The 288,358-nt window shown below is 42.2% G+C and overlaps 4 protein-coding genes and 1 non-coding gene across 9 annotated transcripts in view; 3 read left to right on the top strand and 2 right to left on the bottom strand.

Moving 5' to 3' along the window:
* The window catches only part of slc1a6 (solute carrier family 1 member 6), a 149,942-nt gene extending 62,209 nt beyond the window's left edge, over positions 1–87,733 (bottom strand). The window contains exons 1-3 of one of the 2 annotated variants that reach the window (XM_041204598.1): positions 87,663–87,733; positions 53,701–53,888; positions 1,661–1,921 (exon numbers count right to left, since the gene is read on the bottom strand). In XM_041204598.1, the coding sequence (XP_041060532.1) occupies positions 1,661–1,877 (217 nt within the window). In that variant the 5' untranslated portion in view covers positions 1,878–1,921; positions 53,701–53,888; positions 87,663–87,733. The remainder of the gene's footprint in view (positions 1–1,660; positions 1,922–53,700; positions 53,889–87,662) is intronic. The other variant, XM_041204599.1, reaches the window with a different exon arrangement.
* On the top strand, positions 81,287–81,450 carry LOC121287675. Its single transcript, XR_005945212.1, has one exon. It is a non-coding gene; the product is annotated as a U1 spliceosomal RNA (small nuclear RNA).
* A 63,379-nt stretch (positions 87,734–151,112) lies between the features above and the next one.
* On the top strand, positions 151,113–261,847 carry LOC121287198 (ran-binding protein 3-like). Of its 4 annotated transcripts, none has more exons than XM_041204846.1 (18): positions 151,113–151,199; positions 156,979–157,037; positions 172,403–172,447; positions 179,243–179,279; positions 179,666–179,755; positions 194,321–194,392; positions 194,708–194,773; positions 205,658–205,750; positions 211,216–211,349; positions 229,541–229,690; positions 239,820–239,929; positions 241,916–242,000; positions 242,279–242,414; positions 243,880–244,004; positions 247,341–247,461; positions 251,149–251,291; positions 253,255–253,438; positions 260,583–261,847. In XM_041204846.1, exons 1-18 carry the CDS (start codon positions 151,178–151,180, stop codon positions 260,624–260,626), a joined length of 1,716 nt encoding a protein of 571 aa, XP_041060780.1. In that variant the 5' UTR covers positions 151,113–151,177; the 3' UTR covers positions 260,627–261,847. The 4 variants fall into 4 exon arrangements, with proteins under 4 accessions (XP_041060780.1, XP_041060781.1, XP_041060783.1 ...); XM_041204848.1 differs by lacking the exon at positions 151,113–151,199 and adding an exon at positions 158,261–158,375; XM_041204847.1 differs by lacking the exon at positions 205,658–205,750.
* Positions 261,848–275,490: 13,643 nt separating this feature from the next.
* LOC121287593 (ferritin heavy chain-like) lies at positions 275,491–276,027 on the bottom strand. Its single transcript, XM_041205520.1, has one exon. It carries the CDS (start codon positions 276,025–276,027, stop codon positions 275,491–275,493), a length of 537 nt encoding a protein of 178 aa, XP_041061454.1.
* Positions 276,028–277,488: 1,461 nt separating this feature from the next.
* Positions 277,489–288,358, top strand: part of LOC121286690 (E3 ubiquitin/ISG15 ligase TRIM25-like) — a 17,448-nt gene continuing 6,578 nt past the window's right edge. The window contains exons 1-4 of the mRNA XM_041203662.1: positions 277,489–278,055; positions 280,579–280,674; positions 283,245–283,478; positions 287,623–287,645. Coding sequence (XP_041059596.1) covers positions 277,492–278,055; positions 280,579–280,674; positions 283,245–283,478; positions 287,623–287,645 — 917 coding nt within the window. The 5' untranslated portion in view covers positions 277,489–277,491. The remainder of the gene's footprint in view (positions 278,056–280,578; positions 280,675–283,244; positions 283,479–287,622; positions 287,646–288,358) is intronic.

Genomic DNA, 288,358 nt, shown 5'->3' with positions numbered 1-288,358 from the left:
AGGTCAGTGCGCCAGACAACAACAGCACCACCCTTGTCAGCGGGTTTGATGACAATGTCAGGGTTGGATCTGAGAGAATGGAGTGCAGTAAGTTCAGAGAGAGACAGGTTAGAATGGGTGAGAGGAGCAGAGAAATTGAGACGACTAATGTCGCGCCGACAGTTCTCAATGAAAAGATCGATGGCATAGCATGCTGATTAGGAAAGGCATTTGTTTATTGAGGACAAATTTATAAAATCTCTACAAAATACTTGGAAGCATTAGATTGCATGAGTAGAAAGATGGAGTACAAATCAAAGTGTTTACTCTGCTGCATAAGGCATTCTTCCATCCCCGCCTGGAGTAACGTGTATAGTTTGGGCTACCTGAGTTAGGATAACATTTTAGAGGCTATAGAGTTGAACAAAGAAAATCATCCTAAGTTACAACTTAGTTTTGTGCTAAAAACTTTTGAAAAGAAAGAGATTTCTCGTATTCCAGTTTTCAGATTGGGTTTCCAGCAATAAAAAACGTTAAAATTGCGTTAAAGATTAACAGGATGCTTACCTTAAAATATTTTAACATTCCTTTGCCGCTAGGATCATGAACATATTCGTGGAATGCAACAGGCGGGATGAGAAATGTGGAATTAATCTATCAATTACAGAAGTTGTGGAAAGCCAAACCACTGTTGTTATGCCTGATGTGTTATATGGGCCAGGATATTGAGGCTGGCAACCAGGTGGGGGGCAGGGCCTGCTCACTGACGTGTAAAATGATGCGGGATGACATCGGGCAGAACTCCCAATGTCACCATTTCAATTTTCAGGTCAGCGGGGCGTAGCTGAATCAGCTGTGCGCCTGCTGACCTGTCTATGGCCTACTGAGGCCACTTAAAAAGTAAATAAGCTCATCAATAGACCTGCCCGTCCAACCTTAAGGTTGGCGGGCAGGCCGGGAGTCCTAGCGGGCTTTAGAAAAAGCATGAAGCCTCATCCATGGGTGGGATGAGGTTTCGTGAGGGTTTTAAAAGTTTTAATAAAGATTAGCGATAAAGTGATGGACATGTCCCAACTCATGTGACAGTGTCACATGAGGGGACATGTCAGGGAAATTTTGCTTCTGCTCCTTGAGCACTTTCAAATTTGGCGCCGATCTCCCTGAGGCAGCTCTTAGCCTCAGGGAGATGAGTGAGCTCTTTTGAGCGCACTCTCGGCTGAGGGAATAGCCCTCACCACCGCCCGCACAGAGAGTACATATCACTTCCCGGTGGACATCACGCTGGGTGGGCCTTAATTGGCCTGCCCACGTAAAATGATCGGGGGTGTTGATCAGAGGTGCGCCTGCCCATGCCTGCTCCCGCACTCACCGCCCCCACCCCTCCCCCGGAAGGGGGTAAAATTCTCCCCATGGAATTTGCCTCAGGCTTATTTTTTTGGGTGCTCCACCACCTCCCCAGTCCAAAAATGTCTTGTCCCGTTATATGTACGAATGACCCATTAAATATTTTCTTTAAATGTTCACATTAAATGCATACAAACTTCTGCCCAAAATGCTTCTATTTGGTTACCTAAAATTAATTATACCCATAAATCAGTCAGACTGTTTAAGCAATTTGTGTCCAAATACTTCTGGTCATAGCATGTTCATTACCCGGTTCTTATGTATCTGAATTTCTTACCAAGTATGACTGCAAAGATAGTTAAAAGAACAAAGGCATTTTTCTTGATAAAGCTCTGTACGCTTTGACGGCTGATGTTGCTGAAGCTTTTCTTAGCCCGACCAGCTCTCTTCCGCACCGCCTTTTGGAACCGCTGGACTCGACTGTCTGCGGTGGTCCGCTTGGCCGAGTCCTCGTTCAGGAAAAGGCTGTTGACGTTGGTCTGCCGCTCACTCATGATCGACTCCAGTGCGTGGCCCGATCAGTTCGACTCGTGGGCAACTTCGGAGATAAAAAAGGAAGAACGAATGAACTCAAGTTTGCCAGGCAGAGGAGTACGAGTGGGATTTAACCTGGGTTTTCAACACACGATATGACAGATCATTAGTAAGGTCTTTGAAATCAAGCTTCAGCCAACTGGAACAGAATCTTGTACCTTCCTCAAAGCAAATCACTGCGGATGCTGGAAATCCGAAACAAAAACAAAAAATGCTGGAAAAACTCAGCGGGTCCAACAGCATCTGTGGAGAGATAGGCAGAGTTTAGGTTGAAACCATATGACTTTTCTCCAGAGCTAAAGAGAAGTAAAAATGTGATGAAATTTGTACTGTTTAAGGTGGCCAGCGATAAATAGAGGCAAAGGAGATATTGCAAGAGATGTCATGAACATAAAATCAAATTGGTGTTAATGGTAGTGGTATTGGCTAAAGGAGGTACTGATGGTGGCATTAAGGATAGAAAGCAGAATGTGATAATAGCTGGAGAAGAGTAAGCACTCTGGAAAGAACAACGTGAACAAGTGACAGATGGCCCTAGTGGGGGTGGGGTGGTGGGAATAAAGATCGAAAATAGGATAAAATTTGGGGATAAAACAGTGAATAAAAATGAATATAAATAAGAATAAAAACAAAAATACGTGGATAAAAAATAAAAAAACTAAATAAAAATGAATATTGAAAAAAGGGGATTAAAAAAGGGGTGAGGATGGAGGAGAGAGTTCATGGTCTGAAGTTGTTGAACTCAATGTTAAGTACGGAAGGCTGCAAAGTGCCTAATTGGAAGATGAGGTGCTGTTTCTTCAGTTTGCGTTGGGCTTCACTGGAACATTGCAGCAGGCCAAGGATGAACATGTGGGCATGAGAGCAGGATGGTGTGTTGAAATGGCAAGCGACAGGAAGGTCTGGGTCATGTTTGCGGATAGACTGAAGGTGTTCCACAAAGCGGTCACCCAGTCTGTGTTGGTCTCTCCAATGTAGAGGAGACCGCATTGGGAGCAGCAAATACAGCACACCAAATTGAAGGAGGTGCAAGTGAAGTGCTGCTTTACGTGAAAGGAGTTTTTGGGCCCTTGGATGGTAAAGAGGGAGGAGGTGAATGGGCAGGTGTTGCACCTTCTGCGATAGCATGGGAAAGTGCTATGGGAGAGGGATGAGGTGCTGGGGGTGATGGAGGAGTGGACCAGGGTGTCCCGGAGGGAACGGTTCCTATGGAATGCTGAAGGCGGCGGGGGGGGGGTGGTGCGGAGGTGAAGGGAAGGTGTTTGGCGGTGGCATCATGCTGGAGCTGGCGGAAATGGTGGAGGATGACCCTTTGAATGCTGAGGCTGGTTGGGTGAAAAGTGAGGACAAGGGGGGCCCTATCATGGTTCTGGGAGGGAGAGGAAGGTGTGAGGACAGAGGTGTGGGAGATGGGTCGGACACGGTTGAGGGCCCTGTCAACCACAGTGGGTGGGAAACCTCGGTTAAGGAAGAAGGAAGACATGTCAGAAGCGCTATTTTGGAAAGCGGCATCATCGGAACAGATGTGATGGAGGCGAAGGAACTGAGAGAATGGGATAGAGTCCTTATTGAAAGCAGGGTTTGAGGAGCTGTAGTTGAAGTAGCTGTGGGAGTCAGTGGACTTGTAATGAACCTGTACCTGTAACTTGTGCCTTCCTGTCACTTATGGAAATGACTCATGGCAGGGTGCCCAAGTAGGAAGCATATGCTGTACCAATGTGAGGTCCCACATCAGTATTACATCTTCTACATTTGTAAGTTTTGGTTTCATTCTCTAAAATAAACAAACAATCCATAATATTTTTTTCCAAACTTTATTTCCCTGAACTAACATATTTATCTGCCTAAAAGAATGAACAGAGATGTTTACAGTGAGCCCATTGGGCTATACTAGTTTTATGCAGTTCCCTTTTAGAAGTAAAAACATGCAGTTTGGATTTCAGTCACGATTTGCACAGAATAAGAGACCTGTTGATATTGTAAAAAGTATGGATCGAGTTTATTACCATGGCAAAACAACCGGTGAAATGATTGAATCAAAATACATACACTGTAGTGTATATTTAATCATCAATGCTTAACTGAAAATGGTAGGCAACCAAAGCAAATGCACAAATTCAAAACCAAATGCCGGTGCCCAAACTAGGATCTTTAGATCAGGACACTGCGTACACGATGCTAAACTGAACATTTGATGGAAAAGAAGCATGAAAGTTCACACACTAACATTGTCAAGTATGAATTGTTTTTAAATCTGAACGGCCCTCATGTTGGACAATAATAGTCTAATCTTTTTAACCTATGGTCTGAAAATTAGATTTTGCAAGTATTTAACATTTATAAAGGAAGAAAGCACTTTCAACACAGATCTTAACGTTTCTTTGTTAAATATATTACTTACACTTGACCTATGAGGCTGCAGATTACTGTTGGTGATAACATTGAATGAATGATGAACACATGGGTGATATTTCAGTGTCTGCTATTTTAACAGAGGTATTAACCCATTTAAAATAAAAATTGAGTTAGACATACCTCTGTTATCACCAAAAATAATCTCATGACCACTTCCATGCCCAAAACAATCAAGGCAACTCAGTGGTTTGACTAAAGTCATTAATCTAATATGTAGGACAGAAAGGTACTGATGTAGCCCTATTCCTTCAGGGTTCGGATCCTCAATGAAGTACCTAAATGATGAAATCCGTATGTACTTCAGCCCCTGTAGTGTAGGAATGATGTATTGGTTTGTAATTTAATATATTTTAAACTCATTATTCCTTTTTAAATGTCCTGTCCACCACTTTCCCTGTTATCTGCTGAATTTGCTTGTCTATATTTGTTATGAAAAAATGTCACTTTTCCATGTTTTTAACTTGATTACTTATACTGTATGAATTTTTGATGTAAGTTATGCTGCATTGCAGTCTTTGGGTTGCGAGTGTGTTTCTTGAGTAAAATATTATTAATTATTATAAGATATATATATATCTATATTATATATATATATATATACATACACACACACACACACACACTGCTGAAAAGAGAGATATGCTGTCTAAGCTTTTCATCTTGCACTCATCAGGACATATTGTAAGATTACCAACAGTAAAGGGAACAACAATTTAAATCCCTGGTTCATTCCCTATTGTGATGCTTTGATTGTTTACACATAAAGATTGGGATTTGAGTTCAGGTTTATCTGTGAGCCAATATTAAAAGCTGGTGCATTGGTGGTAAAGCTTCCAATTTAGCTAGATACACAATGTTAATCGTTCCCTTCTAATGCAGCCCTTTGGGATTGAAAATGACTTGGTTCCAATCTGGTTTGACGGGTTCCGTGATGGCTGCTAGGTCTGTCACAACAGTGGATTACAGCCTTTAATTACTTATGGGCATATTGCACTTTGAAGGAAGGCATGTATTTAAAAAAAACACATACAAGCGAAAGCTGGCTGAGAATGTAAAGTAACCACTTTCTGGAAAATTCCTCTGTAGATTATGCTTGACTGACTAGTCCAGAGAGAACATGGAATGTTGCACCTAAAAAGGTGCCAAGGCCTGCTTCAGACCGAGACACTTGAAAGGAAGAGATGAAATGCAAAAGACTGAACTTTTATCTCCTGTGGCTGTGAAGACAATGGAGATTACCACATCTCATCAGAAACCATCTCCTGATGAGCTATATCTCAGAATGTGGAAATGATCTGAGTTGAAAGAAAACAGACTCTGGACAAAAGACATGTTTGTTTTTTCCCTTCCAGGAATACACAAGGAAATTGATTAAAAAGCTAACTGCAGACCTGATCTGTGTGTTGTAGTTCTGGCATTGTAGTTCTGGTGTGCTAGTGAGAGTCATAGCAGAAGAAGATCAAGTAGGCACCCATTTGCAGCTTGTAGTCAAAAGCTCTCTCCTCTCTCTGTTGCTGGAGGCAAGTCAGCAAAGCCACAATCAGAAAAGGAAATAGGACAGTTTCTTCAGCTAAATTGCAGAACCAAGTGTCTCCAAACCAACTGCTAAACTGCTAAAATCAGCTCTACCAGAATCACCCAACTTAACAGCCGTAACAATTCACCATCTATGCCTCACAGACAAGCCAAAAACGGATTCGTTTATCATTGTTAACTTTTATTTTTGGACTCAACTTCTCATTTCTGATCTGTGTGTATGTATGTTGCATTTTTATTATTTTTTTCTCAGGTTTTAGTAACTAATAAACTTACGCTTTCTTTGACTCAAGAAAGCCTGGTTAAATTGGCTCCTTCTAAAACATAAATACATTTGGGCTGGGAAAAGGTATCCAAGAGGGAAGGGATCCCTTTAAATTAACCTTGTTGCGATCAACCAAGGGGGATGAATAAAGAAGGGGAGCTAGCTCAATTCTCCTCACTCCGGAGCGTAACAAATTGGGGTCCCGTTCGGGAAGTTAACAATTTGGGGTACCTCATCTGGGATCATAACAAATTGGGGGACCTCACCTGAGAACTGGTCGTAACAAGTCCAACAATTTGGGGGACCTCACCCAAAGACTCTGTCACATGTGAGGCAGGTGGTGCTTAGAAGGTTAGGTGGATGAGTTTTTAGGAGGTTTTGTACTCCCGCCAACACCTCAAGTTCACCCTGCATGTTCCTGATGAGTCTCTCGATGTGTTTGGTACCTTTCTGAATGAACCTTCCCCATTTTGGTCGGTCACAAGCCAGGGACTCTAATTGTTCATGGCAATGTTTGACTTCAGTGGTACTTTGAGGACATCCCTAAAGCATTTCCGTTGTCCACCTGGGAGTCTCCTGCCATGATCAAGTTCCAAGTAGAACTGTCGCTTTGGGGGTCTAGGATCAGTTATCCAAACATGTCCTGCACAGCGGAGCTGGTTTTGAGTGATTGGTGCCTTGATACTGGGCATGTTGGCTTGGGAGAGGACACTGCTGTTTGACTGCCATTCTTGCCACCGGAATTGGAGGATCTTGTGAAGGCATGGCTGGTGGTACTTCTCCAATACATTGATGTTCCTGCTGTATATTGTCCAAGTCTCCAAAGAATATAGGAGCATGGGGCTCACTACTGCCCAGCAAACCATGATCTTGGTCTTGGGTTTGAGATCCTGGCCCTCAAATACTCTTTTCCTCAGTTGGATGAAGGCTGAGCTGGCACACTGGAGGTGATGTGAATTTCGTCATCGATGTCTGCTTTCGTTAGGAGGAGGCTCCCAATATAAGGAAATGTAGACAATAATAATAGATTACTTCTTCAATACAAGGACCAAAATGGGAACATAACACTGTCTAATTGTCATGTAGAATGTCTGGTCTTGCATTGATAAAGGCTCTGGCTGCATTCCAATCTGACCAAACAGTTTCCTTGTTCCCCTTTGCAAAAACATGCAGCTATGCAGTGTTATGTAAATATATAAAATGCAAGAATGGCCAGTAATTGCTCAAGATGAAGGCAATTTCTTTAGCAATCAAGTTCCTGCCAAATCCAAATGTAATCCAAAATTCACATATGTTCAGTTTGTTAATACTTGCCACAGAGAGAAACTAAACCTACTTTTACTATATAAATTCTGTGGCCTCCTCTTTGAAACAAGGTGATAGTTGTTTTTCATATTCTTTTTGGCACTTGACCAAAAAAAATGACTGAGGCATACACCTCCTTGTCATATGCTACATACTATTTAGATAGAGTCAAAAGTTTATGATTCATTCTAATTAACACGAAAAAAACATTCTTTCCAGTTTTTTGACACCTTTACTGTGTAAGGTGGTTGCTAGAATATGCCTTTGCTGCATTTGGCTCTGGTAATTACTTTTAAATCCCCTGCAAGATTTACATGCCAGAGTATGTGTGTTCTGATAAGATTCTATGTGTGGATAAAACATACAAACTCCATCCTTTACTTCCATCTCTCCAACCATCTTGGTATCCTTGTGATCACATTCCCTTTAAATATCTGTATAATTATCATTGCCACAATTTTCTTAAATGGTACCTTGAAAGTTGATTTTTTGAAAACCTATATAAATCACATCAACCGTATTTTGTTGCATTTAACTTCTGTGTTGTTTCTTCAAAGAATTCCCTAAGGCTGGTCAAGTCTGGGCTGCCTTCTAGAATCAAAACTGAGTGACACTGATTAGCTCATTAACTTCTCTACCTGCTTAATTCTGTGTCATAACATGTAGTTGTTTCCTAATAATACATAACTGGCTTATAATTTCTTACTTTATCTCTTTTGTGGTCTTGAACAGATAACATTTGCAACCCTTCAGTCAGTTTTCTTTGCCACTGAGAGGAGCTGGTTAGTCAGCTTGTGTGTGTTTCAATAAACACCAGTTTGGGTTCAATTCCTGCCTGGGCAGAGGTGAAATCAGGGCCTGCCTCATTGCCTGCCCCAAGCTTGTTGCAGATTCAAATTATATTTGAATTATAGTGTAATGGTTAAATCCCAAAGATGCAACATTTTTAAAGCCTCTTAGAGCACTAATTAGAATGTCTGGGTGATAAGAACAGGAGTAGGCCATTCGACCCCTTGAGTCTGTTCTGCCATTCAATGAGGTCATGGCTGATCTGTAACCTAACTCCATTCACTAACCTTGACTCCTTATTGCTTAATACCCTTGGCTAGCAAAAACCTATTGCTCTCAGACCTAAAGTTATTAATTGAGCTGGCATTTATTGCATTTAGAGAGAGAGAGAGTTCCACACTTTTACCACCCTTTACATGAATTTTTTTGTTATTATTTTTTCATGGGTGTGGGCGTCACTGGCTAGGACAATCCCCAATTGCCCTTGAGAAGGTGGTGGTGAGCAGCCTTCTTGAACCGCTGCATGCTATGTGGTGTAGGTACCCACAATGCTGTTGGGAAGGGAGTTCCAGGATTTTGCTGCAACAACTGTAAAGGAATGGTGGTACAGTTCCAAGTCAGGACGGTGTGTGACTTGGAGGAGAACTTGCAGGTGGTGGTATGCCCATGCTTCTGTTGTCCTTGTCCTTCCAGTTGGTAGAGGTCTCACTTTTGGAAGGTGCTGTTGAAGGATCCTTGGTGAATTGCTTCTGTACATCTTGTAGGTGATACACACTGCTGCCACTGTGTGTCAGTGGTGAAGGAAGTGAATGTTTAACGTGGTGGATGGGGTGCTAATCAAGCGAGCTGCTTTGTCCTGGATGGTGCCAAGCTTCTTGAGTGTTGTTGGAGCTGTACTCATCCAGACAAATGGACAGTATTCCATCACACTCCTCACCGGTGCCTTGAAGATGGTGGTCAGGCTTCCAGGAGTCAGGAGATGAGTTACTCACTGCAGGATTCCCAGCCTTTGAACTGTTCATGCAGCCACAGTATTTATTTGGCTAGTCCAGTTCAGTTTCTGGTCAATGGTGATCCCCAGGATGTTGATAGTGGGGGGTTCAGTGATGGTAATGCCATTGAATGTCAAGGAAAGATGGTTAGATTCTCTCTTGTTGGAGATGGTCATTGCCTGGCACATATGTGGCATGAATATTACTTTCAACTTATCAGCCCAGTCTGAAAATTGTCCAGGTCTTGCTGCATATGGGCATGGGCTGCTTCAGTATCTGAGGAGTTGTGAATGGTGCTGAACATTGTGCAAACACCAGCAAACCCCCACTTCTGATCTTATGATGGAGGGAAGACCATTGGTGGAGCAGCTGAAGATAGTTGGACCTAGGACACTACCCTGAGGAACTCCTTCAGCAATGTCCTAGGTCATTGACCTACAACAACCACAACAATTTTCCTTTGTGCTAGGTATGACTCCAATCAGTGGAGCATTTTCCCCCAATTCCCATTGACTCTAGTTTAGCTGGGGCTCCTTGAAGCTACATGAGGCAAAATGCTTCTTTGGTGTCAAAGGCAATCACTCTCATCCCACCTGTGGAGTTCACCTCTTTTGTCCATGTTTGGATCATGGCTATGAGATGAGGTCAGGAGCTGTGTGGCCCTGTTGGAACCCAAATGTAGTATCAGTGAGCTGGTTATTGCTGAATAAGTGCCGCTTGATAGCACTGTCAACAATCCCTTCCTTCATTTTGCTAAAGATTGAGAGTAGACTGATGGGGCAGTAATTGGCCAGGTTGGATTTGTCCTGCCTTTTATAGACAGGCCAAACCTGGGCAATTTTCTACATTGCTAGATTGATGCCAGTGTTGTAGCTGTACTGGAACAGCTTGGCTATGGGCACGGCTAGTTCTGGAACACAAGTCTTCAGTACTATTGCTGGAATGTTGTCAGGGTCCATAACCTTTGCAGTACCCAGTGTGTTCAACTGTTTCTTGATATCACAAGGAGATAATCGAATTGGCTGAAGACTGGCATCTGTGATGCTGGGGACCTCAGAAGAGGCTGAGATGAATCATCCACTTGGCACTTCTGGCGGAAGATGGTTGCAAATGCTTCACTGATATTTGCACTGATATTCTGGGATCCTCCGTCATTAAGGATGGGGATATTCGTGGAACCGCCTCTTCCAGTGAGTTTTTAATTGTCCACCATCATTCACAACTGGAGTTTATATATGATCAGTTTGTTAAGGTTCTGTCTATTGCATGCTGCTTCCACTGTTTGGTATGCAAGTAGTCCTGTGTTCTAGCTTCACCAGGTTGACATCTTATTTTTAGGTATGCCTGGTGCTGTACTCTTCATTTGAACCCAGAGTTGATCCCTGCCTTGATAGTAATGGTAGAGTGGTGGATATGCCGGGCCATGAGTTTACAGGTTGTGATTGAGTACAATCCTGCTACCGCTGATGGCCCACAGCACCTCATGGATATCCACTTTTGCGTTGCCAGTTCTGTTCGCAATCTATCCCATTTAGCATGATGGTAGTGCCACACAACACGACGGAGGGTATCTTCAATGCGAAGACGGGTAGTCACTCCTATCAATACCTTCATGGACAGATGCATCTCTGACAGGCAGATTGGTGAGGATGAGGTCAAGTTGGTTTTTCCCTTCTGTTCGTTCCCTCATTACCTGTCCACAGACCCAGTCTAGCAGCTATGTACTTTAGGACTCAGCCACCTAAGTTAGTAGTGGTGCTACTGAGCTGCTCTTGGTAATGGTCATTAAAGTCCTCCACCCAGAGCACATTCTGTGCCTTTGCCACCCCCAATGTTTCCTTCAAATGGTGTTCAACATGGAGAAGCACTAATTCATCAACTGAGTGGGGGTATGTGTGAAGGTGGGGGATGGAGATTGGTAAATGGTAATCAGCAGGAGGTTTCCTTGCCTATGTTTGACCTGATGCGATGAGACTTCATGGGATCTGGAGTTAATGTTGAGCACTCCCAGGGTAACTTCCTCCTGACTGTATACCACTGTGTCACCACCTCTTGCAGGTCTATCCTGCTGGTGGGATAGGACATACCCAGGGATGGTTATGGTGGTGTCTGGGACATTGTCTGTAAGGTATGATTCTGTGAGTATAATTATGTCAGGCTGTTGCTTGACTCATCTGTGAGACAGTTCTCCCAATTTTTGCACAAGCCCCCAGATGTTAGAAAGCCGTATTTTGCAGGGATGACAGGGCTGGGTTTGCCATTGTCACTTCTGGTGCCTAGGCTGTTGCCGAGTGGTCTGTCCAGTTTCATTCCTTATCAATTTTTCTGTAGTGGTTTGATACAACTGAATGGCTTGCTAGGCATTTTAAAGGGTGGTTAAGAGTCAACCACATTGCTGTTTCCTAGCTTCTCACCTGAATGGCTGGTCTCTCATTTCCCCCAGAAGTGGAAAAGTTACTCTCCATCTACAATTCCATTCAATATCCTAAAATCAGATCAGCGTTTAACCTTCCACATTCCAGGGTATATAAACCTAGTTTATATAATCTCTTCTCATAATTCCAACCCTTGGAACCTTGGTAACATTCTGGTGGATGGACACATCATTCCTTCCAACACCAAGATATCCCTTCTAAGATGCAGCACCCTGAAGTTTAAGTATTGCTCAGATGTGGTCAAATCAGGATTTTAAAGTGCCCCTTTATATTCGAGCACTCTAGTTATAAAATCTAATATTCTATTAGCTTTCCATGATTATATTTTGCACCTGACTACTGATGGGAGTGTTACTAAACTATTCTGAAGCAAGAATCAAAAGCCATATTACTTTAGTTTCAAGACAATGGTGTCATTGGATTTAGTTCTGTTTACTATCAGTGTAGCTGTAAAAAACATTTTTTTTGGATCTTTTTTGTTATTTTTTTCTAATATTCTCTGTTAGCCTCAGTAATCTCCCTTCTTATAGCTTTCCTGTATCTTTTTATATTTGCTCATGATTTCTTTCATATATGTGTCCTGTAATCTCTTTGTATCAAATTTGCGTCTCTGATGAAACATTACCTGGGGAAAAATCCCTAATACAGCCCCTTTCATTTGCATCCATTGGAAAGAGCCAGTTAAATCAGAAACTAAAGTTATCAGGTCTTAGATAACTTTCTGAAAACCATGGGTTAGTCTGAACATTCAAAATATAAGTTAGGCATATGAATGGTCAAGCTTACCTGCAGCTGAGATCTCAAATTAACCAAGGGATAAATCACTGCACACTGCATTTTAATTGAAACAAAACATTAGGTAGCAGAGATAAGAAGATAAATTTTCTTTATCAGTATGTCCCATTAGTGCCTGCCTATGGTGCATTCTGATGAGGAAAATGGAATGGAGACCTGCTACTTTCTTGTATAAACATAAAAAATAATCCACAGAATAGGATTCAACTGGTCCTCTGGCCTGTTGTGAAGCCTTACACATCATGATGCACACACTCCCCACCCACCCAGAATCATATAAACCCCTCGTAAGGTCAAAAAAGCAGGTTAACAACCCAGGGCAATTATGGAAAGAAAAACTATAAAATTCCTCTCTGACTCTTTAGTAATTAAAACTAATCCAGGAGAACATATTAATCCTGATTTATTTTACAATGCACCTGACTCTTGTTTGAGGTGATGGCTTCCTCATTCAGGAAGAGGTCCAGCTCTCTCTTGAAGGAATACAACCAACATTCACCACATGAGCCTGCAACCTATTCCACAGAGCCACAATTCTCTGGGAAAAGAAGTACCAGATAATCCAATTTTGCCCTCATATAATTTGTAAATGTGACCCTGGTCATCCTTAACCTATTCAGTTAAAATAATTGGTCCATGTACGCACAATCAAATACCCTTCATTATTTTATAAAACTCAATCAAATCATCCCAAGTTTGTTTTTCTGGAGTTTACAGACCTGGCTTTTTGAGCCTATCTGGGTAGCGAAAGTGTTTTAAGCTAGGAAATCAATCTTGTGACCCCACCCCCCACCACCCTTTCAAAAGCCGCACACCATGCCAATAGATGAAGTCTAGACACAGATTTTAAATGAGTTCTAAGCAAGGTCTTGTATAAGAACAACATGTTTGTTTTGCAGTGAATTGTCTGCGAATTAAACAGGATCTCTGTTTGTTTTAGCTATAGCTTCACAATATTGGTCATGAATCTTTAGAAGGTAATGCACCATAGCACCCAAATCTTTCTTTCAACACTGGCTTCAATTATATTCCCTGCAGATGTCTTTATGTTTAGCATTAGATATGCCCATATATTTAGCACTATATTTTCCTAGGTTAAACATTATTTGCCAGAAATGGAGAGATCTACTTGCACTGGTTACCATCCTCTTCAGTCCTAAAACATGCACAAAGCTTGGTATTGTATACAATGTTCTTGTTCATTCCTCCAGTAACTACATCCAGGTCATGAATGGAAGACAGTAAAGAACAAGGGTCCTAGCATGGATCCCTCAAGCACTACTGGTAACTGGTGTCCAGGCATTCAGCCAATTCCCAATCCATTTCAGCTGATGACCACCAGAGATGGAAGTTTTATCCTGTAACAAAGCTGTGACAAAGGCTTTCTAAATGTCCGAGCAGGCAATATTTATTGCAAGATGCACATTTCTCAGGACCAGATAGACAGAAGCAGGAAGAACCTGCCTGAAAGAGATATACCAATTTAAATTATATTAAAAAGTTAATACACACTCTTAATTATTTTCCTCTATTAATACTAGTCATAAATATGAAAATTTCACTGCCTATAAATAACTTGGATGAGCAATTGCAGAGCTGAGGTGCAAAATTCTTTAAAGTGAGAAATTGTATTTGTTGTAATTTTTTTTATGGCTAGTGTTTACCCTTCTCTGCCTGACTGTATGAGAAAAGTTCAACCTCAGAGATATAGAAAAGTACAGGAAGGGAAGAGAAATTATGGAGTATCCAATAAACTCAAAACCTATACCTCTTCACTTATACCTCTTCCAACAACACCTTCAGTTGCCTATGTCATTTGAATGACTAAGTTTACACAAGGCATAGATAGTTATTTCACAAGTCTTGAGGTTTTGCTTTCTTTCCAGCTCCCCATGTATTTGCACAACACTTTTCTCAGGTCTACCAAAATCATTAGCTCCCACATGGACAACCACCACAATGACCACTCATCCAATCTCTCAATTGTCTATCTGTATGCTTCTTGATGCCTTCCAGTGTTGAACCTGGAAAACAATAGGCTGTTCTGGACACAAAACCTCGGTCATATATATAACTATCTATCCCCTTTTATTTAGTTTCCCACCTCTAATATCTGTCTCCTCCTATGCTCACTGTCTCCCAACAACTCCCCCTACCCCAGTTTCACCATGTATCATTCTGATGCAATGATTTTACTGAGGGCTATATGGTTCACATTATCTCTACTGACTTTCATTTTCCTTAGAAACCAGCTCCGTGATATCAGGGAATATAAATTAGTGTTTCTGAAAGAAGGTTTCGTAGGAGGTAATTGAACAAACAGTTGTAGGGTAACTTTGGATGGAGCAACACTAATGGGTTGCATGTTCTAGATGTTATGGTCGTTTGACACTGTTTTTCACGTAACAAACAGGAAGAGTTTGTTAGCTTAAGTTCTGGTGAACTTCCCTCTTGTTTCCTGGTTTGACTTTTTTCATGTCATCTTCTTTCTACTCTTTCTTTCCTTTCTTATCTTGGTGTAACCATGCTGTAGAAACTCTGCCTGAACTGTAAATTAGTTGATGTATTGAGCAATTCGCTGCTTAAGTTTAGTAGCTGAATGATAATTAATGCACAAGAACCTACAAATTAGGAGCAGGAATAAGCCATTTGACCCCTCGAATCTGCTCTGCCATTCAGTAAGATCATGGCTAATCCGATTGAAACATAGAAACATAGAAAAGAGGAACAGGAGGAGGTCATTCAGCCCTTCGAGCCTGCTCCACCATTCATTATGATCATGGCTGATCCTCTATCTCAACACTGTACTCCCGCACTCTCGCCATATTCCTTGACGTCTTTAGAGTCCAGAAATCTATCTATTTCCTTCTTAAATATATTCAGTGACTTGGCCTCCACAGCTTTCTGTGGTAGAGAATTCCACAGGTTCACCACCCTCTGAGTGAAGAAATTTCTTCTCACCTCAGTCCTAAATGGTCTACCCCGTATTCTGAGATTGTGACCCATTGTTCCCCAAGCCAGAGGAAATATCATCCCTGCACCCAGTCTGTCCATCCCTGTCAGAATTTTATGTTTCAATAAGATCTCCTCTCATTCTTCTAAACTCAAGTGAATACAGGGTCTAGTTGGCCAATCTCTCCCCATACGACAATCCTGCCATCCCAGGAATCAGTCTGGTAAACCTTTGCTGCACTGCTTCTGTGGCAAGTATATACTTAGGTAAGGAGACCAAAACTGCACACACTACTCCAGGTGTGGTCTCACCAAGGCCCTGTAATGTTGCAGTAAGACATCTTTGCTCCAGTACTCAAATCCTCTCGCAATGAAGGCCAACATACCATTTGCCTTCTTAACTGCTTGCTGCACCTGCATGCTTGCTTTCAGTGATTGTTGTACAAGGACACCCAGGTCCCTTTGTACACCAACATTTCCCAATCTGTCACCATTTAAATAATACTCTGCCAATTTGTTTTTCCTACCCAAGTGGATAACTTCACACTTATCCACATCATACTACATCTGCCATGCATTTGCCCACTCACTCAACCTGTCTAAATCGCCTTGAAGCCTCTTAACACCCTCCTCATTGCTCACATTCCACTAAGTTTTGTGTCATCAGCAAATTTGGAAACATTACATTTGGTTCCTTCATACAAATCGTTGATATATATTGCGGTACCCCTCTAGTCACCACCTGCCACTCCGAAAAAGACCCAATTATTCCCACACTGTTTCTTGTCTGCTAACCTAATCTCAATCCATGCCAATATATTACCTCCAATCCCATGTGCTTTAATTTTACACACTAACCTCTTATGCAGGACTTTATCAAAAGCTTTCTGAAAATCCAAATACACCACATCCACTGGTTCACCCTTATCTATTCTGCTATTAATGTCCTCAAAAAACTCCAGTAGGTTTGTCAAACATGGTTTCCTTTTCATAAATCCATGCTGACTTTGTCAAATCCCATTGATATTTTCTAATTGTCCTGTCATCACATCCTTTATAATAGACTCTAGCATTTTCATTACTACTGATGTTAGGGGAACTGGTCTGTAATTCACTGTTTTCTCCCTCCCTCCTTTTTTTGTGGCCTCAACTCCACAGTCCGCCTACCCCGATACCCTTTGATTCCCTTGTTAGTCAAGAATCTATCTACCTCTGTTTTAAAAATATTCAATGATCTTTCCTCTACTGTGCTCTGGGGAAGAGAGTTCCAAAGACTCACAATCCTCTGAGAGAAAAAAATCTTCTCATCTATGTCTTAAATGAGAGACCCCTTATTTTTAAACAGTGTCCCATGGTTCTAGTCTATCCCATGAGGGGAAACATTCTTTCAGCATCCACCCTGTCAAGACCCCGCAGGATCTTATATATTTCAATAAGATCCTCTCTCATTCTTCTAAACTCCAATGGATACAGGCCCAGCCTGTCCAACTTTTGCTCCTGATATAATTGCACTCCATCCACCTCCCCAATCCAGGTGTCAGTCAAGTGAATCTTTTCTCAACTGCGTCTAACAATTTTTTGTCTTTTCTTAAATAAGACGACCAAAACTGTACACAGTACTCCAGATGTGGTCTCACCTAAGCCCTGTGTGGCTGTAGCAAAACATTCCTATTTTTATATTCCATTCTTCTTGCAAGAAACTACAACATTCCATTTGCCTTCCTAATCACTTCTTGTACTTTATACTAACTTTTTGTGATACATGTACCAGGACACCCAGATCCCTCTGTACCACAGAGTTCTGCAATCTCTCTCCATTTAAATAATATGCTGATTGTTTTTATTCTTCCTGCCAAGTGGCCAAATTTACATTTTCCCACATTATACTCCATTTGCCAGATTTTTGCTCACTCACTTAACCTATCTATGTTCCTTTGCAGACGCCTTATGTTCTGTTGACAAATTATTTCCCTATCTATCAGTAAATTTTGCAACCATATATTCGGTGCTGCCATCCAAGTCATTGATATAAATTGTATATGGTTGAGGCCGGAACACTGATCCCCGTGCCAATCCACTCATCACATCTTGCCAACTCGAAAATGATCTATTTATGCCTACTCTCTGAGCAGAAGACGACCGCCACCTGCGACTGAGGTTGGAAGGCGATTTCACGCTGGTGGGCCAATTAAGGCCCGCCCAGTGTAAAATGCGAGCGGCAGCGCTGCCTGTGCGGGCAGGGTGAGGGGGCCGAGTGCGAATTTCGCGCATGCGTGCGAGTGTGCGCTTGAGAATCTTCCTAAGGCACAGAGCTGCCTCAGGGAGATAAAGAATTTTTTTAAAAATAATGAAGAAATGAAAATGTTATAAAATATGTCTCCTCATGTGATTGTCACATGAGCAGGGACATGTTATTAATTAAATATTAAAATTTTTATTTTATTTTTATTTGCTTTAGGAAACCTCATACCGTCTGTGGATGAGGTTTCCTAAAAAGTAGGCGAGTGTGCTGCTGATTCTCCCACAATCTGCCAACCAAAATATCGTGCGGCTGCACGTTGATGTTGGGACACTTACCCGAGGTCAACATGTGTCATTTTACACTCGAGCAGGTCAGGCGCGGGCCTGCCTGCTGAAGTAAAAATTTTGCCCTCTGTTTCTTATTAACTAACCAATCCTCTATCCTAATATGTCACCCCTTACAACATGAGCTCTCATTTTGCATAGTAACCTCTGACATGGCACCTTATCAATGCCTTCTGGAAATCTAAGGACAGCACATTCACAAATTCCCCTTTATCCACATTGTTTGTTACTTCCTCAGAGAACTCCAATAAATTAGTCAAACATGACTTCCCTTTCACAAAACCATGCTGACTCTGTCTGATTGCATTGAGATTTTCTAAATACCCCACTATAACCGCCTTAATAAGGTAAATGGCCTGTAGTTTCCTACGCTCTGTCTCCCTTCTTTCTCGAATAGAGGAGTCACATTCGCTATTTTCCAATCTGATGGAATCTTTCCAGAATCTGGGAAATTTTGGAAAAATAAAGCCAATGTACCCATTATCTCAACAGCCACTTCTATTCAGACTCTAGGATGAAGTCCATCAGCACCTGGGGACTAGCTAACGTTTAGTTCTAAATTTTCTTAGTACTCTTTCCCTGGTGATTGTAAGTGTTTGAAGATCCTCCCTCACTTTCACCTCCTGATTCACAATTATTTCTGGAATATTATTTGTATCCTCTACAGTGAAGACGGATGCAAAATATCTGTTCAATTCATCCGACATTTTCTTATTTTCCATTATTACTTCCCCTCTGTCTAGAGAACCAACACTCACATTACTTTTTTGCTTTTTAAATACCTGTAGAAACTCTTAATATCTGTTTTATATCTCCAGGAAGATTTCTCGTGGGCTCTAATTTCTCCCTCCTTATTAACCTTTTAGTCATTCTTTGCTGTTCTTCACATTCTGTCCAATCTTCTGACCTGCCACTCATCTTTGTGGAATTATACGCTTTATCTTTAACTTCTTTAGTTAGCCATGGATGGTGTGTCTTTCCCTCAGAGTCTTCCTTTCTCAGCGGAATGTATCTCTTCTGAGTATTCTGAAATATCTCCTTAAATAGCTGCCCCTGCATCTCTACAGACCTGTCCCTTAACTCAATTTCCCAGTTCACTTTAACCAACTCATGCTTTCATGCCCTCATTATGGCCCTTATTTAAATTTAAAACACTAGTCTTAGATCCACTCCTCTCTCCCTCAAACTGAATATGAAATTCAATCATATGATCACTTTGGGCACCTATACCGTGAGGTCATTAGTTAATCCTGTCTCATTGCACATTACCAGATCTAGTATAGCCTGTTCTCCAGTTGATGCTAGAATGTGCTTCTCTAATCAACTGTCTGGAAAACATTATGAACTCATCTTCCAGTCTACTTTTGCCAATCTGATTTGTCCAATCTATATGTAGATGAACATCAGCCATGACTATTGCCGCACCTTTCTCACAAGTCCCCAAAATTTCTTCCTGTATGCCCCGTTGTACAGTATGGTTACTATTAGGGGGCATATAAACCAGTCCCACAAGTGACTTCTTGCCTTTGCTATTTCTCATCTCTGCCCAAGCTGATTCAACATCTTGATCTCCAGAGCCATGGTCATCTCTCTCTATTGTACAGATGTCATCCTTAATTAACAGAGCTTTCCCTGTATCTTTTCCTAGCTTTGTGTCCTTCGTAAATGACATGTACCCTTGAATATTCAGATCCTGGTCTTTGTCATCCTGCAGCCATGTCTCTGTAATGGCTATCAGATCATGCATATTTATTTCTATTTGCACTGTCAATTTAAATATTTTATTACAAATGCAATGTGCATTCAGATACAAAGCCTTTAGTTCTGTCTTTTCACTATTTTTGTAACCTCTAGCCTTATCTGATGGTGCACTCTTAGGTTTGTACACTCTGTCCCTCCCTGCCACACTCTGATCATCATTTCACTCATTCCTATCTTGCTGTCTTGCCTTGTCTCACATCTTCCCAAACTTGATTCCTTGCCCCCATTATTTAGTCTAAAGCCCTCCCTAAATGCCCTAGTTATACAACTTGCCAGAACACATCCCAGCATGGTTCAGATGAAGACCATCCCAACTGTACAGCTCCCACTTTCCCCAGTACAGGAGTATTTATCCATTATCCTGTTTGAACATATGTATGTATGGTTCTCCAAACATTTCACTGTTCTCACCACGATACAAACCTCACCCTTGTCTTTCACTGTTGTCTTTAAATGTACTTCATACTTGAAAGTCACTATCTCTCCCACCTTTCTTTTAGTAGAAAACCAAAAGCAAGCAGCTTTCCTTGGATGGATGAGTGGGAAAACAACCCAGTGACAGTCAGGACTCTAACGAAAAGAAAATGGATTTCTATTGTTTTCTGACCTTCCATTCACGGTGACGTTTGAACCTTAGGCAGTTTTGGTATGCAAATTGAGGAACAGGAATGTTTGGAGTTTTGCTAGATATTAAAATTTGTCTTATAACATACAATGTATGCTCCAGTAGAATCAATCATAACTAGTACAAATTTTCAGAACAAAGTCAACCCTAATGACCTAATTATTACATAAAAGCAGAAGTTAATTACACGGTAAACAGTACTTAATTATTCAGAGACAGAAAAGGGACAACATTTTTTCAAACAAAGACCAGTCTTTCTTACAGAGTAACAAATCTAAGCCACATATTAATTAACTCCTCCAAAGTTAAGAAAATTCAATGTTTTCATCACTGTTAATGTTCATTAAAATACAATTTTGAATATTTTCAGCTAATAACTTATTGACCATACCATTAATAAGAAATAGCAGCCTAAGAATTTCAGGAAAAGTAGATGAGTGGTTTGGCAAACGTAAGAAAGAACTTGCATTTAGATAGCATGTTTCATGATCGCAAGATGTCCTAAAGCACCTTACAACCAATTAAGAATTTTTGAAGCATAGTCAATGTTGTACTACAGGAAACATGGCAGCCAATTTGCCCACATCACTGTCCCACAACAACATTTATAAAGCATCTTTTACAACTTCAGGACATTCCAAAGTGTGTTACGGCCAGTGAAGTATTTTTGAGGTGTAGTCAACGTTGGAATGTAGGGAACACGGCAGTCAATTTTGGCACAGCAATGTTCCACAGTGATGAGATAATGGGCAGAGTTGTCCCAGATTTGCACTAAGTCCGGTAGCAGGCAGGTAAAACGACGTTTTACCTGCCAGTTGCAACGGCGGCTTTTCACGCAATATCATTCCAAACCCACCATGTTAATTATGCATTCCCAGGAATTGCACCGTTTCCATGATGGGTGGGCTCTCATTCGCCTGGTAATTCAACACCTCGCCACTTCATCACGCCGGGGCGCCATATTTAAAGTCCAGCCACACACACACATCTCAATCCTTCCAGCCCAGGGATACTGCAGGGAAGACGTTCATGAAAGGCAAAAATACTGCAGCCCCCAGATTAAATGATGTATCACTGGAACGCCTTTTGGATGCCATGGAGGCCCACTGTGATGTCCGCTACTTCCTCTCTGGCCACAGGATGGGCGGTGGTGTGATCAACCAGGATTGGGAGGTGGTGGCAGCAGTGGTCAGCGCTAATGCCCTTCAAAAGTGGATAGCCACCCAGCACCACAAGAGGATGAATGATCTCCTCCGTTCCGCCAGGGTAAGTCACTCTTTTCATCACCCTCAACTCACACACTCACAAACCCATCCCGCAGGGCCCTCACTCACTGCCGGTTCAAGGGATGCCACCATTCACTCTCTCACCTTCATTGTCCTCATCCCGTCCATGGGACCACTCACCACCCACACATGTCAGGCATACTTATCATCTGGTCTGGCAGGCATCCTGCTTACATTTTCTCCATCTCTATTCATGCAGGACAAGCTGGCACACAAGAGAGAGATGTCGCAGACCGGTGAAGGAATGCCTGAAATCAAGGTCCTCACAGACTTTGAAAACAGAGCCATTCAGCTGGGTGGCGACAATCTGGACCGGTCCTGTGCTGACGGTGAAGTCGGCGGTGCTCTAGCAAGTGAGGGTCCAGCAGTACAACATCCATCAGACAACCACGCTGTGAATGATGTGTCCTGTTTCACAGGCCACTGCCATGCACTAATTATCTCCCCTTGCTTCTGCAGGCACATCTGGGAAACAGCTGACGGAGTCCACAACCCAGGACCTCCAATCAAGCCCCAAAGAAACCTCTGAAGAAAACCTTAAGAGGAATCCGGAGGCACCCTCCCATCACAGTGCTTACCCGCACCCTCCACCAGAGCATCTAGGTGGGACCTAGTTCCAGAGTAGCCTCGGGGTCACAATCTGGTGAGCACATCGCACTGTCTGATCCACAGCAGGCGGCAGTAAGGACTTCCCAGGTGTCTGGCATTAGGAGGATTGCTGGGTGTCAGAAATTTACTGAGTTTGAGTCAGATAAGGAGCCTCTGCACTCCGTCATATCTCAGTTGCTGGAGCTGCAAAGGCAAGCTGGGAAACATCAGAAAGGGATGTCGGCTAAATTCCTCAGATTGCAAGACACGATGGAGGAGTCTGTCTGCCTTCAGACTGAGGTAATAGACTGAGGTCAACACTGATAGGATGGCGGCTGCCATAGAGGCCTTGATCCAGGATGTTGCTCCTGCACTGCTGTGCGGGCTCAACTCCATCACTGATGCTAAAGTTGGCCTCCAACCGTATGTATGCGAGACGGGCGTGGGGCATCTCGATCTCACTCCAGCTGCCCCTTCCCCTCAAGGAGTCAACCAGGGGCACCCATTGGGCGGAGGATCAGCAGGTGTACCCCCCTGGGGCATCCAGCCAGGTGTCTCTGGAAGTGTCTGACCCATCCGAATCCCCTCTTAATCAGCAACAGCATCAGTAACTCCAGCTCCACAGGTCAAGGAAGGTGCCATTGCCACACATCAGGATCCCGAAAGCAGGGCGGGGCCTTCCAGGTCTCAGCCCTCCAGAGGATGCCCGCCAAGGTCATCACAGTGAAGTCAGTAGCTGCCTCTGCTGTGGATATCCGAGAAGCACCAAGACGTAGTGGCAGCATTAGGAAGGTTAAGAAGATGTAGTTGCACAGCCTGGGCACAGGTGTTAATCACTTGTACATAATATTCACTATTGTCAAGAAATGCCCAAGAATGTCTCCCGGCCTATAGCTCCTTGTTCTGATGAGCAATGTTCATGTTACTCAGATGTGAAACCTTTCTGCACAAGATAAAGGCAGGTGTCTCAGTCCAGTACCTCTTTCCTGTGTCTTGTGCAGCCTTGAGACCAAAGTGATGGTCCAGTCTCACACTCCCTGGACACATTACTGATGCCTGTACCTCGACGGTGCCTGTCATTGCTGCCAGAATGTTGTGAGCAGGCGTCACAGAGTTCCATCATTCTCTCTGCTCTCAGCACCTACAAGGTAGGGTTAGCTCCCATCTCTTCAGCATCTATGACCAGTGACACTGTGCTCCTGAAGGGGTCAGGTGCTGAAGGTGGACAAAGGATCAGATGCTTCTAAGGTTTCATGGCTGCATCTCTATGATATGACCCTGATCACAGAGTGCAAGTGAGCTGCCCTTAGCCAGAAGGAGTCAGACATTCTCAGAGGCTATGTGAAGATCTATGGAGTGTCCTCACTTCATGTCGTCATCATTTTCAAGTAACTGTTAGGCCTCCACTGCATCTCCATGACAGGAGCATTTTCGCAGAGGGTACATGCGTTGCTATAAGCCAGTCAGACTGGAGTTAAACGCTCATAGATGCAATGTGAGGATCTATGGTATCTCCTCACTGCATGCCATCATCATCCTCCACAAATCTAGCAGCTATGAGGGTCTCCAGAGTGTGCCTGCCTTATCTGGCCAGTGTGAGGGCCTCATCTCCATCATCGTTGCCTTCAGGGACCTCCTCAACCTCATCCCCATTAGAGGAGACCTCCAGCTCCTCCACCTCCTCCTCAGCCAGCTCCTCTCCCTTTTGCAGCGCCGGGTTGTAAAGGTGCAGCAGGCGATGATGATGCCTGACACCCTCTGTGGACTATATTGCAGGACTCCACCAGACTGGTCCAGGCACTGGAACCTCATTTTCAGCATCCTGATGGTCTGTTCCACCAAGTTGCGAGTTGCAGTATGAGCCTCGTTATACATTCACTCTGCTGCAGTCTGAGGTTGCCACACGGGTGTTATCAGTCACATCCTCTGCGGGTAACCCTTGTCCCCAAGGAGCCATCCCTGCAGCTTCTGTGGACCCTGGAAGACTTCAGAGATCTATGACTGACTGAAAATGTAGGAGTCATGTACAGTCCCTGGAAACCTTGCACACAACTGCAGGATGCGTTTGTGGTGGTTGCACACCAGCTGCACATTCAACGAATGCAATCCCTTGCGGTTGACATAGTTGACCGTGTGTTGCGACGGAGATCGGATCGCTGCGTGAGTGTAGTTGATGGCATGCTGCACTTGTGGGAAACCCAAGATCTGGGCAAATCCAATCGCTCTGCATCCTGGCTGTCCTGGGCAAAATGCACAAAGTTGTGTGCCCTCATGAAGGTGGCATCCGTGAACTCATTTGTGGATGCATTTGTAGTTGGAGGCTTGTGATATCCCTCAGAGGTCACTTGTGAGGCCCTGAAAAGAACCACTGGTGTAGAAATTGAGCACCGCTGTCACTTTCACAGCCATTACCAGTGAATTCCCTCCATATCCCCATGGCGCCAAATCCTGCAGCAGTTGGCAGATGTGACCAACCAGTTCCTTGTACATGCATAGTCGTCAGTGACACTGATTCTCAGTCATCTGCAGGAATGAAAGGCAGCATCTATAGACCCTGGGTCTACCTAGGTGCCGACGAGCAACGGCTCACTGTGGCTCTTCGGTGGCATGTGTGGGATCCCCATTGCCCCTTTTTCCTGAGGGTGCTGCTCCTTCCTCTGTGCAGCCAGGTGCCTCCGTCACTCTCTTCTCCATCGTTTCTGCTCTCTGTAAGCCATGAGGCATACAGCGAGGTCACCAGGCTCCATGATCCTGATGGGCTCCTCCTGCAGGATGAAAGAGAGAGATGCATGGGTTAGCTTGGGTGTACGAAGAATCTCTCTTGGTTAAGCCTGAAGGCCCCTTGATGCATCCCAGAGAGGGCTGGCCACAACTTGGACGGCCAGAGATTAGTGCGCTGCATGGCTGCCTGAAACCCCGCCCACTGCCACCCCACTCTACCTGACTGATTGGCAGCAGTTTTGCCCACTGGACTGCATGCTGTGCTCTCAGCTCAGGCACAGGCATTCTCCTAACCCACACTGCAAGGCTGTGCTGTTAGCCTGAACCATGGGGGACACTGGTCCAAACTGGGATGATGACATTGTAAGGGGCTGTGAGCAAAACCACCAGTGACTGCTCCATGGCCAGCTTTAGCAAGAAGATTGTACAATGTGTCCAGTTGTCCAACTGTTCTGCAGTCCACTAAAATGCTTATTACTTTGCAGTTTGTGCCCGAGGGGTGAAAAGCTCTGGCACACTTGGTGGCACTTTCATGCGTTGCTTGAGTGGGCAGATAAGTTAGAAGCCCGACTCCAATCATATCAATGTGGCTGCGCCTGAACTGTCTCAGCTGCAGAGGGTTGGTCACTTTATACAAGGTTTCCCTAAAGCATGGCCACTTCCTCTCCCACCATCCCCCCAACCCTGCATGTGCTTTTGCGCTACCTTCAACCTCAGGGCAGCCCTTGCCCCCACCACCACCCAACTGCCTCAACTGCAGGGCAGCCCTTTCCTCCGCCCACCAACGTGCCTCAACCTTGAAGCCCAACAGGTGGCCTGGGTGAGCGCTCCACAATATTACTGTGTACTCACCTCAGAGTTTCCCTCAAAGTGCAGCCCGCCAAATGCACACCTTTTATATGCTGCTGTGAAACATGTTGGCGTGATTTGTGGGTAGATGATCCAACATGGGGGCGGGGGGAGCGATTCTGGCAGACTGGCCTTATAATCATATGCTGATATATTACAATGAAGTCCCGATGTCTGATGGTGGGAAACATGGCCTGCCATTGGCAAGTGGAGCGGACGATTGAAACTTGGTTTCACTACGTTGTTTTTTTGGCCTTCTTGCCATATTGACCAGGATTCTTTGAATCATGCCTGGGATCTTTTAAGCCCATCTGAGAGTGCAGATTGAGCCTCAGTTTAACACCACATCTGAAAAACAACATATCTGACACTGCATCACACAGAATGTGCTGCAGTGAAGTGCTAGCCTGAATTAAGTGCTCAAATCACTGAGTGGGGCTTGAACCCATAACCTTCCAACTGAAAGATAAGAGTGCTACTGACTGACCCAAGACTGACACCTAATTCTAACACAGTGGAAGTGACCCTGCCCAAAGTATAATGGGCAAAGTTTTAACAGCCAAAAAGGGAGGTGGGTGTGGCATGGGGATCAAAGCCCCAAAATGTGGCAGCCCACATGATCCTGCCCACTTCTGGGTTTAGCTCAGACAGGTTTGGAAGCGAGAGGTGGGAAACCCCTGTGGAGCTGTCGGGTAAATAATTAAAATGTTCAAAGATACAGTTAAATGTGGATTTAACTCAGCATTCTGGCTTTAACGGCCAGCCCATGGGTTTCCTGAGCTGTGTGGAGCCCACCAGAGCCAACAAGGTGACAACACAGTGGGGATTGATTGTTCAAAGTACCTGACCTGCTAGGAAACCTTTAAAAAGTGAAATTGCAAAGCTTGTGACCAATCTCAGTGAAAAACTTGCGCTTACAGGATTTGTTCCAAGAGTTTGAATTCATTTCCCACTTTTTGGAAGTGCTTTCAACTACCTTAGAGTTTAATCACATTCATATCACTTGCTTGCTGCTGGCCTTCACTATAGGATGGTGGCAACTTTTGCAGCAGTAGTCTGGACCTCAGATGAGGAACACCAGGATCAGTCACACCAGCAGTACCAGAACGATACCAACAACTGCAGCACCAAGAGCAGCAACAACACTAACAGCCTTCTCTGCATCCACACAGTGCTTCACATGTCAAAGAGGATGTACACAGAGGTCCAGTTTGAAGGAGGTGATACCCCACCACAGGGCCGATAGGCACTAGAACTTCCTTAATATGATGGAGTGACAGCACCTCATGAGGCTCAGGCTTTAGCGGTTGGTCTTTGTTGACATCTGCAGTCTCCTGGAGGAAGATTTCCTGCTGAGAGGGCCATGTGGGGTGCGGCCAAGGTCACTACAGTCCTGAGTTTCTTCAACTCCCTTTCAGAGATCATCTTGGTTCCAGATGACACCTTGTAGATCTCTCAACATGCTGCCTATTAGGGCTTCTCCCAGGTCACTATGCCTTGTTTTCCAAGGCCACCATATCTGTGCACTTTGCAAAGGATGAGGCAAGTCAAACACAGAGGCCCACCTGTTTCACTGCAGTGTTTGTGTTCTCATAGATGAAGGAGACATTGATTGAACATGTGGCAATTAAGGCACTCTCAAACAGGAGTTAATTCTGCCTTAATTCTGTTTCCTAAACATCCAAGTAGTTTGTTACCACTGGAAGGTGATCATGCATGTCTGCAATAGATATCCAGGAAGTTGCCATGATTCATTCATTCTGCAATAGTCACATCTCTAAAAGCTTTTTGTTCCTCCACACAACCTCAGTGGTTGGCTTCTGAGAGACAAGGACCACCCTCTGGAGACCTGGCTGAAGACTCCTGTAAGAAACCCTACCAGTGAACCAGAGCAGAGATACAACAGGAACCATATTATGACCATTCAACTGTCAGCCAATCATCCATCACAATCTCACACTTTCCTCAAAAACTGGTCACACCATTCACCTGGAGGTTACTATCCAGAGTGAGCAAGGAATACAATGAAGTAGAGGCCAGGAGAGTGAGGAGTTCAAATAGTCTTTCATTCATTTAAGTAATCATTGACATAACGCCATTAACATTGATGTACACACCAAGTGAATCCCCCTTGTGCAACTATGAAGTCTTTCTCATCCACTTCCTATTACTCCTATGTGGTGCAACCCCCAGGACCTCAGGAGAGCGCAACCATTCCAGAGACCCTTACATACTGAAGGGCACCTCCAGATCTGCTGAGGCACGTTAAGCACATCTTGGACGACCCAGAGCTGAAAGGAGGCTGCTTATTCCACGGGTCTGACAGATGAGGAGCCCATGGCAGATGTCTTCTGCATTTTGGAGCCTGTGAAGGCCCCGCCAATTCTCTGTATCTGTACTGACGGAGCACTCCTCTGCCTGTTCCCTAATTAGCTCCTTTGTCATCCTTGAAGGATCTCTGGAAGATCAAAGACGTGAGTTAGTGCTGACATGAGGAAAGGGTGCAAACTCAACAGAGTGCATGTCATGACATTTCAGTTAGTGGTGACACTAATTCAATTACGGTTAAGTGCCAAGTGGTAGTCTGATAGCTAATGCTGTCACCGGGTCTGTGGGCCACCTCATCTCTCCATCATCAATGCCTAAAGTGTTGATCTTATGGCAAACGTAAAACAAATAATATCACCAGAGGAAAAGTATTGGAAAAACTTATGGAACTAAATGCCAACAAATCCTCCAGACCTGATGGCCTACATCGCAGAGTTCTGAAGGAGGTAGCTATAGTGATACTGGAAGAACTGGTTATGATTTTCTAAAATTTTCTAGATTCTAGAACAGTCCCAGTGGATTGGAAGTTAGCAGATGTGACACTACTATTCAAGAAATGAGGAAGAAAGAAAAGAGGGAACCATAGGCTGGCTAGCCTGAGATCAGTTATCAAGAAAATGTTGAAATCTCTTAGTAAGGAAGTCTTAACAATACACTAAGAAAATCATCTTGTGATCAGACAAAGTCAGCAGGGTTTTGAAAAGGAAATCACGTTTGACAAATATATTAAAGTTTTTTGAGGATATAACTAGGATGGCCTCATTACATTCTTGGTCCAAACATGGATGAAAGAGCTGAACTCAAAAGATGAGGTGAGAATAACTGCACTTGACATCAAGGCAACATTTGACCATGTGTGGCATCAAAGAGTCCAAGCAAAACTGAAGTCAATGGGAATCAGGGGGAAAACAATTTACTGGTTGGATCATTCTTAGGTAAAGGATTATGATTATGGTTGTTGGAGGCCAATCATCTATGACACAGGATATTGCTGCAGGAGTTCCTCAGGGTACTAGGCCCAAGCATCTTCAGCTACAAACAACAAAATAGGAGCAGAAGTAGGCCATTTGCCCCTCAAGCCTGCTCTGCCATTCAATAAGATCATGGTTGATCTGTTTGTGTTTCGATTTCCACATTCCCATCTGTCCCCGATAACCTTTGATTCTCTTGCCTGACAAGAATCTATCTACCTCTGCCTTATCCAGCAAGACCTGGACAACGTTCAGACCTTGGGCCACATGAGTGCAAAGCAACGACCATCCCCAACAAGAGAGAATCTAACCATTGCCCCTTGACATTTAATGGCATTACCATCAATTAATCTCCCACCATCAACATCATGGGTGCTATCATTGACCTCAAACTCAACTGGACCAGTCATATAACTGCAGTGCTTACAAGGGCAGGTCAAAAGCTGGGAATTCTATGGCAATTAACTCACCTCCTGACTCCCCAAAGCCTGTCCACCACCTACAAGGCACAAGTCAGGAGTGTGATGGAATACTCTCCACTTGCCTTAATGAGTGCTGCTTCAACAAAACTCAGGAAGCTCAATGCTTTCCAACATAAAGCAGCCCACTTGATAGGCACCTCATCCACCACCTTAAACATTCATTCCCCAACCACTGACGCACAGTGGCAGCATGTGTGTACTATCTACATGATACACTGCAGCAACTCACCAAATCTCCTGTGATAACACTTACCAAACCTGCGACCTCTACTACCTAGGGCAACTTGCATGGGTACACTCCCAAGTTCCCCTTTGAGCCACACCGTTGTGACTTGGAACTAAATTGCCATTCCCTTTCACTATCGCTGGGTCAAAATCTCGGAACTCCCTTTCTAACAGCGCTGTGGGTGTACCTACACCACATGGTCTGCAACGGTTCAAAAAAAAACCTGGCTTACCCCCACTTTCTCAAGGACAATTTGGAATGGGCAACAAATGCTGGCCTTGCCAGCGATGCTCACATCCCATGAAAGAATAAAAAAATTCTTGAATTTCCAAAAGATATTTGATAAGTTGCCACACAAATGGTTAATAAGCAAGAGAAAGGCTCCTAGAGTTGGGGGCAATGGATTGGTTAATGTACAGGAAGCAGAGAGTAGGGATAAAGGTGGAATTTTCAAGTTAGCAGGCTGTAACTAGTGGAGTGCCGCAAAGATTAGTGCTGGGGCCTTAGCTATTTACAATCTATAGTAATGACTTAGACAAAGAGGCTGAGAATAATGTGTACAAGCTTATTGATGATAGAAAGCAAGATGGAATGTGAGGAGGACACAAATAAATATAGACAGTTCAAGTGAGGCACCAAGGTAGTAAATAGAGTATAATGTAGGGAAGTTTGAGATTATTCATTTTGTTTGTAAAATAGAAAGCAGAATATTTTCAAAAGATGTGAAACTTCTAAATGTTGCATTTAGAGCGACTTGGATGTACTCGTACAAGAAACAAAGAAAGTTAGCATGCATTTACATCAAGCAATTAGGAAGACAAATAGTTTTTATTGCAAGGAGATTGGAGTACAAAAATAAGATTGTTTTGTTACAATTATACAGGGTTTTGGTGAGACCACATCTGGAATACCGTGCACAGTTTTGGTCTCCATATTTAAGGAAGCATATATTTGCATTGGAGGCAGTACAGCGAAGGTTCCCTAGGTTGGTCCCTCAGATGAAAGGGTTGTCCTATGTTGAGAGGCTGAGTATATTATGCCTATACGCTTTGGAGTTTAGAAGAATGAGGGGTGATCTCATTGAAATGTACAAGATTCTGATGGGGCTTGACTGGGTTTGTTCTTCTGGCTCGGAGATCTAGAACATGGAGGCATAGTCTGAGCTAAGGGGCACTTAGCACTGAGATGAGGGGAAATTCCTTCACTCAAGGATTGTAAATTTTTGGCACTCTTTACCCCAGATACTTCATCATTGCTGAAAAAAAGGCATTTGCAAGAATACTAAATGTCGAGGGAACAACAATTTATACTGTATGAGAAGAAATTTGCTGTTCCCTTTACAATTGGTATTCTTGCAAATTGTCCTGATGAGTGCAAGATGAAAAACCTTGACAAAAATGTCTCTTTTTTTCAGAAATACTCAGGTTCTGTGCTGCCAAACGACTATTTGGATACTTCATTGTTGAATATCACTGTCGGTGGCTGTCCCTCGATTCAAGGATGACGTCTACTCAGGGTTGCAAGTTTCTGCCATCGGTCTTCAAGTGACTAAATAGGCCAATTCTCAACCCACAGATCTTCGAGCACGTGGGGCAGGATGTCCCATGAGGTATTGGGATCCGGAGTGCGGGATTTGTTTCTATTTTTTTCCTTCACTGCTGCTGCTATACCTCATCATTAAGATGTGACTCAAAGCATGATGCAGCTTGATGGACAACGCCATTTTGAACAATTGGTAGCAAGTTCCTTCCAGTCATTAATGTCAGTGCTGCTGTGCTTCAAGAAGAGCTTCAGAGTGTCTTTGAGTGTATTTAAAACTGAAGTAGACAGATCTTTGGTCTATCGGGGGGAATCAAGGGATTTGGGGAGCAGATGGGAAAGTGAATAATGGCAAAATATTGTGGATGCCGGAAATCTGAAACAAAAACAAAAAGTGCTGAAAAAACTCAGCAGGTCTGACAGCATCTGTGGAGAGAAAGATAGAATTAACGTTTCGAGTCCATATGAGTCCGCTTCTTCAGAGGATGGGAAAGTGGAGTCGAGGCAGAAAATCAGCCATGATCATATTGACTGACAGAGCAGGCTCGAAGGGCCATATGGTTGACTGTTTCCCCCATTTCTTATGTTCTCATCTTCAAGGTGTCCTCCTCCAACATGGTCAGGCTGGCTATGGCTACAAGTCCATTCCTGCTCCCTGGAGTTGTATGCTTTCTTCTCCTGCCATGAGGGGATGTAAAGAGTTATGCATGTGAGAAGTGGAATGTGTGTTTTTCTTTTTAATTCACGGGGATGTGGGCTTCGCTGGCTAGGCCAGCATTTATTGCCATCCCTAGTTGCCCTTGAGAAGATGGTGGCAGGTTGCCTTCTTGAACCGCTGCAGTCCATGTGGTGTAGGTACACACACAGTGCTGTTAGGAAGGGAGTTCCAGGATTTTGATCCAGTGACAGTGTAGGAATGGCGATGTATTTCCAAGTCAGAATGGTGAGTGACTTGGAGGGGAACTTCCAGGCAGTGGTGTTCCAATATATCTGCTGCCCTTGTCTTTCTAGATAGTAGTGGTCATGGGTTTGGAAGGTGCTGTCTAAGGAGCCTTGGTGGACCTTCACAGTGAGGATACTCTCCATTGTTATAAAAACAAAAAAACTGCGGATGCTGGAAATCCAAAACAAAAACAGAAATACCTGGAAAAACTCAGCAGGTCTGGCAGCATCGGCGGAGAAGAAAAGAGTTGACGTTTCGAGTCCTCATGACCCTTCGACAGAACTTGCGTTCGAGTCCAAGAAAGAGTTGAAATATAAGCTGGTTTAAGATGTGTGTGTGGGGGACGGAGAGATAGAGAGACAAAGAGGTGGCGGGGGGGTGGGGGGGTGTGGTTGTAGGGACAAACAAGCAGTGATAGAAGCAGATCATCAAAAGATGTCAACGACAATAGTACAATAGAACACATAGGTGTTAAAACTAAAGTTGGTGATATTACCTAAACGAATGTGCTAATTAAGAATGGATGGTAGGGCACTCAAGGTATAGCTCTAGTGGGTTTTTCTTTTATATAATGGAAATAGGTGGGAAAAGGAAAATCTTTATAATTTATTGGAAAAAAAAAAGGGAAGGGGGAAACAGAAAGGGGGTGGGGATGGGGGAGGGAGCTTACGACCTAAAGTTGTTGAATTCAATATTCAGTCCGGAAGGCTGTAAAGTCCCTAGTCGGAAGATGAGGTGTTGTTTCTCCAGTTTGCGTTGGGCTTGACTGGAACAATGCAGCAAGCCCAGGACAGACATGTGGGCAAGAGAGCAGGGTGGAGTGTTGAAATGGCAAGCGACAGGGAGGTTTGGGTCATTCTTGCGGACAGACCACAGGTGTTCTGCAAAGCGGTCGCCCAGTTTACGTTTGGTCTCTCCAATGTAGAGGAGACCACATTGGGAGCAACGGATGCAGTAGACTAAGTTGGGGGAAATGCAAGTGAAATGCTGCTTCACTTGAAAGGAGTGTTTGGGTCCTTGGACGGTGAGGAGAGAGGAAGAGAAGGGGCAGGTATTGCATTTTTTGCGTGGGCATGGGGTGGTGACATAGGAGGGGGTTGAGGAGTAGGGGGTGATGGAGGAGTGGACCAGGGTGTCCCGGAGGGAGCGATCCCTACGGAATGCCGATAAGGGGGGTGAAGGGAAGATGTGTTTGGTGGTGGCATCATGCTGGAGTTGGCGGAAATGGCGCTTTGCAGAACACCTGCGGTCTGTCCGCAAGAATGACCCAAACCTCCCTGTCGCTTGCCATTTCAACACTCCACCCTGCTCTCTTGCCCACATGTCTGTCCTTGGCTTGCTGCATTGTTCCAGTCAAGCCCAACGCAAACTGGAGGAACAACAACTCATCTTCCGACTAGGGACTTTACAGCCTTCTGGACTGAATATTGAATTCAACAACTTTAGGTCGTAAGCTCCCTCCCCCATCCCCACCCCCTTTCTGTTTCCCCCTTCCTTTTTTTTTCCAATAAATTATAAAGATTTTCCTTTTCCCACCTATTTCCATTATATTAAAAAAAACCCACTAGAGCTATACCTTGAGTGCCCTACCATCCATTCTTAATTAGCACATTCGTTTAGATAATATCACCAACTTTAATTTTATTACCTATGTGTTCTATTGTACTATTGTCGTTGACATCTTTTGATGATCTGCTTCTAACACTGCTTGTTTGTCCCTACAACCACACCCCCCACCCCCCCCCCACCTCTTTGTCTCTCTATCTCTCCGCCCCCCACACACACACCTTAAACCAGCTTATATTTCAACTCTTTCTTGGACTCGAACGCAAGTTCTGTCGAAGGGTCATGAGGACTCAAAACGTCAACTCTTTTCTTCTCCGCCGATGCTGCCAGACCTGCTGAGTTTTTCCAGGAATTCTGTTTTTGTTTTATACTCTCCATTGTGTTGTGTGGCACTAACACCGTGGTAAATAGGATAGATTTTGATCAGATCTAGCAACTCATGACTGTGCATCCATGAGGTGCTGTGGGCCATTAGCAGCAGCAGCAGAATTGTACTTGAACACAATCTGTAATCTCATGGCCTGGCATATCCCCCACTCTACCATTACCATCAATCCAAGGGATCAACCCTGGTTCAATGAAGAGTGCAGAAGGGTAAGCCAGAAGCAGCACCAGGTATGCCTAAAAAGGTGTCAACCTGGTGAAGCTATAACACAGGACTACTTGCATGCCAAACAGCATAAGTGTCAAGTGATGGACAGCGATCCCACACCCAACGGATCAGATCTAAGCTCTGCAATCCTGGCACATCCAGTCGTGAATGGTGGTGGAGAATTAAACAACTCACTGGAGGAGGAGGCTCCACAAATATCCCCATCTTCAGTGATGGTGGAGCCCTGCACATCAGCTCATAAGATAAGGCTGAAGCATTTGCTACAATCTTCAGCCAGAAATGCTGAGTGGATGCTCCATCCTGGCCTCCTCTGGAGGTCCCCAGCATCACAGATGCCAATCTCCAGCTAATTTGATTCACTCTACATGATATCAAGAAACAGCTGAAGGCACTGGACACAGCAAAGGCTATGGGCCCTGACAATATTCCGGCAAAAGTGCTGAAGACTTGTGCTCCAGAACTTGCTGGACCACTAGCCAAAGTGTTCCAGTTAGCTACAACACTGGCATCTACCCGGCCATGTGGAAAATTGCCCAGGTATGTCCTGTACACAAAAAGTAGGACAAATCCAACTCGGCCAATTACTGCCCAATCATTCTACGCTCGATCATCAGTAAAGCAATGGAAGGGGTCACCAACAGTGCTATCAAGCGGCACTTGCTTAGCAATAACCTGCTCACTGATGCACAGTTTGGGTTCTGCCAGGGCCACTCAGCTCCTGACTTCATTATAGCCTTGGTTCAAACATGGGGAAAAGAGCTGAACTCTTGAGGTAAAGTGAGAATGACTGCCTTTGACATCAAAGCAGCATTTGACCAAGTATAGCATCAAGGAGCCTTAGCAAAATTGGAGTCATGGGAATTAGGGAGAAAAGTCTCCACTGGTTGGAGTCATACCTAGCACAAAGGAAGATGGTTATGATTGTTGGAGGTCAGTCATCTCAGCTCCAGAATGTCACTGCAGGAGTTCCTCAGTGTAGTGTCCTCGGCCCAACCATCTTCAGCTGCTTCATCAATGACCTTTCTTCCATCATAAGGTCAGCAGTGGGGATGTTCACTGCTGATTGCACAACGTTCAGCACCATTCATGAAACCTCAGATGCTGAAGCAATCTATGTCCAAATGTAGCAAGATCTGGACAATATCCAGCCGTGGGATGACAACGGGCAAGTAACATTCGTGCCACACAAATGCCAAGTAATGATCATTTCCAACAGAAGAAAATCTAACCATCGTCCCTTGACGTTCAATGGCATTACAATCATTGAATCCTGCACTATTGACATCCTGGGGGTTACCATTGACCAGAAACTGAATTGGACTAGCCATATAAATACTGTGGCTACAAGAGCAGGTCAGAGGCTGGGAATCCTGTGGCAAGTAACTCATCTCCTGACTCCTGAAAACCTGTACACCATCTACAAGGTGCAAGTCAGGAGTGTGATGGAATACTCCCTATTCACCTGGATGAGTGCTGGATGGACTGAATCCAGGTCCTGAGCACCACACTCCTGTTGATGACAGTCTCTGAAAACTCCAGCCATGCCTGTTTACCAGTTGGGTATCTGGCCTCTTTCTCCCATCCAGAGTAAAGAACACCTCCCCTTTGGTCCTCACCACCTGAATATTATCTCCTGTAAAGAGTGAGATAACTGGAGGGAAGCCATCCCACATTTTCCTGCCATGTTCTTGCTTTGAGTAGTCTTTACAATGCATCTATTCTGACCCCTGCTCCTGTGATCCTTTTGAATAGAGACTGCACTCTGTGATTGGTCAGGAAACATGGAAGCAGGATACTAATGTCATGGCTGAGCTAAAGAGCCATGACAAAGCCCACTGACAGAACAAATAGGTTCCCACCCACTACCAACCTCCCCACTGCACGTGGGCCTGTTATAAAATTCCGCCAAATTTTCATTAGTGTGCAGGCTATGAAAATTCAGCCTGTATAGTCAGAATTACATTGTTGTGGTGAAAATGGGGAGGAAAATGTTAAGTTGTAGGTGTGCTCAGAAAGATGGGAACATTGTGAGGAGGACTTTGGGAGAAGCAGAAGCTTGTTGCAACAGGAGATGAAACTTGCTGCAACTGCTTAAACAAGCAATTCAAGAAAGAACAATACTGGCAGCAGCAGCACTTTTTCCCTCAGCCCTTCCACCAAAGTTACGGTGAACAAGGGGAATCTCCTTGGACATTCACTCTCTTGATCATTACTCTGTTACTCCTTAGGCAAAGTTTTCAATGTCCATAATTGGATGCCTAAAAATAAAACCATATAATCTTATAAAATAGGCAGGGATATCCCAAACATACAGCAGTTAAATTTAATGAAATTATCCTAATTTATGTAGAAACCAACAAAACTATTATAATCGTAGAAATTCTTGTTACAGCACAATTTAAGGATTAACTCATTATTGATTAGGATTAAGAAGATAAAATTAACTATGCACATTAACCACACCCTCCGTCCTATTTGACTGTGTTCTGTAGCTGTCATATAATATGTTATAATGTCCACACAGAGGGCCATCCAGAACAGCATAACCAATAGAATGTTTAGCACTTTCACTGCATTAATAAGCAATTTAAATCTCTGCCATAGCACAGAGGACCCAGGGCAACTACTCACTCAACAATTTGCCTCAACAATGAACCTTATAAACAGAGGAGAGTAGAATTTGCTGACCAGTTACACAGAATTAATACTAGAAGGAATAAGAGATAGGAGAGCCAGATGTTACGGAATGGGAGATCTTTCACTTCTGGTGCAGCAGACATGGGAGAAAATACAACAAAAATGTGCATTTTTATAGCACCTCTAACACAGGAAAACATTTTAAGGCACCTAAAAGAGGCATAACAGAAACAAGAAGGACAAGAGCTTCACTGTCATGGGAAAAGCATCATCTCCAATTATTTCTCCAAATCATGCACCATCCTGATTTAGACTTGTAGGGTTGGACTTTCCAGGTCCTTCCTTCCATGTAGCCCTAGGTGATCTCAGTCATGTCAATAATCTGCTGTTTATCATTGAAATAGAAAGGTCATATATGTTCTGTTCAGATGGGCAATTTATTAATTTCTCTATGAACCTTGTCCACCCAAAAAAGTGAGAAGTCAACTTTTCCACACTAGTTGGATTCTCCCTGGTGCAGGTGTCCTTGATGGTACTCATGTACTATGACAACATTCTCAATTTTATCAACAGAAAGGGGTTCACTCTATTAATGGGTAGCTATTCTGATGCCAGTCACTAAATTTGCATAACTCATAAGTCTGGAGGATCCTTACATTACAGCTGGCAAGTGTCTCAAGAATGATCATGGCTGCATGCTGCAAAAATAGGCCATTCAAAAAGGGTTAGTCCTTCCACATGGGAATGAAGGAAATGAAAATAAACAACTGCTTTCAATAAATATCGTCCTTAGCATACATTGAAGAACATGATCTCTTGAATCAAACCTCAGTTGCCCAATAATCAAAACTGTTCCCCAAAACAATAAGTCATTGACTCTTGCATGGGAAAGGCCTACTATTACAGTATAACCATAAGGAACAGAGGTCAACTTATTCCAACAGAAAAATGGACAGTCACATGCTTTGACAGACATTTTTTTTAGCTCACTTAGAATTTCAGAGCTATTTTTCCTTTATTCTGCCATGTGTACCCATTGTACAAAGCTTTGCTTATTTGAGTTCCTACCCTATATAAGTGCCTACTGTCAGGAAGTTGAGAGGTGTGGAGTGAATCTTTTCTGCTGGAACATTAGAGAACTGAAGTGATACTTTTCTCAATGAAACTGATGTCCTTGAAGGACCCGCTTCTGACTGAACCTCATTTTTACTTGCAAGAGTGGCATGGCCCTGACACAAAGTTCCCTCATGCAGGTATCAGGGGAAAAGCTGCCAAGAGAAACCACAGTGTCACAATCTTGAAAGACAGTTGCATTTTCAGCCACCATAACAGCCAATCGCTGGTGCTGGCCAATCGTTCATTTTGGTTCTCAATTGATGACAAACAGACCGAGTAATCTTGGAATTTCTGAGCTATGATGCTGGGGTATTCATGAGGGATTAGTGGGAGAAGTTGTTACCGTCTTTTCAGAGGCAATGGCCCTTTGCTATACAGTCAGAAACCTATCCTGGACAGTCATATGCATGGGTTTGTAAATTTCCTTCATTGTATTGCAAATCTGGGTAGTGGACTCTTGCAATTCATCTATCATTTGCAGCACATTCATGGAAACCATCTGCATTCTAACCATCTGTTATCAATTTCTGTTTGTTGACCTGGTTCTTGAGATCTAAGCCAAGCCAAGGACAAGCATTTCTTAACTCTCTGGTCAGATTCAGATTTCCCCTCTCCTTTCACTCCAAGGTCCTCCGCCCACTGGTGTGCTGTGATATCCTCTTGGATTCACTAAAAACATCCCCTAACTGGATGTATCTGAGTTAGTGCTGGACTACACAAAATGCCATGATGGTGTGTGTGTGAGGCAGTCATTACAACAGCAGAGATGAAGGTATCAGGCTGCTCTTTAGACCGAGGTTCAGAGTCTTGCTGAGAATAATCTGGAATATATCAGAGAAAGTAGATTTGAGTGTGTGAAACACTCATCATGGAAGTTGTATTGATTATAAACATTGAAAAGAGACCTTGCATTTTCCTTAAAGGTCAGGATAGTGCTATGAACTGCAGACAATCATTATTTTTACCAACCTGTGCCTTGCAGCTAATCTCCTAGCTCTTCATCTCCCACTGTTTTCCTATGTGATGGCCAAGTAACAGAACTTTTCCTCATCAACAGTCAGTGGTCTGAGAGTAGCTGGGCATTGTGATACTTCACTGATGTTTATATCCTTAATTACACAGTGAGGGCACGGTGGACATGAAGGTGAATTATACATTTAAAAGCGTTTCAAGATGTTCTTATGTCTTTTGGAATCTTAGTTAACCTCATGAAGTTTTAAAATCTTTTTCTGCACTATGCGGCAACACATGGGAGGTGGTATTAACTACCTGAGTCATTCCCTCCATAAAGTATGGCTTCCTTTTTTGAATTATTGCCATTGTCTTAACCAATCAAACATCAACAGAAGCTTCTCAGAATCTGGGGCTTGTGTCACTGCAAATACTCTGGGAGCTGTTCCTCTGCCATTTATACATCTTCCCCAATTTCCTGTGATTTCAGCACCTAAAGTAGTTGCATCCTTTTGAACATTGCAGCCACACTGCATTATATTCCTTCTCCATGGCAGTAAACCAGTCAGGGGCAGGAAGACCACTAAAAGCCTACACTGTGCAAATAGAGGCTGACAAGCCCCTCTCCTGCCAAGGAAAATGAAATTTCTAGGAGGTTCACATGGGTAGGCAGTAATCCTGTCCAACCACTTTCTCAGTGGGCATAGGAAAATTCAGCACTATTTTGAGGCTGTGGTAGAAGCTGCACACAGTTTATTTTTGACACACAGCTTAATTCAGTAGCATTTCTGTTATATCACAGTCTGTGTGCAATTCTTATTAGTTTATGTACCTCAGTTTGCATTATTATCAGTAAATCCCTGAGAATTTGTCCTTCTGGGAACTGCTATACACAGTTTATATATATTACTATTGTCCTATACAGTCTGTGTCAGTACCTTCCCTCATTATCTGCAGAATTTAAACAGGTACTCACTCAAACAAAAATACTTGTGTATTTGTTATCTCGGATTCCTGTCATTTTTTCACTTCAAAAAAATTTCTAGAGTGGTTCCAGTGAACACCGGATGTACCTGGGTGGGTGTATTTAAATGAGGTGATAATAACTCTGCAATGCCATATGTTCCATTTTCTGTCACTAGTGCCTCAGCAATACTGGTTGCGATGCACATTTGCTTACACCAGGTGTTTAGCGTTGCTAGGTGAGGTGAATGCCTTACAAAATTTAAATGAACAATTTGGGCATATCAATCAATCCAACTCCCAACCAAGTATATTTCCTTTCTGATTTTTCAGGGAAGGCTGCAATGAGTTGTTATTCTGGGATGTTGCTTGACCCTTTAAACTTCTGCAGGTGCTGGATTTCTGCAGTAGCAGCCATTTTGCACTCCTTTACCGACAATTTTCCAGGTAGGCATGGAAATTTGTAGTCCAGCTCAATTATTATAATTAACTTGAGTCCAGAGATTGTGACAGAGTGAGCACCAACTACGAATGGCAGATAAATAGCTTGCACCACCATACTTAAGGCAGCAATCATCCTGGCAACATAAAAATCTTACTGTACCCGTGTATGATTTACATTATATCAGATTATGTAATTCATGTCACATTATTTGTGTACTTATTTGTAATATAGGCAGGCTGAATGCACTTTATAGCAAATAATCTGTGTACAGTTAACACTAGATCAAACAGAATACTTGCAGTGGCATATGCTAGTCTGTGTTGTTACTACTGACAAAATACTTGTATAGAAAGTTAATTTTCACAACTTTGTACCATTTTCCAGATACTTGCACTCCTCAGCTGTCTCTATCCCTTTGTCAACTATTTGTATTTTACTTAACATTTCGCCTTGGGATGCACTCATCTGTGTTGAAAACAGCAGATGTTCTTTAGATTCTTTTCAATGAAGAACTGTTTTGAGACAGTGTTGTTACAGGTACAGCACCGAATGCTGCACATATCATGAGTGCCACGTTGTGCACAGTGCCAATATCCGCCAACATAAAAGGAATAGATGATCAACTTTTACCAAGATCTTCTTCTCGTATCACCCAGCGAATTCATGCTATGTAAGTGACAAGAAAGTAAGTTGTAACAAAAACATTCATCAGCCTTGAACAGTCTTCAATTCCCTTTTAACTCATCTTCAAAAGAAAAGTCAAATCATTGGCTTCAGGTTCACCAGACAGTGTATATATGCTTATATGATACAAGCCTTTACCATTCAGGCTAACTTGAGCATCCTGTGATCCTATGAGTGGCACCTGCAAAAAACCCTCTGAACCAAAACGATAGCGATTGGAAAAGAGGCAAATGCTGAATCATTTAAGTGGCTCACATTTTGATCTCTATTTGTTTTCCTTATGAATATCAAAGTAGGCCATAAGTGATTTCAGTGTAATAGTATAAAGTACAATCTCAGTAGGCTCAAATTCTGTATCAAACTCTTTATGATAATTTAAGCTTAGAAAAATACAAAACTGTAAAAGAATCTGCGCGATTAGCAATTCATACAGCTGGCCTGTAAAACACTTCAGTCATCCAGTCGCTCAAATACTTCATTTTCTCATAAATATTTCCACATGATCTGTCTTCACTGCTTCCTTGTACTGAACACTCCACATATTCATCATTTCTGTGCAAAGCATTAAATCTAAACTGTCTGTACAATTTAAGCTTGAGTCGAGTTCCCAGCTTGTGGCAATCTTACCGATATTCAATTTATCCATTTCCATAACAAACATGAAAAAAATCTTCACTGAGCCATCTCTTCTATACAGTAAACTGTCCCAGGAACTTCAACTTTTCCTCATAGGTCAGATACCTTCAACTCAGGATCAGTTTGATTGCTAACTTTCTGCTAGCCTGCAATGTTTGGATACGCTTGCTGTTACAATGATTGGAGATATATCAGATATTACAGATGCAGACGTACCAATGCCTTGCAGAGACTGTCGCCTCCTGGTGTTTGTGTTTTATCTCTTCAGCTATATATCCTAAAATCCAGTTAGTTTTCCTTTTTATTGCCATACACTGTGCTGTTGCTTTCAGTAAGCTGTCCACCATTAATAACGAAGAATATGAATGTATATAGGGCCTTTTGTATCCTAAGGATGTCCCAAAGCAATTGTGAGCCACGGAAGTGCAATAACTATTGTAACGTTGGCAAACAAAGCAGCCAGTTATCACCTGGCAAGGTCTCACAAGTAGCAATTACCAGATAATCTGCTTTCAGTAATGTTGGTTGAGGGATAATGGTTCTCCAGGACATTAGAAGAACTCTCCTGCTCTTCTGCAAATAGTACAATGGAATATTTTATGTTGACCTGCACCAGTGCCTGGAGTTCATGAAGTATCCTTCATTGGAGGTTGCTTTGAATTCAGGTGACTGTATCTCTGTATGCTGGTTCATAAGATGGATCTGAAATTGATTCAGCCACATCTGCTGTGACTGCAGACCAACTTTTTAGTACATACATGGGGTGAACACCGAATAGAGTGGTTATGGTGTTGTTTTGAGACACAGCAGCTTCATTGTGGCTACTCTGAACACACCCTTGCTGTTGGGAATTGATCTGTGGTAAGTTTGTGAGCAGCAATGAGATTTTGAATCATTCTGTTATGTTTCTTTCAATCTAACCCCCGAACTGAACATGAAAGCCTGAACATTCATGAGAGACACTACAATTGTACTTAGGGCGCATGTAACGAATTGTATATCAATAGTTATATGCAGATGATGGGCATGAATTGGGGTTTCACTTGAGAAGACATAAAAAGACAATAAAACTGGGGTATAGTTGGGTTAGGAGATGTATACTTGTAATGCTTCACTCTGTAAATAAATGTTAGACTGAGTAAAGATTGGATCCTTCACCAACTGGCTTTCTTGAATATAACAAATGCCACTCTAACTGGAGTTGCCACCTGTCTCATGGAAGATTGCAGCCCCAGAAATATATGCAATTAGTTGATTCTTTCAAATGACTTGTCACAAACTACATATTGTGGACAAACAAGGGACCTGTTTGGATGGCTTGAGGCTGTTGGAGAGGAATTTTCTAGAGTATTTTTTCCTTAATTGGCCTGGGGTTTTTGTTTGCCTCTCCTGGGAGATTACTTCAGTGGGATCAGGGCATGATAGATGGGACATGTCCAGTTGTGATGCTGTAGCTATCACGAGTGTGGAGCAGTCTTGATAAAACAGCTGTTTTTTTTCATGCCTGTCAATTTTCTATGTTTATTTGAAGATCTTGTTAAAGCAGAAGCCTCCTTTTATATAGCATAATCTGAGAGGTTCAAAGTCCTAGTTACAACAGCTGGGAAAAGAATCAAGCTCGTCCTCTAACCAGCAGGTTCTTTTTGCTTTTTCATTATTGGCACTACCTGTTCCCCCTCATGCATATTCTCTAACTCTCCTGATGCTATCTCCTCCAGCTGACTGACTGATCCTCTGGGATGGATGTCACTACGCTAGTGCGTGCGACAGTTGACGTGAATGACACAAGGCTCCGTGACCTGCTGGGTTGTACTGTTGGTAGATTAATCTTTCAGGGGTACAAAAACAGAAACCATACTGGCTGAAAAAGACCCCATCAAATGGTGTTTGTGTTGCAATCTACTGTGTGACAAATTTGCACTTGCTTGTATAAATTATGCATGAGTAAGTGAGTGGAGGAGACTCAGAATTGTAAAGTGCTAGACCTTAGCTTGGCATTGACCACCAGTTTCACTCATTCTTTGTTCAGAATTCATAGTATCCAGTGTAACCTCTTGATAGGGAATCATGAGCTTAACATTTCGTTGGTGTCCCCTAGTTTAAGTCTTCTCCTTTCTGTTATCAGCATCTCATTCTTGAAGCACAGAAAGTTGTCCTTGGAAATTGCAAGTTTAAAGAGCAAATCAAGTATTACCGCCCATGCCGTCAAGGAGGAACTCCAAGAGGTGAAGAGCCAGCAAGCCTCCAGGCTTCCAAGATCATCTTCTGGTCCAGAGTCTGCTCTGTGGAGCAGGATGAGATGTGCTCATGTTTCTTCTTCCAAAAGGGACCCAAAGGGAGCTCTGTGATCAGCAGCCTGAAGGAAGAAGACGGCTCAGTAAAGCCATCGCAGCCCAACGTTTTGAGGATCAGCGAATCCTTTTACGCTGGATTGTATGATATGAAGCCCACAGACAGCAAGACCTCCCATTCCTGTCCTCTATCAAGGAGGTCTTAGATGACAGTACACAGGAGAGTCTGCACAAACCGCTAACTCCTGATGAACTGACTAAGGCTCTTGAATCCTTCGAGAAGAGTAAAACTCCCGAAAGTGATGGCCTACCAGCTGAGTTGTATTTGGCTCTGTGGGACTGGATCAGCCCAGACCTGCTCGAAGTGTACGAAAGTCTGCTTCTGACCGGCAGCATGTCAGAATCCATGAGGAAAGGCATCATTACCCTCATCTACAAGTGGAAGGGGGAAAGGGAGGAAATTAGAAATTGGGAACCCATCTTACTGTTGAATGTGGACTATAAGATTCTGTCCAAGGTCATCGCCTGGACCAGGAGAAGGTATTGCACACCTTCATGGTGGATGTTCTCTCCAAAATGGGGTTTGGAGAGGAAGTGCGCATTGGATCCAACTGCTCTACACTAACATCAGCAGTGCTGTTTCAATCAATGGGCGGGAATCAGAAAGCTTTCCAATTAAATCTGGAGTCAGGCAGGGCTGCCCTCTCTCCCCTGTCCTGTTTGTGTGTCACATAGAACCGTTTGCTGAGTCCATCAGGAAAGATCCATGCATAAGAGGAGTGACGATCCTAGTCATTGGAGGCACTCAGGTCAAAGTCTCCCTTTGATGTCACCGTCTTCTGCTCGGATCCGCTGTCGGCATGCAGACTGATCAATATCTGTAATCAGTTTGAACTGGCCTCAGGAGCCAAGGTAAATCATGGCAAAAGTGAGGCCATGTTCTTTGGGAACTGGGCTGATCAATTCTTTGTTCCCTTCACTGTCAGGTCAGACGGCCTGAAGGTGCTGGAGATATGGTCTGGAGGGACCAGGGCATGCATTCAAAACTGGAAGGAGCAAATGGCTATGGTGAAAAGAATACTGGGCATGTGGGAGTGACGCTCCCTCTCCATTGCAGGTAAGAGCCTGGTCATCAGGTGTGAGGCACTCTTGGTATTGCTGTACGTGGCACAGGTCTGGCCCATTCCTTACTCAAGTGCGGTGCTGATCACTTGAGTCATCTTTTGCTTTATCTGGAGGTCGAAATTGGATCAGGTTTGCAGGGACACGATGTACAAGCCTCTAGATAAAGGCAGAAAAATCGAGCCCAACATCACCCTCATCCTGATGGCTACTTTTGTGTGTGGCTGCATCAAGCTGTGCGTAGACACTCGGTACGCAAACAACAAGTGTCACTACGTGCTGAGGTTCTACCTGTCCCCAGTGTTCCAAAGAATGGGTCTGGCCACACTGCCACGGAACGCTCCAAGTAGTTGGACTGTGCTGTACCACCTGTACCTTGTGGAAACATTGATGCAGAGAAACAATTTTGACCACAAGTCCATCAGGCAGTGGTCTGCATGTAACGTCCTAGAGGCCCTGCGGGAAAAGGAGATGGTGGATCCTGTCAGATGGTTCCCCGAGCAGACTGTCAAAGTCATTTGGCACAATGCCTCATCGCCAGAACTTTCAAATAGGCACCAAGATGTAGCTTGGCTGGCGGTGAGAAAGGCCCTCCCCATCAGATCCTTCCTGCACGCCAGGAGTATCACCACCTCTGCACATTGCCCTCGAAGTGGCTATGGTATGGAAGACACCGTTGTTCACCTCCTCGTGGAATGTGCCTTTGTAAAGAAGGTCTGGAGAGAAATGCAGTGGTTTTTGTCAAGATTCATTCCGAGCATTTCTGTGACACAGGACTCTGTTCTCAACAGGCTGTTCTCAGGGATGCATACCGAGACAAACATCAACTGCAGCTGGAGGATTATCAACTCAGTGAAAGACACTCTTCGGTCTGCCCGAAACTTGTTGGTCTTCCAGTGCAAAGAATTGTTCCTGACCGAGTGTTGCCCATTCCAAGGTCCAGGACTATGTGCTGAGGGACACACTAAAGCTTCCTAAAACTAAAAGGATGCAGCTGCCGCAAAGGCGCAATGGGAAAGGTCGCTTCCTGAGACCTTTCTGCCATAATGCACCGAGGGGCTGAGAATTGTATAGACCCCTCGGGCTGTATGACTCACAATGAATGTATGTAGTGAATACTAAATGTATCATAATTGTATTGAAGCACCTCAGAGTGCAACATGATCTATGTAGATAACTTGAATACCATTGCACTGTCTGTAATGACCATGTTGAAATGTTTGTAATATTCATTGATCGTATTGAAGCATGATCTGTGTAGAAAAGTTGAATATGATTGCACTTTTTATGATGGCCATTTTTAAATTTTGTAATGTTCTTTCAGATATTTTATGAATAAAGTATATTTTTCCAAAAACAAAAATCAGCATGCTGACCCCAGAGAACACTGAGGAACTCAAGAGGGATTACAGTAGTTGGAGAACCGTGAAACCCCTCTTTGAGTCCTATGCACTGGTGGGAAGCGATCAAGGAGAACATCAAGAAGTTTTTCATCCTCAAGGGTGTCCAGAAGGCTAGAAAGGAACAGAGGAAAATGTCCTGACTCCAGAAAAACATGCAGAACCTGCTCTGGCTGGAGTCAATGGGGGTTGATGTCATGGAGGAACTCCAAGAGGTGAAGAGCCAGCAAGCCTCGCTCTTTGCCTCGGAGACCTCCAAGATCATCTTCCAGTCCCGAGTCCATTCTGTGGAGCAGGATGAAAAAGGTATGCAGGGAGAGCTTTGTGAACAGCAGCCTGAAGGAAGAAGATGGCTCAGTAAAGTCACCGTAGTCCGACATTTTGAAGATCAGCAAATCCTTTTATATCGGATTGTATGATGTGAAGTCCACAAACAGCATGGCCTCCCAGTCCTTCCTGTCCTCTATCAAGGAAGTCTTAGACTACAAGTACTCATAAGAATCTGGACAAACCGCTAACTCCTGACAAACTGACTAACGCCCTTGAATCTTTGAAGAAGAGTAAAACTCCCGGAAGCGTCAGCTTACTGGCTGAGTTGTATTTGGCTCTGAGGGACTGGATTGGCCTAGACCTATTATAAGTGTACGAGAGTATAATTCTGGCCAGCAGCCTATCAGAAACCTTGAGAAAAGGCATCATCACCCTCATCTACAAGCAGAAGGGGGAAAGGGAGGAAATTAGAAATTGGCGACCCATCTCACTATTGCATGTGGACTATAAGATTCTGTCCAAGGTTATCGCCAATCAGGTCAAGTTTGCTCTGGAGTTGGTGAGCTACCCTGACCAGACCTGCGCTGTACCCAGCAGGAAGATCTCTGACAGCCTTGCGCTACTTAGGGGTATGGTTGCCTATGTACAGGCAGGGGTGTGGACCCTGGACCAGGAGAAGGCCTTTGACACCTACACAGTGGATGTGCTCTCCAAAATGGGGTTTGGGGAGAGAATCCGCAACTGGATCCAACTATTCTACACTAACATCTATAGCACAATTTCAATCAATGGGTGGGAATCAAAAAACTTTCCAATTAAATCTAGAGTCAGGCAGGGCTGGCCTCTCTCCCCTGTCCTGTTTGTGTGTTGCATAGAACCCTTTGCTGAGTCCATCGGGAAGGATCCGGGCATCAGAGGAGTGACGATCCTTGTCATTGGAGGCACTCAGGTCAAAGCCTCCCTGTACATGGACGGCATCACCATCTTCTGCTTGGCTCCGCTGTTGGTGCACAGACTGATCCACGTCTGCGACCAGTGCAAACTGGCCTCAGGAGCCAAGGTAAATCATGGGAAGAGCGAGGACATCTTCTTTGGGAACTGGGCTGACTGATCCTTTGTCCCCTTCACCATCAGGTCAGACGACCTGAAGGTGCTGGGGATATGGTTCAGAGGGATCAGGGCATACATTAGAAACTGGAAGGAGCAAGTGGCTATGGTGAAAAGAAAACTGGGCATGTGGGAACGATGGTCCCTCTCCATTGCGGGTAAGAACCTGGTCATCAGGTGTGAGGCACTTTCGGTGTTGCTGTGCATGGTACAGGTCTGGCCCATTCCTCACTCCTGTGCAGTGGCGATCATCTGAGACATCTTTTGCTTTATTTGGAGGTCAAAAATGGATCGTGTTCGCAGGGGCGCGATGTACAAGCCTCCAGATAAAGGTGGAAAATTCATGCCCAACATCGCCCTCATCCTGATGGCCAGCTTTTTGTGTGGCTGCATCAAGCTGTGCGTAGACTCTCGGTACGCAAACACTAAGTGTCACCACGTGCTGAGGTTCTACCTGGCTCCAGTGTTGTGAAGGATGGGTCTCGCCACGCTGCTGCGGAACGCTCCAAGTAGTTGGACCGTGTCGTACCACCTGTCCCTCATGGAACACGTTATGCAGAGAAACACCTTTGATCTCAAGAGTCGGCAAGTAATGCCCTACTGGCCCTGTGGGAAAAGGAGATGGTGGATCCTCTCAGATGGTTCCCTGAGCAGGCTATCAAAGTCATTTGGCAGAGTGCCAAATCGTCAGAGCTTTCCAACAAAGCTGGTGTGAGAAAGGCCCTCCCCGTCAGATCCTTTCTGCATACCAGGAGTCTCATCCCCTCTGCACGTTACCCTTGATTTGGCTTGTGGAATGTGCCGTTGCAAAGAAGGTCTGGAGAAAGATGCAGTGGTTTTTGTCGAGTTTCATCCCGAGCAGTTCCGTGACACAGGACTCTGTGCTCCATGGGCTGTTCCCAGGGATGTACACTCAGACAAACATCAACTGCAGCCAGAGGATCATCAGCTCGGGGAAAGACGCTCTTTGGTCTGCCGGCAACTTGCTGGTCTTCCAGTGCAAAGAGTTGTCCTCGACCGAATGTTGTAGGCTGGCACATTCCAAAGTCCAGGACTACATGCTGAGGGATGCACTAAAGCTTGGGGCAGCCGCCGCAAAGGCACAATGGGGAAAGATCGCTGTCTAAGACCTTTCTGGCATAGTGCATCGAGGGGCTGGGAATTGTATAGACACCTCGGGCTGTATGACTCACATTGAACGTATGCATTGAACATTACATGTGTCATAATTGTATTGAAGCACCTCAGAGTGCAACATGATCTATGTGGACAGCTTAAATACCATTGCACTGTCTGACTATCTGTTATGACCATTTTGAAATTCTGTAATATTCCTTGATTGTATTGAAGCACCTAAGGGTGATCTATGTGGAAAACTTGAATATTATTGCACTTTTTTGTGATGGCCATTTTGAAATGTTTTGGAATGTTTTTTGGATATTTTACGAATAAAGTATATTTTTGTGAAAAAAAAGGATCAGGGCCTTCAGATACTTTATGAATAAAGTTTATTTTTGCAAAAAAAGAATGAATCAAGGCCTTCTAGAATGTGTCTTTGCAAAGCAGATCTGGAGAGAGATGCAGTGGTTTTTGCCGAGGTTCATCCCGAGCAGCTCCGTGATGCAGCAATTTGTGCTCTACGGACTTTTTCCAGGGATGCACACCAAGACAAACATGAACTGCAGCTGGGGGATCATCAGCTTGGTAAAAGACGCTCTTTGGGCTGCCCGAAACTTGCTTTCTTCCAGTGCAAAAAGTTGTCCCCGACCAAGGGTTGAAGACTGGCACATCCCAAAGGCGCAATGGGGATAGACCAGTGCATAAGGCCTTTCAGCCATAGTACACCAAAGGGCAGGTAATAGTGTCGGACCCCTCGTGATGTAAGCTTATTCTAAAATTTATATAGTTGTACAATTATTTTGAGGCAGCTCTAAGTGCAACATACTCCGTGGAAAAAGTTAATTGTTTATTTCATTTTCTGTTCTGGCAATTTGAATTGTATTTTATAATGTTGTTTTAGATTTTTTTTGAATAAAGTATCTTTTTGCAAAAAAGAAGTATGGTCAGAGCAGCTGCTGCAGAGGCACAATGGGGCAAGGGCCTTTCAACCATAATGCACTGAGCTAAAATTGTATAGAACCCCTCGAGCTGCATGACTCACGTTGAATGTGTACATTAAATATTACATCTATTATCATTGTATTGAAGCACCTCAGTGTGCAACATATCTATGTAGAAAATTTGAATATCATTGCACTGTGATGGCCATCTTGAAATATTTTGTCATGTTCTTTTTGATGTTTTATGAATAAAATATATTTATGCAAAAAACAAAACCATATAAACCAATATGTTTTATACATTTTTGTTTCATACATTTTTGGTTTGCCTGATGCCTTTACACTCATTCGCCATTAGCCTGAGCAAGTGGAAAACATACCCTACCATTCTTCCCATCCATAATTCACTACATTGTTCTTTAATCTGTTTTGATTAAGCCAGGCTGAATTTTTATTGTAGGTCATTCACAGTTCCTTAAGTATTTCCCATTTTTCTATAGTAGATTTATCATTATTATGTTTGAACCTTTTGAACTCATTTTACATTCCTTTCAAATATGCATTTTAAAGTTGGGGGCGTACAGCAAAAGAGCTAGCACATGGGCCGAATGGCCCCTTCTGTGTTCTAATTTTCTATGATTCTATAATTTTTGTGTCATTTTTAAATTTTTGTACATTCATAGGAGTATACCAGTTCTAATAATATGATCACCAGATCCCGAATGCTTCTTTGCTTTTATCTTTGGAACCAGACCAAGGGTATTTTTGAAGATTGAATCCAGAACAGCCTATAACTCTGGGCTGTTCAACACACTAAGTAGCAATCATACACCAACTCTGCAAATGAGAACAGGTTTCCTCTGTTGTATTTTTAGTTAATGCCTGTATGATTCAAACCCCTCAAGGATTTAAATTCTGGGCTTTCAGGCCATCTGATGCCTCTAGCAAAAAATAATAATTGCTTTATTTTCTTTAACAACTGTAACAAATGATATTACCTTTGGTATGCTCAGTCATCTAGGAGGATGGTAGTTAATGCTTCAATGTAGATAGAGTCTTAAAATGTGACAAGTAAAATGTCACCTATTCAGGAATTACCACTGTAAACCTAAATGATGACCCAAAATTTGATGAGGAAATAACAGTGGGTTAAATGCATAAGTGCACAAAAAACTCAGCACTTTGTGGCAAGGAAGAGGTGTGTCATGAGTTGCAAATCACCATAAATTGCTGGATGATTTGGGCCACTCAGTTGCCTCGTGAAACTGGAGCTCCACAACAACCTCCCCATTAGTTTCAAGAAATGACCCCATTTGCACTATTGAAACAAATTAAACTCAGCGCATAAAGTTAGGGCTGGTGTTTAGTGACATTAAAGACCCTTTTAAGAATGAGATTTATGTTCCTATAATGCTACTCAACCTCAGAGGTTCAGAAAGGAAACCATTCAAACTATAGTCTCACTCCTGCAGCTGGTAAGAAGTTTTCAAAACTTCAAATGTTTTAATATTTTTCTTATTTTTCCTTTCTGCCTGTTTTTCTCCCAATTTTGTAATGCAATTTTTCTTTCACTTTGTTTCTCTTTCTATAACTAATCTGACTCTGATTTGCCCTTGTTCTTTCTCCATAACTCCTCTGTTTCTTTTTTCACTTTTAAATTTCATTTGTTGGGGAACTAGACTGCTGGTCCCTCAATCACCAAGATGCCAGCTGCCCAGTTGCACTCACTGCCTGTTAGCAACCATGGTCGTGCAAGTTTCAATTGACCCAGTACACAAAGCCTTTTTGGGGAGTCAGTTCCAGATTGCCACTAACATTTGGGTGGAAAAATGCTTCCTGATTTCACTCCTAAATGACCTAACTCTAATTTTATTATGTCCTCTTGTTCTGGATCCCTAAACTCCAAAACAGGAAATTGTTTCACTATATTTACCTGATTGAATCTCTTAATAATGTTAAATACTTCAGTTAGATCACCTCTGAACCTTCCAATTCAAGGGAATAAGAGCCAACTTTATGCAACCTGGCCTTATATTTTAACCCTTTAAACCATGGGATCTCTATTCTCCTGTAAAGAGTCCTAATTTCTCTAATCTCTTCTCATGAGTAAAGCCTTGTATCCTTTATGCCATCACTGTAAATCTCTCCATGACCTTGACATTTCTCCTAAAATAGGGTGTCCAAAATGTATACAATATCTGAATTGCAGTCCAAATAGTAATTGGTTTAAGATTGGTGAATTCTCAGTAGAAAAATCCAAATAAATTATCTCTATCATAGTTGCTGACTTGCACCCTTCAGTATGTCTTATATTTGGTGACCTTTGTCTTTCAGTCTTGCTTAGCGTTGATAACCTAAACCTCTCATTTCTCTTAGATTTGGTCATCTTTGTCTTTCAGTTTTTGAAATATTGCTGGCTTGCATACTTCAATCTATCTTGGATTTGATAATTTGAACCTTGGAAGTGTTAGATTTGTGTATCTAAACCTTACAGCCTCAGATTTTACCCCATGCATTTCTAAGTCTCTTTTTGATTGCTCAGTCCACATTAGATTCAATGACTTCAGCACATAAAAAGTCCCTTAGATTTGACAAGTGGATCTTTGTTGGATTTATATAGTTTGCATTTCCCAATTACTCTTAGATATGCATTCTGCACCTCTTGGTCTCTTTAGATTTCATGACCTCTGCTTCTGTGCTTCCATAAGGTTTGTTGACCTCAATGTTTGAGACTTGATTTACATCTCGCGACTCTCTTAGATTTGGGTATCTGGGCCCTCAGTCTATGTTAGACTTGACAACTTGTGTCTCTGTCTCTTATTTCTGAACATACATCTCTCAATTTTTTACAAATGATCTCTGACTTGCTATCTGCATTAGATTTGATGATCCACATTTCTCAGTCTCTGTCATTCTCTGTTTTATTTCTCTGTTATATTTCATTACCTTCATGTCTTCGTCTCCCTTAGCATTGGTTATGTGTCTCTCGGTGCATAATGGATATGATACATGAAATTTTTTAGTCTTTATTAAATTGGTGACCTGTAGTTTTCCGTGTCTTTGATACTTTATGGCCCACATCTTAGTTTCTATTAGATTTGATGACCAGCTGCTCTCATAGATTTGATATCTGCATCTCAAAGTTTCTTAGATTTTTGGAACTATACTTCTCTAACTCTTTCAGATCTGCACATAATTCAGTCAATATTGTACAGAAACCTAGATACTAATCATAATAGAGTCAGCACAGTACTGTGCTGTAGAATCATACAGTAATAGAGTGACAATAGAGTCATCCAGTAAACACAGAGGTAGCACTAAAGAACTGTGGACTGAACACAACAGAGTAAATACTGCAACATAAACAGTCCACATAAATTCCTATGATTGTTTCACCATTACATCAAATATTAACAAATGGCTTGAAGTTGTTGGAATTTGTTCCTTTTCCAGCATCTGTTTAGTTAATTTTTTACCATTCAGAATAAGAGTCAGCAGTCTGAAAATTTCACTAATTCTTTCGTCTTACTTACATGAGCAGTGACACAGATGTTGGCTCTTTTATTCTGCTAATGGACAGTAGACAACCGTTGCATTAGCTGTGTGTTCACGTTGATCTGTGCTGTTGAAGTTTTCAGTATGTGTGCTAACGACGTACAGGGAAATGAAGCTAGTTCAGGAATCTCTTCGCACTGGTTTCAATTTTTTTTTCTTTTGTCCTCTGTTGGCACAGAATTGCATTACAAAATCACCCTTGCAGTCTTCCAGCTCAGTAAGCAACAGCAGTAAATAGTACAGGAATGTTGAGTCTCTATCTTTTCCTTTTGCTCTCACTCTCTCTGTCACACAGTCCAGAATGGTTCCACAGAGGACAGTCAATATTCATGGTAAGCTCCGAAAACAGAGCCAAGCCTTTCTGTGATTGAAGTGGGAAGGCCATTAGCAGTAGATGTTTATCAACAGCCAATCAGAAAGTACTGGAATTAACAGCTGCTACAATGCTCATTATCCCCCTCTCGCTCTCAGTGCTGGAGGTACCTCAAAGGGTGGGTGATAATGAAGACAGAATGCCAGTGTGAAGCAGACAAAATGTTACTGTGAGCTTCTATTTATGAAACAAGTGCATATTTCCCTCCATTCAAAGCTTTGTCACTCAGCCTCCATTTAAATAAATTTTAACACTGAAATGGGCACATTATAACGTTCAAGACCTGAACACAAAACGGATATACGCACTGTATTGCTATTTATAATAAAACATATAAGCCCTGATTTTAACTCAGGGTGGCAGTTCTTCAAAGGGACGGAGGGTGAGGTGGAGGGCTGGTGTTGTTGGCCAAAGTGGCGGCAAATCTTCCTGACTTCGGCAGCTTCAGGCTCAAGAAATGTTAACTTCCAGGACTTATTCGCATATGCAAACGGAGGGAAATGGCATTCGGAGGTAGGCGGGGGGGGGAGTGGAATGTTGGGTAGCAGGAGGCCTTTGCTGGGGACTGAAAGAACCGTCTTTGGCACTTGGGTAAGAGATTGGGAGGGCTTCGTGAGAGCATTGCAGTTAGCAGGAAGTAAAGGCAGGGCAGGGAAGACTAATACAAAAGCAAAAGGCTACAAATGCTGGAACTCTGAAATCAAATAGAAAATGCTAGGAATCCATGAAGAAAGGCATCATCACCCTTATCAACAAGCACAAGGGGGAAAGGGAGGAAATTAGAAATTGGCAACCCATTTCACTGTTGAATGTGGACTATAAGATTCTGTCCAAGGTCTTCGCTAATCGGGTCAAGTCCGCTCTGGAAATGGTGATCCACCCTGACCAGACCTGCACTATGCTGGGCAGGAAGATCTCTGAGATCTTCAGCTCAGGGATATGATTGCCTATGTGCAGAAGAGGGCTGTGGACACCTGCCTCATCAGCCTGGATCAGGAGAAGGCCTTTGACAGAATATTGCACACCTACATGGTGGATGTGCTCTCCAAAATGGGGTTTGGGGAGGGAATTCCCAATTGGATCTAACTGCACTACAATAACACCAGTAGCGCAGTATCAATCAATGGGTGGGAATCAGATAGCTTTCCTATTAAATCTAGAGTCAGGCAGGGCTGTCCTCTCTCCCCTGTCCTGTTTGTGTGTTGCATAGAACCCTTTGCTGAGTCCATCAGGAAGGATCTGGGCATAAGAGGAGTGACAATCCCATGCAGTGGAGGCACTCAGGTCAAAGCCTCCCTGTACATGGATGATGTCGCTGTCTTCTGCTCGGATCCGCTGTCAGTGTGCAGACTGATCCACATCTGCGACCAATTCGAACTGGCCTCGGGAGACAAGGTAAATCATGGGAAGAGCGAGGCCATGTTCTTTGGGAACTGGGCTGACCGATCCTTTGTCCCCTTCACCGTCAGGGCTGACGGCCTGAAGGTGCTGGGGATATGGTTCGGAGGGACCGTGGCATGCGTTAGAAACTGGAAGGAACGAGTGTCTATAGTGAAAAGAAACTTGGGCATGTGGGAGTGATGCTCCCTCTCCATTGTGGGTAAGAACCTGGTCATCAGGTGTGAGGCACTCTCGCTGTTGCTGTACGTGGCGCAGGTCTGGCCCATTCCAGACTCCTGCGTGATGGCGATCACCTGAGCCATCTTTCGCTTTATCAGGAGGTCGAAAATGGATCGTGTCCGTAGGGACGCGATGTACAAGCCTCTAGATAAAGGCAGAAAAATCAAGCCCAACATCACCCTCATACTAAAACAGAATTACCTGGAAAAACTCAGCAGGTCTGGCAGCATTGGCGGAGAAGAAAAGAGTTGACGTTTCGAGTCCTCATGACCCTTCGACAGAACTTGAGTTCGAGTCCAAGAAAGAGTTGAAATATAAGCTGGTTTAAGGTGTGTGTGTGTGTGTGTGTGTGTGTGTGTGTGTGTGTGTGTGTGTGTGTGTGTGTGTGGGGGGGGGGGGGGGGGGCGGCGGAGAGCAAGAGAGAGAGAAGTGGAGGGGGTTGGGGTGGTTGTAGGGACAAACAAGCAGTGATAGAAGCAGATCATCAAAAGATGTCAAAAACAATAGAACAAAAGAACACATAGGTGTTAAAGTTGGTGATATTATCTAAACGAATGTGCTAATTAAGAATGGATGGTAGGGCACTCAAGGTATAGCTCTAGTGGGGGTGGGGAGAGCATAAAAGATTTTAAAATATTTAAAAATAATGGAAATAGGTGGGAAAAGAAAAATCTATATAATTTATTGGGAAAAAAAAAGGAAGGGGGAAACAGAAAAGGGATGGGGATGGGGGAGGGAGCTCAAGGCCTAAGGTTGTTGAATTCAATATTCAGTCCGGAAGGCTGTAAAGTGCCTAGTGGGAAGATGAGGTGTTGTTAATCCAGCTTGCGTTGGGCTTCACTGGAACAATGCAGCAAGCCAAGGACAGACATGTGGGCAAGAGAGCAGGGTGGAGTGTTAAAATGGCAAGCGACAGGGAGGTTTGGGTAATTTTTGCGGACAGACCGCAGGTGTTCTGCAAAGCGGTCGCCCAGTTTACGTTTGGTCTCTCCAATGTAGAGGAGACCACATTGGGAGCAACGAATGCAGTAGACTAAGTTGGGGGAAATGCAAGTGAAATGCGGCTTCACTTGAAAGGAGTGTTTGGGCCCTTGGACGGTGAGGAGAGAGGAAGTGAAGGGGCAGGTGTTTCATCTTTTGCGTGGGCATGGGGTGGTGCCATAGGAGGGGGTTGAGGAGTAGGGGGTGATGGAAGAGTGGACCAGGGTGTTCCGGAGGGAGCGATCCCTACGGAATGCCGATAGGGGGGGGTGAAGGGAAGATGTGTTTGGTGGTGGCATCATGCTGGAGTTGGCGGAAATGGCGGAGGATGATCCTTTGAATGCGGAGGCTGGTGGGGTGATAAGTGAGGACAAGGGGGACCCTATCATGTTTCTGGGATGGAGGAGAAGGCGTGAGGGCGGATGCGCGGGAGATGGGCCGGACACGGTTGAGGGCCCTGTCAACGACCGTGGTTGGAAAACCTCGGTTAAGGAAGAAGGAGGACATGTCAGAGGAACTGTTTTTGAAGGTAGCATCATCGGAACAGATGCGACGGAGGCGAAGGAACTGAGAGAATGGGATGGAGTCCTTACAGGAAGCGGGGTGTGAGGAGCTGTAGTCGAGGTAGCTGTGGGAGTCGGTGGGTTTGTAATGGATATTGGTGGACAGTCTATCACCAGAGATTGAGACAGAGAGGCCAAGGAAGGGAAGGGAAGTTTCAGAGATGGACCACGTGAAAATGATGGAGGGGTGGAGATTGGAAGCAAAATTAATAAATTTTTCTAAGTCCCGACGAGAGCATGAAGCAGCACCAAAGTAATCATCGATGTACCGGAGAAAGAGTTGTGGAAGGGGGCCGGAGTAGGACTGGAAAAAGGAATGTTCCACGTACCCCATAAAGAGACAGGGATAGCTGGGGCCCATGTGGGTACCCATAGCCACACCTTTTATTTGGAGGAAGTGAGAGGAGTTGAAGGAGAAATTGTTCAGCGTGAGAACAAGTTCAGCCAGACGGAAGAGAGTAGTGGTGGATGGGGATTGTTCGGGCCTCTATTCGAGGAAGAAGCTAAGGGCCCTCAGACCATCCTGGTGGGGGATGGAGGTGTAGAGGGTTTGGACGTCCATGGTGAAGAGGAAGCGGTTGGGGCCAGGGAACTGGAAATTGTTGATGTGACGTAAGGTGTCAGAGGAATCACGGATGTATGTGGGAAGGGACTGGACAAGGGGAGAGAGAAGGGAGTCAAGATAACGAGAAATGAGTTCTGTGGGGCAGGAGCAAGCTGAGACGATCGGTCTACCGGGGCAGTTCTGTTTGTGGATATTGGGTAGGAGATAGAAGCGGGCCGTCTGAGGTTGGGCGACTATCAGGTTGGAAGCTGTGGGAGGAAGATCCCCAGAGGAGATGAGGTCAGTGACAATCCTGGAAACAATGGTTTGATGTTCAGTGGTGGGGTCATGGTCCAGGGAGAGGTAGGAGGAAGTGTCTGCGAGTTGACGCTCAGCCTCTGCGAGGTAGAGGTCAGTGCGCCAGACAACAACAGCACCACCCTTGTCAGCGGGTTTGATGACAATGTCAGGATTGGACAGAGAATGGAGTGCAGTAAGTTCAGAGAGAGACAGGTTAGAATGGGTGAGAGGAGCAGAGAAATTGAGACGACTAATGTCGTGCCGACAGTTCTCAATGAAAAGATCAAGTGAATGTAAGAATCCAGAGGGACGGGTCCAGGTGGAGGGAGAATATTGGAGATGGGTAAAAGGATCCCTCATACTGATGGCCATCTTTGTGTGCGGCTGCATCAAGCTGTGTGTAGACCCTCAGTACGCAAACACCAAGTGTCACTACGTGCTGACGTTCTACCTGTCCTCAGTGTTGCGAAGGATGGGCCTTGCCACACTGCTGCGGAACGCTCCAAGTAGTTGGACCATGCCGTACCACCTGTCCCTTGTGGAAAAATTTATGCAGAGAAACACCTTTGAGCACAAGTCCATCAGGCAGTGGTCAGCACATAATGTCTTAGAGGCCCTGCGTGAAAAGAAGAGGGTGGATCCTGTGGAATGGTTCCCCGAGCAGACTGTCAAAATCATTTGGCAGAATGCCTCATCGCCAGAACTTTCCAACAAGCACCAAGACGTAGCTTGGCTGGTGGTGAGAAAGGCCCTCCCCTTCAGATCCTTCCTACATGCCAGGAGTCTCACCCCCTCTGCACGTTGCCCTCGAGATGGCTGTGGTGGGGACGAGACCATTGTTCAACTCCTTGTGGAATGTGCCTTTGCAAAGAAGGTCTGGAGAGAGATGCAGTGGTTTTTGTCGAGGTTCGTCCCGAGCAGTTCTGTGACACAGGGCTCTGTGCTCTAAGGGCAGTTCCCAGGGACACACACCGAGACAAACATCAACTGCAGGTGGAGGATCATCAACCCAATGAAAGACGCTCTTTGGTCTGCCTGAAACTTGTTGGTCTTCCAGCGCAAAGAGTTGTCCCTGATCGAGTGCTGCAGACTGGCACATTCCAAAGTGCAGGACTACATGCTGATGGACACACTAAAGCTTGGGGCAGCCGCCGCAAAGGCGCAATGGGGACGGGTCGCTGTCTAAGACCTTTCTTCCAAAGTGCACCGAGGGGCTGGGAACTTGAGAGGCCCTTGGGCTGTACAGCATAAAATGAATGTCTGCATTGAATGCTAGTTGTATTATAAATGGTTGTATTATAAACGTGTTGAAGCACCTCAGAGTGCAACATGATGTATGTGACAACTCCAATACCATTGTCTGATTGCATCGACCATATTGAAATGATTGTAATATTCATTGATTGTATTGATGCACCTTGTTATACATGTTATAAAAGTTGAATGTGATTGGACTTATGTGATGGTGATTTTGAAATGGTTTGGAATGTTCTTTCAGATATTTTATGAATAAAGTATATTTTTCAAAAAAGTCAGCAACGTGACGGCATCTGTGGAGAGAGAAGCAGAGTTAGTGTTTCAGGTATGTAACCTTTCATCAGAATTGCTCTGATGAAAAGTAATCAACCCGAAACGTCAATCATGTCTCTCTTTCCACAGACGCTGCCACATCTGCTGTTTCCAGCATTTTCTGATTTTATTTCAGAGAAGACCTACACTTGTGTCTTGCAGTTTTCTGTCAGGTTTGTGAGATATACCCCTTGGTCTCTGTTAGATTTCATGATCTGTGCCTCTGAAACTTCATTATATTTGCTGATCTGTGGCCCCTAGTCCTTGAGACTTGATGACCTACATGTCAAAGGGCAGCTTATGTTAAATGACTTAAGTCCCACAGGGAAAGCTTTTGCAGCCTCTCCTATCCTCGGCTCCTCTTCACACAATGGGCTTCCCAGCACAAGTCTCTAGTTAAAATTGCAATTGGGCACTGGTCACATCATCGGAGTCCAATGTGTCTAGTTAAAGAAGGATCCTGCCAGAAGAACAGGCTAAAATTGGGACACATGGGGAGACAGTGGGACTTTGGTTTGTAGGATCTAAGGGGAAGTTTAACTGGCCTTTTGCCCCTTTCTTCAAGGCTGTCAGGTTACAATTGATCCTGAAACCTCCCACTTCACTGTCATGTCATATTGATTTTAAGGAACAAGTGATATATAACAGCCAATTTCTGGTGAACTTTGAAATTCAAAAAGATGGGAGTACACATTTACACCAGTTCATGTTATAGGAAAAGTATTGTTAGAAAATGATGAATAATTATGAAGAAAAGCCTTATTTACATTGAGATGGAAAACATATGTTATGGCAATAGACAAACCATAGAACTCCCTGGCAACACTGTATATTGTGCAACACAATTTCTGGCCTAGAAATTTTGATCCCTTTTGGCACAAAATCATGCAGTCTGGATGAGGTTTCATTTCTGCAGGGTTTCTGCCCATTATAGCGCATGTTCAAGCTTTCTAATAGGAGTGGCAGGTACTTCTTTAGACCCCTGGCCCTCACCCATACCTAGTCATGGCATCACAGGAAAAAGCAGGATTGATGGAACCCACTAGATATGTCACAAGTTCAATGGGCTCTATACCCATTGTATTGAAAGCTTGCATGATGCAGGTGTACTCGTATAATTAGAGCAATAGCATCATTTCTCCATAGCAACTGATGTCAGAGAGATCAATTTCCTGCAGAAATGTGGAAAAATATGTATAGGATTCAAAATTTTCTTTGGGCAGAATGACCTGCCCTTCACCCCCACTCACCGCCCCAATCAACCACCTCCCTATTCCAAATAGCACAAAGTAACAGTTCAATAACCCACAGGGCAGATACTCCGAGGACACTGTAAATGACATCAGCATTTGTCCAGTAATGACCCTGTCTTTGGGAGGTGATATAGGGTCAGTGCCAAATCAGTTTGATGAGTGAAAGTTCTATTTCTTGCACTTCTAGTGATGGAACTAATTGCATTTTTCAGCTTTTTTATGTTTTCCTAACAACATTATCAAGTTACACAAAGCATTTTAAACATTAGTACTGAAAATCAAAACATTAACAGAGATTTTCTGTATAATAGTTCCCCAAAACCACCACCACCCCCCCCCCCCCACCCCCGCCACCCCCATCATAATGGCACTTCCTATGGAGGATGTAGCCAACAAAGGTACTTTTGACAGGACTGTCCATAGAGCCACACTTCACAAAACAATCATCCTTGTTGTAAACAATCTAGCTATGATAGCACTTGCGGAAGTGACTAGCACATGTCCTGATGAATCACAGAATCACAGTGCAGAAGAGGCCCTTCGGCCCATCGAGTCTGCACCAACATGTGAGAAACACCTGACCTACCTACCTAATCCCATTTACCAGCACTTGGCCCATAGCCTTGAATGTTATGACATGCCAAGTGCTCATCCAGGTACTTTTGAAAGGATGTGAGGCAACCCACCTCCACCACCCTCCCAGTCAGTGCATTCCAGACCATCACCACCCTCTGGGTAAAAAAGTTTTTCCTCACATTCCCCCTAAACCTCCTGCCCCTCACCTTGAACTTGTGTCCCCTTGAGACTGACCCTTCAACTAAGGGGAACAGCTGCTCCCTATCCACCCTGTCCAAGCCCCTCATAATCTTGTACACCTCGATCAGGTCGCCGCTCAGTCTTCTCTGCTCCAACAAAAACAACCCAAGTCTATCCAACCTCTCTTCATAACTTAAATGTTTCATCCCAGGCAACATCTTGGTGAATCTCCTCTGCACCCCCTCCAGTGCAATCACATCCTTCCAATAATGTGGCGACCAGAACTGCACACAGTACTCCAGCTGTGGCGTCACCAAGCTTCTATACAACTCCAACATAACCTCCCTACTTTTGTAATCTATGCCTTGATTGATAAAGGCAAGTGTCCCAAGTTCCTTTTTCACCACCCCACTAACATGCCCCTCCACCTTCAGAGATCTATGGACACACACGCCATGGTCCCTTTGTTCCTCAGAACTTCCTAGTGTCGTGCCATTCATTGAATACTTCCTTGTCAAATCACTCCTTCCAAAGTGTAACACCTCACACTTTTCAGGGTTAAATTCCATCTGCCACTTATCTGCCCATTTGACCATCCCGTCTATATGTTCCTGTAGCCCAAGACACTCAACTTCACTGTTAACCACCTGGCCAATCTTTGTGTCATCCGCAAACTTACTAATCCTACTCCCCTTTTAGTCATCTGTATCGTTTATATAATTGACGAATAATAGGGGACCCAGCACAGATCCTTGTGGTATACCATGGACACTGGCTTCCAGTCACTAAAGCAGTGTTCTGTCATCACCTTCTGTCTCCTACAGTTAAGCCAATTTTGAATCCACCTTATCAAATTACCCTGTATCCCATGTGCATTTGCTTTCTTTACAAGTCTCCCATGTGGGACCTTGTCAAAGGCTTTGTTGAAATCCATATAAACTACATCAACTGCACTACCCTCATCTACACACCTGGTCACCTCCTCAAAAAATTCAATCAAATTTGTTAGGCATGACCTCCCTCTGACAAAGCCATGCTGACTATCCCTGATCAAACCTTGCTTCTCCAAGTGGAGAGAGATTTTCTCCTTCAGAATTTTCTCCAATAGTTTCCCCACCACTGACGTGAGACTCACTGGTCTGTAGTACCCTGGCTTATCTCTACAACCCTTCTTCAATAGCGGAACCACATTAGCTGTTCTCCAGTCTTCTGGCACCTCCCCCGTGGCCAGAGAGGAATTAAAAATTTGGTTCAGAGCCCCTGCGATCTCCTCCCTTGCCTGGGACACAAATCATCTGGACCTGGAGATCTGTCCACTTTTAAGCCTGCCAACACCTCCAATACCTTGTCACTTCCTATATCAATTTGCTCAAGAACCTCGCAGTCTCTCTCCCCGAGTTCCACACCTTCATCCTCAATCTCTTGGGTGAAGATGGATGTGAAGATGTGAAGATAAAGTCTCACCTTCACCTTGAAGACATTCTCCATTGGCAATTAGTCTAGCAGTACGACTGGGAGAATATCTGGCAGTTGTGGTGATGCCCCTCTTTTGATGCAGGGCCATCATTGTCTTGCTGACCAATAGAGTGATCTCAGCCTGCTTAAGAACTGGTGCTTGGTCTCCCTCCTCAGCACAGACTACAAGATTTTTGCTAGGGCCATGTCTGCTTGCCTTGGAATTGTGTTTGCCCAAATGATCCACCCTGACCGTCCTACATGGTTCAGGGCTAGACAATCCAAGACAATATCCATTACCAGGACAGGATCTGGTCCACCATTCCTAGAGGGCTGGTTTGTCGGTTCCCTTGCTTTCCTTAGGTCAGGAGAAGACAGGGTGGGATCACAAACACCCATTCTGGACTTTGCAGGCTTTTGGGTTCAGGACGCATTATGTTGCCTGGATACGACTTCTGTATGCTGCCACAAAGTGTCTGATTAAGGTTAACGGGTCCTCAATGGCATCCCTTCACTTTGGGAGAGGAGTGCATCGGGGTGTCCTATGCCCGTCCAGTTATACGCAATCTGCGTGCAGCATTTCCTTTGCCTCTTGCAGTGAAGGTTGATGGGACTGACTCTGTGTGAGCTGGACAAGGAGATCATGCTCCTCGTGATCCTGTTGACCTGCAAAGTATGCGCGAGTATCAGCAGGTCTACTCTGCGGTGTCCTCTGCCAGGATCAACTGGGAGAAATGTTCCAGACTCCTGGTGGATAAGTGGCAGCTAGATTCCCTTGCCAGCAGATTCGGGCCTTTTGCCTGGAATACCACCTACCTCCACTACCTGGGAGACTATCTTAGCCCTGCCACAGAAGCTCGCTGGTGAACTGGCAAGACCTGGAGGCCAAGGTCACCACTCGCCTCGGGCGGTAAATGGAGTTATTGTTGCCAGACTGACAACACTTTGTTGAGATGGTAGCCACAAAAAATCTGCCAACAAAGCATCTTCAGCTTAATTAATTGAGTTGGATCTCTGCCTCCTACTGAGGCCCATGCGTCACAGCAGCAAATTTGGTTGATTCCATGTAACATTAAGAATTGCCAGAGTGCACAGGACACAACAAAGCTCATGAATCCCAATAATATCCGATGGTATTGCTAAAGATCTGATTACCAGAGCTAGCTAGTCCCCTAGTAATGTTGTTTCAATACAGCAATGACACTGCCTCTACCAGACAATGAAATATTGCCCAGGTATTTCTTATTCACAAGAAACCAAACAAAGGTAACCTGGCCAATTACAGTCCTAAGAACCTCCTTCCAATCAATAAAATGATAGAAAGATAATATCAATAGTGCAATCAAGCAGAACTTTACGACTAATAATGTGCTTGTTGATGCTTAGTTCAGGTTCTACTCAAACCACATGACTCCAGGTCCCATTATAATTTTGATCTAGACATGCGCAAGAGCCGGATGAGAGACAAGAGTATATGTCCTTAATATCAAGGCAGTATTCATCCAAATATGCCACCAAGGAGCTTTAGCAAAACTCAAATCAATGGAGTTGTTGTGGGGGATTCAAAGAAAAACCATCCAATGCATGCAGTCACTTCTGACACGAAAGAAGATGGTTGTGATTGCTGCTGTCCAGTCACAATCCAAGGTATAACTGCAGGAGATTCCTCAGGAAAGCGTTCTCAGTCTAATCAATTTCAGCTGCTTCATTCGTGACCTTCCCACCATCTTAGGCTCAGGAATGGGTCTTTTCATTGGTAATTCTCCACTCACATTTCTCTAATAATGAACAGCTCCTCATAGTCGACAAGAGGATCTGCATAATCTTTAGATTTGATCTGATAGGAAGGGGGTTAAAAACCTAAGCATTTACCTAAAGTTTCTTACTTTACATTTCTTGGCTTTGAATTTCATCTGCTACCTCCTGTATTCTTCTGTTGTCTTCATGATCTATAAAACTGTGGTGATGCTGATATATTGTGATGGCTACAAATAAGTGTAATGTTGTGCTTAAAATGATTTGAATTCTATTCATTTAATAAAGTACTTGTTACCTTTTATTGTAATTATAAATGCAGAACCCTGCTATGGCATTAACCTTTGAATAATAGTTGTGGCCAAATGTACCTCTTGCTCTGATTCAGACCTCCATATTATGGCCACTTCTTTGCTGTGGATATGGGTGGTGAAAGCTGGCACACTCTGCCAGTTGCTCATTCAAAAATGTCACCAAAGACAGACGGACACAGGCAGAGAGGCTTTTGAGAAAGGATACTGAAACAGAAAGCTCGAGGCATGGAGGCTCAGAAAATGGCTGAGAAGGATACAATGTAAGAGTTAGAAATTGGTTTCAGTCCAGTGAGATGATCCACTGATGTGGGGAAGTGTATTAAGTTCATTATACTTGTACTATTATGCAAAGGCTAGTTTTACCAATTGATGCAGGGAAGTGAATGTTGCCCTGTATGTTCAGATGCTGTGAAATAAAGCAGGTTCATAATTTTTATCAAACCTCATCTCACCAATTTTGTTTCTTCACTCCACTGGCAAGATAGATTGCAAAATTAGAAGAGCAAAAGTAATGAAAGTTCATTTCAGAAGGTGATGTTGTTAAAACCCAGGGTTACACTACAGTACTGTACAAGTAGATACAAGGAATTTTGTCCAAACTTTCATTGTGCTGTTATGCTGGATGTTTATAGATGCCACTGAACTGACATCGTATTCATGGTAGACTCAAATGTGTAACAGTGTCTTTTGATAGATTTAACTAATTGTGTCTTAGACCTTTTTATCTTACACTTTGTCAGCCCAAACACTAAAGAGATGATATAAATGTGCACCGGCTGTTGCCACACGTTCTTCAAACTTTTTATTCCATTGTACTGCTATTTAAATCAGGAGGACTCCTTGGGGTACAGTTTCTTAGGGAGCTTTATATCACAGATATATGTTCCAAGACTACTGAGGAGAAGTGCTGTGACTTTAGAGCTTCATTTTATTTGGAACAAATAATACAAACATACCAATTAGGAGCAGGAGTAGGCCACTCGGCCCTTCAAGCCTGCTCTGCCATTCAATAAGATCATGTCTGATCTGATTGTAACTTCCCATCCCCACGATAACATTTCATCCCCTTGTTAATCAAGAATATATCTAGCTGTGCCTTAAAAATATTCAAAGACTGTGCTCCCACTGCCTTTTGAGGAAGAGAATTCCAAAAAACTCACGACACTCTGAGAGAAAAAAATTTTCCTCATCTCTGTCTTAAATGAGTGACCCCTTATTCTTAAACTGTGACCCCCTAGTTCTAGATTCTCCCACAAGAGGACACATCCTATCCACATCCACCCTGTCAAGACCCCACAGGATCTTAAAGGTTTTGATCATGTCACCTGTTACTGTTCTAAACTCGAGTGGATACAAGCCTAACCTGTCCAACCTTTCCTCATAAGACAACCCGTCCATCCTGGTATTAGTCTGGTAAACTTTCTCTGAACTGCTTCTAACATATCTACGTCTTTCCTTAAGTAAGGAGACCAATACTGTTCACAGTACTCCAGATGTGGTCTCACCAGTGCCCCTGTACAACTGAAGCATAACCTCCCTACTTTTGTATTCAATGGCCCAAATCTTCCAGTCTCCAGATTGCCGGAGACTGGACTGATGACTGAAGATGTGCATCAGGACCCCACGGAGGTCCTGATGTGCTGACCTCTGTGGGACTTTTCCAGGAAGTTTAAACTTTGATGAGCACTACCCCTGCTCCCCAGAACCTTTTGCGAATGTCTCCAACTCTGAGCTAAAGTCAGAGACTTCGGACAGTTCCATGGCACTTACCTGGATAGTTACCCAGGTAACGCTATACAGGTTAAAACTCGGTCTAACATCTGGCTACCTATGTAACTGAACTCCCAATCAACTCCACAACCCCTCAATCCCCCCCATAACTACCTGACTACCCCACTGATCTGGCTACCCCTCCCCCCCTCAACTGATACAAGCCAACTACTCTCGACCACCCAACTACCTCCAGCCCAACCCAACTACCCTCCCAACCCGACTATCCCCTAACCGCCACCCAACTACCCACTGACCACCACCTCACTCACCCTACCCACCTCACCCACCTACCACCCTGTCCACCACCTATACATTTACCACCTCATCTACCTGCCTGCCGTCCTACCTACTTGCCACCTTACCCACCCTACCCATTCATTCATTCACCCCTCCACTCACCCATCTACAAACATTCATTCAGTAACATTCAGCCTGGACCTTTAAACTTACCATATGGCAGCTGGTGCTGTAAAAAAAGGGGTTTGTCCTGTCTTTCCTCCAACTCTATTCCATTTTAGCAGAGTTCCCTGTTCCCAGAGTTCCCAGAGCTGGGCTCCGAAGGCCCTGGTAGAAATGTGCAGCAGCGTTGAGTTGGGGAAGTTTTCAATGGCAGTAGAAATCTGCTGCCGGAAAATCCGGGCCAATGTAAAATTAAGTGAAATACTGTGTTGTATCTGATTTTGGATGCCCATGCTTCTATATAATATTCCCTCTTAAAAACATGACATTTCTAATCTGATCTAATATACTGTCAGTGCAATGTTATCTGTCAGTTGCATAGATGAGGAATTTACAATATGGTAAAGGTAAAATGATTCATTGTTTGCTAAAGTGCTGCTACCCTATATATCTTGCATAGCAAGTCAAGTTTTAATTCTTAGGGATTGCAGGATTAACTATGAAAGCTGCTTTTATGTTGAACGTGAGAAAATTATCAGGAGAGAGCTCTTTCTTCTCTTCCAAATGGGAGTGTGTACTGATTTGGTACTAATATTTTCCTCCTTTCATTTGTTCCCTGTATCAGCAAGTGGTTGTGCCCTTTAATTATAACTTTCTCTTGCATGCTTCCCATTCTTTGCCTTTGCCTTTATATTTATAAATATAAATATAAATAGTTGTTGTGAATTTTTCCTGACTCTCCATCCCAACATGTATCTTCTTTGGTCGGGGCTGTCTCAATTTTGTTCTTGTAGGAAAGGCTCTCTGTTCTTTTATTCAGAGTTGATTTACTTTCAGATCAGAATCACAGTGAAGCAGACTGGGAGGAGTGTGAAGCAGGTTGAGATCACTGTGAAGCAGGCCAAGAGGAGAATGAAGCAGGTCAAAATCACTGTGAAGCAGGCTGGGAGGAGTGTCAAGCAGGTGGTGGGATCATTGTAAAGCAGACCGAGAGGAGTGTGAAACAGGTCAGGGTCACTGAGAGAGAAAAAAAATAAACTGTGATATCACAGGAAAGCCATGGGGTAATTGGCTGTATTGTAGCTTTGTTTCCCTTTCTCCAAAGTTCAGAAGTTAGTCTTAGGAGCTGGAAATTAAATGTTTCATTTTTTTTATAATCAGGTTTAAGCAAAGCACTTCAATTAACCTCCTAACAACAGAAGAAGAAAGTGAGTAGCTTGGGAGACTTTTTTTTGTGTAGTAAGTTTTATTATCGAATGGATAAAAGAATGGCATGGCAGCTCTGACCCTCAGAGTGCACATCCTGTTCCATGTGGGAACGCCAGGACATTTCTTGCGTCCAGCTTGAGTTCAAGGTTTTGGAGCTTGAGCAGCAGCTGGCATCACTGTGGTTCTTCTTGAGAGGTTGAGAGCTTTGTGGATAGCATGTTTATGAATGTGGTCATCCCGTAGCTTAAAAGTATGCAGGGAGAGAAGAAATGGGTAACCATCAAGCAGTCAAGAAGAAATACTGTAGGCAGGTGGTCCCTGAGTGCATCTCACTTTCCAGCCACTATTTAATTCTAATACTGATGAGAGTGCTGGTTCATCCAGGGAGTGCAGCCAGAGCCAAGTCCATGCGCCACAGCTGACTCAGCTATACAGGAGAGCATGAAGACTGGAAGAGCAATTGTGATAGGTGATTCAATAGTTAGGGGAACAGACAGGTGTTTCTGCAGCCACAGAGGTGAATCAGGATGGTGTGTTGCCTCCCTGGTGCTAGGGTCAAGGATGTCACCGAATGGCTGCAGAGCTCCCTGAGGGGGGAAGGGTAAACAGCCAGCAATTGTGGTCCACATGGGTACCAACGACATAGGCAGAAAGAGGAATGTGATCCTGCAGTCAGAATTTAGGGAGCTAGGTAAGAAATTAGCAAGCAGGACCTCAAAAGCGGTAATCTCTGGATTACTCCCAGTACCACACAAGTATCAAAAGAGGAGGATAGAGCAGATTAATGTGTGGCTGGAGAGATGGTGCAGGAAGGAGAACTTTAAATTCATGGGATATTGGGATCAGTTCTGGGGGAGATGGGACCTGTACATGCCGCATGAGTTGCATCTAAGCAAAGCCGGGACTAATTTCCTTACGGAGTGATTTGCTAGTGCTATTGAGAGGGTTTAAACTAAGTTGGCATAATAGTGGGAACAGGAAGTAATATTAGAGAGGGATATCAAGATGCAAAGAATGTTGGGAGGGACAGTGATATACCTGTAGATCATGGCATGTAAGTTGACCCAGTGTATAAGACGACTCATTTTTTTCAGCACCAAAACAGTGTCTATGCCTATACTCATATTGGGAGTTGGCCTCAATTTTTCAGCTCAGAGATTATTGTTTAGGGATATTCTTCTTCCTTCAGTTCTCTGCCGGAAGAAGAGGGTCCTGGGTATAAATGTGCATAAATCATTGAAGGTGGCAGGGCAGGTTGAGAGTGTGGTTAATAAAGCATATGTCATCCTGGGCTTTATCAATCAGGGCACAGAGAACAAAAGCAAGGAAGTTATGTTGAACCTGTATAGAACACTATTTGGCCTCAACTGGAGTATTGCATCCAGTTCTGGGCACTACACTTGCAGAAGAATGTGAAGGCATTAGAGAGAGTGCAGAAAAGATTCACGAGAATGGTTCCATGGATGAGGAGCTTCAGTTACATAGAAAGACTGGAGAAGTTGGGACTGTTCTCCTTGGAGAAGAGAAGTTTGAGAGGAGAGTTGATAGAGGTATTCAAAATCATGAGGGGCCTGGACCGAGTCGATAGGGAGAAATTGTTCCCATTGGTGGAAGGATTGAGGGCTCAAAATTAAGGTAATTGGCAAGAGAAACAATGGCGACATGATGAAAATCTTTTTTCACACAGCAAGTGATCAGGATCTGAAATTCAGTGCCTGAGAGCGTGGTGGAGGCAGGGTCAATTTCAAAAACAAATTGGATTATTATCCGAAAAGGAAACATTTGCAGGGTTATGGGATAAAGGCAGAGGTGTGGTGATGGATGAATTGCTCCTTCAGAAGACCAGCACAGACATGACAGATCGAATTACCTCCTTCTGTGCTGTAACCATTCTATGATTCTAGGTGCTGCTCTTCCTATGACTGCCTTTATGTTCATGTCAGCTGTGGTTCAGTGGGTAACATTCTTGCCTCTAAGCCAGACTGTTGTCGGTTCAAGTTTAACTCAGCACTTGAGTGCAAAAAGCCAAGGCTGACATTCTAGTGCAGCACTGAGGGAGTGCTGCACTGTCAGAGATGCTGAGTTTTGGTTGAGACATTAAACTAAGGCCCTGTCTGTTCCCTCAGGTTGACCTAAAAGATCCCATGGCATTATTTCAGCGGCGAGCACAAGAGTTATCCCCAGTGTCCTGGCCAATATTTGTTCCTCAATCAACAGCATCCTAACAGATTATCTGGTCATTATCAAATTGTTGCTTGTGGGAGCTTGTTGCTTATAAATTGGCAGCTGCATTTCTGACATTACAACAAATACAACACTTCAAAAGTACTTCATTGATGTAAAATGCTTTGGAATGTCCTGTGATTGTGAAAGGCACTATACAAATGCAAGCCTTTCTTTGTTTTGCTCTGCAATCTTTATTCCCTTGTGGTGCTTCAGATTGAGGCATGAATTGATGATTAATGTTAACATGGCCAGTATCTTGACTGCAAATTGCTAATTATTAATGGTCTTTCTTTTTAGATTTGTGGTTTATTTATTTGTAAGGATTGATTTACTTTCATCTGTATTTGTTACTGTTTTAATTCTGGAGGTGAGAGGAAGAGAGAAGCCTGTGAACATGTCAAAATCCAGTAGGTCAATTACTGGTGAGAACTTCATCAGGGTGGTCAAAGAATGGATTAACTCATAAATTCAGAGAGTCACATTTCAGCTTTGTGAAATATTGCACTTCAGTTTTGTTCAGAGATGGTAACCTCAGCAACTATACGAGACCAAAAGGAACCAATTGTAAACTGATCTCATTGAGACGGCATAGTTTGATGTTTTAAAGACTTTGTAGCTGATGGAGGTACAATAATGCATTGTGTTACCGTGAAGCAAAAAACAAACCCATTAGCGTCCTGGCTGCATGACTGTGGATAATGAGTGGGAAAACGGTGTGGGTGCCCAGTCACTATGATAATTAAAGCTGAATTGAAGGACAGGGGTTTCGAAATCTGAGCACCTGCTGCAAAATGTCACAGGAGCAGCAGACAGCTCCATTAATGAATTAATTATTAATAAGAGGCCTGAGGTGCTGCTAAGCCTTTCACTCACAACAGGCAGCAATGTAATTGAAATGGATGCTTCTGTACAACATTCACAGAAACCACCAGTCTTGCCAAAAACATGGCCTTTAATTTTGAAGATTTTGTGAAAAATTAGAAATTCACTCTGGTTTATCAGGAACTGTGGGAAATAATGTGTGAAAGATTGAGATTACAAATAGATGGGGATGTATGTTAACCTTCCAATCTATGCTTTTCTTTTGTGATATGTACGTCTGTGTGGAGATGAGATTTAACACAGAACCCATGTTTGCAGTTACCTTTCTCTGCATATATGACAGGTCCCGCAGAGCTAAATAATACAGAGCCAAATCAGCATGCTTGCTAAGAAATGATTTGGAGATTCTGTGCTGGGAATGAAATACCACAGGTTGGTTTACATGAAGAACATATGCAGATGCATGAGAATATGTGCGATCATGTATTGTATGTCCCATGTGCTGGACTTCTGCAAGTATATAGGGCAGGTTTTTCAACTGATGCCATGAAACAATGAAAGTCATCACGGGTCAGGAACTCAAATGGTGAACGAGCGGGCTTTGCCATGAATTTTTAACACAGCCATGATATCTGCATCCCTTTTACGAGCTTCCCGGCCAATCAGAGAGGGCCAACAAGATCACAAGCCTCCAACGAAGGCTTTCTATTTAAAGGGGCCTTGGCAAGGGCTGAATGGCTGCAGGAAATCTTGATGTGGAAGAAAGCAAACTGCTGGACAATGGAAGCAAGACTTAGGAAGTCTGCCCTTCCTGGTTCTTGGACTCATCCCTGGAGGTAATGATTCAGGCATGAGAGCCAGGAGGGAAGTCCTCTTACCGGAGGATGGAAGGAGGAGGCCATCCAGCTGAAGGAAGTAGGCATGGCTGAAGGTAGCAGAAGTTGTGTGCAGCAGGAGTGGTGCCAAGGACATCGATATTGTGCTGCAAGGTGGGTATCATACCACTCTCTGTGGCAGCCATTCCTCTATTACCTCCGTAGCACTCTCCTTCACAGCACTGCTCCGACCAACACACCTTGCAGTTACACATATTTGTTTTTCTCCAGCTGCCTCCTCAAGTCAGTTGGTAACACTCTTACCTCTGAGTCACAAGGTTCTGGTTTCAAGTCCCACTCCAAGATCTGAGTACAAAAATCAAGATGGACACTCTGGTGCAGTACTGAGGGAGTGCTGAACTGTCGGAGGTGCCATCTTTCAGATGTAACGTTAAATCGAGGTGTCATAAATCGGCTCAGGTGGATGTAAAATATCCCATGGCACTATTTTGAAGAAGAGCTGGTGTCCTGATCAATATTTATCCCTCAGACAACTTTACAGGAAATAGATTATCTGATCATTTTCACTTTGCTGTTCATGGGAGTTTGCTGAATGCAAATTAGTTGCTGTGCTCCCTACATTACTGCGGTTACTGCGGGCAGGATTTTCTCCTTAGTGCACTAAGTGTGGTGGCGGGTGTGAAAATCGGCGTTTTACCCACTGGCTGCAATAGCAGGTTTTCACGCTGAATCGTCCGCTTTCCGCCTCATTAAATATACACACCTGGGAAATGCGCCGGCCTCTGATCTGCCCGCCCTGCCATGGGCTTACCACTTCCTCACTCCAGGCGCCATATTTAAAGTGCAGCCGTGCACAGCGTTCTCAATGTCTGCAGCCCAGGACTGCTCCACAGAAGACACGGCTCTGAAAGCCAAGCAGGCAGCAGCCCCCAAATTCAGTGACTCCTCACTGGAACGCTTTTGGACATTGCAGCAGTTGGGGCCTGCCATGATGTCCTCTCCCCTAACTCTGGCTGCAGAAGATCCAGCAAGTTCACCAATTCAGCTTGGGAGGTGTTGGCAGCTGTGGTCAGTGCCAACGCTACACAGAAGAGAACAGGCACCCAGTGTAGAAAGAGGATGAATGATCTCATCTGTGCCACCAGGGTAAGTCAATCATCTCATCATTCTCAACTCACACAATCACCAGCCCATCAACACATCCACTGGCATCTCACGCACTGCTAGCTCAAGGGACATCACCACTCACTCTTACACACATCCTCACATCTCCTCTGGAGATAACATCCTCATCCCATCTATGGCTCCCCTCACTACCCACACATGCTAGACATCCTTATCATCTGTCCTCGCATGTGTCTTGCTCACACACTCTATCTGTCTTTACGCAGGACAAGTTCGCAAACAATCGCAGGGAGAGGTCCCAGACCGGGGGTGGAGTGCCAGAACTCAAGGTCCTCTCTCAGTTCGAAAACCGAGCCATTGAGCTGGACAGAGGGGGCATGGACCATGCCTGCAGTGAAGGTGAAGTCGGCAACAAATGCCCACGTAAGGATACTGCACTAGCTCATTCCTCAGACAACCATACTGTGAGTGCACTGTCCTGTTTTAGAGTCACATAACATGCACTAATTATCTCTATTTTCTTTCACAGGAACCTCAGCCAAGTGCCCAGTGGCCTCAACCAATCAAGCTCTTAGCTTGAGCCCTGACGACAACTTGGATGAGGATCCTGGGAACACCACAGGAGAAAACCTTTCACAGCGCTCACTCACACCCTCCACCAACACATAGACACACACCTCGGTGGGACCTAGTTCTAGAGCAGGCCTGGGGTCACAATCTGGTGAGCACAGCACACAAACTGGTCCACAGCAGGCGGAGGCAGGGACATCCGAGGTCGTTGGCACTCGGAGGACTGTTGGAAGCCAGGATTCTGCTGAGGCCAAGTCAGATGTCGAGTCGCCGGACTCAGTCCTAAATCAGTTGGTGGAGGTGCAGCAATAGGAACATCAGGAAGGGATGACATTCCTCAGATTACAACGGACGATGGAGGAATCCATCCGCGTTCGGTCTGAGGTGATAGCACCGGCATTCCAGTGCACTGAGGTCAACACTGGTAGAATGACTGCTGCCATGGAGACCTTGGTCTAGGACATCAATCTTACATTGCTGCTATGCGTGGCAGGGGGGGCGCAGAACATCTAGATCTCACTCTGGCTGCCCCTTCTCCTCAAGGAGTCAGCCAGGGACCCTTGGGGACCCATAGGATGGAGGGCCAGAGGGTCGACACCCCGGGGCCATCCAACCAGGTGACTCCGAGACTGTCCAGCCGATCCCAATCCCCTCTTCCTGTGACCCCATTACCTCCAGCTCCACAGGCCGAGGAGGGTCCAGCTGCCCCACAGAAGAACACTCAAAGCAGACCGGGGCCCTCCAGGTCTTGGCGCTCCAGAGGACGCCCACCAAAGTCATCACAGAAAAGAGGGTGTAGCTGTCAGCAGGCTGCCTCCACCTCCACTGTGGATGTCCAGGATGCACCCAGACGTAGCGGTAAGGTTAGAAAGGCTAAACGTATTTTGGAACACAACAATGGCATGGGTCTTCACAACATGTGTATATTGTTCGCAAATACAAATAGAATTGAACCCATTTCACATCTCCTCTTGTGTATGCCTCCTTTTTATGATGAGCTATGTTGCTGTCAATCATGTGCGATACCATGGCTCCTCATCCCACTTATCGCAGGTGTCACTATCATGGGTCTCTTGGCTATGTAATGAGCTTCCATGTCACCACAGCATGTGCCCCTTTTTCAGATTATTCTCAACATTGGTGATACCTTGACCTTAATGTTAAGTGTGCTTGCGGAAGGAGCCTCATTCACATGATTTGCAGGGTCATGTCATGTTTATTCTTGGCTGTGTAAGATTGCGGTAGGGCTGTTCTCCTATCTCGTTTGCATTTTTGAAAGGTGAAGGGGTAGTGTACAAGGACAGGTGTGTTCATGCATAGAGAAGGGTCATATATCATGCAACTCCATGTGCTTTCTGTCATCCGGCAGGGTTTTCATGCTACAAGCCCATATTCACAGCTCATGTGCGCTCCTGTTTGTCAACCGCGTTTCCAACTTTCCAAGTGAACATCTGCTAAGCTCACCAATAATTGGGAGCACCTTGCCCACTCAAGGTGCCGAAGCTCTGTCCCTCTCAGCCACATTATTGCCCTGGTGCTCGAACCTACAAGCTTGATCATTTCTCAACCTGTAATTGTCTGTGTTGTGGCCACAAGGATCTTGTCACAATGTTGGGATACAGCACTGTACATCTTATCACCTAAATACTCGCTGAGGTCAGTGATGCTAATTGCAAATGGTGATTTTTGACAGTCAATCAAGCCTTTGAGCATGCTCTGGAAACGTACATTTTGGCCTTAGACAATGTTGAGGGGAGCAATAGGATAGGAACGAGGATGTACTGAAGCTGAAGTTTGCTCTTAATTAGCAACGACTTGTAACCTTGAGGGTCTCATGGTGAGTGAGCATTTTGGAGTTTGCAAGGGCCAGGGCTGGCCATGAGGGTACAATGTGTGTCTTAAAAAGGAGGCATTCCAATGTCTGGCAGGCAAGTGGTTAAATGTTGTCACCTTCAGGTGGACCACATGCACAGTAAAGTGAGGATAAAAGCAGGCCGGCATCCCCAACTGATAGTGCCAGATGTTAATGTGATTGAGAAGAAGGTGACATAGAGGATTGAGTCATCTCTGATGAGATTCACACCTGCGGAACATCTTCGGCTGCCTGGGCTATAGTGTCACCTACCAGTTTCACCATTGAGATTACACAGAATGTACTGTCCCATTGCTGCAGATGGATCACCTTGAGGAGCATTGTCAGATTGAAGGCATACAGCTATGAGCCCACTGAGGATAGTGGATCAGCTCCTGGCTCTTGCAGGCTGCCATGGTGACCGAGATGTTGGAGAGACGCTTGAAGAGGTAGAACCTTCTGACGTCTGATGCCGGGATTCTCTCCCCCAGTTAGCACCTCATCTCAGCAAAGACACATGCTCCCAAGGCTTCATCATCCTTCAAAGGATCAAGGCAATGTGAGCCTGATGTGTAACTATTCACTCTCAGATTGAAATGTATGGTTGAAATGAGAGTAATAGCAATGCTGTGTTCATGTTGGCCCATGATGGAGGGCACTTGTCCAAGAGGGTTCTCACTGCAACTCGTCATCCTCCTTGTGGAATCTGGTGGCTATGTGGGCCTCACACGTGCACCTGCCTTGTCTGGCCCATGCTATGGCATCTTTCCCTGCAACCTTAGCTTCCTCAAACTCAATGCTCTCATCCCCTTCGATGTCCTCCTCATAGAGGAGATGTGCAGCCCCTCCATGAGAGCATCTGGCAAGTTTTCCCCCCTTTGTAGCACCAGGTTTTTCAGCAAGTCACAATGATCTATGAGGCCCTCTGGGGAGTACATTGGAGTGCTTCACCAGATCTGTCCAGGCATCGGAATTGCATCTTTAAGATGCATGTCGTGTGCTCCATCAATGCTTGGGTGCGGCATGAGCATCGTTGTACCTTCCCTCTGCAGGATTCTGTGGCTGCAGCATGGACGTCATCAGCCAAATCCTTTGTGGGTATGGAGCAGCCAACCCTGGATCCTGTGTTGTCCAGGATCTGTGATCTACTGCAGATGCATGAGTCATGGACACTTCCTGGGTACCTACCGCAAACCTGCGTAAGTTTCTTATGGTCGCAGACCAGCTGTACATTGAGCGAGTGGAAACCTTTCCTATTTATTTGTTGAAATGTCTTTTGCCAGGGAGCTTTCATAGCCACATGAGTGCAGTTGATGACACCCTGCACCTGTGGGAATCCGAAAATCTCAGCATGGCCCAGTGCTCTGGCATCCTGGCTTGCTTGATCTTTGTTGAAGTTGACATATTTGTGGGCCTTGGCAAGAAGGGCATCTGTCATCTCATGTATGCACTTGTGAGTGGACGCTGGAGAGGTCTGACAAGAGGTCCCCAAAGGAGCCCTGGAAGGAGCCAGTTCTGTAGAAGTTCAGTGTGGTGGTTTCTCTCACAGCCACTGGCAATGGATGCCCTCCCAATCCCCGTGGTGTCAATTCCTGGAGAATGTAGCAAATTTGAGTCACCAGATCCCTGGACATTTGGAGGTGTTGGCAAAACTGCCTCTTGCTTATCTACAGGTAAGGCATGTGAGCTCTGTACATCCTCGGTCTTGCAAGCTACCGATACATGACATCTCCGTGACCCTCATGCTCTGTGTCCTGAGGGGGCCCTGCTGCCCCTTGGTCTTGAGGGTTTAGCTCCTCCATTTGGCGAGCCAGGCATCTCTGTTGCAATCTTCTCCTTCTTCTCTCCTGCCTGTATGCGATTATACAGCAGCAATAAATCCGGCTCCATCTTCTTGATGGTCTCCGCTCTGCAGCCTCAGTGAGAAACAGACATGAGTCAGCATTATCCTCTAAAGGTCCTCTTTTAATGACTCATCAGTGAATGTGGGTTCAAGGGCTTTCTTCCACTGTTAGCAGCTAATCACCCCTGAAATCCAGGCCAGTGTGTTGCAAGGGGGTCCCCCCCACCTCCCCCCCACCCTGCACCCGCCCCCTCACCACTTTACATGAACAATTGCTATGAGATTGCTTTGGCCAGGCACTTGGATGTGCTATTTTCAGCCCAGGCGGTGGGATCCTCATTCATTGCACTCCAATGCTACACTCTTTGGAATAAACATGAGAGAAAATATTTAGTCTGGAACTGAGATTATTTGAGGGGGGCCTGAGGCTTCTCTTCTGTGAAGCTGCTAGCACCACGATCCTAACATGCTTCTGAAGCTTGTCCTGTCGCCCAATTGCTTGGGACTTTGTTATCGCTCTGCGGAATTTCAACGCTGTGATCAAGGGGTTAATACAAGGAGATCAATTAGTCCACGTTGCGGGATTAGCCTTGTATGAAAGCACGTTATAGCCTTATTTTACTGATTCCCTGTATTGTCACTGAAAGGCTCCTAACATATCTCAGCTGTGCATCTCTCCTCATTTAGGAATGCATAGTTCAGTTGTGTGCCTCTTTAACTGGCGCCCCCCTAGTGCAATGCACCTGCCCTCCAAATGGCTCTCAGAGCCCTCACCAGCAGAGTATCTCCTCCTGTTAATTTTGTACTGCTCCATCGCTGCAGGTTGGAAGATGGTGGTGCTGAGGTTTCACTGCCAGACCAGCTTGGACTGCCCTTGTGAGAGTGTGGAAATCCCTCCCAATGTCCTGTAGGAGCTAACTGTTCAGGTTTCCCTCCTTCCAAGAACCTTAATACTTCAATACTCCCTCTGTGTTCCTTGATCTCATTGTGATTATGGTGGATATCCCTTTGTTACCCCTGGAACATGGTGAGGCAGATGAGCCTATGCCCCTTGTGGACCTTGTGCCCTCAAGATGTGGAGGGCTTTGCACAGTCTGATGTTCATCAACACCTCCCCCACCCGTCCAACACCCTGGAATACCCCCAAAGTACCTTTTCCCCATCTAAAGGGTGCAGATGCCTCCCCTGACTGAGTATGCAATCTGTGGCCAGTAGATGCAGAAACCCCTTGAACCAACACGCTTGATGTTACGATAATGCCCTGCATATGACTGAGACTGGTCAGACATGCCCTCCCCCTGCCTGGACTGGGACAAGGACTGTCTTTGTAAGCTCAACATTTAAGCACTTCTTCACTCAACAATCCTCTCCTTCTGGCCCAAAGCCGCCTATGTTATTCTGAAACCGACTCTCTCCTCATCCTGGTGCTGAGGACATTTCCCCACCACCATCCCCACTCCCCCAGTCATGTGTCTGAGTGCAACCTTCCCCACTCTTGCCTCCCAGTGCAGGCCTTACCTTGCAGCCCCATCCCTTACCTCAGGCCAGTTTCCCCCTTCCCCAATGGAGGCCTTGCCCTGCAGCACATTAAAAGCCTTACTGCTGGTCCGGTAGGTAGGTAGGTAGAGACTTGCCTCTGACACACGTCTGAAAGTGATGTGGTGTTGCCTGTGGAGCCCAGTGCTGAGCATGAGTTGCTGCGAGCACTGAGCAATGCAAGATAGGCGACTGAACCTCCAAGCCATGAGCGAAGTGCCTGGGGCACATCGCTTGTACACCATTGTGAAACACATCAGTCTGATTGGACACCAGCATGCCCTCTTGATCCAGGAGGAGGGGATGATTCCAGCGAACAGCTTTTGTAATGAGATGCAAACGTATTGAAATGACGTTCCCAATGTGCTGCGGTGGAAAACACGGCCCGTCATTGACGGCTAGAGTGGACAATCCCGGACTGCTTTTATGACTGAGGTGAACTGATTTTTCTCATCTCGCAATATTTTCTGCTCCCATCCACCATGACGCCAGCTGCAGGCGGGGCTGGAAAATCCCGCCCTGTACTTCAAAAAGTACTGGCTGTAAAGCACTTTGAAGTGTTCAGTGGTTGTGAAAAGGGCTATTTAAATATAAGTCTTTTCTTCGTTTTCAAGTCTTCATCTCAACACTCACATTCATGCCATCCTATTGGCCTATCACATCCATCCCACATCCAGGGTTCTCAACCAATCGTAGAGTGTGGGTGTGATGATGACCTGCACTGGTTAATGGAAGGATTTCTATTTAAAGGGACCCTGGTGGGGCTCCAAATGGCTCCATTGCAGCTTGATTAGTGAGGCTTCAGCAACCAGAAGACTGGATGCACAACATGCGAAGGCTGCCTCCGCCACTGGACCACACACCCCACTGTGGTCAGGTTATCTGAAATTTTCCTGGCGGTCATGCTGTGGCCTGTGGGGGGCCGCAGAGAATTATTGTTCCCATGGAAGGGAGGAAGAGGCCAGCCTTGCAAACCTAGCAGACATGGCTGGAAATAGCTGACGACGTGATCAGCAGGAATGTAGTCCCATGTAGCAGGATTTAGTGCTGGAAGTGGTTCAGATCTCATGAGGTTAGGAGATGAGAGAGATAACCCATATTCAATGCCAATTCCCACATTCTGACTTGCCCAATATTCTCCTGCACAGCACTCCTGAGGCCAAAACATGTTGCAGCTCCACTGATTCTCTCAAGGCATCTCCTCACATTCCATCTGAACAGCCAGCACTGACACTCACCTTCATCTTTGTGCCAACTAATACAGATCCTTCCAGTCACCCTCCACAAATGTTGTCCTTCCCTCCTTTCCAGACAATCCATTTCTCACACTCATAACCCTCTACTTTCTCTCCTTTATAGAAGAAGGGAGCACAGGACTCCAGGGAGACACAGAGGAAAGAGGGTGACCCCCCAGTGATAGCCACCTTGACTGCTCTGGAGCAGGTGGTCATGGAGATCAGCATGGCCATTGGGAATGGAGAGATGGGGTCTCACAGACACCTGGTGACAGAACTGGATATAACATTGCCATATGGAACATAACAACCACTCATGTTGAAGTACTGTTATCACTAATTGAAATATGAACATCTGCACACACATTTTTCCCTATGTCAGTTCCAATTCACGTCTTTCATTTTGCTGTCGGTCATTCAAGTGTTACACAGGAGTTAAAGTGGGAGGAAGCAGATGAGTCCTCAGAGGAGAGGGTGAACTCTGAGGAAACAGGTCAGCAAAAGATGGCTGGATTTCTTCTCATTCAGGATGGCTGTTACCTGACAGGTGGTGCAAATAGTTACTGCTATTTGTCAGCCTGAGCCTGTACCATGTTCAAATGCTGGACGAGTCATTATTCAAGGGGTTATTATTGTGCAACTATCAGTGAATTTGATATATACCTGGCAGGGGAGAAACCTTAATCACGCAGGAGGTTCTCCCAGGACAAGGCTATCCCATTGCACTTCGGGTGTGCTGACGCCTGCGATGTCCCCAAATGCGGGATACTCGACTGCAAAATTTGTGGTAGTGGGGGACTGCATTCGCGCTCTCCCCTGATTTACAATTCCAAAAATAGATATCAGTGAATTCCAAAGCTTATAATAACGAATAAAGCCATCAATGATGCAGCTGAAAATTATTAGCCAAGGATGTTTTATGAGAAACTCATGTTCGATATCTAGGGACTGTGATGATTTGTCTCTGACAATCAGGACCATCTTCTTTCAGCTGAGCCATTGTATACCAATCTGGGCACTTCAGGAAAGATCTAAAGACCTTAGACAGGAGACAGGGGAGATTTACCTAGGATGAGGGACTTCAGTTATGAGGAGAATTTGGAAAGTTAGGACTCCTTGGAACAAGGTAAGTTAAGAAGTGACTTAATAGAGATTTTCAAGATAATGAGAAATTTTAATAGAGAAAAACTATTCCCACTGGTGTGTGGGTCAGTAACCAGAAGACATAAATTCAAAATAATTGGCAAGGATCTAGAGGGAAAATCAGAAAAATGTTTTTCACCCAGACAGCTGTCAGAATCCAGAATGTTTTAGCTGAATAAGTAGTGGAAGAGGATTCCATAAGTAATTTTGAAAGGGAGTTAGTCAGTAACTTGAGGAGGAAGAACTTATATGGTTATGGACAAAAAGTAGGTATGTGGGATGAAGCATGACTGCTCTTTCAAAGAGCCAGCACAGGCACAATGGGCTGAATGGCCTCCTTCTGTGTTTTTAAGTGTTACTCCAGCATTTTCTCTTTGATCCCCATTGTGTAGATGTGTGAATTTTGGGGTCATGGTGAGTGGTCGAACATGCCAATCAGTACGTGTGAATCCCAACCTGATGGGAGTGCACCCATAACTCTGGGAGTCAGGAGCTGCTTAGACCTCGATAAGGCAGTCCAGAGGCATAAGTCCTTCAGTAAGGGCCACTTGTTTGAATGCTGATTTGATATTGAAGGCAACTACTCTTACTCTCCCTGGAATTCAACTCTCCCATGCATGGATCAAGACCATGATCAGGTCTGGAAAATGTGGTTCTAGCAGATCATAAGCTGAGCATCAATGAGTATGTTATTGCTGAGTTGGTGTCATGTCATAGCGCTATTCATTACATTATTCCTCATTTTATTGTGTTTGGGAAGAGGCTGATAGGGTGCTAATTTTCTGGTTTAGATTTATCCAGTTTTCTGTGCATATAACAGCTGGGCAATCTTCCTGATTGTCAAATAGAGACATTGTTTTAGTTCGTTTAGGGATTTAAGAACATAAAAACATAAGAAACAGGAGTAGACCATTTGGCCTCTTGAGCCTGCTCCGCCATCCAATAAGATCATGGTTGATCTTCTTGTGTTTCGATTTCCACATTCCCAACTAACCCCAATAACCTTTGAATCCCATGCCTAATGAGAATCTATCTACCTCTGCCTTAAAAATATTCAATGACCCTGCCTCCACCACCTTCAGAGGCAGAGAATTCCAAAGCTGCACAACCCTCTGAGAGAAAGAATTTCTCCTCATCTCTGTCCTAAAAGAGCGATCCCTAATTTTTAAATAGTGTCCCCTAGTTCTGGACCCATCCACAAGAGGAAACATCCTTTTGACGTCCACCATGTCAAGGCCATTCAGGATCTTGTATACTTCAATCAAATCACCTCTCACTCTTCTTAACTCCAGTGGAAACAAACCTGGAAGGGCTTTCAGTACTGTTCAGTTGATGATTATCAGATCATTAAGTGGCAGAGCAGATTTGATGGGCCAAATGGCCTACTTCTGCTCCTATGTCTTATGGTCTTTCCAATACCCATATCCTGTACAGTGTTTGAATAAATTAAATTCTGTTCTTATTTCAATGCATTGTGGCAATGCCGAAAATTTTCTCATGTTTGAGTGCCAAGGGTGTGTGCATACTTGTACGAAAACTGCAAACCAGTGGCTTGCTTACTATTAAATATTTAACTCTATAGTTAATTTTTTCTCTTACCTTTTTTAAGGCTCAGGTTACAGAGGAAGATAATAGGGAAGAGGTGCCAAGTTGAAAATAGGGAAAGATATTTATTATGGGAACTATATGTAACAGTATTGGGAAGTGGGGGAGCCTCATTGGACTGTTAGGCACACTGGATATCTACTGTCTGCAAAATTATATGAACATGGGTAATCCTGTCCTTCAAATATTAATTTTACTGCATCAGATGGAGGTAGTTCTAGTGTAAGACTAAACCTGGTATCACTTAAATGTTCCATTGGTCACTCATGCACTGTGTAAATCTTAACAACAATAGTTTGCTCCTTGTATTTGTGGCCACTGCACATCCAATGGTCCCAAGGGCAACTGAACTCGATCTTGCCAATGTAGCTATTCATCTGAATCAGCAATGATCCACAACATGTCCCAGCATGTTACAGCTGGTCACTTTAAGCATTTGGACTGCCTTCTCAAGGTCCTATTGTGAGCTGTTCCTGACTCCCAGAGTAATGCGTGCACTTCCTTCCGGGTGGGATACACTCGTGCTGATCGGCATGTTCTACTACTCACCATGACCCCAAAATTCACACATCTACCTCATTTTTAATGAGGTCCTGCTATTAAATTTGTTAGGACCTCACATTCCTGGGATTTATGGATACCCTCCCCTCCGACATCTCACATTACTGCTCTGTAAATAATGGGGCCCACAGCTCCAAATACCCTTTTTTCTTAAGTGCCATACTGAACTTTCCCAACCCTTTTTAAAAATTCATTCACGGGGTGTGGGCTTCGTTGGCTGGACCAGCATTTATTGCTCATAAATTGTTGCCCTTGAGAAGGTGGTGGTCAGTTGCCTTCTTGAACCACTGCAGTCCATGTGGTGTAGGTACACCCATACTGCTGTTAGGAAGGGAGACCAAGCAACAGTGAAGGAACAACAATATATTTCCAAGTCAGAATGGTGAGTGACTTGGAGGGGAACTTCCAGGTGGTGGTGCTGTCTAAGGAGCCTTGGTGAATTCCTGAAGTGCATCTTGTAGATGGTATACGCTGCTGCTGCTGTGCGTCGGTGGTGGAGGGAGTGAATGTTTGTGGATGTGGTGCCAATCAAGTGGGCTGCTTTGTCTTGGATGATGTCCATCCTCTCCAGTGTTGTGGGAGCTGCACTCATTCAGATAAGTGGGGAGTATTCCATCACACTCCTGACTTGTGCCTTGTAGATGGTGGACAGGCTTTGAGGAGTCAGGAGGTGAGTTGCTCATCGCACGATTCTTAGCCTCTGACCTGCTCTTATAGCCACAGTATTTATATGGCTAGTTCAGTTCAGTTTCTGGTCAATGGTAACCCCCAGGATGTTGATAGTGGGAGATTCAGTGATGGTAATGCCATTGAACATCAAGGGGTGATGGTTGGATTCTCTCTTGTTGGAGATGGTCACTGCCTGACACTTGTGTGGTGCGAATGTTACTTGCCATTTGTCAGCCCAAGCCTGAATATTGTTCAGGGCTTGCTGCATTTGGACATGGACTGCTTCAGTATCTGAAGAGTCATGAATGGTGCTGAACATTGTGCAATCATCAGCAAACATCCCCACTTCTGACCTTATGATGGAAGGAGGGTCATTGATGAAGCAGCTGAAGATGGTTGGCACTAGGAAACTACCTGAGGAACGCCTGCAGTGATGTCCTGAAGCTGAGATGACTGACCTCCAACAACCACAACTATCTTCCTTTGTGCTAGATATGACTCCAACCAGTGGAGAGTTTTCCCCCTGATTCCCGTTGACTCCAGTTTTGCTAGGGCTCCTTGATTCCACACTTGGTCAAATGCTGCCATGATGTCAAGGGCAGTCACTCTTACTTCACCTCAGGGGTTCAGCTCTTTTGTCCATGTTTGAACCAAGGCTGTAAAGGTTAGGAGCTGAGTGGCCCTGGACATCACTGAGCAGGTTATTGCTAAGCAAATGCCGCTTGATAACACTGTTGATGGCCCCTTCCATTACTTTATTGATGATTGAGAGTAGACTGATTGGCCGGGTTGGATTTGTCCTGCTTTTTGTGTACAGGACATGCCTGGGCAATTTTCCACAAAGCTGGGTAGAAGCCAGTGTTGTAGCTGTGCTGGAACAGCTTGGCTAGGGGTGCAGCAAGTTCTGGAGCACAAGTCTTCTGTACTATTGCCGGAATATTGTCAGGGCCCATAGCCTTTGCAGTATCCAGTGCCTTCAGCCGTTTCTTGTTATCGTGTGGAATGAATTAAATTGGCTGAAGACTGGCATCTGTGATGCTGGGGACCTCCAGAGGAGGCTGAGATGGATCATCAAGTCATAAGCAGAGAATTACTTGTTTTAACACATTAAATTCCATGTTAACTATCAGATCCGTATGTGAAATCACAGTAACTGCTTCAGCATCAAGTGATGGTACAAGCCTCTCTAGCTGAACTCCTTTGTTTAAAATAACTAAATGTAAGCGACGTGCGCTTGGTGAGCTGCACTTCGCTCGGGACTTCAAGGTTTGTTTGCCTACCTTGCTTCAGTCAATACTCGCAGTCATCAGCGCCAGGCTTCACAGACAGCACCAATTCGCTTTTGGGTCTCCACCTACCAGATCAGTCATATGTGGGTGGCTTTTCAATGGCTGCCGGGCTAGGGCTTGCTTGGGGAAGGGGGAGAAGTGGCCTCATGCAAGGGAGGAGGCTGCAGGACGAGGGCTATACTGGGGAAGGAGGGTAACCCAGGGTTTGTGTGGGGACACATGTTGATCTGTGCCAGTGGCGTCAAGATGGTGAAGGCTGAGGAGGCAGTTTCCAGAGATGAGGCCAGATGGAGATGTGAGGGTATGTGTGTGAGAATTGGTGGTGATGTCCCTTCAACTGGTAGTGAGTGAGATGCCAGTGAATGTGTGTGCTTCAGTGTGTGAGTTTAGAGTGATGAGATGGTTGCCATACCTTGGCTGGACAGGTGAGATCATTCATCCTCTATCTGCATTGGATGGCCAACCTCTTCTGTGCAGCATTCGCACTGATCACCACTGCCACTGCCTCCCAAGCCTGGTTGGTCATGCCGCTGCCCATCCTGCGGCCAGAGAGGGGATAGAGGACATCACCGTGGGCCTCCAAAAGGCATTCCAGTGATGCTTCACTAAACTGGGGGCTGCAGTCTTTTTGCCTTAGTGGACATCTTCCCTGGGGTAGTCATGGGCTGGAAGCACTGGGATGTGTGTGCATGGCTGGACTTTAAATATGGAGCCCGGTGTGATGAAGCGGCAAAGTGACTGCGTGGCGGGCGAATGAGAGCCTGCCATCGTAACAGCGTGTTTCCCAGGGATGCATAACTAATACAGCAGGTTTGAGACGATAAAGCGTGAAAACCTGCCATTGCGGCAGGTGGCTAAAACCACTGGGTTTTACCTGCCTGCTACCACATTTAGTGCAAATCTGGGACGATTCCACCCTATGAGTAAATCTGTTTGTCATACTTCAAGAGGACATCTGCATTGAGAAAGATGCAGAAAAGTGCAAAACAAAGATGATCACAAGAAAAGGGCTTCAATTAATTGAGAAGGCTAGAGAAGTTTAACCACTGCAATTGAGTGAAATGTTTACGATATAACCTCATTAAGAAATAGAGATTATAAAATATCATGGATAATATAAACACAGAATAATACTTTCAAGTGAGTCAAACCAACACACTCAGAAAACATAAACATGCCAGCAATTTCCACATCTCATGAATGAATAAAGGACCGATATGAACTGTAGTGGATCACTTACAGGGACCACAAATCCCCAAGTGCCACAAGAGAAAGCAAAATACTTAAATGCAAAACATCATTCACTTTTCAAAGGAAGAGATTGTTTTGCAATTAATGGAGTACAAGCAGCATTTTCTTCTCTTTAAACATTCACAAAGTCTTTAGCCATCTGCGATTTACTGACAATAAACTTTGTGTTGCTCATTGCTGACTTATAACTCTTCAAAAGTTTGCATTAGTGAGAAAGTTACCTTTCAACATATGTTGGTCACTTTTACGATTTATTTGTAATATTATTTATTTGTTTACTCAAGGCATTCACATGTCCAACAAGTCTAAACTCTCAACGAATCATTTTAAACTTATGGCCTCATCACACTGGATTGCTGACAAATATGTGGCGGTTCATGTTCCCAGAGTTTCCAGCTGCCGTAAATTGGTTGATTGGCAGCAAAATCACATTTGCACACCAACACAAGTAACTCATTCTTAAGCCAAACATTCATAGCCACCACACACAGGAGCTCACAAAGTTACACTTACAGTGATGGAGGATTCTTCCATCAGTCATGTTAGGTCTTTCATTCTCACAAAAGTCACTTTCCAGAAATATGATACCCTGCTGCGCAACACAGTCTTTGATTGTGCAATACAGGAAATCAACTAACAGCTCATTTAAATGAGGTACTGGTAACCCCTTTCAGCCAGGCTTTTCAAAGTAATGCCATGAAGTAATCGTTAGATCTGATCAGATAACCCAAGGTCAGCTGTTTGGCAGGAAGCTGAAAGCATTGAAAGAATGGTCCATGTGTTTTTACACAGTTCTGCCACGTCTTAGAAAGAATTCTGAGTAGTGCAGAGGTGTGCCAAAGTAGCCTGACAGGCTTCTGACCAGCAGAAAATTATAGGAATCAAATTTAGCTAAATGCCAAAGGATTTCCTTCCACCTACTTAAGTTCTGAATTGTCATACACCTAATAATTTAATCTATTTGTTAATATATAAAGCTGGTAAACTGAGTATTAAGATAACAATATACATAGAAAAATGTGGGTGATTCCTCTGAAATGAAGATATGTCCCTCAAAAAGGCATGTGTTGGAAAATTTGGGTTGTGTGCTTTGAGGGAATTGCATGTTTAACAAAGACTTACAGGTATGCGTTATAGCTCTGAATCTTCCTGGTAGCCTTGTAATGGATCACTTGAGATTCGTCAGTATATGTCAATCAAAGATCCAAACAGAATCCAAGGAAAGAAATGTTCTGATCTCCTGGAAATCTTCACAAAATTGCAGGTTCTAAGCCAATTTCAGCAACAGAAAAATTCAGCTCTGGGGCAAACTTCACTTCAGAGCTCATTCAAAAGCAGAAGAATTTAAATGATCACTGGAATGTGTAACTTAACTATTTAAGTCGACAGCCTCAAACGTTGAGTTATAATCTGTTGTGTGTGGAAAGAAAGAGCAGAAAAAACATTCTGTCAGCAAGATCAGCGTCTCTGTCTTTAATCCTTTCAGCAACACATTTTCCAACTAAATTATTGTTTATATTGACGCTAGGAATTTAGTGTCATGTTCATTTTCACTGTCATTACATAATGTTCAACACCATTTGTGACTCCTTAGATACTGAAGCAGTCCCATGTCCAAATGCAGCAAGGCCTGGACAATATCCAGGCTTGAGCTGACAAGTGGCAAGTAACATCCGCACCTCACAAGTGCCAGGCAAAGATCATCTCCAACAAGAGAGAATCTAACCATCGGCCCTTGATGTTCAATGGCATTACCATCACTGAATCCCCCACTATCAACACCCTGGGGCTACCATTGACCAGAAACTGAACTGGACTAGCCATATAAATACTGTGGCTACAAGAGCAGGTCAGAGGCTAGGAATTGTGCAACGAGCAACTCACCTCCTGACTCCCCAAAGCCTGTCCGCCATCTACAAAGCACAAGTCAGGAGTGTGGTGGAAAACTCCCCACTTGCCTGGAAGAGTACAGCTCCCACAACACTCAAGAAGCTTGACACCATCCAGGTCAAAACAGTCCACTTGATTGGCACCACATCCACAAACATTCACTCCCTCCACCATCGATGCACAGCAGCAGCAGTGTGCACCATCTGCAAGATGCACCGCAGGAATTCACCAATGCTCCTTCAACAGCACCTTCTAAGCCCATGACCACTACCATCTATAAGGACAAGGGCAGCAGATAGATGGGAACACAACCACCTGGAATTTCCCTCCAAGTCACTCACCATCCTGACTTGGAAATATATCGCTGTTCCTTCACTGTCGCTGGGTCAAAATCTTGGAACTCTCTTCCTAACAGCACTGTGGGTGTACCGACACCACATGGACTGCAGTGGTTCAAGAATACAGCTGGCAACCACCTTCTCAAGGGCAACTATGGATGGGCAATAAATGCTGGCCCAGCCAGTGAAGCCCACATCCCATGAATGAATAAAAAAAACAATGTGTATGACTCGCCCCTGCAGCTGGATGCATGTATGTTAATACAGGTTTAAGCATGAGAGGGCTGATATTCCTCTGCTGTAACAGTCTGGGGCGGTTAGTGCAGTCTATGCTGGAAGTATGTTTCAGTAAAATGACGTCTGCAGTATTTGATCTTCTGTCGGGTGTTATTACATGGAGTGATTGACGTGCAGGGTGCAGGGTGTTGGAGGAGGGAAGAGAAAGCCTTAAGGCAGAAGTAAAGTTAAAGCAGTAAAGAAAGAGCTAGAAGGATCTTGAATTTTAAATGTATGGGGCAGTATTTTTTTTGTGATACTGATTAAAAGCCTGTTTTGCACTTCACCCAAATTCTTATTCCATTGAATTCAATGAAAAAGAAAATTGGAAGTGCAAAGTGTGTTGCAAATTTGCTATCGCTCGTTTTACACTCCTGCCTAAGAAGAATCCACATTCCAATATGTCTAGACTTCCAAAAGACATTTGGTAAAGTGCAATATGAAAGGCTATTAATCAAACTTAGAAAATCAGAATAAACCCCTGGAATGAATTAGGAAATGGCTAAAGGGTAGAAAACAATGAGTACTCGGTAGCAGAATTAAGTTGGGGTGTATTGCATGAAAGCTCCATGAGTGGTCCATATTGGGACCACTTTTTCTTGTCATTTGCATAAATGACCTGGATTGCAAAAGCTCAATGCGGCATTCTCAAATTTACTGATGATACACATCGGGAGGCAAAAGTGGAAACAGCGCAGAAATTACAGACTGAGTTTGACAAAATTACTATGTGAGCAGATAAGTAGTAGGTGAAACATATTGGCTGTGTAAAGTACATAGCGAGGATGAAAAAATAAACAAAGCAGGTATGCCATGAATTATGTTTTTTTTATATTCATTCATGGGATGGGGGCGTTGCTGGCTAGGCCAGCATTTATTGCCCATCCTTATTTTCCCTTGAGAACTGAGTAGCTTGTTAGGCCATTTCAGATTCCATGTTGCTGTGGGTCAGGAGTCACATGTAGGCCAGACCAGGTAAGGATGGCAGATCTCCTTCCCTAAAGAACAGTAGTGAACCAGATGGGATTTTACAACAATCGTTTGCTGGTCATCTTTTAATTTTTATTTTAACTATTAAATTCAAATTCCACCATGCTGGGATTCAAACCCAGGTCCCCAGAGCATTACCCTAGGTCTCTAAATTATTAGTTCTGTGATAACTGCTTCCCCCTAAATAACTAAGGATGAAGTGGAAAGCGGTCTAATAGTGTTAATGGACTCATTGCTACATATCCCTGGCCAGTACAGAGCAGCAATCAACAAAACAAATAGAAAGGTAAATATAAAGCAAAAAAAATAGAGTATGGGGTGGATTCTTCTGCTTTCTCTGGTGGCGAGCTTGGAGGTGGGAAGGCTTTTTATTAGGTGGGATGGTGGTGTACTGGAACCCTGCCTTGACTGGAATTCCCGCCTTTGCCAGAATTAAATTCTGGACCGGAAGGCCCATGGTTGACCTTCCTGCCCCGCCACCTATTAAGGCCATTAAGTGGCCAATTAATGACCACTTAAGGCCTCATCTCACTGCCACTGATATTAAACCAGTGGCAGGCGGGCCTGTTGACATGCAGCGTGTACGGCAGGTAAAACTGTGCGGCCAGCTTGTCACCTCTGTAGGTTGGAGGGGAGACACTAAATCAAAGGCACTCAGTGCCTGATCGAGAGATTGGACATCGGGAAGGGGGCCCTGCAGAGAGCCATCAACCTGCTGCCGACAATCCTATAACTTGCCCCCACAAACTCCCCGTGCCCCCCACATTAATTACCTGTGGCCTGGGTTGCTCTGCGATCCTGGGACTTAGGTAGATGTTTTTCCTGCAACAGTGACCACCTCCTCTGTGGCACTGCTGAGCACAAGAGCTTGAGCCTCTGATTTGCCGGCAGCTCTCGGTAGGCAAGACTTCCACCCACAGGCTCTGGATTCCAGGGGAAGGCCTCGCTTCTCCCTGTTTGGCTTGTGGTTTGGCAGGCCTTCCTCAAAAGAGGAAACGTGGGTGTTTTTCACTGGCTCTCCAGCTGGAAGGCAAGACCCTCGATACCTCAACAAGATTCCACCCTAAGTCAGAGGAATTCATGGTCAAACTGCACTGTGATCAGGATAGACTGCACCTCAGTACTGCATCTCATTTGGGACACTGTCATGAAGCCATTAATGTATATAATATTACTGGAAAATATTTTTCTTTTAAAATAGAGGTTTAGTCTGTGGGTGTGTCTTAATTGGATTAAAGCTAGCTAGTCTGAGTGCTTTGATGTGTATTAGTTTTTTATATTAAAGAGAGATAGCATGCATTTGCATTTTTTGAATAGAGTATTCAAGAAGTGGGGTGAAAACTGACACCTATCTAGCAGATACCAAGCGATATGTTTATATTACTAATAAAATTGGTACCATGAGAGGGGTTTTATTGTTAGAAGAGGCTGGTGATACAATGAGAATTTACATTCAATGAGTGGAATGGAAAGTATACCTTCAGCAGTTTTCAGGTGTGCAGAGCAGAGGCAATATGAGATCAACAGCAGCTGTAAGCCTCCAACTGGCTCCACAGGAACCAAAGTGAAAAGAATCTCATTTTGAATTCGTAAGGTGAAAATGCTTTGCCTGGTGTCTGGTTAAGTCTATGGATTGCTGTTGCCTTAATGGAGATTAGTTTGGGAATTTGTTAAAAGTTATGATAGTTGTAATTTGTAGCCATGTATATCTATCTATTTTTTTTTATATATATATATATATATTTTAACCTGTGTAAATTAATAAAATGTTTCATTTAGTATAGTGTAAAACCTCGAGAACTGGTGGTCTGATTCCTGAATTTAGAGTTGCATCTCAAACATAACACTTAAAATTATAGGTTATGACAGTTGTTTAAAGTTTCCCTCTGGGATTTTTAAATAACTCAATTTTACCAACTGTATCAGTCATAACAACAACAAGATACAAGGGAGATATTCAAGCACTAGCGCAGGAAAGAGCCACAAGGTTCATTCCTCGTGTTGGGATCCTAATTTTGAGAAAAGAGTGCAAAAGATTTGTGTTTTTAAACTTGGAAGGAAACATCTGAGAGGCGATCTTATGGAAGTGCATAGATAGTAAGAAAAGACAAAACCAGAATACTATTTTAAATTATATTGAGAAAATAGACAAGGGGATTCAGATTCAAACCAGTAAAAGATAAATTTATGACTTATAACAGGAAGTTCTTCATGCAGAGCGTGATCAATGCTTGGGATTGACCTAAGGTCAGAGTGGTAGACTGGATACATTTAACAACAGTTGGGTGCTGAAATGAGCGGTCTCTAGGGTGATTCTGAATGGCTGAACAAGTATGGTTGAATTTTTTTCCTCATTCTTTAGTAAGTTGTGATCCTGTGAAACTTGCAGCCAGATTCTCACGTTAGCTAGTTTTATTTTCAAAACAGCTTATAATTAGTAATTGTAAGAGCCCCTACAAAGCTAAAACAAGTCAGAACTGTTTTATTTTTGTCACACTAGTCTGTTTCCAATCTACTGGTACCTCCCAAGCATTAGAGTTCTCAAATTCAGGACTGTCAGTGTCTCACAAGCTTCATCCTTTGATTCCATTAGTGTTCAAGGTGGCAGACTATTGAAACTCCAGAGGAATGATAAAATAAATCTGAAAACTGCTGTTATTACTGTTCCTCTGGGGGTTTCCAATGGTTTCCCATCATACTTGCAGACTGGAATTAAAACCGTGGAATTTCAGCACCTGTATCTTAAGCAGCTGCTTAGCAAGTGATGCTTCAGCAGGGAGGAATGAGTGTGTGGGAAAGATAATTATAAATAAGTGTCACTCACTGGATGGTGGTGCCATGTTTCCAAATTTTTCCTCGCTGATTCGTTTGACAGAGTCTCAGCTGTAAAGGGTAAGTTCCATGAATTCATTGAATGTGGGGTGCTTAAGCATGGGTGAACCACTGTCTGTCCTGGTTCTCTTTCTGCGGCTATGTGCAGTTTTGCCTGCAAACGCAACATATTTAGGAAAATATTAACAAATACCAAAGGAGTCCAAATGCATTCTCATGCCCTAACTATCCATCTCCCTGAGCCAGGATTCTGCAAATTAATTAGCCTGTTTTTTCTGCTAGCAGTACTATTTGAAGTTGGACTGCATTGTGGAATATATTTCTATGCCCCACTGTAATTATTCCCTATCTCTTCTATTCCATGCAAGGACTGCAAGGAAGATCTTTAAAAAGAAATGCCTACATTTATATAGTGCTTTTCACCACCACAGGACGTCCCTTTACAGCCAGTTGAAGTGTAGTTACTCTAGTATGGTAGAAAATGCAGCAGCCCAATTTGCATACAACAAGCCCCTATAAACATTAATGTGATACTGAGCAGATAATCTGTTTTTGTGATATTGATCAAGGGATAAATATTGGCCAGAACACCAAGGATAAACCCCCCTGTTCTTCTTTGAAATAGTGCCATGGATCTTTTATGTGTACAAATTGGGGCCTCAGAGTTTAGAATCTCAGCCAAGAATCAGGACCTCCAACAGTGCAGCACTCCCTCAGCATTGCACTGGAGTGTCAGCTTTAATTTTTGTGCTCAAGTCCAAGAGTGAGATTTGAACCCACAAGTTCCTAACTCAGGCAAGAATGCTACCAACTGAGTCACAGCTGACACTTTGCATGCTGTCTCTTTGAGGGTGTATGACAGAAACATTGACATCGATATCACATCTTTTATGAACACCAAGGACAGAATTTTCTGCCTATCAGGTCAGCGAAGCAGGAGCGGCTGTGGGCAGGCAGGGATCTGATCCGCGCCCATGATCGGGTCTACGCCGCCATTTATCGCGGGCAGGCCAATTAAGGCCCGCCCAACGCATTTCTGACTCCCGTGAGTAGCGGGAATGTGCGGGCTGCAGCAGGCGCGCATAGACCACCAGGTCCAATGGCAACCCGGCAGTCTGTTTAAAGGAAGGCCTGGCAGCCTCCTGTAGGCTGCTCACAATGGCCACTTCCAGGTCACACTGCAGGGGGTCGGCTGGAGGGAAGGGGAGAGGAGCAGGGCAGGCTGTAGGGTCGGCCACAGGAGCAGGGCAGCCTGCAGGGTAGGCCTGCGGTGGGGGGCCAATGTGCCCCTTGCTTTTCAGATGACTGCCTTGCTGCTCTCCTCGAGGAGGGGTTAGCACGGCAGGAGGTATTGGTCCCAGGATAAGAGGAGGAGGCCCCTCCCACATGACCAAATGTGTCCTCCTGGGAGGAGGTGGCGGAGGTGATGAGTTCCCGCGACGTGGTGCGGCGCACCTGGATCCAGTGCCATAAACGCTTCAACAATTTATTGCGCTCTGGAAGGGTGAGTACTATGTTAGCATTGGGCATTTAACCCAGCAGGTAGCCTTAGCCTTTGAGGCCACCCCCCCCCGCAAGTCTTACTGTCATGACTGCATTGCATCATGTTGGGCATTTCTCGTACTCTGGGTGGGCAAGCAGATAGTGCCCATGCTTGGTGCATGAGGAGATGAGTTCTCCCCAGCACCGTGTTTCTCTTTGTCACCTAGTCTGGGGGCAACCTGCAGGAGATGCAGCTAGGCGCATACTCAGAATTCCAGCACATGTCCTATTCATGGTGATGAGATTGTGGAAGGGAAGACTCAAGGTCTCGTGGCCAAGAGCCATCTACTGCCCTTGATGCTGCACGTAGTTGCGCCTCCTTGCTATGGGAGCAAAGACCGTGTGTTTCTTAAAGCGATGTATGCAGAATGTGCCCAACATAGCCATTATGGGGGGTTTGGAGCAGGCGTACTATCTTTGTGTGACTGATCAGCAGTAGTGGGGAGAGGAGGCACTGGAGACCTGATGTGGGCCACTGTGGTTGGGGTATGGTGTGCATGTGCAGAGCCCATGTGCAAATTGCCGTAATGAATGTACTTTTCTGTTTTTTGGGAGAAAAATGCTCACAATGCCTCTGAGCGTTCAAGGATTGGAGGCGGCCAGGCCCAGCTGCTGATGTTAAGCCACTTTTAACAGGAAGCCCTGGAGCTTGAGAGGCTCCATGCGCCCAGGTCAACTGGTGTCGGGTGAGGCTGGGGTGGAATGGCCAGGTATTTGAGGCCAACAGTGAGATCTGCTATGTCCTCCTAACATCCATAGCACTGATTGTTTGATTTGTTATTGTTGCAACATTGCTCATTCACAGACTGATAGAGTCAGAGGTGTGGGTCATAGACAAAGGTCCCTCGGCTCTTCGAAGATGCGTGCATTAAACACCTTCCTAAGTCGCCTTCTCCCATTTCCCAGCATGATGCCCATGGCCTTGTATGCCATGGCATCGCAACTGCACATCCAAAAACTTATTACATGTTAGGAGAGTTTCTGCGTCCACCACCCTTTCAGGCAGTGTGTTCCAGATTCCCAATAAACACAGTGTGCAAAAGTTGCTCATCACATCCCCTATCAACCTCATCCCCCTTACCTTAAATCTATTCCACCTGGTTACTCATCCCTCCACCAAGAGGAAAAGTTCCTTTCTGTCGACCCTATCTATGCCCCTCAAAGTGTTATAAACCTCAATAATGTCAGCCTCAACTTCCTCTGCTCCAGGGAAAATAACCTCCTCATAAGTGAAACTCTCCAGCCCAGCCAACATTCTGGTCAATGGCCTCTGCACTCTCTCCACTCCAATCACATCCCTCCCGTGAAGTGCATTTCACAACTGCACGCAGGACTATAGCTGTGGCCTAGGCAGCGTTTTCTGCACTTGGAACATTACCTACCTGTTCCTATAGTCTATTCCTCGGTTAATAAAGGCAAGTATGGCATTTACCTTCTTAAACACTTTATGTACCTGTCCCGCTACCTTAATGGACCTGTCGACATGCACAGCAAGGTCTCTCTGATCCTCCTTACTTTCCACGGTCCTACCATTCATCGTGTCTTCCCGTGGCTTGCTTGCCCTGCCCAAGTGAATCACCTCACACCTATCCACATAACATTCCATTTGGCATTCCTTAGGCCATCTGAGCAGCGTGTAATGTAAGGGTATAATCCTCACTAGTTGCCACACTACCAATATTCATCTCCATAGGTTCTGGAAGGTTGGGCACATAATGAGCCGGGGAAAGGGTTAAAGTGTGTCACTGTGTGCATGCTAACTGATCCACTGTCCTTGCTGTTAATTTTAGCATCATAAGAGCATGGCGGGCAGGAGGAATTGCAGATGCCCCCTCTCACACCTGAGTGCCCTCAAGTGTCACCTGCATCACACCATTTCTGAGTGGCAGGCACCAGCACAGATACTAGCACCTTGGTGGGCATTGCAACATCGGCTAGTGTCCCGGGGCACAGTGGAGAGGGCACTTCACAATCGCTGGAGGAGCTGGCAGACAGAGAGTGCCGATGGCGCCAGCAGTTGGAGGACTGCAGGGGACCAGGTACGTGCTCAGTCAGTGCATGATGATGTGCCTCTGGAGTCGTCCGCGATGCAGCAGCTGCAGGAAATGTGGCTGGGTGTGTGGGAGCATTTGGAAGTGGTACATGAAACTATGCTTTGCTTGGTGTCCGTGGTGGAGGAGTCCACGTGGAGCATCACTGATGCAATGTGCCTCATGGCAGAGCGTCATGCTTCCTCCATGGAGAGAGTGGCGAATCTTTTGGAGAGGTGCCTCCAGGAGAACAATCAGGTTCTCCTGGGGTTACGCTCGGACCTGCAAGCTCTGGCATCAGTGGCCACAGCTGGTCATTTCCAATGTGGGAGCTGGTGTGGCTTTCAAGCTTCCCAGCTCATTGCCCATCCATCCATGGTGAGTAGGGAGGTCCAGGGCGACCTCATGTCGGTGCAGCAGCTGCCTGTCATATCTGTGGGCTCCTCTCATGGTGCTCCGGATGAGGGCACCAGCTACTCCGTCCCTCTCCCAGTGATTGCTTCATCGGGTGAGGCTGCGATGACTGGGGAGATGCCAGCTGTGGAACTGGCAGATCCCTCTCAGATGGGCCCAGCACAGGCTCCATAGGCCAGAGGACGACTGCCAACGTCATTGTCAACAGGACAGCAGAGTGAGGCTGTCTCAGATGTCACTCCGAGTGATGGGGTGGCACCAAGACCTAGCACCCATAAACATAAGCATAAGGCACCTTAGGCACACCATGGGTTTCTCACTGGTGCTTTTGTGTTGGCCCTAGATTAGGTCCTTATTATTTGTTTCTGCTTGATTAACATTTTGTTTTGAATTTGTGAGAACTTCTGATGGTGAAAATTAAAACCAGATGTGTCACCATGGCTGAGGGTGGCTCCTTTGTTCTGCATTTGTATGTTTTACATACGTGTCATGAGTGTTTGAGTCGACATTGAAGTTTATGTCCAAAGCCCTTAGTCGCAGCTGATGACCTGGCAGATTTAGCACTTAGGTGCCGAGTATGAATGCGCCAGGCAAGGCTGCTCCTGCTGATCCATTTGTGTTGAGCTAGCTGAAGGTTCGTTGGGTTAAAGTCTCCTGGGTGTCCCTGAATCTTTGGTATAGTCCTGAGTCAGCGTTTAGCCCCTCAGCATTCCCCTGTGCTTCCTGTTCCTCAGAATCAGTGCTGGACTCGTGTACAGCTGCATCCACTACGTCAATGTTTTCAGCGTCCACCGCATCCCCCCTTTCCAGTGCAAGATTGTGGAGAGCACAGCATGCAGCCACTACCACCGACGCACGATCTGGGGGGTACTGGACTGAGTGGTCCAGGCATCGGAAGCGCATCTTGAGAAGATCGAGCTGTGGCTCCTATTGTAGCGCTCCTCAGCTTCTGATATTGGATGGTGGAGAGGCGTCATGAGCCACCTTCTGAGGGGATAGCCCTTGTCACCCAGCAGCCATCCATCAAGCCAGGCCGGAGCACTGAAGAGCCCCAGCACCTGGGAGTGTCTGAGGACGTAGGCGTTGTGGGAGCTGCCCGGGTACCTTGCACAGACTTGTAGAATCTGCATCCTGTGATCACACACTATCTGCATGTTCATGGAGTGGAAGCCCTTCCTGTTGACGAAGGCACCGGGCTCACCTGCTGGCGCCTTGATGGCCACATGTGTGCAGTCTATTGCACCCTGGACGAGGGGGAAGCCAGCAATGGCTGTGAAGCCTCTGGCTCGCTGTGTCTGGCTTGCCTGGTCCCAATGGTAGTAGATGAAGGTCAATGTCCATCTGAACAGAGCGTCTGTAACCTGCTTGACACAAGTGTGGACAGCTGATTGGGAGACACCGTAAAGATCACCCACCGAGCCCTGGAGGAAGCCAGAGGCATAGAAGTTGAGGGCAACTGTGACCTTCAGAGCCGCTGGCATGGGGGTGTCTGCCCACACAGTTAGGAGAGATCTCAGGGCCAATCATCTGATAGATGTAGTTGACTGTCTCCCTTGACAGTCAGAGCTTCCTTTGGCATATTGAGATAGCTGCTTCTCCGCCTGTATACCCTGGCAGCAGGATAGTGGCATCTTCTGCGGCTTTTTCCACCTTGGACTACCCCTTGGCCTGCGCCCCTTGTGCCTGCACCTGTCCTTCCAAAGATGGCTCCCCTGGAGGCTGATTGTCCACTCCTGGCCTCCTCCTTATTCTAGCCCTCCCTTCCTCAAAGAAGCTGCCTCCAATGGACATGTCAGAACCCATACCCCGGCTAAAGGGAGGCCTCCTGAAAGCTGCAGGCCTGATAAAGATCACTGACTGCAGAATGCTGACGTGAAGGTTCAAAGTACACAGAAAGCTGCTGGAATTCGTTCTGAACTGCTACAGATCACACAGGCAAAGTTAAAAAAACTTTCTGCAATAAATATTCACAGACCGGATTGAAAACCCCACTGAGCCCTCTTATCCCGCCCGTGGATGAGTTTCATTAAAAAGTCTCTTACCTGCCTGCCTGTTGCGCCCGTGCGCTGACCTGAAGATCGCACGGGCGGCTGAAAATCACCATCAATTGATGATTTAAGGACCTTAACTAGCCTGTTAATTAATGGCGGGCACGCGTTGAACTTCATCACATACCCGCCCAGCGAAATATCGCAATGGCGCGCGGTGACGTCGGGACTCTCGCCCAACGTCACCGTGCGTCATTTTATGTGCTGACGTGCAGGGCCCACCTCCGCACATGAGGCAGAAAATTCTGCTCCATGAATACACTTTTTTGTTAACTTTCCTGATACCATCAAACTTTTTTCATTTGTTCTCAAGTACAATGGACTTGGGAGACTGCACTCACTTTCTCTGTTACCTCCACTCTTGCAGATTAGGAAGGTGGGCCCTAACGCTAAAGGGGCACATTGCTTCAGACTATACCTTTGGACTGTTTGATATCATATCCTCCTATTCTCTGCTTACTTCCCCAATATAGCTTGCCTAATCTCCTCCAAAGCTATATAAACCAAATTTCCCTTGCGTTCATTCACATGCATATATTGGCTGGTACTCTGGGTATGACATGATACTTTGATTTATCTCCCCTTGGTCCCTCTTTCACTTTTCTCATCTTTCTTCTCCTTCCTGAAACCCGGCAACGGCACGTCTCATTTCTCTCCCCTCAGGACCTTTGCAACCTCCTCTACCCAAATTCATTACTGCTCTTTGCCTTCTTACTTTCATGTTGCCTTGCAGAGCTTGAATCCCCACTGAATAAGTTCACACCTACTCTCTGTGCTTCATGACATTCCTTCAAGGGGCCAACAAGGCACGGGTCACTACCTTCTTACAAGCAGCATCATCAAATGTCTCATGCTCCACTCTTACTAACCTTCCACCAAGTTTACCCTTTAGTGGCTAATTTCACCAACTTCCCTCCCATCTTATACAGCACTGCCAGCTCGTACTCCGTGGCAGTTGATCAATAACCACCACTCTTCTCTGAATTCCTCCATAATATCCATTCAATCAAGAGCAAGTCTCATGCTATGCATTACTTTATTGTGAACATACTGACATCCTGACTCTGACTGAAAAGTAGCTTATGGGTGGTAACACCACCACTTACCAAAGCAGTCCCTCTATTTTCCACCAGTTTCTTCCACTCCCCCAAACCCCCAGGTAGCAGCATGATCGTTATCACCAGCTCAGACCTTGGCCTCCTCACTTAATCCTCTGGCTTCTTCTCCTCCTTTGACCACCTCACCATGTTTCCTCTCATCCTCATTTTACCTTCTTGCATCTTATTTAAAATATTTGCTGTTTGCAGCCCTCCCCAAGCTACACTCCCAAGTTTCTCTCTGAAATACACAACTCCCTTTCCTCTCTCAGTCTTTGCGCTAAGTAATTCCTCATTGTTCATTTTTTTCCATCTCTTTCTCAACTCCCTTGCTATCTCGCCTCCAAATTCACTGTTCTCCGAAACCTTTCAATCTTTGTGAACTCTTCCACCCATATTCATGACCATTCCTTTGACATCTCCTGTAGCCTGCATTCCAATAACAAGATAAGGAGGAGTGATTGCACAATAAGAACAAGTGCCTCATATCCCTGGGCATCTTCTTGGCAGGAGCTCAAAATTGTTGGTACCCAAGTATAACGCCCTTAGATCCTTGTGACCATCCCACTCATTCTGAATATTTAAATTGGGTTTGAACTAGAAGGACAGGCTAATAGTTGGACACAAGTATCACTATGTATTGTTCAAAATTTTTATCATTACTGTCTGGATTTTTAGATGGGAAATGGTGGGTAACATGAAGAAGACAAACATGAATTATAGCAAACCAAATTCACTGTCAGCCATTTTTTGGCAGAAGACTGATCAGAACCAGACTCAGATAAGAAGGAGGAGCACTGATGGGTAAACAAGGAGTTAGGATGGGTGGAATGATAAAAATAATTTTCCTGAGTTGGAGCAGTAAGACAGAGGGGATTACTGGAGGCTATTCATTTGGTTAAGAGTTATTCAAATAAATTACCATAATAGAATGACTATCTCTTTTTGTAACATCTGAAGCATAAAGCAGAGCAGAATGAACTATCGTCCTATGTAGCATCTTCCATCAACACTTTTGAAACTGTTGAATTCTACAGAATTGGTCATATCACAGATGTTAAACTCAATCTTCCATTAATAGAAACTTGTGAACTTTCTTCAGAGACAGTAGCAATTATAAATATAAGCTCTTTCTGGATGTGTAATGAAACATGAAGGTGTGAAGCACAGTGAGAATCCCAACATCTGTAATAGAAGAAAAACGTGGCAAAAATGAGCGCCATTACCAACTTCAGAAGAAGCTTCTCAAATGCAAAACTTTCAGCCACAACAAACTGAGGCTAAGGTCAGGTCAGATGTTGGCCAGGATTTTATATTGCTCTGAAAGGCATTGGGTCAACACAGAGCCAGTTGAAGATGTTTGCTGTGTGTAAGGACACCTGCACCTTAATGGCAATCACAGTCACTCCATCTGTCAACACTTTTGCTTTTGCCTCATTCCAGATTAGCACTGGGATCATCTACAAAATGGGCCATAGTGCAGCCTAGGCATGTATAACCCAACTGATTGAAGCATAGGCTAGCATTTTCATCTGCTTTCCTGGTGAATAACAAGAAGACACTTCTGCACATTTCTAATTTCATTCGGACTACTGACTACTAAGCTAAGAGCTGAAAATAATGTCCTTGTGGAGAAAGACCATCACAGCACAGGTATCCGTCGCATTCTGCTTCACTTTGGAAAACATCCTATCCATGATTCTATTATCAGTTTTGAAGTCTTTCAAAAACAGATTGCATTTAAAAAATCACCACAAATTCTGTGCACTTAATTCCAAAGGCATGTCCTAATAACATTTATTTTAAAGTTTCTGGTGCAGCATGTGCCTGTGAGAAGATGCTTAGACAAAACAATGCAGGTTGCAATGGGATTTTTGAAAAGTATCACATATGCACATCAGCAAAATTGAAGACCATGGGATAAAAGGGGCATTTGCAGCATGGATGCAAAGTTGACTAAGGGATAGAAAACAGAGTTGGGTGAAAGGTTGTTTTTTGGACTGAAGAAAAATAAACATTGTTGTTCCCCAGGTTTACTGCAGTTTTGGTGTATATTAATGACTTAGATTCAAAAGTACAGGTCACAATTTTGAAAGTTGCAGATGATGAGAAACTTGGAAGTGTAACAAACAGTGGGGAAGATATATTAGACCTCAAGATGACACAGACAGGCTGGTGGAATGGGCAGACATATGGCAGATGAAATTCAAAGTAGAAAAAAATGCAGTGATACATTTTGATAGGTAGCATGAGAGAAAGTACATGCTAAATTTTAACAAGTTTAAATGGATGCAAGAAGAAAGAGATCTGAGGATGTTTGTGCACAAACACTTGAAGGTTGCAGGACAGGTTAACAAAGCAATTAATAAAGCATATGGGAGACTGGGCTTTATAAATAGGAACCTAAACTACAAAAAGCCAGCAAGTTAAACCAAAGCTATATTAAATATTACTTCAGCCCTAGATTGTGTTCAATTCTGAGTACCTCACTTTAGGAAGAATGTGAAAGCGTTGCAAAGGGTACAGAAAAGATTTACTAGAATGGTTCCAGGGATGAGGGATTACAGTTCTGTGGATAGACTGGAGAAGCTGGGGTCGTTGTCCTTTTAGCAGGGGAGACTAAAAGGAAATTTGATAGTGGTGTTTGAAATCATGAAAGGTTTATATAGAGTAAATATAAAAGAAACAGTTTCCAAAGACTGAAGGGCAATAACCAGATAACACAGACAAAAGAACCAGAAACAATATGAGGAAAAACTATTTTATGCAATGAGTGGTTAATATTTGGAATGCACAATCTGAGAGCGTGGAGTATAAAGATTCAATAGTAGCAATTCGATAAATGCCTGTGTTTTGATTCCAGCTGATGTCACTACTGGAAAAGTCAGATCGCAGGGTGGAACCTGGCTTTATAGATCCTAACTTTTACTTTTTGTTTAGAAACGTGGAGGGTGGTTACTGAACAGAGTCAAAGGAGTCAGCTGATGAACTTTTAACAAAAGAATAAAACATTTATTAAACAAGAAATTATGAATTTTATTACAGTACTCCTTCACCCACAACTATACCTTTACAGATATGTGTAGAGTCGTAAGGATAACAAAAGTTACAAAAGCTATCTTATACTCCAATGTCCACAGTAAGTACACTCTGAAACCAAGTGACAGATGCCACCCCAAAAAAGATGCTATGGATGCTTGTCACATCGTAAGTCAACTGGTCTCACTGAACTCCATCTTTCATCTGAGGGTTTCCCACCTCAATGCTCGAAGAACTTGCTTTGGAACCTTCTCCCAAACCACACTTTCTCTCGACATCTTCAACAAGGATCCACCTCCAGTGTTTCAGTCTCTCCTTCTGATGTTCCTCTTCCCTGCATCGCCATGTACATTCAAGCTTCACCTTCTTTGCACTCTCCCTCAGATACTCAGCCGTGCCAACAGAACACTACTGCTTCTCATGCCATAGTAAAAGCTCACCAACCTTTGGCTGTCTCATCAGATCTTCTAGTTTCTCAGGAGTCTACTTTGCCTTGAGTCTGCTTCCTGCAACTTTCTCTCTTTAACTCGGAGCCTTCCTGTGCTCCTTTCTTTCACTTCCACTGAACAGGACCTGTTCCTGATTCCTGCTCCTTTGCTTAACTGTCTTCCTGGGACTTTCTTTTGTCCCCACCCTCTGGTTTCCGGGACTATTTTCTGTTCTTTTGGGAAATCTGCTCTCTGCAATTCTCTCTCCTGTTTAGTTTTCTGACCCTGTGGTATCCACAGACCAACTGAACTCAAACTGCTTTCCTGTTTCTCTCTGTGTGGGCCTCCTGTTGCTGGGCAACAGCCCAGTTTTGCTACATTAAAAATGCAGGTATACAAACAGAGCTTAGATACTTCTCTGCTCCATTTCACAGAACCTCTAAAATGAAACCAAACCCCAAACCAAGGATTCACCTTTCTCAACACACAAATTAAACACATTACAAACATATATAAATTAAACTTAAAGCAATATCTTGTTCCTAAAACACACAAATATAAATTACTTAAAAGTATCTCTAGTTCCTAACATCTAAAAGAGAGAAATATTGTAGGAATACAAGGAAAGAGCAGGGGAGGAGAATTAACTGGATTGCTCTTCGAAAGAACTGGTGTAGAATCAATGGGCCAAATGACCATCCTCTGCTGTATTATTCTATGGGCAGAATATTGCTGTCGGTGTGTAGGGGAGGGCCCGACATGCCAACGCGTAAAATGATGCGCGATGACGTTGGGCATGCGACCTGACGTCATTGTGCGTCATTTCGATATTGCTTTTGGTGGCTGTGCGCCCGCCGAACATTTCAATGGCCTATTAAGGCCATTAAGAAAGCAATTTACCCTATTAATAACTCTGCCGATCCAACCTTAAGGTTGGCGGGCAGGCAAAGAGCCCAGGCAGCCTTCGCATTTTCCAGGAAGCCTCATCCACATGCAGACTGAGGTTTCCTGAAGATTTTCTAAAATTAATAAATAAATTTTGTCAACTTCACAAACATGACCCAGCTCATGTGGCATGGTCACTGTCTTTGGAAGACCGGGCACTGTCTTTGGAAGAATTAAAGGGTGTAGTTAGGCACTTAGAGGTGGCATTCTGCCTGAAAGCCAGAAAAACAGATATCTTAGAATGGGTGGCAAAACATCTAGAGGTGGAAATTGAGCACGCTGAAGCAGATAAATTAACAGCAGAAAAATTAAAATTGGGGCAGTGGAAATTGGAACTTGAATTTGAGGGAAGAGAAAAAGAGAGGCAGGAAAGGTAATAAAAGGAAGAGAGGAGGACCTGCCCAAAGCAGGCAATACTTGTAGAGATCACAAGGGGAATAGCAGTGAAACTCATGCAGGGTGAACCACTGATGAGCAAGATGAAACAGACCAAGTTTTAAAATTCACTAAAAGTGAAGTACCGATTGCAAAACCAGAATACCTACAAGAAGCAAAAATCCACACACAACCCACTAACCTCCTAGAAATCAGATTTGTAAGAGTGCAGTGGTTGGAGCTAATAACTTCACAGGTTATACAGGTGGACAGTGAGGGGTTAAAACCAATCTGAGCAAACCAGGCTAGCAATTTGAAAAATTTGCATGTTAAAAGCCTCTGTGCTAAACGGCATGAAGGCAGGGCCAGTGAGAAGCACGGAATACCCTCAGAGGTAACCAAGAGCATCTTGGCTGTTACCAGCAATCTGGGGGCTAACAGCCAGGTAAACCAACCAAACCCTTTAGGCCAGGCTTGTCCAAACTTTTCACATGGGGGGCCATTTTTCAATCTTTTTCTCACTCAAGGGGCCGATGAACAAATTTCAGAAGGATAAGGTTTGACTCAACATTAAATATGAATTTTAAAAAAAACTGATATATGAAAAGAAACAACTTGCTGAGCAAAAAAATGTCAAAAATTAAATTTGTAATTAAAAAAAATAAGTAATAAATAAAACGAGTGTGAAAGGGTGACAGTGTGTGTGCATCCAGCTCACTCCTAGTCTTGGGTACTCACTCATTCACCCTCAACCACTGTGAGAGTGGATGAGAGTGTGTGATGGTGTTTGAGGGTAAGGGTGAATGAGAGCCCTGAGACTCGGAGTGAGCCAGACATATACTTTCCCCTCCCTCTCGTCACTCAGACACACACACACACACACACACACACACACACACACACACACACACAGCCCTCGCAATCACAGTTACCCCTCACACTCACACACTCCCCCTTCTCACACACACAATCACCCCTCTCTCTCACACTCACAGACACACACACACCCCTCTCACACATGCTCATAATTAACGTTATAAGAATGGTCAGTCCTCTATTTGGATGGGTAATAACAGTAAACATTAGGTCAGTCGGGTATCTGGATTAGATGTTTACAGTAAAAGTGGTGTCAGTAATCCATATGGTTGCGTGTTCAATGCTCCAGTTTTGCCAAGACAAACTGGATCATGCCGTAACAGAATCTCAGTTGAAAATCCAACTACTGTATGGTTCAGGGACATTGTCCATGCGTCAACCACCCTCCCACCCACACCATCACCCAGCCTCCTGCCCACACCCTCACCCACACTCACTCCCTCACTTAACCACCCATCCTCACTACCTCACCTACCCTCACTCATTAAATCGGCAAGGGAAGCGGTGCAATGAGAGGGGAAGCAAGACTTGGAGCAAGGCCTGAGGCTTAACAGCGCCCAAACGTGAGTGCACTGTGAGGGCTGAGGTACAGCAGTGGGGGCCGGGGCAATGTGGTGTGAGCCGGGGGAAGCTGGGAAAGAGTGGGGGAACACGGCAAGAACTGGGGCGAAAGTGGTGAGAAATGGGGTAAGTGTGGAGAGAGCCGGGGAAGTGTGGACAGAGTCACAGAAAGCAGGGACAGAATAGGGGGGCTCAATGGAAGCCAGGGAAAATGAGGCAAGAACCAGGTGAATGCAGCGAGAGCCAGGGAAATATGGTGAGAGCCGGGGAATAGTATCGAAAAGCGGGGAGAAAATGAAGAGAGCTGCGGGAAAACAGCAAGAGTCCAGAGAAAGGGGCGAGATCCCAGGGGAAGTGTGGAGAGAACAGAAGAAGTGGGGAGAGGATGGGAGGAATGCGGCAGGAACCATGGGAAGCTGAGAGGGGGCGGGGGGGAAAACGTGGCCCTGCATGCCCCACAGTCTGTCTCTCTCTCTATCTCCACATGTTCACAGCTGCTGGTCTTTGCTGCTCCTCCAATCACAACCTGTTTCTCTCACATGTTTGCTGTTGGTGGGCTCACTAGAGAGTCTATCATCAACAAATATGGGAGAGAGAAAGGCTGTGATTGGAGGAGCAGCCCCTTGCAGAAATATTTAATTTCACTGACCGGCCTTACCAGCATTTTGACCAGTGGTTCATGGGCCACATAAAGGGACTTCACGGGCTACAATCCAGCCCATGGGCCGCCGGTTGGCAAGCCTGCCTTAGACAATACTTAATCCAGAGTTACAACAAGGCACAGGCAAAAGGCTATTGACAAATTTATCTGTCATGCCTACTACCAAAAAAATAAAGCAACTTCAGAACCCTGAGGCCAGCCTAACCTTTCCAAATTAAGACAGGTTTTGTTTGTAACTAACCACCTGAAAAGGAAAAACCAGGGTAAGAACATGTTATCCAGGGCAAAACACAGTTTACGGTCATCTGGGTATCAAGACCACAGTAGAGCTGAATAGTTTGCAATTTGAGTAAGAGAGTGAACAGGAGTGAATGTATTTTTTTTTTGTTTTGTATTTATTTATACCTTGTAATAAAATGAGATTGAATCTCATTTCATTCCTTGTGATGTGGAGACATCTCAAGGCTATACCCCTTTAATTTAAAAAAAATGTTCTTTCAGCTTTACGCTGACTAAAAATTTTGTAATTTGAAATGAGACAGAAAAAACTCTTTGAAAATACAAAGCCACCTTCCAAAGTGAAGGTGAAAAAAACAAATATGACACCTTTGGGACTGTGAAGACTGAGACATTCCCAATAATTCAAAGGTCCATCTAAACTCATCACTGTCCAAGGAACAGACACTAAAATGCAAAGTGCTGGATATTGAAACAATGGCTGCCACAGACAGACCCACCCAAAACCCCTTGGAAATACACAATGGGTGAAGTATAAAAGAGCGGGTTGCAGACACTGCAGAGAGATTGCAAGTGACACAGGGAATGTCAAGAAAGTTTTCAGCAGAATAAATAGCTGAACAGCTGCACTCTTACTCTCTTTTGGAACAAATGTATTAAGCAGTTCAGAAGACAACTTTACTAGAAATCTACCAGCGAACCAAGATCTCGTAATAATTACATCTTCTTCTACATCTGACCGTATCCAGGAAACCAGCTAATCAAAATCAGCTGTAATGTTTAACAATCTACCCCTCAGGGACAAGCAAAAGATACTTAACTGTATATGATTTTAACTTTTTTTATTGGACTCTAACTTCCCTCATTTTTGATACGTATGTGTGTGTGTGACATCGCATTTCTATTACTCTGTTCCCTCGGGTTTAGCGGTTAATAAATTTGCTCTTTCTTTTACTCAAGAAAACCTTGTTTGGCTCCTTATTGATTGCTACATAAATAGTTAAATACTTTCTGATTTGGAAAAGCTACATCCTCGTGAAGAAGAAACTTCAACCTTTGTTGTGATCAACCGAGAAGGTTGAACAAAGGGGAACCGGTTCACTTGTTCTCACCTGGGTCATAACAAAGTATGGTGGTATTTAAGCAATGGTGAACATCTAAGGAAGAATTTCATAACTCTCAATGAATCTGAATTCCTTTGAGAATTAAGAATTCAACCAGGAAAAGAGATCCATCTGTAGCTAACTAAAGAGATTAAGGATAGTATTAGATTCAAGTAGAGGCTTATTTTATCACCAAGAAAAGTAATAATCTTAAAGTTTTAGATGCCAACAAAGGATGACCAAAAAATTGATGAAGAGGGAGAAAATAGAGTATGGGAGTAAACTAATCAGAAATATTAAACATGATTGCAAGAGCTTCTGCAAGAATGTAGAAAGGAAGAGAGTAGCAAAAGTAAACATAAGCCCCTTACAGGCTGAGACAGGAGAAATTATCTGACAGAATTGTTATGGTGCAGAGGGAGGCCATTTGGCCCATCTTGTCTGCACTGGCTCTCTGAATGGGCAACTCATCTAATATCATTCCCCCTCCTCTTTCTCACAACTCTGCACATTCTTCCTTTTCAGATAACTGGCTAATTCCCTTTTGAATGCTTCAATTGAAACTGCCTCCACCACACTTCCAGGCAGCGCATTCTAAACCCTAACCACTTGCTGCTTAAAAAAGTTTCTCCTCGTGTTGGTTTTGCTTCTTTTATTAATTACTTTCAATCTGCGCCCTCTCATTCTTGATCCTTTCATGAGTGGAACCAGTTTCTCCAATCTACTCTGTTCAGACCCCTCATAATTTTGAGTATCTCTATCAAATCTCTTCTCCGCCTTCTTTTCTCTGAGGAAAACTAACTTCTCCGATCTATTTTCATAACTGAAGTTCCTCATCCCTGAAACCATTCCCATGAATCTGTTCTGCTCCCGCTCTAATACTTTCACATTCTTCCTAAGGTGCAGAGCCCAGAAGTGGACTCATTACTCTAGCTGAGTCCGAACTAGTGGCTTATAAAAATTCAACATAATCTCCTTGCTTTTGTCCTCTAGGCCCTATTAATAAAGCCCAGGATACTGAACACTTTCTTAACTGCTCTCTCAACCTGTCCTTCCACCTTCAATGATTTATGCACATATACACCCAGGTCCCTCTGCTCCTGCACCCCCATGAGAGTTGTACCCTTTTATTCAATATTGTTTCTCCATATTCTTCCTACCAAAATGAATCACTTCACATTTATCTGCATTGAACTTCATCTGCCATCTGTCCACCTATACCACCAACTTGTCTATATCCTTCTGAAGTTCTACACTATCATCCTCACAGTTCATAATGCTTCCAAGCTTTTTATCATCTGCAGACTTTGAAATTGTGCCCTGTACACCAAAGTCTAGGTAATTAAAATCTATCAGGAAAAGCAAGGGTCCCAACACTGACCCCTGGGGAGCTCCACTACAAAACTTCCTTCAGCATGAAAAACATCCATTAACCATTACTCTGTTTCCTGTCGCTCAGCCAATTCCATATCCATGTTGCTACTGTCCCTTTTATTCAATAAGCTATAACTTTGCTCACAAGTCTGTTGTGCAGCACTGTGTCAAACGCCTTGACCTTCCATTAATAAATCCATGCTACCCTTCCTTAATTAACCTGCATTTGTCCATGTGACTATTAATTTTGTCCTGAATTATTGTTTCTAGAAGTTTTCCCACCACTGAAGTTAAATTGATTGGCATATAGTTGCTGGGCTTAGTTTTACACCCTTTTTTGAACAAGGGGTAACATTTGCAATTCTCCAGTCCTCTGGGACCACCACTGAGTCGAAGGAAGACTGGAAAATTATGGCCAGTGCCTCTGCAATTTACAATCTCACTTCCCTCAGTATCCTTGATACAGTTGTGGCGCCTTATCAACTTTAAGTACAGATAGCCTATCCGATATCTCCTCCTCTTCAACCTTAAACCCATCTAGTGTCTGAGTTACCTCAATGTTTACCATGGCCTAGGTGGCATCTTCTTCCTTCATAAGGATAGATGCAAAATATTCAATTAGTAGCTCAGCTATGCCCTTGGCCTCCATGTGTAGATCCCCTTTTTGGTCCATACTTCTCCTTTTACAGCCCTTTTACTATTTATATGCCTATAGAAGAATTTGGGATTCCCTTTATGCTTGCTGCCAGTCTCTTTTCATACTCCCTATTTGCCTCTCTTATTTGCTTCTTCACTTCTCCTCTGAACCTTTTATATTTAGCTTGGTTTTCAATTGTATTTTCTACCTGACATTTGTCATTAGCACACTTTTTCTTCTTTATCTTACTTTCTATCTCCTTTGCCATCCAGGGAGCTCTGTATTTGTTTGCCCAACCTTTCCCTTTCAAGGGAATATACCTTGATTGTGCCTGAGTTATCTCTTCTTTGAAGGTAGCCCATTGATCAGCTACAGTTTTTCCTGCCCACTTTTGACTCCAATTTATTCAGCCTAGATCCATTCTTTCCCCATTGAAGTTGGCTTTTCCCCAGTTATTTTTTCTTATTCTGGACATTGTACTTTTCCATAGTCAGCCTAAAATATAAGTTACAATGATCACTGTCCTCTAAATGTTCTCCTACTAACACTTGATCCACTTGGCCCACGTGGATTCCCAAGAACCAGGTCTAGCAATGCCTGCTTCCTCGTTGGACTGGAAATATACTGCTGAAGAAAATTTTTCTTAATACACACCAGAAACTCTTGCCCCCCTCTGCCCCTTTACATTACTACTATCCCAGTCTACATTTGGATAATTAAAGTTCATCATTATAAGTACTTTAAAATTTTTGAACCTCTGTAATTCATTTGCAAATTTGTTCCTCTACATCCTTCCCACTGGTTGGTGGCCTAGAGACTACATTGAGCAATGTAATTGCATTTATTTTGTCCCTTAGGTCTAGTCAATTAGATTCTGTCCTTGATCCCTTTGGACCTTCTCTTTCTCCAGCACTTCAATGCACTCCTTAATCAATTATGCCACCCACCCTCTTTTATTCCTTTCCTATCTTTCCTGAAGGTTTTGTATCCAGGGATTTTTAACACCCATTCCTGCCCTTCTTTGAGCCAGGTCTCTGTTATAGGCACATCATTTTTTCACATGGCAATCTGCACCTGTAACTCACTAATCTTATTTGCCACACTCTGTTCATTCACATACATGCACCCTGATTTAGAGTCTATTACCTTCTCCTTTACTCTGGCCCCACCTATTGCTATCCCTACTCTAGTACTAGCTACCTCTCCCAGTATCCTGTGTACCTTGGTACTCCTCTCTCATATTATCTCCTGGTTCCCACACCCCTGCCAAGTTAATTTAAAATCTCCCCAACAGCACTAGCAAAACACCCCACAAGGAAGTCTGTCCCGGCTCTGTTCAGGTGCAACCCGTCCAGCCTGTTCAGGTCCCATCTCCCCAGAGCCGGCCCCAATGTCCTTAGAATCTAAAGCTCTCCCTCCTGCACCATCTTTCCAGCCATGCATTCATCTATCTTATCCTCGTATTTCTGTACTCATTGCATGTGGCACTGGGAGTAATTGGAGATTACTACATTTGAGATCCTGCTTGCTAATTTTCTGCCTAGCTCTCTAAATTCAGGACCACGTCCCTCTTTCTACCTATATCATTGGTACCAGTTTGGACCATGACTGCTGGCTGTTCACTCTCCCCTGTCAGAGTGATCTGTAGCTGCTCAGTGACATCCTTGACCCTGGCACCAGAGAGGCAACATACCATCCTAGATTCACATCCACAACTACAAAAATGCATAGCTATTCCCCTAAGTATTGAATCACCTATTACTATTGGTTTTCCAGACTTCATTGCACCCCCCTGTACAGCTGAGCCACCTGTGGTGCTATGGACTTGGCTCTGGCTGTACTCCTCAGATGAACTATCATTTCATCATTATTCAGAGCTGAATACTGGTTGGAAATACCTGCCTGTTTCATTTTGACTGTCTGGTGATTACCTCTTCTCTCTCTCCCCGCATACTCTTAAGCTGCAGGGTAACCACAGCTATAAACATGCTATCCACGTAACACTCAACCTCATGGATGTTCCGCAGTGACACCAGCTGTTGCTCAAGTTCCACAAACCGGAGCTCAAGCTGCTGCATCTGACGACACTTCCTATACAAATGGTTAGACAGGGGATGGGAAGTGTCCTGGAGTTCCCACATAACATTGGATGGGCACTCTTGAGATTGGAACAGTCCTTCCATTTCTCTGTTTATCAACAAATAACCTTGTTGCTGCGATTAAACCTTACTACTGTTAATAAACTTTACTAATATTAAAAAAGCTTTACTAATACTAATAAAACTTACTACTATTAATAAACCTTAGCAATATTGATAAACCCTATAAATATTTGTTACCCCTTACTAGTGATAATAAACCTTACCATCAATAAACCTTACCCATACCAATAAACATTACTAATACTTACGATTCCTAATAATACTTAATAAACTTACTAGTAGTAATAAACCCTACTTTATAAAAAAAATGAGCCTCATCTGTTTATTCACTAGTTTAGATCTGAAATACTCACCTGCCAACGCCTACCTGCGTCCCTGTGCTGTGACACCTCGATTTTTCTTTCCAAATCCAGGCTCTGACCTGACTGGAAACTGTCCAGCTCCTCTGCTCTCACTGTTTCTCGCCGCTCGGACTGAGCTCTCACCTTCCCTCTCTGCGTTCTTCGTAGCCACACTGCTCTCGCTGTTTTGCACCACTCAGACTATTATAATAGGGAATAAGGAACTAGCAGAGACGTTAAATTAATATGCTCAATAGACAAAACAAAAAAAACGTAAGTATGATATTGACAAATGGAGTGCAGCTGGTGTAACTGAAGTGAAGACTTGGAGTTTGGTGAGAGGGCGAGTTTGGTGAAAGGGGGAAATGAGGTGTTTGTTTCCTTTTCCTATCCTTCTCATCCTGTAGGAATTGGTTCCTGCTCTAGTACAGGGAAAGGAGCTAGCTGTTTGATGAGTATCTGGTATTCAAGTGAGTGAGTTCTATTCTATCCCTAAGTCTAAAAAAAACTACACAAATTGGTGGTGAAGTTAATTAAATATATAAAAAAGCAACATAAATAAGTGATCAATATAATTATGTATTTACTTAAAACACATTAAGGATGGAAGGACGGGTGATGTGTCAAGGCTGCAGCATATGGGAGCTCCTGGATACCAGTGTTTTCCAGGGAAAGCACATCTGCAGAAGTGTGTGCAGCTTGATGAACTTCGCTCAGAGTCATTGAGCTGGAGGCTGAGCTGCAGGCTCTGCGGCACATCAGGGAGGGGGAACATTACCTGGATGCTTTGTACAGGCAGTCACACCACTTAGGATAGAGTCTCCTGATTTGGTCAGTGGTCAGGGACAGGAGGGTGTGATTGCGAGGGAGGCAGGTAAGGGGACCCAGAGGGTAGGAGTGCAGGAGTGTGAGGGTCTGCAATTGTCCAGTAGGTTTGAGATTCTCTCAGCTTGTTTGGATGAGAGAAGAGGCTGCAGGGTGGATGAGCAAACTCATCATGGCAACATGGTACAGGAGACATTAAAATGGGGGTGGGGTTGGGGGGGGGGGGACACAAAATGGAATGCAGTGGTAGCAGGGGACCGTATGGTGAGGGGGTTTGACACTGTTCTCTGCAGCAAAGAGCCAGAGTCCAGCCTCCTGTGATGCCTGCCTGGTGCCAGGGTTTGGGTCATCTGCTCAGAACTGGAGAGGAACTTGCAGAGGGAGGGATAGGATCCAGTTGTTGTGGTCCATGTAGGTACCAATGATATATGTAGAACTAGGGATGCGGTTCTGTGTAGGGAGTATGAGGAGCTAAGTACTAAAAAGAAAAGCAGAACCTCAAAGGTTACAATCTCTGGATTATTACCTGAACTGTGTGCAAATTGGCATAGGGTACATAAAATTAGAGAGATGAATACCTGACTCAAAAACTGGCATGGGAGAAGTGGGTTTCGGTTTGTGGGGCATTGGCACCAGTACTGAGGAAAGTGGGGACTCTACCATTGGGACTGTCTACACCTGAACCGGGCTGGGACCAGTGTTCTTGTGAACTGCATAATTAGGGAAGTAGAGAGGGTTTTAAACTAAATAGTGGAGGAAAGTGATCAAATGTGGAAAGATGTGGTCTTTCAAAGAGTAGAGTCAAGGGAAGAGAGGGAAATAATAATATGGGAAATGAGGGTCGGAGAATGGCAGGAAGGAACAGAGAGAAAAAACCTTAAGAATGCACAAAGAAACGAGACTAGATGTCACAAAGATAACAACAAGACTAAACTAAAGGCTCTACATCTGAATGGGCACAGCATTCACAACAAAGTAAATGAACTGATAGCAAACATTGAAGTAAATAAATATGATCTGATAGCCATTACAGAGATCTGGCTGCAAGATGACGAGGATTGGGTCCTGAATATTGAGGGGTGCGCAACCTTCAAGAAGAATAGGGAAGCTAGGTAAAGGTGAGAGGTAGCACTGTTAATCAAGGATGGCATTTGTGCAATAGTTAAAAGATCACCTTGGTTCAGGAGGTGAGGATGTAGAATTGGCTTGGGTGGAGATGAGGAATAGTAGGGGAAAGAAGCTACCAGTGGGAGTGGTCTTCAGGCTTCCTAGCAGTAACCAACGTAAGACAAAGTGTACAAGAAGAAATATTGGGTGCTTGTGATAAAGGGACCGCAATAATCATGGGTGACTTTAATCTACATATAAACTGGAAAAATCAGATTGGCAGTAGTAGCCTGGATGAGGAGTTCATTGAATGCTTTCAAGATAGTTTCTTAGAGCAGCATGTTCTGGAACCAACCAGAGAGCAGGTTATATTAGGTTTGGTATTGTGTAATGTGACAGAATTAATTAATGACCTCAGAGTGAAGGCACCCTTAGGTAGCAGTGACCACAATATGATTGAATTTTACATCCTGTTTGAAAGAGAGAAGAGTGGGTCTAAGACTAGTATTTTAAACTTATATTAGGGCAACTATGTAGGCATGAAAGCTGAGCTAGCTGAAGTGAACTGGGATGCCAGGTTAGGGGATAGATCAATAGAGAAGCAGTGACTGATATTTAAGGGGATATTTCAGAATACACAGAATAAGTATAATCCTACTATAAAGAAAAATTTTAAAGGGAGGACCCACCATCCGTGATTAACTAAAGACGTTGGGGAAAGCATCAAGCTTAAAGAAAAAGCAAATAACTCCGCAAAGATGAGTGACAGGTCAGATGATTGTGGTCAGAATATAAAGAATGGCAGAGAATGACTGAAAGGTTAATCAGGAGAAAGAAATTAAAGCATAAGAGGAAGCTAGCTAGAAATTTTAAAATGGACAGCAAGCGTTTCTACAGGTCTTTAAACAGGAAAAAGTTGGTAAAGTGAGTGTTGATCCTCTGAAGAGTGACAATGAGGAGTTCATTGTAGATAATAAGGAGGTGGCAGATGAAATGACCAAACATTTTGCTTCTGTCATCACGATAGAGAATACAAAAAACACTACAGTAATAGCTGTAAATCAGGAGGTGGAGGGGAGAGAAGAACTTGGTAAAATTACAATCACTAGGGAAGCGGTACTGAGCAAACTGATGGAACTGGGAGCTGATAACTCTCTGGGTTCAGATGGACTTCATCCTAGGGTCCTAGAAGAGGCGGCTAATGAGTGGTAGATATGTTGGTGTTAATTTTCCAAAATTCCCAAGATTCTGGAAAGGTTCCATCAGACTGGAAAGTAGCCAATATAACCGCTCTATTCAAGAAGGGAGGGAGGAAGAAAACAGGAAACTATAGGCGAGTTAGCTTCTGTCTGTTGTGGGAAGGTGTTACAGTCAATCATTAAAGAGGTTATAGCTGGGCACTTAGAAAACCTCAAGATAATCGGGAAGAGTCAGCATGGTTTTATGAAAGGGAAGCCACATTTAACTGATTTATTAGAGTCCTTTGAAGGAGTAACATGCGCTGTGGATAAAGGGGAGCCTATAGATGTACTGTGCTTGGATTTCCAGAAAGCATTTGATGATATGCCACATCAAAGGTTATTGTGAGTTCATAGTGTAGGGGGCAACATATTAGCCTGGAAAGAAGATTGGCTGGCTAGCAGAAAATACTATGCATAAATGGTTCTTTGTCTGATTGTCAGGATGTGACGAGTGGAGTCCTGCAGGGGCCTGTACTGGGGCCTCAACTTTTTACAATTTACATGAATGACTTAGATGAGTAGAGCGAAGGCATGGTAGTTAAATTTGAAGACGACACAAAGATAGATAGGAGAGTATGTTGTAAAGAAGAAATAAAGAGTTTGCAGACAGATATAGATAAGTTGGGTGAGTGGCCAAAAATCTGGCAGATGGAGTATAATGTGGGAGAATGTGACATTGTTCACTTTGGCAGGAATAATAAAAAAGCAGTGCATTACTTAAACGGAGAGTGACTGCAGAATTCCAAGGTGCAAAGGCATCTAGGTGTTCTTGTGCATGGGTCACAAAAAGTTAGTATGCAAGTACAGCATGTAATAAAGAAGGCTAATGGAATGGTATCCTTTATTATGAGAGGAATCGAATATAAAAGTAAGGATTTTATGCTTCAGTTATACAGAGGACTGGTGAGACCACATCTCGAATACTGTGCAGTTTTGGTCTCGTTATTTAAGGAAGGATGTAAATGCGTTGGAGGCAGTTCAGAGAAGCAGTTCAGGCTAGATTGATACCTGGAATGAATGGGTTGTCTTATGAGGATAGGCTGGACAGGCTGGGCTTGTTTCCACTGGAGTTTAGAGGAGTGAAAGGTGTCTAGATTGAAGTATATAAGATCCTGAATGGTCTTGACAAGGTGGATGTGGAAAGGATGTTTCCTCTTGCAGGTCCAGAACTAGGGGGCACTGTTTTAAAATTAGGGGTCACCTTTATAAGACAGAGATGAGGAGAAATCTTTTCTCTCAGGGATTGTGCAATTTTGGAACTCTGCCTCAGAAGTTGGTGGAGGTGGGGGTCACTGAATATTTTTAAGGCAGGGGTAGATAGATTCATGTTTGGCAAGGGAATCAAAGGTTATCATGGATAGATGGGAATGTGGAACTCAAAACATGAATAGATCAGCCATGATCTTATTGAATGGAGGAGCAGGCTCAAGGTGCCAAATGGTCTACTTCTGCTCCTATTTTGTAAGTTCGTAAGTCACAGGGAATGAAGGGTCTAATGACAATGAAGGACTTAAAGTAATTAATATTAGTGAAGAAAAAACACTGGATAAATTAATGAGACCAAAAGCTGACAAATTTCCTGGAACAAAAGACCTACATCCTCAGGATCTAAGCGAAATGGCTGCAGAGATAGTGGATGCACTGGTCGCGATCTTCCAAAATTCCCTAGATTCTAGGATGGACCCAGTGGATTGTCAAACAGCAGATGTTACACCAATATTCAAGAAAGGAGGGAAAGAAAACAGGGAATTACAGGTAAGTTAGCCAGACAAAAAACATCAGGAAAATGCTGGAATCCATTGTGAAGTAAGTGGTAACAAGGCATGTAGAAAATTATATGATTAAGCAGGGTCAACATGGTTTTATGAAAGGGAAATCATGTTTGAGAAATCTGTTAAGAGTTTTTTGAGGATGCACCTGGCAGGATATAGAGAAAAACTTGGACGTAATGTATTTGGATTTTAAAAAGGCATTCAATAAGGTGTCTTATGAAAGGCTGTTGCATAAGATAAGGGGTTAGGGGTAATATATTAGTATGGATAGAGGATTGATTAAAACATAGAAAACAGAGAATAAGAATACATGGGGCATTTTCAGGTTGACAGGCTGTTACTAATGGGATCTCACAAGCAATCAGTGCTAGACCTCAGCTATTTACAATTGAAGCAGTCTGTGCCAATATGCGGCAAGACCTAGACAACATTCAGGCTTGGGCTAATCAGTGGTAAGTAACATTCACATCATACAAGTGCCAAGCAATGAGCATCTCCAACAAGAGAGAATCCAACCATCTCCTCTTGACACTCAATGGCATTACCATCACTGAATCCCCTTTTATCAACATCCTGGGGGTTATCATTGACCAGAAACTCAACTGGACCAGCCATGTACATACTATGGCTACAAGAGCAGGTCAGAGGCTAGAAATCCTGCAGTAAGTAACTCACCTCCTGACACCCCAAAACCTTTCCATCCACCATCTATAAGGCACATGTCAGGGGTGTGATGGAATACTCTCCACTTGCCTGGATGAGTGCAGCTCCAACAACATTCAAGAAGCTTGACAACATCCAGGACAAAGCAGCCCATTTGATTGGCACTGCATCCACAAACATCCACTCCCTCTACCACCGACGCACAGTGACTGCAGTGTGTACCATCTACAAGATGCACTGCAGCAATTAAGGCTCATTCAGCAGCACCTTCTAAACCTGTGACCTCTACCACGTTGAAGGACAATGGTAGCAGACGCATGGGAACACCACCATCTGCAAGTTCCCCTCCAAGCCACAGACCATCCTGATTTGAAACTATTTCGCTGTTCCTTCACTGTCATTGGGTCAACATCCAGGAACTCCTTCCCTAACTACACTGTGGATGTACCTACACCACAGGGGCTGCATTGTTCAAGAAGGCAGCTCACCAGCACCTTTTCAAAGGCAATTAGAAATGGGCAATAAAAATGCTGCCCTAGCTAGCGACACCCACGTCCTGGGAAAGAATTTTTAAAAAATCTATGTTTGGGGGAGATGATGACGTAGTAGTAATGTTACTGGTCTAGTAATCCAAAGGCCCAGATGAATTCTCTGGGGACACAGGTTCAAATCTTACTATGGAAGCTGGTGGAATTTAAATTCAATAAATAAAATCTGGAATTAAATGCTAATCTCAGTGATGGTGACCATGAAACTATCATCCATACTTGTAAAAACCCATCTAGTTCACTAAGGTGCTTCAGGGAAGGAAATCTGCCATCCTTACCCAGTCTGGCCTACATGTGACTTCAGACCCACAGCAATGTGGCTGACTCTTAACTGCCCTCTGAAATGGCTGAGTAAACCACTCAGTTCAAGGGCAATTAGGGATGGGCAACAAATGCTTGCCTTGCCAGCACTGCCCAGGTTCCATGAAAGAAAAAAAACAATTTAGACAGTGTAATGTATACAAGCTTACTGATGTTAGGTCCGTCAGTAAGCTGTTGTGAAGACGCAAAGCGTTGAAAAGGTCTAGAGACAGGTTAAGTAAGTGGGCAAGAAGATGACAGATGAAGCAAAACATGGCAAAATGTGAGGTTATTAACTTTTACGAGAAGAATAGAAAAATAAAATATTTTTAATGGTGAAAACCTATTAAACGTTTGTTTTCAGAGGATCTTGGGTGACCTGTACAAGAAACACAAAAGTTAATATGCAGGAGCAGGCAATTAGGAAGGCAAAAGGTATGTTGAGCAAGGGTTAGGAGCAAGGAAGCCTTGCTGCAAATATATTGGGCTTTGGCGAGACCACCCCCGGTGTACTGTGTATAATTATAATCTCTGTACGTAAGGAAGTGTATACATGACTTAGAGGGTGTGTAACAAAGGTTAAGAGATTGATTCTTGGGATGAGATAGTTGCCCAAGAGGAGAGATTTAGTAGAATGGGCCTAATGATCTCTGGAATTGAGAAGAATGAGAGGAAATCTCATTGAAATGTATAAAATTCTGAGATGGCTTGACAGGATAGATGCTTACAGTCTCATGATGTGGGGACAGCCATTTTGGACTGAGTTGAAGAAATATGTCTTTACTCAGGGGGTTATGAATCTTTGGAATTCTCTGCTCCAGAGGATGTGGATGTTCAATTGTTGAGTATATTCAAGGGTGAGATTGATAGATTTTTGGACACCCAGGGAATCCATTAGGGGAGTGGGTGGGAATCAGCCATTATCTTATTAAATGGTGGTGCAGGTTCCAGGGGCCTTATGGCATAAAATTGCTCCTATTTCCTACATAGTTATGTAACCTAATGCTCTCACTATAAAGATGCAGCCGAAACATCTGTGGGATGTATGCCAGTCTCAAGATGTAGCATACTGTTTGTGCCTAGAAATGAAAATGTGTGAGAAAAACAACAATTATTTTTTCACTATCCATGCAAATGACAAAGCAAACACTAACCATCTCTATGGCATCAATGCTTAAGTGGCCAATTTGCCCTGATGCTGCCTCTCCATTTGGTATGCGGCCAACCATCATGAAAATCCTGCTTATCTGTGAAACCCTATTGTTTCCAAATACCTAATTATCTGATACTATTTAATTGTTAGTATTGTGTAATGCAGTATTTATCATCATTCACTTACATAAGTAAATATCTGCATAATGCGAATGCTCTGAGTCTTATGTGAACTCTGTTTTACCCAGATACGTAAACTTTCGGAGGACAATTGCAAAAATAAAAAAAAAACAAAATCAGAAACTTGATGTTAATTTATTCCAGACCCAAATTGAATTGAATCCAACAGAACAAATCATGTGGTTTTAATTTGAATTCACTCTCAATTCCCTCCATTCATAGTGTGTTACATAATCTAAATGTGCAGTCAATCATTCTAAACACAGATTCTGAGTGGAAATGGGTTCATTGTTTTCTATTCAGAACTTTCCCTGCACAGTTTGGTTACTTGCCTTTGATTTGGTCATGCGATGAAAAATGTGTTCTTCAAATACGCCAACTCTCAATGAAAACTTTAGTTTTAAATAATCGTGTGTCAACACCAATTAAAGAATCTGCATGTTGGCAGAGGCGTGAAGTGGAAGCGCTGGGGCTATGATCAGGATAAGTGTATGTGTGATTTGCAGAAACACAGTGCCTGCTATTTAAGCAACTGTAAAAGTGAGTTACCAACTTGAAGCAGCTTGAAACGTGCACTGTAATTTAATCACACAAGTTGCTTTAAATCAACCTGCTCACGTGGAAGTGCGTGTAGAATTGATCTGCAAAAAGAGAAATAATTGGGATATCAGGGTTGGTTAAGATACAAAGCAGTTTCAGAGAAACAAACAATGATGTCTCATTAACTTCCCAGTTTAACACAAAGTCTTTCCTATTCTTCGGCACTGTGAAGTAGTGGGTGGTTGGACGTGAAGCACAGCAGGGGGCCGGGAACATAATGGGGCGGCAGAGGGGAACTTGTGGGCGAGGAGATCCAAGAAGCAGAATATGAAGTGGGGAGAGCTGGGGAACAGTTATTTTTTTATTCATTTACGGGATGTGAGCTTTGCTGGTTAGGTCAGCATTTATTACTCATCACTAATCACCCTTGAGTAAGTGGTGGTGAGCTGCCCTCTTGAACATCTACGATCCCTGTAGTATAGGTACACACACAGTGCTGTTAGTGAAGGAATTCCAAGATTTTGACTCAGCGACACTGATGGAACAGTGATATATTTCCAAGTTAGGATGGTGAATGACTTGGAGGGGAACTTCCAGGCGGTGGTGTTCCTATGTATCTGCTGCCCTTGTCCTTCTAGATGGTTGCGGTCATGTATGGGCATGAGAGGGAAGATGCATTTAGAAACAGGAAAGAGTACGGCAAGAAGGAGAGCCACAGAGTAGAGTACGTGAATGGATGTATAGCTGAGGATCAGAGCATGCCAGGGTGGGGTGAGGGGCTAGTTGGTCAGTGGTGAGAGCCAGGGGGCAGAACATGGGAGGGAAGATGCATGAGGGCAGGGCGAGAAGAAAGCATGATAAATGGGTGGGTTGTTGGTGGTGAGAGCCAAGAAACAGAGTATAGGGGAGGGGTTAACAGAGACCAGAGAATGGGGAGAGGGAACAAAACCAGGGAGGAGAGCATAGGGGAAACATCTGCCATTATAAACTCCCCTCTTGTGAACTACATAACCTCATTCAAATGTTGACATGTGATTCTCCTCTTTAAAAACCATATGGAAAATATTCTGCTAATTGTTCTTTCATATGTTATCCTACTTATCCCAAATCATTCCCTACACATCATGTCAGCCGACAAAAAACTATTGAAACACATTTTGATTTTTTTTAACAATGTACTTTTATTTGATGGATAGACTGGTGCACTGTAACCTCCACTTCTCCTTGCTGCTTTGTCAGTGGCAGTAGGTTCAGCGGTGTTTTCCAGCAACAGACTTGGTGAACTGAGGTAACCCTTCTATCAAGGTAGCGAAGGTCACAGAGGGACTTGTTGGATGTCCTATATTTCTGCAATGTCGACCTGCTGAGGGCTACATTCTCTCCAGCGCACAGGCATCTATGGGTGTTGGTAGGAGGGCATGCATGTGGGATCTCCCTAAGAAACAGCATCTTCATGAATGTACACACTAATACTGAGCTTCTGTACTGGATGAGCAGGAAGGCAGACCAAATGGTGCCAATCAGATAATAGGAGCTCTTCTGAAAGATAGCCAACTCTATTCTGGTATCAGCAATCACAGTTTTCAAGCCAGGAACAATGACTGTCCTCAGATCATAAGGAAATGGAACTGGAGCTGCCATGTATCCCACTGTTGAATGTATAGACGTGCACACATCCACTGTGGTGTTGCAGGTGGATTGCTCCAACTATATCACCATCTTTTGAAAATAGTTTGATACTCTGAAACTGTCTTTTTAACTACTTTACTCCTGAGATTTGGTCCCTGAGGATACTAAGTCAAGGGCAAGCATCTCCAGCCTTTCAGAGAACAATAAGTTCCTCCTCATTTACTACTCCAAGCTCCTTTTGCTCACTCCTTCTGATCTACTGGCTAGCTAAACGCTGATGGATGGCCATCTCTTTGTTGATGCTTGTGAGGATGAGATGCAATGATGGAGAGACATGAGGCACTAGATGATGCCTGAAACATATAATTTATTCCTGACAAAAAAATGACAGCCTGGACCCTTTAAACTCTTGCAGCTACTCAAGTGCTGCAGCAATCCCATAATCTCCTCCCCATCTTCTGCAACTCCCACCCCCCCCAAACACTAGGACACTATCCGTATTTTTTAAAAAGGCTAACCAAGGTCAATACAGTGAGGCCATACAGGGATTACGTTGGCAAGAGTCCAATGATATCCCCACCATGAAGCACATTCTATCACAATGACACACACAACATTGCTCATTAATTCTGGAAATCTGATACTTTGTTTAGCACCATCATACAACAGCCCTAGAAAACTCAACAAAAGTCAAGCTTCAGGCTTCTGACGCAAAAGGCAATAGAGACAACTCTATTGGGGTAATTTCACACGTCCACACTGCTACCAGCACATTCAGTAAATCTGGGAAGTGATCACAGCTCCCTGCTGGGTACAGGATCTTGTAATATTGGCCCCTATAAGCACATTTAATGATCTTGTGAATAATGTGATACTCCATTATGCTATAAACCTTGGGCTTGAAATTCCAGGGCCTGGTGGGCACACTGGCAATGCACTGGGAGTGGAAAATTTCATAATTTGGGAACGAACCTGGATCCAATAGATGTCTGCCTTGTTTTCACAATTAAGGATCCACCTCTTCCCAACAGACATATAAAGAGGTAGTGTCATTATCCATCATGCATTTCAGTATTTCCACCTTTCTCTAAGTTCTCACAGAGTACATTTCGATACAGTTGATGTGTTTGTTAGGCCCAAGTGATCAAGACAGAAGCGCCTTTTTAAAGGGGCATTACTTGAGTTTTATTAATTTTCTCAAGAATTGCTGCAGCAACGGTCATCAGTTGGAATATCCTACACTGGTTGGATTCATACCCAACACAGAAGAAGATGTTTGTGGTTATTTGAGGGCAATCAATTCAGCCCAAGGACATCACTGCAGAAGTTCCTCAGGGACTTAGGTCCAAACGTCTAAAGCTGCTTCATCAATTTCCTTCCCTCCATCATAAGGTCAGATGAGGGACATCCACTGATGATTCTACAGCGTCCAGTCCTATTCATAACTCCTCAGATAATGAAGTAGTGCATGCCCAAATGCAGCAAGATCTGGACAAAATTCAGATTGGATTGATAAGTGACAAGTAACATTTGCATCACAGAAGTACCAAACAATGACTGTCTCCAACAAAACATTTACCCTTGACATTTGACCATCACTGAATCCTCCACCATCAACATTCTGGGAGTGGATACCATTGATCAAAAACTAAACTCTGTTATGATCTCAGCTGATGTTACTACCGGACAAGTCAGATCCCAGGGTGGAACCCGGCATGATAGCTCCTAACTTTTATTGTTTGCTTAGATATGTGGGGAGTGGCTACTGAATAGAGTCATAGGAGTCAGCTGATGAACTTTTAATAAAAGAATAAAACATTTATTAAGCAACCAAAAGATGAACTGAATTACAATACTCCTTCACCCACAACAATACCTTTACAGATATATACAGATTCATAAAGATAACACCAGTTACAAAAGCTATCTTATACTCTAATGTTCACAGTAAGTACACAGTCCATGTAAACCAATAGATGACCTGTGGTCAGGCACACCACACTCCGAAACCAAATGAGAGATGCTTTGGATATCTCATCAACCGCACCCCACCCCCCACAAGACGCTTGTCACACCGTGAGCCAACCAGTCCCACTGAACTCCATCTTTCACATGAGGGTTTCCAATCTCCACTCTCGAAGGACCAGTTTGGAAACTTCTCCCAAATGATGCTTTCTCTCAGATACCTTCCACAAGGTTCCACCTCCAGGGTTTTGAACTCTTCTTCCGATATCCCTCTCCCCTGGATTGCCACATGCATTCAAACTTCCTTCTATACACTGTCTCTCAAATGCTCAGCCATGCCAACAGAACACCACTGTTTCACATGCCCATGGTAATTAGTTACAGACCTTCAGCTGTATCCTGGGATCTCCTGGCTTCTCATAAGCCGATATTGCTTTAAATCTGCATCCTGCAGCTTCTCCCTTTAAGCTTGGAGCCATTTCTCTGCTCCTCATTTTTAACTTCATTTAACAGGACCTTTTCCAGATTCCTGTTCATTTCCTTTGACGAGAAGTTATTCTTGGGAGCCCTCTTTTTCTGTTCTTTGGGCAAACCTGCTTCCTGTAGCTCTCTCCTGTCCAGCTTCTCCTGGCAGCTGGTTTCAACTTTAGTTTGGGACTTGCTATTTGTCTCTCTTCTATGCTTCTGCTGGCAACTCTTTTCCAGTTTAAAGCACACTGACCAAACTGAACTCAAACTGCTTTCGGTTTCTTTGTGTGTGTGTCTGTGTGTGTGTGTCTGTGTGTGTGTGGGGGGGGGGGGGGGGGGGGGGGGGGGGGGGGGGGGGGGCTCCCTCTCTGGGCCCCTGTTGCTGGGCAGCAGCACAGTTTTTCTCTATCTTGTTTGTTTTCACTCCCCATCAAGAGTCATAAAGTCTCATTAAATTACATGCATCTTTTAAAGTGAAATTAAAACTCAAATTCTCCCTTTCTTAACGCACCAATTAAACTTAAAGATATACTCTTAACACACCCAAATACACATATAACTTACTTAAACTATCTCTACTTCCTGACAACTGGACCAGTTATAAAAACACTGGCTACAACACTGATGGGAATTCTATGTTGATTAACTTATCTCCTGACTCCCAAAAGCCTGTCTGCCATCTACAAGGCACTAGTCAGGAGTGTGATGGAATACTCCCCACTTGCCTAGATGAGTGCAGTTCTAACAACGCTCAAGAACTTCGACACGATCCAGCAGGAAGCAGACTGATTGCCACCTCATCAACAACCTTAAACATTCATTCCTTGGTGTGAATTAGCAGCAGCGGGTACCGTCCACAAGCTGAAGTGCAGCAACTCATCAAGGCCCCTTCGAAAGAACCTTCCAAACATGTGACCTCCAAAACCTACAAAAACAAGGGCAGCAGGCACATGGGAACACGGCCATCTGCAAGTACCTCTCCAAGTCACACATCATCCTGACTTGCAGTTATATTGTCGTTCCTTCACTGTCACTGAGTCAAAATGCTTAAACTCCCTCCCCAATATCACTTTGGTCGTACCTACACCACATGGACTTCAGTGGTTCAAGAAGACGGTTCACCACCACCTTCACAAGGGCCATTAAGGAATAAATGCAGGTGTTTCAAGCAACGCCCACCTCACAGGAACCAATTTTTAAAAAAGGCAATTTGGATTTTTTTCTTGCTGAACAGCCGGAAGCCTTGACCTTCACTTTGCCTGCATCTTTCAGTTAGTGGGCTGAGAAGCTGTAACATGATATTCCCTCGGGGAACCCCAGGATACATGTTGCATTAGCTGGAGTTAGAAAAGGATGAGGAGGAGGCACTCTGAGAAGCCAGTAACATCAACAAGAATGAGTTCCTCTTGGAGGCATCCTAAATACAAAACCTATTGACTCATACACTCCTTCCTACATTACAACTGACGCACCATTTCAAAGTATTTCTTTGGTTGTAAAGTGCTTAAGAATGTTGTGAAGTCAAGGAAGGTTGAGCAAAGCTTTCTTTCTTTCCAGTAGCTCAGCCAGAATATGTGGGTGACAAGGCCATAATTCAACAGAAACTGTGGAGGAGCTCTGCTTCTTTCTTTAACAGGATCTCTGAACCATCTCTGACTGTGACCAAAAGAGTAACAAGTCTCTTAACTTCTTTGCAACTGATTTCTTCCGGAATGTTTATTGGGACTTCTGCAATATTCATTAGTTAACAGTGTATATTGGGTAAATATCAAAACACTAATGTCTTATACAAGAGCATGGTTCTGCTAGAGCCCACTGGAGTGCCACTGTAGCACCTCCAACCAGGGCCTGGGAGAGGGGGTGCAGACAGAGCTTGGGGTTTATTCAGATCACTCACTGAGAAACCTGGTGGTCCGGCTTTTGCTGCTTTTCTGGGGCGAGCTCTTTCTCACCCACTCCCTCTGTTGCCATTTGATAAATTTGTCCCTTTCTCCTTTCTGAGTTTCTTCTCCATCGCCCGCAGCAGAATCATGGTAAGAAATGCTAAAACCTGACTGTTGCGTTAGATTGAACTGATCTCCGTGTTTTCAAACATTTCACGAGTGAGAGCACGGTGACCGAGTCTGACTGCGGATGGACGGCCCCATGTCTCTCCCTCCCTTGGGTTTTATGGCCATACCAGAGGTTGCCTCTATATAAAAAAAAGTGCATTTCTATTAGTGCCATTCACAATCTCAATATGTCCCAAAGTACTCGACAGCCAATTAAGTTCTTTTAGAATATAATTACTGTTGTTGTAAATGTAGGAAATAGATTGAAGGTTTCACATTGACAAATTTCAGAACAAAGATTGGGAGAATATGAGTAGAGAGGGGGTGTGGCGCTGGGGGTGGAGAGGGGGGAGGGGCGGGTCGGGTGGTGTTGAGGGGGAGGGTAGTGGGGGTGCTGGAGAGGTTGGGGGGATTCTCAATGGAATTCGCTCGATTGACTGACTGGATTTTCAATCTGTAAGATTGGTGTTCATTTTAATCCTCATCGCCTCCAGTATTGAAGCTATTTGTTTCCAGGAGTAACACATGCAGGTGGATTGGATTATTGATGGCAACAATCAGAACTGGAGGGAACCCCTCTCACAACTGCAAGGGGCTGCACGACTTGTGACGCAGAGGCAGCCAGCACGGAGACCATGTCGAGTGTATTTTACCTGCGTTATTATGTGGGGCACAAGGGCAAATTTGGCCACAACTTACTGGAATTAGAGTTCAAGTCGGACGGTAATAGTTGGCTGGAGGCCCTGGTGTGGCTGTGAATCTGGAGCATGGGGAGGTTAAGAGGTGGCGGAGAGAAGGCTGGGCCCAGGGTCCCATGCCTCACGTTGCTGCTCAATGTCCCTGAGTCAAAGTGCAGCAGCAGCAACAGCAGTAACCCTCCTGTACAGCTCCCTGACTGGAAAAAAAGTACAACTCCCTGCACATAGCTTTCTCATAAACAGACATTTCAGGGTCCTTGAAGCTCAATGTTCCCAGGATCTAAAACAGCATCAATATCCCCAAACACCCTGCTGCGTTTGCCTACTGAACATTAATTTCTTGGCTGTGATGGCCTGAGGATGTGAAATGCAATATAGTGTTTATATTCCTTGCTGGCAGCTTTACTTGGAATTTATAGCACAGAAACAGGCCATTTGGCCCACCTCGTCTATGTTGGTGTTTATGTTCCACACAAGTCACCTCCTGCCTTTCTTGATCACAGTATCAGGGTAAGCTTCAGCTTCTTTCTTCATATGTTCACCAAGTTTCTTGAATGTATTTATTCTAGAATCATAGACCCCTAATGATTTTGAACCCATCTAACAAATCTCCTCTCAACCTTCTCTTTCTCCAAGGAGAACAGCCCCAGATTTGCAAATCTATCCACAGAATTGAAATGTCTCATCTTCAGAACCATTCTCATAAATCTTTTCTGCACCCTTCCCATTGAGGCTGAACAAGTGTTTTAAGAAGGTTCATAACTTATCTGCTTTTGTACTCTGCCCTAATTTATAAAACCCAGGATTCATTATAATTTATTACTTGGTTTCCCTGCGTCTTCAATGATTTATGTACATATACACCCAGGTTGTACCCTTTATTTTATGTCACCTCTTTTCGTTCTTCTGACCAAAATGTATTGCTTCACACTTCTCTACATTAATTTTCATCTGCCACATGCCTGACCATTCCACCAACCTGTCTATATCCTCTTGAAATCTATCACTACCCTCCTCACGGTTCACAATACTTCCAAGTCTTAAAGCCTTTAACTTTTGAAATTGTGCCCTGTACACCCAAGTCTAGATTATTAATATAAATCAAGAAAAGCAGTGGCTCCTTCTATATATCATCCCCCAGTCAGAAGTATGTAAAATTTTCTTTAATTCATGTTTTAATAGGCTTGAATTAAACAACTAAACTGTTGCACAATTGAATTCGAGCTATGCTAAGGACTAATGATTGAAAATACCACATGGTTCGAAATAAAATGCCTACTGGCACTAATGTTTTACACTTAAAAAGCAGTTACACTGATGTTTGGTGATTCAAATGATTAATACAAAGGATAACAATGTAATAGTAGATTTAGAAATGATATGGCCAACACATTTTCTTAGAGCTCCTGCATCTCAAAATTTGGCACTATACCCCTGGTCTTATCTGGGCAGTTCAGTTTGCCAATTTTAATAAGACACCCGTGACGGATGTTATTTTTTCAAAGTGTGGCTGGCTTACTAAAGTTTAGGGCTATTGGTGGAATGCCACTTCTGAATCTGAGAATTAAATCAACAGAAGGATTACATTCTCTGTATGTGTCTATGTTATGACCATCAGCGCTGCATCCTAAATGTGAATGGTAGTTGGAAACGTGGATGCTTTTACGGCAGCTGCTACAAAGCTTTTGTTCTTTGAGAATTCAGTACGTCAGTTCTTTTCAACAATGCCTCTTCCCCATGTGAGGTGATGTTTGAATTTTAGGATGGAATGGGGTCTTCTCCTCCTGCCTGCCTCCTTCTCACATTATGAGTTACAAGTTACCTTCTCTGCAAGGTAAAACAGACAATTTGAAATGCTCGTGAGCAGCACACAAGCCCAGTCAACACATGATGGCTAGCATCGAAGATTAGAAGAACATCAATGCAGCAACGTGTTATGACACAGCGGATGGTAAATGCTGAGCTATTCAAATCCCAGAGGGAAACTTGAAATAACTGTCATAACTAATTTTCAATTTGTATGTTTCGAGATGCGGGCTTTGAATTCAGTAATAATAAGACCATTGAGTCTTCAGAGGGTTTTATAAAATTAATTAATTAATAGAAGGAAAGATTGTAAGCATATACATATGTCTACAAATTACTGCTGCAATAACTCTTAACTCCCCTAGTTAATCTGATTCCCAGTTACACCTTCATTAAGGCAACAGCAAGACACACAGATTTTCAAAGACCCAGGCAAATTAAATGATACCTTGAACAGTCAAATTCAAAGTGAGTTCTCTTACCTTCAGTCCCTGAAGGCAGCAGTTTGGCACATACAGGCTGAAGGTGTTTCATACTTGTTGAATCTTAAATTGCCTACCCTTAAGCACAGCCTTCGCTCCTTTATAAATATTTTCCCCTTTGAATGCAAATACCCATTGTTTCACTATGCCTTTAGATTTTACCTTCCTGATAATAAAAATCTCTCATAGCACTAAGTTTTACCAGTAATCTTTGGAAAAAATAAACACACTGTTTCTAAACTTTATCTGGCTAGGTGACATATTTCACCTCTCCTTTGAAAATAATCTAGTCTGGTTCATTTAAAAATGCAAATATCCTTTTACAGCTTACATTCTAAACTTCTCCCATGTTTACATCAGAGCCTTCAGACCAGCTGCCTTTAATCCAATTAAGTCACACAGACACACATACAGACCGCACCCCCACCCCCACCACATTACTTTACAATAAATTCCAATAACATTATGAGAATTATCTTTTTGACAAACTGGAAGGAAGCAAGGAATTGGCAATGAGGTTTGGAATGGTCAGCATGTATGGCAAATTGTGAGGGAAGATTTATTTGCAGGTAATGTAGGAAAAGGATAGGACCATAGACCAAAGTTATACCATGTATTCTTGTCAATCAGCAGCTGAACATGGGATGGAAGAGGAGTAGCATTTGAGGTATGATAGTATAGGGCATTTGTGGAGTTTATCTCTTGCATTTTCTGTCTTGTTAGCTCATTAAACTTTTTGTATCACTTGGTTGCCCTTTCCAGGATACTCACAGCCATTGCCACCTCCTTCCACTTGTCAGAGAGTCAGAGATTGATCTACTTTCCTAATGTCCACCACAATTAGTGCATCTCTCCTCTGGTTCATCTCTGTTAGTAGTACCCCAGTGTTGGCATCAATGTGGTGTGCTGTCCTCCAACTACCTCTGCCCTAGTCACTGTTTCATGCCAACAGTCATGCAGCTGTGATGTCTTTAAGATACTGTCGACTTTCAAATCCGCTAGTAGCATCAGGCCTCTCCTCTCAGAAGTTTATCACCTCTAATCCAACCACCCCCTCCATCGTAATTCTCCAATTGCAGGTGAAACTTATGTGGTTTGACAGAACAATATACAAGTTAGTTGACACTGAGGTTTACAATGGAGTCAGGAATTGAGCTAATTTGACAGCCAGAAGACCTGCTTTGTTGCTCTTCTGATTGAAAATAGATCTCCAGGAATTTCAGGGCCTTTATTCCTAGTATTAACTGCTCTGGTTAGAGACAAAAATGATGGCAGTCAAAATAGTTTTCAAGAAATATTTTGAATTATCTCATCAGTTCCGTTTCTCTTCCTTGCTTGTTGCTTTATCAATAGCTGCTGTTTGAAGGCTGATTTTTGGTTGATAATTTTTATACTTTCTGCTACTCCTTCATTACTGGTCACCTCAGGGAGGCAGGAAAGGCAAGTGACATAACACCTTCAAATGCCAAGCCCCACACTCTGACTTTCCCAGCATTCTCCAGCACAACACAACTCAGACCAATGCCACTTGCAGCTGCACTCATTGCTCTCTCCAGGTACTTCTTCACATCCCTATCTGAATAGCCAACACTTACATTCACCCTCATCTCATACCCATGCTTCACAATCACCCTCCAAAAATGTCCTGTCCTCCTCTCCACAAAATTCACTTCTCACACTCACAATTCTGCTTTCTTTCCTTGCATGGAATCCAGGGAAAGGCAGAGGACTGGAAAGTAAGTGGAGTGGCTGAAAACTGTCCAGTGACAGGCACCTTGACAGCCACTGGCAAGGCATACTCCCTTGGTCCACTGGTAAGGTGGTCTTGGTCCAAGAGTTCGCATATGTCAGCAATGACCTGGCACGAAAGCCTGAAGTGCTGATTCTCGCACGTGTTGAAGGAGCCTACCCTCTACCTGTACACCTTATGTTGGGGTCTTGTCACTTTCCAGCTGAATCTCTGTGTCCATCCCCTCCGTCTTATGGAGTGGCATGCAGCTGAGAAGAAGGCAGTTGTGTCGCTGCTGATGGTATTGCTCCTGCTGCCGCTGATGGTGTTGCTGCTTCCCATGATCTTCATCAGAGTTGCAAGCTGCATAAGATGCTCAAATGCCATGATGGCTGAACAGCAAGGAGCTACAGATCAAGGTGATTGAAGTGCAAGACAAGTGAACTGACTTCTAAGAAGTTGGAAATAAAGCAGTAAGAGCACACTCTCAGAAGAAGTGCTGTGAGTATCAGCCTCTAATCTATGCATGCCTTCAGCTCTTCACTTTCGCTATTTGGCAGCTTCGCAGCCTGCCAGTATCACTGAAGAAGCAATCCCCACTGGGCATTCACCCCTGTTTAGATGTAGAGAGCTTGGGAAACCCATGTTCTGGCTGTTAAGGTCAAAATGCAGGGTCAAATTCAAAGTTAATTACCCATTTACATTTTATTATGACTTTCCTGACAGCTTTCCCGCTTGCCTGCAATCTTGCCTGGGTCAAACCTGAGAGTGGGTGGGATCATGTCGGGTTGGTGACCCGAAGCCACTTTTCAGAGATTTAACCTGCCCCTCTGCCCAACTCCCCTTGGCAGTGAAAATACTGCACATAATTTCTAATCTCATCTTCCTTGTCATGTCCAGCCATCTGTCTTGCTGATGAATAACAACTTTGCTTCAATATTTATGTTGATAATGTGTAGATGGACTTTACCATATATTAAACATACTAGCAAATTAAAGCCCATAGGATGAAAAGGGCAGTAGCAGTATGGATACAAAATTGACTTCAGGCTAGAAAAGGAATCGAAAACAGAGAGTTGTGATGAATGGCTATTTTGGACTGAAGGGAGGTATATAGTGGAACTCCGCAAGGTTCAATACGTGGACCACTATTGTTTTTGATATACATGAATGACTTGAACTTGGGAGTACAGGAAAATGTTCAAGATGATACAAAAATTGAAAGTGTGGCAAACAGTGAGGGAGATGTTCAAGAGAGCATGGACAGGCTGATGGAATGGGTGGACACATGTCAGATGAAAGTCAATGCAGAAAAATGTGAGGTGATAGGTTTTTGGTAGGCAGAATAAGGAGAGACAATACATGCTAAATGGTACAATTTTTGGAGGGAGTGGAAGAAAAGAGAGACCTGCTGTTTGTGCACAAATCTTTGGAGGTTGCAGGACAGGTTAACAATGCAATTAATAAATCCTGGGCATTATAAATAGGTAGGATGGTATTGTGTTACAGTTCCCTCAGGGAGGCTGAGTTGCTGTGGATGGAGTTGCATGTTGTAGGCGGAGTTCTGGATAGTGATGATAAAGGCTCCAACTTCCTTTCCATCACATGGGCCATTGGCATATGTTGGAAGGATCTGCAGGTTTACAATAAATCTATTTCACCACGTTATGAACACACTTTCCTTGGCTTTCAAGTCCTGGGGCAGGACTCAAACCCAGAGCTTCTGTCTCAGGAGTAGGGACACTACACACTGTGCCTCAAGCACTTCCAATAAACAAATGTATAGAGTACAAAAACCTAGAAGTTTTGCTAAGCCTATATTAAACACCACTTCAGCCACAGCTGCAATATTGTGTCCAATTCTGGGCACCAACTTTTGGGAAGAGTGTGAAAGCTTTGCAGAGGGTACAGGAGAGATTTACAAGATTGGTTCCAGGAATGTGAGATTACTGTAACTTAGATAGACTGTAGAAACTGTGGTGTTGTTCTTCTATTAGCACAGGAGGCTAGGAGGAGATTGCTAGAGATGTTTAAAATCATGAACAGTTTAAAAAGAATAAATAAAAAAACTGTTTCCAATGGCTGAAGATGGCACATATTTAAAGTGATTGGCAAAAGGACCAGAGGCAACATAAGGGAAACCTCTTTTTACACAATGAACAGTTAGAATGTGTAGTGCACTGATAGAGTGGTGGACACAGATTCAATAGTAGCCTTCAAAAAGGAATTGAATAAATACTTGAAATACATGCAGGGATATGGAGAAAAAGCAGGGGAGTGGAGCTAACTGGATTGCTCTTTGAAAGAACTGATACAGAGTAGATGGGCCGAATGGGTTCCTTCTGTAATATTCTATGAATGCTTGCAAACAGTCTCGCTCTACTACTTTCAAAAATAACTTTACTTACAAAGTTCAGATTTTCATTGATTTTCCTTAGACTTTGCTATGTTTCTAGTTAGAGGAAAATATATTATGTTTTAGCACTCCCTGCTGGAAAATATGAAGTATTGCTTATTGTGCTAGATCTTCAATCTTGATTTTAGTTGAGTTGACCGGTTAGTAAACACGTTACAATATTCAGATGCTGTGATTATTATTTATACAATTAAATGTCTCAGTAAAGCATCAGATAATAATACATCTGTGCGAATCAAGTTTGATGTTATGTCCTGTGAAGAGCAAATGAAAGTGTTTATAGTTCACTGAAATGATTGCTGATTTATATAGGTCCGTGTGATCGCACACAGCTTTAAAACACTAATTTGACCAGCCACAGCACTGGGATGCGAATCTGTGCCTTTCTAATTCGATTCTAATTCTAATTCGGTCTCCATACATGAAGCAAAGGAAGAAAAAATTGAAATTTCAACACTGAGCTGGTTCAGCACACCCCTTAGCTTTTAGTCAAACACAATTTTGGAAGAGGTCAGGGACAGATCACTGATGCTTAATACCAAAATTACTGCATAGGTGGGAAACCAGGAATCGGAAGCGAAAAGAGACTTTCATTTAAAAAAATGCATTTATATAGTGGCTTTCACAACCTTAGCGTGTCACTGAATCAATGAACCACTTTTTGAAGCAGTGCTACAGTAGCCAATTTGTACACAGCAAGGTCCCATAAACAGCAGTGATAACGACCGGATAATCTATTTTTAGTGATGATGATGAGCGATAAATATTACCTAGGACACTGAAGAGAACTCCCCTGCTTTTTGAACTAAAGCCAAAGGATCTTTTAGATATGTGTGAGAAGGGATATGGGGACCCACTTTAATGCCTCATACGAAAGACAGCATCTCCAACAATGTAGCGCCGCCAAACCCCCCCCCCACCACCCCCCCGCCGCCCCGCAATACAGCACTGGGGTTATCAGCCTTTTGACTCAGAAGTAAGTTATGACTGAGACAAGCTGACACTTAAATTATAGATCCTAAATACTACTAATCCATATACTCACTGCCTACTAATATCTCAGAAGCCTCATACAATTTTCTGTATCATATAATTGAACATATCCTCAGGTCAAGAGTTGCACGCAATATTAGTAGTCTTACAGTTACAAATTAGGAAATTGATTAAAAAACAGAACAATAATCATGGGGGATTTCAACTACTCCAATATCAATTGGACAGATGAGAATGATATAGGGGATAAGGGAATGAAGTTACTATAATGTGTCCAGGAATCCTTTCTAACCCAATACGTTATGACAACTGGTGAGAACATGTCAGGACTTGACCTTTCTTTCCCACTCCTTGATTGATCATTACAGGGCATTTTTTTTGTAATTTATCAGGATGAAGGTATTAATTCAGTGTCCATACTCAACAATTCGCATGCTAATTGCAAAGGACTCAGTCCAATAGGCTTTCTTGAATTTAAACACAAAAGGAGTTAGTTTTTATTGTGCTAAAATAAAAATAAAAGATATTTAAAAAGGTAAACATGCCCCAACCTTCGCAACACACATAAGCATGCAAAAATTACAAATTATATGGCAGAGGATGTTATTTTTGGCTAAATTAAAATTCAATGATAAAAAACAAAAGATAAAGACTTCACTGTTTATGAGTCCGCTGGTGTTCGTGGTTGAGGCAGGTCTTTTTACGGTGGTCTTGAAATTCCAGTGGGGTTGAGGCCAATGTAAACTGCAATGTCTCGAGATAGTCTCTTTTAAACCTTAATCCTTCTTCTCCAAAAGTTGATGCTATTGTACCTGAAGTTTCATCCTCCATGATGGATTCCACAATGGAACAGAACAGAGCTCTGAACTTGAGAATAAAGGAGAGAGGTGATGTTACTGCTCCATTAGACTTCTTCTTCTAGACTGCCCTGAGTGTTGTAATAAAAGACATTTCAAAAAGGTTATTCTGGTCAGATGACTGTTCTCCCCATAATGAGTTCAGAAGGTAATTGATTAGCTCATGTCTGGACAGACCTTGGCTATTGTGTTATGGTCTCGGTGATCAGTTTCTTTAATGTCCCAGCCATCACTTCTGAATGGACCTGTAATGAGCTAGGAAGATCAATGCTTTCTATATTGCTATTGTCCTGGTAAACTTTCTGTTTCTGCCTGAAAGGTACCTTTATAGAAAAGCAAATAGTAACAGTTTAAGTTCATCTTTGAAATAATTCTTGACATTAGTAGGTGTGAAATTCCATAGGAGGTTACCTTGGCATGCCCTAATTGTAATACAAATTGGAAATTTCCAGAAACTGACCAATTTATAAAACAAGATGAGTCAGGTGACTCATCAGTCAGCTTAAGTCAGTATCCTTTAAAGAATTTCTATATATATTTTTGACCAGCTGATGAAATTAAAGATTAATATTACACATGCATACATCACAATATCATGACAATGTAAAAAGCCCAACAAGGGAATATTGGATTTTTTGGATCTGGTAATATGGAATGAATCAGAGCAAATAAGTGAAGTAAAAGTAGGGGAACATCTTGGCAATAGTGACTATAATATAAATTGTTTTAAAATGATAATAGAGAATAATATAAGTATGATGAAAACCAGGTTAATAGATTAGAGAAAAGCTGATTTTGAGGTGCTGAGAATAGAAGTTAGGAAAATAAAATGTGTAAATGTTGATGTTGAGAAACAATAGGAAACATTTAAAATGGTACTCAACAGGGTGCAAGAAAAATATATTTTGTTAAAAGAAAAGAACCAACTAAACACTAATAAGAGTCCATGGCAAGAATAAAAACATAAGGGAACAACAGAGGGTAAGGAAAGAGATATATATTAAGTACATAGACCGCAGAGGAGTGTATGATAAGAGAGAGCATAAAGAAATTAGGAGAGGTCAAAAACAATTAGGAGGGCAAAGAGGAACAATGAAATTAAATAATCAAAGAACATAAGTCAAAATAGTAAAATATTTTGCAGACACATCAATAAAAAACAAAGACTGGGATGGAAATAGGGCCATTATAGGATAGACAGGATAAAACTATAGGTAACAATAGAGATGGTAGATTTGAGGCAGTACACTGAAGGTTCACCAGATTGGTTCCTGGGATGAGAAGGTTCTCCGATGATGTCAGGCTGAGTAAGTTGTGTCTATATTCTATGGAGTTTGGAGGAATGAGAGGTGGTCTTATTGAAACGTTCAAGATTCTGAAGGGGTTTGACAGGGTTGATACTGGGATGTTGGATGGAATTTTACGACTTCTCCCGCTGGTGGGATCTTCCGTTCCCACCAAAGTCAATGGAGTTTTGAATGGCATACCACATTTATTGCCCCACCCCTGCTGCAAAGGGGCTGTAAAATACTGCCTGTTGTTTCCCCTGGCTGCGGAATCTAGGACAAGCAGTCACAGTTTCAGAATAAGGGACCGAACATTTAGGACTGAGATGAAATGAGATTTCTTCACTCAAAGCGCTTTGAATCTTTGGAATTCTCTATCCCAGAGGGCTGTGGAAGTGCCATCATTTAATATACTTAAGGCTGAGACAGAGAGATTTTTTGTCTCTCAGGGAATCAAAGAATATGTGGAGTGGGTGGGAAGTTGATGTTGACTCCAAAGATCACTGGCATCTACCCAGCAATGTGAAAAATTGCCCAGGTAAATCCTATGCACAAAACAGGGTAAATCTAACCCGGCCAGTTATCACCTCATCAGTCTATTCTTGATCATCAGTAAAGTGATAGAAGGGTGTCATCAACAGTGCTATCAAGCGGCACTTGTTTAGCAATAACCTGCTCACTGGCATTCAGTTTGAGTTCCTCCAAGGTCACTCAGCTTGAGATCTCGTTACAGTCTTGGTTCAAACATGGACAAAAGAGCTGAACTCCAGAGGTGAGATGACACAAAGGCAGCTTTTGACCGAGTATGGTATCAAGGAGCCCCAGCTAAACTAGAGTCAATGGGAATCGGGGGAAAACATTCTGCTGATTGGATTCATACCTAGCTCAAAGGAAGGTGGCTGTGGTTGTTGGAAGTCAATCATCTCAGATCCAGGACGTTACTGCAGGAGTTACTCAAGGTAGTCTCCTAGGCTCAACTATCTTCAGCTGCTACATTAATGACCTTCCTTCCATCATACGGTCAGAAGTGGGGATGCTTGCTGATTATTGCACAATGTTCAGCACCATTCGCAACTCCACAGATACTGAAGCAGTCCATGTCCAAATGCAGCAAAACCTGGGCAATATCCAGGCTTGAGCGGACAAGAGGCAAGTAATATTCATGCCACACAAATGCCAGGCAATGACCATCCCCAACAAGAGAGAATCTAACCATCATCCTTGACATTCAGTGGCATTACCATCACTGAATGCCCCACTATCAACATCCTGGATATTACCATTGACCAGAAACAAACTAGACTAGCCATATACTATGACTACAAGAACAGGTCAGAGGCTAGGAATCCTATGATGAGTGACTCACCTCGTAACCACCCCCCCCCAAAGCCTGTCCATTATCTACAGGCACAAGTGATGGAATACTCTCCACTTGCCTGGATGACTGCAGCTCCAACAAGACTCAAGAAGTTCGACACCATCCAGGTCAAAGCAGCCTGCTTGATTGGCACTCCATGCACAAACTCCCTTCACCGCCAACGCAGTGGCAGTAGTGTGTACTGTCATGAAACTATCATATTTTTCATAATGGTATTGTGGGATATTGTAAGGTAGGTTTGTGTATGTGTGTGGTACTGTGGGTGGCTGATTTAATTGAATTAGAGTCGGATAGATTGCAAGGTTGAAATTATTGAAAGAGTTAGGTGTAAAAAGGGTATTTGAAATGCTAATGAATGAGCTAGGGTCTCAGCAGATAGGGTGTGAATGAAATTTGCATTTTAAGATAAGTGCAGAGCTGTTTGATTTTCAAAGGGATGGTAGGATGTTTACAACTAACAAGCTAAATAGGGCAAAGTTATTATGTTTATTTTTCCCAAAAGGAAAAGGCCATATTGACAACATGAAAGATTTTTATATTATGGAAAAAGTAAATTCCAAAGACATATGGGAACAATGGTATTTACAGATTAAAGGGGAAGAAATATATTTAAAGAAGGATGGAAGGTTGTATCAGGGGTGGCCATGTAAGTCTAAAAGATACACCGTGTGAAACAGACTTAGGGAAACAGCCTCCAGCCACTTCGCAGAAGTTTGCTGTTCCAGTAACCAAAGCTTTTGGAATTCCACTGTTGAGTGGGTGCCTGTTGCAACCTTGCTAGATTGCCTATCTAAATTTAAAATCTATTTTCAACTGTTGCATAAAAGGGGGTGTGTAGCTGGGAGTCAGATTAATTAGGAATTTTGGGATTTGTTATAATATTAAATAATGGTGTAACTGTAATCTTGTGTATGTGTTTTATTCCTTTCTTTTGTTGATAAATTTTTTAATTTAGTTTTTAAAACCTCTAAAAGCGTTAGTGGGTTCATTACTTCTGAATTCTGTGCACAAATTTTACAGTAATAAATACAAATTGCAAAACTATGTGATAGCGTGGCTGAGTTTCCCTTGTGGATTTGGTCAGCTTGCAAATACAACCTGCTGTATCATAACAGTACCATCAACAAGATACACTGCAGGAACTCACCAAGACTTCTCAGACAGCATCGTATAAAGCCACGACCGAAACCATTTATGACAAGAGCAGCAGATACATGGGAACACCACCACCTACAATGTCCCCTCAAGCCACATCCTGACTTGGAAATATATCACCGTTCCTTCACTGTCACTGGGTCAAAATCCTAGAACTTCTTCCCTAACAGCACTGTGGGTGCAACTACAGACTGGACTGCAGCTTCTCAAAGACAATTAAGGATGGGCAATAAATACTGGTATAGCCAGCAATGCACACATCCCATGAACGAATATATAAAAAAAGTCATGATCACCTTGAATGAGAGAGCAGGCCACATGGTCTTCTCCTGTTCCTATTTCTCAGATTCTTAAATATTTAAATCCTTATTTCCCTTCAGTATTTCTCAGGTGATGCAACAGGTGGACATAACATTGGATTATGAGATAAGCATTGAGATAAGTGCATTTAAAATAAAAATAGGGGATGTATTAAATGAACTGATCAAGCTCAAAGAGAATAAACCCCCTGGGTCTGGATGGATTGCATCCATGCATTTTAAAAGAATCTAGGAAACTAAGATATAGCAGAGTCATTACTACACAAGTTTAATGTTTCCTTAGAAAAAGGTGTAGTGCCAGAGAGCTGAGGGATAGCTAACCTATATTTAAGACAGATAGAACATGTCCAGTAAATTATAGATCAATTATAGGTTAACATCGGTGATAGAAAAAAATAATGGACTGCATACTAAAGGACAGAATAAAAGATCTAGAAATGAAAAATAAAGCAGTGAATCACCAGCATGGAGTTCAAAAGGGCAAATCTTAATTGATAAACTTTATTGAATTTTTTGAGGAGGTGGCAGAGAGTAGACAATGGTAATGCAGGAGATGTGAATTATCTGAATTTGCAAAAGGCCTTCGATAAGGTGCCCTATAATAGACTAATGAAAACTATCAGAGGACATGTGGCAGGATGGATTGCTGGCGGGCTTCAAAATGGAGAGGGTGGGATAAAGAGTAGCTATTCACAGTGGTGGAGGGTGGGAACTGCTGTTCCACAAGGATCAGTATTGTGACCACTGCTGTTTACAATTAATGACTTATTTTTTTGGAATCGTAAACACAATTTCTAAATTTGCAGATGACACCAAATTGACGGGGAAGGGGGGCATAGTCAATACTGAGGACTGAAACAATTTACAGGACAGTATTAATAAACTTGTAAAGTCTGCAAATAATTGGCAAGTGAAGTTCAACACACATAAATGTGAGGTAGGAAGAACAGTAAGTTCACTTATTAATTAGAAGATGCAAGTCTAGAATTGCCGGGTAAATGCCAGTGTTGTAGTTGTACTGGAACAGCTTAGCTAAGGATGCAGCTAGTTCAGGAGTACAAGTCTTAAGTAGTATTGCTGGAATGTTGTTGAGATCCAAAGTCTTGGCAGTATCCTGCGCCTTCAGCCATTTCTTGATATCACATAGGGTGAATCAAATTGGCTGAAGACTGGCATTTGTGATGCTGGAGACCTCAGGCGGAGGCCCAGATGGATCATCCACTCGGCATTTGAAGATTGTTGCAAATGCTTCAGCCATGTCTTCTGCACTGATGTGCTTGGGTCTCCCTTCATTGAAGATGGGGTTATTTGTGGAGCCTTCTCCTCCAGTTGGTTGTTTTAATTGTCCACCACCATTCACGGCTGGATGTGACAGGACTGCAGAGCTTAGGTCTGATCCATTGGTTGTGGAATTGCTTAGCTCTGTCTATCACATGCTGCTTCTGCTGTTTGGCATGCAAGTAGTCCTGTGTTGTAGTTTCACCTCATTTTTAGATATGCCTGGTGCTGCTCCAGGCATGCCCACCTACACTCTGCATTGAACCAGGGTTGATCCCATGGTTTGATGTTAATCTTAGAATGGGGGATATGCCAGGCCATGAGGTTCCAGATTGTAATTGCATACAATGCTGCTGCTGCTAATGGCCCACAGCCCCTCATGGATGCCCAGTTTTGAGTTGCAAGATCTGTTCGAAATCTATTCCATTTAACATGGTGGTAGTGCCACACAACACAATGGAGGGTATCCTCAATGTGAAAATGAGATTTAGTCTCCATAAGGTCTATGCAGTGGTGACTCCTACCAACACTGTCATAGACAGATGTATCTGTGACAGGTAGATTGGTGAGGATGAGATCAAGTAGGTTTTTCCTCTTGATGGTTCCCTCACCACTTGCTGCAGACCTAGTCTAGCAGATATGTCCTTTAAGACTCAGCTAGCTCGGTCAGTAGTGGGGCTACCGAGCCCACTCTTGGTAATGGACATTACTGTCTCCTACCCAGAGTACCTTCTATGCTCTAGCCATCCTCAGTGCTTCCTCCAAGTGCTGTTCAACATGGAGGAGTATTGATTTATCAGCTGAGTGAGGGTGGGAAGTAAGTGGTAATCAGCAGGAAGTTTCCTTGCCCAGGTTTGACCTGATGCCACGAGACTTCATGGGGTCCAGAGCTGATGTTGAGGACTCCCAGGGAAACTCCCTCCCGACAGTATAAGAATGTGCCACCATTTTTGATGGGTCTGTCCTGTTGGTGGGACAGGACATACCCATGGATGGTGATGGTGTTGTCTGGGACATTGTCTGTAAGGTATGATTCTGTGAGTATGACTATATCAGACTGTTGCTTAACTAGTCTATGGGACAGCTCTCCCAACTTTGGCACGAGCCCCCAGGCACTAGTAAGGAGGACTTTGCAGGGTTGACAGGGCTGGGTTTGCTGTTGCCATTTCCAATGCCTGGTGATCCATCTGGTTTCATTCCTTTTTGTAGACTTTATGGGAGTTTGATACAACTGAGTGGTTTGCTAGGCCATTTCAGAGGGCATTTAAGAGTCAACCACATTGCTTTGGGTCTGGAGTCACAGGTAGGCCAGACCAGGCAAGGACAGCTGATTTAGTTCCCTAAAGGACATTAGTGAACCAGATGGCTTTTTATGAGAATCGACATGGTTTCATGGTCACTATTAGCAAGACTAGCTTTTTTGAATTCCAGATTTATTAAAGAATTTAAATTCCACCAGCTGCCGTGGTGGGATTCAAACCCATCTTCCCAGTGCATTAGCCTGGGCCTCTGGATTACTAGTTCGGTAACATTACCACTACGCCATCGCCTCCCCCTAAACTGCAGACAAAATCAAAGATATTGCCATTTTCTGCCTTAACTTCCACATTCTTTATAATGACTGCATGAGGCTCTTCAATTTCATATAAAGACGCAATCAGTCCAACGCAATCCTAACAGGAGTGAAATCCATCCTGTTCCTTTCTGATTATTTCATGAGCCCCCAAATCAGTTGATCCATTTGCCATGATAAGCTGAAGAACCACTGATAGTGTGATTCTTTCATAGTTTTTTGACCTGATTAGGATTCCCCCTTCTTATAAGTAAAACCACTGTGTGATCTGGAACGTCGAAGATATGCATGTATCTAACGCAGTAAACGCATGTATTTGTCCATCTCAGCAGAATAGCTCCTCACTGAAGCAGTGGTTTCTGTCATTGTTCTCCAGCAGCATTCCTGTTAATCCTTCCACTGGAGCAGTTTCCAGTCATCCGATTTAACTCTCATCAAAGCCTGCCATCCTGCCAATAACAAGGAGATGCAGTACGGTATCCACATCCTCCTAGAAAACTGATTTGAAGTCTTCCACCTTTTTATGTTTCATGGGATCTGAGCGTCACTGGCAATGTTAGTGTTTATTGCCCATCCCTAACTGTCCTTGGGTAGGTAGTGGTGAGCCGCTTACAACTGAGTGACTTGCTAGGTTATTTCAGAAGGCAGTTAAGAGCCAACCACATTTGGTACAGGTCTGGAGTCACACATAGGTCAGACCAGGCAGGGTGGCAGTCCTTCTTATTGAACCAAATGGATTTTTAATGACAATCCATAGATTCATGACCATTATTAATGAGACTAGGATTTTATTCCAGATTTATTTCATTGAATTTAAATTCACTTGGTTGTCGCAGTGGGATTTGATCTCATGACTCCAGCGCAGTGGTCGAGGCCTTGGGATTACTGATCCAGTAACATTACCACTACTGCTACCCTATCTTGACCACAAAAACCATTTGTTTCCTGACAGAGCTTATAACAACATGTTCAACTAGATGCCAGCTCCATATGGCACTCTCTCCAAATGACATGAATGCCCTCCCCCATAGGTTTTTGAAGACAATCAATCTTATCACTCATTGGTGCTAGCCTGAAGGAACCCTTTGGATCATGACTTATGACAGATTTTATGTAGTGGGAAGCTTATTTAGGATCATAGTCTAATCTTGTGTTCTTACAGATGAATGCAACTCTGTAATGATCCTTCTGGCTTAATTATGGCCAGGATTTTTAGGCTGGCTGGGTTTCCCTTCCCAGGAATACATCCTCACCAACACAGTCTGCCCTGCAGCAATTTCACGTTCCAACGAGAATTAACTGGTTGGAGGCGGGACTTCTGCCCCTCACTCAGGAGGAAGTCCTGCCTCAGAGACCTGCCAACCAAACTCTACTCCTTGCAATCCCAAAAGCTGCAGTAGACAGGGCTAGGGCTGCATGCAGTCTTCAGAGCCTGATAAGTTTTGGGTGTCTTAGACCAGGGAGGGTAGGGGAGGCCTGGGGGTGTGGACAGTGGGGTATGGGGTCGGGTGGAGAGGCTGGAGGAGAGGGAAGTCCTCCGGTTACCGGACATTTGGGGGAGGGGGTGTTGCTCGCGATGTTAAAAGGGGACTGCTGATGGAGGTGTTCCCCTGCCCTCCAACCTTCCCACCCGAAGCCTGAACCCGATTATTTTCGGGCTTCCCTGGAATTCCTACCGCCAGCCTAAAAATTTAGGCTGGGTAGGAAATGGCCTTTAAGCGGTCAATAATTGGCCACTTAAGGGCCTTAATTGGGACAAGGGTGGGTGGTGCAGCTGAGGCCTTGCCTGCATCAGCATAAAATTGCAGAGAGGTCACAGTATGCGGGAACCCAGCAGGAAGCCCATCCAAGGAAATTTACGCACACCCCCTGCCTACAAACCCACCGGAGGGGGAGCGTAAAATTCTTCCCTGTGTGCTCTGTCATTAGGTATCTTATCAACAGCTTATTATTACTCCACAGAGGCTACAAGTACCACTTTAAAGGCCTTCTGTTTTCACCAAAAAACTATTCTGCCTTTGCACTTACATTAACAGGATCCTGCTTTTCAAATGTGCAATGAACAAGCCCCAGCTTGTTTGCTTAACTTTTTAACTGTAGAGGAAAGACAATCATTGGTAAAATCATCTGCCATCAACTCCACCCCATCAGCAATTGTAATAGATCACACCCAGAGTATTGTTACAGTTTTGGTCTCCATACTGAAGAAGGGATATGTTTGCATTAGAAGCAGTTCGGAGAAGGTTCATTAGGCTGATGTAGGAGTTGTGTTATGAGGAAAGATTGAGCAGGTTGGGCCTTTGCTCATTGGGGTTTAGAAGAATGAGAGGCGATCTTATTGAAACATATAAGATCCTGAGGGGGCTTGACAGGGCAGATGCTGTGGGGATGTTTCCCCTCGTGTGGGAATGTAGAACTAGGGGGTACATTTAAAAATAAGGGGTCTCCAATTGAGACAGTGATAAGGAGGAATTTCTTCTCTCAGAGGGTTGTTCATACTTGGAATTCTCGTCCACAGAGAACAGTGGAGGCTGGGTTATCGAGTATATTCAAGGCTGAATTAGATTTTTGGTTGATAAGGGAGACAAGGGTTATGGGGACAGGCAGAAGAATGGAGTTAAGGCCACAATCACATCAGCCATGGTCTTATTAAATGGTGGAGCAGGCTCGATGGGCCAAAAGGCCCAGTCCTACTCCTATTTCTTAAGATCTTATACGAATGCTGTTATCAGTTTTTTCCGAATCAAATCTAGTTCAGTATTGCTGACAAAAGAGACACGTCTAAGCTTTTCACCTTGCACTCATCAGGGCACACACAAGAATGCCAATGTCAGGGGAAGCAACAACTTTATACTGTATGAGAAGAGAGTGCTGATTGGTTGGCAAGTGGACCATGATTGGTGGAGGCGTTGCCATGGGCAATGCACCACTGATGGTGACTGAAATAACTGCCAAGCATTGTTTGAAATTTAAACCAGGCAGCTTGACCCTGATTGGTCAAGGCATTGCCTTGAGGAATGAGTCAGCAAATGGCTGTCACTTGTTTTGTTTAGCTGAAACAGGCACAATGTGTGTACATGTTCTTTCTGCCTGCAAAGAACAGGGCCCTGTGTATTAATATATGTAACTTCCAGTACATGCAAATGCCCAAATAGATGCTGTTGCCATGGAATCCCTCCAGGCCCAGTTCTCGCAAACGTCTTTGCTGGATTCCATGAGAAACGGATCTTCGATGGAACGACACCTAACCTTCTACCCCTTGCATATTTCCAATATGTGAATGATACGTTTGCTACATTTAAATCCACAGCTGCATGTGACAATTTTCTTACATGACTTAATGGGCTCTATTCTGTGCTCAAATTCACCTATGAAATGGAGCAGTCAAATTAACTCCCCTTCCTTGACATACTAGTTGAGAAATCTGCCAGGTGATTCTCTACCATGGTCTACCACAAGCTTACATTCACTGGTCAATATATGCATTAGGATTCTTATAGTTCCACACGCTATAAGATTGGTCTTATCAGCAACTTTGTAAATAGGGCCCGAGCCATTTGCTCACCATGCAAGCTTGATGCTGAAATAGGGCGCATCAAAGGCATCCTGCGGGATAATGGCTACCCTGATCAGATCATTTTGCAATGTATATCACGCAAACTCATGAACAGGCCTAAGGCTGTCACTCCCAGCCCCGAAAAGTGCACAGTCTACCTCAGATTACCCTATCTCAAAAATTTGAGCAACAGGTGAAGCTAGCTGTTTTACGCTGCTCCTATTCAGCAGCAACACGAGTGGTATTCATCACTAACAGGATGCTGCTATCAAGCCAAAAAGATGTCTGCCTATCACACAAATGAGTAATGTGGTATATGAATTTCAGTGCCAGTGTGATGGTAGCTATGTAGGCTGTACGTCCCAAAACTGGCGAATAGTATCAAATAGCATGTCCCAGCTGCTGTTCAGAAAGGGCAGGGTACAGACCAAACCCTGATTGCAAAACTTAAAGCACAGTGTCCAGCATTAGATAAGATTCTGTGATTGGACAACATTTGCTAAATGATCCTCAATGTGCCAAGAATTACGCTGACAACCAATTTAAAATTGTCAGTCAGGCTCAGAATATGGCACATTTGCATGTACTGGAAACTACATATATTAATACACAGGGCCCTGTTCTTTGTAGACAGAAAGAACAAGAATACACATTGTGCCTGTTTCAGCTAAACAAGATAAGTGACAGCCATTTGCTGACTCATTCCTCAGGGCAACGCCTTGACCAATCAGGGTCAAGCTACCTGGTTTAATTTTCAAACAATGCTTGGCAGTTAACTGTCAGTCACCATCAGTGGTACATTCTCCATGGCAACACCACTTGCCAACCAATCAGCACTCTCCACTCACAGTATAAATTGTTGTTTTCCACCTTATATCAGTTTTCTTGTGAGTGTCCTGATGAGTGCAAGACGAAAAGCTTAGACATGTCTCTTTTTTCTGGCAATACTCAAGTTCTGTACTATCAAACAACTATATCTAGTTTATGCAAAATTGTAGCTAGATAGTGCACTGAGATTTTAAAAGATGGAACTATGGCTAATTGGATTTCCATTGTCCTTTGCCATGTGTTTATGGGTAGAGCATGTATGTAATTCTGACAAGGAATAGGGACAGTGACTGCCAGGTTTATTTATATGTAGGGAATAGATAGTGGGAAATCAATTCAGCAGGATTTTGCTTGATTGCAGAAGGTATAGTTACAGTTAAAAATCATAGAAAATTTACAACATAGGAGCCCATTTGGTCCATTATGCCCATGGTGCCTGATGAAGAATTCCCCAGACTAATCCCACCTTGCTGCAGCAGGCCCATAGCCCTGCAGGTCACGGTTCTTCAAGTAGACATCCAAATTCTTTTTAAATGTTGTGAGAGTTTCTGCCCTACCATCTTTTCAGGCAGTGAGTTCCATGTTCCTACCACTGAGTGAAAAAATGTTTCTTCACCTTGCCTCTTATTCTTCTATCAATTTCTTTAAATCTCTGCCCCCTGGTTTTTGACCCCTCTAATAAATAGCTCATCCATATTTACTCTATCCAGGCTCCTCATGATTTTATACACCTCAATTAATTCACCACTTTACCTTCTTTGTTTGAAGCAAAACAGCCCCAGCCTATCCCATCTTTCATCATAACTAAATTTTTCCAGTCCTGACAACAGACTTGTAAATATTCTTTGCATCCCTTCAATGTAATCACAGCTTTCCTGTAATGCAATGACCAAAACCGTACACAGTACTCAAGTTGTAGTTTAATTAGTTTAGTATACGATTCTAGCATAACCTCCCTGAGCTTAGATTCTATGCCTCCACTAATAAAGGAAAGCATGTAATATGCTTCTAAACCACTTTATTGATATTTAAGGATTTGTGTGTGCATATGCAACCCAAGGTCCCTCTGTTCCTCCACACTACTCAGTATCCTCCCCTTTACTGTATATTCCCTTTCCTTGTTGCACCTCCCAAAATGCATTCCCTATTTTCCTGCAGTCTAAAGCTTTCCTCCTCACTGTCAAGCACATGACCAATTTTTTTATCATCTGCAAACTTCTTTATCATGCCCCCTACAATAGAGCCTAAATCTGTATTACCAAACAACTATAGCTAGTTTATGTAAAATTGTAGCAAGATAGTGCACTGAGATTTTAAAAGATGGAATTATTGCTAATTGAATTTCCATTGTCCTTTGCCATGTGTCTGTGGGTAGAGCACATATGTAATTCTGGCTAGTAATAGGGACAGAAGGGAGCTCTATGTTTTCCTGCAGTTGAAAGCTTTCCTCCTCACTGTCTAGCACAAGGCCAATTTTTGTATCATCTGCAAATTTCTTTATCATGCCCCCTACTTTAGAGTCTAAATTATTAATATAAACTGCAAAGAGCAAGGACTGAGCACCGAGCCCTGCGGATCCCCACAGGTCTTCCAGGCACAAAAAACATTACCCTTCCTGGCGTCAACTATTACCCTTTGCCTTGTAGCACTAAGCCAATTTTAGATCTAATTTGCCACACTCCTTTGGATTCCAAGGGCTTTTAGTTTTTTGACCAGCCTGCCATGCGGAACCTTGTCAAAAGCCTTGCTAAAATTCATGTCGACCACATCCATTGCACTTCCCTCATCAACGCTACTAGTTACCTCCTCAGAAAATGCAATCCAGTTAGTCAGACGTGACCTTCCCTTTACAAATTGGTGCTGACTTTCCTTGATTGATCTCAGCCTTTCCAACTGAAATTCTTCCAGACCAAACAACACTTCATTCTCTTGGTAATATTAAGCTTGGACAATATACATATCAAGAGATTCATCTAACAACCATTGTTTTTATATGTATCTGCTTCCACATTGAGCTGCAGTTCATAGAGTCACAGAAGAGAGAACATTTGCAGGACTACAAAGGAAAGGCAGGAGAGTGGAACTTGGTGGGTTGCTCTTGTAGAGACATGATGGGCCGAATGGTGTCTTTCTATGCTGTAACCATTCTATGACTCTAAATGATTAATGATATCTGAAATGGAATTCCTGTGACATATCATAATCAGATGAGACTGTAAACAGTGGGCAAACAAAATAGGCCAGCCTGATGTTGAACATCCTATTCAAAGTCAATGGATGTCTGCAGACAGAGGATGCGTGCCTTCCAACCTACTCACTCTGATAAAAATAGACAATGCTGCAAATATTCAGCAGGTCTGGCAGCATCATTGCAGCAAGACAAAAAGAGTTAACTTTTATGGTCAATGGCCTTTCATCATGTTATTCTCTTCACAGATGCACCAGAACTGCCATATGCAGCATTTACTGTTATTACTTCCGATTTCCAGCATTTGGAGCGCATTGCTTGTATGGGCAGAGTGACCTGTCCAACAATAACTCCCTAAAACAGAATGAGTTACAGACCAAACCAGGCTCACCATGCTGACGCGCATGCGCACTGCTGTCTGGCAAGGACAACCGAATTGTTCCCATTCCTTTACCGTCCATCACTCATGAAGCCGCCACTGCCCGGTGACGAATTTACAAACAAGCACCTCCCCAAGGATAATCCCTGAACTCCCGCACCATCACCATCACCAAGCCAACATTCTGCAGGCAGCGCATGCGCATCCGAGGGGAATGTCCATCAAGGACAGTTAGCCCCGCCTTTCCACCTACCTCCAACGATTAGCATCAAGTGCGCACGCGTATTCAGGAGACTATCCAACGACAGTTGGCCCCGCCCACACCCCCCCCCCCCCCCCCCCAGCGAACAGCATCAAATGCGCACGCGTAATGTTCACCAATACCCTAAAGTGGCGCGGCCAGAATAAGCCGCATGCGCATAGTTACCTTCCGTTCGCGAAGGATTGTGGGGACGCGGAGAATCCTAAAATGGCGGATCTGGCAAACGAAGGTAAGCAAGTGAAAACGGCAACGGACTAGTAGGACGCGGCAGCAGCGAGGCGGGAGTTCAGCTTCTTAATCCAGGATGTGTACAGTGGCGGTGTCGGTGTCTGCCTCATGCTCAATCCAGTGTCGCTCTTCACTGAATGGCTAGAGAAGGGGGAGGAACGGGGCGCACACACCCACAACAAAACACCGGCTAACCAGGCCTCAGTGAGCTACCAGAGCGCCAAACAAATCAATAACAACAAAAACAGATGGGAATATTCGGTTGGATAGATACAAGAGGGAGGAATAGGATATAAAAAAGAGAGAATAAGTCTGTTGGACGTAAAGAGTGAGGAACGGAAAGAGACTGGACCACCTTAAAACTGAAAACGAGAAAGGGACGTGTTCGAGAGGGAGATATAGGAAATGAAGGGTTAGGTAGAAAGGACTGAAAGTGATGGGGAGAAAAAAGGATGGAAGAGAGAAAGCGATCAGGGCGGAGGGGAGAGAACAACCAGGGAAACGTGGAGGGAGGAAGAGCAGCGTGGAGGGGGAGGATTAAGGGGGAGAATGAGGGTAGGAGCTCCTGATCAGGGTGGGGGGTGGAGGAGAGGGTGTGATCAGAATGAAGGTCGTGAGAGATGAGGTGGAATTGGACTGAGGGGACTGTGTGATCAGGATGTAGATGGGATGGTGTGAATATGGGTGAAGTGAGGGGAATGGGTGCTCAGGATAGAGGGCAGTAGAGATTGGGGAGTGGGCAAGAACAGGCTGGAGGAACAGGGGAAAATCAGGGTGGAGGGGAATGAAACATAAGGGTGGGGGTGATCAGGGTGAAACAGAATGTATGATGGGTAGAGGGCAGAGAAGAGTGGATGTAGGTGCAGTAAAGAGACTTAGCGGCAGTTAGAGTGGCATATTAAAAAGGCACAGAGAATATGAAAGGGCTGGTGAGTTTTATAGTGCAGAAATCATAGGATGTTTAGTTTCTTGTGCTTGTTCTACAGATTACAGTATGTTTCAACTCCATTTACCAGCCTTTTTTGCATGTCCCTTGAATTCCTATCAACAAAATTCTGTTGATCTCAACTGTGAACATTTCAATGACTCAACCTAGGATTTTGCAAAAGATAGTTCCATGTTTTCTCAATACCCATTGTATTCGAGGGGGATAAAATGCTAGCTAAATTCACTCCAAAGTGACCTAATTCTAATTTTGAGGTTATTATCTTGTATTCGGAATTCCCCTACTGGAGGAAATAATTTCTCTGTACCTATCATATTAGGTCTTACTCATTTTAAAGACCTTTTTCAGATCACTCTTCAACCTACTAAATGAAACCAATATGCAACCTGTCTTCATAATTTAATCATTTTTTCCCAATAACATCATAAATGAGCATTGGGAAGCCATTAGAGAGGAGATTTTGTCTCCTCTCCACCAGAACTTTCTCAAAGGGGAGAGGAAGGACATCCAAAGCTAACGGACCCTGGATGACTAAAGAGAAGAGATTGAGGTGAAGTGGGAAAAGGAGGCTGATCATAAATATCAGCTTCATAATTGAGTAGAGATCCAAACCAAAAGGCATGGGGGAACTTAAAAAAAAAAAAATCAGGAGAGCTGGTTGGAGTCACATCTAGAACAAAAGAAAATGATAGTGGTCATTGGAGGCCTTTATCTCAGCCTGAGGACCTCGCTGCAGAAATTCCTCATGTTGGTGCCTTGGCCCCAACCATCTGCAGCTGCTTCATCAATGACCTTTCTTCCATCATAAGGTCAGAAGTAGGGATGTTTGTTGATGATTACACAGCGTTCTGTATCGTTTGCAACTCCAGATACTGAAGCAGTCCGCATCCATATGTGGCAACATCCGGACAATATTCAGGCTTGGGTTGATAAATGGAAAATAATTTAAGTGCCAGGCAATGACCATCTCCCTTTGACATTCAATGGCACTACAATGCATAAGTCAGGAGTGTCATGGAATACTCTCCACTTGCCTGAATGAGTGCAGCTCCAGCAACATTCAAGAAACTTGACATCCAGGACAAAGCAGCCCGCTGATTGGTACCCCCTCCACCACCGATGGACAGTGGCAGCAGCATGTACCAAATACAGGACGCTCTGCAACAACTCGTCAAGCCCCCTTCGACAGCACCTTCCACACCTGTGACCTCTACCACCTAGATAAACAAGGACAGCAAATGTGGCAACATCATCACCTGCAAGTTCGCTTCCAAGTCACACACCGTCCTGACTTGGAACTATTTTGTCGTTTCTTTACCACTGGGGCAAAAACGTGGAACTCTCTTCCTGATAATACTGTGGATTCCCTTACACTTGGTGACTGCAGTGATTCAAGAAAGCAGCTCATCACCTCCACCTCATGGGCAATAAGGGATGGGCAACAAGTGCTGGCCTGGGTAACAAGTGCTGGCTTTGTCAGCGATGCTCATATACCCATGGAAGATAGTGTATGAGAATAAATTAACAGGTAACATAAAAGAGAGCCCAAAAGTCTTTTATATATTTACAATAGTAAAGGGATAGCCAAAGTTGGTGCCAATGAGGGAACAAAAAGGCGATTTCCTTCTGGAGGTAAAGTAAAGATGGAGATTGTAGAGGCTCTGGCCACAATCATCCAATTCTGCCTGGATATGGGGGTAATGCTGGATGAATGGAGAATTGCAAATGTTACACCCCTGTTCAAAAAAGGCGGAAGGGATAAACCCGGCATCTACTAGCTAGTCAGCCTAATGATGGTGGTGAGGCAACCTTTAGCGACAATAATCTGGAATGAAGTTAATTGGCACGTGGAAAAATATGTGCTAATAAATGTAAGGCAGCACAGAGTTGTTAAAGAAAAATCTTTTTGATTAACTTGATTCAGTTCTTCAGTTAATGGAGACAGCTGAAAGAATCCTAGAATCGAATCACAATGATACTGTACAGAAGGCAGTCATTTAGACCATCATGCCTCTGCTGGGCCTTTCACAGAACTATTCAGTTAATCCTGCTCCCCTTCTCTTTCTCCATTGCCCTCCAAATTTTATTTGTTCAAGTATTTACTCAATTCTCTTTTGAATGTTACTGTTCAATCTTCTTCTACAAGCTAATCAGGCAGTCCATTCCAGGTCTCAACAACTCTGCATTTAAAAAAAAAGCTTTCACCATGTAGCCTCTGGTTTTTGTGCCAAACACCTTAAATTTGTGTTCTGTGGTAACTGACCCTTCTGCTCCTGCAAGCAGTTCCTCCTTTTATTTATTTTAAACTATTCATGATTCTGAACACCAATCAAATCTCTTCTTAATGTTTTCAGCTTTAAGGTGAACATTTATATAGCTGAGAGTTGAGCAGTTGAGGATATGGGAGCATAGCCTTAATATTAGAATGAGAACTCGTAGTGTGTGCATTGACAGTGGCAAAAGAAGTTGGTAAGACTGTTAAAAAGGTATAGGGCATCTTTTGCTTTATTAACAGATGCATAGGAGATTAAATTGGTCTACACCAGCAGTGTGAAACAGGCTTGTTGTGAATTGCGAGCTGATTCTACACTGCACCCTATCAGCTTTCCACTGAAGTTCATAAAACGATAGCTCAGTCTCTTTTTGGTGACTCGTTTCCTAGTCTCACTTGGTTTTACTTGCTTTGAAATGAAAAGACTTGGTAGAATTTTCCAAGTCAATGGAAAGTAAAAAGTAACGCTGTGAAATATTGGCTGCTGATTTGCTACCAGGCTATTTTGCTGGCGTATACCAATTTCACCCTCCTAGAGTACAAGAACAGAGAGGTTATACTAAACACTGGTGGAGCCCCAGCTGGAGTATTGTGTCCAATTCTGGGCACTATATTTTGCGAAGATTATCAAAACCCTGGAGAGGGTGCTGAGGAAATTTGCTGCAATTGTGTTAGGGGAATGAAGGAATTCAATTACGTGGAGGAGCTAGAAAAACCGGGACTGTTCTCCTTGGAGAAGAGAAGGTTTAGAAGAGATTTGATAGAGGCATTCAAAGTCACAAGGGTTTTTTTTATTGAATAAATGAGGGTAAGCTGTTTCCAGTAGTAGGAGAGTCAGTAACCAGAGGACACAAATTTAAGCATTAGGAAAACATAATAGGCGACATGAAGAAATAGGTTTTTTGCACAGTGAGTTGTTATGATCAAACACAGTCATGATTGGCTGAATGGCCTCCTTCTGTGCTTTGTCATTCCACGGTGACACTGTACTCTATTTTGACAAGGCCAATTAATCTTTTCCTGAGGTACCCAAAACTGAACAGAGACCTCCAGATGTGGCCTGACCGAGGTTCTGTACAACTTGAGCACCATTGCCTCACTTGTTTTCCAATACCCTTAAAAAGGCCAATATTCCATAAATGTTTTGAATGCAGGTGTGTTAGTTACAGTATGTGCAAAAAGTGTGTGTGTAAACATGTGCATGAGGGTTGTGCGCATTATGCATTGTGTGAAAGATGAAGAGAGCCTGAAGGATTGTGTGTGCCATAGCACGCGTGTCTGTGAAAATGAGAGTGGAGTGTGGGAAAGAAACTGAGATGATGAGTGGATTTTTTGAGAGAGACTGAGATGAGTGTGAGTGAGTGCCAGACTGATGTGTATCTGAGTATAATAGTGTTTGTGAGGAGCAGTGTGAAGAAGATGGAATACTTGAATGCAGAGCTTCTATTATGAGTGTGTGTGCAATAAATAATATGTAAAAAAGCATGATGAACATTCAGATAAGAACACATGAGGAAATTGTGAGAGTATCAGCAGGTGTATGTACAGTGAGAATACATATGAGGGAATTGAGAGTTCGTGCAAGCTCTTGAGATGGTTTATATCTTTGAGCAGTTCGTGTGTGCGCGCACAAAAGCAGTTGTGTGTGTTAGTGAGTGATAGAGGCACATTCAGGAGGTTGGAGGATGTAGGGGAATGCATCCAAGGGGAATGGGTGAGTGAGAATAAAGGGAATATTTTTGTGTGAGACTGGGCATACCTGAACAGGGAGTGTTTGTGTGGCTCTGGCACTACATGTTTGTGTGAGTGTAAGAAAAGTGTGAATGAAAGTGATGAGAGCATGTGTGAAAGAGCGGTGTGGATGAGAGACCCCCACACAGGATGGGAATGTGTGAGTGCATGTCATGGGGATGTGTAGGAAATAGTGTGACTGCGGTGGAGCAGTCATACATGAGAAGTATTTTTGTGACTCGTGAGAGAGAGAGCATGAAGGAAGGGTGTACCTGACTCTGTGTGCCAAGAGTGTGTATGAGAGATTGACTATTTACACATGAAAGTAAGAAACTGTACAAGGGAAATGTATATGAAAATGAGTGAGCGTGAGCGTGAAGGAGGATGCATATCTGATAGAGCATGAGATTTGTGTGTCCTTAACTGAGACCATATGTATGCGAGGGTGGTGTAGCTTATGGGGCTGTGCTCTTTGAGTGGGTAGTGTGAACTGTGTGTGAGGAGCATTTTTATGGGTTGAGTGACTGGACCTGAGGGGAGTCCGAGAGTGAGGATGTGAGAATAATACATTTGAAGTGTGTGAGAGAGCACATAGGCAGAGTGTTTGGAATAGTATATGGGAATGCATAGAGTGTAAGGGTGAGTGGAAAGTGTATGTGAGAGATTGAGGCGGCTGGGGTGTGTGAGGGAAGGGAGTACAGATGTGTGTCAGAGAGCTTGAGTGCAAATGAGTGTGCCAGACTGAATATTTCTGTAGTTTTCATCTTGTTGGAGAAAAGCAGTTGTGATTAAAATGTGCATACTAATTTATTGTTTGTTCTTTGTTCACAGAGAAACCTGCCATTGCTCCACCTGTTTTTGTATTTCAAAAAAACGAGAAAGGACAGAAGGTAAGGATTTTACCCCAGTATTTGTTTCACAATATTACGTTTTGTGAAATAGCATTGTTCCGAGTTTGAATTATACTTTAGTTGTCTTCTAAGAATTTTAAAGTTGAAAACAGTTTGCTCAGAAAATATCCCATCTCAACATATAGCAATCTAGATCTCATTTTAAAGGTGCCAATTAAGCCCAAATTAACTCACATTTCTGAAGCCTGTTTCAGACATCGACTATCTAGTGTAGTGTATTTTTTTCTTAATCTCTAACCTTGCTTGATACTTGTGAATTTTGTATTTTTTTAAATTACCACCTGTATTGGTACTGGTTGAAGATGCGAGACTTGAAGGAGTGGCGATGTAGTGTGTGTTTTAAGGTAGTAATGCATCAAGAAGGTTCAGGGGACTGGATGGTTTACCAGAGTGATTTAAATCTTGAGGTGTTGAAAATTCATGAAACAAACATCCACCTCTAAATGTCCTTGTGAGTGGTAGCGGACAGTAAATTCTGGTTGAATTGCAATTTGAACTCATGAAATCAGATATATATATGTTTTGCAAAAACGTGTTGTTAATGAGATAGCGATGTATCAAGAGATTCAAATGGCTTTATAAGTAGTAAGATTAAATGTTATCAAAAACCTGGACTGATATTAAAATGGCTTTCAAGTTAGTATTGTTTAAAACATCTATAGGAGTTACACCAAGTTGAGGAATGAGAAAATCACTTTAATGTGGCCCCTTTTTAAAAATAGAAATAGTGAACTTATGTACTCTCCCAATATGCGACATCATCATTGGGATGTGGATCACTTGCCTATTTTGGATGCCTGTGATAGCTTTAGGGTAAGATTTAGACTGTCTCAAATTCATTTCAGAAAGCAAGCAGACTTTAATATTGTCAGTCTCCAGTGCATAAAGTCCCAGAGTCAGTGGCCACTTCATTAATCTATTTTGCTATCATGTCCTCTAGAAAGTAACCTTGTTAAAAAGTTAGACATGACGTTGTCCTGAACATAGCTATTTATAAAATGGCCTGACTAATTTATTCCTTCTCTGGTGTTGTCAAACCTACTACCTTTTTATTTCTGGAGAGAGGCAAAGGAAAGGGGAAAGTACATGAGCAGGAAATGGGACAGAATGAGCGCATAAGAGAGAGAGAGAGAACAATGCATTATATGGGCTCAGCTTTCACACTTGTTTGCCAGTGACACCCAGCTCCATCTCTCCATCAGTTCCATGGACTACTGTAGGAATGCCTATCTGACATCTAGTCTTGGATGAGTCACAACTTTTATCAGGTCAACATTGAGAACACTGAAACCATTGACTTCAACATCTGCCACAAATGTTCGTATTGATAGCATTTTTTTCTGGCCACTGTCTTGGGCTGAAAGACACCTTTCATAATCTTGATGTCCTGAATAACCTTGTTAAGTTTATTCATGAAGATGATTTACTTTCACCCCTGCAATATTGTCTATTTTAGCCTATTTTTTGATGTCTGTGCTGGTCTCCTTGCCTCTATTCTTCATAAATTTCCTATCTCCTATTCCACTACAATAAATTCTCCTCTCCCGTTGCTTATCTTTGCAGAGATCCCTACATTAGATGCCTGCCCCCCAAGGTGTTCAATTTAATATTATTGTCCTTGCCTTCAAATTTCTCCATGCCCTTGCCTGCCTCATCAATGAAATCTCATTCCAGCCATGAATTCTCTTCCCCCTTGCACCTCAGAATTTCTGTTGCTTTAACTTTTGCGTTTTGTGGACCATCTCATTCCTTTGTCCAACCGCTGGAAGCAGAACTATCATCCACATGTGTCCTATTCTCTGGAAGTCCCTATTAAAACCTGCACGCCACTCCTCCTTCCCAAGATTTCTATCTTTGACCAAGCTTTCAGTTAAGCCTCTTAATCTTCCCCTTTCTGGGTGTGGCATTAAATTTCCTATGCCTATCTGAAGCACCATGGCATGTTTGTTTTACATTAAAGTGTTATATAAATACAAGTTGTTGCAGAAGGGATACATCAGGAGAGTTAACGTGTGATAGCAAAAGAGTGTTTATGAGAAGGAGGGTTGCGAATGTAAAATAAAGGAGAGGATGCAGGAGAGGAGAATTCAAAAATGTGATGGGAATGAAGTGGGTGGGGTAAGAGGAGGATTGTGGACAAGGGGTAGAGGGAGTTCCTGAGAGATGCAGGTATAGAAAAGCTGGATAGAAATGCTTCAGGTGAGAATGTGTGCACAAGCGGAGAGCTAAAGAGAATTTACACCAGATCAAGAGCAAATATGGTAAGTACAGGCTGTTGGAAAGTCCAAGAATGAGGGACAAGAGTAAATGTAAAAGCGATAGTGTTTGGCGAGTGGAAGGGATGAGGAGAAGGTTATTGTGTATATTGTGAGGATAAGAGAGAAGAAGGAAAAGAATGATTTTGGAAGAGAGAGTACATGAGGAGGAAGTCTTTTGGGTGGATAAAATGTTATGTATGGTTTGGGGATGGTTGGTGGTGATGGAGAGAGGATAGAGGACAGCATAGGGGAAGGTAGAGAATATTATAAATCTGCAGTGATGCAAGAGGTGCTGAATGCTAGTTTCATTTCTTCTTGAGAAATTAAGAAATTGTTGCATGGAAAATCACAGTTGGATCACACCTCATTGTGTGGCATTGCATGACAGCATCATTATATTGTGTTGCTCAAATGCACGTGTTAGTGTGCTTATTTTACTTTGGTGCTAAAACTTCAATCACGCTCAACTGTGCACCAGCATGTCCCCAACCCCTCAATACCATGGTCCTGCAGTAAGATGGGGATCAGCAACTGAACCACACCCTCTACTTCACATGCACATTGTAACAAAAAGGACCAGAGCTGACTTTTGAGCAAAAAAATGAATAGATCTTTTGTGCTGTGGAGAAGCAGAGCCAATCATTGTTTTTAAAAAGTTTAAATTGATGAAATGCAAGCTAATCTGTTAACCTTACACAGTTGCCTTGCATGGTTTAAAAAAATGACTGCAATAAAAACGAAATGCTGGAAATACTCAGCAGCTCTAGCCACATCTGTGAAGAGTGAAAGAGACATATTCGATTGAAAATGTTAACTCTGTTTCTCTTTCCACAGATGCTTCTAGACCTGCTGAGTATTTCCAGCACTTTCTGTTTTAACTTCAGATTTCCAGCAACTGCAGTATTTTGCTTTTAAGATGACACAGCAAGTCTGGCTGAGGAGATGAAAAGCTGTTCTTTGGCATCACCCAGTGCCCAGAGCCTGCAACTGCATGCAGTTTCAAAACATTATTTTGAGTATCACAGGCTTTTATGACAGCCAAAACAGGCTGTTAGACTAGGAACATTCCATTGTAGCTGGTATATGCCAAAGTAACAAAGTTTGTGTAATCTGTCCTCTCATTTTAATCCTTGGAGTCCAAGTGTAACAGCTTTGTGGAATTTCCTGTTTTGCCACACTTCTTACTTTTTCAGTTACGATTTTGTCACACTTAATTGTTTTTAAACTGTAAGAATTGCAGCTATACCTAACCATTACTTAACTTTTTCTTCTTCCCTTAGGCATTAAGTAAATTTGTTTTTTTATTAAGAATCACAAAGGGACTTTTAAACTGCAGGGTGGGATTCCCTTAAAGGGAGGTGCTGATTTTCGCAAGGGATGTTCTCGGGTGAATGTAAAAGATCCAAAGGCACTGTTACGAAGTGGAGTGATGGAATTATTTGGTGTCTTGGCCAATATTTATCAGTCAGTCTACTTAACAAGGATAGATTATCTGGTCATTTGCTGTTTCTGGGAGTTGACCAGATCAGAAGTGGAACTGTTGCTAATTGCACAGTGTTCAGCTCCATTTCCTCAGAACATGTAGCAGTCCATGCCCACCTGCAACAAGACCTGGACCACAGGCTTGGACTCAAGTAACAAGTAACGTTTGTGCCAAATAAGTAAGCAATGACGATCCCAAACAAGAGAGAGTTCAACTACTTCCCCATAACCTTCAAAGGCTTACCATCAAGGAGACCCTCGCCATGTAAATCGAGAAACTCAACTTGACCAGCCACATACATGCTGTGACTAGCAGAACTGCTCAGAGGCTAAGAATTCTGTGTATTCTGAGCTTGGCATCCACAATATGATACTAAAGGCACCAGAACCTCATCCCCATTACTGACACGAGCTCCTCTCTGTCTTCTTGAAACCCAAAACCTACTTGCTGGCAATCTGAGACTGCCCAGCCCACAGGACCCCATTTCTTTCTAGTCCCTACTCCATACTCCAGAAAATTTTGCACCCAGTGGTTCAAAATTCACTGCTCCTTCCCACACCATTTTGTAGGCGCCTGGACCCTTTGCATCCAGTATTGATAGAAATTGGTATTCCTCTTTTATTCGGGCCTGCAACTTCTCTGAAAATTTAGAAGGTGGCCATGTTCTTAAACACCAAGAACCAATTCCCCACGCTTTGAGATTCAAGACCAACCCACCCCGCCCCAATGCTTTTTAAACCTGACACATATTCCTCTCTCCACCCTGGTTCTGACAGACCATGAGACTCTTTCACCATATACTTTGTGTTGTTAATCCCTGAAATCTTAGTGCCCCCCACTGGAGTATTGTGATCCATTAAGAGTCTGTTTCAATTCTGCTAAATTCTGATAGTATGCCAGTGCTACTCCACACATTCAGTTGTGCATTATTATTTAGCCATGCAACCACCCCCATTCTGCTGTTATTATTAACTGCCTGAGATTTTGCTGGGCATTCTGGGCTTTAAAAATATAATGAGTATGAATTTTACAGGCAGATTTACATAATACATGGAAAATTTGACAATTGAGGGATTTGGTTCAGAAGCAGTGCAGACTTCAGTGGCGTAGAACTAACACCGAGTGTAACACCATTTCCAACAGATGGTTCACATCCCAAGAGCTAACCTATTGCTGTTGTTTAATTTGCATTTAGTCAGTTAACTATTTGGTGACTAAACTATTAAGCTTTCATTTCAGAGTTTGTAACTGAACATTCACTAAAAAGAAACCAATTCATTCCACTGTCTCTCAAAAAGTTCCCATTTAGGAAAAATGACCAGTTTCTTTGAGCAGTCATAATTGTTCCCTATCCATCCTGTCACTTAGGCTTAAAATTGTTTCTAACCTAATTTCAACGAGAGTCGTTGAAAAACCAATAAAGCCACATGTTCGGTCTTCCAGTACAGAAAGCACTTTTCATCAAACAACATTTAGCCCCTCAAATCTGTTCTACTGTTCGATGATCACGGTTGATCTGTGACCTAATCTATATACCTGCCTCTGCCCCATACCCCCTAACAGCTTTGGTTAATATAAATCTATTAATCTCAGATTTACAATTGACCTTGCACCAACTGCTGTTTGCTGAAAGAGAATTCCAAACTTCTGCCACCTTTTGCATGTTTCTTCACTTCAGTCCTGAAAGGCCTGACTCTAATTTTTAGACTACATCCTGGACCTGGTCTCCCCAACCAATGGAAATAGTTTATCTCATCTATCAACACCCCTTAACATCTTGAAAACCACAATCAACTTAACTCTTAACTTTCTAAATTCCAGGCAATGCAACTTTGTGCAATCTCTCCTTGTAATTTAACCCTTGGAGTCCAGGTATCATCTGGTAAATCTGTGCTGCACTCTCTCCTAGACCAATATATCCACCATAAGGTGTGGTGATTAGAATTGCTCACAGACTTCCAGGTGTGTTTAACCAGGACTTTGAATAGCTGAAGCATAACTTCTATCCATTTGTATTCTAGTCCTTTGAGTATAAAGGCTTGCATTCCATTAACCTTTATGTCTTTATGAATATTTTCTATACTTGAACAAGACATTTTAATGATCCATGTACATGAAGCACCCCCCGTACCCCCTCCATGTATTCCATGGCTTTTTGGATCTTGGACCGCCACTGTTTTTAGCTTTTACTATCTAGAAAGTGGATTACCTCACATTTGCCTACATTGAATTCTGTTTTCCACAGTTTTGCCTATAACCTATTAATATTTTTCTGTAGTTTTATGCTTCCATCTACATTGCTTAGAGTGCTGGCTATCTTTGTGTCATTGGCAAACTTGGATAGGTGACTTTCTATCCTGTCATCTAAGTTCTTGTTGAATACAGTTAATAGTTTAGGCCCACCACACCGATGCTGAACACCACTAATCATATCCTGCCAATTAGAGTATCTGCCCATTATTCCTTCTCTCTGTTTCCGACACTCGGCCAGTTTCCTAAGCAGGTAAAATAATTTGACTTAAATTCCATGAATTTATCTATCAGCCTCTCATGAGAGACTTTAGTGGATGCTTTCTGGAAGTCTATAGACATAGACATTCCCTTGCCCACTACTTAAATCACCTCTTCAAAAAACTTAACCAGATTCATCAAGTATGACCCATCCTTTACAAATTTATGCTGCCTCTCTCTGTTAAGCTGAAAGTGTATTTTTATTTGTTCATGGAATGTGGGTGTTTCTGGTGATGCCAGCATTTATCACCTATTCCTAATTGCTCTTGGGAAGGTGGTGGTGAGCCACTTTCTTGCACTGTGGATACGCCCACATTGCTGTGAAGTTAGGCGTTCTGGTATTTTGACCTGGTCATGATGAAGGATTGGCAATATAATTCCAAGTCAGGGTGATGTATGAGTTGGAGGGACACATGCAGGCGGTGGTTTTCCCATACGTTAGCTGCCCTTGTTTTTCAAGGTGGTAGAGGTTGAGAGTTTGGAAGGTGTTTTTGAAGAAGCCTTGGTGAGTTAGTTTCTGTAACGTATATTGTGGATGGTACACACAATGCAGATGGTACATTGGGGGTGGAGAGAGTAAATGCTTAAAGTGGTGGGTGCCAATCAAGATGGTTGCTTTGTCCTGGATGGTGTCAAGCTTCTTGAATGTTATTGGAGCTGCACTCATGCATGCAAGTGGAGAGTATTCCATCACACTCTTAGCATGTAGGTACTGGAAAGGTTTTGGGGAGTTCGAGGCGAGTTACTCAACACAGAATGCCCAGCCTCTGAACTGCTTTTGTAGCCCCAGTATATGTATGTGACTGGTCCAGTTGGCTTATGTTCAGTGGTGATCCCAGGATGTTGAAGGTGGGGTTTTCCATTGAATATCAAGGGGAGGTAGTTTGACTCTTTCTAGTTGGAAATGATCATTACCATGTGTAGCACGAATATTACTTGTCACATATCAGTTGAATATTGTCCAGGTGTTGCTGCTTGAGGGCACAGACTACTTCATTTTCTGAGGTGTTGCGAATGATACTAAACATTGTGCAGCCATCAATGTACCCTACCCCGATTCAATATTAGTTTCTTTGGGATGTCTGCTATGCTGTCTTCTTTGGGATGTCTGCTATGCTGTCCTCTTCCTCCTATAAATACCGACATAAATTCAATGTGTCCGCCATTTCTTTATTTTCATTGACAAAATCGCTGTCGTCGGTTTTCAAGGGGCCCGCATTAACCCTGATCACTCCTTTTTCCTAAAATGAGTTGTGTGTTGATTTTTCTCATACCTCCCCTTTTATTGTTCTATCTGTTTGTATCATGTTTTGTTGTTCTTTGTATCTCTTCCAGTTGTGAGGGTCTGTGGATTTTTTTTGCTTTATTGTATGTTTTTTCATTTAGTTTTATGTTGGTCTGTTGTCTTTTTAGTTGTCAATGGCTGTATTTTTATTGAAAGTGGAGCTTTTGCCCCTTAGAGGTACTAATTGGTTCTGTGTCACAATAAGTTTTTTGATCACCTTCACTGATGATCTGTCAATGTTCTAACTAGTGGCCAGTTTACTGTGGACAGTCTCTGTTTTATTGCATTGAAGCCAGTCTTGCCTAAGTATAGAATCTTGGCAGCTGTTTTGTGTTTCTCCCTTTCAAACACTATGAACTCTCATCATATTATGATTGCTAATGGATAAATGTTCTCACACTGTTAGGCTATTAATTAAATCTGATTTATTACTTGTTACTAAATCTGATCAAGCTGCCCCTTGGTGATTCCAGGATGTTTTGTTGCAGAAAGCTATCCTGAACTCACTCAATAATTTCACTAATTTTCTGACATGAGCTAGCCTGTTTATCTCAATCTATATGAAAGTTAAAATCTTCCATTGAAACCACATCGCCTTTGCTACATTCTTATCTAACCTTTGCCATTATATGATCTATCTCTTCATAGCTGCTTCCAGGGGCCTATATACAACTCCGACTAAAAAGAAAGATTTACGTTTGTATAGCGCCTTTCCTGACCATAGCACCTTCCAAAGTGCTTTACAGCCAATTAAGTACTTTTGACATTAGCTATTGTTGTAATATAGCAAATGCAACAGCCAATTTTCACGCAGCAAGCTCCCACAAACAGGATGGTGATACCAGGTAATCAATTTTAGTGATGTTGGTTGAGGGTTAAATATTGACCAGGATGTCAGGAATAAGTAGTGCCATTGGGATCTTTAAATACATCTGAAAGGCAGATAGGGATTCTCTAACATCTCATCCAGAATGGGGCATGTCCAACAATGCAGCACTCTCTCAGTACTGCGTTGAAGTATTAACCTTGATTTTTGTGTTCAAGTCCTGAAGTGGGACTTGAAGCCACAAACTCCTGACTCAATTCCAACTATAAAGTCTCCGGGGTCTTGGACTTGCTTTGTTTTCTTAAAACTTGAGTCCCTAAGCTTGGCTTTGAGTTGCAGTGTTTTGCCTCTGTGCATTTTTGAATTGACCCCATTTGTTGTTTCTTTCCTGCCCCTTCATATTGCTTTTTGCTGGGTGATTTGGGTGCATGTGTAATAAAAATTTTTAAAAATCAATGGAAATAAAGAAAAGGCAATAACCTTAAAAGGTGGTGGAGTGGGGAATTGTAGCCAGAAAAGAAAGGCAGGGTGAAAGCAAGTGATTAATTGTGTTGGCCCTCCCTGCCCCCATTGTTCATAATCTCAATCTTTTTAGAAGACGCATCCTTCAGCAATGTAATAAGAGATGATTATAAATTAATAGTCAACTCCCAAAGTCTGTCTTTAAGTTGAAACCCCTTTGCATCTTGAGAAATTTGCATTGATGGCTCTCCTGTTGAAGGCAAATTTCTAAACAGTGCACTTTCCCTATTACATAATTTTTCCTCTTCAACTATCAAATTGCTGCTGTGCTGCATGTATTTTTACAGTCTAAAAATGTCACTTTGTTTATTATTATTGCAGTAACCTATATATCTAGAATGTAATGAAATTCTAACTTTGCTGTGCATTCGATTGTACTTCATTTAACCATATTTATACTCTAAACTGCCTCTAAATTTGTTATGCAATTACTTCCTTGAGTCAGTGGTGTATCTCCTACAAGACCTACATCTCCCTCAGCTTATGTTGAAGAAAAGCTCATGTGTTGTAATAAATTTGCTTTTCTGCTTCTCTAATTGTAGCAGTCCCATGCCACACTCATAGAGTACTCCATTCCAAATTGTCAATTGACTTTCACACCTGCTGTTGCGTATAAAATCCAGCTTTACTGCTGACTGGTATTTCAAAGCACAGCCAGAATTGCAGCCTGGAGCCATTTTCTGAGTTTTATAATAAAAATGCCGTTGCATTTTCTGCCCTTGATGTCCTCCCCTCTACTCAGTCTATGTCTTGGCTTGTGTTTCCTGGAAGACCTCTGGTCAGACTCTCTCCCCTTACCTGAGGCTGATCTGCTTCTCACCTCACCATACTATGCATCTAATATTCTTCACCCTATTCCGCCTTCTCTCTCTTTCTCTCTGCAAAGGCACTTTCTATGCAAGAGTCCAGCTCCACCCTCGGTTGGGAGCAATAGAAGAGAAAGGAGATCCTGTCATTTCCTTTGGAACAGGAGAAAAAACTCCTGCTTGGAATGGCATTTCCACTCCACTGGCTTTCTGTTGCTTTCTTCATGGTGCATCAATCATTGGCCCTGCTCCCTCCCCTTAATGACCATGCCCTGCTGTGCAATAGGCCTAGTGCCTGCAGTGTAAGTTCATTAGCTATCTCCGTTTTGCCTGCTAAATCCATCCCCATTGCATCCACTTCCCCATTAAGCCCCCTTCGACTCAGTGAAGTTACATTCCTGCTGCATGGTTGTCCTACCTTTTCCAGCACTTGTTGCCTCCTGTTTTTTTTTCAATAGCAACTTGGACAGCCAGCTGGAAGCCTGGTATCTCCAGCTTGGATGCAGTCTGGCCTTTTCTCAAGTCCTGCTTTGAAAATGCCTCTTTCTGCAGCCCTTCTCCAAATGATTGCTCTAACTATTCATTAACGTTAAAATTTCCTTCACCCCTGCTGCCTGCTACTTAGAAATCCTCTCCATCTCTTCATTAGTTCCAACCCTCCCCTGCTGGTTCATTACTTAAAGGTTATTCCCTCACAGCTTTCAGAAAATAATGGGCCCATTGCAAAATTCAGTGCTTCAAGAAACATAAGTAAAAATTGCAGTGTAGTTCCTTCATAAAAAACAAATTTTACTTATTCTATCATTGTAAATTAGTGGCTCTGCTATTCCCTACGTTATATGATCATTCCACTAAAACAGTTTTTACTGTGACTCAATGTAAGCAATGCCACAGGGCATCTAGTAATCTATTACATATTGAAATGCTGAGTTAATCACACTGTCCCATCTGAAAATACATTGAGAACACCTATACCAGGCTGTGTAGCAGTTGCATCTATAGATAGTACTGAGAGTGCACAATTTCCATTTAAAAGGTGAACATAATGCTAGATAGAAATCCTGTAGCCTTATTTATACATGTGTATATTTTGGAATTTGCACACCAGGTCCTACAAACATTAGTGAGATAATGACCAGATAACTTGTTTTAGAGAAGTCAGTTGAGGGATAAATGTTGATCAGGACACCAGGGAAACTCCCCTGATCTTGTCACAGGAACTTTAATGTTCACCTGAGAGGGCAATCTGAAAGACAGCACCTTCAACAGTACAGCACTCCCTCACTGTTACACTGAAGTGTCAGCTCCAATTTTGTGCTCAAATCTATATGTGAATTAATTCACATATTTACACCTGGTGGCTCAGCAGCAACAAGTTAATTCCAGGAGCTTCTTGTATTAATTGGAATAACAACTTCTACTACTCCTCTCAAACTTGACTGGCTTAGCTTGGCATTCCTCCAAAACAATATGTTTGTGGTTATTTGAACTAAGAAACCTGTAGCATAGATGTTTGTTCTGTACATGGAGGTTGCTGCTTTGGTGGTCAGGGTTAATGATGAGTATCAATGGAATGACAGTCTGTGGAGTTCATAAGACTTGCACTTGCTGTTCGACTTTCTGCGGGCTTTTTGCATGGCAAGTTGCTGTCAGCCAAACAGTTCAGTGCCCTCAACAAAGCATCTGGGATCTTGTGAATTGGACGAACAACTGTGTATCTTGGATGTAGGCAGGTCAAGTGAATGGGCCAAAATTTGGCACATGTAGTTTAACGTGAATAAGTGTGAGGTTACCCATTTTGGTTGGAAGAATAAAAAGGTGACTTATTATTTAAATGGAGAGAAACTTCAGAATGCTTCAGTGCAGAGGGATCTGGGTGTCCGTGCATGAATCGCTGACAGCTAGTATGCAGGTATAGCAGGTAATAAGGAAGGCAAATGGAATTTTGGCATTTATTGCTGAAGGAATAGAGTATAAAAATAGGGAAGTGTTGTTGCAACTGTACAAGGCATTGGTGAAACCGCATCTGGAATACTGTGCGCAGTTTTGGCCCTCTTACTTGAGGAAGGATGTAGTTGCATTGGAGGCGGTTCAGGGGAGGTTCACTAGATTGATGAGGAGAGATTAAGCAGTTTAGGCCTATACTCGCTAGGGTTTAGAAGGATGAGAGGAGATCTAATTGAGGTATATGAGATGCTAAAGGGGATTGACAAAGTAGATGTGGAGCGGATGTTTCCCCTTGTGGGGCATTCTAGAACGAGGCCATAGTTTTAGGCTAAGGGGTGGTAGATTTAAATCGGAGATGAGGAGGAATTACTTTTCTCAAAGGGTCATGAACCTGCGGAATTCTCTACCTCAGAGTGCAGTGGATGCCGGGATGTTGAATAAATTTGAGGAGATAGACAGATTTTTAATGAGTAATGGGTTGAAAGGTTATGGGGAGAGTTGAAATTGGAGTTGAGGCCGAAATGAGATCCGGCATATTTTATTGAATGGCGGGGCAGGTTCGAGGGGCTGAATTGCCTACTGCTGCTCCTAGTTCTTATGCTCCTTATGTTTGTAAAGACTGAAGAATTATTAATGAGCAGCACAGAGTCAGTACAAGGGGGTATATGTTGGAGTACTAAATTCAATCCCATATCAGGCATAAAAAGCGAAATAAAGAGAAGGAAGAAAAGACTGAAAGATATGCATGAGACAGAATTTTAATTATTTAAGTTAAAAAATCTCCAATAATTAAAAGCTAAAGTAATGAGTTCCCACCTTGTAAAAGTTAATTTTCATTGTTAGAGAGATTGGCAGTAATTAAGACTTACCTCACCCTTAGAAGGGTACTTAAACTGGAATGGACAAACCTAAGTGTTTTGGTGAGTTTAGTCAGTATCTACAATGTCAGTACAGAAACTTCATGCCATTCAGTACATTTGAAAGGAGATCCAGATGATGAAGTGCAGTTTTTATGCCGCTTACAGAAGGCAGTGCATCTAGGACAACAACTTTCAGATTCTTATATTTAACTGTACATCTGTACTCGTGAGAAATTGCTGCCCAATTTGGCCATAAATAATGATGAGCACTGTTAACCTACAGTCAAATATGATCCATTCTTTATTACTGCTACAAAATTGCTTACAAAACAAAAGTAACTGTACTTCTCAACCAATTAATTACTTTTGGTGAAGTGCTTTGTCACACCAGGTGTGTGATGCAAGAGGAAATGTAGTAGCATAGTAACAAAGTTGGTTGGTGGGATGGAAGCAGAGTAACTGGGTGTTGCTCGGATTGGAGAAGGGTTGGGAAAAGGTATACTTCAGGAGCTTGCTAGATTCACTTTTACATGCGTGTGTGTGTATTTAATAAATATATATTGGATGTAAGAAACACAATTAAAATTAGCTGAGGACACAAATAGAAGGTCCACCACAATGAGGCAGGAAGATACCAGGAAGTCATAGATTAGAGGAAATGGGCATAGCTGACAGATGAAATTTAATGTCGATATGGGTGAGATAATACAATTTAGGAGAAAAGAAGTAAGTGCTCAATGGAAAGATACTGCACGATTTGGATGAACAGCCAGCCAGCGTTTCTAACAATTACAGTTTGGATTCACCAGTATGACGCTAGGCATTAGAAATTAACCATGAGGTGAGGTGATACTGGAATGCAGAGAAAACAGAAAAAAGATTTAATAGTTGCTTTAAAATTTATGAAGACTTTTATGGAATGAATAGGGAAGGACTGTTTCTTACAGTTGGGGAATCAATGACAAGAGCTAATCAAGCTAAAATTATCACTGAGAATGAGGAGGGAGGTTAGGAGAATTCTTTTACAAGAAAGGGTTGATGAAGCATAAAATGTTTACTTCAGGGAGTGCTTATGATGATGACCATTGCACCGTTTAAGTAAAGATTCCAGAAGTCCACCTGTGGCTATATTTTTCACCTGATCCATCTAATTTTCCATTATAGCAGCTTCCCTTTTAATCATGTCATCACCTCCATTCTTGCCATTCATTTGAAAACAGCATAACCTACAAGCTCTAAGGCCCACATTGACATTCTCCCCCAGATCTTCTCTCTACTCTCTTTTTCCTTAGCCTCTGTACCAAGCCTTTCCTCATCCTTGGTGACTACAGTCTCTGTATCTCAACTCCCTTTGCTCCGTATCTCCAGGGGGCAAATTCAGTGCTTTCTCTTAAATTCACACTTCATTAAACTCCCCTACCTATATGTTCTGCAATCTCCACAACTTTGTTATATCTTGTGTCTTTTGCACATTTAGTCTCAATCATTGACAAGACCATTTCTGACCACATCCTCTTCTCCTCCACCACCCACCATCTTACTAACCTCTTTTAATCTCAATGCAACCATCTGTGCAAAATGTCTCCCCAAGTCACCTACAATGCATTGTCAAATTCCCAGATCCCTCTGCTTAACTGCTCTTTCACTCTTTACTTCATTCAATATTCTTGTCCCCAGTTGAACCACAATTGTCTCCTAACCTTGTTTTTCTCCTGTTATAGTCCCCATCTTTGCTCCCTCAATTCTGTGTGATTCAAGTTTGAGCATCCTTATTGTAGAACTAGCCTAGTGATCTGTTGCTAGATCTGACCAGATCATACCTGGATCTTTTCCTTGCCCATCACTTAGATTGTGGAAATCTATTTTTCAGTCATTCAAAAACACCATTTTCCTTATCTTTTGCAAGTGTAACCATTAGTTTTAACAGCTAACCACGGCTTCGCCACTTACTTTGTATCCTTTCCTCTTCTTTATAATGCTGTTGGCATCTTTCGCTAAGTTTTGACCCTTCCTTAGGTGCTCGTGATTCAACAAGAGAACATTTTGAAGAACTTAATATAAAGATCACTTTTTCTTTCTCCAGTTTTCAAGTCTGATGTAATGTACTCTGATTTACCTTGCTATTATTTGCTCTTCTATATTGGTACTCTTTAGTATGGACTTGTCACTTCATCTTAAGGTCTAAATGAAAATAAACCTCTCTGTTTTTCTGTTCATGGTGTTTCTTCTATCTGCTATTTGTCTATGTGCCTCACTTAACATTTTAAGTGTTAAAATGTACTTCCCCCAAATGGTTCATCAGGTTTACTTAGCGAATAGGTGATCCATGCAGACCAACAAGATCCCAGGCTTGATCACTAGCTTGTGTTTAATAGCTGATTCTAGCTGGAATAAGATAGGGGCACTATTATTGGCCTCTGCGCCCCTGAATTAAGGAGAGAATTGCCTATGGTTTCGGACGCTGTTTGATGTTGAGGGACCTTCTGGAACTGTGCGTAGATGACAGATGAAAACTGCGTCAGTCCCAGCTGTCATGTTCTCTCACACACTACCCCCAACCTACAAGAAGTTTGATAAGCTTCCAACACTTTTCCTTGATATCTACACCTGAATATTTGCATGAGTTATCAAAAGGTGCAACATGCCCCACTGAAGGATGAGTGAAAATTAAGAAATTGTTGAGAAAAAGTAACGTTTAAATATTGTCCAGTGTCCTACATGTTAACTTATGCTTTAATTTTATATTGTACTGTATTAAGTTAAATTATGTTTAAGTAATATGTGCTGCATTTTGATTTTTATATTTAGAATTTTAAAAATGTTTTTTATAACTGCTGTGTTTATAGGAAAAACTTGAACCAATGACCTCGCCTACACCGCCATCAAACAAGGTAACAATAAATACAAGGAACTTTTCAAAGACATCAAGATTGAAATGAGAGAGTGTTGGGTTAATTGAACCCAGAGATCAGAAATAATTCAGCTTAAGATTCTGTAGCGCAAGATAGAGGAGCTCAGGAGAGAGAACACAATCTAGTGGAACAGGTTAGAAACTTACAAATATTGGTGGCATTTTGCAAATTGCTGAATTACCTGATTGAACCTTGTCCAGAAAGCAGGACTATCTTAAGGGAGGCACTGGGAATATGAATCAGATTAACTTGGGCACTAAAAAAATTGTCCCAGTTTTTATTTGAGCTTGGCACATTACATTGTGCTAGTTAAACTCCTCCATGCATGTTCAGGTTTTAAAAAAAAATATATTGCCCATAAAGTTAATGCTACTGCGCGCTGAGAACAGAACGGGACCTTGATTAAAAAGGGGGCAACAGTATTTCTCTTTAACCAAGTAGATTAAAGGATTGAGAAATAAGCAGAGGAAGGACCAGGGAGAGTGAATTAGCATGGATGAATTCAATGTTAAAATATGAACAGAAAGAGAATTTAAGAAGGGAAAACATTAGATTGAAAGAGATTTTAAAAAAGACAAAGTAAGAAGCTAATATTTTACATTTTAAAAATCTCCAACAACAATTCACAACTTGAAGGAATCAAATTCCGTAAGTTTGCTTATTTTCTGGCAAGCAGTAATTATAACTTATCACAATTTTAAAATAGTACTTGCACTGTTAATTACTAGTCTTAACTTTCCATAACAGTGGAGCAGTCAGTCAGCTACTGTTGTGATTTGTAATTCAACAGGTATCTCTTGCTCTCCAAGTTTCAGGCTGATTTTCAACTTAATGATATGCAGCATTCATGTGCCCTTAGTCTTTCATCAAAATCTGACCCACGTTTATTAGCCAGTCAAGTTTGCAACTCTCGAATTGGTAGGATGATGATAGAAAATGTCAGTGTTCTTGGCATCTGTTTTTCTTTCAGTTTGTAGTATGCAATATAATTTATCTTTTTTAAGGTGTTTTCAAAATTTCATCAATTTTATAAGTAACAAGATTTCTTCCATCAGACAGTAAGCTTACTTTTTAAAATATAAATGGTATCAGCCCTTTATGCATCTGAAGTTGCTTGGGTTCATCTCTCTCTCTGTACAAATATTATTTTAGAGCTTGAATTTATTTAGCATCTACAAGTCTACTATTGGGAAGTACATGTTTGTCCAGCGTTTGCATACAAATTTGGGGGGGGTAAAGCCAGTTTAATTCTTTTCCTGCAAGAGTTGGTAACAAGATGGCGCAGACTCGATGGGCCAAAGGGCCTCTTCTGCACTGTGATTCTATGATAGTGATACTCCTTCCCCATTTTTTAAGCCATGCTTTGGTTTTTAAAGTTCAGACATTTAGTAATCTACCATGAGCAGACAGCACCTATCGTCTTGGGAAAATAACTGCTTTAATGGTGTCATTACATTGGGCATTACTGAAGTGATGTGATCCAACATATTACAGGAACAGATATACCTGGGGGATATAAGTGCATAAATCGTCAAACATGGTAGGGCAGGTTGAGAAAGTGGATAAAAAGGCAGACTGGAATCTGAGCTTTATCAATAGAGGTATTCAGTACCAAAGCGAAGAAGTTATGATGAATCTTTAAAAAATACAGGCTTGGCCTCCGCTGGAGTTTACAACCAATTCTAGGTACTGTGCTTCAGGAAGAATATGAAAGCTTTAGAGCAGATGCAGAAAATAATGGTTCCAGAGGTGGATTGGAGAAGATGGGGTTGTTCTAGAGAGGTGATTTGATAGAGATACTCAAAGTCATGGGGAGTCAGATAGAAGATAGAATATATTCCCACTGGCAGAAGGGTCAAGGACCAGAGGATACGGATTTAAAGTGATTGGCAAAAAAAAGTGACATGAGGAAGAACTATTTTTTAATGCAGCGTGTGGTTACGATCTGGAATGTACTGTTGAAAAGGCGATGGAGGCAGATTCAATCGTCGTTTTCAAAAGGAAATTCAATAAGCACCTGAAGGGAAAAGTATTGCAGGGATACAAAGAAAGGGCCAGAGAGGGGGCTAGCTAAATTGGTCTTGCAAGAACGGGCATGGACATGACAAACCAATGGGCTTTTGTGCTGTAATCATTCTATGGTTCTATGAAGAAAGGTGGAACTGCCTTCCGTAAACCCCTACATTTGTCCTCACCAACAACTAGTTCTAGTTTTTGTTTTTCTTCATTGGCCATTGCTTCTTACCGTTAAGTTCATGCTATGTATACCTTTCCCCATGTCCTTGGTCGTTGATGATTACCATCATCCTCTTTACCTCACTTTACGTTAAATACCCTGCACATTATTAGTCATCATTGTATGCTGGTTGGTGCTCAACACTATTTTCTGGACCTACTAACAGAATTCTTTTCATTGTTTCTTCTCAGTACTTCAGTCGATCCTGAGTATTTCACCAATTGATCTGCCTGTACCAATTTACTCATCATGTCTTTGTTTTTATTTGACCTACTGTTGGTTTGTTCATGAAATATTTGCTTTTCATGTCAGTCTTTCTTTAAATTACATTGCCACATTTCCCTGTGCCTAAACTGAGTTCATTCTTGTGATGATAATCCAAGCAGCTACTGCGTGCACTAGATAAACTGGGATCCATGTCAAAATTTCTGATACAACAGCACAGGTTAGTCTTAACTATGTTTGGACCTTAGAGTTGATGACAGTGTAATTTTTCTTAATGAAGCAACCTCCAGAGCCCATAGGAATAAATTCAAGCTTGATTGTTTTCAAGGACAAGCACAGACTGAGATTCAAGTAAAAATGCTGTCATGATGTTAGAGATAGACATTGCTGCATGTGGCCATTTTCTCCTTGGAAGGAGGGGAAGAAAAGTGTGATACGCTGCTAGAGGGCAGATTCCTGGAGCAAAGTTTAAAAATTACCGAGATAATTAGGTGTGAGGTATTCGTAATCTGTTCTTGCTACTGGAGCACTTCTCCGTATTTCCAAGACTGTAACAAGCAATATTTATGGAATTTCTTATAGCTGCCCCAGGGTTGTGAAAAAAAGGTGCCTGGGCTGGTATATGTAAGTTATTGGAGAGAATTTTACTTCAAGATAAATGGTCACTGCAGGACACAATGTCCCTTACATGGGTTAAAACTGGTGAAAGACAAGCTTAAGATTCGTAAGAAATTTCCTTGTGGAGAGTGACCACTATTAGATTAGACTTGCATGCAAAACGTTTGGAATTATTTAAGAAACAGTGCATAAGAGACTATAGATGTTTCTAGATGAGTGAGCTTAAGGTCAGCTTCATTTACTGCCTTCATCCTAATTAATCTAGTCATCTGTTCCCAAAATAGATAATGCTTATGGATGCATTTTGTAGAATAACCCTGTATAGTAGCTCCAAATATATTTAATTTTACAACATAGAAAGAAGCATACCGTACCTGTGCAGGTGTTTAAGGAGCTCTGTAATATAGTTCCACATCCCAGCATTTTCCTTAGAGCCCTCTACAATTACATGTTTGTGTGCCTTTTGAAAGTTCCTATGGAATCTATTTCTACCACTGTTTCAAGTAAAGGGTGGTGCATTCTAATCTCTCCATGTAACTGGAGTCCTTCATCCCTGGTAATCTTCCTTTATGTTCTCTCCAAGGCTTTAACTTCCTAAAATGTGATGCCCAGAGTTGTACACAATACTCCAGCTGAGGCCTAACCAGTGATCTGTGAATTCTGTGAAGGTTCAACAAGACTTCCTTGTTGTTTTATTCAGTGCCTATATTTACAAAGCTAAGATTTCCACACACTTTCTTAATTGCCTTATCAACTTGCCCTGTGAACTTTGTGGTAAAATAGAGATGAGTCACTTCAGTTGTTGGGTTTATGGATCAAAGCTTCCTCGGTTAATTTGATTATAATTTGCAGGATTTTACGACAGTGCACTCACTATTTACTGGCATCAACAAATTACTGGTTCCTTGTTGAAAGGATTCACCCCAAACAGGTGATGACAAACTTGGACTCTACATATTTCATAATTCCCAGAAAAAGACTTTACCTGTGTGTAGTGGATCTTGAGGCTTTTGCATATGTTTCTCAGTCTTTCAGACAATTTTGCTAGTATAAAAAAAATTCTAAATTGTCAGGATTATGAAGCGTTACAGTAGAGCTAATAGCATCTTCGATTTTTACAGTGCAGAAGGCCATCCAGCACATGCATGTGCTGGCAGTTTGCTAGATTGAGTCCATTGGCCAGTGAGATGGTAAATAGAGAGCATACATTTAAGAATTAAAGGAGAGATTGGAAAAAAAATTCTTTGTCAATGATTTTTTTTAATGGGAATTGTCTACCACAAATTTTTGTTGAAGTCAAGTTCATAAACTCCTCTAAAAGGAGTTGGATGGTTTCTTGGAAGACTATAATTAAAAAAGGCGGAGGAACAAGGAGAAGAGTGGAATTAAACTAGGTACTCCTGGAAAAAAACACTGGCGCAGACTTGATGGGTTACTCATTGTGTTCCAATAATCTGTTGTTCAGAATTATAGAATGTTATAAAATTCTGTAAGTCACCAGACTTACAGTGAAAAATTAAGTAATTTTTGGAAATAAGAGTAGGATAAGCTTAAATTGTAAGATTTTAAATAGAGTCGAAGAGCAAAGAGAACTTGGTGTGCAGATGCACAGGTCAATAAAGATGGTACCATAAATAGATAGGGCCAAAAAGAAGCAAACAAGACAAAACAAAAATACCTGGAAAAACTCAGCAGGTCTGGCAGCATCTGCGGACAGGGTTAATGTTTCAAGTCCGAATGACCCTTCAACAGAACTAAGTAAAAATAGAAGCGAGGTGAATTATAAGCTGGTTTAAGGGGGGGATAGGACAAGTAGAGCTGGATAGAGGGCCAGTGATAGGTGGAGATACCAAAAGATGTCACAGACAAAAGGACAAAGAGGTGTTGAAGGTGATGATATTATCTAAGGAATGTGCTAATTAAGGGTAGAAAGCAGGACAAGCAAGGTACAGATAGCCCTAGTGGGGATGGGGTGAAGGAATCAAAAAAGGCTAAAAGGTAGAGATAAAACAATGGATGGAAATACATTTAAAAATAAAGCAAGTAGGTGGGAAAAGAAAAATCTATATAAATTATTGGAAAAAAAAGGCGGGGGAAATCGGAAAGGGGGTGGGGATGGAGAGAGTTGATGATCTAAAATTGTTGAACTCAATATTCAGTCCGGAAGGCTGTAAAGTGCCTAGTTGGAAGATGAGGTGCTGTTCCTCCAGTTTGCATTGAGCTTCATTGGAGCAATGCAGCAAGTCAAGGACAGACATGTGGGCATGAGAGCAGGGTGGAGTGTTGAAATGGCAAGTGACAGGGAGTTCTGGATAATGCTTGCGGACGGGCCAAATTTCCAGCATCCGCAGTTTTTTGCTTTTATCAGAAGCAAACGAGATCCTTGTTTCATCTTGTGGCGTTGAATGCCAGATCAAGTAAATAATTTTGAATTTGTAGAAGTTGTGCTGCATTGGGATATTTTAAATAGTTTTGAGCGTACCTTTATAAAAATTATACTAAGGAAATTTAAAAAATGCAGCCTTGATTCACTGGCACGTTACGAGGGTTAAAGTTTTACCGTTATAAAGAGAAACTTGGGAGGCTAAGTCTTTGTTTCATTAGAGCTAGATGACTAACTGCCTATTTCTTGTCATGTAACATTTTATGCTTCATCACCACTCTGTTTACTGGTCACAAAGATAATTACATATGAGGGTTGTCATTTGATCTATCTAGTTCCATATTACAGCATTTATCTGACTGCAGAGTTTTTACCTTAACAGCTAGCCCAGGAGACCATTACAAAGCTTATTCTCAATTGTTTAGTAGTTTACTTGTAAGCCACTCCATCAGTTTAAACTTTACCAACTAGCTTCACAAGAAGAACTTTGCCAAATTCCTTTTTAAAGTCCACTAGCTTTGTTCATCTAAAAAAAGACCAGGAGGTTTGCACAGTGCACTGTGTTGCTTCTGAAACTTTGCTGACTGCTTTGATGATACCAGCGCTTTTTAGCTGTGCATTTGTATCATCCCATCTTGCGGTCAACATTTTTCCAGTATGGATGCGTAGCTAACCTGTTGTAATGACCAGCTTTGTGCCTTATTTTGTTGGTGACAGATGCATTTGCTATTCTTTATGCTTGAAATATCACTGATTTCTCAAGCTCTGAAATATATTAAATAATGTCATGTAATAATTTATTGCATCAAGTGTTGACACTTCACATTGTAGAGCTGAAAATGTTCTGTGTAGAAATAGGTCACGTGGTGGGTCAAAATCTGTGCAAAGTATTTATCAGTCCAGAACTGTTGCCACAGTTGTATTTTACTGAAATTTCAGTGATGCCACTGAATATGCAAAGGATTGAGCGAAAATAAAGGAACTGAACTTGATTCAAACTATAGAATCCTCAAGGCATCAGGTGCCTGACTATGTTATTTGGACCTTTTATTACATTTATGATGGCATTTAATTTATAAAAAATACTCAGCGGCTGTAGTAACTTAGCCTCAAATGAATAATGATTGCTTAACTACTAGGTCTTTGGCTTTCATAATTAGTCTTTTAAATTATTGTTTTTTTTATTTTTGATTATAACACTGCTGTCTCACATTGATATGTGGCAGGGGGAAGTTTATTTTAAAAATAACTGACAATTGATGTACACAACCAGGAGAATTTGTGAGAATAATAGACATTTTTTGTATTTTAGAGGCCTGTGGATGCCTCCAGTCCTGAAGATGCAGAAGGTAAGTGTGTTCAATTGATTAATTCTCATGTTTTATTATGTCTGTTTAAACATACTATTGGATCCTCTTGTTCACAGGTAGTCTGAAGCACAGTTGATACTTAGTTGCTAAAATGGAGCTATGTTAAACTTAGCCCGTCTTTTGAACTCATTGTTAAAATACTCTGGGAAGTTATCTAAAAAAGCAAACCGAGGCAGTTGTAGTTTATTTTAAATTCCTGAGGTCAGTTAGAGGGCGCTTGTAGCTTGCATGTAAATTTTTGGCTGCAAGTCAGAGTAATTACAACTTTTAAAAAAAATTGCATTTGTTATTAGGTATTTAATCAATGATGGCCACGCTTTAAACTTCTAAACACTGTTCCTTCTCCATGTAATTTATTTTTTCAGATTCTGACAGAGATGATGATAACTATCCTCCACCTGTTAAAAGAGAGAGATCATCATCTTTCACACAGGTGTTCCCACCTTCACAGCCAGGTATGTTCCTTTTCCACGTGAACAATTGCTGAAACATTTTTTTTTCTATTTCTCTGATCATTAGCTCAATAATTGGATTATGCATTGGCTAAACAATGCATTCTTAATTAATTAGGCTACAATCAGCTTGGCTTAAATAGCCAAGTGGTTGTGGTACTGGGCTTGTGACCCCAAGATCAAGAGTTCAAATCTCACAATGGCAAAACTATGAAACAATGTAACTTCATCTGAAACAGATGGAAACGGGTTTGTACTCAAGAGTTACAATCAGCTTGGCCTAAATAGCCAAGTGGTTATGGTACTGGGTTTGTAACCCCAAGATCAATAGTTCAAATCTCACAATGGCAAACTATGAAACAATGTAACTTCATCTGAAACAGATGGAAACAGGTTTACTCAAAAGAGTATCAATAGTTCAAATCTCACAATGGCAAACTATGAAACAATGTAACTTCATCTGATACAGATGGAAACGGGTTTGTACTCGAAAGAGTTACAATCAGCTTGGCCTAAATAGCCAAGTGGTTGTGGTACTGGGCTTGTAACCCCAAGATCAAGAGTTCAAATCTCACAATGGCAAAACTATGAAACAATGTAACTTCATCTGAAACAGATGGAAACGGGTTTGTACTCGAAAGAGTTACAATCAGCTTGGCCTAAATAGCCAAGTGGTTATGGTACTGGGTTTGTAACCCCAAGATCAATAGTTCAAATCTCACAATGGCAAACTATGAAACAATGTAACTTCATCTGAAACAGATGGAAACAGGTTTACTCAAAAGAGTATCAATAGTTCAAATCTCACAATGGCAAACTATGAAACAATGTAACTTCATCTGATACAGATGGAAACGGGTTTGTACTCGAAAGAGTTACAATCAGCTTGGCCTAAATAGCCAAGTGGTTGTGGTACTGGGCTTGTAACCCCAAGATCAAGAGTTCAAATCTCACAATGGCAAAACTATGAAACAATGTAACTTCATCTGAAACAGATGGAAACGGGTTTGTACTCGAAAGAGTTACAATCAGCTTGGCCTAAATAACCAAGTGGTTATGGTACTGGGCTTGTAACCCCAAGATCGAGTTCAAATCTCACAATGGCAAACTATGAAACAATGCAACTTCATCTGAAACAGATGGAAACGTGTTTGTACTCGAAAGAGTTACAATCAACCTGGAATTATATGCAGACTGTTGAATCTGTATGCACCATATGTAGTTTATCCTTTGGATATTCAATTCAGTGCAGCTACCTATCTGATTCTTTTGGCACCATTGCAAAATTAATTCCTCATTAAAGCAGGAGGAAGTGGGAGGTAGCTGGGTGTACACAAACAAACAGGGAATTGATTATGAGGGGGTATGGTGATGGATTAGCAAAAATGGCATTTGGGGTGAGAGAGATGCATTTACTAGCTTGTGCTAATAACCTAGAAGTTTAAAGTATGATTTGTTCTATTGTTATACTGATATTTACTGGTAAATAATTATTTGGCTTAAAGATGCATGTTCCAAAATGTATGAAAAATTTGATGAAAATAAACAAAAGGCACATTAATACAGTATATCTGCAGCACTGTGACATCTTGAGTATAAAGTGGAATTACAAAATCGGTCATTTTCAGTCCAGAATTCCAGCTGCATGTTGGAAGTGCTCATTTTGAGTAATGACTGACTGAGTTAATTACTCATGCTTTCTTTTATCCCCCTCCCCCAATGTGTATGCATGCGCATGTATATATTTTGATTTGGAAGATGTTTTTCTCACCTTGTGTATACTTAATATTAGGCCAGTTCATTGTAATTGAACAAACCTACTACAGTGGATAGGGTGCTTGTCAAATGAAGGAAAATTGCACCTCGTTCTAAAAGCTTGCTTTGTGATATCTTGCAATTTCCCCTATTCATTTGATGCATAAATATAGCCCAGTTTACTATTTGTTTTCTTCTTTTCTAAGAAGAAAATGAGCATTTCCTGAACTAGTTTTCTATTCTGTTATTATAAATTATTGTTTCTCTGGTATGACTTTGAAGATAAAATTGTTTCTAAACCTTGGTGCTGAATGTTTAATACATCAGGAATGTCTTTTTCTGCTGGAGCATGGCTGCAGCTGACTTCATCTTCTGTACATTCTGCCTGGAGTATTTCTAACTGTCAGAGCTGATGTCTATGCTACCTTGCCATCAGGCATACTTTGTATGCAAAGCTTGTATGCACTTCTCCAGGAAGATAGTCATCAACATGGAGCTATTATCCTCAAATGGAGAATCTTCACTTGTTATACAACCTTAAAATAGCTTCAGTCAGTCATAATGTTCTCCTGGGGCTGGGGTGTATTTTTAGGTTGTCTCCCTCAAAGCTATTGATTCTTCAGAAGGTTTGGATAGAGCAATCAAAAATTAACTTTATATTTGAAGAGTAAAACTCAGGTGTGCTGGAGCTGTATGTTAGTTTACCTTGCAAGCCAGATTGTTCAGTGTAGAAGAATAGAAACATGAGAGAGATTCCTTTGTTTGAGAGTGTAGCTCTTAGAATAGGTTACTGTATGTGAATTTCTTGTCTTCAGTGTTTGAATATTTCTTTCTGACCGAAGATCAGTTGTGCAAAATGGTAAGGTCAGGATAGTGAGGTTGAAATCTTAAAATGTGATATCCACACAATTTTACTGCTTTTGATTGTTTGCAGAAATGTGGCCATTTCTTTGAGCAACAGAAGTTGTTGGACAGCATATATTAGTGTATGACTGATGCTTGGAAAGCATGGCTTTGTTCACTTGAGCCTTGCACTAGACAAAATGATGTTTTACCATCTCAGCCATGGGGTATTTTAATCTACATATAGACTTGAAAAATCAGATGGGCAAAGGTAGCGTAGATGAAGAGCCTATAGAATGTTTTCAGGTTAGTTTATTAGAATAGCATGTTCTGGAGCCAACCAGAGAGCATGCTATACCAGACCTGGTATTGAGCAATGAGATAGGATTAATTGATAACCTCATAGTGAAGGCACCCCTAGGTAGCAGTGATCATAATTTGATTGAATTTTACATTCATTTTGAGGGAGAAACGGGTGTGCCCAAGCCTCGTATTTTAAAATTAAAGAAGAGCAATTATGAGGGCATGAAAGTGGAGCTAGTCAAAGTGAACGGGCAAATAAGGTTAAGGGATAGTTCAGTGGCAGACATTTAAAAGGATATTTCAGTATACACAGAATAGATACTTTCCTCTGAGAAAGAAAAATTCCAAGGAGCGGGCCCACCATTCGTGGTTAACTAAAAAAGTTAAGGACAGTATCAAACTTGAAGAAAAAGCATGTAATTACGCAAAGATGGTTGGCAGATCAGAAGATTGGAAAGAATATAAAGAACAGCAAAGAATGACAAAAAGATTAATAAGGAGGGAAATATTAGGGTATGAGAGAAAGTTAGCTAATAATATAAAGATGGATAGTAAGAGTTTCTATAGATATTTAACCAAGAAAAGTGAGCGTTGGTACTATAGAAAGTGAGTGTGGGGAATTGATAATGGAAAGTAGGGAGATAGCAGATGAATTAAACGAGTATTTTGCTTTGGCCTTTACTATAGAGGACACAAGTAACGCCTCAGAAATAGCTGTAAAACAGGAAATGAGAGGGAGGAACTCGGGAAAATTACAATCACCAGGGAAGTGGTATTGAGCAAATTGTTGGGGCTGCAGGCTGACAAATCTCCAGGTCGTGAGGGACTTCATCCTAAGGTCTTAAAAGAAGTGGCTAGTGAGATAGTTGATGCATCGGTTTTAATTTTCCAAAATTCCCTAGATTCGGGGAAGGTTCTATTAGATTGGAAAATAGCATATGTAACCCCTTTATTCAAAAAGTTGGGGAGACAGAAAGCAGAAAACTACAGACCAGTTAGCCTAACATCTGTCACAGGGAAAATGTTGGAAGCTATTATTAAAGATATTATAACAGGACACTTAGAAAAATTCAAGGCAATCAGGCAGACTCAACATGGTTTTGTGAAAGGGAAATCATGTTTAACCAATTTATTGGAGTTCTTTGAAGGAATCTTATGTGCTGTGGATGTACTTAGATTTCCAGAAGGCATTTGATAAAGTGCCACATTAAAGGTCGTTGTGGAAAACCAAAACTCATGGTGTTGGGGGTAGCGTATTGGCATGGATAGAAGATTGACTAGCTAACAGGAAGCAGAGAGTTGGCATGGGTATTTTTCTGGTTGGCAGGATGTGACGGATGGTGTGCCACAGGGATCAGTGCTGGTGCTTCAACTTTTTCTAAGTGACTTGGATGAAGGGACTGAAGGAATTTGCTGATGATACAAAGATAGGTAGGAAAGTAAATTGTAAAGAGGACATGAGGAAGCTACAAAGAGACATGGGTTAAGTGAGTGGGCAAAGATCTGGCAACTGGAGTGTAATGTGGACAAATATGAAATTGTCCATTTTGGCAGGAAGAATAAAAAATAAGCTTATTATCTAAAAGATGAGGGATTGCAGAGCCCTGAGATTCAGAGGGATCTGAGTGCATGAACCACAAAAGACTAGTATGTAGGTACAGCAGGTAATTAGGAAAGCTAATAGAATGTTATCATTTATTGTGAGGGGAATTGATTTCAAAAGTAGGGAGGTTATGCTTCAGTTGTACAGGGCACTGGGTGAGACCACATCTGGAATATTGTGTACAGTACTGGCCTCCTTATTTAAGAAATATGTAAATGCATTAGAAGCTGTTCAGAAAAGGTTTACTAGCCTAATACCAGGAATGGGCAGGTTGTCTTATGAGGAAAGATTGGACAGGTTAGGCTTGTAACCACTGGAGTTTAGAAGAGTAAGAGGTGACTTGATTGAAACCTTTAAGATCCTGAGGGGTCTTGACAGGGTGGATGTGGAGAGGATGTTTCCTCCTGTGGGAGAATCTTGAACGAGTTTAAAAATAAGGGGTCGCTCATTTAAGACAGAGACAGGGAGAATTTTTTTCTGAGGGTCGTGAGTCTTTGGAACACTCTTCCTCAAAAGGCAGTGGAAGCAGGGTCTTTGAATATTTTTTTAAGGCAGAGTTAGATAGATTCTTGATTAACAAGGGGTTAAAACGTTATTGGGTAGGCAGGAATGTGGGGTTGAGGTTACAATCAGATCAGCCATGATCTTATTTAATGACGAAGCAGGCTTGAGGGGCCGAAGCTATACTTCTTGGGATCATGGAATCAAACAAATTACAACACAGAATGAGGCCTTTCAGCCATTGCACAAGCTCTGTTGCCAGGTGTTCAACTGGAGCTGTTTATTCAAATTTTTTAAAAAATCATTCAAGGGACGTTGGCTTCATTGGCTGGGCCAGCATTTATTGACCATTCCTTGCTGCCTTGAGAAGGTGGTGGTGAGCTGCCTTCTTGAACTACTGTAGTCCATGTGGTATAGGTATACCCACAGTGCTGTTAAGGAGGGAGTTGTGGTATTTTGACCCAGCGACAGTGAAGGAAAGGTGATATATTTCCAAGTCAGGATGGTGAGTGACTTGGAGGGGAACTTCCAGGTGGTGGTGTTCCCATCTATCTACTGCCCTTGCTCTTCTAGATGGCAGTGGTCATGGGTATGGAAGGTGCTGTCTAAGCAGCCTTGGTGAATTCCTGCAGTGCATCTTGTAGGTTGTACATAATGCTGCTACTGTCAGTGGTGGAGGGAGTGAATGCTTGTGGACGTGGTGCCAATATTGTGGGAGCTGCATTCACCCAGGCAAGTGGGGAGTATCCAATCACACTCCTGACTTGTACCTTGCAGATAGTGGACAGGCTTTGGGGAGTCAGGAGGTGAGTTATTCAGGATTCCTAGCCTCTGATCTACACTTGTAGCCACAGTATTTATATGACTAGTCCAGCTCAGTTTCTGGTCAATGGTAACCGCCCAGGATGTTGATAGTGGGAGATTCAGTGATGGTAATGCCATTGAACATCAAGGGGCGATGGTTGGATTCCTTCTCGTTGGAGATGGTCATTGCCTGGCACTTGTGTGCTACGAATGTTACTTGCCACTTGTCAGCCCAAGCCTGGATATTGTCCAGGCCTTGCTGCATTTGGACATGGGCTGTTTCAGAATCTGAAGAGTTGTGAATGGTGCTGAACATTGTGCAGTCATCAACGAACATCCCACTTCTAACCTTATGAGGAAAGAAGGTAATTGATGAAGCAACTGAAGATGTTTGGGCTAAGGATACTACCCTGAGAGACTCCTGCAATGATGTCCTGGAGCTGAGATGACTGACCTCCAACGACCATAACCATCTTCTTTTGTGCTCGATATGACTCCAACTTGTGGAGAGTTTTCTCTCTGATTCCCATTGATTCCAGCTTTGCTAGGGCTCCTTGTTGCCACAATCTTGTCAAATGCTGTTTTCATGTCAAGGGCAGTCACTCTCACCTCAAACAAACCAACAAATTCTGTTTCTCTTTGTTTTCAAATACTTATCACCTTCTTGAAAGAAGAAAGACTTGCATTTGTATAGCACCTTTCATGACCTCAGGGCATTTACAACCAGTGATGTACTTTTGAAGTGTAGTTACTTTTATAAAGCAGCAGCCAATTTAAATATAGCCATGAGGTAATGAGCACTAACAACAATGAGATAATGACCAAATAATCTTTTTTAAAATGATATTGGTTAAGGATGAATATTGGCCAGGAGATCTAGGAGAGCTCCGCCCTGAGAGGCTTAGGACCCTTTACATCCACCTAACATGGCAAACGGGACTTTGGTTTAATATTGCATTGGAAAGATAGCACCTGCAGTACTGCACTGAAGCATCAGCTTGGATTTTGTGATCCAGGTATCTAGATTGCAACTTAAACCCAAACCTCCTGACTCACAGATGAGAGTGCTCCCAACTGAGCCATGCCTGATATTTATAGAATCATAGAAAGAATAGAATTTACTTTAATTGCATGCAGTGCATCTATCGTAGCTAAAATAGAAACTTTGTGTGCTACATTTTTCTGTGCTCTAGCTTGTATTTTTTAATGAACAAAGCCACAAGATATCCATTACTATTACAAAATATGTAATAAATTCCAAGGTACAATGCTTCATTCAAGACAATATATTTTTTGACTCCATGTCAACAATATAATTTATTGGCCTACTACCTATACAGAGTTTTTTTTGTTTGGTTGACCATAAAAATATTGCTAATTTATGGCACAGAAGGAAGCCATTTGACATGTTTGTGCTGGCTGAAAAAGAGAGACCCAGCTGATCTTTTCAGCTCCGGGTCCATAGCCTTGTAGGTTGTGGCACTTCAAGTGCATATCAAAGTATTTTTGAAATGCAATAAGTGTTTCTGCCTCTGCCACCCTTTCAGGGTGTCACTTTCAGACCCCTACAAACCCTCTGGGTGAGAATATTCTCCTCAAATCTGCTCTAATACTTCTGCCAAACTTTAAATATATGTCTCCTTTTCTCTTTCTCTCTCTGCATTATCCACTCTTTGTGTCTCTGTCTCTCTCACTCACTTGACAATTCTATCTTACTTTACCTTGGTATATAATCTTTTTCGCACTTCGGGATTTGATTATGCTTTTTGGACCTTTAATTTTTTTTTCCGGTGTTTATTTGAAGTTACACGTTTGGGTTGGGACTATTGACGATTACTGGTTGACAGTTGCATTGAAATTAGACTGGTCTGTTTCAGAGCTGCTAGGCTGCCATCTTGTAGCAGTCTGAGAGTTGAGAGACTAGGGGCTGAATTTTACAGGGGTGTATTGCTCACGTTCTTCCCCCCCGTTACAAAAGTCTGTTTTAAAGTAATCAACTTTATTTTAAAAAAACCACCCCGCAGCAGTAACATTCTGGGGGTGGCTTAAATGAGCAGAGAATGAGACTTTGTCCTGCCGTCAATAGTTGGCCAGCAGCTTGAGTAGCCCCAACAGCGCCAGAACTCAGTAGTGGGTAATACTGAGACTGCAAGCAGGCCCCGGGAAGATGAAAAATGGACCTCGGATGGTGAGTCCCAGGCTTTTAGAGCGGGAAGCGCTCAAGTACCCGAGGGATGGAAGGGGGTTGGGGATGGGATTTTGAGGCCAGGCAGGGAGGCACATAGGGGAGACCTCATGTTGGTAGGGGGGTGGAATGGTGTGGCTGCCCCAATAAGCACAAGGCACCCCGCAAAGACATACCTGCCCACTGTACCTTTCCACCTTTTAACTAGTGTTTAAAGAACAATTCTAACTCCCTCCCACCTGGCCACACCAGTCGTATTATGGCGTGGGCAGCACATAATTTGGGTCAATTAGCTTGTTAATAAGCTCAATTGCTCTTTAATTATTTTTGTAAAAAGTGGCTGACAGGGTGCCTATTTCAGTGCCCATTCACCTACCATTTTATGAGGACTAGGGCGGGTGAGAAGGCAGTGGACTAGCCATCCGTCAAGTTTAACGTGCCCCCCACCCTGCCAAAAACATGCTTGGTGGGAGTTGCCATAAAATCCAGCCCCAGATCTCTCAATTCCCTTTATGCTGTTCAACTGCTTGTCTAGCGTTATCAACAGCAGCATGTATTTATAAAGCACTTCTAGATAGAAAAATTCCCAAGATGTTCACAGTGGTTTAAGGAAAAGGTGATGAAAGAGCTGAAGAAGCAAGTATTAAAGGGGGGTGAGCAAAATCTTTGTTGAAGACATTTTTAGGAGGGCCTTCTTGAACATGGAGTTTAGGGAGCAGAAGGCATTTCTATCCTCTCCTTGCTTGTCTCCAGTTATCCTCCTTGTATTAAATTTCACCTTGGCTGAAACAGTTACTGCAGTTATTATCCTGGCCCACACTATGCCCTGTTCGAATGTCAATTGTTGCTGATCTACACAGGCTCCCTATCCCCCAAGGAATTTAATTGAAAATCCTTGCACTCATCTATAAATCCTTCCAAAGCTTTGTATCCCCTCTGAAATTTCCTCCTATTCCTCTAGCTCCTTCCTCATATACATCCTTCTCCCCTTTGCCTTACCTTTGGTGACAGAGCCTTCAGCTCCTTTGGTTTGACTCTTAGAAACTTCCTAAACCTTTGCACCTCTGTCTCCATTTTAAAAAAGCTCTTCAAAACCCAATTGTTCGACTTAGCTTTTAGTCGCTCTTAATTTCTTCTCTGTTGGCTTGGTATTTGCTTTAGTTATGTAATTATTAAGCATCTTGACTTTTTTTTGTGTTAAGGTGGTATATAAATGCATATCTTTGCTGCCTCAATAGATGAAAATTGAGGATCCAGTTAGAGTGTAGCTGTGAATCAGTGGAACTGAGTGGTGAAAGAGGAGAATGACTTGACTAAAGTGTAGAAACCGCTCCACACCTTGAATACTTTATTCAGTTGTGCTTACTGAGACACACTGTTGGAATTCAAATATTGGGAGCAGTGCAGAGAAGAGCAGCAAGGCTAAGCTAACTATTATGTTGTAAGTCTGACTTATGAGAAGAGATTGGAGAACATTGAGGTTTATAGCCTTGAAAGAATGTGTCATGAGAGGTAATCTTAAAGAAAGAGGTATATAAGACAATAAACAGCAAAGAATAGGTAACTTCAGTATAACTACTTTAAATGAGGTTGTGAGCGTAGGACTGGTACAGTAGTTCAAATTACGGATAGTCAAATTCAGTACATGGAATGTTAGCTGCTGTCCTTCGATTCGAGGATGATATCTACTCAGGCTCGTGAGTTTCTGCCATGGTCTTGATGTGACTGAACTTGACCCACAGACCTTTAGGCGCATGGTGCAGGATGTTCCATGAGGCAGTGGGATCTGGAGTGTAGAATTTGCTTTCTTTTCTTTCCTTCCCTGCCGTCTCATCATTACAACATTGTGACTCAAAGCATGATGCAGCTTGATCGACAGGTTAATGCCATTTTGAAAGATTAATAGCGAGCTCCTCCCAGTCATTAATGTAAATGCTGCCACGCTTCAAGGAGAGCTTCAGAGTATCTTTGAAGATTTGTTTTTGTCTTCCCCTGGTACATCGGTCATTTGAGAGTTGTGAAAACAGGATCTGGCAGGGGAGAGATGCTTTTGGGCCATCTGGACAGTGTCCAGTCTATTAAAGTTAATTTTGCAGGAGTTTTGCCTGAATGGTTGTGGAGCTAGCTTCAAAGGTCACTAATGTTTGTTGGATTGTCTTCCTATTGAATCCAGAGGATGTGGCAAAGGCATTGCTTTGAATTTCTCTAGTGCTGTTATGTGTCACTGGTACACATTCCAAGTCTCACTGCAGAACGGAAGTGTGGTGACACCAACTACACTACACAAGTACTTTTGTTGACTTGTGGAGCTGTTTTTTGACACTGCTGTAGTTTGTAGAAGGCTGAGCTGACGCAGCTGACCTGGTGTTGGATCTGCTCGTTAATGGTGACCTTTTGAGAGAGGTGGCTGCCAAGATATGGCAAGTGCTCAAGATATGGCAAGTGTTCAACATATTGCAAAGTCTCTCCTTCAACATATATTGGAGGTGGAATATTTGACTGACCAGGTGTGGGTTGATATGAATTTTGTTTTAACAACATTGAAACACAGGCCAAATTTATTGCATGCAGAATTGACGAGATCGAGAATGGCCTGCACGTTCGGTGCAGAGTGGGCTACAACACTGCAGTCTCCTCAAACTGTATAGGTCATGAATGCCTGGAAAGATTTCCTCAGCCGCAAGAAGTAGGCAGCAATTAAAGAGAATGTGTTCAAGGATTTTCCCTGCTATGGACAAGAGGGAAATACATCAGTAGTTTCCACAGCATGATTTACCTCCCTCCTCGAAGTTTGTTGTTACAATTGTCAAGTTCCTGTACTCAGGTGTGAGTTCCTTTTTCCTCCAAAATCAGTAGGATGAGTGCATGGAGTGCTTGGCGAAAGCCTACCAGCTTTGAAAACTTCAGCTGGAAAACCATCAGGACTTCTACAGGTTTGCCGCCCCAATGAGGTCTTCAGTATGCGGAATTTCCTTCTGATAGAGAAGGGGAGGGGGAAAATTTTGAATCATTCAAGAACCAAATAGATAAGAACATAAGCAATAGGAGCAGTGGAAGGCCATTTTGCTCTTTGAGCCTTCTCTGTCATTTAATAAGATTGTGACTGACCTGACCGTGGCCTCAACTCCAATTTCCTGACTGACCACCCCATAACTCTTGACTCCCTTGTTGATCAGAAATCTGTCGAACTCAGCCTTGAATATATTCAATGATCCAGCCTCCACTGCTCTCTGGGGAAGGGGATTCCAAAGATTAACAGCCCTCTGAGAAGAAATTCCTCCTTAGCTCCATCTTAAATGGGAGCATCCTTATTCTGAAACTCTCACCCCAAGTTCTAGATTCATCCATGAGGGGTAACATCCTCTCAACATCTACCCTGTCAACCCCCCTCAGAATCTTATGTTTCAATAAGGTCACCTTTCATTTTTCTAAACTCCAATGAGTATAGGCGCAATCTGACCAATCTTTCCTCGTAAGGCAACCCCTTTATCCCAGGAATTAATCTAGCAAACGTTCTTACGAATGCTGTGTGCATTCAAATAACGAGCATTTAATTATGTATTTCACTATTTGTCCCTACTCTCACCCTATTTGCAGGTGCATCTTTGTACGCTCTGTCCCTTCCTGTCACAGCCTGGTTATCGTTACCATTAATCCTACTTTGCACTATTTTCTTGTACTTTTACCTTTCTAAATTTCCTATCACCTGAAACCCATTTCTCCCACACCAATCTTTGAACCATGCATTCATCTCTCATCTTATTTACCCAATGCCAATTTGCTCATGGCTCAGGTAGTAGCCCAAAATTTTTTTATGATTCTGCTTTTTAATTTAACCGCTAGCTGCTTGTGCTCCTTTAGTGGAGCTTATTTATTTTTAGTCCTGTCTATGTTGTTGGTACTCACGTAGACCACGACAACTGGATCCTTCCCTATCGCTCCAAGTTCCCCTCTAGTCTTGATGAGATGTATTTATTACTGGCACCAGGCAGGCAATATAGCCTTCGGGACTCACAATTGGCTGCAGAGAACAGTATCTATCCCAAGAACTATATTGTCCCCTACATTCCTTTTCACTCCCCCAACTTGAATGGTCCCCATGCCAGAGTGCAGTGATCAGTTTGCTCATCCTCCTGCAGTTCCTACTTTCGTTCATACAGACTGCACGAACCTTGTACTTGTTGGACATGTACAAGGGCTGAGACTCCTCCAATGCTACCTTCAGGATCCCTGTATCTGCATCACTCCTGCCCCTGAACACACATCAAACCTGAAGTACTTAACCTAAGGGGGGGTGACTGCCTCCTGGAACAAAATGTCCCAGTAGCTTTCTCCCTCCCTGATACATCACAATGGCTGAAGCTCAGACTCCAACTCACCAACTATAGACACTTGCTGCATTTGTAGTTGCTGTGCTTCACAATGGTGTCCACCAGTTCCTACACACTACAGCTGCATCACCTGCCCTGCCATCTCTTTTGTATTTTAATGAATTAACATTTCAAGTTTTGCAACATTACTCACCTATTTTTTGTAGTCATATTAAGTGGTTTAACTATAAGCTATAAATTTTGTTTAGTATTTCTATTTCCCCAATCTTAGTTTAACCTATTTCCCTAGTTTAGAGAAAATAAAGCTGTAATGCTCATCAACCACTTTCCTACCTGCTCACCTAATTAATGCGCTCTATTGAAAACACTAGACCTCATCTCTCAGTCCCTCTTTCGGAGCACTCCCTGTCATATAAAAGTCCAGAATACCACCTCTTTCCTCACTGAGCTGAATTCCCACACTCACCAAATTCCTGAGTTAAATACTCTGTAGAAGTTGTAGTCTGTTGAGCTGTAGGCTGGCCTCTGCGCTACCTACTCCAAGATTTATCGAATGACTCCCAAATAAAAAAATTACCAAAAAAATTTTACTTTTTATAACTTTTACTTTTAACACGAATCAGGGTCATAGCAAATGAATGATCAATTAACTGGTAAATCATGGTCAGTACAAACTGAAAATTACAAATGGAACAGCAGATACAACACAGATCTCACAAATTTGGAAGACAGTCGACTCCACCTGAATGGCAATAATTTGAGCCACAAGTTCTTCCAAGATCACATCATCCTTGGGCAGAATTCCATTCCTTTTCCTTCAAGGACTTGGCCGATTCTCTGCAGGCAGCAGCTTCCGAATAAACAGGTTTCTGACCGTGCAATCTTCTGCACAGCGGAGCACTTTTTTCCGGAATCTGGTTCCGGACCTGGTAGTGTTGATCTATCAGAGCTGCCTTTACCTTCAACGGTATGACTGGTTCTGGGCATTCAAATACTCGGGAGTAAACGTTACAGCGGTGCCTTCCAACCATTTGGAAATCTAGCTCTGAAACTTGGCTTGCTGACCACCTCCTGCCTCCAGCTCTTTTCTCTTTTTCTGCTTGCCTCTGTATTTAATCTTCCTTCCTGTTAATACTGTTTCCAGAGTGTTGCAAGGTCATATGGACCTGTGTTTCTTATTATCTAACAATTATAATTGACACAAACTGTTAAAAGTCCATTTCAAACATTTTTAAAAGCAATTACAGATTCCTCAAACTTTAAAGTAATTACACATTTTCCTTACTGTTACTACTTCCAGGTCAAAGGCCATCACAATACCATTTAGATTTATGCACACCTACGCACTTCTTTACGGCCTAGTGCATTGGGTACTTCAATGAGAGCACTTTTAAGGCCATTTGATGAATTATGATAGGACAAATGATCTTCCTCTTTAATTATCTGTTATCGGTGGATGGAGGAACTTTGGAGGTTGTATATGGTTGAACTTTCTTCAGCGAATGAGAAGGCTGCTACCTAAAATATGGAAAGTTCTATTTTTTTTACTGGACCTTCATCTTTCTTCAGAACTGGTCTCTTAGTTGCTGGCACATTCATCATTTTCAGTAACTTCAGATTCTCGCACTGAATCCTACAGCAGTTATGGGGGTTCCATTTCTGCGCTTTATTGAAAACACTTGAAAGAAATTTTTTGATAAGCAGACTAATTTAAAATCCAAATTTTTCTTCGACCTATGTGATCTCTTGTTGAAATTTAGTCATGCGGCATGTTAAACATGACCAGTTTAATTAAAATGCACTATTTTGCCAATTACTCAACAGATTACCTCATCAGAGGTCCCAGATCAGACTCTTAATCAAATGAGAGAAATCATTAGTATTCTAAGATTAAGGTGGGTTTTGGAATTAAATTCTGAATTTGTCACCTGTTTGGCCCAATTTGGCTCAACTGTGACTTTCTAGGACGTGATAGATAAACAAATGTTGACAAAGTTATTCCCCTTCAGTATGTTGTACCATTGTTTGGTGATTCAGGTAAGAGTATGTTGCAGGATTAATATATTGCCCTGGCCGATAACCATTTGTTCATGCCACTGACGCTGTCTGCAGTGCTCTTCAATGACCTTAAAATCTCAATACTCTTTGAAAGGAAGAGCCATTGCTGGGTAACCTGCAGAATTAGGGATTGTTAAAATTGGTGTGACCTATTGATACTCACTGCCACTGTCCTTATCTTACAGTTCCAAAGAATAATGTCTTTATGCCATTGAGCTTCTGCCAGGCAGCAGCCAGCAACTCTGACTCAGAGCCCGGTAAGTCCTACAATCTAGCATTGGGAAGTATTTCCTCTTTCTTACCCCTCTTCTGTGCTTTACTTGCCCCCTTGCATATAACCTTGAGAAGCTGAAAGGACTGATGCTCCGGATATGGACTCTGTCTCTGCTGTGTGCTCTCCTCTTTGTGGGTTGTCCAATGTACAACTTCCGCAAAATAAGTATGTAGGTGTGCATTAAGTCTCAGACTTAAACAAGGTGTGATGAGTAAATTAGCTGTGCTGCTGGATTTACTTTAGATATGCCTATTTTATAACTGATACAGACTTAGTCACTGATTTTCTTTCTTTTTAGATGAGAAGAACGTTGGCTTTCGGCTGAAACCTCCAACTTTAATCCATGGCCAGGCTCCCAGTGCTGGTGAGTACTATTAACTGAGGTCATTAGAGAGACTGGTATCTTAGCATCTTCCAGGTGCTCTGCTTAAGGTATTGGATGACTGGAGCAGAATATGACACTACTGCCTCCATAAGGTACTATACTGGAGGCAACAAAACAACAACTGTGCCTGATGCATTGTGCCCTTGTTGCAACAGGAAGAGTATGCAATACTGTCATGACTTTACTGTACTTTATCCAGGGAGAAATTCATTGTGCGTTGTACCTTGAGCAATATTTTCTGTAGCAGCAGAGGTATACCCTCTCTAATATTGCAATTTGGTGTGTACTTGAGGAACAAGGTGAATGTTCAATACTGCGGGTGCCCAATGGGGGCTATATATAAGGCAGTAAGGGCAAAATTTGTCCAATGTTGTGGTGTGTTCTCAACTACAGTAAAGACATGCCACTGTTCCACTGCATTTGAGATAGAATGTACAAGGAGCTATGTATAGCACTGATTTTAGCTACATCATGCCTATTTTGAAATTAGAGTGAAGTTGTTGTCTCAAGAGTAAGGTTGCTGCCTCAAGCAGGCAATTGAAGTGGAAATAATTTCTTATTAACCTGTTAATTAGATATTTGTAATTTTCAATTGGATAAAAATATAATATCCACCCATTCTTACCTGTTTTAATAAATTTAACTTGGATGCGTATTTAGTTTGTAAGTACTGTCAGAAATGTAGTTCTCTTGTATGTGTGACTCACCTACTGAATTGTGACAACAACAGCAATTTTGGCTCAGAATCCATCAAACTGGTGTTTTCCTTCAGGTCCAAACATATATTACAGAGGGAAAAACCCATTCTAAACTGCCTTCGATCAAAAAAAGCAATTGTGGTAAAGTGTGATGAAAACATGAGACATTACATTCTTCTTAAACAAGGTGTGATGAGTAAATTAGCTGTGCAAATTAGAAGTAACTTTTAATTACAAAATACAATAGCATGGACCTGACATGTAAAAAAAAAATGTAAAATCATGAAATGCTATGTTGAGTTGGAAACAGGTAACATGCATTAAATAACAAATAATTGGCCTGAAAGATCATCTAAATATCTCTGTTATAAAGCATGTTTCTGTGCAAATTATCAAACTTTTCCTGTTCTTTTATGCACATTGTCTGATTTTACACAAGCCAATATGAATTAATTAACAAGTTGGCATAGATATTTACATATTTGCCTGCTTGCTGCAAGAGACTGTTGTGCAAGTGTACGATGCTACACTAAGTTGTCCCCAGATTTAACTTCATTTTGGCTGTGTGCTTATGTAGATTGTTTGCAGAGACCAGCTATGTCTGATTGTGGCAGGGATATGTGTATGTGGGTCTCGTTGTATTTGCTGCAAAACAACTTAGATTTTTAAGTCGTTTGAACATCAACATGTCTAATACTGCTTAAACATTGAAAGAAAACTTATTAATGGCTGAAATAGTTTTATGTTGGGGAAAATTGTATTAATTTTTTTTGCAGAGTACATTACCTAAGATAGTGTTACATTTATACGCTGTAATTTGTAAAATAATCCTGTTTCATGCAAGAACCTTGACAGCATAAATGAACAAATAGATAGAGGCCTCCCTTTATGACTTGTGCTCTCCCTGAGTTTGCAGCACTGATGTGACATTAAAACAGTATGGAAACAGTCATTTAAAAAATTGTCTACATCACGTGTAATGCTCTTTTCGGTGCTATTGTATTTTCACTGAGGTAAGCCCACTTGCTGCTTGGTGTGTTTTGTTCTGTGGGCAGTATACACAGCTAGCATTACTATCAGAGTGAGAAGCTCTACGGTGAGTACTGTAACTTGCAATGATAGCTTAATATTGTGTAGGTCCTTCTGACCAACCTGCAGGCAAGATATGTTTTTTAGACAGCAGGTCTTTAAAAATTGGTATTGACATTATTGTGTTATCTATGCAAATTGGTTTTAGCAAGATCTGAGTGCAGACTTGAATTTTGATTTTACTTTGATGCTGTGGTTTAATTTTCCACATGGTTGTTTTGAAATTTTAAGATTCTGTATCATGATTGGTAAAGTGAGCCTCTAGTTACAAGAAGCACAGCATTGCTGTGGTTAATACAAAGCTAATGTTGAATTGAGTGCAATGACTTGCTACCCATTGGAAACAATTGTTTCCTCATCATATCCTTCATAATTTTGAAGATGTAGATTATGCATTTTTCACTCCCATTATCACCAGCCAACCTTTGGATTTTCTACCTGAATTGATTAGAATATTGTAATGACCTTCATGCCTGAGGAATCTTTTTCGAACTTTGAGGTCTAGTAGTTTTTTGGAAACTGAAATAATGGGAGTGGAAACCAGTTGTCTTCTACATGGATGAACCATTTCAATTGCATCTGTGAAATGTAACTGTGCCCCAGCACTTTGATGAGGGTGTTGGTAGACAGTGTCCAAAGTGTAATCTTTCGGTTGCGTATGTCTCAAGCTCTCTGAAAAGTCATCACTATGTTGCTCTATCCTGTTAACCAGACCAACTCCATTGTAGACAGGAATTGAATTGCATAGAATTTACAACATGGAAGCAGGCCATCTGCCCCAACAAGTTCAGATTTAAAAAAAATTCATTTGTGGGTTGTGGTTTTCGCTGGATAGGCCAGCATTTATTGTCCATCCCTAATTTCCCTAGAGAGGGTGGTGGTGAGCTGCTGCCTTGAACCACTGAAGTCTATGTATTGTAGGAACACCCACAGTCCTGTTAAGAAGGAGTTTCCAGGATTTTGACCCAGCGACAGTGAAGGAATGGCGATATAGTTCCAAGTCAGAGTGGCTTGGAGGGGAACTTGCAGGTGATGGTGTTCGCATGCATCTGCTGCCTTGTCCTTCTAGGTGGTAGAGCTTGCAGGTTTGGAAGGTGCTGTCAAAGGAGCCTTGGTGAGTTGCTGCAGTGTATCTTGTAGATGGTACACTCTGCTGCCACTATGTGCCAGTGGTGGAGGGAGTGAATGTTGAAGGGGGTGGATGGGGTGCCAATCAAGTGGGCTGTTTTGTCCTGGATGACATTGAGCTTCTTGAATGTTTTTGGAGCTGCACTCATCTGGGCAAGTGGAGAGTATCCCATCGCACTCCTGATTTGTGCCTTGTAGATAGTGAACAGGCTTTGGGGAGTCAAGAGGTGAGTTACTTGCCACAGAATTCCCAGCCTATGACCTGCTCTTGTAGCCATGGTAGTTATACGGCTGGTCAGTTCAGTGTCTGGTCAATGGTAACCCCCCAGGATGTTGATAGAGGGGAATTCAGCGATGTTAATGCCATTGAATGTCATGGGGAGATAGTTAGATTCTCTCTTGTTGGAGATGGTCATTCCCGGCTACTTGTGTGGTGTGAATGTTATTGCCACTTATCAACCCAAGCCTAAATATTGTCCAGGTCTTGCTGTATATGGATATGGGCTGGCTTTTATTCTCCTGTACGAATTCCATGTGTTGGTTCTATTACCTCCTGTTTTAATTCCCCTTTTTTGAGTATTGACATGATTTCTGCTTCAATGCCCAACCCTGATAGTGTATTCTTACCATTTACCCTAAGCTCTAACGTTTAAATTCTTATCAATGTCTGCTTGTTCTAGGTCCTCAAGAGCTGGAAACAATCTGTTTCTGTTAACACCCCTCGATAATTTTTAACACCTTAATTAAATGATTTCTTCATTTTTTTAATATCCTAAATAAAAACAGCCCTAGATTTCCACATTTTGTTTTTCCACATGGCATTACAGTAAATTGACACAGTATCCTCTCTCTTGCCTGCTGATGTCAAGATTATATTGTGTCTATAGGAATGCTCATTTATGTTCAGTGTAGCAACATCTTACTGCAAAGTGGAAAACATTCTATAATCGTCGCATTTTCACTTTTCGAAACTGGAGTTTGCCTGTTAGAGGACATTCAAAGTGATATTTTCTTGCTGTTATGGAGAGAAACTATATATTTGTTTGAAGAAAATTTGTGTTAATGTAGAATTTAAATATGAACTGGGCATCCAAACTAAAAGATGATTCACTGGATGTAATCAAAGCTTGTATGTTCACTCCACTCAACATTCATTGTTCTTTGTAACTTGACGTTCAAGCTCTTTTTAACTAAGTGCGACAGGTGACAGTTGCTGTGGCTTAGTCTCTTCCACGATACCAGTCTGCATTGTGTGTCAGCAAATGCTCTGTAACAGATCATTAAATTTCAACTAAAGTAACTTAAAAACATTACATTTGAGAAAATCAAATGTAATGAGTTTTTCTTTTGTCAGACCGTTTGATCATTTTAATACCTTATTTATGAATTCAAAAAGTGAATTATGATCTAAAATTTAACATTTTAATGAATCTTATAACTGTCGTCCTTCATCAGACACTTAGTTTATGTAGGCAATCAGCTAAAATTGTCACTATTTTCATTTTGGCAAACACTTGTTGCCGACCTTATTTTGCATACATTTTTTCAGTGTTTCACTTCAGAACAATTAGTAGTGGAAAGCAAATATCTGAAAAGAGTAGATTAGCATAAAAATGGTGTATTTTAGTTTTGTAGTTTGCCCTTATGTGGTATTTATGAATGTGGGAACCATTTTTATTTGTGGTGTATGCCTGTAATTCTTCTATTTTATCTGAATTTAATTAGATGGGAAATGAATAGATCATGTGAGAGAGTTCCTACGTATTTTCATTTCTTTGTGTTAGATGCATTTTTGAAGAATTAATTTCCTAGAAACCCTCAACCAACAAATCGAGTTTCTATAGTGATGTTCAAAGGCAGCTGAAAGGAGTCTTTGTAGATGACCTCTGCTGGTATGTATATTTAGATAGGCAGCTTGTGTATTGAACCTGGCAGTGTTAAGTAATTTAAAATGGACCATTTTTCCCTAAACTGATGGGAAAATAACTTTTGGGCTGCTGTGTCATTTCTTTTGTGGTAGTTTTGTATAAACACTCAGTTTCATTGTAGAGCCAATATGTTTGTGCTAATCTCCCATGCAGTGGCTAGTTTTACCAATATTACCTTGCATCACCAATCAATTAAGATTGGTTTCTAGCATAATGACATCTATCTTAACAATTGCCTATGGAGAGTATAGGTAGCTTTTTACTTGCCCTCTGTTGAATAAAGTAGGTATCCCAAGAGATTATTCATTTGTATGCTTGCAGTAAAAATAACTGAACAGTTTATCATTTTTGCCTCTTTTTCATCCAGACTTCTTCAAAAAATACTATTGGAGTCTGATTTTTAGGCAGACAAATATTTGTTTTAAGTGATTTCATTTGAGACTGGGTTAGGTTTTAGTTGCAATTCTGCAGGTGGATTCTCAAACTACTGCTGTGTCACGGTTTAAATTGCGAAGCTTTGTAAATGAATGCTTATGTAAGTAATTTAGTTACTTTTTTCACCGTGATTCAATTTCCTTGAATGCAGTTACATTGCTGTGAATATTGAGGGGTTGAGTACAGACCTAATGATCGACATGAGATGCTGCAAGCTGTTTTGGCACATAATTTTCCTCCTAAATACTATAAAACATGAACTAATTTGAAAGTTCTGTTGATATGCATGCTTCATCTATTTTATAGAATTGCCCTCCAGCTGACCTCCACGATGGGAGAATTCTAAAGTAGGTCCCACCATACACACATACAATAACTTCTCACTCATAGTCAAGAGAATGCCCAGGAAATCTAACCATTTATTTACCTCACTGTCTTGGTGATCCTATTTAGGATCCAGAGAAAAGGTTCAAAGAAGGAAATATTTTGTGCAGGAAGACCTATGTCAGACATGTGAAACCATTAAGACAAAATAGAATGAGAAGTCTTGATCTCTTGACATGAATAAGCCAGTTTCTTTCCACTGACGACTGCTTTAACATTACTGTAAGATTACCTTAATTTTGTAAGAGGAAGAGAAACAACCTAGTAAGCTATAAATCATAAATTATTGCTTAACCTTGAAAATTCTCATAGTGCTTGGGCCCTATCCACAAACCACAGTAAACAAAAATACTTTTTCATTGATATAAAGGCTGGCAAACTTAAGGGGAGCTTGTCAAGCAACCATTTGTGCAAAAACAAAAAAACTGCGGATGCTGGAAGTCCAAAACAAAAACAGAATTACCGGAAAAACTCAGCAGGTCTGGCAGCATCGGCGGAGAAGAAAAGAGTTGACGTTTCGAGTCCTCATGACCCTTCAACAGAACTCTGGCCGATGCTGCCAGACCTGCTGAGTTTTTCCAGGTAATTCTGTTTTTGTTTTTAACCATTTGTGCAAGTTCAATATTCCCAAAAAAATGCTGTGAATATCAAAACATGAAGTCCTGGGTAACAAATGGGTCATGAACCCTATAAAGCCTGCTTCAACCAAAGTGAGCAATGAGCCATGTAATCCATCAAGTTTACTCCATCCAGTGTAGTATTCTATCATATGTGATTTGCGAAGTAAACTTATTTCCCTATTTACTTTGAAAAGATTCAAGCATTATTATTGATATCTAGCTATAATAGATATGGAACCAGCTACAATTACCATCTCTTGGAATCTGTTCTATGTCTAATGCCCTGAGTAGGTTTTCTAATGGTCTTAGCTGAGATGTTTGAATTTTGTACTTTTGTGCTATAGTTTTGTGCTAATTATCCACATTAAAAAGTTTCTTGCTTCAATATTACACCTTCAATTATTTTGAAGACCCTGTATCAAGCGTCTTCTAATATTTTTTTCAACAATAAGAAACAAGTTTTAGTGGCTTAAATCTTTCTTCATTATTTAATTGCCATAGTCCTGAGATTATTCAGATCATTGTTACCTGAGCCCTTTCAAATGTATCTGTGTGGTGTTTGAGATAGTCGTTTGAAGAACAGCTACTTCAAAATTGGCTTCACCATTGATCTGTACAATACAAGTGTAGCGCCCGGCCTTGTAGTTCAGCGCCCTGCAGACACACTGTAGTAACTGAATTTGCCTATTGATGACTGCCTCGTAATAGACACCTGCTTCAGGGTATAAATTCTTTACTTTTTCCGCCTCTGACAATGGAGGACAAATTACTGTTAGTTTTTGGTCTCACAAGCAGAGTGGTGGTCCTCCTGCTATGTCTACTCCTGAGCCTGGCAAATTCTGCCAGCCACAGGTCCAAAATCTATAGGTTCATCAGGTTCCAGTTGAAGTGACTTTTGACTGCCAACATACGGTGTGCACTGATTCACTGGATGCCTTCTGTAACTGGTGGGCACCAGGTGGTATTTTTGTTTTGACTCCCCCTGACCTGATTTTGAGTTTAGTTTGTCTAAAAATAAATTTGGATGGGGCCTTCTCCCCTGAATTTCTAGTTTTCTAGTCGTGCTCTCCATGTGAGAGGAGGCAGTTTATGTATCTCTGGGGCTGGGCTTTGCCCAATTCCACATATTAATTTCAAATTTCATCTTACATGTTTGCTGCTGTCTCCTGCTATATCCACTCTCTGATATGTATCCATAAATAAAATCTTGCCTGACATATCTCAGTATAATTGGTGCAAAACCGTTTGAAGATAATCATTCTATTTACATGCTTACGTATCTTTGTATTATCTGGTATGTTAGGATACAGCAGGTGGTATTTGCCAGGCTGACCAAATCCACAAGGGAAACTTGGCCATGCTATCACAACTGTTTTGCAATTTGTTTTTATTACAAGAAGATTTGTGCACTGAATTCAGAAGTAATGAGTCCACTAACATTTTGAGATTTAAAAAATTAAATTTAAATATTTATTAACAAAATATAAGAATAAAACACACACACAAGATTACAATTACTCAGTTACTTAATATTATAGCAACCCCCAAAATTCCTAGTTAACCAGACTCTCAACGATGCACCCCTTTTAAGGCAGCTGTCCAAAATAGATTTTAAATTTATAGCGACAATCCAGTAGTCACTACAAGTAAGTGAAATTCCAAAGGCTTTTAACGCAACTTTGGTTACTGGGACAGCAAACTTCTGTGAAGTGGCTAGAGGCTTTTTGTCAAGTCTGTTTCACATGGTGTATCTTTCAGACCTTACACGCACCCTCCGCCCTCCCCACACGCACGCACCCTCCGCCCTCCCCACATGCAAGCACCCAGCCTTCCATCCTTCTTTAAATATATTTCTTTCTCTATAATCTGTAAATCCCATTGATCTCCCATGCCTTTGGAATTTACTTTTCCGGTAGTACAAAATTCTTGTATGTTGTCATTATAGCCAGCACTTCTCTGAAAAATCAATGTAATAACCTTCCTTATTTATCTTGTTAGTTGTAAGCATCCTACCATGTCTTAAAATGTAAATTTCATTCACACCCTATCTGCTGAGACTTTACCCTAGCTCACTCATTAGCATTTCACATGCCCTATTACACCTAACTATTTTAATAACTTGAACCTTGTAGTCTATCCTTCTCTAATTTAATTAAATCAGCTACATAGGCAAAACCACCCACCCACACACACATACAAACAAACATAAGCCTACTCTTCAATAGCCTAAGATAATATTATGAAAAATATGATAGTTGCGTGACAGGTATTACTGTAGCCTATTCAATATCTTTCACAACTATTGTGAACAGTAGGAGCTCCTGTGTGAAATGCCCACTGGGCAGTTCTGGACACTTTATAGAAACAGATATGAAAAGAGCAAACAAAGAACGATATGGGTATTAAATTATATTTATGAAGGAAAGCTCAAAAAGTGGGCTTTTTCATTGGGACAGGAGAGTTATGAGGAATGTAATGGGATTTTCAAAATTATAGGCATTGTATAGGTAAATTATAAGCTTATTTTCAGTGGTTAGTAAATTGCTATGGAGCTAGACTCACCACTAGAAGAATTTTTTTCACATTAAGGCAAGGAAAACTTAATTACATACTTGTTGAAGCAGACACCATAACTTGATTCAAAATAGGATTAACTAAGTTAAAAGCAAAATACTGCGAAATCTGAAACAAAGACAAAAATTGCTGGAAAAACTCAGCAAGTCTGATAGCACCTGGAGAGGAAGACAGAGTTAATGTTTTGAGTCTGTATGACTCTTCATCAGAACTAAAGAGAAATAGAAATGTGGTGAAATATAAGCTGTTTGGGGGGGGGGGGGGGGGGGGGGGGGGGGGGGGGGGGGGGGCAGGTGGAACTGAATAGAGGGTCATTGATAGGTGGATGCAAAGGAGAGATTGCCAAAGATGTCATAAACAAAAGGTCAAAGGGGGTTGACTGTGGTAAATAAGTATTTGAAAAAGAAGAATACGAGAGGTCATGGAAACTAGATTAGACTAGGTAGTTCCTGGTGAGGTCCTGGGACCGTCACAAGCATGGTAGGCTAAATGAGCTGGGCCTGCTGCAATTTCTATCAACATCTCCTGAAAATATATCAGTAAATTATACCTTAGTTATGTGCAGAGCAGTTTTAAAAATGGGCCTCATTTTAAAAATTGATATCCATTATGTTATGTAGCTTTTGAGGTGTCAAGGTTTTCTATTTCCTTAGATAATGTTACTTTCTCTGACAATAGTGTACAGCTACAAAAAAGCAGTGGGCGTTGGGGCGGAGGGAAACATTGAATGCAAATTGTGGTTAAAGTAGTTAAGATATTCTATTTACCTGTAACTTAGGCATATGTAAATCTGTATAAGATTTCAGTGACTAGATAAAAAAAATGAAGTTTTATGTTTACATAATTCTTTTTGGGTAGAATATCATGCTGCTGCCTTATATTCACAATAATCATTGCTCCATAGAAATAATTATTTGATGTAAACAGCCAAATCCATTTGTACTCGATGTTAACTCCAATTAAAATGCTTAAAAAGCGTGATTGTAGTAGGGAATTAGGCACTGCTGTTTGTGCAGTCAGTGTCACTAATGGAACTGATACGCTGCTGTGTCCATTGAACAACTTTAGGGAGATGCAGAGCTACAGTATTTGAAGAAGAGCACCTCTTGCATTTCATGTGGGGTCTTGAAGTTCATTTTAAAGGTTGGCTGAAAAATATGATGCTCATGTATTCACAAATTGGAAGTACACTCTCAGCATTCGGCATGTTCTAATGCAATTGTTGCATAGTTTTTGTTTCTGTGTCATGGCAATTCCTTCAGCAGAAACTATAATGAGTTGGAACTGTATTATAGAGGTAAGTATTTGGAAACTTGCTTGTCCCCAGACTAATAGATTATACTGCAGACATTGGTCACATGCACAATCTTATTTCACATTTCTACTTGGTCGTATGACCATTTACTTTGTGATATACACTGGTGAATCACTTTGCAGTTACCACAAACCAGTTGTACCTTTTGTTTGACTGCGACATTTTGACAACCATGGAGGGGAAGCTTCAATTTTGCAGATACTAGAGGGTTAAGTCTTCAATTTCTGAACTCTTGTATGATAGCAATGACTGCCTCCTCTTTTCTGTTAGGCATCTTTTTGGTATTAAACTACTATGCTGATGTTTAAACATCTTGCTAATTAGCACAGGGCATCGTTGCTCGAGCTCCTGTATTAAGCTTGCTGCTACTTGCAGTTTTCATTGCCTTGTGGAAATGTAGCTGGCTAGAGGTTGTGTAGATTGGCAAGAGATGCTGTTCTGCCATTAAAATTCATCACCCAGTGATGTGTTTTTAAAAACTCTGCAAGTTACACACTGTCCCTGTTTTGCTTTTTAGCAACACGATCTATACCCGAACACTGTTCAGTAGGAGGGATGACTGTTTTGGAACAGTTCTCCTTAACATTACAACACGGTGTTGTACTATACTAGAATTGCAGCTTTATTCAAAGCAGCATGCTTGAATAACAACAAAGCTGAGGTGATGTAAAATCAGTTGTTTGGTCTTACAGGTCTTCCTAGTCAGAAGTCCAAGGAGCAGCAGCGGAGCGTCCTACGTCCAGCTGTCCTGCAGCCACCCCAGCCGAAGTCCTTTACACAAAACGGTAACTGGTTGGAACTGCGATTCCTCTTTCTACTGTATAACCTCTCAGAGATTTTGTTGCCAGTCTGCATATGCTGTTAAAGTTGCATTCCCCTTACAATTTTTATCTAATTTAAACGTAACCCTCAAAATAAACCTAACCTGAAATATGAATTCAAATTCTGAGATGTTTGCTTTCATAAAAACTATTTTTCATTGGTGTTTGTGTTGAGTCTTGCCAAATGTAGAGATTGGCTCACTCTGAAATGCTCCATGTTCCCAACTGTAGCTAAGTCAGTTGTGAACCCTCCCCCAAATTCTCCTCCATTTTGTACTACTTTTGTTTCCTCTTTCCTTTCTTTCCTTTTCCCATACCTCCTTTCCCAGCATCTCCATCAAAGTCATCCTCTGGCAAATGACTAATTTTGATGAAAGCACCAGTGAACCTTTTTTTAAACTAAGGTCAGGATTATTTTTGAGAATCTTCCTGTTTAAATTGTAGGGGAATGTACCTTTAATCTTCACTGACACACAGACTGTTCATCTAGTCAACTCAACAGCTGACACATTTTAAACAGCATCTAGGGGAACCACACCCCTTACAAAGCCAGGATTCAGACTTAAACCACTGGAGAGTCCACGTGAACCACCATAAAGAAAATTTCGTGTATACTGTGCCTAGGAACCAGGGCCTAACCAGTAAGCCAATTATCTTTGAACATATGGAAAAGATTGGACCATCTAAAATCAACATGAAATGCAGGGCTCTGAATAATCATCACTATTATAACATGCACAGGAAAAACTCTCTGGATTGTGCTGCAGTTAGTTGAATTGTGGACACTTGATATAGCCCTATATGAGGGCTAGTGATGCATCTTTTTCATTCATCCGCAAGCTCCATTTGAAATGCTTGCTTTTCACAAATTTATGTGCACTGCGCCCATCCCCTAGCACATTCATTTCACTGGCAGTAGCTCATTCTGGACTTAAATGATCCTTGGGATCCTCAGTTCACAGTAGGAGCAAGGGCAACTGTTGTTCATGTCTTGACAGCTGTAATTGATGGAGCAGACTCTGCACCCCTGCAGGGTTTGAAAAAGAAGAAAATCAACACGATACAATAAAAAGGAAAGAGGATAAAAGAAATGAATAGAGAACATGTTTTTTATTAATGAAGAATTTAAGAATTATAACAAGTGAAATCAATAGAATCAAAGATAAATGGTAAAACAGGATCCAAAAGAGAAAGTAACAATGAAAACCAGTAAAAGAAGTAATGAAAGTGGGGAAGAATGAGAAACAGTAGAGGGAAAAACAGTGCTCAATAAAATGGAAATTGAAGAATGAAGAGTGGAATTTGCATGCGCTTCAGGCCATGCTATGGCCTCTTGCTTCAAAATTTCAGAATTCTGTGGATCTTCCCACACTCAATCTCTCACCTTCTCTGATGGCAAACCGTTGCTACTAATCCCGCTCAGTGATTGTGAACAGGTTAAAGTATGAGTTGCACCTACAAAAATCCAGAACAGTTTTAAAAATCCTCACATGACAGTCTTTTGATCTGGAGATGATAGACCTTCATTGCATGGATCAGTACTGATTGTTATAAACTAATTTTATAGTTTACGGCAAAGCTTTCATTGGCTCAGCATTTTGCCAATCTTTTGTATGGATAGCTTTCCTTTTTATACATTTGTTTTTTTCTGGTTGTCCAGAATTTTCTCTCTGCAATTTTCCATTGGGTGGAGTGATGGGCAATTATTTACACATGCAGAATTGAATCTTAATAGACTCATTTTCTTGAAATGTTGGTGAACATACTTGTGCATTGGAGAAAAATGGGACCTATATACATGAATGTGCTACTTGGATTAGGATTCTGTATAATGCATGTTGAGTATTTTGTATAGGAATGTTGTCCTTGGACCAAAAATGATCTATCTTGGTATTATATAGATGAAAAAATATTTATCTTGCGCCATGTTTCATATGCAAGAGAATGACATTAGTCTACTGGCTGTGCATATTAATAGTGAATTGTAGCTGAGATTCCTATCTCCTTGCAACAATGTAGCCTCTAAATCTTTGATTAATTGGAGGTGTTCAAAAGCTTCAGCCACTCTTTTTAGAATGTTATTCATGCAGTACTTATCGTTTGGTGGACATGAAACTGAATGGGTCAATTGGACTATTTCTGTGCATATATCCTTTGCAATCCTACATAAGAAGTGTACCCTAGTGTAGTGAAGCTGCATTGTGACCAACCATCCAGTTATGATTCATGTCCATTCAAGAGTGGGCCCTGGACCTCCTATACAATGCTCATCATTCAAAACTCATTCAGTTGTAATTTCCCTCTGCATGTATCCAGCAGCTTTAGAAAGCTATTTGCTATTGTCTATAAAAATATTTCTGTCAGTTTCTTGACCACAAATGGTGCGAGGGAGATGGAGCATGCTTGAGTGAGATCAGTTTTGCAAGGTTGTTTCTCATTCTTTGAGAAAAATACAGAACTTCTTCCAATACATTTAGTCACGTTTGCAGTTCTGGCAAACTCAACAATCTAAATTAAACCAATAAATGCTAAAATTAGTCTTGCTGGATTTGCCTGCTCTTCTTTTTCAACCGGTGGAGTCTCCGGTTTTTGCAGTGTCTGGTATATGTGTGCATGGATTGTCTTGTAGTATTCTGTTGCGACAGCTCCCACTGCTACAGATTAAACTAAATATACCCTATATGCTTTAGTTTTTACATTTTTGTGTTACTAAGCTATTTGTTTGTGAGCAGTTGTAGAATGGGGATATAGCTGTTCAAGAAAAATTTACAGAAATATTTTATGAAAGAATGTTACATAATTAGCTCCTTAAATAACCAAGATTCAGAGCTTTATTTCAAAGACACATCAGTTAGGAAAGTTAATATGATGAAAGGGGCAGAATCATGATTGTGTTGAATCTATGATTTACTGCTAGACAGTCATGGAAGTTTACAGAGAGATAGAGAGAGAGAATTTATATAGTGCCTTTCATAACCTTAATGCCCCAAAGTCCTTTACAGCCAATGAATATGTTTGAAGTGTAGTCCCTGATGTTGGAAACTACACAAATTAGGCCATTCATCCCATTTTGTCTGTGCTGATTTTTCATTAGAAAAATCAACAAATAATCCTACAGCCCTGATATTCCGCTGTTTTAATTACTTATCCATTTTGTCCTTGATCTCTATTATTTCTGGAAAAATCAAAAGTAAAATACTGCCACTGAGGGAAGCTTGAAATAAAAATAGAAAATGCTGGTGATACTCAGCAGGTCTGGCAGTATTCAGACCTGACAGTGGAGACAAACAGCTAATGTTTCAGGTCCATGATCTTCCATCAGTCCTGATGGAAGGCCATGGACCTAAAGCAAATCTTTCTCTCTCTCCACAGATTCTACCAGACCTCCTGAGCATTCCCTTCTAGCAAAATATTCCATGTTCTCTCCATCTTCTGCATGATGAATACTTCAACTGAAAATGAATGCCCAAAAACCCGAGTCAAGAAAAGACAGTTATTCCATCAAAACTACTTATTTAAGAGTCTATATGTCATTCACCTCAACCATTATTGCCTGTTGATCACCTAACATCCCCTGGAAAAAAGTGTAAACAGGCCCGTTAATATCTCAAAAATACTCATTACCCCCTTCTGTACAGATCTTGTTTAAGGATGTGAGTATCTCCCTCCTGGCCTCTCCACCCTCCCCAAAATTAGCTGCTAGCTGTAGGAGTTTGTTCTACAAATTCGCTATCCTCCTCAGGACAGGAATTTTTCTTCCTGATTTCTAACTTTGCTTGAGGCGTTGACATTTATTTTAGAATTCTGTGGCTCATTATCCAAGTAGAGTTTTACTTCAATATTATCTATGCTTTTAATTAGACCTGTATTATGTATTCCTCAATCTTTTCACCAGTGAACAACAAAAATGTTTAGTTACGTGTTTAGCCCCATAAGGCCAGGAATTATCCTGGCCATTCTTCTCTGAACCCTTTCCAGTTCAGCTGCAGTACATCCTTCTTCAGATAGGGTGACCAAAACTGCAAATTTTTACTTGTCATCTGGCTGTGTGCATGGATAATGCCCAATTATAAATATTAATCACTAATACTGATACTCATCAAAATTTTTTAATTTTGTAATGAATCCTGTTTTGAAACTGTAATCTGAATCTTTGCTTTCAGGTTACTGTTTTTCAGTCTTTCTACTGGTGATGTTATGGATTAAAATTTAGTAATTCTTCCACGTCATCAGCTTGACCCATTGTCATCTCAATTGAAGCACTTCTCAAATGAGAAAATGCAATGTAAATTTTCAGTATAAACATCTGAACCCTTTGAGCTTTAATAAGGAAGTCATTATCTTTTGGCTTTTAAAAATTACACAGCTAGGTAGAGGTTTACTATGTCTGGAGGATAGTTCTTGAATTACAATTTGGTTGCTTGGATAGATGAGAAATATCACCTACCCAAATTGTAAATGTCTTGACTTTCACTATATTTCCTCCTTGACAGTTCCGCCCTTCAACTATAACCCTGCAGCTGAGAGTACAGAAAGGCTGCAGAACGGCACGCTCCCGAACTGCTCACTAAATTTCCTTGGTACTGAGTATCCAGGACACTCTCAAAAGTGGGAGTCACAGAAGAAATACTGGGTAAATTCAACAAAGCTGTTATTGCTAGCACGACACTTGGAATAGGAGCATGTAATATCAGAGAATCACCTGTGAAATGGTGACTCTTGTCAGTTGCCCATGCAAGGTTTTCAGCATAACTCGGTATTGATTTTAAAGTGTGCTTTATAAGCTACAGAGACTGATGAAATCTAAGTAAAAAGAAGGGGTTGAACAACATTGAAAGAGGTTGCGTGTGATATTTTGTTAAGGAGGCAGAACCCACTTTACCCTCCCATCCCTATTGTTGGTTTATGTGGCTATTGTCGTGGCTATTGTCGTGCCGTGGGTTTGCCTAAGATTGTGGTTGTGGTAGCAACACAAAGGAAATTGAAAGAATTAAAAATGGAGAATAAGTTGTGACCATACTAAATTCTAACTGAAAATTTTCTGCTGTAACTGAGATACCAGCCTTTCTTTAAAGTGCTTAAACAGTTGAGTTTGTGTAAGGGAATATCTCCTTTAATTGAGCATTTCTGCAAGGATTTGTGATACAATCCAATCTCCTGTATTACAGAAGATCCATTTTGCTTACTGAATCCGATCTGTAGAGTTGGCTTCCCACTACATTTAGGTGGTTTCTATTGTGTGTGTCAACATTCTGCCTTTTGAAATGAATGGGTCACTTGGAAATGCAGTCCTGAATATGCTGCATACCTGTATAGCCTTATCTTCCAGCTATATCCACTCCTGATAATTATTATTTTTCAAGTAATCCAGTACTGTATGAGAGTGGCACAACTGAATCTAATTGTAATATTATTTATATATATTCCAGTTGCCAGCAGTGGCACCAATGGTGTGAGCAAACAAACTGAGGAAGGTATCACAGCCTCTTCTGTAACCTTGAACAGCACATCAGATGAAGAGACTCCATCTATCAACAGTTCTACAGGCACAGTTAGTCATACGGTATGTAACACAGCTGGAAGCAATTGGAATTTATTGATTTTTGAAGCATATAAACAACAGTAAATATCTAACAGCAATACAGATATGGTCTACATCATGATGACCATAATTTTTATTTCTTAAATGTTGACTGAACTGATAACCCTCAAGAAAACTCAGTTAAGGTTCATATTAATTGTTCTGTCATGGATCCTTGTGCTTTTTTCAATATTACACATTGGCCATATTAAATTTGCATGTGGATTTGCCAGCAAAGAAATAGGCAGTTGGTGACATCTGCAGGTTTTGAGAGAAAACCATGTTGGCAGACAAGAGTACACAAAGGTAACTTAGTAAGGATTCTTGTAGTTCTTGCTCCTTCTTTGACATAGGCGAGGTAGAAAAGTGGATGAGAGTTAAATCTTTAAACTGAAGCTTTAACTTCAGTTACATACACAGCCAAGAGTATTGAAATTTGCATTTCATTGATGCATCAGTCTGCCTTTGGACTCCACCCAGATTTTTTGTCAGGGTTTAATCCCTTAGTCTTCCACTATCCCAGCGTACCCACAAGGCAGTGGAGCTATTAGTCCATAGTTGGGAGTTTGATTCGTGAGTGTCAGGGCCTGTCCATATGCCGGTGGGCCTGGAAACTGCATGTCTGGGGGCTGAAGCTTTAGCCTGGCACCACGAGTTTCCGTGTGTCACCATGAAGAGGCACAGCCGAGGACTTGCCGATGGAGAGGCTGTGAACTTATAGGAGTAACTTAGACTAAATATGTCATCTTTCTGGCAACTCCTGCAACCAAGCCAGTGCCAAACGTGGTGCTTTGCATTCTTTTGGACTCAACCAGGGAGGTTGAGAGGGAAGTCCCGATTCTTGGACAGTGCAGGGTTTCATAAATTTTTTCCAGGCTTGTGCCCTGGAGAAGACATTCCAGTTTCACTGCAGAGTTTTGATACAACATGGAAGACAGCAGTTACGAATGAATAAGCCCAACTCGATTGGTTTAGAGAACAAGTGCTATGAGCTGTCTCCGACAGTGGGAAGGGCCTTTGGTACCCCACTGGTCAGCCACCAAATCTGGGCAGCCCCAAAAAACAAGGTGCTGACCCACCACAGTCTTAGCAAATGAAACAAGGATAAAGAAATAAGGTGCCAACTCTTCAGTTGGCAAGCTGGAATGTCAGGACCAAGTGGGACTGACAGAAGACTTGCAGCAGGTCGATAACATAAAAGACAGGAACACTTCGAGACACTATCTACAATACTGCACTCTCAACAGATGGGAAGCTAGAGCAGAAAAATGCTGACTAATTTGAGGCTAACATCACTTGTGATGGAACTTTTATTGAAGCCAAGTGGTCCACACTCATTAATTAGAAGAGAGATCTGAGCTAGAAGACTCTGAACGCACCAAGAGCAGCTTGAAGTCCAACAGACACTGCTAGGCAGTGCACCAATTACTAGTGGTTATGACTTTGCCAGAATATCCAGATGTCCTATGACACACGGAATACTAGGGGCATGTATGAAGGGATCAAAAAGGCCACAGGCCCATCAGCAAAGAAAACAGCTCTATTGAAAACAAAGGTGGGGCAAGTCCCCACTGACTGCAGTAAACAGTTGGAGAGATGGGTAGAACACTATCTTGTTGTACTCCAGTGAGCACACTGTTACTGAGGAAGCTCTAGACACCATAGAAAGCCTGCCTGTTATGGCAGAGCTGGATATCAGATCCACAGTGGGGAAACTTAACAAAGCTATTGACTTGCTTGTCATCGGCAAAGCTCCTGCCTGAACTCATCAAACATGGGAAACCAGCACCCCTACAGCATCTGCCCAGACTTCTTTGTCTCAACTGGAGGGGGGAAGCAGTGCTCTAGCATATGCATGATGCAAAGATTGTGACCCTTAAGTGCGACCACAGTGATTGTAACAACCATTGAGATACCTCCCTACTGAGTATTGTGGGAAAAGTATTTACCTGTGTTGCCCTTGCCAGACTGCAGAACCTGGCTGAATGCTTCTAGCCCAAATGCCAGTGTGGTTTCAGAACTGGAAGTTCTACTGTTGACAGAATCTTCTCCATCTGGCAGCAGCAAGAGAAATGCCATCAACACGTGTATTACCTTTGTTGATCTCACTAAGGCATTCAACCATAGTTAAGCTGCTGGAAAAGATGGACTGTCTGCCAAAGCTGCTCAATGTGATTTCCTCTTTCAATGATAACATGATGAGTAAGGTTAGCTATGGTGTCTAGAGCTTCCTCAGTGACAGTGTTCTCACTGGAGTACAACAAGGTAGTGTTCTACCCAATTCTCCAACTGTTTACTGCAGTCAGTGGGAACTTCCCCCACCTTTGTTTTCAATGGAACTGTTTTCTTTGCTGATGGGGCAACATCGAAACCCTTTAAAATCTGCATTTGGGTCAAGCAGGGTTGTGTTCTGGCACCGACAATCTGGTATATTCTTCTCTTTGCTGCAGTCATAGGCCTTCAGGTCATCTACGGAGGGTATCTACTGACAGAAGAATGTTCAGCCTCACTCTTCTGAGACCCAAGACGAAGGTCGTCAAGTCCTCATCAGAGAGTTGCTCCACACTGATGATGCTGTACTAGCATTCCATACTGAAGAACACCTTCAGCAGCAAATGGACTGTGACACTGCCAGGCCTGTAAAGAGTTCGGTTTGACCATCTGATGCCATGGTCCAAGGTGTTGGCATTTTGCCATCTATCAGCATTGCCAATGTGACACTGGAGGATAGCTTCATGTTTCTAGGCTCCACAATTGCCAGCAATCTGTCACTAGATGCTGAAATCAGCACATGCATCGCCAAAGTTGCAACTGTTATGTCCAAGCTGAGTTAGATAGCGTGGAACGACAGCAATCTGACTGAGAACACCAGACTGTAAGTTTACCAGGCCTGCACCCTCAATGACCTCCTCCACAGTGGTGAGACGTGGACAACATATGCTAGGTAGGAGAAAAGACTGAACAGTTTTCACCTTTGGCGTCTCTGACATTTCCTTGGCATCACTTGGCAGGAAAAGGTCACCACTCAGAGGTCATGGAGTGTGCTAATTTCATCAGCATAGACTCATTGCTAATCCACGGCCATGTACATTGGGTGACTGGCAGCCATATATCCAGAGACCTTCTGTATAGTAACTGCCCACTGGGTCACAGTCTCCTGGGCATCCATACCTCTGCTGCAAGCGAGGTATGAAGATGGCAGACATTGACATTGACACTGACAACTGGGACTCAGTCACTGAAATGGCTTTGACCTCTGGAGGCTGACTGTTTGGAAGGGCATTGGAAGAGACGAGCAGAAAAAAGGAAAAGGGCCCAGAGAAAGGAGGCCAATGAATCGTGTACCTTTTCAACCCACTGTCTCCCTCTGCCATGCCAGAGTGGGGCCCCTGAGCCACACCAGGTGATGCCTGATGCAGAGTTGACCACCACACATACAATCATCTTAGAAAATGGACGGCTGCCATAAAGGCCACAAAGTAATTTGACGCATGGATTTTAAATTGGGTATGTTTGTGTTGTTTGTTTTCTGATTCACTGTTATATGAGAAATGTTTAACATAGCTGCAATGATGCATGGTATAAATTGTCTATGTCACTTTTGAAGATGCCTGATATAATGGGATGTCTCTATGCCTGGCACAGGAGTGTAAGTGAACAGGGAGGCAAGGGTGGTTGGGGGGGGAATGATTAGTTCCTTTCTAAACTACATTCCTCCACCTATCGTTTTTTCCTCGCACTGGGACATGATTTCACTATCTTGCCATCTAGGCATTGTGTGAGCCTACATGGGGACAGGGTATTCAACTGTTTATTTCGTAATGGATGATGTCATCTGTACTCTGCACAAAGGTGGATCCTTGGCTCATTGTCTGTTGATGCTCCACCCTGAGCCATTTATTTGGCAAGTTTGTGTGAGTGGTGGTTTGTTAACTTCCACTGTCGGGCAGGGCGAGGAGGCAGATCCCAAGTTTACAGTAGCCGGAACAGGAATCAAACCCATGCTGTTGGCATTATTCTAAACCACATGCTACCCATCTGAGCTAACTGGCCCCCCCTTTGTCGTGGATCTGTAGAGGAATAGAGATCAGTCAAATCACGGATAGGTAGCTGAGACCTGTTCCTTACAATTCCTATGCCATGTGGGAACTTCAGGATACTTCATGCATTTTGGGGGACTGTGGGTGCAGGCAGTGTCTCCAGTTGCTTGAGCTCAAGCGTGGGATTTGAGGGGCAGCTGGAGTCACTGCGGAGTCACTTGTACATTTGAGGAGGCGGTCACTCCACAGGCAGTAATAGTTCTGGATAGATGGTGGCTACCGACCAGAGTAGGAAGAAGAGGAACTATAGGAGTCTTTGGGATGTGTGCCACTCTCAAACCAGCACTCAGCATTGAAGACTGCTGGAAATGACAGCACCTTGAAGTGAAGTCCAGCCAAGGGCAACAGTGGGCACAAAAATGCACAAGGGAAGCTGCAAAGAGTAGAAATGCTATTGTTATAAGAGATTCCAGTTAGGGGGAAAGACAGGCCTTTCTATAACCGTTATGAGTCCCACATTGTTGCTTCCCTGGTGCCAGTTTAAAGGATATCACGGAGAGGATGCAGAATATTCTGCAGGGGGGAAAGAAGTGAGCTAGAAATTCTACATACAGGTACCAATAACATAGGTATTGAGGATCTAAATTTCAAGAGCTAGAGAGGAAGTTAAAATGTAGGAATTCGAAGGATTACACCCAGTGCCACGTGCTAGTGAGAACATAAGTAGAAAGATAGGATTCATTGTGAGGCTCAAGGCATTGTGCAGTAGGGTGGGCTTTACATTCTTGGGACATTGGTCCCAGTCCCTTTGAATGGTTTACACCTCCTGCTCCAGAACTGGCCCCAATGTGCTCGCAGCAAGGTTCACTAGTGTGGTTGGGGAGGGTTTAAACTAAATTGTTAGGGGGGTGGGAACTAACATAGAAGTAAAGAAGATTAAAGTGCATGAAGGATTGAGAGTTTTGGATAATACTAGAAGGAAGTGTTACCATATTGGATAGGAGCAGACTAAGAAGGCCTACGAATGCAAAGACAAATTTACAATTCATGTATGTATGGGCAAAGACAGAATCCATCTGGTTAAAGTTGAGAAGCAAAAAGGGTATGATCGTGCTACTGGGGTATTCTGTAGACCTCCAGTTTGTGAGAGATTGAGAAAAACTGCAGGGAAATTAGAATTGTGCAAGAATTATAGAGTGGTGATACTGAGGGACATTAACCAAATATTATTGGAATAATGTTAGAGTAAAGAGTAAGGAAAGAGAAGAATTTCTAAAATGTATCCAGGAAAACTTGCTTGACCTGAATGTTCTCAGTCCAACTAAGAGGGAGTTATTGCTGGAGAATGAGGTGGACCTGGTGGGTCAAGTGTCAGGGTAAGAGTGATCATTGCTGATCTAAACGTGATGATACAATGGAGAAGAGCAAAGAACAATGTAAAGTAGAATTTCTAAAATGTGTCCAGGAAAACTTGCTTGACCTGAATGTTCTCAGTCCAACTAGGAGGGAGTTATTGCTGGAGAATGAGGTGGACCAGGTGGGTCAAGTGTCAGGGTAAGAGTGATCATTGCTGATCTAAACGTGGTGATAAAATGGAGAAGAGCAAAGAATAATGTAAAGTAGAATTTCTAAATTGGAATTGGGCTAATTTCAGTGGGATGAGAGGAGATCTAGCCAGGGTAAAATGGAACCAGAGGTTGACAGAACATCAAATAAACAAAGGCTGTTACTTTTGGTATAGGTTAGGTACATTCTACTAAAGGTGAAAGGGGAACAAGAACCAGTGCTCCTTGGATGACAAGAGAGATACAGAATTTGATGAAACAAAGAGAGAGCATATGATGTATGTCAGATGAATTCTCCATGCAAGAACCAACCCAAATACAATTATTGAGAGGTAAAGCGAAGAGGAAAATAAGACTGGCAAAGAGGGAATATGAAAATAGAATGACAGTTAACATAAAAAAGAATCCAAACATCTTTTACAGGCATGCAAATAGTAAGCATGTAGTAAGAGGTGGAGTGGAACCTATTAGGGACAGTGGAGGTGGTATATGCTTAGAAGTGCAGGGCATGGATAGAATACTAAATTACTTTGTATCGGTGTTTCCAAGGAAGAGGATGCTGACAAAATATCGTAGAAGCCGAGGAGATGCTAGAGATGATGGATGGTATGAAAATTGATAGGAAGGATGTACTTGAAAAACTGGTTTTGCATGGAGTGGATAAGCCACCTTGTCCAGATAGTTTGCGTCCCAGGTTACAAAAGGAAGTGGGAGTGATGATAGCGGAAGGGCTTGCCACAATTTTCTAATTCCCTAGATACAGGGGAAGGCACCATATAATTGGAGAGTGGCAAATGTGACCCTATTATTCAAGAAAGGATGTAAGGATATTCTTGGTACTATGGGCTGGTCAGTTTAACATTAATATAGGGTAAGGTTTTAGAAATAATAATCGGGGAAAGAAAATGAACTGGGACTTGGCGAGGATTGAGTTAATTAAGGAGATTCAGCACAGGTTTCTAAAAGGCAAATCGTGCTTAATTAATCTGACTGAATTTTTTGAAGACGTAATGGAGAAGGCTGATGAATGAAAAACAATGGATGTTGGCTACATGAATTTTAACAAATCCTTTGATAAAGCATCACGTAAACAGTTGGTTAACAAAACTGAAACTCATGGAGTAGAAGGGTCAGTGGCAGCTTAGATTTAAAAAATGGCTTCAGGGCAAGAAACAGTGAGGTTGCTAGACAGTGTAGTCCCCCAAGGATTGGTGTGTGACTTGGATATCGGAATATAACAAATTTCATAATTTGGCAATGATTCCAAACTTGGAAGTGTGGCTGGCAGTGAAGATTATGTCAATCGACTGCAAAAAATCATAGGCTAGGAGAATGGGCGGACATGTAGCAGATGGAATTTAATACTGAGGAGTGTGAGGCAGTGCACTTTGGTGGAAGGAATAGGGAGGGGCAATATTGGCTTGATATAGGCTAAATGACAGTTCTAAAAAGTGTACAGGGACAGAGGGACCTGGGAGTTCATGTGCATAGATATTTGAAGGTGGCAGGACATATAGAGACAGCATTTAGCAAAGCGTAAGAGATCTTGGGCTTCATAAATAGAGGTATTGAGTACAAAAGTAGGGAAGTTGTGCTGCACCTGCCTAAAGCTCTGGTTAGGCCAAAACTAGAGTATTGGATCCAGATCTAGTCACCAGTTTAGGAAGAATATGAGGGTCCTTGAGAGGGTGCAGAGGAGATTTCCTAGAATAATTCCAGGGATAAGGGATTTTAGCTAGAAAATTAGGTTGGAGAAGCTGTGATTGTTCTCCTTGGAGCAAAGGAGATCGAGAGGTGATTTGATCAAGGTTTACAAGATTATAACTGGTTTAAATACGGTAACAAAGAAAAACAGTCGCCATTACCTAACTCTACAATGACTGTGGGATGCGGATTTAAAGTTTTGGGCAAGAGATGCAAGGGGATGTAAAGAAGAACTTTTTAAGCAGCGAGCCAAAATGATCTGGAACACACTGCTCATGAAACAGAGATGATGAATAATTTCAAAAGGAACTGGATGGGCACTTGCGCAAAATAAACTTCCATGTCTGTGGAATAGAACAGGGGAATGAGACTAATTGGATTGCTCCACAGTGAACCAGCATGGACTTGCAGGACGAATGGCCTCCTTCTGTGCCGTAATAACTCCATGACATCATCAGTATGTATGTTTTCCAGCCAGAATCAGTGGATATAGGTTAGGAATAGAAATCTTTGTTGATTTACTCAGAAAAGATCAAGCTGATTGTACCACTTTCACCATTTTCCTAGCTGTTTGGCAAATTCAGCACCAAAGATTGAACCTGAAACCTTCCTGGTCTGTAAAGTTTATTTAGTATTGCATCTCTTAAAAATTTAAGATTTTTATTGAAACTTTTCTCAATAATATGTTAGTAGTGCTTATAGGTGCACTTTGTCCCGCGTTATCCAGGATTATATATCTTGTTCACTGTTTTCTTGGAGATGAGAGTGCCTGGAAACTTAACAATTATCCTAATTGGAGTGATCTGTGCAATAGACTTGAGGCTTTTAATGGCTGAAGTGACTAAAAATATGCATATGAAGTGAATTGAGGAAAATGAAATATAACATAATTCAGAAAATGTTGAGGGTACAGTACTAAACAGAAAGCTGTTAAGCAAATACCACAAAGGAATTAATTAAATGTTCCAGTAACTTCTCCCGAAGAACAATTATGGTCCTCTCTGTTCAATCAGCACAGTTTTAATATTAATATGGCAACAACAATCCCCTTTTCATCCTCTCTGTAGTATATGCCTTCTGTAATTTGGAATTGAATAGTTATTATGTGCTACATAAAGCATAGATTACGACATCCACTCCATTAAGTTCCATCTGAAAATTGTGAGGTCATTTCCAAGCTACAGTGTGTTTTTGTTCTTATTAAACTGAAAACTAGGTGCAGCAGACGCTGCAAATCTGAAATAGAAAATGTTGGAAACACTCAGCAAGTCAGGCAGCATCTATAAAGGAAGAGAAAATGTTCATGTTTGAAGCACAGCCCTTTGTCTGCTCTTACCAAATTAATGGCCTTTTGAAGTTAAGTATCAAGCCAGTTATCCTTCAGAAGTAAATATAGTTAATAATTAAGTAATATGAAATTCAGTGAATAACATCTGGAAATATTCAGCAGTGGTTAATGGTATTTCAGTTGAAGCAGTGTAACTGATTCCAATAACAAACAGAATTTCTCATCTTAATCTAACGTGCATATTTGACTGTAAGTGCACTTTCATTTACATATTTCCCACAGAAATAATACTTGACTTATTACATTAATTAGAAAACCAAAATTGGTTTATTTACATTGTAGCTGTCACCTGCAGTTAATGTAGCAAGGCATCAACTTGATCCTGGAATTAAAGTGTATTTTGGTTTCAACTCTTGAATAGCTGTACTTTTTTCAAAGTCTTGGACAAAGCTACACACAACAACACAATTACATAATAAGACTCTAATATAAAACTTCAGGCATACAAATATCAGGTTATGAGAGTTGTGTTTATTAACATAGGCTGGGGCTACTCATGAAGAATAAGTCTGTTGGCAATAAATGGGCAATCCTCAAAAATATTGTGTAGGGAAAATATATACCTTGTGTAGTAAAGGAATGGGAATGATCCTCCAAAATGGATCAAAAATGAAAATAAAAATTCTCAAAAAAAACTCCAAACATTCTCAAACATTTAGAGGGTAGCTAGTTGGCAGAATGAATTATACAGAAATTATTCATGTTAAAAGTAAAAATAAAGTTTAATCTACTTCATTTTTAAGGTAGAATTACCCAAGCTGCAGTTTGAGAGATTTATAGGTATGGATTGATCCTCTGTCATGTCCAAGTAATGTATGTTGGCAATAAATAAAGCAAAAGGACGCTGAGTGAGAGTGATAAATCATAAAACTTCATATTCTAAAAGTTGTTGGAAAATTGCATTGCCCTGGGTAGGCCGCACGCTGAATCTTAGACATAATGCAGTAGTTGATCCAAAGTACTAATGGAAAGAACTGAGAAACAGATTGACAGTGTCCTTTTAGCCTCTTAAAAACATTTTGTAGAGAATCAATGTAATTTATGTTCATTTTTGCTGAAACAATACGATGCGGTACATGTTCAGAGTTACAAAGAGTAAATTTAGGCCAAACATCATGAAATATTTCCAAAGAGCTTGATGAACAGCTGAAGTGGGTTTCCAGGAAGGGGATTTGGGGCCACACGTTGGACTCATTTTCAGAAACAGCTAGACGCTGCCATGGATGATTACAGGATTGGTGTTCTGGAAAGATGAAATCAAATGAACTGAAGCATCATCTTTATTTGGACCTACATGGTGAACACTTCCACCACCCCTTTCCTAAGAGATAGTGGTTCACAGTTTGCATTATAACACCCATATGAACCAACTTCTGTAAAAATAGCCTGTTTATCAATCACATATGAAAATTTAGTTATGTTTCACTTTAACAGCAGGATACAAGAATGCAGAGAGGTTTTAGTCCAAGTAGGCCAGCTACATTTTGGATTTTTACAATTTCTACACAATATTGACACAATCATTTTTAATTACTGAGTACACCATTTCTATAGCAGTAACCTGATGCACATGGAAACAATGGGATGTCTGTCTCCTCAGTTTTTCACTTGGTTCAGTGTTCCTGTCTGAAATATTAGTATAGTCTGTGAACTGCTTGGTATAATCAGGGCTATTTCTGGATGATGCCCATTAACATGTTGCTATAAATGGATTTATAGTTCATTTATAGCATTGCCCATAGTGCAGGCGTTATTTTTGCCCAATAAGATTTCTGTATTTTCTCACTTATATAATGACTAAGGTACAATCCAGCTATACTCCTGTGACTTTTTTCTGTCTTGTGCTGTAAGTGCTGGTGATGGCGTACAACTTTCAGCTTTTGCCAGATATTCTTCGTGTTCGACAGAAATATTTTAATGAGGCAGGCAGAATCTAAGTTAACTTGTTTCATGGGTTTAACTGTAGCTAGATGGATAACTGAAGGGAGGCGAGGACAGCAGCTTCAGAGAGAAAATAAGTGCCTTATTAGCCCACTTGGGGCAGGTGGCTTCCAGCCCCCAACCTCACTGCTTCCAAACTCCCTGCCCCCTGTCCGAATACAAAGACTCTCTGGGTTAGGAATCAGACCCACCCCCTCTCCCCTGGATTGGATCTTCCTGGTCCTGCAGCCTGCTCCAGAGTCCTCCCTGCCCGACTAAGCCTGCAAATGAGTCTGATTTCTGGGGAGAAACCTGTTGGCGGTGAAGGGCACTTGCTGTGGTTCAAATTCTATCATGAGCAAGGAGACCTTGACTTCCAGGTTTCCTGTCTGAAACTCGGAGCTCCTAAACCCCATACTGTATGCATGATCCATTGAATCCATTCCTATTTAAAACCCTTCCTTCAGGCCTTAGACTCTAGACTCTAAACTACAAACCAGGTTTTTGAAAGTAAATGATAGACTAGGTGAATATTAATATGCTGATTTCACTCAATTGCAGAATATTTCACTCAATTGCAGAATATATCACTTGAAGCTGTACAGAAGTAATTGAAAACACTTTTCTAGTATTGCTGAACTTTGACCAGAGTCTATTGCAAAAAAAACTTGTCTGTCTTGAAGAACTGTCTGTTAACTTTCACGAGATACCCTGGTGTTAGAAACTTTGTCACTCCATGTGAGCCCTCAAACTGTTGATACTTATGTTGCAGACCAAGTGGCCTGAGCCTCACAGTAGATAGCAGACACAAATCCGCAGGTATTCCTGATCACTTAACTTTAAATTGATTGTTTTCAGGATAAAGCAAGCATATGTTTGTCAAAAATTGTGTTCCCTAGATTTGACTGAAAGCAGCTATGCTGTCTGTGTACTGCTAACTAATCCTTGAACCTCATCAGTACGAAATGCATGAGCTGCTGGAATGTGACTACTGCATTTTTCATTGTGAAAGGCATGTTTGTAACTTACAAAACTCTGATGTTTGGTACTTAAAAGGGCCTTCCAATATTTTTTTTGTAGTTTTGAGGTATTCGGCACCATTTAGCTTCGCAATGATCTTGTCTGCAAGCAATTAACTTTTGAGTTATTTAATTTGTGGTAATCCAATCAGAATTGAGCAGCCATATTTTTCTTAGAATGAAATCTCACATCTGCTTAACCGTATTCAAGACTTATGTAATAACTGCACTAAACAGGTTTGCTTGAAATCAGTGACTAAGAATCCCAACAATTTTTAAGTCGACAAAAGCAAAATACTGCAGATGCTGGAAAACTGAAATAAAAATAGAAAATGCTGGAACTACCCAGCAAATAGGGCAGTATCTGTGGAGAGAGACAGAATGAATCTTTCAGTTCGAGTTTGACCCTTCATCAGAATTTTTAAGTCATTTTGGTTACTGAGAGTCCAGATGACCATCTGCAATTAACCTAAAGAGTAAGAATCCTGTCAGTTACTGGGTTATCTCTTTTATACACAGGCAAGAGTTAAATTCCAGTCATGTGAGCTTTAATCACTGCCTTCACTTTAGCATGCTGTTAAATTTATCAACTAGCCTGTTCGTCTGAAAATGGTATGCAGTGCTCTAGAGGTATCTTACGTTGTACTCCTCGCACAGTTGCATGACTACCTGTTGAATAATTATTAACCTGGTCAGATAGAATTGTTGAAGGAAGTCTTGAAAGAGGTTGGCAATTACAGCTGCTTTGTCTGATTCAAATGCTGTTGTATCTGTTGTCTGATTGAAGAGTTCATTGTCAAGAAGTACCTGCATGTTGTTGAACCTGTATCTCTAGTTTTTCTCCCATCTTCCCTCATGCTCCCACTGAACTCACCTCACCTATGAGACCCACTTGCTTCTGTGATCCTATTCCCAATCAATTGCTGACCACCGAATTTCCCTTCCAGGCCTTTGTGCTTGTTGACATTGTAAATGGTTCTCTCTCAAGGGACTGTCCCTCCTCTCCTTTGAAGGTGTTGTCATTGTCCACTCTGTCTTTGCAAAATTCTGCCGCATCTGCAACCTCACTTCCTCTCCAAAATCATGAAAATGTTGTTACCCCTCACCAATCTATGCACTAACCCCTCACCAATCTATGCACTAATCGTCAACTCTCAATTTGATTCTCTTCAATCAAGTTTCTGTCCCTCCCACATTACTTAAATGGCCCCAACCAAATCACTAATTAGGTGAGATTCTCTGTAGTTGTAACCATAGTCCATTATCTTTCATTACCTTCCATACCTTTCTACAGGTTTTGACACAGTTGATTAAGTCATCTTTCTTCAACATCTTGTTGCTGCTATCCAGCACAGTGGTGTTTCTCTCATGTGGGTTCACTGTTTCAATCAAGCGAGAGTATATCCAGAATGGCTTCTCTTCCCATCCCCCACATCATTGCCTTTGGACTGTCCTGAATGATCTATCCTTGATCTGATTTGGGAACTCTCCTTCAGATTGGAAAATTGAGCATCTCACTCTGCTATTTAAGAAAGATGACAGAGGAAAACAAGGGAATTATAGACTTTAGTCTGAGATCTGTTGTTGGGAAATTGCCACAGTTTATAATTAAGGATAGGGTGATTGAACACATTGAACATTTTCAGCCGATTGGAGAAAGCCACCTTAGTGTTTAATTCACTGCCACTTCTCTTCCAGGTTTTATCTTAGTGGATTTGTAAAAGATAGGACATGCTTGACAAATCTGATTTGAATTTTTTGAAGAGGTACCTAATGTATTGGACAGCGGACTGCCTATAGATGTTACTTATATCGACTTTCAGAAGGTTAAAGTTCTTGATAAAGTTCCACAAAAGAGAGTCTTAACCGTAGTTGAATTTCATAGAATTGATGGAAAATTATTAGCCTGGTTAAGAACCTGGCTGAATAGAAGAAGACAGAGATTAGGGATAATGGGCAGGTACTCTAATTGGCAGGATGTTACTGATGGTGCCTCAGAGATCTGTGTTGGGGCCTCAATGATTCACTGTATACAACAACTTTGATGATGAGCTAGAAAACTACATATCTAGATTTGCTGCTGACCAAAAAAAAGGCAGAATTGTAAACAATATAGATGGAAGTGTAAAATTACAAAGAGGGATTGATAGTGAATGGGTAAAACCAGCAAGTAGATTTCAATGTAGGCAAATGTGAGGTCATCGACCTTGGACCTTAAAAGGACAGAATAGAGTGCTTTCTAAAAAGTGAACGGCTAGAATCAGTGGAGGTCCAAAGAGACTTGTGGTCCAAGTACACAGATCATTAAAGTGTCATGAATGTGTAGAGAAAATAATCAAAAAGGCTAATAAAATGCTGGCCTTTATGTCTAGAGGAATAGAACACAGGGAATGGAAGTCATGCTTCCACTTTACTAAGCCCGGGTTAGACCTCACCTTAAGTACTGTGAGCAGTTCTGTGTACAACAACTAAAGCAAGATGTATTGTCCTTGAAAGGAATGCAGTATAGATTACTAGGATGCCACTTGGACTCCTAGGGTTAAGCTGTGAGGAAAGATTGAACAAACTAGCGTTGTATTCATTGGAACCTATAAGGTTGAGAGATGATTTGATCAAAATTTTCAGGAAATTAAGGGGAACAGGGTGGATTGAGAGAAACTATTTCCACTATTTGAGGAGTCTAGGAATATAGTCTAAAAATTAGAGCCAGACCCTTTAGGAGAGAAATTAGAAAACATTTCTATATGCAAACGGTGGTAGAAGTTTGGAACTCTCTTTTGAAGATGACAATTGACGCTAGATCAGTTAATTTTAAAACTGAGATTAATAGATTTTTGTTAACCAAATTATTAAGGGATTTGGGGCAAAGGTGGGTATTTGGAGTTAAGTTGCAGATTAGCCATGACCTCGTTGAATGGCAGAACAGGCTCAAGGGGCTAAATGGCCTATTCCTGTCACTGTGACCCCCTCTTCCTCAGCATACCATGCTATTCCTTAGGAACATCATCTGAAAACATGGGCTGAATTTCCATATGTATGCTGACACCAATCAACACTGAAATGCTGGCCTAGCCAGTAACACCGGCATCCCATGAACAAATAATAAAAAAAACCTCTGCATCACTTGTCCCTACCTTTGTGATGTCAAACTGCTTTGTCCACGTCAGTATGAGCTGCAATTTCCTCCAGCTAAATATAAAAAAAAGACCAAAGCCATAATTTTCACCCCCTACCACAAAACTCTGTTCCATTCCCATTGACTCCATCTCCCTCCCCAGCCACTGCTTCAGGCTGAATCACATTGTTCGCAATCTCAGCATTCGATTGGATAATAAGGTGAGTTTCCAGCCGCTCCTAATCTTTATCGTAAAGCTCACTTACCTATAACCTATGTATCATTAGCCAACTCTGCTTGTCTGCTGCTGAGACCCTCATTCATGTTCTTGACACCTCTAGGCTTGACTATATTCTCCTGGCTGGCCACTCCATCCTCCCATAAATTTCAGCTGAACAAAAATTCTGCTACTGTATCCTATCCTGCATCAAATCCCAGCCCCCTTCACCTTTGTTCTGACTGAATTAAATTGGCTCAGAGATGGTTTAAACTTAAAATTTTTATTTTTGCGTTTTCACACTTCTATTTATAACCACTTCAAGCCCTTCAACCACACTCTCCACCCGCTCCCCTCCTCCCCCGCAACCACCATACATCCAAAGCTCACTATTCTTCTAGCTCTTTAGTGCATCCCTCTTTTTTTCCTTAAGACTGCCAACCTGCCTTTAAGATCCTTTTTAAAACCTATCTCTTTGACTAAACTTTTAACTCACCTTCTTAGCTTTTATTTAGATTCACATCCATCAATTCATTTCCTCTCTGTGAAATGTATTGGAGATTTTTTTTTCTACATCAAGTGTTATATGAATGCAAGTTATTGCTGTAATATGGGGGCCAAAAACAATGGCTTTGCTTTACATGATATCAGTAAATTCTGGTTTGTCCAATCTCAAACAGGTGGTCATGACATTGAAGGAAATTATGGCATTTAGAGCTGAGTTTCATTAGTATACATGTAGAAAACACCAATTGCCTGTGGATGATATAATTGATGGCAGCATTTAGGAGAGTAAAAGGGGTGGAGGGGATCAGTATGGATGCTTAAATCTCGGAGGTGGTCATGCAGAGGAAAGAGAAGAGCCCTTTGCTTGAGTTACACAGACTGAATTGGGATACTAAGAATGAAACTGTGGTCTCAGAGCAGAACTACGATGGAGGAAGCTGGCGTATTCAACTGTGAAGTACTTCACAACATCCCCAGGATGTGAATGAACCTACATAAATGCAAGTTTATTTTTTTCTTTCTTGGAATGCTTCTCAGGTCAAAGAAAAAAAGAGGGAATGATGTGTCACAGTCTCTGTGACAGATGATACTGTCTATCTTTGACCAGGTCAGACTCTGATTTGAGCTAGGTGGAACCCAATTTGAAATAACTCAGTAACAGGAGAGGATGGCTCGGAACTGGAAGGTGATGTCACATTCAAGGACCAAGAAACGAAAAGGAGATTTGGGATGAGCTTGGAAAGAACAACTGGATCATGCATGCGTTTTTTTTAAGGAAGGGGGGATGAAAGCAGTTTTAACAGGGTGAGCAGTAACTGAACAAATAAAAGTCATTAGCAACATTGTCAAGCACAGAGTGAGGAAAGGTGTTTAAGTGAGCAGGAGTAGGGCGGAGAAGGTTTTGCGAGATGAGGTGCGTCTTATGAAATAAGTTAGTTGTGAGAGAGCAGGGAGATTTTAAAAAAGCTGGAATGAGTGAGGAGATGAATGAAGAGGGTGTGGTGAGATAACTATTTGGATAATTTCTTTAAGGTAAAGAAATCCATGAGAAATTCACCTTGTCTTTTAGAGATGATAGGGCAGGGGAACTTAAAATGGTTCCTTATGGCTTATCATTGCCCGCCAGCATTATTCCTGTGTAGAAAGAACATTTGGCTATGGGAGGGTAATATTTAACATGTTCAGACAAGATTTAGCAGCAGGTGACAAAATCAGTCATGTGTCATTTGTTTTCAAGTCTGTGTTACAAAGAGTGGAAAACCATGAGTAACTTTGTGGGGATTAAGATATTGCAGGCAGAATTAAAGTTGTTGAGAAGATGAACATCAACAATGGTGCCATAATGAATGGAGGGCCACAGTGGGAACGAGTAGCTGGAAGCTGTGGGGGAGATTTTTTTTCCCCTCAGGGAAGATGTCAAGGACCAGGCAGGTGTGACTTAAGGTGCAGAACTGCATAGAATGCAAAGGATTTGCTGTCAGTGTGGAAACTGATGTAAACACTAAGGAGAGTAAAGAAATCAGAAACCATGTAGCATAGGCGTTGAAGGTGCTGAGGTCAAGTACCCATATAGTATGAAAGCAGGAGGTCTCAACAAGGCAATAGAGAACAGGAGGAGGAACAAAAAGGCCTCAAATGAGCAAAAAAGATAAGAAGACTAGCAGAAGAAGCCCAGATAAGATTTGATTGTAACTCATTTTGATTGCAAGTCAAACTTCTATCAGCGCCAGATGTTTGTAGATTCAGCGACACAAGGTTGGTGTTTGATGGCAGAAGATTGTTGAGCAGACAGGAGGCCTAAGGCCAGCTGAATAGTCTGAAGATGTTGGTAGTTCCCAGTGTTGTGAGGCTGGCTGTGATTTGAGCGGTATGGAGAAAGTAGCGCCTCAGAGCAACTTGGTGAGCTTCAGAGTCTTCAGCTTTGGGCTTTGTTCAGCCAACTTATCTGTTCCCTTCCTTGATTTCCTTCCTTAACTGGGTATTGTCAAACTTGGTACTGTTTGAACAAATGTTGGAGAAGTAGCAGGAAGCAGAGGTGTAAGCAAGTCAGTATCAGGGCAGGAGCCATCATGAGGTTAGACAATGAGTAAGAAGCAGCTTGAGAGATGATTATGCAATGTCCTGGAACGCAGAAGAGCGGAGTCTGTAAAGGAAGAAAGCGGGAGTAGAAATCGTGGGAGGCACCACAGCCAAGCCAATCCTGTCCTTGTCCGATGACCACAAATGCACTTTCTAGCAAGTCACTGGATAATGATCAGGAGTGGGAGCCCTGGCTGATTTTTTTTTTTTCTCTCCTCCCTAGCCCAGGGGCACTAAGGCCAATTGGAGCACCCGTACACCTGCTGCAGCTGAGATCAGCTAACTCAGGATAGACCAGGGATCGAACCTAGGACCTTGGTTGTATGGCTCAGTTCCACACTGGGCACTAGTTTACCAACTGAGCCAACGGTGGAACCATATCTTGAACTTTGGTACGAAACTATTTGTATGTCGAGGTTGACTGAATAAGGAAGAATGTAACACTCCTTTCTGTTAAAGCTCTTGTTTAAGTGCAGATTTAATGTTTTTAGTGATAATGATAGCAGAAGATCTTTGAGGTAGTCACACTTTGTTTGGCAAGGTGAACCCTTGAAATGGGTTTTGGAAAGTTTACTTTGAATATAAATCCTTATTGCCTTATTTTTGGGTCACTGGGATGTATACATAGTTCACTTAAAATGATTTCTCCACATTTCCAGGAGAATACGAAATTAGCTGAATCATCAGAGTGCAAGAGCAGCTGTGAAGTAGATGAGAAGGAAGAGAAGGTGGATAGCCAGGAGCAGCCTGAGCAGCTTATGGAACAGACGAACTTCGTGTTTGGGGAAAATCTTCAAGACAGAGTGAAGGTTCATGTTATTACAATATTAAAAAGTCACCATGTGCTATCCAATGCTCCTACAATCCCTCCTCTAGTATGTGCTTCCATTGAATAGTTGGTTTTTTGAGTTAATGTAATTTACTTAATCCCATGCATAATCTCCTGTGTCATTTATTGTTTGAAGCTTTTTTTATATGTTGATATATAAAGAAGAGTGTCAGTATACCCTTGAGTGATTTAAACGAGCAATATGTTTATGTTATAATGCTACAGTAAGAATCTATTGAAAGTTTAGTATATTGGAAATGGAGCATCAGTCATGCTTATAAAGAGTGGATTGATGAAGGGTAATAAGAAATTGGAACACAATGACAAAAGGTTACTGTATGAAAAGCATCTTAAACATCAAATGGCAGCAAGGATTTTAATCACGAATAGGAGAATCAAAATAACTTAGATAAAGGACAACAAAGCAGAAAAGAAACAAGGGTATAATAGTTGCGAACTCTGATGCATTTTGTGCATATTAGTTCTGCTGTTATGTTAATAAAGCAATGAGTTGTCCACAGAATTCGGGTTGCACTTGAAATAGGTTAGAGTAAATGAACTGGTGTGTGAGAAAAATTGTATAAACCATGTGGCAGTTAATGGCACAAGATAAAAGTACTCAAGTTGAAAAGTAGCTTCAGACAGATGCTTGGAAATTGAAAGAGAAAAGTCATAAGTTTCTAGTTTCTGAATTATTTTCAGTCATTAGTAGAAATAATGGATATATTGGAATCAAGAATTGATTGTTTAAATAGCAGTGGTCAAATGGTTTCATTTATTTTCCTTTATTAACATGGATTTTGCTTAGGTGTAAATCATGGTGTAACAATAAAGATAAGATGTATTTAAACAGAACCAGAACACTCTAGCTATGAAAATGAATGCATAACAGCCTAACGGTATAACTCTCACGAAATGGAAGTTTGTGAAGAGCACCATTGGCCTTGCAGTATTAAATAGCTACCAGAACCTATGAAACTTTTGCAAAAGTAAAATACGGCAGATACTGGAAATCTGAAATAAAAATCGAAAATGCTGAGAGAAAGCAGGTCAGGCAGCATCTGTGGAGTGAGAGACAAGGTTAATATTTCAGATCGACGACTTTTCATCAGAACTGGGAAATGTTAGAAATATAATGGACCTGAACTTCCATGGCATTGCAGTCAGAGTCGGTTTGGGCCCTGGGTGGGGGGATGGGGGGAGGGGTGGGGGTAGTTTGGGTCAGGTTGGGCCCTGGGCAGATGTTGGGGGGGGTTCAGGTCAGGCTTTGGGGGAGGGATGGGGGGGAGGTTGGATTGGTTAAGGGAGGCTGCTTTGAGAGTCAGGCCTTGGTTGTGGGGTGGGGGGAGCAGTCCCCGAGGGGTTGTGGATTTTTGTGGGGTGTGCCAGAATCCCGTGGAGAGTCCCGATTGGGGAGTGGTGATGGGACAGTCCTGAGGGGGTGGGGGATTCCATGAGGGTGGGCTGTCTTTGTGGGGTTTGGGACAGTCTCGTGGGTATTTGGGGGAGGTTCCTGGAGGGTGCCGGTGGGGGTCTGTACAACAGTTACCCATAAATTAGAAATGATTTTAATTCTCTTTTTTCTGGGTTGCTATTGATGTAACACAGTCAGAACCATCAAAGTTTGCAATTCAGATCACATTTTCGGATGGTTCCCAGTACAGGGTAATTGCCCAAGGGAAGTTTGCACTTCCAGGAACCTTACCTGGGAACTTTCAGAGTTCAGGGGTGCTCTCCAGCGCATCTTTGGGGTGCCTCCCCAATTACGCTGCCCTGGACCTCCAAAGTTGCAGCCCAACAGGTTTTAAGAAGGCGAAATGGTGGAAAAAGAACAAAAGGGTGATAGGGTGGAACATAGGTGACATTAAATGACAAAAAAGTTGTTGTGCAGAGCCAAAAGGAGTGTTAATGGGGCAAGTAAAGAAACACAGAATGTGTCCAGAGGAGATGTGAATGGCAGAATAATAAGCAGCTACGCTCCAAAAGCAAGTGTGGTAGGAAAACGAGATGAAGCTTGAAACATGCAAAGAAAAGGAAACAAAATGGGAGCAGAGATTATGCCTGAAATTATTGAACTCTGTGTGGAGTCCAGAAGGCTGACAAGTGCCTAATTGAAAGATGAGCTGCTATCCCTTGGGCTTATGTTGAGCTTCATTGGAACACTGCAGTAGGCCAAGGGCAGAGAGGTCAACATGAGAGCAAGGTGGAAAATAAAAATGGCAGACTTGCTCAAAAATTAGGACTTTTCATTAGAATAGAGAAGTTTAAGGGGAAGGTTAGCAATAATGAAAGCATTTGAAGGGCATGCAATGAAAGAATGTTTCTAAGTGGTTGGGTGGTTGGCCAATTAGTAACAAAGGAATAAAGGGAGCATTATCTTTTGAAGAATGGAGGAGCAGCTGAGAAGAGACTTTTCCAGAGTTACTAAAGCATGGAATTTTTTTTACCACAGACAGGTACTGAGTCAGAAATAAAATTTATAAGGTAATGTAATAAATATTTGAAATGAAATATTCTAGAAGTATGTAGAGAAACTGAAAGGAAATAGAGTTCAGTTCAAGTTGAAGAACAAGAACTGGCACACACAATGTGTAAAATGGCCTCCTTAACTATAATTTTAATGATTCTGGTTTTGTTAACTAAGTGAACATTGGTCCTATGGAAAGTGAGTCAGGGGAATTAATAATGGAAAATAAAGAGATGGCAGACGAATGGAACAGGTATTTTGCATTGGTCTTCTTGAAAGAGGATACAAGTAACATCCCAGAAATAGCTGTAAATCAGGAATTGGAAAGGAGGGAAGAACTCAGGAAAAATACAATCACCAGGGAAGTGGTACATGGTAAACTTTTGGAATTGTGAGCTGACAAATCCCTGAGTCCTGATGGACTTCACCCTAGGGTCTTAAAATAAGTGGCCAGTGGGATAATTGATGCATTGATTTTAATTTTCCAAAGTTTCCTGGATTCAAGAAAGGTGGCATTAGATTGGAAAATAGCAAATGTAACTTTTTTGTTTAAACAGGGAGACAGAAAACAGGAAACAATAGGCCAGTTAGCTTAACATCTGTCATAGGGAAAATTTTGGAAGCTATTATTACAGATGTTATGGCAGGGCACTTAGAAAAATTCTAGGTAACCAGTCAACATGGTTTTGTGAAAGGGAAACCATATTTAACCAATTTATTAGAGCTCTTTGAAGGAGTCTCTTGTGCTCTGGATAAAGGGGAACCGGAGGATGTATTGTACTTAGATTTTTCAGAAGGCCACATCATAGGTTATTATGGAAGATAAAAGCTCATTGGTGTAGGGGTAACATATTGGCATGGCTAGAAGATTGGCTAGCTAACAGGAAGCAGAGAGTTGGCATAAATGGGTCTTTTCCTGGTTGGCGGGATGTAACAAGTGGTGTGCCACAGGGATCAGTGCTGGGGCCTAAACTATTTATATAAGTGACTTGGATGAAGGGAGAGAAGTAGGTTACAAAGTTTGCTGATGATACAAAGGTAGGTAGGAAAGTAAGTTGTGAAGAGGACATAAGGAGGCTACAAGGAGACATAGGTTAAGTGAGTGGGCAAAGATGGGAATCTAGCAAATGGGAAAATGTGAAATTGTCCATTTTTGCAAAAAGAAGAAAAAAGAAGCATATTATCTAAATGGTGAGAGATTGTGGAGCTCTGAGATTCAGGGGGATCTGACTGTCTTAGTGCATGAATCACAAAAGGCTAGTAACGCAGGTACAGCAAGTAAATAGGAAAGCTAATAGAATGTTATCATTTATTATGAGGGGAATTGAATATAAAAGTAGGGAGCTTATGTTTCAGTTGTACAGGGCATTGGTGAGACTACGTCTGAGTACTGTGTACAGTATTGGTCTCCTTATTTAAGGAAGGATGTAATTGCATTAGAAGCAGTTCAGAGAAGGTTTACAAAACTAATACCAGGAACGGGTGGGTTGTCTTATGAGGAAAGATTGGACAGGTTAGGCTCATATCTGCTGGAATTTAGAAGGGTAAGAGGCAACTTAATTGAAACATATAAGGTCCTGAAAGGTCTTGACTGGGTGGAACTTGGGGTCATTGTTTAAAAATAGGGTGTTGTCCATTTAAGACTGAGAGAAAACAATTCTACTCATCTGAGGGTAGTGAGTCTTTGGAACTCCCTCCCTCAAAAGGCAGTGGAAGCAGAGTCTTTGAATGTTTTCAAAGCAGAGGTAGATAGATTCTTGATAAACAAGGGCGTAAAAGATTATCGGGGTAGGCGGGAGTTTACAGTCAGATCAGCCATGATCTTATTGAATGGCAGAGCAGGCTTGAAGGGCCGAGTGGCCTGCAAATGCTCCTAACTCATATGTCAGTATGTTTAAAAGCGAGCCTGCTTGTTTCTGTAAAAAAAGAAACTGGAAATTAATAGAACTGAACAAAACAGGGAGAGCAAAGAAAGAGAACAACAGATAGAAAACAAATATCTTAAATATTAGCTCTTCTCAGAGACGAGATGATGAATAAATGGTCAGCAAATATGCTGGAAAGAGGTGACAACAGATGGCATATGAAGATCAGCTCAGTGAGGTAATGTGCAGGCATTAAAAGAACAAAGGAGCATGAAAATAGTATATTCAAATCTTAGCTATCTTCCCCATATTTTTGGAAATAGATGCATTTTGGGCCTGTGAGCATCTGGTTAAAGGTAAAGCAAGTTAATGTTTTGTATGTTGACAGAGTCTATATTTGGAGTCTTGAGCTGTATTTAATATTTCTGTGTTTGAGTTTTTATATATTTGTTGTTTTTTCTTTTTTACTTTTTTACTCTATGTGAAGCAGTGGCATGGCGGTATTGTCACTGGACTGGTAATCCAGAGACGAGGGTAATGCCCTGGAGACCTGGATTTGAATCCCAGATGGTAGAATTTGAATTCGCTGAAAATCTGGAATTAAAAGTTTAATGGTAACCATGAAACTATTGTTGATTGTCATAAAAACCCACCTGGGAAAACCCATTAGTGAAGGAAATCTGCCATTCTAACCTGGTCTGGCCTACATGTCACTGCAGCCCCTCAGCATTGTGGTTGACTCTTAAGTGCCCACTGAAATGGCCTATCAGTTGTATCAAACTGCTAATTAAAAAAAGTCTAAAAGGAATGAAACTGGACGGATCACTTGGTTTGGACTTTGGTACCAGAAACGACAACGGCAAACTCAGCCCTGTTGACTCTGCAAGGTCCTCCTTACTAACATCTGGGGGTTTGTGCCAAAGTTGGGGGAGCTGCCCCACAGGCTAGTCAAGCCTGACAGAGTAATACTCATGGAATCATACCTTACAGATAAAGTCCCAGACACCACCATCACCATCCCTGGGTATGCCCTGCCCCACCAGCAGGACAGATCCTGCAGAGGTGGTGGCACAGTGATTTACAATTGGGTGGGAGTTGCCCTGGGAGTCCTCAACATTCACTCTGGACCCCATGATGTCTCATGGGCAAGGAAACCTGCTGATTTCTATGTACTGCCTCCTCTCAGCTGATGAATCAGTAATCCTCCATGTTAATTACCACTTGCACTGAGGGCAGCAAGAGTGCAGAATGTACTCTTGATTGGGGGGGCTTCAATGTCCATCACTGAGAGTGGCTCCGTCGCACCACTATTGACTGTGTTGGCTGAGCCTTAAAGGACAAAGCTGGTAGACTGGATCTGTGGCAGGTGCTGAGGGAACCAACAAGAGGGAAAAACACACTTGACCTCCTCCTCACCAATCTGTCCATGGTAGTATTAGTAGGCGTGACTACTGCAAAGTCCTTGTGGGGACAAAGTCCCGTCTTCACATTGAGGATACCCTCCATTGTGTTGTGTGGAACTACCATTGTGCTAAATGGGAAAGATTTTGAACTGATCTAGCAACACAAAACTGGACAACCATGCACTGTGAGCCATCAGCAGCAGCAGAATTGTACACAGCCACAATTTGTAACCTTATGGTGCAGCATTTCCCCATCCTACCATTACCATCAAGCTACAGAATCAATCCTGGTTCAATGAAGTGTGCAGGAGGGTTTGCCTGGGACAGCACCATGCATAGCTAAAAATTAGGTGTCAACCTGGTGAAGCTACACCTCAGGACTATACATGCCAAACAGTGTAAGCAGCATGGGATAGAGAGAGCTAAGCGATCCCAAAACCAGTGGATCAGATCTAAGCTCTGCAGTCCTGTCACATCCAGTTGTGACTGGTGGTGGACAATTAAACAACTCACTGGAGGAGGAGGCTCTACAAATATCCCTATCCTCCATGATATCGGGGGGAGGTGGGGGGGCAGTGCGAAAGGTAAGGATGAAGAATTTACAACAATCTTCAGCTGGAACTGCCATCTCAGCCTCCTCCAGAGATCCCCAGCATCAGAGATGCCTGCTTTCAGCCAATTCAATTCACTCCACGTGATATCAAGAAACAGCTTAAGGCACTGGATACTGCAAAGGTTATGAGCCCTGACAATATTCCATCATAGCGCTGAAGACTTGTGCTCCAGCACTATCCATGTCCCTAGCCAAACTGTTCCAGTACAGCTACAACACTGGCATCTAACTGGCAATGTGGAAAATTGTCCAGGTGTGTCCTGTACAGAAAAAGCAGGAAAAATCCAACTTGGCCAACTCCCCGCCCCATCAATCTGCTCTCAATCATCAGTAAAGTGATGGAAGGGGTCATCAACAGTGCTTTCTAGCGACACTTGCTTAGCAATAACCTGTTCACTGATGCTCAGTTTGGGTTCTGCCAGGGCCACTCAGCTCCTGACCTCATTAAAGCCTTGTTCAAATATGGACAAAAGAGCTGAACTCCAGAGGTGAGGTGAAGTGACTCCCCATGACATCAAGGCAGCATTTGACCAAGTATGGCATCAAGGAGCCCTAGCAAAACTGGAGTCAATGCAAATCAGGGAGAGCTCTCTGCTGGCTGGAGTCATACTTGGCACAAAGGAAGATAGCTGTGGTTGTTGGAGGTCAATCATCGCAGCTCCAGGATGTCAGATGTGCAGGAGTTCCTCAGCATAGTTTCTTAGGCCCAACCATCTTCAGCTGCTTGATTAATGACTTTCCTTCCATCATAAGATCAGATGTGGGGATGTTCGCTGATGATTCCACAACGTTCAGCACCATTCGCGGCTCCTTAGACACTGAAGCAGTCCATGTGCAAATGCAGCAAGACATGGAAGATAGCTGGGCTTGGGCTGAGAAGTGGCAAGTAATATTCGCACCACAGAAGTGCCAGGCAATGATCAACTCCAACAAGAGAGAATTTAATCATTGCCCCCTTACATTCAATGGCATTACCAGTGCTGAATCCCCACTCTCAACACCCTGGACGTTACCATTGACCAGAAACTGAACTGGACTAGCCATATTAATACTATGGCTACAGGAGCAGGTCAGAGGCAAAGAATCTTGCAGCATGTAACTCACCTGACTCCCCAAAGCCTGTCCACCATCTAGAAGGCACAAGTCAGGAGTGTGATGGAATACTCTCCAGTTGCTTGGATGAGTGCAGCTCCAATAACACTCAAGAAGCTCAACAGTATTCAGAACAAAGCAGCCTGCTTGATTGGCACCGCATCCACAAATATTCACTCCCTCCACCACTGATGCATAGTGGTAGCAGTATGTATCATCTTCAAGATGCACTGCAGGAACTCACCAAAGCTTCTTAGACAGCACCTTCCAAACCCACAAGCACTACCATCACAGGGCAAGGGCAACAGATGCAGGGCAGAACCTGCAAGTTCCCCTCCAAGCCACACACTATCCTGTCTTGGAAATATATTGCCATTCCTTCACTGTCACTGGGTCAAAATCCTGGAACTCCCTAACAGCATTGTAGATGTACCTACACTACATGGACTGCAGCGGTTCCAGAAGGCAGCTCACCACCACCTTTTTAAGGGCCGTTAGGGATGGGCAATAAACTCTGGCCTTGCCAGCGGCACCCAAATCCCATGAATGAATAAAGAAAGCTTTTCCATGTTCATGCTTTTGTGTGTACCTTTTCCTGCACTTTTTTTTAACCAAATCTCTTGCACTTCTGCAACATTTTTCAAATTCCACAAATTTGCAGTTCAGCCTCCAATGTGGACAAACCAAGGAATATGTGGTTTTATTCAACACAGCAGGAGTTAAGATTCAGCATATTCACAGCCAGCAAGGAGTTTCACATTTCATTTAATAGTTTGTTGAAATAATATGATCCTGGAAAAAATTGAGGCTATGCATGTCAGAATACCTATCCTTAATGCAAAGTGGGTCATGACAAATCTTATGATGGAAATCCTTCTCCCTAATTTAAGTACAGTAGAAACACAGGAAAACCTTCAGGGGTTTGCGTTGTAAGTACACCGGGGATGAAAAATTTGGCTAGACAGCAGCTAATAACAGGTTGCACAATTCAGAAGGGAAAATTGTAGTGGTGGCAGAAAAGTGAACTACTTGTTCACAATGGAGACACATGGGGAGCACTGTTCCCTTTTGATGTTTTGGAATTGGAGATCCTGATGCAAGAGATGTACCAAAGAACTGTGACGTATTATGTCTGATGGCATCCCCCACCCCCCAATCACCACTCTCAGCAAAAGCATAGTGCCAATTGCATGGAGGGAGGTTGCTAATCGAACAAGACACAACCAAGTTGTAAAGAGCAGCACAGCAAGTAAACAAAGTAGTGGATAATACCAAACCCGAGTATTAAAAGTCTGTAGATTCTAGATGAAAAGTAAGTAAACTGTGTACAGTTCAGTTGTCAAATCATGTGAAGGATATTTTCTCTTCGAGTTTATGGCGAGGCAAACTGCAATGACGATTCTCAATAACTAAAAAGTTAAATTAGGAAAACAGGTTAAGGAAATTAACCGTGTTTTCTTTGAAGGGACTGAAGGTTTTTAGATAATGAAGAGAATTCACTAAGTTGCCTCTGGCAAGTTCACGACAGCAGAAGTTCAAATACCAGGGAATGTGAGATTGAAAAGTATGAAGGAAAAATTTTGAGTCAAAGTGTAACAGAATTGAATGTTCAACCACTTGGCTCAACAGTTCTGTACTGGTGTTTATGCTCCACTCATCTCCCATCCCTTTGATAAGTTATATGGAGGTTTAATTGAAGGCAACAATATTGAGCTGTATGATGAGAAGTTGGGTTTGATCTCAGAAAATACGAGTTTGTTAGGATTTTCTGTTCCAAAAAGTTCTTTTGTCCTTAAAAAAGATGTTTCATGAAATACCAGCAGAGCCCGACAAAGTATTCACAGTCAAATTTGCATAATTAACCAATTCCATCATCACATGCACACCTCTCATGCCATCTCTTCTATACCATCCCATCTTTCCCATGTCTCTCTCTCCCCCCCCCCCCCCGCCCCCCCCCACACACACACACACACACACACACACACACACACACACACACACACACACACACTCCATGCCATCCCCATTCCATTCTTCCGCATTCCATACCTCCTATGCCGGCTTCCTTCCATACTGCACCCCCACCCCTTCCAAGCTGTACTCCCAACCCTCCATGGCACATCCCCACATCCCCAGCCAGGGTGTTGTTAGGCCCTCCATATCTTGCATTGTTTTTCTCATCCAGTAGCCTACCTGCACCCCACAATGCCACCATCAGCTCTCCCTCTAGTCTGGGTAATTTTGTTGTTGGCTTCCCTTAACTTATGTTGTTTTTCTTCCTTCCCTCACCCAACCCCCTTAAACTGCTGCTGCCACCAACCATTGGTAGAAGTATGTGCATTATGAGCATCAGTCTTCCACACATGCCACATGCGCCAGGCTCCTCTCGTAATTTCAGTCCATCGATCAATCAGAAAATTACAGACAGGCAAAACTGTGTATTGCTATTACAAATAATAGCACAAGGTTAGTTTTCAGTTTTACTTTATGTGAAGTTAGCTTCTTTTGAAGCCCTCATTACACAAATATTTGGAAACTGAAAACCACCTTGAGTATGTTTTTCTATTATTGCATAACCACTCAGTAAAAATCATGTTGGAATCATATATCTGAGATGTCCCATGTTCTAGCTTGTGCATAGCTGTTATATATTTGATGTGTTGCAGATGATGGAGGGCAGTGACTTTTCATGTGCTCTGAAGCAAAGTTCTGCGGATGGAGAAACATTACCAGCTACCAACTACTTTCTCCAGTACATCAAACAAAACACTGCAAAGTAAGTGGCTAAATCAATTTGTGCATATAGAATCAGCGTTGCCTACAACTTCTAAAGCATTCTGAACTGGTAAAGTGCTTGATACTTAAATTAATGCAGGGCTGTACGGGATAACTGTTGACATACAGTCACTTATGATTAGAAATGAGTATGAGATGTTCTTCCTATACTGTTGCGTTGTTTGCTTGTCTGTGGACATTTCAAAGAATGCTGTCTTTGTCCATGCAGTTCAACATGCCTCAAGTGATGCTTTGTAATGGACCCATGTTATCCTCTATTGCACAATTTAAAAATTCTGAATTCAAAATTCTTATCTTCCATCCTGGTAACCAAAATTATATGCTGCAACAGTACTACTGTAGACTCAAATTTCAGTGTCCTTTCAGTCCTATTTTTAATTGTAAAATCCAATCTGTTTCCACTCTAATTTCATCAACTTCCAGGCCCCTAACTGATTACCTTGATCTCCTTTCCCTTTATTTGAACAATGAAAATTATTTTCTTTCATTTCACCAAAGATGCAGTATCTCCATGTTTCTCTTCTAGCATTTTCTATAACCTCTTAGCTCTGGCTCTGCCCTCAATCTTTTTAAAAATCTATTAACACTTTTGTTCTCACTATCTCAAATAGAGATCTCACATCCCCTTCCATGGGTAAAGCTGACCTTAAGTAGTTTAGTTTGATATATTATTTCAAACTCTTATCCTCCTCAACTACTCTTACCAAAACCCAAGTGCTAACCTTGCCTTATTGCGGTGGTTAAACTACATTCAAAGAATGGGGGAAAAAATATACCCAAAATAAATGATGCCTAACTCTTGCTCAACAACATTATTATCAATGCACAAATGAATGATCCACTGTCTGTAGCTATACCAAAGCTGCTTCTAACATGGAGGTGTGTAAGAATCCTGGCAACTACTGTTGCTCTGATTTCTTCTTCCACCATCCTATAGAGAAGCACTGCGCCTCAAGTCAGGGATTGGTGATACCATGAGTAGGACAGCATTTAACGAGGGCCAAGAACTTGGATGCTTCCACTTTTCATATTCTAATCCTGCAATAAATAATGTCTAATTAAATGACTCGATGGTCTGACAGGTACAAATGAAGGTGGCTATTCAGCTCATCCTTCAATGGAAACCTATAATTCCTGAGCCACCCCACGACAATATCTGTCTCTTGAATACTTTGAGTTTTTCACTCTAATTATTCCTTGTTTGCATGAAGGAGTCCTATATTGCCTTTTCCTAGTTTGTATCTTGTGTCCCTTTTTCATGTAAATTCTGATTTATCTTAAAATTGTGCTGTAAAATTATTCTATCTGTCTTACTTAGTTTCTATTTCTCTTTGGTGTCTTATGCACTTCTATAAGGCTAATCTTTGAAGACTGAAGTGTCTATATTTTTCCAACCTTTTCTCGTGGAAAAATTCTCAGATCCAGAGGTCAGCCCTTTGGGCCTTGTTTGCACCACTTCCAGGATTGAGGTTATTTTTAAAAATTTATTCACGGGATGTGGGTTTTGTTGGCTGGGCCAGCATTTATTGCCCATCGCTAGTTGCCCTTGAGAAGGTGGTGAGCTGCCTTCTTGAACCGCTGCAATCCATGTGGTGTAGGTACACCCACAGTGCTGTTAGGAAGGGAGCTCCAGGATTTTGACCCAGTGACCATGAAGGAACTGTTTCCTTCCTATCATAATCATGATCAGAACTTGAAAAGGCCTTAGCAAAATATTGTATATGAAATAGACTTGATTTGATGTTAAAGTTCCGCATTCTCTTTGCTTTGTTGATTGCTAAGTGTTGAACCTGCTATCCCTTCCAGGTCCTTTCCAATCTTTCTCAGAATGACTTCAACACCATTCATTCAATGTGTCTGCTAACCTTTCAATGTGTAACGCTTTGCACTTATCCATACTGAATTACATCTGCCATATTTCTGCCCAATTGCTTAGGTGTTATTTATTTTTCTCTCCCAACTTTAGTCTGTTGGACTCTGGAGAAAATGCAGATAGTAATGCGAGAAGTGCCAAGTTTGTTTTTGGGGAGAACATGAGTGAGAGAGTATTGGTGAGTGCAGCAAATTAAATACTTCATTCATGATCTAGATTCTCTTCACTTTGTTGTGCAGATGGTTGCAAGTTGTGCATGTGTCAAGTGCAAAAGAGCCCTAATACACACAACTGGTTTATCCCAAGTAGTGCTGTTGAATAGTTTTAAGTTTTTTTACTTGCTTAACATGGTACAGATTAATTTGATAGTTGACAGTTTGTAATCATTGCTATATTTGAATATAATTTGTAAAGTAGGATCAGCAATGTTCCTAGAATTGTTAATTGTATTTGCAGAGTTTGCCACGGCCAGGTGATGTGAGCATTGAAAGCAACAAAGACCAGATATTTGGAGAAAATGCAGGTGTTGCATCAGGATCTGTGCTTGAACCATTACAGGAAGTTACACCAGAAAAAGCTGCTGACTGGTTGGGTAAGGGATATTGAAAGTATTTACCTTGGCCTTTAACAAATACAGAAAATGCTGGAAATACTCAGCAGAGCAGGCAGCACCTGTGGAGAGAAGAGCAGTTAATATTTCAGGAAAATGGCCTGTCCTCAGATGCTGTCTGACCTGCTGAGTTTTTCCAGCATTTTCTGTTTTATTTCAGTTTCTCAGCATCTGCAGCATTTTATTTCGGTACCATGACCTTTAACCCAACACTGCATTGTTATGACCACGGTTGTTATTTGCTACGTAAACCAAACCCCAGAGGGAAGCTTGGCTTATGGGCCATACCTGCCTTTTTTGTACTCTGGAAACAAGATAAAGGCTTACTGATCTCAGCAGTAAGAAGTCCAGTAACACTTCTGGGATTTTAAAAATTAAAAGTAAAAGTTTTACTAACAAGAATAAAAGAAAACTTAAGCACACAAGATTACAGTTGCACAATTAAGGTTTGTCTTATAACACATTCCCCCAAAAGAATGGACTCTACTTAGTCAGACCACTGGGAACATTTCCTCCCAGGGAACATTTCCTCCCAGGCAACATTTCCTTATAGATGTTTAAGTAGTAAAAAAAAATCCAGTAATATTCCCCAAGGCAACTTGTTGTAGCTTCAATAAAGGCATACCACATGACCTGTAACTCTCGTCCACTCTGCTGTGAAAATCCAAACTTGAGAATAAAACTGCTTTTTGCAGCCCAAAACTTTTCTGGCTTGACTGGATGGTTGATTCAAACTGTATCCTCTCTCAGTCACAGCTCCAGCTATAGCTCCCTAACAGCTCAAACAGTTACACCAACCCCCACCCCAAGCTCTCCACCATTACTCTAAAATACCTTTTTTTCCCTTTCATCTCAGGTTGCATTGTTCTCGCACCTCTTTGAAGCTCAGATCCTTCCAAATATGTGATCTTTTATTTTCATCTTTTCTTTGCTTTTGGGTCAATAAAATATAATATTCCCATTTCTATTAGCCTATGGGACTCCTGCAAGATGCAAACATGTTTCTTTCTACCTCTGACTCCTCTTTGATATTCAAACAAACTCTCACTTATCTAAAACATATAAATGTTAGATCTAACCTATTCTCTTGCACCTCAAACCTAAAGCCTCTATTCTTTTCATGTTTTAAACTCCGCCCCCCCAAACAGCCTGTCTTCTATTAATCTCTACACAGTTTAATTAAATCATTCCTTCACACGCACACAACCTTTTCACAGAATAACACAATATTCCCCAAAAATATTTTAAAAACATCAATTTCTCACAGTATATTGTATTTGCTAACAATGTCTCATTCTGATTTGCTATTGTGGGATAATGCTAGTACAGATCAGTGCTGCGTTTACCTATGTAACGATGGTGGTCGCGCTTGAAGAAAAAATTTCATTTGAAGTGCTCCTGATAAAGCCCCAAATACATGCATTTATTAATTTTTGTTTAATTCCAGTAAACAATGTGACAGAATCACTGGAGGAGTCTGCAGCTGCTTACACCAAAGCAACAGCAAAGAAATGCTTGTTGGAAAAAGTGGAAGTTATCACTGGGGAAGAAGCAGAGAGTAATGTCTTACAGGTATGCGATTGAAGCCCTAAAAATATCTGTTGTTCATATTTAATTTGACTAATTCTTGGGAAATGCTGTCCATTCTACTGAATTGAAATGGTAACTTTTAATTGTTAAAATATTTTGCCTCTTTATAGCTGCCCCAGCTAGAAATCTACTCCCAAGATTACTACTGAGAAGTGTGTAGAAGCAACCTGTGATGATTGATTCTTCATATGAACAGGCATTGTTCAATTAGCACATTGATTTTTTTTTTTACTGTTTTGGTGGCTACGGCAATCATATTATTTTGAATCCCAGTTACCTCTCCCTTTTTTATTTCCTTTAAAATCATGTACCTATCTCCTTTTCAAACACAAGGGAAAGCTTATGATTCACTGTAAGTTCCATGTAGGAGTAATGTTAATCTCAAGCACCTGTTTCTTATAAACCATCCTATGGTAACATGCCTGAATTTTTTGCTCTGTCTGTCATCTGTAACATTTCATTCTTTTGTTGGCACACTAAGATGTTATGTCATGTTCATGTATTGCTCTGCAGTCCTTCATAAAGCTTTCCTAAAACTCTGAAAAAGGGTTTCTTGACATTTTCACTGAGTTTTAAACTTGGTCAGCAATGTAAACCTTGAGTTTTTGAATTCATTTTACTATTATTCTATCAAGCTAATCAGTGAGTCAGGTGCTGTCACCACACTTGTTGATCATCTTTCATTGTGGGCAATGGCTGATATCTGAGTCCAGATTCATACATCCTGTAAGCCCTGAGGTTGTGTTTTCCATGAGTATACTTCTTATTTCAGACTTATGTTCCTAATTATTTTGCTCTGTTTGTAGAATGCAGGGTTTGGATTTAATGTTATGTGTGTATTCTGAGGCTAGAAAGCACCAGTCATCTGCATGGTGTCGGATGCAAGAGTAGGCATCAAGTAGATTTGCAAATGAGTGGTCCACAACTTCGGCTTGCCTCATAGAATAGTTTGCTTATCTCTGTGGACCAGTGATTGTGAATTATATGGGGTCCAGCCACATTTGTTCTGGCATATGAGCAAACTTTGAACTACATGGATAAATGTTATTCAAGGAATAAACTTATAGAAAATAGAACAGATTTATTAATCTGCCATAGTGAAAACCCAAAGTTAGCAGAAATTCTTACAGATGGATGCTCTCCAAGTATGGTGGTACTTCAGAATGAATGGTCAGTTGCTTAAATGGGCTTTCTCCCGGGTGACCATCTCCTGACTTATTGAGTTGTGGATGGTAGCAAATTAGGTAAACAGATGTTCTACGTTCCCTCATCACATCTCCAAATTTGTGAGCAGACAACTTCTTAAGAATGCCCATGGAAAAGAGTGGTGCCCTGTTGGTGGTTTAACTTATGATTCCATTCAAATGTCCCCCCAGAAACTAGTGGGAATCTGAAATCTTTCTCCCATTTAAGATAAGATTTTTTCAGCAGTCTATACTCAGTGCTATTAGGACCCAAGGCTGCTGGGCTCATCCTGCAGCATGCATACAGGTTTTTATAAAATCTGATCGTGGAAAAGGAAAAATATATTAGAACTAAGCATTGGTAGGTCCATCTAACATTGTTTATGGTAGATGCAGGGCACAGCTGGCTAGGAATGCAGGAATACACTTTTATTAGAATGGTAACTGTGAGGAAGAACCATCAAAAGAGGCTAGGTGAGGGGAAGAAGAGCATGGTATTAAAGTATAAATCATCAAATATGTAAAAGATAGCATTGATTTTTTTACATTTTAAAAAGTAGACATATTTACAATAACTCAAAACAGGTGGAACTATGCAGAATCTGTAGCTGTGCTTTACCTTACCGAGTGGTGATATGACAGGTATTTATAAAATGAATATCAAAAGCCCTTTTTGAGCGCCACTACTAACATCACAAGTAAACATAACTAGTAAGTCTACCAGTTCAGAAAGACCATTTTGATATTGGAATCCGCATAGGAAATGTATACATAGCATTTCTATGTGTAGCAAGAGGCCTGTATAAGAATTTTAATATACTATAGACTGGAAGAATGAGGAACAGTGTTAGGTAAGCACATTTGGTATGACCTTCCTTTGAATGTAGTTTGAATTCCATATACAAAACTACCTCCGCACTTGCCCATTGGATTTAAAGCTATTTTAATGCGTGTTTCTTGTTCTATCAAATTCATGTCTACTGTTGCCTCCTTCAAATGAGATACACAGCTAAAATGAGGCTGTAAACTGTGGGCCTTGGAAGATGTGTGTGATTAACATAGAAGCTGCCTTATTCTAATTTCTTAAAGGGACTCTGTATGTCTTAGCCCTACCCCACCCTTATGGATAACCATAGCCATTTTTATGTAAAAGTAGAAATGCATTCAAAAAAGTGAGAAAGACTGTACCAATATAGGTAATGTAGTAATTTTTCTTCGTGCCTTTCTTATCTGCTCTGTTCTGGTGGCACCAACTTATACTGCTTCTGCATTGGTAAAAGATATTGGTCACCGATCAGAATACCTCAGATATGATTCTGATATCAGCTAGGCTATAAGATCCAAGCAATGGTCAGGATCCATTCAGGAGCCTCCAGAGTCAGAAAACTGCACAAGGGCCAGTGGAAAGAGAGCAAGTAGGAGGATACTTCAACTAAGACAACTTTTCAAGTGAGAATAAATTATTCTAACAGATTTTTAATGACATTTACAGTTTGGTGAATGTGTACTTTTGGATTTCATGATCATTTTCAATTATTTTATTAGATGTAGGTTTTGACCTGACTGTTTTTAGTTTATTATTTCATTGGATGTGGGCACCACTGGCAAGGCCAACCAGCATTTATTGCCTATCCCTAATTACTCATGATGCAACTGAGAGTGGCTTGCTAATACCCTTGAAGGTGCACATGTCTGGCCAGGCAGCAATTTGGAATTGTGCAGGTTGCTCGCAACTTCATGAAAATTCAGTGCCTTTTGAAATGTAAACAGCACATGAATGAGAAACTAGTGCTCAGAGAAATTGTAGTCTGTTCAGGGAGCATTGCTTTGTAGGCCATTTCAGAGAACAGTTAAAAATCACGTACAGGGCAGATTGGCTAAGCATAGTAGATTTCATTCCCTAAAGGACATTAGTGAATCAGATGGGTTTTTACTAAAGCCGGTTGTTTTGGACCAGATTTATTTTATTAACTGAATTTAAATTCTCCATCTGCCCTGGTGGGCTTTGAATTCCTGTGCAGATCACTAGTCCAGTAACATACTCGCTATGCTACTGTACCTGTATGGAACATTTCCCTGACAATTGTGGGAGGGCAATATTTCTTGGCTTCAGAATATTCTTGATTAATTTCAGATTCAATGCAAGCTATTTGTGTTTGACAAGACATCCCAATCCTGGGTAGAGAGGGGAAGAGGCCTCTTGAGACTCAACGATATGGCATCTGCTGATGATGGAGCCTTGCAGTCAAGGCTAGGTATGCGTCCATCTTCTGTACTATCTGTTGACACTACTGATGATACTTCGTGACACTTGCTGTGAATAATAGTTATTTGTTTTTCATAAGTGAAAATTTATAGTCTGTACCAGTAGAAATTTTAGTTTTATAAGCATTGCGGTACCTCATAGAAAATGATGGTGGCAATCCTGTTTTGATTCTTCTTTTGTAAGTACTTTTAAAGTACTAAAAGCACATACATCCTAATCAAATGGTTGGTACCTGCACTGCCCAGTGCAGAACACAATATTAATATACACTAGCTAAATCCCATGTTTGATGTCCATCCTGTATTAGCTGATAGTAGTTGGAGCAATCCTACAATTGACCTCAGTAACTCAAGCTTGTGAGGTGTTGGCAAAAAGGAGAATTTGTAATGCCAAGGAGCATTACGAATTGTTTACTTGTGCAGCACGCTATATTTGGACTTGTGAAATAACTGATTTGTTGAAGTGTGAAAACTTATTGTGTGGGAGACTTAGCCACAGGGAAGGGACAGATTTGTATGCTTTGTGTAGTCATGCACTTGGAGAGGGATCTTGATTACTCCATGCACCATAATGTTTTAAGTACCCTCCATATACAGTCGGATTAAAATCTTGCTTGATTAGTGTTGTTACTTGCCACACATTAAAAATAGTGTAATGTTGTTGGTATAGATGTTTGTCAGTTCACTTTTATCCAGCTTAAGGGAGTTATACTCTGAACCTCTTGTTGCACTCTGAATATTGAATTCGGATAAGGCCTTCAATCTCTCAAGTAACTTAGATTATATAGGCCTTGTGGTCTTTCATGGTTTCTAAATATATTCTGTTTTCAAATCAGCTGGTTCACTTTTAAGGAATCAGGTCAAGGAGGAATTGGAACCAGCCAAAGAGTTACCGTGTAAAGCTAATTCAATTGTATGTCCTGTATTGTTCATGACAGCAATGGTTTAAATCGTGATGTCAATATATTAGGACAATTTCAACCGAACACACTTGACAGCCTACACCAAAATTTACCGGGACTATACAGTGCCACAGGCACATGGCACCTATCAATGCTGAGCATCACCTTAGTCAGAATAGAAACATAGGGTTCCTCTAAGGCAAAACTATTGATTTAGTAATGTAGAGTCCTTGAAAAGAGGCTCAATATAGAAATTGGCTTGACAGCCAGAAATCACAGCCTGATTGGGATCAGAATTGAATGCCTTTCATATACTATCAACCAAGTATGTGTATATATATATATATATATATATATATATATATGTGAAAAAATTTTAACTTACTACCAGTAGATCTGCCAAAACCATGTTCATGTTGAGGCAGATGGGTCTGGGATCTGAGATGGTGTCCCATGGTCCAGCAATATTTTGAGGAGTATCCCATCGATTTGGTGCATGACTAAACAGAGGATACAAAAGCTTTGTCTCTTACAGTATAGTAATATTAGTTATGGAATCTTACAACAGCTTGATAGAGCTTCAACCACATTGTACCACGATGTTTGAGGCCCAGCTCAAAAACATTGTGATACTGGTGCTGATCGTGCTCTTTTTATTTTGTGCTACTATTAAAGTAATAGATGATCAGCAATGTATCTTTTACTCCTATTCTAGTTACTCTCAGCTGCTGGTGATACAGGTAAGACTCGCGGAAGGCTGTACACGCGACTTCAGAGTTGCTTTCATCAATTATGCCATTTTCTGCTTCAGAATTTAATAATTAATATACAGTTCAAATTCACCAGAATGGAACCAAAGCTTAATGGTTAAATTACTAGGATAGGTTGCATAAACCTGACTTGTATTCCTTAAATTTAGATGATTATGGGGTAATATAATCAAGGTATTTAAAATGATTAGGGGAATCGATAGGTTAGTTACAGAGAAACTATTTCCTCTGGTGGGGGTAAAACAGAACAAGTGGGCATAATCTTAAAATTGGAGCCAAGTTCACTTAGGGATGGAATCAGAAAGTACTTTTTCACACAGCAAACAGTGGAAGCCTAAAATTTGCTGCCCTCACCCCGCCTGGCAGCTTTTGCACAAGTGCATATATGGAGTTGAGGCCGTGATCTAGTTGAGTAGCAGAACAGTTTTGAGGGGCTAAATAGCCTACTCTCGTTTCTATGTTTATGGACTTCATACTCCACTTGCAGCCATCAATTTGCAAAATAATACTTCTGCAGTGGCTGCATTCAATGATTCTTTAGCTGTAAGGGAAGATATTTTCTGTATATCCAGAGAATTTGCCTGTGTTAGGTAACTTCTGGTATCCAGTCCAGAAGTTCAAGAGATATTATAAGACATCCCCAGTACCCACCTCCAAATGTAGTAGTATTTACGCCTGTGAATAACATGTATTTTATAGAGGATTGAAGGATAAAAGGGTTGCCAAAAAACAGAAAATAATGTGTGAGGTTAAAGGCCAAGACTGCAAATAGTTGAAGGAAAAATCTAAGTGGTTAAAAATCAATATTAAGAGAAAGTTGTAGTTATTGTTTTTCAAAGATTTAAACAGCATGGAGGAAATCGTGATTTCCTGGGTAGACAACCAGTAACACTGAAAAAAGAAAATCAGCATGGTGCATCAGTTGTCAGTTGTGGACAAACTCTTAATATCCGTTGGGGGTAAAGCCCTGGAATTTATTGTTCAAGGTAAAATTAGCAATTCTTTAGAAATGAATGATTAATCGAAGATAGCCAGCATCAATTTGTTAAAGGCAAGTCAAGTATTTTAAAGAGTTAATTTGGATTGCCAAAGGGATTTACTGTATATGGATTTTCAGAAGGCATTGGTTAAGATATCATACAAGGTGGCTTACTAAAAAAAATTCAGCTGTATGATACAAGAAGGAATGCAGCAGGTGAATATAGTTGATGGATAGAAAACAAAGTGTTAGTGCACATGGGTGCTGCTTGATTGGAGAAGGTTTGGAAGTTAGATACCCAGGAGTCAATGCTTATGATATATATAGAATACTTGGACTTGGGTGTAGAAAGAATAATTGGAATTAGCTAATGACACAAAAATAGGTTCACTTGCCTTGCAATAAAGAAACTGAAGTTGAAGTCCCCACAATAATATTATATAGCATGGTGGGAGAAAATCTACTGGCAGCATACAATACAAGGTTCCTAAAAAAAAAATTCTCTTTTTTTAGCTCCATACTATATAGCAGAGTAGTAATTGTTTATGGAGCTTTAACTTATTTCAAAAGATTCTGTTACACTTTTACTTCTACATTGGTGCAAAGCAGTTTTCAGTATGCAACCATATCAGTATAATTCCGGGAATTACTCAAAACGCTAAAACTGTCAAGTATGAAACTCTTTCCAGGAACGTGTCTTTTCCAGGTTTTGAGTTCCCATTTAGTGAAGAACAGCTCCATTCAAAGAGTGAGGAAGATAATATCCTCATTAAATAATCAGCCCATTCAATCTTCACTGTTGCAGATCATATTAGTATGAAATACCTAGTTGCATTGTTGCTGGCTAAAGCCAATCTGCAAAACACATGATCATAAGGCATCCTCACCAATCTATTATAAATATTTATTTTACCATTGTCAGCTGTTTAAAATGCTTTAATATCTATATAACAAGAGCTGTTCTACAATCAGTATTCTGTACAACATTGACTTTATACCTTCAATACTTTTCTTGCTTTGTTGCAGTGATGCGGACTCAGGGCAGCCTTCGATTAATTCTAAACACCAAACTCTGGGCCCAGATGCAAATTGATAAAGCCAGTGAGAAGAGTATTCGAATCACAGCCATGGATGCTGAGGACCAGGGTGTCAAAGTCTTCCTCATATCAGTAAGTCTCACAGTAGTGCTTCATTATATTGTAAGAACTCAAACTTCAGCCTTTCTTTGAGTCAGCTGGGTGACGGAACAGAAATCCCTAGCCATGTTTCAGAGTCTTCAAATTAAAGTTATGACAAGCAGAAGGGGAAGAGGACAGAGATGAATAGAAATAGAGAGGTGGGAACGGAAAGGGACTGAGAGAGAGAGGGAGAAAGACAGGAGTGGTAAGGGACAGAGAGAGAGAGACAGGAGTGGAAAAAGACAGAGAGAGAGAGAGGGAGAGAGAGACAGGAGTGGAAAGGGACAGAGAGAGAGAGACAGGAGTGGAAAGGGACAGAGAGAGAGAGACAGGAGTGGAAAGGGACAGAGAGAGAGAGAGACAGGAGTGGAAAGGGACAGAGAGAGAGAGAGGAGTGGAAAGGGACAGAGAGAGAGAGAGAGGAGTGGAAAGGGACAGAGAGAGAGAGAGAGACAGGAGTGGAAAGGGACAGAGAGAGAGAGAGAGACGGGAGTGGAAAGGGACAGAGAGAGAGACAGGAGTGGAAAGGGACAGAGAGAGAGAGACAGGAGTGGAAAGAGACAGCGAGAGAGACAGGAGTGGAAAGGGACAGACAGCGAGAGAGACAGGAGTGGAAAGGGACAGACAGCGAGAGAGACAAGAGTGGAAAGGGACAGACAGCGAGAGAGACAGGAGTGGAAAGGGACAGACAGCGAGAGAGACAGGAGTGGAAAGGGACAGACAGCGAGAGAGACAGGAGTGGAAAGGGACAGACAGCGAGAGAGACAGGAGTGGAAAGGGGCCGACAGCGAGAGAGACAGGAGTGGAAAGGGGCAGACAGCGAGAGAGACAGGAGTGGAAAGGGGCAGACAGCGAGAGAGACAGGAGTGGAAAGGGGCAGACAGCGAGAGAGACAGGAGTGGAAAGGGGCAGACAGCGAGAGAGACAGGAGTGGAAAGGGACAGACAGCGAGAGAAACAGGAGTGGAAAGGGACAGACAGCGAGAGAGACAGGAGTGGAAAGGGACAGACAGCGAGAGAGACAGGAGTGGAAAGGGACAGACAGCGAGAGAGACAGGAGTGGAAAAGGACAGACAGCGAGAGAGACAGGAGTGGAAAGGGACAGAGTGTGAGGGACGGAGAGAGTGAGAGATGAGTGAAAAGGGAGGTAGAAGTGGGGAGAGGAAAAAGTGGCAAAGTGAAAGAGAAGGCTCCCACCAGTCAAGGTAACAGAGTTAAAGATCAGGTGGATGCCCTGTCAGCCCAGTATTCTGACGGAGGTTCCTCCAGCCCACCCATCCTTCGTGGCACTTCAAAAAAATATGAAGACCTTAGTTACGTTAGGTGATAAATTATAGTTTCGTTATTTCAGTTGAGTTAATGGATATGGTTTAACAGCTCACAATTATATAGGATCTGTTATTAAATTGATGGCCTCATTAAGAGGCTAAACAATATTTTGTGGCAAAAGGAAGCATCATAATGTATATGGTGGTGACTGGAGGCTTAGAACAAGGTACATTGTTGGCCAATCTAGAGTGAAATTTACTATGTACTTAATCCATACCAAATCTGTCCAGAGAATGCTTGATTGGCAGCGTAGTACTTTGTATCTGCCCAGGTAGTTTGTCCTGAGAGTGCTATGTGCTAAAACTGCATGAAAACAATTCCATATCTCAACTTAGTGATTGTGAAGACAGTAAAATTGCACTATAGGATGCAAGCATATGAATGCTTAATATTTAAACTAAAATTCCTTCCACTATTTTGGAGACAGTAATCTGTTTTATTCCATGGCATAATCCTGAGACTAATAAATCATAGAAATCATGTAGTTATTCTCAAATAATATCAGGTAAAATTATTTGATGCCATCGTACTTTGGCCATCACCCTGACTCTGGTATAGATTTTGTTGTTTAAATCAAGAAAGCTGTTATGTACTCTAAAATTCAGCTTCTTTTGGATACCTCACAGGCCAGTTCAAAGGATGCTGGACAGCTGTATGCAGCACTACATCATCGCATTTTGGCATTGCGAAGTCGTTCTGAGCAGGAACCAGAACCTCCATGCATAGTCTCAGAGTCTGGGGTAACACAGTCAAATGAGGAAGATAGCGACGATGACGATGAGGTTATTGTTCCTGCAACAACAACAACTGGTAGGCATAATGTTGGATGATGATGAGTAATGTTCAGTCTTCCTGAGCCCATAATTTGTTGGAGAGCACAAGAATGTCTGTTAATCAATTGACCTGAGAAGGCAACTGCAGGAAAAGAACTGAAAACAGATCCTGCATTATTCTGAATTTAAAATAAAATCATGTTACTTAGACTTAACTGCAATCTTCCACCTTCCTTAATGTAAAAGAAAAACCCTTTAGTCTTTTTAAATAGAAAATCAATCCAAACATTAATTATTCACAAATAATCAGGAACTGGAATCATGCTGGAAGAATGATCAACGGACATTATCCCTTTAAGGGGTTCACGCTTGCAAGGGACAGGCGGCCTGTAGAACTCATTATGGCTGTCTTAGTTTTTTTTTCTGACAATTTAAATCCATTGCCATAGCCATACAATGGTATTATAAATAGGTTCTCCACATCTCCAGTGAACCAGCCTCAACCCCCTTTGCGTACTCTAAACTGAATTTTGGAAAAGGTTATTTGAATTGATACCAGAATCAAACCTGAATCCATTCCTTTGGATAGTGATTGGAAAGACATGGTAATCAAAGCCTAATTTAACCTTCCCTCATAGATAATCTTGCACTCTCTGATACCCAGATGGCACCTAAACCATTAATTAACAATCTGGAACTTGTCTGAAATCCCTCTGTATCAAATGTATTTCCATCCACAATAATATCACTGGAAAACAAACAGATTAAACATGACTTCTGCTTTTACTGAATCCATGCTACCTTTGCTTTTCCAAATAATCAATTGCTAGATCCCAAGATTCCTGTGATGTTAAGACTAATTAGTAGATAGGTTGCAAGTATATCTGTTTACACCTTTTAGAATAACAAGCAGATCTCCTCTAGCATTATTTAAAATACATCAGAGTTTATTGCTGTTACAAGGGGTTGTGTGAGGCGGGGCGTTGAGAGGGCAGTGCTTGCTGCAGTGTGGGGATAATGCAAATCACAGAATTTGAAAAGACATTTACAAGAGATTTCCTCAGAGATGGTGTGTTATGTGTTTTGACAGATTTCTTGGACAATAAATGGTGATTTTTTTTTTTACTCATTCATAGGATGTGGGTGTCACTGGGTAGGCTAGCATCTCTTACCCATCCCTAACTAACCTTGAGTGGGTGGGGGTGAGCCATCTTCTTGAACCACTGTAGTCCCTGTGGTGTAGGTATACCCACAGTGCAGTTAGAGAGGGAGTTCCAGGATTTTGACCCAGCGACGGTAAAGGAATGGCGATATATTTCCAAGTCAGAATGGTGAGTGGCTTAGAGGGGAACTTCCATGTCATGGTGTTCCTGTGTATCTGCTGCCCTTGTCCTTTTAGATGGTAGTTATTATGGGTTTAGAAGATACTGCCTAAGGAAGCTTGGTGAGTTCCTGCAGTGCATCATGTAAATGGTGTACACTGCTGCTACTGTGCGTCAGTGGTGGAAGGAGTGAATGTTTGTGGGTGGGTGTCAATGAAGCGTGCTGCTTTGTCCTGGATAGTGTCCAGCTTCTTGAGTGTTGTTGGAGCTGCACTTATCTGGGCAGGTGGAGAGTATTCCATCACACTCCTGACTTGTGCCTTGTAGATAGTGGACAGGCTTTGGAGAGTCAGGAGATAAGTTACTCGCTGCCGGATTCCTAGCCTCTGACCGGCTCTTGTCGCCAAGGTAATAATATGACTAGTCCAGTTTAGTTTCTGGTAAATGGTAAGCCCCCAGGATAGTGATAGCGAGGGATTCAGCGATGGTGTTGCCATTGAATGTCAAGGGACGATGGTTAGATTCTCTCTTTTTGGAAGTGGTCATTGCCTGGCACTTGTGTGGCACAAATGTTACTTGCCATTTGTCAGCCCAAACCTGGATATTGTCCAGGTCTTGCTGCATTTGGACACGGACTGCTTCAGTGTCTGAGGAGTCATGAATAGTGCTGAACATTGTGCAGTCATCAGCGAACATCCTCACTTCTGACCTTATGATGGAAAGAAGATCATTGATGAAGCGGCTGAAGATGGTTGGGCCAAGGACACAACCCTGAGCAACTCCTGCAGTGATGTCCTGGAACTGAGATGATTGACCTCCAACGACAGCAACCATCTTTCTTGCAGTAGGTATGGCTTCAGCCAGCAGAGAGTTTCCCCACTGATTCCCATTGACTCCAGTTTTGCTAGGATGTCACACACTGTCAAGTGCTAGTTCTGGAGCATGAGTCTTCAGTACAGTTGCCGGAATATTGTCAGGGCCCAATAGCTTTTGCAGTATCCAGTGCCTTCAAGCATTTCTTGATATCATGTGAAGTGAATCGAATTGGCTGAAGACAGGCATTTGAGATGCGGGGGCCTCCAGAGGAGATGAGATGGATCATCTGCTTGGCACTTCTTCTGATGTGCTGGGCTCTGATGGGTTATTTGTGGAGCTTCCTTCTCCAGTTAGTTGTTTAATTATCTGCCACCATTCATGACTGGATGTGCTAGGACTACAGAGTTTAGATCTGATCCATTGATTATAGAATCACTTAGCTCTGTCTATAGTTTGTAGCTTGTGCTGTTTGGCATGCAAGTAATCCTGTGTTGTAGCTTCAGCAGGTTGACACCTCATTTTTAGGTATGCCTGGTGCTGCTCCTGGCTTCCCCTCTGCACTCTTTATTGAACCAGGGTTGTCCCCTGGCTTGGCGGTAATGGCAGAGTAGGGAATATGCTGAGCCATGAGGTTACAGATTGTGGTTGAGTATATTTCTGCTGCTGCTGATGGCCCACAACACCTCATGGATGCCCGGTTTTGAGTTGTTAGATCTGTTCGAAATCTATCCACTTAGCATGGTGGTAATGCCACACAACACAATGGATGGTTTCCTCAATGTGAAGACGGAACTTCGTCTCCACAAGGACTGTGTGGTGGTCACACCTACTGAAACTGTCATGGACAGATGCATCTGTGGCAAGCAGGTTGGTGAGAATGAGGTCAAGTATGCTATTCCCTCTTGTTGGTTCCCTCACCACCTGCTGCAGACCCAGTCTGGCAGCTATGCCCTTTAGGACTCGGCCAGCTCAGTCAGTAGTGGTGCTACCGAGGCACTCTTGGTGATGGACGTTGAAGTCCCCCACCCAGAGTATATTCTGTGCCCTTGCCACACTCAGTACTTCCTCCAAGTGGTGTTCAACATGGAGTATGGATTCATCACCTGATTGGGGGTGGGGGAGCGGTAGGTGGTGGGCGGGCAGTATGTGGTAATCAGCTTGAGGTTTCCTTGCCCATGTTTGACCTGATGCCATGAAACTTCATGGGGTCCGGAGTCAATGTTGAGGGCTTCCAGGGCAACTCCCCCTGACTATGTACCATTGTCCCGCCACTTCTGCACACCCAGCAATGGTGATGGTGATGTCTGGGTAAGGCGTGATTCTATATGTCAGGCTGTTGCTTGACTAGCCTGAGAGACAGCTCACCCAATTTTGGCCCTAGCCCCCAGATGTTTGTAAGGAGGACTTTGCAGGGTCGACAGGGATGATTTTGCCATTGTTGGTTTTGGTGCCTAAGTCGATGCCAGGCGGTCTGTCCAGTTTCATTCCTTTCAAACTTTCTTTTAGCGGTGTGATACAACTGAGTGGCTTGCTAGGCCATTTCAGAGGGCATTTAAGAGTCACTTTGCTATGGGGCTGGACTCATATGTAGGATAGCAGATTTCCTTCTCTAAAGGACATTAGTGAACTAGATGGGTTTTTATGACAATTGACAATGGTTTCATGTCAATTAGACTTTTAATTCCAGCTTTTTTTTTCACCATCTGCCATAGTGGGATTCACATCCGGGCCCCTAGAACATTACCCTGGATTACTAGCCCAGTGACAAATACCACTATGCCACCCCCTTACCAACTGCAAATGAAGAAATTTATTTCTTTGCATTCCCCATAGAGATAAATCTCCATGTAAGAAAGAGAAGCTGTTCTTTATCTTAATGTTAATGTACATCTGTTTAGGATATAGGTTTTTATAGAGATGGCCAAGAAATACATAAAATTTAAGGAAAAATCAAACTCATTTGTATGTGCCATCTTTTAGCACATACCTATGCAATGGTGTTACTGAAACATTCTGCTTAAATAATGGGTTGCATTCATGATTTTTATTCAGAGCGTTCTCTAAGCTTAAATAATGATATAGGGTTTTCAGAACTGCAATTTTTATTTAAGTTCTGAGATAAATAGAAATATCAAAGTGTGAGTGTAACCATTTAGAATGCATTTCAAAATACAGTGGTTAAAGAATACCTCCTATATTTAGTAAATAAACAATTCAGTAAGCTTTTAGGAGAAATGAAGTAAGCATTCCATTGTAGGGGGGGACTATAAAATGACAAAGTGTAGCATATAACACTTTTCAAGCTTGAATCTATTTTTTAAATTAGTTCTTGGGATAGATATCATAATGTTGCAAGGCCATACTCATTGCCCATTCCTGGTCGCCCCAAGAAAATGAAGGTGAGCCTTCTTGAACTGCTGCAGTTCTTGTGTTGATGGTGCTCTCATGATGTTGGTGGGTAGGGAATTCCAGGATAATCGCCCAACTACAACGAAGAAATGACAGTATATGTCCAAGTCAGGATATTGTATAACTTGGAAAGGGGCCTGGATGTTATGGTGTACCCATAACATTACTCTCATCTTCCTTAGTGGTAGAGGTCTGGGGTGGTGCTGCTGACATGATAACCTTGGTAACTTACTGCACTGCATGCTTAGAATGTACTGTAACATTCTTCGATAATGAAAGGTGTTTATTGAATCCAATGGCAGGAATACTGATGAACAAATTGCTCTAAACTGGATGGTTTTGTTATACCCAATTGTTGCTGCAGCTGCACCCATTCAGGCAAATAGTGATAATTTCATCACTTGCCTGACTTGAGCCTTGAGTTAACAGGAAATGAGCTACTCGCTGCTGATGAACCAACCTCTGTCCTACTCTTGTAGCCATGGTATTTAAGCATCAGTGGTGAACCCTCCCGCCCAATCCCCCATCCGAAAGAAGTCAACGAACCTGGCACTGCTGGTGCTATGTAAGGTCAAGAGGAAATGATCATTATCTAGCACTTAAGTGATGAGAATGTAAGGGGAGACAGTGGTTTAGTGGTAACATCACTGAACTGATACGCAGTAATACAGTGGCATCACAGGTTCACATTATACCATGGCAGCTGACAGAATTTAAATTCAATTAATAAATCTGGAATAGAAAGTGGGTGACCATGACAACTATCATCGATTACTGTAAAAATCAAACTGGTTCACTAATGTCTTTTAGGGAAAGAAATCTGCCACTGTTACCTGGTCTGGCCTACATGTGACTCCAGACTCTCAGCAATGTGGTTGACTCTTAACTGCCCTCTCAAATGGCCTAGCAAACACTTAGTTCAGAATCAATTAGGGTTGGGTCACAAATGTGGGTGGCCTTGCCAGCAATGCCCACATCCCTTGGAAGAATAAAGAAAAAAAAGTTATCTGCTACTTGTTCTCACAAGTTTGAGTGTTTTCTAGGTCCTGCTTTAGGCAGGCATGGTCTGTTTCATTATTGTTGGGGTTGTGAGTGAAGCTGAACACTGAGGGAAGGTGTGGTACAGCCGAAGATAGTTAGGCAAAGAACGCTTCCCTAAAGAACTCCTGCAGCGATGTCCAAGGGCTGTGAAGAATGGTCTTTTTGACTAGAAGTAAGGGCCTTTTTTGTAGGATGCGTAGGTTGAAGACTGATCTAATAGAGGTACTCAAGGTAATGAATAATTATTTATAGTGATAGATTATGTGCATTGGTTGGCAAGACTGTGATCAAATGGCACAATTTTAAGATAGTCACAAACATTAAGAGGAAACATAGAAGAATGTGGAATCTGTAACAAATCATTTGTAAGACAATTGGATAATTTCAAAGAAAAAAGGGATGTTAAAGGAGATTGGAATTAATGTAGGTGCAGGTGAAGAAAACCACTAGGTCAGATTTCATGGGTCAAATTACATGTTTCTGTGCTGAAACATCTGTGGTCCAGTGTCGAATCAAGGTATATAACATCCGCCACTAAAGATTAGATGCATAATGGCTGTTGACTAAGTTTGTTGTTTGATAAGCCAAGTAAGGCTTATGCTGTGCCACCCCTAGACACATGCATTTCCCATAGTGTCAGTCTTGGTTCAGTGCAGCACTCTTATCTGAGAGTCGGAAGGCTGTGGGTTGAAGTCCCACTCCAGAGACCTGAGCATAAAATCCAGGCTGACACTCCAGTGCAATACTGAGGGAGTACTGTGTTGAAGGAAGTACCATCTTTTGGGTGGGATAATAAATTGAGGCCTTGACTGCCTTCTCAGGTGGACTTAAAAGATCCATAGCACGATTTTAAAGAAGAGCAAGGGAGCGTTCTCTGGTGTCCTGCCTAATTCTTATCCCTCAACATACATCGCTAAAAAGCAGATTACCCCGCCTTTGTCACATTGATGTTTATGAGAGCTAGCTGTGTGCAATTTGACTTCCATATTTCATCTATTATAACAGTGATTGCATTTCAGAAGTACTTCATTGGTCTGAAGCGCTGGAATGTTTTGAGATTGTGAAACTCTTTCAATGCAAGTCTTCCTTTTTTGCTCTTCCAATCTTTCCTAAATACTCCATGATTAATATTCTGGACTTCTTAGAAGTGTCACTGTCTGAAACATTTCACAGTCTATTTCTCAAAAGCTGCTTCAACTAATAATTTAAAAAATAAACCTGTTTGTGCCAAGATTTCTTGTACTTGTGAGACATTTTTACTAAAAGATTATTGTTCTTTGCTCTGTTAAAGTCCTTGATTTTTTTTTGCCACATTAGAGTATGAATTAATAGTTGTTTTACATTCTAGCCTAATTGACTTGATTTACTTTAGAGCACAACAATCGATTTCATTTTTAAGCATTTGAGAAAACAGATTTGTAAAGTTGGTTGCCCCAGTAGTCTGTGTTTATATGGCTGTTCTATATATTTTCTTGGATTTTTCACATGATATCTCACATACCTGATACCACTGAATTAGAAGGTTCCAATTAAAAGGCCTTTCGGAACACAGTAGATACAGATTAACTAATACTTGTTTTCTTATTGGTGCAGGCCCATGTGACACAGATGACAAACAGACTACAGGAAGCACATAGCGACATTGGAACTAATCCGCTTGCAAGGTTTCTGCTCCAGGGTCTTGCAGGCATCTCTGTGGACACCCCAGACCAGTGTTTTTTTCAGGCAGTGTTGAAGATGAACTCCAGACTGGGCCCAGCACAGCTCACTGGCGGCCTGTGCCTTCCTATTCTTGTGTTTTGTCTGAATTAATGGCTTTCACACCGTTAAACTGAGAAACTGCTGATTTTCAGTTTGGGATGCAGAGTCTCATCATATTGATGAGTGAAACTTGCTCTCTGTCTCTTGAATAACTCAGCAAGGCACTTCAATTTTCCAATGGGACTTGTCTATTCAGTACAGCCAGTGTGCACGAAGTTCTGGGTTGTAGTTACCAGTGTCTGTCTCTCTCGCACACCTACACATATACACATTTTATATTCTGGCGGATGAGTGCACAGAGGTCAGATTTTGCAACTTAGAAGAGGAGAATTTGCCAGGATTGCATCTCAAAGCAGCAGTAATATTAACAGACTTTGACTTACAATGGACTTTTAGGCAAAGAGCGCCCATTTCTCATTTTTCCAATGTTATTACTGGGATTTGTGTTGTGCTGTTTTTTTTTTATTTCTTTAACGAGTTAAGCTTGTGTGTTCACAGAATCCTGCAATTCAGGCTTTTTTGTACACATTATTGTTTTTGTTCTTGAAGGAACCAAGAACTTTGGTAAATTTTGGGGGGAAAAACACAGGGCGATGCTGGGAGGTTACTGAGCTGTAAATTAAAGTGTGCTTTTCCCTTTACCTGTCTACTTGCTTTTGCAGCAAGCCTTGGAAGCGGAAATGTAATAGTTAAATTTTAGCACAGAAACAATTAGTATGTAATGTTTCCTTGTTTAAAAAAGAAAAAGACAAAAAACCTCCAATTTATTTTTCTGTTTATTTCTTCAGAAGCGCTCCATATAGTTTGGGGTTGGATCCGCGTAGGTCAGTTTGTGTTTTCTCTGTCTCTGTAGCTAGTCCTTTTTGGACTGATAGTAACTTTCTTTACACTGAATAGTTGAGAGTTCTGAAAGAAAAATAGAATAAAACCCATCCTGTCCTCTCCCACCCCCTCCCAACAGGACTGAGCTAGAAAGTGATTACTTTCTGCTAAAAGCCTTAGCTCCTAGAGGAAATCATTACTGATGTGGTTGAAAAGTTTGTGTAAGATTACTATATCAAAATGTATTTCTGAATTACATTAAACATTTAACAAAACACTTTGCTTATGTTACATAGGCTGTGTGGGAATGTTGTGCTCTTTATCTTTCTTGACTAGCTTTGTTTCCAAGCTCCTCTTTTCTTGAACATTTTGGCCACATTCACAATCTTTCAAAATAGGGTTTAGCAGAAGATTAGTGAGTCCTTGGAGTGTCCATAGTAATTCAGAAAGATTTTTTCTAGCTTATGCTAAATTTATACATAAAATCTAACCTAAATAGAATTAAGCTTTCCTGAAACTTGTGTAAAAAAAAAAACTTTACTTTTTTTGCAACCCTGATTTAGTTCACATTTGAGTGTCATTAGTGGCTTTCTGAAATTCACAACTTACCTTATCCATGGCCTGCAAGGCATTATCAATTGAAGAGCAAGGGCACTGAATAAAAGTCTGAGAACTTCACATTCTAGCCACCATATAATTATTTTTTTCTAACTCCCTCTTTAATTCTTTTTGTATTATCTTAAACTTGTCGCCAAGCAGCAGAAATAATCTGAAATAAAATCTTTGGAGACTTGTAAAAAGTCACCCCTCAAACTACTGAAATCCAGTGAGAAAAGCTCCAACTACTCTGTTTAAAAACTAACCACTTCATTCTAAGTGAATATTTTCCTTTCCTTTATATCCTTATATTTGGAGTGTACAAAACCATATGCAATACTCCAACTTTGACATTTTGACAATTTTACAAAAATTCAACATTACCCTCATCTTTTTGTAGGTGCAAAGCCAAGGATTCTGCTAGTCTTCTTATAACCATATCTATTTGTGTTGACATATTTAATAACCTATCTATTTGCCGCTATGCTTTTTCCATTTAAGATGTTTATTTTCCAAGTTCTTCCAAATGCATCGCTTCACCTTTCCACACTGAGCTGCATCTGCCAACTAGTTGTCCTGTGTTCTTATCATGATTTGTCACGTACCACAAGTTGGTGTCAGCAGATTCTAATATTGTTTCCTCAATTCACACACCATTGTACATATAAATGGACTTATCTCAAGGATATGTGCTGGGGCCTCAACTATTCACTATATTTATTAAACAGAGATCCATATACTGTATCCAAGTCTGCAGATGACACAACAATTGGTGGTATAATAAGTAGTTAAGACAGTAGCATAAAATTATAAAGCAACATCTCTAGGTGAGTGAGTAAAATTGTGAAAGATGGATTTCAATACAGGTAAATGTGTGGTCATCCATTTTGGACCAAAAAAAGATAGATCTGAATATTTAAATAGTGAAAACCTAAACAGAAATTTAGGTGTCCATGCACACAGATCACCAAAATGTAGCCAGGTATAAAAAAAAGTCAAAAAAGCTAATTGAATGTTAGCCTTTATAACTTGAGTTATAAAGTGCCAGAATATAAAATTGGGGTGGGAAGTTTTGCTATATGCGTAGAAAGCCATGATTAGACCACATCTGGACTACTGTGCTCAGTTCTGGGTACCGTAGCTTAGAAAGGATGCATTTTCCTTGGGAGGAGAGGCAAATTCACAAAAATGTTACCAGGGCTTCAAGGGTTAGATCACGAGGAGAGATTCCATAAATTAGTCTCTTATTCTTTAGAATGTGATTTAATTTAGATTTTTAGGATTTTGAAAAGAGTTGACAGGATAGATAATGAGCACTTTACTGGTTGAGTTGGCTAAGCCATGGGAACATAATCTTTTAACTAGAACCAGACCACTTAGGAGAGAAGCTAAGAAGCACTTCTTCATCCAAAGGGTGATAGAAATGTGGAATGCTGTCCCATAAAAAGAAGTTGATGCTCACTCAATTAATAATTTAAATCTGAGATTGATAGATTTTTGTTTGCCATACTGGTAAAGGGGTATAGAGCCAAGGCGCATGGATATTGCTGGACTACTGATCAATCATGATCTCACTAAATGGGGTTGAACAGGTTCAAGGTGCTGAAGAATCAACTCGTTCCTATGTACTAAGTAGATGTAGGAATGGAAGTTGGAGGTCAGCTGTCAGATTTGCTGATGGCAAAAGCTAGCAAATACCAGAACTGAGCTACAATTGTTATATATATATATAAATGTGTATATATATATATAAATGTGTATATATATATATATATGTGTATATATATGTGTATATATATATATATATATAAATATATATATATATAGAGAGAGAGAGAGCGAATGTTGCAGTAGTGGATTATGAAATGATGGTTAAAGTTAAAGTGAGCAAGGCCAAAGTTATGAATGTTTCTCGAATTACAGATTGAACATTTTAATAAACTTTAAACAGCTGGACTAGATGTGACATTTTAAATATCTGGAGGCTGTAGATGTGACAAGGAAGTGAGAGTTAGGATTATAATAGGAAAATTTGTTTTAAATGGTAGAAAGGATATTGACTGGACAAATGAATAGAGATTTGAAGAGAAGATTAGTGAAGACTTTGTTGTGGAGTAGTGCTGAAACATGGACATGCTGAGGAAAGAAGAGGCCAAGCTTCTGTAGAGCTTTGCAATGTATTTTTGGAGTGACATGGAAACAAAGTGAATAGATAAAAAAGTAATAAGATGTTGGTGATATAAAATGCACTTTGATTTTAAAAATAATTAAATAGGACTCTGTACCTTAGAAAAAAAATCACAGAAGCGGGCTATTTGGCCCAACCAGCCCATGCTGGTGTTTATGCTCCACTCAAACTTCCCATCTTTTCTCATCCACCATTGTAACTACCTATCCCCTTCTCCCTTGTCTATTTTTGCTATCAAATGCATCTATACTATTTGCTTCTATCACTCCCTGTAGTAGCAAGTTCCAAATTCTTATATAAAAGCAAAATACTGCGGATGCTGGAAATCTGAAACAAAAACAAAAATAGCTGGAAAAACTCAGCAGGTCTGACAGCATCTGCGGAGAGGAATACACTTAACGTTTCGAGTCCGTAAGAGTCATACTGACTCGAAAGGTTAATTGTATTCCTCTCCGCAGATGCTGTCAGACCTGCTGAGTTATTCCAGCTATTTTTGCCTTTGTTCCAAATTGTTATCAATCTTGGGTGATAAGATTCTTCTGAATTCCCAATTGGATTTCTTGGTGACTATTTTATATTGATGGCCTCCAGTTTTGCTCTTTCCACAAGAGGAAACATTCTCTCTTTATCCACTGTATCAAAACCTTTCAGAATTTTAAAGACCTAAATTAGGTCACCCCTCAACCTTTTTTCAAGAGATGAGAGACCTAGTCTGTCAATCCTTTCCTTGATATATATACTTACGGATTTCTGGTATCATCCTTGTAAATCTTCCATGCATCCTCTCCACTGTCTCTATATCCTTTTTAAAATATGGCGACCAGAACTGCACACAGTATGTGATCTAACCAATGTTCGATGCAGGTTTAGCGTAACTTTTCTAATTTTCAGTTGCATCCCTCTAAATAAAAATAAAAACCAAGTGCTAGAAATACTCAGGTGTGGCAGCATCTGTGGACAGTTAACATTTTGAGTAAAATATGTTCTTCAGAACCCTCTGGAAATAAAGCCTCGCGCTCGTTTTTTGTGGCCTTGCTAACCTGTGGCACAACTTTTACTGATTGATGCCCTTGTACTCCAAGATCCCTTTGTTCCTCTACCCCGCCTCAAGTCTCACCTTCCAAGTAATTTGTGACCTCCCGACTCTTCTTACCAAAACATACAATCCCACATTTATCTGTGTTGAACTTCGTTTGCCAATTATTTGCCCATTCTGCAAGTTTATTAATGTTGACCTGTAATTATTGAAGTCCTGCGCAGTAATGACTACCCCCCTCCCTCACCCAAATTTGGTGCCATTCAATAATTTAGAAATTATATTTTTGATTTCAAGGTTCAAATCGTTAATGTAAATTGTGAACAACATTAGTCCCAGCACTGATCCTTACAGAACACCACTCCCCTCCTTTGCCACTCTAAATAACTACCCTTTATGCCCGCTTTCTGTCTTGAAGCCAGCTCGCAATCCATTCTACCACTACCCTGACTCCACGTTCTCTGAATTATTCATTAGTCTATTATGGGGCCCCTTATTGAATGCCATTTGAAAATCCATATTAATTGCAAGCCAAGTTTTTATTTCAGATCTCCAGAATTTGCTTTATTTTGCTTTTAATGCAAGCCACCACACTTACGCATGTTTCTTGGACAATACCTAGAAGCAGCAGTAGGTATAAGTTTAGAATGCATATGACAAATATTGTTGTCAAAATCAGCCCAATAATGAGACGTGTAGGTTGCGGCATTAAATTTATTTGCATTTTGTATCCACTGTAACCAGCAATTTCTTGAAATAATATAGAATTAGATTGTAACATAAAATGATCAGTTGAAGTGCAGAAGCTGTGTTTGGGTTCATTTGGTGACAGTATTCTGCACAAGTGAGGACTGTTAATGCATTGAAAACTCAGATAAAGGTTTGGCCAGCGAAAGACTGCATATGGTTCAGTCAGAATCTCTTCTGACCCCATGTTTTTATCTTGCTTGGCACTTTGCAGTGAATGAGTGCCTCTTTTATTCATGTGCCTGTTTAGCAAAGGGATGAAACATGCAGTTCTTGGACACCCGAGTGGAGATGTATAGAGGTGTCACTTGATCTGTCCAGAATCTGAGACACTATATTGAAATGATATATTCAATATCATTTATATTGATAAATGTAATTATAATGTGTTTGATATTGGTATTAGTGACTGTATGGACCTATTACAGATTTTGGATCTGCCTTGTCAGCCTCCCCCATGATCAGGAGTTTACTTTCAATTAGCAATATCCAGACATGATATCTAATCTAGGGCTTTAAAAATATGATCTTTTTTGTTATATAAATTAAATATTGTTATCTTTATACAAGCCCTCATATTCCCCCTTCAATCTTCCAAACAGTGAAACTAAGGAATATTTTGGTGAAACAAGGTCAATATAAAATCAAGAAATTGATACATTTCACAGAATGTGCATGAGTGAATAGATTGGTAATTCTAAAGGAATTATTATTCTCTTCTATAATGCTTCTTAAATATACCAAACAAGAAAATGCACTAATGCAAAAGCAAAACACTGATGCTGTAAATTGGGAGTAAAAACAAAAATGCTGGAAGCACGCTCAGCAGATCTGGCAGCATTTGTGGAGAGAGAAAGAAGAGTTAGCGTTTCAGGCTGGTGACCTTTTGTCAGAGTCCTGATGCTGCCAGACCTGCTGAGTATTTTCCAGCATTATCTGTTTTTGGTTAATGTTTCAGGCCAATGACCTTTCATCAGAACTGGATGAAGTTGACAGCATGACAGATTTTAAGCATGTTCTGAGGTGGGGAAGAGAGTGAGGGGAGGAAAGAACAAAGGGGAAAGTCTCTAATAGGCAAGTCTCTAACTGACAAAAAGAATGATGATGCAAGGGGTAAGAAGACAAGTTTAAAAAAAAAGCAAAAGATGGCTGTAGAGGAGTGGAAATGGCAACAGCAAAATAACTACCAATAGCTGCTACCCCCAAAAATGGTAATCGTTAAGATCTGAAACTGTTGAATGTATGTTGAGTCCAGAGGCTGTAAAGTGTAAATTGAAAGTTGAAATGCTGTTGCTCAAGCTTCCGTTGAATTTGATTAGTAGAACAGTGTAGGAGGCCAAGGACAAAGGTCAGAGTGCGAGTTGGACAAAGGAGTAAAAAGATAAGCGTCCAGTAGCTCAGGGTCACGATTGTGGACTAAGTAGAGGTGTTATGCAAAGTGATTGCCCGATCTGTGTTTGATCTCCCCAATGTAGAGCAGACCACATTTTGAGCAGTGGATACAGTATATACTAAATTGAAAGAAGTACAAGTAAATCACATTTTGACTTGTAAGAAGAATTTAGGGCATTGGATGGTAGGGAGGAGGTAAAAGGGCAGGTGTTGCATTGCTTGCCACTTGCATGGGAAGGTACTGTGGGAAAGGGAACAGGGGCTACAAATGATTATCGAGTAAACCACGATGTAACAGAGGAAATGGTCCTTGGGAATGGTAAAAGGGGAGGGAAAGATGTGTTTGGTAGGCACATCTCTGGAGGTGGTGGAAATTAAATAATAGGAGTGGGCCATTCAGCCTTTTGAGCCTGCTTTGCCATTCAATAAGATCATTCCAGAGTGTAATGACACAGTTGTGGACAGTACTGACATTGCAGATGAAGAGAAGCTGAATGTGACTTTTGAGAACACTACTCTCATATATTGGAATACTCTAAAAGCACTAGAAGTTCCTGAAACTTTGAGAATTCTCCAGGTATTCCCAGAATTCAAGGTCCCTTTATTATTGCAAGATCTCTGGATTCCTTCCTAATGTAGCCAGACCTGGCTTATAGTCCTGCAACATGTTGACACCTATCCCAGTACTGCCAGATCCCACTTTTCCCTCTCCAGTTGCTGGGGCCAACTGCTCAGGGCTAGGAATCCAGCCAACGGTGCTCCCAGTTCCAGGCTGTTTGCACTATTGTACTCTAGGAATCACCCTGGCAATGCTGCTATATCCAATGTGGTAGATGCACACTGAGGAGTCAACCCCCATTCCCAATTTTTATACACTCCACCCTTCTCCTGTCAAGATGTTTCCTTAAATTCTCAATCACATGGGATTTGTAAGAGCCTTGGGTCCCCTATGAATTACAATGTATTTTTTACCTGCCCAATATTTAGGTAACCCATGATTGGATAATGAACTTTTAGCACTCACCTGGTTTACTGGAATACATTGCATGCTGCCTTGATTTGTGAATAAGGAAGCATATGTACTCAGGGTCAGGCTATAAACCATAGACATTTAGTGAACATTAGCCCTCAGTCTAAAATTAATCCTTGCAATGCAATTTTTACTTTGCAGCTATAAGCTGCCATGGTGCCCTCTGACTCATTTCATATGCATGATGGCCTCAGTCTAACTGACTTTGTATTGCAAGATATAACTCCAAGTTTCTTGAAGATAGACCAGAACAAAGTGATGTAAAAATAAGTATTTCTTAGTACTGCATTTAGATGGTCAGGCAGTCACAGCATTCAAAACAGTGTTTGTTCGAATGAGTAGAGATGCCAAATAAACATTTACTGCCCCACAGGATGCTTGTAATTGAATGGAATGGATTTGACTCTTCCTTGAGAAAGCCATTAATTTGTTCAAACTGCTTGCAGGAAATTATAAATAGAAACAGAAAAGGCTAGGAACACTCATCATGTCAGACAGCATAGGTGGCGAGAGAAACGGAGTTAGCATTTATAAAACTTGAAATTAATACTTTTCCAGAAAACTATCAGGGAAGGTGCTGGACAGAATTACACTGATGGCTTTGCATTCAATTGACAATGGTATAGAAACTCCCCTTTTGTTCCACATAGATAACCTTCCAACCATCTGTGGTCTGTTGGGCTTAAAGGCCCAATTCTGTGCTGTGAATACTAGGTAATCTATGACATAATAACCTTAGGGTGTGTAAAATTGATGGCCTGCAGAATTAGTAGGAATCAATTCCAAATATGTGTTCTGTGATCAGCTAAAAACAATCCAATAAATAATCCGCCATGTTTAAAATGTTGAATTTTTGAAGCTCATTCGTACCTCATGATTAGTGCTCCACACAATGGATAAACTCTACCATCTAAATTGCTGGCTTTTGAGATTCATTGCACAAAGACTAAGGACCCATCTCTGTGGTGCTTCTTGATACAGGGACAATTTCTCCCCACTTACCCCCAATTCCCCATTTATATAGCACCCCAGGATATTTTTCACTGCTATCAGGCCCAAAGAAAGCCCCCACTACCACTCAATGCTGATGTACCCTACTTAGGTGCTTCAGTCCTCTATACCCTATCACCAATCGCATTGTTGTTATCTCTTAGGACCCTGCAACTGTAACACTGATAGTGCGGGACCCCCTTCCCCACTACTGGAAAAGTCTGATTTCCCAAGGATTTCCCACAACCCCACATTTCACCTGGAACTGCTACAAAACCCCAGGTTTCCCCTCTGCAGACTTGCAATGTATTAATGTATTAAGAGATGAGACGAAAATTAATCAGAACATGTCACTTGCGTGTTTTTCAGAGAAAACATAAGAAATAGGAGTAGGACATTCAGTGTTAACAACCCTCCTCGACCATTCAATGGCTGCTTGAGAGCCATTCAATGGCTCATGGCTGATCATCGATCTTAACTCCCATCTTCCCATGCTATCCCCTGAGTAGGTGAAAATGTATTGATTTTTGTCTTAAGTGTACTCTGACTAAGCATCCACAGTACACTGGGTTAGAGAATTCTACAGATTTACAACCCTTTGAGCGAATAAATTTCTCCTCATTTCACTCCTAAATGGCCAACCCCTCATCCTAGCTCCAGACCTCTCAGCCAGGGGAAACATCCTCCCAGTGTCTACCCTATGAAGCCACTTAAGAATTTGATTCAAGTCGATCGCCACTCATTCTTCTGGGGAGTGCAGGCCTGGTCTACTCAATCTCTCATCATAGGACAATCCTCACATCTCAGGAATCCGTCTGGTGAACCTTTGTTGTATTTCCTCTAAGGCAAGTGTTATTCTTCCTTTATAATGAGATCAAAATTCCAGGTGTGGTCTCACTAAGGATTTGTATAATTGTATTAAGATTTCTTTGCTCTTATTTTCCAATCCCTTTGTATTAACCTTTAATATACCTTTAACATACCATTTTCCTTCCTAATTGTCACTTTGTTTTGCATGTTAACTTTGTGATTTGTATAGAAGGACTACCAGGTCCCTCTGAATACCAACTTTTCACAGTCTCTGTATTTAAAAAATATTCTGCTTTTCTATTTTTCTTACCAAGTGCTTAATTCCACAGTTCCCCCATGTTATATCTCATCTGCCACATTCTTGTCCACTTATTCAACCAGCCACACCCCTTTGCAGCCTCTGTGTCTTCCCCATAGCTTAGTTTCCCACCTAACTTTGTATCATCAGCAAACATGGATACATTACACTTGGTCTTGCCATGGAAGTATGGACTGCTTTGTTATCTGAGGAGTTGTGAAGAGAGTGTAGGGGTGGTTCTTTTCCCTGAGAGGCGCTCCCCACACTCAAGTTCATGACACCAGATTCACAAGGTTTGAACAGAATGACCAGCGAGACCAGTTTCTTCTGATAATTCACAATTGCTTTATTGAATCACCCGCAACCCCACAGTACAAAACCCAAAATTTAAAATAACACGTTCCCAGTACCCGACACAAAGTTCCCACAATTCATTTTAAACTTACAAAAACACAGGTAAAACATCATGTCTTCTCCTGAACCCCTAAGAAAAAAAATCTTCAGACCAATATCATCAAGATATGGCTGAAACAAGTTACAAGGTACTGGCAAAAAATGCCAAGTTTTTGCCCCAAAACCTTCACAAAACCCTCAGACCAATATCACTACGATTTGGTTGAAACCTACAATCCCCAACAAGGCTGGTCTGACCGAAGTCGATTGTGGGCCTGAGTCAAGGTGACCAAACTCTCGACCCTTTTTCCGACTATAGCCCAAAATCTTCAGGCCAACATCACCACGATATGGTTGAAAACATTTACAATCCCCAACACGGCTGGTCTGTCCGGTGTTGAATGTAGGCCTGAGTCAAGGTGACCAGCCCTAACCCTCCTCCTAACTGCAGCCCAGATACTCAGATCTGCTCTCCTTTTTAATAATAGTTTAACTCAGACATGTCAAAGCATATTTCCTATTGTTCCAATGTCCATTTAGTTGATTCCAGGCAAAGTCCAGACAAGTGTCATTATCTGCTGGTTGAAACAATACAGGGTTTTCCATGGAAGATGTATCCTGACAAATATTATCGGTTCTCATTGTATGAGCCATTCTCCTGCTGCTTGAGGTGGCACAGTAACAGCACATGGCTCCAAAGTTAATGAGGATTTGAATGACCCTATTCCAGTACTATCATCTCTGGTGCAGACCTTAGTTGCATAATTCCTTGAGTGTATTGTATTGATGATATTTCCTTTGAGCCATTGTATTGGGTAATCAGACTTCATGATTGCATTAGTCAATGTCCAAACCCTTTTGATGAGTTTTTATTAAAAATTGTTTTTACTAAATGTCTGAATTAATCCCTTGCTGCCCAGCCCTGTACTGCTGACTGCAGCTTATCTTTTTGTAATTTATAGTTCCAATCATGAGGTTAAAACATGTCTGTGGGTTTGAAATTATGTTCCATAATTTCCCAGTTGGAGATTTCGATCCTACAAGAGCTGAATGACATGGAATGATCAGCAAACCTCCCCACTTCTGACCGTAAGTTGGAGGGAAGATTATCGATGAACCTCCTGAAGGTGATTGGGCCAGGAAACTACCCTGAAGAACTCCTGCAGCAATATCCTGGGGATCAGACAATTGACCTCAAATAGCCACAATCATCATCTGCGTTATATATGACTCCAGACACTGGAGAATTTTTCCCCTAATCCCTGTTGGTTTCAATTTTGCTGGGGTTCCCTGGTATCAACTCAGTCTAATTCTGCCTTATCAAAGGCAGTTGCTCTTACTTCACCTCTGAAATTCATCAAGGCTTCTTAGGCAGCAGTTTTCAAACCCACGACCACTACCATCTAGAAGGCCAAGGGCAGCAGACATATGGGAACACCAGCACCTGGAAGTTCCCCTCCGAGCCAGTCACCATCCTGACTTGGAAATATATCACCCTTCTTTCACTGTCACTGGGTCAAAATCCTGGAACTCCCTCCATAATAGCACTGCAGCAGTTCTAGAAAGCAGCTCGCCACCACCTTCTTAAGGGCAATTAGGGATGGGCAACAAATGCTGGCCTTGTCGGCGATGTCCACATCCCGTAAATTAATTTTAAAAAATGTGACTCATCCATTTTTGGTCCAAGCCTGTATTGAGATTTGGAGCCGAGCGGTAATGGTGGATCCAAACCGAGAATCGGTGAAGTGACACTATTGATGGCATCTTCCATCACTTGGCTGATGGCTATGTTGGTTTTATCCTGCTTTTTGTGGACAGGACATTGAATGGCCTCCTTCTGTGTTATATCATTCTGCCTGTTATGCCTGTGTTGGCTCTTTGGTACAATTTTCCAATTAATCCCGCCCTTCTGCTCTTTCTCCATAGCCATGTAAAATGTTTCCCTTCAAGTATTTATCCAATTATCTTTTGAAAGTTACTATTGAATCTGCTTCCACCACTCTTTCAGCCAATGCATTCCAGATCATAACTCTTCACTGTGTAAAAAAAGGTTTGCTCATATCTCTGATTCTTTTGCCAATCACCTTGAATCTGTATCTTCTGCTTCCCCATCCTTCTGACATTGGAAACAATGTCTCTTGTTGTTCATTTACTCTATCAAAACCATTCATAATTTTGAAAACCTCTATTAAATCTCTCCTTAACCATTTAGGATGGTGGGGAATGTGTTCCAGCTGATATAGGCTCTTCAACAGCCACTTAACACTCCATGTTAATTGGCTGGAGGTGCGACATCTGTCCAACTCTCAGGAGAAAGTCCTGCCTCAGAGAACTGCCAACCAATCTGATTGGCTGGCTGCTCAATAGTCCCAGCACTGTGACCTGAACTAGAACTACAAGCAGTCCCCAGATTCTAAGCCCAGAGTGCAGAACCTAAGCCCAGAGTGCAGAACCAGGTAAGTGCAAGCGGTCTCAATGAGAGGAGGGGAGGTGAGGACTGAGGAGGTTGGGAGGCTGAGGGAGCACCCGCCAGTGGCAGGCCTTGTTTGGTGGGGGTGGGGGGGTGGGGAAGACCCCGATGTGGAAAGGAGACTATTGAAGGAGGTGCCCTCAACACCCCTTTCCACCCAGGGCCTGAGCAGGGTTACTTTCCGGGCTTCCCTCCTGCTCCTGAACTCTTCCTGCCAGCCCGAAAATTGAGGCCAGGCAGGAAGTGGCCCCAAAGTGCTCATTAATTGCCAACTTAAGGGCATCAGTTTGGGGAAAGGCAGGCAGGCCAGCCTAGGCCTTGTCCATCCCACCGTAAATTATGGAGCGGTTGAGGCAGGTGAGAGGGCAGTGGGAAGGCCATCCAGGAATTTTATTGGTCTCCATCAGTGGGGGAGCATAAAATTCAGCCCATTTACCCAAGTCCATGTCATTATCATTGATCGAAAATCTGTTTAATCCCATAGTTTGTAATTTTAATAAGTCTACTATGTGATTCTTTGTCAAATGCCATTTGAAAGCCCAAATACACCAACAGCAGGTGGCGACTTTCCACCTTCAGGCCCTGCACCAATACCTGTATGTCGAGCCCCCTATGAGGTGGTGTGGCTGGCGACATATTTCTTCTGCCAGGTGCATGGCCTGAATTATGACGTGCAGCTCCTGTTTGTAGATCTGAGGGGCCTTTGTGGCTTCTTGCAGGTGTTGCCCATCTTTTACCAGGAACTGATCAAAGTCTGGAACATGGCCACTTCACGCCGCAGCTCTCGGCCGTCAGGAGTAGCGGCTATCGTCAGAGAGCCGTTGCTCAGGAATCCGCACCTCCGCCATTTTCGGTGGCTGGTGGGGAGGAGGTTTCTGGCTGCTGGGGTGACTAGGATTGGGGACATGCTGGGTGGCGGGGGAGCGGGCTGGATGCTTCCCCAGGAGCTGGCGCATCATGCGTTGGATGCCCGGCTCGAGGCCGATGCCATCCATGATCTTAGGATAGTCATGCTTGGCCCTAATGTCATACTGATGGCTCAGGTGTGTGGTGGTCTTCCGTCCAAGCCCTGTTTGGATGGAATTCCACATCAGGCCCAAGCCCTGGACCCTTCCTTGGGAGCTGGAGTCCTGCAACCTGAGTAGCCTTGCGGAAATGCCCTCCGTGCCTTTAGCATGGTGCAGGGGGGTTTCCTGTATGGGCTGCTGCTACACACCCTTCACTTCCTTGACTTTGCCCACTGCCCGGACATGCCCTGGCATGCCTTGTCATCCGGCGGCGGAAGTCCCCAGAGGAGGGCCCTCTATGGGGGAGTCCTCCCACTTTCCATCGAGGACCTCGGGTGGAGGGTGTAGCATGCAGCAGTCCCATACAACCGTAGGATGTGTCGGTTCACGGACCCTCAAGATGCCTGTGTTTTTTGTGGCCTCGTGGAATCCGTGGACCACGTGAATGCAGGTCGTTGTAGGTTGCACTCCCTTTTTAGTTACTTGAAGAAGTTTTGTTTTGTTTGCACTTCAGTCCCGTGCTCCTGATCTATGGGCACCTGATGCGGAGGGGGGGGGATGCGAGGAAGGAGAAGGACCTCCTCGTGAACCTGCTCCGGGGCCTGGCCAAGCTGGCCATTAACAGGTCCAAGTCGCAGGCGATGGAGAGGTCGTCTGACCCGACTGTCTGCCCCTCTTCTGCGGCTATGTTCGCGGCTGGGTGTCCCTGGAGAGGGAGCACGCGGTGTCTGCTGGCACCGTCGAGGCCTTCCGTGCTCGGTGGGCACTGGGTGCTTTATAGACCCCTTTGAGCACATTTTGATTTAATGTCTGTAAGTTTTCTTTGAACTTTGTCTTTTGTTTTTGCAGCTCCCTTTAAGGGGCTGCCTTTTAATTTGTCCCTGATGTTGTTAATTTAGTTTATTTGTTTGTAACCGAAAAGAGTTACACCAACAGCATTACCCTCATCAGTCGATTCCACTACTTTGTCAAACTTGATTTAACAGATCTGTGCTGACTTTTATTTATTAGCCCATTCTTTTCCAATTGCTGGATTATTGTCTCTAAAAGGTTCTCCAGCAATAATATTAAGCTAACTGCCCTGTAGTTGCTGGATTTATCCCCCTCATCTTTTTTTAACATGTGATCTCCAGGCTTCTTGATCATCTTCATTTGTTCATTCAAGTAGTGAGTCTCCAGGAAGTCACAGAGATGAGGGTCAGTGTTCCAAGATGACAGTTTGTGCAGATCCTGTAGACTGTGGTTCAGAGCCTTCTCCAACTGGAGAGCTCCCTGCATTGCCTCCAGTTCATTGCTCCACTCACCCAACTCTGGTTTCTTGATATCCTCCAAACTGATTCGGCCTCTATGTTTATTATGGAATTTCATCAGTTTCTCAGCGTGTTCCCATTCCTCATATGACAGCTCAGCAGGGTGATGCAGGGCAACACCATCCTGGTCAAAGTAAAAGGACATGGGAACATAGGAGGAATAGAGCTCTGGGTTGACCTGCTTCATTGTAGTCATCTGACACCACCCCCATATCCAAGGAGGGGCTGGAAGATTGTGTCACGAGGCTCCGCAATTTCCACCCTTACTTTCCTCAGTAACTTAGGATACATCCCACCTGGACTTGTCTACTTTTTTACTTTGAAGGACAACCTGAGTGTACGTAAGCAATTTTGCATACTGTCAGTGCTGTGCCTGCACAGGAACAGCTTAGCTAGAGGTACAATTAGCGATGGAGCACAGGCCTTCATTGCTACAGCCAGGATGTTATCTGGACCTGGAGGCTTTGCAGTAGCCATTAAACTCAGCAAGTTTCTTGACATCTGGTGAAATTAATCAGGATAGGCTGAAAATTGCTGTCTAATGGTGGGACCTTAGAAGGAGGCCAAGAAGGGCCATGCACTCAGCACCTCTGCCTGAAAATAGTTGCAAATGCTTCAGTCTTGTTTTTGCACTCACATTCTGGGTCCCATCATCATTGGGGTTGGATTGTTCATGGAACCACCACTATTCACAAAATGTGGCAGGGTTGCAAACCTTAGCTGTTTGTGGGATCGTTTAGCCCTATATGCAACATGCTGCTTTCTCTATTTGATATGCACCTTCCTCAGACTGGCAGCTCCTTTTCAGGTACGCCTGGTACTGCCCCACCACCACCACTCCTTGTGCCTGAAGCATCCACCTGTAATGAAGCGAAGGCGATAGTCCTGCAATCATTTCATACAGTGCATTTTCCATTACTACCAACACTGGATGCTGTTTATGCCAGTATTTGAACAGTTATTTGGTGTTGCCAAATGGGGGGGATTAAAGGGGCCAAACAGAATGATTAATGAACTGGGTACAGTTCTGCATCTGGAAACTTGTTTGTCCAAGGCTGCCTGCCTTCTAAGGTGCTGCAGCTGTTTGGGCAGAGAGCAAGAGAGGGAGAGACTCCTGCTAAAATATATATAAATAAAGCTTTCCCAGAAAGCTTCACTGGAATCAGTTAGGAGTCAAGTTTGATTTCAAAAATTTGCGCCGGGGTGAAACTCGCAGCCTTTTTAAATGAAAGTCGTTATTGCTTAATGACTTAGCAAATCAGATTTGATCTGAAATGAAAACCTCGACACAACGGACGTTGGCAAGGCTCAACTTTTTCAAAAGTACACAGACAGATGGCCAGGCACTGACTGAGCCGTGCATGCTGGTGGTAATCTTCACCCAAACGGGGGAGATTGGAAGTGTAACAGCCTTCATTCACGACAGGGACCCTCGCTGTTTTTCAGGACAACATGCTTCCTTTTCTCTGTGTGCAGCTGCTCAAAGCGCTCCACTTTGAAACAGTTGGCGAGGTTGCGAGTGAAGCCACGGCGAGTCTCGGGTGAGAAACGGTTCTCTCCCTCGTTTGCAATGGTCTCTCCTCGGCCATGACGATCCGGGATTGAAGGTGCCACGGTTTCGGTTTCGGTTTCTATTCTTCCTGGTCAGGCGATGGCGGCTGCCTTACCTCCGGAGTGGCTGGAAGAAGAGCTAACCTGCCCCGTCTGCCTCCAAATCTACACCGATCCGGTGATACTCAACTGCAAACACAGCTTTTGTCGAGCTTGTATTGAGGAGTCCTGGAAGGAGCCGGAATCTGGCACTTACTCCTGCCCGGAATGCAGAGCAAATTACAGCGAGCGGCCTGTTCTGAAAAGGAATTTCAAACTAGCCAACATAGCTCTGAAATATCAGGCAGTGAATGGAACTCCAGTGGCTTTACCCTGTAACTACTGCACCAGGAAAAAACTGACAGCTGTCAAAACCTGCCTGAAATGTGAAGCCTCTATGTGCGCTAAACACCTCAAACACCACAGGGAGAATGCTGTGTTCAAAAATCACCCGCTGATAGATCCCACTGCAGACATGTCTACCTGGAAGTGCATAGAGCACAAGAAGCTGCTGGAGATTTACTGCAAGGACGACAAAGTGTGCATCTGCTGCCTCTGCCCTGTCGTGGGGAAACACAAGAACCACAACTGTGTCAGCATCAGTGAGGGAGAGCAGGAGCTGCGGGTATGTTTTTGTTCCCGTTATAATCTGGCACCGTCTCCAACATGCTACGACTTGCCCGCTGTGCACTGGAGTTGCTGCCCCGTCGCCAAATCAAACAAGCGCGTGTGAAAATTTAGCAAATATTGCTGGTCTAAGGCAAGTCTACATCTCCCCCAGACCCCGGGGCGTTCAGCTGGAATCGCATGCATGAAATTCAAATCTCCAGCTAAATCCTGCCTCAATAATACAATTTCAGTTAACTTGGGGGTGGGGGTGGATTGACCTTTTACTTCCCGACATTTCTCTTTGTGGTTAAAAATAGCGATTTGCGTTTATGTAGCGCCTTTAATGTAGTAAAACGAGCCAAGACACTTCGAGTGAAATTGGATTTAAACGAGAGCCTGACCTGCAGCGTTGAATTTCCCTCCCTCCGCCATATGTAACCTGCCCCCAAAATACAAATCCTGTGTCAGAGGGTAGTTGCTAATTATTAGTCCATGGTATCCAGGACAAAGGACTGGGAAAAGCCACTTTGTTTGGAGCATTTCCTTTGTCTCTTCAAACCCTTCTTACTCATTGTTTTTGTTGTTGCTTTTTGCACCTGTACCTACCTAATAGTGTTGGTATTATCCCTGGGGCTGTATCCCTTCATTTATCCCTTTGCAAGCTATGTCTCAATTTGTCCCAAACTAGATCATGCATCCCCACCAGGGATTAAACATTTTTATTGCGAAATAAATTAACGGTGTCTTTCTACTGCTTTTATGCATCACGCCTCTCGTTGCTGCATGCAGTTGGACAGCTGAGTGGGAGGAGGTTCAGAGAAGTGGCTGGCTTGTGCTTTCTAGCTGTACCTTTCAGAGACCCAGGTGGCCCTTACCTGTGGCAAGAGCTGCAGCCTCCATGAGCGAAGCCATGACTCTTTCTTAGATCCTGTGTCAGGGAGTTGTTGTGCACTCCAGGGTTGGCTGTATATTTGTGTACACCCCCATCATGGCAGGTGGGGGAGGAATTTGGGGTGGATTGCCTTTCTTTTGCCGGATTTGATTTCATTCCCCCTCCTCACCTTCAGGCACCATGCCCTCAGAGAATGTTGGTGACCATGGACTTCCATTGGATTGGTCCATGATTATTCTTGGCAAAATATCACAGTCACAATGGTGCAAAAGGAGGCTATTGTGTCTGCACCTGTCCTCTGAACAAATAACTAACCATTCCCCCACCTTCTCCTCATAAGTACCGCAGCAGTTTGCTGTCACCTTCTGCAGTATGGCCGACCAGGAAATTCTCCCACACTGACACATTCGAAGCATTTACAGGCTGATAATCAACATGTTATCAATGCACCTTCCATGGCCATCAAGTCCTGAAATGGGACTTGAACCTGATGCTGCTGGTCCAGAGGTAGGGATGCTGCCCACTGCGCCACCAGACCTCATCCTTCCTTTCATTCAGACATTACAGAAAGAGGAATTACTTCATTTGCTGGAATTTCCAACAGTTCTGCCTCCCTTGACTCGCAAATTCTGCACTCCTGTAAATTCAGGTGCCAGAAGGCCAATTTCCCCACAGCCCTGTCAAATCTGTCTAAAGTCTTAAATTAGAGTTTTCAAAAGTCTTTGGTCCAGCAAGCCGATTTCTTCGGCTGACCAGGTACATTTTGTTTTATTACGGACCCTAATTCTCTTGACCAAAGGCGCTGCAGCCTTTCTTGCTGTCCAGAGGTAAATTCAAGCAAACTTCTGAACCTTCAACTGTGCATCCTACAGGAGACATCCATGATTGGTTTTCATTTTTGACATGTCATTTCCTATATTCCAGCAGCTTCTGAGCCATCACATTCCACACAGCACTCGATCATCCTTCACGTTTCTTATGAATCGGCAATCACATTCCTGAACCAAATATTTAAATAGGTCGTTTTTTAAAAACAATAACACAAAAACCAAATACTGCAGATGCTGGGAATGTGAAATAAAAACAGAAATGGAAGTACTCAGCAGGTCAGGCTGCATCTGTAGAGGCAGCATTCATTTTAAAGGTGTTGGTAGCTCTAACACTAATTGCTTTTGCTTGGGCTCTGATTTCATGCATCAGCTGTTCTGTGAAATATAAATTCCACCAGGGTGTTATTCCCTGGAGATGTTCCCCTACTGGAAGGGTGACAGCTTTTTGGACTATGGTGAATTTGGTCAGCGATGTAGTGCTCACAGTGATGAGGGCTGTCATTTTGTGATACTCTAGCTAACACTGCTGCTTCTTCATTATGTTATCTCTTCAATATACATCCCTCTATAGTTCAATATGCGTTTCATTATTGTTCTGTCTGTTGGTTTAATTATACCTATATTTGGTTCTATCACTGCCTCCTCAATTTGTCTCTCTTCAGTTCTATCTCTCTCTCTCTTTCTTTCATTCCATTTATCTCACTATCCTCGCTGTCTCCATTTCTACCATTCGGTGTCATCTATATCTTTTTCTCTTCAGATTCTCTCCCTCTGTTTCAATTGCCAGATTTAAGGAACTATTTTGATCTATTTTAAGGACCACTTGCAGCAGCAAATAGAGAAGGTCAGAACAAATACAACCTCCATCCAAGCTGCACTTGACCATCTCCAGACCCAGAAGGATAACACCCAGGTTAGTTTGCTTAATTACTTTCCCTGTAACTATTAACAGTCTGCTTTCTTTACCAAAACAGACCAGGCATGTTTCTTCTCCATTGACTTCTGTTTAGTGAGGACTCCTGGTCTTATCAGATGACGGTTGTCAGTTCCAGGGCTTTACGCCCAGTGTCAGTGTCAAGCACTTCTATATCAGATGCAGCTCAGATTGAATTCCAAGGTAAATAATGTATTAATCAGTTCAAATGCAAAGTTAAATCCTTCTGCACAGTCCTGCCAAATATTCTTGCGTCAGATATAATGTTGCTTAGGCACAGAGTAGGATTCCTCCTACACCCCATCCTCAAGTACTGTCAAATCAAATATAGAACAAGTTAAACTTGTCAGTGGGATCAAAATTCTTTTCATGAAAAATGTAAGGTGCCTGCTTTGAAAAGTGAAAGCACTGGAAGCCATAAAATTGAAAAGTCTGAAAAGAAAATATTAATTGGCAGAAGCATGCAATCAGATAATCACAGCATACTTGATAATGATCCTTTGACAGTTCTCGAAGCAGTGATGAGTCACTAATGTGCTAGAAATCTCCCACATGTCATTAGAGCAGCTATGGAGTGAATGCTTGTATTGGGAAATGGTTCAAACTGAAGAGAATCCCATTTCAGTGATGCTGTATTGAAAGCGATTGTAAACACTTCAATAGAATGTATGACAACGCTTTTGTGGGGATGAGAAAGAAGCATGCAGGAACCTCAAACCCCCCCACCACCACCCCACCGATAGTGTGAACACTAAATGGATTGGGCAGAAAGTGAAGGGGGAAAAAATTGCACAACCTGAGGAACAGCACAAAAGCAAGACCTGAATATTCCTGTGAAATAGATATTGGAATCATGTTTGCGTGATGGAAAGTGGTTGTTATTAAAAAAATACACTTCTGAAGGGCATGTCAGCAGGTACATGGTAAAGCAAGGCTTCAGTAGTCTTTTTAATAGAATTAAACACTGCAAATTGTCTGGCTCCTAAGTTGTGCTCTGCAGATGCCCCTTGTGACACTTAAGCGCAGAGGTGAGCTTCACTTCCCCTGGAGCTGCAGTGCAAATGATTGATTGTTCCTATTGCCTTCTTGGGCCGGATGGCACAATAGAGGCTGAGCCTTCTCAGACACTGCCACTCCATCATGTTGAGGTAGTTGATACGGTAGAACCCTGAAGTAGTTTCTGGTGTGAATTGTACACCTTCTGTATCCTCACTGCTCCCAGACTGCCTTCTTCGTTTCATCCTGCAGGAAGATAAACCTGGCAATGGCTGCAGTTCCAAGCTAAATTCTGGCAGAAATAGTCTCTACTGCAGACTTCTGAGATTGCCATGCTGACAAATACTTGCCTTTCAAAGAGCTGACAATGCAGTTTAACGAGGCATCGTTTTCCATGACATTGTAACAAACATGACATTTTCCCCACCCACGCTTGCAAAGATTTATTTCTCTATTTTTGGAGGGATTAATACCTTCGAAGAAAACATAAATGCAGTTGAATAGTTCATTTGCACTTTCTGTAAAAGTTCTCCCATTTTATACCCTCCAATTTTTTTTTAGCTGAACCTTGGAAAAATAAATTTGACCCCAGTGGTTATTAAGTGCAACATGAAGGGCAGAATTAAGTTCCAGTGATGCAGATATGAACCCCCCAACCCCAACCAGTTGGGGAACCGGTGCAAGTCCCATTTCACTTCTGTCCGGGAGTCCTGATACAACTAAAGTGCACTCAGGCACTTAACTGTCCAGCGTTGGGCCTCCCATGCATTCAAGGACACTGGAGGGTAGAAATCTCACCCCTGAGATCCTCCAGCTAACCAGAGGCCATTATCCACAGCGCCACTGGTAGTGGTGGTGGCCAGTGCTGGTAATGCTCCGAGGCATACTCAGAGGACGACACTGGATCCCTGTAATCAGGTAAATGGGTGGGATGGGATTCTTGGAGAGCGGGCGGCATGGGGGTCAATGGCAAGGGCAGGGGGGTGACATTCAGTGACCCCCCCCTTCCCGATGCCAGATTCCTCGATCAGGCACCGAGTGCTTGTCAATGAGGGATCCCCCTGGTAAGCTTTATTGGGTTTGCGGGTTTGCTGGGCAGTCTTTGGGAGCCACAAGAGGCCCGTGCAAGTCCTGTTAAATCCCTGAGCCACCACTAAATACTGGTGGGCTCAGGAATAATTGACTTTAACTGGCCATTGGGATTCCTGTGTCAAACCCTTCCAGCAATCCCCCCTGACTTAATTGTGGATAGTTTACTCAATGCTGAGAATTGGACCTGGATACTGCCCCATGCTCCCAGCACCCCCACCATCATGCCCGTTCTGGCAGGCTTTATTAAATTCACCCCAAATAGACACTTTCTGAGATTCTTGGTTCTATTTCCTTTCAGATTCATTGTCTGTCTGACTGAAATGCATGTGAGAATAAAAGAGCGAGAAACATGGTCGCCAGAGCACAAATCTAGATAATACCTGTGTACAGGTTCAGTCAGAAAAGCCACTTGAAGGTTGAGTGAGCTATAATGTAATAACCAGAGCGTTTCCACTTAACAGACTCTGATCAGAGAAACCAAAATTCAAGTTCAGGAGAAGTGTAATGCAATACGGAAGTATTTTGAAAATGAAGAAAAAGAAGCATTTAAGTACCTCGACAGAGTGCAGAGGCGTGTGACTGGAGAAATCGATGCTCAGATTCTCGAACTGGAAAATAAAATGGAAGCCTTTGAGAAAAATCTGTCTGATTTCAGTGATCTCTTAACGAAGAATGAAAAGCTGATTTTCATCCAGGTAATGTGGTTTATGCGGCAGCCTGTCTTGTGGAGCGCTTTATTTAACCACGTTAAACTGTGGAATTTTATGTCTTAGCTTTTTTTAATCCAAAATCCAGAGGAAAATGTTCCATGTTGCTGGTGGATAGGAAGTGTATGGGGAGGAAAGGGTGATGTGGTTTGATATTGGGGGGGTGGCTGGTCTATGAATTTGGGAGCAGTGAGAGGAGGTATTGAGGTTCTAGAAAATTGGAGAAGGGTTAGGAGGTGCCGTTAGTGGGAACTTCTGGAATTTGGGAAAGGGGAAGTTGCAGGCCTTGGTGGTGGAAGGTTGGTCTTGGGGGATGAGAGTGTTGGCAACGTGTTGGAGAATTTGTAGGAGAATGAGTGTGGGAATGTTAAGAATTCCAGAGAAATGAGCTGTAGGGTTTCCTAGCTCTGTGAGTTGTGTCTCGGGGACATATAAGCAATCGAGCATGGATGGGTGGGAGTGGGGGCGCTAGAGACAAGACTGTCTCTGGGAACATTGGGATAAGGACTCAAACAACAACAACCACTTATTTTTATATATAACATCTTTAAAGTTACAAAACGTCCCAAGGCACTACTCAAGGGCATTTTAAAACAAAGTGTGACACTGAGCCACATAAGGAGATATTAGGTCAGATGATTGAAAGGTTGGTCAAAGAGGTAGGTTTTAAGGGCCGTCTTAAAGGAGGACAGCAAGTTAGAGAGGTGTAGTGAAGGTATGCCAAAGCTTGGAGCCGAGATAACTGAAGCCACGGCCACTAATGGTGGAGCACAGATATTGTGAAGAGTTGTGGGGCTGGAAGACATTACACTGATAGGGAGGTTGAAGGCCATGGAGGAATTTGAAAACAAGGATGACAATTTTAAAATCAAGATATTGCTTGACTGAGAACCAGTGTAGCTCAGTGAGCACAGGGTTATAGGGGAATGAGATTAATGCAAGTTAAGTCACAGGCAGCAGAGTTTTGGATGACCTCAAGTTTACCATGAGGAGAATGTGGGAGACCAGTCAGGAATGTGTTAGAATAGTTGAGTCTAGACTACTGCAAAGGGCTCTGTGGTTTTGGACCACTGGGAGAGGTGGATATGTCATGCAATGCATACCTATGGAAGAGGTTGCAATGAGAGTCAGGAATGACTGGGGAAAGAGAGTTTGGAGTCCAGGAAGAGGGAGGGTGTAGAACTACTGTGGGATGTGCCCTGAGATGTGTTAGTGCTGGGGGAGCTGAGACCTGGTACTAGTTTTAAGAGGGACAGTTAAAGGAAAATGAATTCTGAATACTGTTATAAATTTCCCCTTCCCAGAAGTTTTATAAGTGAGTGCACTTTTGTATAAGATTTAATAATTAATGACTTTTAAAAAAGTTGTCATGGTACCTCAAGGACCCAAAACAAAATCAAGCAACGCCTCAATTTTCCAGCTACTTACTGGTGATGAGGAACATCATTTATTGCCAGCAATTATTAGAATATCATGGGTGTGCTGGCAAGTTTTTCATTGATCATGTGTTGACAGAAAGCGAGGTTCCTCATTCCAGCTTAACTCAATTCCCTTTTTGTAACAATTAATTGGCTTGTCTGAAGACGGGTGTCTGATGGAGGTGTTATACATTTCACTTGAAGGAGAAGCATCATTAAAATTTGTAGTTTAAATAAATGAGTCAGCTATTTGGATTTGCTGAGTTTCAACCCCGATGTGTGGGTATTTACCAGTCACTCCTGCTCAAAGCTGGGAGTCTGTAGTCCATGAAGAAAGATAGCCAGGATAGGCAGCTCCTGTGGATGCTGAGAGAAGCAGAACTGCTTTGTAAATATATCACACAATATAACATAGCTGTAGTGAACTATTTTCTACTACAGTTGGAGCTATAGCTGTAAAAATAGGTGTGTGACTGTTTCTAGTCACCCGTTTGTTCACTATTTAATCAATGTGTCAGTTAAAATCTAGTCTCCCTTTTGCTGGTATGAAGAAGCTTATAGGGCCTTCAAAACTTGATTTAACTTATTTAATAGAGATGGAAAATAAAGCAGTAATTTGACTGAGTTGTTTTAAAATACTGAAAGGAAATGACAGAGCAGTTAGAAGATCATTATTTGCACTGGAAGCAGAATGTAAATCAAGGGTACTTAAATATGATTTTACAAATTAAAACGTCAATTAAAAATTATTCCAAAAAAACAATTCTTAAGGCAAAGTATTGTGAAAACAATTGAGTGCACAACTCCAAAAGGTCACAGACACAAAATAAGCTGCGGTATTTTAAAAGATTGGCTGGGTGATTAACAATGAGGCTGAGTGTCTTGGGCTACAGGAAGATATAGATGGGATGGTCAAATGGGCAGACAAGTGGCAGATGGAATTTAACCCTGAAAAATGTGAGGTGATGCACTTTGGAAGGAGTAATTTGACAAGGAAGTATTCAGTGAACGGCATGACACTAGGAAGTTCTGAGGAACAAAGGGATCTTGGCGTGTGTGTCCATAGATCTCTAAAGGCGGAAGGGCATGTTAGTGGGGTGGTGAAAAAGGCATTTGGGACACTTGCCTTCATCAATCGAGGCATAGATTATAAAAATAGGGAGGTCATGGTGGAGTTGTATAGAACCTTAGTGAGGCCACAGCTGGTGTACTGTGTGCAGTTCTGGTCGCCACATTATAGGAAGGATGTGATTACACTGGAGGGAGTGCAGAGGAGATCCACCAGGGTGTTGCCTGGGATGAAACATTTAAGTTATGAAGAGAGGTTGGATAGACTTGGGTTGTTTTTGTTGGAGCAGAGGAGACCTGATTGAGGTGTACAAGATTATGAGGGGCATGGATAGGGTGGATAGGAAGTAGCTGTTCCCCTTAGTTGAAGGGTCAGTCACGAGGGGACACAAGTTCAAGGTGAGGGCAGGAGGTTTAGGGGGGATGTGAGGAAAAACTTTTTTACCCAGAGGGTGGTGACGGTCTGGAATGCGCTGCCTGGAAGGGTGGTGGAGGCGGGTTGCCTCACATCCTTTAAAAAGTACCTGGATGAGCACTTGGCACGTCATAACATTCAAGGCTGTTGGCCAAGTGCTGGTAAATGGGATTAGGTGGGTAGGTCAGGTGTTTCTCACGTGTCGGTGCAGACTCGATGGGCCAAAAGGCCTCTTCTGCACTGTGATTCTGTGAAAATGGAAAAAGATGTTCGGTTGAGGATAAGAATGATAAGGGATAGAAGAAAGAAAGAACTGCATTTTTATAGTGCCTTTCTCTTCATTAGGATGCCTCAGATCGCTTTCAGCCAATTAAGCACTTTTGAAGTATATTCATTGTTGTAGGGAACATGGTGGCCAATTTGTGCACAGCAAGTTCCCACAAACAGCAATGTGACAATGACCAGATAATCTATTTTTGTGATGCTGACAGAGGGATAAATAATAGCTAAGACACCAGGGATAACTTGCCTGCTCTTCTTTGAAATAGTGCCATGGGGTCTTTTGTGCACCCGAGAGAGCAGATGGCGCCTTAATTTATCGTCTCATCCAAAAGGTAGCACTTCGGACAGTGCAGCACTCCTTCAGTACTGCACTGCAGTGTCAAGCTAGATTTTTGTTCTGAAGTCTCTTTGAATCCACAGCCTTCTCACTCAGAGACAAGACTGCTCCCAATTGAGCCATGGCTGACACTGGAGGTTATGGGAATTTGGATGTGGAAGACAAACTGCTCCTATAGCTAATAAAATGGCAATGTGTCTCAAAGAGCTGAATGGCCTGCTGAAGTTGGTATATTCCTAAATAGAATCCTATCTCAGGGAATACATCCTTGCCAATTTTTTCAGGCATGGCAAACTCCTTGGGTTTCCAATCATTACATATCACAGTAACGGTGAGTTTGCTAATTTAGGCGTTAGGAGCTTGTTTCCTGCTTGTCAGTTGGGTTCTAGTATATTTGGTTCATATAGTTAGCTACATTTCATAAACAGCAGGCTGCAGAAAGATAAGGTTTGTTTGTTTTGTGATAAATAGATCCACAAGAACCCCTGATAATTTTTTTCATAGAATATCAATGAATCTCAGCATATATTCTCCAACAGTATTACTGATATTTATTGAACTTCTTATATCTTATATGATATTCATATTAATAATTTTATCTCATTATTTCAGGGGTTTAATTCAATGGGACTGAGGTATGTGAAATTTACTTTGATATAATTCGCTGAAGCTGATTAAATCTATAGCAGATATTGTGTAGACAACAATATGGGCCCTTCATTTAAGTGTAATTTTTAAGTGTATTTCTGCTGCTGCAATATGTGCTACATTACATGTTAGTTTTTTTTTAAGTAAGTGTCAGCTTGGCTTAATGGCCATACTCTGATTTTTGAATCTGACTTAAGACCTTTATTCTATACGGTAAAGATGCTAAATAAATGCAAATTGTTGTTGAAGCAGAGTATCCACTTGCCAACCAATCAGCACTCTCTTCTCATGCAGTATAAATTGTTGTTCGCTTTATAATGGGCATTCTTATGAATTCTGTCCTGATGAGTACAAGATGAAAAGCTTTGACAACACGTCCCATTTTTCAGCAGAGCTCAAGAGTGTTGTGAATTTAAGCCCCGCTTCAGGTATCTTGATTGGGACTTTAGTGCAATACTGAGGGTGTGCTGCATTGTGGAAGGAGCTACCTTTCAGATGAGATGTTAAACCAAGCTGCCTATTAGTTGGATACAAAAATGCCATAGCACGATGTAAAGAGGAGCGGGGAGTTCATAACATGTCCTGACCAACATTTAGCCCTGAACCAATCCCATCAAAGTTGATTAAGTTGTCCTTTATCTGATTGCTATGACTTTGCTGTGCACGATTAGGCTGCTACATTTCCCACATCACAATGCAG

The sequence above is a fragment of the Carcharodon carcharias genome, chromosome 14 (assembly GCF_017639515.1).
Source record: "Carcharodon carcharias isolate sCarCar2 chromosome 14, sCarCar2.pri, whole genome shotgun sequence".
NCBI lineage: Eukaryota > Metazoa > Chordata > Chondrichthyes > Lamniformes > Lamnidae > Carcharodon > Carcharodon carcharias.
Note: the sequence above shows the minus strand (reverse complement) of the source record. Positions and strands in the feature narration are given on the sequence as shown.

Coding starts and splice junctions, on each gene's coding strand:
- LOC121287198 (XM_041204846.1), top strand. CDS start 151,178: ATGGCGGATCTGGCAAACGAAG. Junction 172,448..179,242: donor CTACACCGCCATCAAACAAG/GTAACAATAAAT, acceptor TTTGTATTTTAG/AGGCCTGTGGATGCCTCCAG. Junction 244,005..247,340: donor CAGAGAGTAATGTCTTACAG/GTATGCGATTGA, acceptor GATTAATTTCAG/ATTCAATGCAAGCTATTTGT.
- LOC121287593 (XM_041205520.1), bottom strand. CDS start 276,027: ATGAAGCAGGTCAACCCAGAGCTCTATTCCTCCTATGTTCCCATGTCC.